The 288,358-nt window shown below is 37.4% G+C and overlaps 3 protein-coding genes across 3 annotated transcripts; 2 read left to right on the top strand and 1 right to left on the bottom strand.

Moving 5' to 3' along the window:
* Positions 1-69,047: 69,047 nt before the first annotated feature.
* On the bottom strand, positions 69,048-72,146 carry LOC131675615 (uncharacterized). Its single transcript, XM_058954654.1, has one exon. The coding sequence runs from the start codon at positions 72,144-72,146 to the stop codon at positions 69,048-69,050; it is 3,099 nt and encodes a 1,032-aa protein (XP_058810637.1).
* A 33,071-nt stretch (positions 72,147-105,217) lies between these two features.
* Positions 105,218-141,856, top strand: LOC131675613 (uncharacterized). The gene is made up of 5 exons (XM_058954653.1): positions 105,218-105,269; positions 139,884-140,086; positions 140,526-140,696; positions 140,764-141,762; positions 141,818-141,856. The coding sequence occupies exons 2-5, from the start codon at positions 139,889-139,891 to the stop codon at positions 141,854-141,856; spliced, it is 1,407 nt and encodes a 468-aa protein (XP_058810636.1). The 5' UTR covers positions 105,218-105,269; positions 139,884-139,888.
* On the top strand, positions 141,843-227,855 carry LOC131675638 (phenoloxidase-activating factor 2-like). Its single transcript, XM_058954676.1, has 4 exons — positions 141,843-141,969; positions 163,240-163,405; positions 226,830-227,193; positions 227,312-227,855. The coding sequence occupies exons 1-4, from the start codon at positions 141,868-141,870 to the stop codon at positions 227,667-227,669; spliced, it is 990 nt and encodes a 329-aa protein (XP_058810659.1). The 5' UTR covers positions 141,843-141,867; the 3' UTR covers positions 227,670-227,855.
* The last annotated feature ends 60,503 nt before the right edge of the window (positions 227,856-288,358 follow it).

The following is a 288,358-nucleotide window of genomic DNA, read 5'->3' as shown; positions in this document are numbered from 1 at the left end:
TGCTCGCGGCCGTCCGCACAATATTTATAAAAAGGAGGGTTCGGGAGGCACGAATGCTCCCACGACTGAATGGCACACCGAGCGTGTGTGCCAATCGCGCACGAATTAAAGGAAAATCGGAAAACGAACGGGTTGACGCAGTAACGTATGACATATATATATATATATATAACAAACTTTATTAATACGAACACAATAAAAGAAAATAAAAGAAAGACACACAAATTAATAACTGGACGGAGCACGCGCACTCCGTCTCGCAAATCGGCCTACTACAAAAAAGTCGCTAATCCGCTTAATTGGATTATCGGCAATCACTGCCCGATAATCCGCTTAAGCCTAAACGCCCGCGAACTCAAAACCCGGCAACGGGGGCCGGCATCACTGCCCGACCTGCACCGTTGCACCCGCGAACACCTCGGACATGCAAGAGAGCGAGAGAAGGAGAGAGAGAGAGAGAAAACCGGCACCGACCTCGCCAACGTCCACCTCAAGCGAAGATGGCCGCTCTCGTCCAACGGCTGTGGCTCGCTGCTGCTGCTGATGTTGCTGCTGTTGCTGTTGCTGCTGCAGCTGTTGCTGTTGTTGCTGTTGCGGCTGCTCAGCTGCTCGCCGGACTCGCTCGCCGAATGCGCGCGCGCCGGCGGTACGGGCTTCGCTCTCACCCGCGCACACCGGTGCTGGGCGGCAAGGCTTGGCTGGGCGCGACCCAGCCACTCACTCCCACTCACACCAAACAGACCCACCGATGCACGCCCACACACCGGATGCGCATCCACAAAAAAAACACGACGTGACGAAGCACCGCACCGCTTCCAGAACCCAACGAGAAATCCAAATCGGCGACGAACGAAAACAAACGCGCGCACGCGATCGGCCAGCCCAAAACGAAAACTGCCGATTCTTCCCCCCGGCTGCGCACGCATCGGATCCGTGCGCAGCTCGCGCTCTCCCCATCTCGCTCGCTCTCCCGCATGACGATCCTGGCAACGGATCGCCATCTCGTCGGCCGCCTCCAGCTCCGCCAATGCCCGTTCGCCGCACCTCAAACAAAGAAAAACCAGGTATGAGAGTGTATATCAACACACTCTCAGCCCGGGTGTAGCAAACGGACGAGAGAGAGACAAAGGAGAAGTCGGCGAGCCGAAATTCTCCGTCACAATATTAGGAAAAAAATCGTCAAGCATATCCCACACTCAGTCGAGTAGCTACCGAATGACTATCGATTTTAGTGACTTCAGTTCCTTCCGAGCGATTATTTTCTTTTGCTGGCCACGTAAAATCAGATAAACGCAGCAGCATGACGGTATGCATTTGAATATGCTGACATTATTGAGTTCATTTGACGAGAAAACATGGTTTTCATAGTTTTCTAATTTTTGGTTTTCTGGTTTGTTTAACTTTTCTCTTTTCTAGTAGTAAAAAGATCTCAACAATCGACAATATTTATTAATAAGCTCACTTAAGATACATACTCATAATCTCCTATTCTTTATTGCTCCATATTGTCATTACACTTACACATATTACATTTATTGTAATATAATGCATCTAATGCGGCGTTCTAGGCATTTCGATTAAAGACTATATTTATTTTTTTGATACAAAAAAGTCTGTGTGTTATCCTTTCTTCCCTTCCTTTCTTCACTTTCATCATTTATCTTTCATTTTGGTTGGTGATTTGGTAGCGCAAATAATAAAAACTATATTTTTGTATTTAATTTTTTTTCAGTTTCAAGGCAACATTATTTGTCAAAATGTTGACTTTGCATGGAAAGATTCAAAAGAAGAATATGTCTATAATCATCACAATCAAGTTTTCCTATTCCTATATATACCTATTACATAAATATACCATATAAATATAAATTCTATTATGCAATGATAGTTGTGATTTATACAAAAAATAAATTTTAAATTAACACAATATTCCCTTATTTTAATTTTTTATATTTGAAATTTTGCGCAATTTATATGGTTATTCTTGTGGCGGTCTCATGATTCGCTCATCCACATCGAGATGGCATCGGCCAGCCACGAGCGGCAAGAAATACGCTCCCTAAATATATAAGTCCGTATAGCGACTTGCGCACTTCGAGCGTATGAGGCAGATGTTACCGGCCGTTGAGCCTCACTGACGAGTCCAGCCGGTAACATCGGGACGAAACGCTTCCTTCTTTACCAACCGCCCGAGTGTGAGCCTGGCTAGCTCACACTGCGACCAAACCTTTTCTCGAGACTCCTCGTATCAATCTACGCATGCGTGAACGACGCGCATGTAGCCAAATTCTTTTTGTCTTAAGAGCGGGAGATTTAAATTTTAAATTAAAAATAACTTCGATTATTACTCGATTCATCGATTCTTTTCGTTCGGAATCGATTCTGATTATCGATCCTTTTCAAGAGAATCACCGACCCCTACAACGAATATAAATGCTAAGCCACTAAATATCTATAGTCATTGGTCTTTGTTTCAATTAGTTTCGGGTCGAAATTTACAGCCCACGATTCTTAGTGCACGAGGTTCCCCTGGCAGAGGATTTGGCTACTGGTACTGTCTAGCATATATATTCAGTAAAGACAAATAGTTAGCTAAGTATTTTTAAAGTATAAAGTTATTGTAAAAACCAACCATTATTGTTAGAAAATAATTAGGACGCATTTGGGAGCATCTTACGACGAGTAATTCGATTGGTCATATGTGTCGATGTCTTTCAATTTGAGCCTTTAATGGCCATTTTATGTCGTATAATGAAATTTGGAAAATTGTTTACAACTTTTGAAAGAAAAAATGTATTTTGATATTCGTAGGGAGGATTTTGGGAGCAACTGTTTGGTATATTTCAAGTTAATTTTTATTAAAAGTGCCCGCTAATGGTTTGTATCTATAATATTCAGTATGTGCCACTCTTCCAGGAAGAGCAAAAGCTAACAAAGGAAGAAGAGGCTTTCGTCTTTCGTCATTATTCCTCATTTCTCCTTTCGTTCAACAATAGTGTATTCAAAACAGAGACAATCATATTATCTCTGATTTAGAACTGTTTTTAATTGTTATCAGTATCAATGCGAAATTGATTTGAGATATGGAGCCGGGTTATTACACGAAAATAAAATATATAGATGATCATGTTCGAGACGTAAAACCGGTAAACGAAATTTTGAAATTCCAATACAACCCAGATGTAATTAAACGTTTTGACACGGATGCCATTTACACGATTATATGGAAAAATGAAAAAATGTTGCAACCTATTGAAGAGGGAATCCAAATTGCTGATATAAAAAGTATATTATTTTTTTAATATAAATCATAATATCATTCCTATTTATATTATCTCAGTTAACAATTTTAACATTGTTTACATTTTATTTCATTATTAATGTTAACAAGTGAGGATGAATTGAATCAATTAAAAAACAAAAGAGGTATTTTTAGTATACTGAACCAATCAGTTTTAAATAGATATTACGATAGTGATAATAGCAAAAATGAGGATAACAATGATTCTGAAAATGATATTTTCAAGGAAAATACTCCGCCAAAAATAAAGAAAAAAAAAGAATTTACAAGAAAAGAGGTTAAGGATAAAGAAAAAATTAAACAGAAAATGATTAGTTCAATTAGCTAATAATTTTAAATTCCACCGAAAATTGTGTGTGTGCATGTGTGGGCATCTGCGTGTGACTGTGTGTATCTGTGTTAAATTATTTACAGGTAAAAAAATATAAATGTCTTGTTCCTGATTCCTAATAATAATATGTGCAATAATTTAATCAATACATTTTCTAGATTCATGATACAGAAATCTAAAAGCAGCTTATACAAAGTAAATTAGCAAACTTTCTTCGTACAAATACATTTTCACTGGACAACAATGAAGAGAGAGATTGTGATAATTCAAAAAGAAATTGTGATAATATAGAAGAGGTTCCAGTTCAAATGAGTCATGAAAAAGAATCAAATGAAAGTCTTTACAAAAGTTGTAAAATTACAAAAAGAATGTTTATATTTAAAAAAGGAACAAACAAGATTACAAAATAACATAGATGTTTTAAATGAACGCTTAGAAAATTATAAAATTATAAATGAACGATTACAAATCAAGAATTTACACTATGATTTACGACTAAAAGAATTGAGTGAAAAAAAGGGAATTGATCAAACATTAAAAGCAACAATGGAGGTAAAGATCATAATAATAAAATTTTTCACTTGTGAGTAAACGTTTATACATGAAGTTTAATTTCAAATGGAATTATTTGAACAAATACAATTTTCTGGTATGATACTATTCAAACATTAATTTAAAATCAGACAAAAAAGCTTAATATACTAATTTTTTTTTAATTTTAGTTTTTTTTCAGTAGATAAGCAATGTATGTTCTGGGACACAAAGGAGCCGACAAAGGATGCTGCCAATGTATAAGGGATACGTGTATGTTCTGGGACACAAACGAGCCGCCCGATGAAGGTGTCACGGTAGTGACACCTTTTAATTTATGGTCAGACCCCATGCTGAGTGTTTAAAGGGCATTTGATGTTCGTTTGACACCTCTCGCGTGCCAGTGGGCCCCTTCGACAGTGGCCCCCCCCCCCCCACCCACCTTCAGAGGTTGTTAAGGTAGGATGCTGTAGAAGTCGGTAGGGTGTTTGGTGAACTATATGCTTATGCTGGCTGAGTGTGGACCCTCGGAGAGGGGGTAGCGTCTCTAGCTTGCTAGACGCGTACGTCGTATAGTGTGGATGCCGTTCTCTCTCTCTCTCGCTCTCCTTCTATAGTAGGGCGCTTAGTAAGCTTATGCTAGCTGAGTGTGGGCCCTCGGAGAGGGGGTAGCGTCTCTAGCTTGCTAGGCGCAGCCACCACCCACCCACCCACCCACCCACCACCTACCTTTCGTCTGACTATTCCCTCTTCAACCTACAGCGCCGAAACCGCTGCTTTCAGCGCCACCATAGTGCTTAAAAGCCGTGCTCGATTGGAAAAGAGCGCAGTCTTTCGAGACAGCCCGCTTCACTAGCTTTCTTAGCAGTGACAAGCAGTAGTAGTAGTAGTAGTAGTACTAGTAGTAGTAGTAGTATTACTAGTTATCCTACGTGCATTTTCATTACAATGGTTTCTATTTCTTATTTTGAAAATACAGTACGCGATTTATGGAAAGCCTATTACAACTCAGACGCTAATAAGGATGATTTTATTAGATGGAAAAATATAATAATTACCGCTTTGCATTCTCTTGAAGAATATATGTTACGGCCTAACTTAAGTAGAGCAATACGACAGAGACGTCAAACATGCGCTACTCATTTGAATTCAATCAAAATTAATTTAAATAATTCCATAAAAGTCGGAGGAAATGTTAATTCATTACGAGTCATTTCAAACTAAATTGAAGGGGACGGAGTTATTTGGCGTGAAATAAATTCAGCATTTGAAAAACGTATCATTACTGCATTCATAGCCAATCAAGAACATAGAGTTATAAAGTCATTCTTAAAAGCAGCAAATAAATTATTACAACTACAAATACCAAAATATCTTTCAATTCATAATACTCTAAAAATAAATATAGAAATGTCAGCTCAATTTACCGTAATAAAAGATAATTTAGAGGACATTCAAGTAAAGTATTTCAACACCGAAAATGTTTCTATTTATAGAACGACAGATCTTAAATTATGGTTTACAGAAAATATTGAAGATGTTATACTTAAAAATTTAGAAGAATTTCAAGAAAAAGATTCCGGTTGGACATTAAAAACTATCATCGGTATTACTGTTAATATAAATAAATTTAATCATTTCAAACCTGGCTCATATATTCAACTACCAAAACAAATAGCAGATAAAAAAGCAATTATCAACGTTCAAAATACAGATAATGAATGTTTTAAATGGGCTGTGCTTGCCTGTCTTCATCCAGCTAGATTTCATAGCGAAAAAGTTCAAAATTATATGCCCTTTGCGAATGAATTGAAATTCGATGATATAAACTTTCCTGTTGAGGTAAAGAATATTCCTAAATTTGAAAAATTAAATAGTATTTCAATAAATCTATACATACTAAAAAAATACGGTTTTAAATTCGAAGTCTCACCATATTATATATCAACTTTAAAACAAGATAAGCATGTAAATCTTTTGTTACTACAAAACGATTATATTGATGAGAATGAAACAGAAAAATCTAATAGATCAAATAACAATGATAATTTCAAATTAAAATTCCACTATGTATGGATTAAAAACTTATCTGCTCTTGTTAGAAGTCAAGTAACGAAACATACTGCACAAATTTATCTCTGTGAACACTGTCTCCACTATTTTAATAATAAAGAAAAATTGAATATTCATGAGACAAATTGTTCAAAATTAAATAAATATAAAGTTAATCTACCTAATTTTCCTCTTCTGAAATTTAATCATTATGATCGAAAAGAAATGGTTCCGTTTATTATCTATGCTGATTTAGAGTGCTTATTGAAACCAGTAAATAATGGACGATCCTTCCAAGATCATGAAGCCTTTAGTGTGGGGCTTTATATAAAATGTAGTTATGATGATTCCAAATCAGTCTTTAAGATGTATAGAAAAAAACTGAATGAAGAACAATCACCCGCACAATGGATTATCAAACAATTTCAGATTTTGTTAGATGAAATGAATCAAATATATAAGAATGCAATAGAAATGAATCTTTCATGGCGTAATCAAATGGATTTCAAGATGAGCAAAATGTGTCATATTTGTAGAAAATAATTTTAACCTGATGAAACAAGAGTTAGAGATCATTGTCATTTGACGGGTCGATTTAGACGTGCTGCCCACGCATCCTGTAATTTAAATTATAAGAATCCTTATTTTATACCAGTCGTCTTCCATAACCTTACTGGATATGATTCTCATTTTATAATAAAAGAAATAGCTATTAGCTCTGATCTTGAGGGAAATGTGACTGTTTTAGCTGAAAACAAGGAAAGATATATATCTTTCACAAAACACGTGGACGGTAGTACTATAAATTTTCGATTTATTGATTCGTTTCGTTTTATGCCATCATCTCTCGAAAAACTGGCTTCATTCTTGACCAAACTGAATATCGTAAAGCATGAATTCAACAAAGATAAATATACAAAAACACAAATAGAATTATTGAAGAGAAAAGGCGTTTTTCCACATGAGTATGTTAATAGTTTTAAAAGATTAAAACAGACTGAACTACCACCTATCGAAGATTTTCATAGTTAATTGATAGATAGCAACATCTCTGAAGCTGACTATGAGCATGCTCAAAAAGTGTGGAATGCATTTGACATCATTGATTTAGGACAGTATTCTGATTTATATTTAAAAACTGACGTATTACTCTTGGCCGATATTTTTGAAAATTTTCGTAAAACTTGTATGGACGCGTATTAACTCGACCCAGCACACTATTATACTACTCCTGGATTAACATGGGATGCTATGTTAAAGTGTACAAAAATTGAGCTAGAACTTTTAACCGATATAGACATGGTTTTATTCATTCAAAAAGGTATTCGAGGAGCACGGCGGTCCTGAAGTTGGTTTAAATCGAAGGTCCTTGCACTCTCAAAATTCCAACGGGGTATCTTTTTAGGATGTTTCCTGAGCAGTTTGAGCTCAAAACGAAAATCGATGATTGGGCCGTTTTTGAAAAAACCATTTTTTAAGTTTTCAATGCAAAAATAATTCATTTTTTATCAGTATCTATTCAAATACACAATTCATGCTACTTTAAATTATATTATTAGTATAGGTCACTAGAATTTCGGATTTATAATTAATAAGGCTATAATAAATAATTTTATAAAAAAAAAATTTATTTCTCAACAATAGGAAAAATTAATATTCACAAAAAAATCATACATGATGTGAATTGTATTCACATACAGCTCTCAACAATTGTTTTTCATAATTCGGGTTGCTATTTGAAACCTTGTACTTGTCCCAGGTCTTAGAAAAGTCAAAGTGCAAAGACTCCATGGCCTATTCACTGTAATAACCCAAACTCTTTTGCATGTCTACACAAAAATCTCGTACATGAAAAAAAACTGCATGAATTTTTGGTGTCACTGGGATACCTACATCTAAATAACTCTGTTAAAAATCAGAAATACATTTTTCAAATTCAGGTTGTAAATGCACGCCAAAACAGGCTTCTACAACATTATTGAATGTTTGAAACGCCTTAACGAATTTGAGACACCCTATACTGCAAAGCGATCTTAGAACATCTACTTTACTTAGTAAGATTTTACATAAATTGCCTTTGAAACCTGAGTTTCCTTGCGTTATTTCACGTTCCACATGACATGACTTGCCCCATTTCTCAGCATCATTTTCAAATTGCTTAAGCTCATATGATCATACAAAGTATTCACTACCCCTAACATTAAATGCAATTCTGGAGGTGGTATCACTTCTAAAACCAGTTTATCTTCTTTAGTTTGTATAATAGGAACATTTGTGCAGTTCTTGTACTCTTTTGCTTTTTTTTCTTACCCCCTGATTTTATCCAATTTGCATAATTTTCAAAAATATTCCCTATAGTTCTATGAATTCCAATTTCATCCAATTTATTTTTTTCTACATAGCACCATGTACATGGAAACTTACTTGCATGCGTCATTATTCCAACAATAATATTAGCAAGTTTAAGATCTGTTGCTATCGTTCCCTCAAAATTATTAATCTTCAACTCAGACCACAACTGATAAACATTAGCAAAGTTTTCTTGCGTGTAAGGCGCCAATGCAAGTATAAATATTTTTTTTATACTTGAGTCCTTAAATTTTTTAGCGGCGATGCCATCTTTGTAAGATTGACGAGTATTTTTTTTCTCGGACGTCTGTGCCGCTGATTGGGATTTCGACTGAACGGAAAGACAAAATTTCAAAAATCCGCGTCCTCCATCAATACCAAATTTTAAAAGTACATCGTCAACTTCGCGTGATTCTTTGACATGTTCAATCAATTTTTTTACATTATTACAATATACCACAGATTCAAACTTTTCAGAAACTTCATCACCTTTATTCTTAACAAATTCGAACTTTTTTGCATCAAAATAGTCATCTACGGAGTGATTATTCAATAGCAGCTTATTTTTCAAATTAGGTTCGATGATTTTACGACCTTTTAAAGCAATCCGAATACAAGAAGCGATACCACATACAGTTTTGTAACTGATATTGTAATTAGTTTGAATTTTAAGAAAATCATCAGCACTCAATATACACTTTTTTTGTTTCTCGAACTTTGCTATATTGTTATTTTTTCCTATAGCCACTTGAAGTTTTTTCCCTCGTCTTTGAGATAATAACACTACACGTTCTTTTGATTTATCACTCGATTTACTTTTATCACTTTCAATATTTTTCAAAATTAGCGCAGTAAGTTGTTCCTTTTCCTGTGAATTACACGACTCTTTGATGGAATTACTCAAATTAGGTATACGATTAGATTTCTTACAGACATGACTTTTGCCTTTTGCAATTACTCCGAAACACTTTGAACATTTCTTCTGAGTACATGTATTCTTTTTTACATCAGATGATTTTGGATTGATTTGAAAAACTTTTCGAATAGGAGCATTCCATCTCCACTCATTCCCATTCATTCTACCTACTATGCAATATTCACATTGACATATTTTATTTTCACGAGATCTAGTACTGTCCCTGATGTCGAACTTTGGAAAAACAATTTGCTCAACTTGTTGCTTTGAGTCAAAGCGGTAAAGATTTCTCTTGCAATTGGCATAAATCACGTGCGGGAGGCATTCATTTGTAGAATCGTAATTATCGAACAAATTTTCTATTTTTTTTTGTATCACAGTCGTAATATTCACCATCACATTTTTCTTGTCAAAGCATAATAAACAGACCATATCACGATTTTCTTGGTGTGAGCGCAAATGCAATTTACTTTTATGCAACATCGTAGCGCGAAAGAATATCACTAACCGAATGTTATTTCGTAGATTGACTTCTTACGACTGTCAAATAATATTGTCCTCGCAAATTTTCAGATCGAGTCAATACTGAAAATTCCAAGAAAACCGTACGCGTGAACTATCGAGGTTCCGCGCTCTGTTTACAAACAACCCATGTATAATGCGTCGAAGTCAAATCTGTATTCAGAAGTTGAATTAAATTTGGAAGCAAATAATATTAATCCCTTTGTCAAGTAAAATATATCAAAACGTAATAACTCATTATTTATAAGAATAAATTAAATTTCATATATTAATTATAATTGAAATATTTTTTTTGCATGAACACATTTTTTATCTATGAACGCACATTAATGAAAAGAGACGATAATTCAACATAGGAAGACATACATTTGTATTTCAATAGATAAATTTCACATATTCATAAAAAAATGAATTATTTTTGCATTGAAAACTTAAAAAATGGTTTTTTCAAAAACGGCCTAATCATCGATTTTCGTTTTGAGCTCAAACTGCTCAGGAAACATCCTAAAAAAATACCCCGTTGGAATTTTGAGAGTGCAAGGACCTTCGATTTAAACCTACTTCAGGACCGCCGTGGGAGGTATTAGTCAATGCTGTTGTTACGTCTCAAGACGTATCTTTACTCATTTACATTCTTTAAAAGTGCAATCCCGAATTTCGTAAAATCAAAACTATATACACGTCCACCAGAAAACGATACAGCAGCAAAACACAAAGACCATACTCAACATTACACAACACACAATGAACTCAAAAAGAAAATTACTCAACTACACAAGAAACATCAGCGATTTATTAAGCACAAATTTATGTATATAAGACGAACCACCCGAAAGGTGAGCAGTCAGTTAAAAAGAAATTATCTTTACTCCGTACACACCGGTCCGACAATTGATGATCATTTTCCTTAATAAACTCACGACTGTTACAAGTAATATCGTGCAAGTATTATTCAAACCTATCCTATTCAATTCAACAAGCAGTTAGAGCCTGCTACATTTATTCAATTCAACAAGCAGTTAGAGCCTGCTACACTTATACAATCAACAAGCAGTTAGAGCCTGCTACATTTTATCAACAATTAAAGGTAGTACAATCATCAGACATACATTTCCACATATTATTATTGTAAGTGAGACATATCCGACCACTAGTCAACATATTGGAACGTCTCATTCATTAGCTATTCGTAGTTGATGCACGAGACGTAACACTGTAATAGATACTCAAAAGCTAATAATCGATATATGGGCTCAGAATATAATGAAAAAGAACCTAGCAAGACTTTGATGTACTTTGACGTTAACAATTTATATGGATGGGCGATGACGCAATCATTACTATATAAACATTTTAAGTGGGTCTCTAACGTCGATGAGCCACATTTTTTCAATGTTTCTGATAGGTGACAACTCGCGCGAGTCGAGTTTGTCCCGTACGAAGGTTCTTTTAACAGCCGAGCGGCCTTAGACTCGGGCGGTAGTCAGGCTTTCGGACACCCCGGCCCGTTCGCGCGTCAATAATGAAATCTCTGTTAATTATAATTCGACACTCGATATCGTTTTTGTAAAATAAATAATTGAACGTTTATAACGTTTTTCGCTTATTTATCAAAAGGAAAAATGTAATAGCGATTTTCTTTAATATAGTGGGGAAGCATATGGATACACTTATAGGCGTTTATAACTATAATATTTATTCTAGTCTCTTTCACAACATAAATAAGTTAAGTATATATATATATATATATATATATAAATTCTCAGACGCGTAATTTTCGCCTCGCGATGTCTATTATTTTTTTGGTTACATAAAAAGTATTACTCGCTCTGTATTAATATTGTAAATATAAATTGGTCCAAAATATTATTCGCTTCGTGATGTGGCCAATCACTTTTTCTTTGAATCTGATCAGATCAACTGGTCCAATATATTTTTTTATACAATACTTTAGCAACACGCAAGAAAATGATAATTCCTATGATTTTCGTTGTCCAATATATTCTTTATCCAATAGTGTAGCAACACGCAAGAAAATGATAATTTCTATGATTTTCGTTTACACAAAATTATTAAAACAATTGTACTCGACACTTCTAATACTTCATCGCAACTCAAACAATTATATTCTCAAACTCTTATTATGGTTTTAACTTCAGTAGGAAAAATATGCGGCCTTCTTAATTGAGCGCTCGCTCCTAACTGACTAATTTTCTCTATCGCGTTGTTTTCGCTGGTTTATTATATAGCCTTTGTCCCTTGCATACCCTCTCTCTCTCGCGCATATGCTTTAGACGTTTACGCTTCTCGTAGCGGCTCGTCTTACCTAGCTAAGCACGCTGACTGTAGCATGCTGTCCCAGCATGCTGACGCAGCATGGATCAGCATCTGCCGCACATTCCTACCGAGTCGCGCACACGAATACTGCTAGCTATACTATGTCCGAACGGAAATCTCGGGTCCGAAATATTATTCGACAAAATACAATTATAACAGAATGAAGTGTCACGTAACAGTTTCTGATAATAATGAGGTTGGATATATTTTAGAAGTTGATCTAGAGTATCCAAAAAAAGTACACGACGAACATAAGGACCTTCCACTTTGTCCTGAACACAACACACCACCTGGATCAAGACAAAAAAAACTTTTAACAACACTGTATAATAAAGAACGGTATGTCATTCATTATAGAGCGCTAAAGCAGGCTATTAAATACGGACTCAAAATAAAACAAATACACAGAGCGCTTCAGTTTAATCAAAAGCCGTGGCTTAAAACTTATGTAGATTTGAATACAGAAAAAAGAAAACAAGCTAAAAATGAATTTGAAAAGTTATTCTATAAACTCATGATTAATGCAGTATACGGAAAGACTATGGAGGATGAAAGGAAACGAAAAGACGTTAAATTAATTAGTGCATAGAGTGGCAGATATGGAGCAGAAGCACGGATCGCCCAATCCAACTTTCATAGTAGTTCAATCTTTGATGAAAATTTAGTAGCAATACAGTTATCATGGACGTCTATTAGTATTAAAAAACCAATATATATTGGACTTTGTGTGCTAGATCTCTCAAAAACATTAGTATATGACTTCCACTATGGCTACATAAAAGAAAGACTACCTCATAAAGCAAAATTACTTTATACTGATACAGATAGCCTCGTATATGAATTTCAACATGTTGATATATATGAAATAATGAAAGAAGATTACTCAGAAAATAATCAGTTTAATATGCCGTTAGTTAATAAAAAGGTTCTCGGTATTATGAAAGATGAATGCAATGGTAATATTATGAGAGAATTCATTGGACTTCGAAGTAAAATGTATAGTATACTAATAAAAAACCATCAAGCAATAAAGAAAGCAAAAGGCGTAAAAACACATACTGTCATAAAAACAATAGATCATGAAGATTTTCGAAACTGTTTATTGGATTTAGAAATTATTAGCCGTGAACAATGTAATATACGAAGTGTATTGCATCAAGTAAGAACAGAAAGAGTGTAGAAAGTAGCACTAAGTCCATATGATGATAAACGATGTATATTCGATAAAAATCCTGATACACTTCCATGGGGTCATTACAAAACTATTGAAACGTCAAAGCTTAAAATCAAGAGTGCGGAACAACGCAGGAAAAGAAACATCATAGAAATGGAAGAAAATCCTCAAGAAAGTTGTAAGCTTCCTCCAACCTCCGACAGAAATCGCTTAGAATAGAGTAGTAATAGTGGGGAGGAAGAAGGCTTAGTTAGGAAAAGACTAAGGATAGAATAGTGAGAGAGTGGGGATAACGGTAGAGTGGGGGACAACGGTAGACATGGCGACTGAAGTCTGAGGAGTATGGGCAATGGAATCATATGAGTAATTACTCAAGTGGGGATAAGGCGAAAAGAGAGGGAAATTACGGCGGCTCGAGTTCTCAGAGAGGGGATGCATGGTACAAAACGGAGAACACACCTCAGTCCGTCGCAGTTATTCAGCAGTAGGTTGAAGCAACAGCAGTAGTCTCTCTTCCTAGTTCTCCTATTCGACTTCTAGATTTTCTCTTAAAAGTAAGTTTCTTGTGTACTAGTAGATCTCTAACTATATATCCTAGTAGTATTAATTATTGATTGATTTTTTTATTGTAGAATGGACTTTTCATCAATTAATAAAATAGCCAAATCGGCATTCTTACCAAGAAAAACGATGACACAATTAGAAAATAACTGCACCTACATGATAACGAAACTATGATGGCTTAATACTCGTTATGGATTTAGTATTTTTATAACAGAATTTTGTTATAACAGAAAAACGAAATTTTTCTACCTAAGCGAGTAAGCTTAGCGTTAGAAAAAGATGAAGATATGTTGAAGAAATTATTCGAGACTATGGAAAAAAAGGAGTTATTTATTTACCATCGAGAAGGCTCGAATTTTGAATTTAAAAATTAATCTAGCATAATGTGTAAATGTATAAATAGTAAATAAATTTATATTTAAAATTTTAATTATGTCTTTAATCCTAATTTAATTATTCTTTTAAATCCTTTTTTTTTTTTTGGAGAGGTTGAAGTAATTACTTATGCGTTCTTTCTGCCGAGTTTCGACTTAGTGTAAAGGTCTCATAAGCAATGTTAGTAGTGGAAGCACCTCACAGGTGAGAGCGATGGTTGGGGCTCTCACCATTCCCTAACAAAAAAATAAGAAAGAGAGGGGGGGCCATTTCGGCGGCTCGAAAAGCGAAGTAGTGAGGTTATATTCTAAAATATCGATAAGATGTTAATAGGAATACCATTCTGTTCGAAGCATTGGTAAGAAGAAGAAGTAGTAGTAGAAGCTTAGCCATGCCAGCTATAAGAGACAACAGGAGATCTCACTCCTCTTCTAAGCATGTATGGTTTGTGAAGAATGTTAAAATACATCATCTTCCATACGAAGAAAAAGACTCTAGAAAAGGTATTTGGGAGCAAATAGCATGAGATCACGAATGTTTCCAAAGACGTATTGCTGAATTGAATAAAGTTATATCACGAGTATTACTCAAGAAACGTATATTGATGATAAATAGAATGCTTAGTCCTATATTAGAAAATCATCACACTATATATATGTTAAATAAAATGGAAATCTAATTTAAAGTAGAGGGAGGCGGTTGTGGCGGCTCGAAAACCAAAGTAGTGGGGAAAAGTTTTAAAAGAGCTGTGTGCCTCGAAGAGCTTCATTCTGCCTCAAGAATCGAGTAGTAGCAGTAGTAGCAGTAGTAGCAGTAGTAGCAGTAGTAGCAGTAGTAGCAGTAGTAGCAACAGCAGCAGCAGCAGCAGCAGCAGCAGCAGCAGCAGTAACAGTATAAACAGCAGTGAGAGCAGTAATAGAAGTAGTAGTAGTAGAAGTAGTTTTAGAAGAAGAATACGTAACATTCTAGATCTCTTTACCTACAGCAAGATAAATTTTGAAATGTTGAATAACATTGGAATGAAGCTTTTCGATATACTTCCTGAAAAAAGTCATTATGAATTGCATGAAGATGAGAATTATCTAATAACATTCATGAGACAAGATGAATCTCGAATTATTCTTGAACTCGATTGTGAGTTCGAAATTGTTCTACCGGACCGAATGTCAAGAGCGATAATTCATCATTTGGATCTTTTTATTTATCTTTCTGATAGAGTACAAAAATATGCATTATTTATTCAATATTATGTGTAACGGTCCTGTCTGATTTGTCTCCTACTTTCCTCTGCAAAACGGCAACCCATCACACACGAGACAATTAGAGTAAATCGGTAATTGAGCGTAGGCGCTTTTCACACGTATATGCAAATGTGTTAGGGCAACTCTGCGAAAACATTACCATATAAGGAGCGTGACGTCACGACCGTGGGAAAATTTATTGTTTACAACAGAAAATCGTTAATTATAAAGTTTTTTAAACGAACAAAAGTATTTCTTAGTTAAATTTGATGCGCTGATTCTGAATTTCATGTTGATATAACTTTCAAATCGATATTTGTTAGTCAAATCTAATCTACAAGTTAACATTGTTGCTTATTTTGCAATAAACAATGATATTGTTATTTCGAGCATACGATTACAATCTCGACGTATTGAAACAGAAAAGCAAGAATTTGACACTTTGATAACTAATTACCCATTAAGTTATCAATAAATAAACAATTTATAATTTTTTTAAACAATTAAAATGACACGGTTAGATAGAAAATCGATCATAAGTATCTGTAAAATTGATGATTATGATTGTTACTAATTTGCTGATTTTTAAACCGCTAAAAAAGAAAATTGCAAATCTGTTTTTTAATTATTATTCAAAATTAGAGAGCAACATTAATCATCTTTTATATGGATAACAATCTTCTAACCACAAGCGATTTTTCCATGTAAAAATTTTCCATAATTTTATTGTAAAAATGGCGTAATTTGATTATTAAATTGTATAGCTTATAACTTTAAGAGGCGATTTTTCCTAGAGATGCAATTTATGTTAAAAAATTCATCTTTTCCAGTTTAATTTTTTAAATCACATAATTGTAATTTCGATCGAGCCATTTTGCGATAAAACGTGTACAAAATTTGCGTCAAAGACAAAAATAGCGTTGTAGGGGCTACCAAGCGTAGAAAGGAGCCCATTTCGCATGTATAAATTCGCTCGTCGCTGCGGCAAAAGGACTCACTTTCCTACCTTGCTTAGCAGCGCGAGCACTGTGTAGAAATAAAGCCTCAGCTATTTCCTGAGACGAATTTCTTTTCAGTGGTTAGCCTGTTGAACTCCTTTCCTAACGATCTCTAAGAGCTCAACTCATGAGACTATTTCTCTCATGAGAAAAAAGCAGCCTCAGAGATCTTCCCTCCTGAAACATATCGATTGTTGGGAAGTCAAATTGAGTAGTAATCGCGGCGCTGTCGGGCCTCTACCCGATAGATGCGATTGCTATCAATTGCACTTCGAAGCAGCTCATCGAGTTGGCAAGCCTCGTGGTTTGCCATTCAAAAGATTTTCTTTTGATTATTTAGATTGCGCGCGTATCAACTTCTTGCTTTTCTCGGAGACGTTATTACGAATTTAATGTAAAGAGTCCGAACTAGTATTTTAATAACGCGAGATATATTCAAACGTTACATATGGATGTGATCGATTTCAATTTAATATTAAGTAAATGTATTTGTATATCTTATTTCATCTCAATAAAGATTGTATTATATAAATTTATTTTCTGGAGAGGTAAATGAGTCATTAGTGTTTCTATTAAAGCAGGTTTCGACTTCTCTTAATGGACTCACAAGTGTCGAATATAAAAAATGGAAGTACCTCACAGGTAAGAGCGAAAGTTGGGGCTCTTATCCTTAAAATAAAAAAAAAATGTAATATTTATAAATGAAAATAATTATTTATTTAAATACAAGCTAGATACATATAAATTTATATTTGTAATTCATTGTTGTATAGTCTCCTTATTTATCCAAGAATTGTGAGTATTATCAAAGCCAAGCCATTTTACAAAGACTTCATTACCCCGTCTTCTGAGAATTTTTTCTACAAGATAAATATCAGGATACATAGCTTTCTGTAGTTCTTGCTCATAAAAACCACCTGTAATAGCGTCGGCGTGCAAAGTCGATAAATTCACCACTATTACCAATTATTTATAAAGAGGGAAGGTAAGGGAGGCGGTGTATCGCTCCAAGCAAAGCAGGAAGGAGAACAGTGGGCAAAATAACTTCACACACACTCAATTTCGTTGATAAACCGTTTATTATAAACGCACTTCCTCGAGTGCCGACGAGAGTACAAATCACTTATTACTAATAACGCGCAAACTTATTCTAAACGAGATAACCGGCACGTTAGCGCCATGTCGCCTCGTTAACCGGCTCAAACAACAACTTATACTAAACACTGCCGAAAATTACGCCGGCTCGGGGAAGCCTGGCGTAGCAACGTGAACCGTGAAAATCACCGAGGAAAAGGAGAGATATAAAGAGAGAGAGGAATAGATGACCTGACCAATTTCGGCGGACGTCGCTGTCACTGGCGATCTAGAAAGTGTCCCACCGGCGGCTTGGCAGGAAGACCCTTGGCTGCTGTGTGACCGGCGATTTGGCAGAAGAACCCGTCGGGTGTTGTCTTGATGACGGCTTCTTGCAGGAAAACCTCCTGACTGCTGCGACGCTGGCAGAGAGAATCCCGTCCGGCCAATCTGTCAAGGAATGCCGACTTATTCCCGAACAAAGGGGCAGGCTTCGCAGCGATGGTCACCAACTAATGCGACCGATTACTCTCGCGTGCGTGCACGTCACTGTCGCGAGTGCATGAGAGCCGGCTACTCACGCCTTCTCCCACCACTCGCCTCCTAATCGGCGGCACGCGGCAATGCCGGTCGCGACAAGTGCCGCGCGTCAAGCCCAACCACTAGACTATAGTTTCTCTCTCTCTCCCTCTCTCGCACTCTCAATGTTCGATCGCGTCGTCGCGTCCCTGGCCTCGTCCTCCGCTCTCGTGCGTTGCTGAAAATAAAAAGGGCAGGCATCAGGCACGTGATAATAACGTGCGTTTGATGCCGGCTGTGTGCCTTCGTCCGAGAGAGAGAATACAGGCATACACGGTGTAGGCTATGACCAGCCTACACCGTCACACACCAACAATGGGATTTTCTTGATAATCTAGTAGGTGATATGTTACAGGTTTAGTTCACGAAATACGATGAAGAGTAAAAATTTCTGTAGACCAATTAGACGTATATCCCTTTTCAAAAACGTGTTTAGACTTGCTTATTCGGACTTTATCTCCTACCTGGAATTTCGATTTTTTGAAAAGACGATGATCGTAAGAGAATCGTGTCAAGACCTGCATTTCATTTTCTTTAGTCACGTCTTTAGGCTTCATATTTATTGTACGATGTTGTCGATTATTTTAAGATTCTATTAAACTGGGGAGAAAGTCAATCCACTTATAATTTCCTATTAAACTGAATTTTTTCCACATAATATTTTTTAGTATTCGATTGAAACGTTCACAAATTGACGCTTTAAGATTGCTATAAGTAGAATAAAGGTTTATTTTATATTTTTTCATTAAACTTTGAAAATTTGTATTGTAGAACTCTTTGCCTCTAACCACTTGGAGATTTTTAGGAATGCGTCCCTTTTTTAATACAGACTCCATTGCGTTAGTGACATCTGTAGCAGTTTTCTGTTTTACTGGAATTTTTACCCAATTAATATACCCAAGCATATTTAGAGAACGTATCTATAATAGTTAATAGATAGCAAAAACCTTTATTCTCTCTAGAATAGCTTTGCATCTCAACAAGATCAGCTTGCCAGGTCTCATCTATTCCGCGTATATCGACTTTTCGACGAGGATAGTTTCAACGTGCTGGTTTATGTAACTCATCCACCACTCTTTGATGTTTCATTATTTCAATCTATTTGTTATAATTGAATGAAAAGTCAGACGGCGTAATCCTTATTTCTTTCTCCTTATTATCATTATTATTTGTTTGTAAATATTGAATCGCTTCTCCATACGATCGTAATTGTATTCTTATTATATTTAAAGATTTTTTAAGATTATATATTGTAGTCGTAAGCGTATCGACGTTAGCTTCACTAATTTTTTGCAGATTATTTATTGTAGTCGTAAGCGTAGCGACGTTAGCTTCACTAGTTTTTTGCAACGTTCGTAAGTTTACAGCATCGTTACTCTCCTGAGGATCAGCTATATTAGAAATTCTTTTGTCATTCGCGTCGTATTGTCCGTCTTTAGTGATATTATACCCTATACCAGGAGAACCTCGATTACCCTCCTTTTTATTCAATATACGTCCAAACACATCAACACTCATTTTATTACTGAGGAATATTTCGGATTCTCTTAATATATATAGTCAGCTTTACGTAATTCTTCAATGATTGAATGAATTTCATTAATATGACTGGGATTGCCAGTTTTTTGTTCGGCGTTAAGCAATCTCAATCGATCAACGAGCTCGTTTGGATCATCCCAATATACATAATCAAATAATGTTCCTTTTCTTGCTATTTTATAGTTAGGAAAAAGACCTCTTCCATCAATAGTCAATTTTCGCTTCTTAGCACTACCACTTAAAGATAAATTTGGACCAATATACTTTTTGAATTTATTTACACGCTTATTGCGATATTCACCATTTGTTTCATATCTCTTACGATGAGCGTTAGTGATTTCAAAAATTTTTATATAATTTTCAATATCCGATGAACTGATTAATTTAGAATTAGGTTCTTTACGAAAGAGAAGTTCCATTAATCCAGGCGTCTTCCTGAATGCTTTATCATTCATAGTCACATTATCGTTTTGGAAAGAAATTGGAGAATTGCCTATGACATATGTATTTTCATGCAAGCGAATGTCAAATGTCTTGTCTAAATTACTTTTCTGTTGCGGTGCATGCCATAGTCGAATGTAGTTTCCTACAATCGAGTCATCCAATAGCTGTTTTTGTTGTTTTGTAGTTACATTTGAACTAACATTGTCTAAATTTATTGCAGTTCTAAAAAGTGTTGATTCACTAGTCTTACTAAATTCGTCTTCATCACCATCATCAGTAGCATCAGCAATAGACATAGCGGATTCAAATGTAGAATCAAGCGGATGTAATGTAGAATTTAAGTCATTAACAGTACTATTGAAATATCGAGATTTATAGGGAGTGTCAGCTGTTGTTTTTGACTTGAAAACTTTATCGAACGTATTTTTCTTCTCCTTTTTCGTTTCCTGTTCAGTATTATCGTTAGTTTTATCAATAGCTACATCCACAAGTTTCTTCAATGGATCAACCATAGGTTTAAAAGTTTCATTCAATGTATTTTCTAAATCAGCTTTGTCACGTTTTATTAGTTGTTGTTGCTTGTATGTTGACGCTTGTAATTTCTAAAGTTAAATAATCGTCATTCGTTCACTCCGCTATATTTATAGCAAAAGAATCGAATCCTTTTCTATACCGTCCATGATTGATTGGTCTATCTCTATCAATAACTATAAATCCATGTTTATCGTCTCTCCAACATTTTGAACAAATTGCTTTAAACTTCTCAAAAGTCATATCTGAGTTAACATGATCGTTGTAAATATGTTTAATATTCACGTCATCTTGTCGAAACAAAACTAGTAAATTCACATTATCCCGAATGAGATGCTTCGGTATGCGAGCGTATGATTGACAGAGATAGAAACTATCTACTTTTTTATGTCTTCCCATACAGGAGAATGCTCTCACGTTGTCCTGCTTTTCAGTGGCTAAATCGTCAAAAATCATGATGGAATTTGGATTAGCTTTATCCTGTAAAACAACCTCCTCATGCTCGCTGAATGCATAATACTGTATACCATCAATCAGTTCCACTAAATCTTCTAAAAACTTATACTTTGGTTGATTGAGGGACTTTGAATAAACATAAACGTTTTCGAATCTAAGTCCATTAGGATGTGTGATTAGTGTTAGCAAACAGTTAGTTTTCCCACAGTTACTAGGACCACAGTAAACTGCTCGTATACTGTCAGGCAGTAGTTCACCATGTTATTTTTCTCGTTTTTCCGTCTCAACCACATTAACAAAATTTATGACTTGCAACTTAAGTGGTTGCTCTTTGAAGTCCATATTGTTTTCTAGTCACCGATCGAACGACGAATGAGATTACTAACTCTAAAAAGACTGTTTATATATTTTTTAGTTTCATTAAGACTTTGTCTTCTGATGAGGTATGATCATTTGTCACAAAAGAAAGACTGGTGGTGCTAGCTTAGTGAATAAGATCATTAATAACTTACCATTCGAAGCTCATTTGCCTGGTTATCAGTATTGCGGGCCGGGAACTAAATTGAAAAAACGACTTGCTCGTGGTGATCCTGGAAAAAATCCGCTAGACGCTGCTTGTAAAAATCACGATATTGCTTATTCTCAGAATCGAGAGAACAAAGGGGCAAGAAACGAAGCCGACAAAATTCTAGCTAAACAGGCCTGGGATAGAGTGCAAACGAAAGATAGTAGTTGTGGTCAAAAAGTTGCTGCGTTTGCTGTAGCCAACATAATGAAAGTTAACAGTAAACTTGGTATGGGTGTTAAAATTTTAAAACGAGGAAAGAAACGAGGTAAGGGATTAAAAAATCGCCAACAACAACGACAGCGACGAAAGACACATGTAAAAAGTAAAAATCTATCAATTATATTGAAAAAAATTATTAACGCTGCCTCGAGAAGTGTTGTACATAGTAATCAATCACTCTTTGTCATTCGTTCGGCTATAAAAGGCGCTAAAGAAGCTGTGAAGAAGGCTGGAGGAAGAAGAAAAATAAATATTCCTCGTATTCTACCAATTCCTAGTAAAGTGGGTGGTGCTCTTCCTTTTTTAATTCCATTATTTGCCGCTTCGAGCGCCACTGGAGCTTTAGCTGAAGGAGCTGCTTCAATAGCAAAAGCCGTTAACAATGCTAAGGCCGCTCAAAATTAATTGAAAGAAGCTCATAGACACAATAAAACTACGGAAGCTATTGCTATTGGTAAAGGCCTTTATTTGAAATCACATCGTAAAGGTTATGGTCTTCATCTGAAACCATATTCAAGTGGAAAAGGTTTAAAAAAAAAAGTTCAAAGTAACTTTACCTAATCGAGCACTGACAGATCATGATATAAGAAAATATGCTAAAATACTAAAAATTGCAAATTTTCGAGGTGTTTTTATGCGTGATGCTCTACCAACCGATGGACCTCGATATCAAGAGACAGCTATTGTAAATTTAGATAATAAACGGGGACCAGGTACTTATTGGGTAGCATATAAAAAGAAAGGTGATGAGGTTATGTATTTTGATAGTTTTGGCAATCTACAACCGCCTATAGATCTATTGCTTTATCTCAAAGTTAATAGAATCATGTATAATTATATTAGATATCAAGATTTTAATACATATAATTGCGGCCATCTTTGTCTCAAATTTCTTTTAAACAAACTATAGAAAAGACAACTAGTATAAAAAATACTCATTCGACGAATGACTATCATTTGATATGAATCTGTCATGGAGAATACACTGTCATTGAGTCTCTCGGGAACATCATCCGTACTCGAATCATATTATTTTCTACGATCGAATTGATACCAAACAAAAAATACGTTCTTGGTCTAGTTGAGCTATTAACATTTAATTCAATACCAAACATTGACGTTGGTTATAATAAGTTTTACATTGAAGGTCAAGAAGCTATCACTTTACCGACTGGTAGCTACGAAATAGAAGATATTGAAAGCTTTCTCAAAGAAGCATTAGCACCTAAAGGTATATCGTTTAGCCTGAAACCAAATAATAATACTTTACGTAGTGTCATTCAGTGCAGTCAAAAAATAGATTTTGAACCAGAAGATTCTATTGGATCAATTTTAGGCTTCACTAAACGCACGCTCGTTGAAAACGAAACACATAGTTCTGACTTACCCGTCACTATACTCAAAGTCAACGCTTTACGTGTAGAGTGTAATATTACTACAGGCTCTTACATAAACGATCGCAAAGTACATACTATATATGAATTTTTCCCAGCAGTCCCACCTGGATATAAGATTATAGAAGTTCCCTCTCAAGTCATTTACCTTCCAGTCGCTGTGAGGAGCACTGAACATTTTCAAATTCGTATAGTTGATCAAGACGGAAACCTAGTTAACTTTCGAGGAGAAGTCATCATGGTGCGAGTACGTATAAAGACCATATCTTAGTAATGGGTATCATTTACAATATAAAGAGCGGCCGAGGCTATATTAAAAGACAAAAATGTCAAACAGCAGCCAGTCAACAGCGAGCTATCAGACCGCTCACACCTCAGAACATTCAATTCCTGAAAAGCTTGAGACTAAAAATCGCCGAAAATCGTGGAAGAAAATGTTGTGCATATTAGTGTGTTGTATAAAACAACAACAACAACAACAACAACAATATGGAGGGAATTCTAGACATTCATTAAGCTGTCGCTTTCGATGATGATGGCTCATTATGAAGTTCAAGCACATCAGCCTTATTCATTATCATATTTCAATAATAGCGATGAAATTCATATAGCAATTCAATATCAAGATTTATCTCTGCTTCAATAGCGCAGTATCATTTATATTTGTGGTAGGTTGACCAAGCCGGACGGTACTACACCAGTGAAGAACACTTTATTAGTCAACAACGCCCGCTGTCATTTGTTCGAGGAAATACGATATGAAATAAATGCTATTGAAATTGATAAAGTGAAAACTGTAGGCTTAACAACTCTCATGAAAAATTGGCTTTCACTCAATCCATGTCAGAGCTTTATCGCTGAAAATGCCGGATGGAATGGTGATCACAATGAAGTTTTAATATGTAATGTAGAGCATTACAGAGCATTACATCAAAAAAACCTAGAAGGTTTTTTTGATGTTACTATACCTCGCAGTATGTTGATGGGCTTTGCTGAAGATTATCGGAAAATTGTGGTCAATGTCAAGCATGAACTTATTCTCACAAGATCAAGAAATGATTTGAATGCTATTTTGTGTGTTCCAATACGGAATCCTGCTGCTTCAGAAAAAATAAAAATTACTTTAACTAAGGTTGATTGGTTGATGCCATATGTGATGGTTGCAGACAAAGAAAAAATCAAATTACTCAATTAGATCGGACGAGATCGTGCAATTACAATGAGTTATCGTACTTGGGAAATGTATGAGTATCCAAAATTACCACGTACATCAAAGCATGTTTGGAGTGTTAAGACTTCCAATCAATTGGAAAAGCCTCGCTTTGTTATTTTAGCTTTTCAAACTAAACCTAAAAGTTTGGCGAGTGTTAATTCTAGTAATTTTGATCATTGTAATATTAGTAATGTAAAGCTATTCCTCAATTCACAATGCTATCTGTATGGAAATCTCAATTTGAATATCAATCAAAATCAGTATGCTGTTCTCTACGATATGTATACTAATTTTCAAAACGCTTATTATGGTAAAGAAAACGAGCCGTTACTCAATAAAAAAGATTTTATTAATAAAATGCCGCTACTAGTTATAGACTACTCCAAACAAAATGAAACATTAAAAAGTGCGCCAGTCGATGTTGGCCTAGAATTTGAAACTCGGACTGATTTTCCTGAAGATACTGCAGCCTACTGCTTAATATTACACGCTCGTATTGTACAATATAACCCAATTAGTGGTGATGTTAAAAAATTAGTTTGAAATTAACAAGACATTATGTAATCAATGTATATAATGCTTTTCAATAAAAAAGAAAATAAATTATATATATTGTTGGAATTTAATAAGAACTACCTATAACCATACTATATAGTGACTATGACTCCCTATACTTTCGATTGGTGAGGTATGGTGACTATGGCGCCCTCTACTTTCGAATAGTGAGGTATAGGCTTTATATAGAACAAACACATGCCTCTACTCTCATAACGGTTTTAGGAACTAGTAGAGTTCATATTAACTTCAGCATCTTTTCAAATGGATTTCGTAATAGATTTTCAAGGCTTTCAAAGTTTAAACGAGACTTTTGTTTGTAAAGAACTCGCATATCTACCATTAGATGTAGATACTGTTCCAACTGTGTTTTTCTTCGAACCACCATATCATTGGTTTCAACTTCTTTTCAAGTGTCGAAAAGTGAATCATTTCTTAGAAACGTGTCATCATGGTTTATTATGGAGATCCGGTCTTATTCCATATAAAAATTTAGCATGTGTACTAAACAATCATTTAAATAATTCTAGAAATATTTATGTTAAAGGATTAAAAAAGAAACAATAGTTACAAAAAATTTTACCTGAAAAGTAAGTATTTTATTTATTTATTTTTTTGTTAGAAATTAATATCATAATTAATTAAAATTTTTTTTACTTTTTTAGAAAAATTTTAGAACTTGAAAGTGAGATGAGATGTCCACCAATGAGCGCATTACCTTACCCATTAGAAACAATATGTACATATCATTACAATAAACCAGCTAACTTTGTATGTGCCGTTACAAATGCACAAAGATTGTTTTCATGGATAAAAGCTAGACTGAATCAATCTGAAATCGAAGGTATTGATGAAGTTGACAATATTACATATAAAAATTCAACTCAACATTTCAATATAGCGATGTCAACTACTATAAATAAAGATTATAGACAGACTGTATTATATTTAATGTATAGTTGAATGAACAATAAATTAATAATTAAACGAAAATTCTATAAGTTTTATTAATTAATATTCGAATAAAATTAACTGTGAGGTTGAAAGGTTCCCAAAATCTAATGAAAATACTATAGCGCTTGCTTAGAGAAAGAGAGAGAGAGAGCAGCATATAGCTTGCCAAGCTATATGCTACCCTCTCTCCAAGGGCCCAAATGCCCTACTATTAAAGGAGAGCGAGAGAGAGAGAGAAAGAGAGAGAGCAGCATCCACACTATACAGCGTATGCGTCTAGCAAGCTAGAGACGCTATCCCTCTCTTCAAGTACTATACGGCGCACGCTCCTAGCAAGCAGCTAGAGACGCTACCCCCTCTGCAAGGGCTATACGGTGTATGCTCCTAGCAAGCAGCTAGAGACGCTACCCCCTCTCCTAGGACTTGTATCTAGTTAGCATGTTTTTTGTTGAAGGAGAGTGCGAGAGGAAGGGTGGGAGGGAGAGAGAGAGAGAGAGATGTTTTTTTTTAATTTAAATCAATTTATTTAATTTAATTTCAATACATTTTATTAAATTACATTAAACTTAATTAAATTACAAAAATTTTTTTATTTTTTAATTGTTTTTCCTACCACATGGATTGGTAGGTCGTGTAGGTTTCCTATTAAAACAAGAAAATACACTAGGGTCCGTGATGCTTTTAATAGATTTTACCTTAGGTACCACTTTCTGCGTGCTCGTGGTATTAGCGGTAGGTAAAATCATGCCGCTGCTACTGCTGCTGGTAGCGATGATTGCCGGTGGAAGGGTATTTTCGATGCTACTCATGGGATGTCTATCCACACCATCAGTAGCAACATTCATCTAAAAAATAATATTCATTTTTTTAAATTTAGTTATTAAATAAAAAAATGTATTTATCTATAATAATAAATAATCTTACCTTAAGAAATTTCTTCCGTTAGAAATTTTTTTTCTAACGGAACAGCGTTTACACATCTTTTTTTGGCTGCTTTTACGGCTGTTGTTTCGCTCGCAGTCCTCGCAGCCTTTTCAGCTGCAGACTTTGCAGCCCTCGCCGTCTTCTCGGCCGCAGCTTTAGCAGCCCTTTCAGCTGTATATTTTGCAGCCTTTGCTGTCCTTTCACCCGCGGTCCTTTCGAGCTTAGCGGCCCTCTTGCTTGCGGCCCTTTCAAGCTCAGCGGCCCTCTCGCTTGCGGTCCTTTCAGCTACAGCTTTTTCGGTTACAGCTCTTTCGGCCGCAGCTCTTTCGGCCGCAGCTCTTTCAGCCGCAGCACTTTCGGCCGCAGCTCTTTCGGCCGCAGCTCTTTCGGCCGCAGCTCTTTCGGCCGCAGCTCTTTCGGCCGCAGATCTTTCGGCCGCAGCCCTTTCTATCCTCTCAACATCGCTCTGTAACTAAGAAAAAAATATATATACTTATTTAAATATACTTATTTAAATATAATTATTTATATATATATACATACCTTTATAACTACTTCTAATAAATGTTGAATATGTCGCCTATGCGACGGTTCCATCACGATTATATTTAGCTGAAAAGAAAAAATAAAAAGATTAAAAATAAATATATTTGATATTATATAAAAAATGCTTACCACTCTTAAAATCGCAATCATTAAACAATAAAATATGCTAGTTGGTCAACTAGGTAGCAGGATCGGAGGAGTCTGAAAAAATAAAAAATCTATTATAAAAACTATCTTAAATAATTAATAGAATATATAGATAAAATACTTACATTAACCATGAAAATAATCATGGCTTTTAGTGTACTAATTATTTGTACACTATCCATTTTAATTTTTTTTATAAAAAGCAAAGAATAGTTACTAAAAAATACTAAATGCTTCGTCGATGTATTCTTCTTGAGCCCTACCGAACGATTGACTCCGGAAAAGATTTTCGGAAAAATCAGGATGATTCCTACTCTTCAAAAGAAACTCTAGTCAAATTCATAAAAATCTTTAAAGGAAGAAGAACATTGATTTCGCTTTAGACGCTTAGCATGTTGGAGAATGTTAACGCAACTAAACAAGGCTAACTCAAAAACCTTATCTCTAAGGCAAAAAAAAAAGCTTAGACGCTCAGCATGTGGGGGATGTTAACGCAACTAAACAAGGTTAACTCAAAAACCTTATCTCTAAGGTAAAAAAGTAATAAAATGACTAACAGATAATTCGTCATTAAGATTACTCTATCTCCAATCACCTGCTGCGTAATACATACTTTCAAACGCATCTTCATTGAAAAAGGAACATAGAATGCGTTTTAACCCTCAGCATGAGTTAAAGCGTTATTGGAGAGAGTGTAAGCTGGTGTGAGTGGTCGAAAGTTTCCTAAATTATACGTGACCCTGAAAAAGGATAGTGCACGCTGCTAGAACGCATCTTCATTTAAAAAGGAATATCGGTTGTGCTTTAGACTCTTAACAACGACTTCTACAGTAACCTACTTTAATAACCTCTGTAGGTGGGTGGGAGAGTGGATGAGTGGGGGGGGGGGCACTGTCGAAGGGCCCACTGGCTTCTGTCTCAGGACATACGCATATACCTTATGCATTGGCGGCGCATCTTCAATGCATAAGCTACATCGATTACCTTTTAGGTACTCAGCGGGAGGTGTCAAAGGTATATCAAATGCCTTTTAGACACTTAGCATGGGGTCTCACTCTGTTGAAAGGGCTCCATAAGCTACATCGACTACCTTTCAGGTACCCAGCGGGAGGTGTCAAAGGTACATCAAATACCTTTTAGAGAGAGAGAGAGAGAAAACAGTATCCGTCCCATACGATGTACTCGCCTAGCAAGCTATAGATGCTACCCCCACTCCGAGGGTCCACACTCAGCCAGCATAAGTGCCCTACTATCGAAGGAGAGCGAGAGAGAGAGGGATAGAGAGAGAGAGACCATCATATAGTTTACCAAACACCCTACCGAATTCTACAGCATCCTACCTTAACAAACTCTGAAGGTGGGTGGACGGGTGGGTGGGTGAGGGGGGGGGGGGCACTGTCGAAGGGGCCCATTGGCACGCGGGAGGTGTCAAACGAACATCAAATGCCCTTTAAACACTCAGCATGGGGCCCACTGGCACGCGGAAGGTGTCAAAGATACATCAAATGCCTTTTAGACACTCAGCATGGGGTCTGACCATAAATTAAAAGGTGTCACTACCGTGACACTTTGATCGGGCGGCTCCTTTGTGTCCCAGAACATACACGTATCCCTTATACATTGGCGACATCCTTTGTCGGCTCCTTTGTGTCCCAGAACATACATTGCTTATCTACTTTTTTCCTTTTTTTAATTTTACTTTACAGTATTATTGCCTATAAAAAAATATATAAAAATATAATATAAAAATATATCTTTGAAGAGTGTTATATACCTCTAGAAACTGTGCTTGTGAATGTTCAAGATTAAAAAAAGAAATTTTTTATATTAATTGTTTAAGTACTGCATTTGTTATGAGGTTACATTAACTTTAATAAATTTGTTATTTTAGTTTAGAATATGAATGATTAACTTGTAATATATTTCACAAGGATGAGTGTTACCAGTATTTTCAAATTGTTTCATTTTAAATAAAGCGTTTCCCTATTTTATTAACTAGTTGAAAGGAATTTGAGAAAAAAATGCGCATTATTATGTAAGCGTCCGTCAATCTCAGTTGAGCTTAATATAAATATGAGTTTTCTAAGCTTGCCATTTGCTTGCCACTAAATGTATTGCCGCTAAATTGTTTACTGCACGTCTAATGGTTTTCTACGGTAACTCTTTTATCCTTTTTTAGTTTCTTAAATCGATCTCTGCTCGACCGATAACTTTCAGGGCTATTCTAGGCTAGACCACAAGCTTGTAGGCTACTCTCTACAAGTCTAATGGTTTTAGGGTCGACCTTGAAAAAAAATCTTTTTTTGAAAAATTACTTCGGAACATAATTTTTAACATAATTTGGAACTTTTTTAGCTAATAAAAATAAAATCGATTTCTGGAAAATTCTACAGTGGTATTACCTCTTAAAAAAGTGCCTTTACGAGTATATATATATCGAATAGTATATATACAGATACCTTGAAACATGTTTTCCGGAAAACGTGCTTTAAGCCCCTTTAAAACAGTTTTTCCAAATGGGTGCCCATGATCTCGAAGAAGCACAACCCAATGAACCACTTTTCATCCCTGCGTAAACACTAGGGGGGTGAGGGGAAGAGTCGAAGTTTAGAGCCCAGTATCCCAAAAATAACCTAAAATTTCTAAATTAACCTGTTTGAGGGCTGCATTTGAGGTGACCGTGGATTAATTAACACAGGGACTGGTCATACGTAGTGTTTTTTCCAGGACGCCCCGGAAACAACATTGAATCCTGATAATAACATTGTTAGAGATTCAATAGAAATAATGCTTAAAGAAAAATAGTAATATACAGGGTGGACCATTTTAATTCCCCTAGAAGAATTTATCGAAAGCTGTTGGTGAAAAACATTGCAGACAGAAGTTGCACAACATCAAGGGGACCATACCCCCATAACCTTCAAGGTCAATTTTGTTTATTTCAAGTAGAAACCTATATTTATGCCCACGGCTTCTGAAAAAACGGGGAATTTTACGTTCAGAAGATGTAATATATTTAGGGTACAAATGTACCTCCAAGGTTGAGAGGCTAAATGTATTATTTTTCTTCTTAATCTTTTTACATGAATATCCGTGCAAACGTTGCTCAACCTCAAAGAGACGATATTCGCATGACCTTGTCTCCGACCTGAGTCGTCACGTTCAAGGTCATTACGAGGTCAACTTTGGTTTATTTAATAAGAACCCCTGCATCCGTGGTAAAATACAGGTGTTTTTATTTGAAAAATTAAAACTGACCTTGAGAAATTTTTTTACTAATCCCCACAGATTTTGAGAAATTCTTCTGGAGAAAATAAAATGGTCACCTTACATATATACTCTACTTAAGCGGACTCATATCGTCGTAAAAAAAATTATGCAAATAATTCACCTACTTATGCAGACGTCTGTATAAATATTTAGATATTTTACTTGTGCTCACCTATATTTGCAGACGTCACGGAAACGACGCCGCGGCCGCGCCTTTAAGGACGTTGCCCTGAATGTTTTTCTCTAGAGCAATCATCTTCATTATCGACATCAAAGTAAAATTTCAGAAGTCGAAAAAATAATTAGAAAGATAAAAATATTTACAAGTAAATTCGAAAAGAGTTATTTTATCAGTTAGAGAATGGGAAAAAACAATAGTGAAAAGCATATTGCATAAACAAGTGCACCGATTATGACATAACCTCATCGCCATGAGCTATTTTTAATTAATATCTCACGAAAAAGCATTATAACATGTGCTGTAACTTTGCAGGATTATTCAATAAATACTTATCTATTAATTCTCTTAAATGTCTGATGTCTGTTATTTCTATCATTGTTTTTGTTAATCATTCCGAGAACGTCCTATAAGAGCCTATGTTAAACACAGTATTTTCATTTTCGTATTTCTCTAAATTTAGCATTATAAGGTATGCTTAAAAAACGCGTGTGAGTTCAGAATACTTTAATCTTTGATACTTCCAAGTTTCAAGAAGTTCTGTCATTTTTTATAAAAATGGGGCAACGTCCTTAATCCACTGCCACCTACAATGCGATAATACCCCCTCACAGGACTAATTTTTAAACTAACTATAAATTACGATGTTTGTGTATATATATTGCGTATATATATATACGCAATATATATATATACGCGTATATATATATATATAATATATGTGTATATATATATATATATTATGCGTATCCCCTACCGTTTATGCAAGATATATTAAGGCGCTTACGAAACGCACGCTATATATCGACGCTCGACCTCAGCAGCGCGTATCACCAGATTCCACTCAAGACCGAATCTCGGCCAATTACGGCCTTTACCGTACCCGGAGTGGGACATTACCAGTTCGTACGGATGCCGTTCGGCCTCTCGTACGCCGGCGCCACCTTCCAACGGTTGATCGATAGCGTGATCGGCCCCGAACTAGGCGAATCCGCTTTCGCCTATTTAGACGATATCATAGTGGTATCGTCCAAATTCGAGGATCTCCTACGACACTTAAAAACCGTATTGGACAGGTTGTGCAAAGCTGGCCTCTCGATCAATCGAGAGAAGAGTATCTTGTCCAAGTCTGAAGCCAAGTACCTGGGCCTGTTGATCAACCGCGAAGGTATCAGGCCAGATCCTGAAAAGGTGCGCTCTATCGTGGAGTACCCACGACCAGGAAACGTGCGACAGCTGCGCACCTTCCTGGGGGTTGCTTCATGGTACCGCAGATTCTTGAGCGACTTCACCACACACGCTCGACCGTTAACGAGGTTGACAGGAAAAAAGAGCGAATATGTGTGGGGAGAGGACCAAGAACAAGCCTTTGCCAAACTTAAGGCACTCATGATATCCGCACCATGCCTGAGATTACCGGAACCCGATGGGCAGTACGTGCTGGAGACAGATGCTAGCGCTACAGGAATCGGTGCCGTCCTGATACAAAATGTAGGAGACGGAGACCGAATCATAGAGTACGCTAGCAGAGTCCTTAATCCGGCTGAGCAAAACTACTCAGCTACGGAACGCGAGTGCTTGGCGGTCGTGTGGGCCATCCAAAAATTCCGCCCATTCATAGAGGCGTACCGATTCAGGGTGGTGACAGACCACAATAGTCTAAAATGGCTATACAACCTGAAGAACCCAATTGGACGTCTCGCCCGATGGGCCTTACAACTCCAAGGCCATACTTTCGAGATCGAATATCGGAAGGGGGCAGACAATGTGTTGCCCGACGCCTTATCACGCGCTTTTGAACCCACGAAGGCAGAGGTTGGCGCAATGGATCAACCGAAATCAAGGGACAGCGCCTGGTACACGGATCAATTCCGGCGCGTCGAGAGCCACCCAGAAAGATACCCGAATTGGAAGGTTGTCGGCCGGGTGATGTATCACCGAAAGCCGAATTACGACCACCAAGAAGAAGATGGATACGGCGACGAATGGAAACTCGTCGTGCCCCCGGAAGAACGCAAGGCGGTGTTGTTCGAGAATCACGACCTAGAGATGGCAGGACACTTGGGACGCGAGAAGACCTTCGCCCGCGTCGCCCAATCCTATTACTGGCCGGGCATGTACACGGATGTTAAGGGATACGTCCAAAAGTGCCAGGTCTGCCAACAGTGCAAGGTTGAACAGCGGCCGCCGCGCGGGCTCATGCAGGACCGAACGTGGTCTATGCCTTGGCAAGTGGTCGCGGGCGATATCGCCGGACCCTTTCCGAAGAGCCCTCGAGGGCACGAATACGTCCTAGTATTCATCGACGTATTCAGACGATGGGTCGAATGTATACCCATACGTAGTGCTAACGGCAAGACGATAGTGAAGGAACTCCGGGAACGGGTAATCCTACGTTTCGGTATGCCAAAGATCTTCTTGTCCGACAATGGCACCGAGTTCCGCAACCAGTTGGTAGACGGGTACCTAAGAGATCAGGGAGTAAAACGGACCTTCACCCCAACCTATACCCCGCAGGCTAACCCTACGGAAAGGGTTAACCGTACCTTGAAAACGATGATAACATCGTATCTGCAAAGGAATCACAAGGAATGGGACCGAGCGCTACCCGAACTCATGTTCGCATTGAACACGGCCGTCCATAGTTCCACCGGGGTCAGCTCTGCCATGCTCAACTACGGCAGACAACCGGGAGCCCCGAATACTCTCCGGAAACGGATGGACGAGCTCGCCGCGCAAGAGGAGAGTTTGCTTCGAATCGGGCAATGGAACGAGCACATGCAGAATAGCCGTTCCGTCGTTCAACAAGCTCACGAGAGCGCTTCGGATGAGTCCCTGAGGCAGGCAAGGTATTACAACGCCAAGCGCAGGGACCACAGGTTTAAAGAACAGGACTGGGTGTGGAAAAGGAATCGCGTACTGTCCTGCGCGGCGCAGGGCATTTCCGCGAAACTAGCACCCAAGTTTATAGGCCCCTTTATCGTCACGAAGGTGCTCGGCACCAACTCATATCGCCTCGCCAATCAACAGGAAGAGGTCACGGAGCTGATACACGCCAAGGACCTCAAACCCTATTATGGGCGAGACGACGATATACCGGAAGATGGGACCCGACCACGAGATGACGACGAGACCTCTACCACCGAGGGAACCAAGGCGATAAGCGTCCCGCCTAATGCGAGCGATACAATGATACACGGAAACGGGAGCGCCGACACTGCGGACAATACACTCTGAAATGACGACGCGACAACTCCGAGCTCACCTCGCCGTACTCGTCGTGATCCCCCCAGCTGAGTCCCACTAAATACCTCTCCTACTAACGCGACGAATCGCCCACGAGGGAGACCTCGTAAGTGCGCGCTAACTACACACACTACACAACATCGACAGACTACTCGAGCCCCTCCTCCCATCATCGGGAAAAGGAAGAGGGGCAGACCACCGAAAACGCCAACCGTGAATGCATGAGACACGGCGAACGAAGGACCTGGGAGACCGACGCCAAGGACCCCACCTTCGACTCCGGCGACGAAGGTCCTGGGCAGCCGAACAGGCACCCACCTTCGATACCCAAAAATAAATGTTCGGGATATTAACCTGCAGAATTATTACAGGTAGCAGATCACGCTCGAACAGTTTGAGCAGGCGGCGGCCGCCCTCATCGGCCTGGATTTGGGCCCCGCCGTCGAAGGGGTGGTGCATGCCGCCCTGCACCTCATTGGTGCCCAAAAGGAGGAGGAGGAACGAGCACGGGTACGAGCTCACGAGAGCTCGTCATCCGTGCTCATCGAAGAGCTCCCGACAGCGGACCCTACCGCGCGACCGTCGACGACTTCCGGCATCGCGCGCGGCGATACCACGCCGCTGCCCGGACCCCCAGCGGGATCTATCCCGCTGAAGGTTCCGACGTCATCCGTTGGCACCCAAACGGAGGAGGGTGCCACCGACGCGACCTGGCGCCCCAGGTTCACTAACCAGACACCCCCGTCTAGCGAACGGACCTGGGAGGAAATAGTAGAGGGGTTGAGGGAAGTCGAACAAGGCTGGGCGACCCTCAACGCCCTCCAACGGGATAAGGTGGTGTCCCGCCGTCGCCAGTTCGCGTCGGCACTGAAGGAGGTGCAGCGACGTCAGCGCCAGGCCCTCGAGGGCCCGGCGAGTGACCTCCACATGGGCTTCTCCCAGCCTCCGATCGTCAGAGCCAGGCCAACGGCTCCGGAGATCAGGTCGGGGGCCACTCCGCGCCAGGGCTCACAGACGAGCGGGGTGAACCTGGTGGTAAACGTAGATGGCAGCCAAGGGGGTCAAGCAACGGGGCCCATCCACATTAATGTAGTGGTGGGGCCCGCGGGTGAGGACCCCACGGTCGAAAGACCGTTGTTGTCCGCCCCGAACCGCAGGGACGGGTTGCCGCTGACCCCCAGGGAACGAGGCCTCCCACGGGGCACCCTATCCCGCGCATAGTGGGAAGGGTGCAACGTGTGCCATTACCCCGGGGTGACCCGCACGGACCGCTGCCCCCGCGTGCGATGGCACGCCGACCTGGTCCAAGAGAGGCTGGGATGGGAGGCGCGCGGCCGTCCTCCACTCAACGACCAGGGAGAAGAGATGTCACCGAGACCAGCCAGGTGATCCTTCCCTGCCCCCGTGGGCAGGGCCACCGATACGTCGCCCTGCGCAATAAAGAATAAAATTGAACCTATCACGGACTATGACCCTTTTATTACCCTTTATCCTCTCCTCCTTGAAAGGGACAGCGCTAATAAAGTTATCGTCAAGGACCCCGTAGGTTCAGACTGGAAGGGGGCTGTGACGGTAAACGTCAGATTAGCGCCAACAATATAACCTGATTGCTGCCTGGGAGGGCAGCACCTACCGGGGGGACGAAAAACGTAACGAAGGAATTCGGCGCGCGAGCAGACGGAACGCGCGCGATTGAAACCGAACTAGTGAAGCTTTGACCACCGTCCCGCTCGCCCGCTTTTGTTGCTTTGCTAACACCGATTTGTGAGCCGCTAGGATCGAAAACCAAAAGAATGCTAGTATCAGTGCCAACCGGAGTGATCGCTATCAGCAAGGTGTCGTACAGCAGTCAAAGGGAGAAACCTGAGCCGGCGGAGAAGCGTCGTCCCCGACGCGACCAAGAAAGCGTGTGTGTGAGGTTTCGCCATCGACGGCGAGACCGCGTGCGCGCGAATCCGCGACCCGCGACCCGGACAAATAAAAACAGTTCCGCACAGTGTGTCTTGCTATCGTTTTCTTCGAACGTCTGCAATATCAAGATAAGCTGGCCAGCTTAATCTCGCGATCGCGGTTGCATGATTAACAATCGATTTACAATATCCGAAGCGTGCATGTAACGGCTCCAATAACGAAGAGCAGCGAGCGTCCCGACAATACGTGTTGTCGATGAGCGAGCGTCGATGTAAACAAACGCGCGGGCCGACCTTATGTAGCATTTGTTGGTTAAAATATAGTTTTAAATATAAATTTATGTCAAAAATAAAGACGAGCACTTATTCTCTTGATGTTTCTCTTTATTAATAATTAATGTAAAGTGAAAGTTTAAACAAAGTTAACATTGATGCACAATGATTATTAAATAGTAGCAAGCGGGAGCACATACGTAAGGATACATTCTTTCAGAGCAAGCGTACCGATACGACTACTGTGCAAGGGCGTAACTTCTGCTCTCCTTCTAATACATTAGATACACGTGTATACAAAGAGTGTCATATCGTCTCTTTCTCTCTCATACCTGGATACCGCGCACACAACGTTCATATACTTACCTACATATATATAAGTGGCTGATTGAGTCTACATATATATACATACATATATATATATATATACCAACATACTCCCCCACAATCAGACACTGATTGAACTTCAATTAACAAAAATGTGATCTTTCAAGAAATTTTTTATAATCCGTCTGCGGTATAGGTTTAGTTAAGAAATCCGCTAAATTAGATTTACTACATATATATTTTAACTCGAATTTCTCTTTCTTAATCCAATCTCTTATGAACTGACATTTAATATCTATATGCTTAGTTTTAACATTTTCTATGCTATTTTTGCTAAACTGTATCGCAGACTGATTATCACAGAATTGAATAGGTTTTTTAATGGAATCATTATAAACTGACGAATCTTTCAACAAGTTCCAAAACCATACTAATTCTCTTACACACTCAACTAAAGCTATAAACTCTGATTCCATAGTACTTAATGCTATACATTTTTGTTTTAAAGATTTCCACATAAACGGAATATCATTAAATAATATAATATAACCGCTGGTTGAGCGTCTTTGCATTAGACTACTCCCCCAGTTCGCATCTGAATAAGCAACTAAACCTGTATTTTTTACATCTGATAAATTCAATTTAAATTCTTTCGTGTTAAAGACATAATTCAATATATCTACTACAATTTTCCAATGCTCATAGCTATACGCGTTACAAAATTGTGACATTAAATTAACAGCGAAAGAAATGTCTGGCCTACTCCTATCTGCCAAAAATGCTAAACATCCAATTAATGTTCTGTAAGGAAATTTTCTCATAATATCATTCTCTACAATCTCATTCTCTTCTCTTGGAGGTACAATACCTACTCTTATTGGTAACTTTACATAATCCTTAAATCTAATCATCAATTTATCTATATATGTAATCTGGTGTAAATAGTATTTATTATCAATTCTCTCAAAATTTACAATAAATACTTAATTTCCCCTAAATCCTCAATATCTACCTTTGCTTTTAATTTTATAATTACATCAGATATCAAATCATCGCTTTTTCCAAATATAAAAATATCATCAACATACAACAGTAAAAATACATTGTTCTCTAATCTGTAAACGCAGTTACACCATTCTAACTTTACAAAACCTAGCGATTCTAAAATTTTATCTATCTCATCGTACCATTCTTTTCCACTCTGATGCAAACCATAAATTGCTTTCAATAACAAACAAACTTTATCCTCTTTACCAGGTACTTCAAACCCTTTAGGTTGTCTCATATAATTTCTCTCTCTTAATGTACCATACAAAAACGCTGTTTTTACGTCTAGCTGTCTATGTTTCCACATCAAAATTTACACAAATAATATAAAGAAAAATCTAATTAATGAAAAGTTTATTATAGGTGAAAAAATATCATTGTAATCGATACCAAATCTTTGATTAAAACCTTGAGCAGTTAACCTAGCTTTAAATCTCTTTATATTATTTTTATCATCTGTTTTTACGTTATATACCCACTTATTACCTATTACCTTGCAACCTGGAGGTAGATCCACAAGCATCCATACCATTCTCGCATACATGGTGTTAATTTCTTCTCTCATCGCCTTATTCTAGTTCTCTTTCTGTGGTGACAGTTGACACTCTTCAAATGTTCTTGGGACATCAATAAAATGGACTTCCTCTCTAAGTGTGGTATCATCTACTGCTGATTCAAAACTTGTATTTTCTTCGTCTCCTTCATTATCAATCGGTACTATAGGACTAAAACAAAATTTATCGGGATTGAAACTTATCATTCTTCTTAACGATACTACCAGTTTGTGCGTTCTCTTCAAATTGATCTTCTGAATATTCCTCTTCGTAATCAGCAATTGATTCATTATATACATGACTTATTCTTTTTCCAAATAAAATGTCCACTCCATTTTTGCTCTCATCAATCTTGACGTGTATTGTCTCTTCAACTCTCTTATATTTAGGTAACCAAACTCTATATCCTTTAGTTTTGACTGCATATCCTACCAGAATTCCCATATCAGCGTTAGGCTGCAACTTGTTTCTCTTGACTTTTGGTGTGTGAACATACGCAAGGGATCCAAAAATCCGTAGATGCTTAACTGAAGGTTTCCTTCCCCACCATCTCTCATTTGGCGTACTGTCTTTCAGAATCTTATGCATGCTCCTAATCTTGACATGTACAAACATGTGTAACGCCTCTGCCCAAAATCTTGCTTGTAATCCACTGTCATGTAACATTGACCTGACACCTTCGATTGCAGTTCGATTGAACCTCTCGGCGACTCCATTTTGTTCAGGCGTGTACGTTGACGTTCTCTCTGATTTTATACCCAATTCTCGTAGAAATCTCTCGAACTCTCTATGACAAAACTCCATACCGTTGTCAGTACGAACAATCTTAATTTTGCAGTCACGTTGTCTCTCTGCTTCACTGAGAAAAGACTTAAATTGTTTGCCCGGCAAACTTAAGACTTAAGAGTTGCCCGGCCTCGCGCGGCTCGAGCCAGGCCCCCCTTTTTCTCTATCCTCCGACGAGGAGACAACGACGCAGGCCCTGAAGTGGGGGCAAGACTGAAGCCCCTTCTCCTGAATAACGTCACCGCCGTTGCTAAGCTCTGTTTACTTGGAGCTTTCGGCCAGCATTGACCTGCGCTCTCCACCGTCAGAACTTTCTTTTTCAACGCGACTTTATTTCCTTCGTCTGTTCTGTTACTACGAGTGTAGCCAATAAAGCCTTCAAATTAAAGAATATTGTGTCTGCGTCGTCTCATTCCCGACGGAATTACATCCTCAGCTCCCGCGCCAGCGCTTTAACATGAATTATTATTAATATTATTATTTGAAATGTTTCTCTTACCTTCTTCTTTTCTCTTTAACCCATTAAGGCCCATGCCAAACCTGGGAAAGATAGCGCCAAACTAACTATGCCAATCGTAGCTAAATCGAAAAAAAAAATACCCGTGTTTTTTCTTTTGCCATTTGTAATTGTTTATAAGAAATTATTTAAACAAATTATCAAAAAGTTATTATTTTTAAAAAACTGATAGTGGCAATCGATTCTACGGGAAAAGACATGAAAGAAATGTATATAACGTTTTTTTGTCAGACGTCAATTTGTTAGTGTAAAACGGCTATAAACAATTGCAAGTCTGTCAGGTACATGTGTATACGCCAAATCCCAAGCAAAATCTATTGCCGATAGCGCCAAACTAACTATGCCAATCGTAGCTAAATCGAAAAAAAAATACCCCTGTTTTTTCTTTTGCCGTTTGCAATTGTTTATAAGAAATTATTTAAACAAATTATCAAAAAGGTATTATTTTTAAAAAACTGATAGCGGCAATCGATTCTACGGGAAAAAACATGAAAGAAATGTATATAACGTTTTTTTGTCAAATGTCAATTCGTTCCAAAAACAAATAACTGTAAAATGAATGTACTAGAAATGTCCAAATATACTAAAAACTTTTGTAATGAAAACTGAATCCATAATATTACATAAAACCGTTAGCCCGCCACTCAAACGTGATCTCTAACACGGTTTCGATAGAAAAAAAATTTTGCAAACTCTTTGCAACTTCGTAACCCAACAATTACTATGTTAGTCAAATTTCCAAATGTACAATTTGTGAAAATTCAAAGCTTTCTGTCCTATTTTCTTAAACAAATTGACGTCTGACAAAAAAACGTTATATACATTTCTTTCATGTTTTTTCCCGTAGAATCGATTGCCGCTATCAGTTTTTTGAAAATAATAACTTTTTGATAATTTGTTTAAATAATTTTTTATAAACAATTGCAAACGGCAAAAGAAAACACAGGGGTATTTTTTTTTTCGATTTAGCTACGATTGGCATAGTTCGTTTGGCGCTATCGGCAATAGATTTAGCTTGGGATTTGGCGTATACACAGGTACCTGACAGACTTGCAATTGTTTATAGCCATTTTACACTAACAAATTGACGTCTGACAAAAAAACGTTATATACATTTCTGTCATTTTTTTTCCCGTAGAATCGATTGCCGCTATCAGTTTTTTGAAAATAATAACTTTTTGATAATTTGTTTAAATAATTTTTTATAAACAATTGAAAATGGCAAAAGAAAAAACACGGGTATTTTTTTTTACGATTTAGCTACGATTGGCATAGTTAGTTTGGCGCTATCTTTCCCAGGTTTGGCCTGGGCCTTAATGGGTTAATATCGGACAAAATCTCTTAATATGACCATTTTTCTTACAATAGTGACAAACAATATTTCCATAATTTTTCTGAAATTGCTGCTCCTTATTTTGCATAACCTCATTCTTATTCTCTACTTTATTATTTTTTATGTCATAATTATTTTTCTTAAAATTTTTATTACCTGACGTAAGATATGCATTTATAACATTTTCTAATCCATCATCTTTTCGTTTCTGTTTAATTCTCCCTTCTTCAGCTATCAATTGTTTTTCAATATCAGCAAACTTAAAATCAGCTTCCTCTGCTCTGTATAAAACTTGAACTAAGTTATCGTATTCCATCGGCAGCTTTCTGATCAATTGGAAGCACTTGAGAATATCTGGTATTTCAAAACCTGTATCTTTTATTAACAAAGCTTTTTCATTAACTCTTTTACAAAAAATACCGATAGATTCTCCTTCTGAATTAAATTTCAAATCATAAAACTCGTCTACGAGCCCTGCAAGCCTTGCACGCGATTTCGGTTCAAAGTTCTCTTTTAAAATCGCCCATGCTTCCTTCCCATCTAAAGTATTTGCTATTAAAGGTAAAAATTGTCTCTCTATACCTTGGTATATGGTGGTATACCATAGGTATTAGTAATTGTCTCTCTATACCTTGGTATATGGTGGTATTACCATAGGTAAAGCTTCTGCTGTACCTTCTATGAATTCCCACGATCCTCTATCTATCAGAAGCACTTTCATATCAAGTTTCCAGCTATTATAATTATCGGAATTTAGCTTCGGAAAATTAACAAACTGTGAAGAATTTCCAGACTCCATTTTGTTGGATTTCACACTTCACACGTTTTCTCAACACTTTCACTCTTATTTCTATCGCCACGTATTTTCTCGGTGCTCTGGGCCCATAACCTTTGTTGGTTAAAATATAGTTTTAAATATATATTTATGTCAAAAATAAAGACGAGCACTTATTCTCTTGATGTTTCTCTTTATTAATAATTAATGTAAAGTGAAAGTATAAACAAAGTTAACATTGATGCACAATGATTATTAAATAGTAGCAAGCGGGAGCACATGCGTAAGGATACATTCTTTCAGAGCAAGCGTACCGATACGACCACTGTGCAAGGGCGTAACTTCTGCTCTCCTTCTAATTCATTAGATACGCGTGTATACAAAGAGTGTCATGTCGTCTCTTTCTCTCTCATACCTGCATACCGCGCACACAACGTTCATATACTTACCTACATATATATAAGTGTCTGATTGAGTCTACATATATATACATACATATATATATACCAACAGCATTTGAGTGATAATAAAAGGTTCTGTTCGTGTTACTAACAAGTGTTTTTCGACTCACTTACTTCTTTTTGCTTCCACTCACTTTCTTACAGATTAATAGATTTACTGGTTGACTGACACCTGTCTCCCCATGCTCTCCGGATTGCGTTTTGAGCATAGATAATTACATTCGCCCTTTCAACAAAGTCGCGCGAATAAAAATATAATTAAATGGTGTTACCCCGTTACAATATATGTATATACATATATATATATAAAATTTTTCTATACAGGTTCACTAGCTGTTGTGTAAAATTAACGTATGTATTTTCATTTTTTTTAAGGGTGGAATGAATGAAGAGTGGAATGATTTTCATTCTTCGACACCAAAAAAATTATTTCCTAGAGATATGACACCGGAAACATTTAAAGATTCTCTACAGGATTCAGCAGCGATCAATGAGATCGACGAAGATTATGCCATTACACCTCCTGAGAATATAAGTATTTCATCCGATTCTCAGAATTTACGTGATGACGGAAATGATTTTGAGTGGTCACCGAAAACAGTGCACTCGACAGCAAAAAGTAATTGAAATTACAGACTAATTATTGATATTAGTTAGCTTTTCGAACTTGAAAGCTGTTTGCTTCATGTACCTCAAACCGCCAAACTTCTCTATTTAAGTTATCTTCGATCCAGCGTGTGTCATAATACCTTACTTTATTTAAATATTAACTAGATGACCCGCCCATCGCAATTTACGCGCTTTCATTACTCTCTGAATATTAGGTGAATCATTCAGAGTCGACAACTCGTCATTATACAGTTTTATGTACTCACTAGTTTCTTTATCTTTTTTTGGCTCATAGATTCTTCTTAGCACTTTGGTCTCAAATACTCTACACCTATTTTCCTCGCGTTTCGTCAGCGCTCAGGTTTCATATCCGTACGTGATAGTAGGCATAGTTATTGTTTGATGGATTCTAACTTTTACGTTATGAGATAACAATCGTAATTTTAATAACTTGTTTGTAGCCCAGTAACACCTGTTACCAGCATGCAATCGTTTGTCAATTCCTATTTTTATTTTATTATGGATAGTTCTAAAACTTTCCAAGTACTTCAACGAGCCAACATTTTCGACATCCATTTTATTCACCCTTAGATCCTTTGTAACACGTACGTTAATGATTTAAGCCCGAACAACGTTGCGTCACAAATTATTTAAGGGGAAAGGCTCGGAAGGCACATTCGCTTCGTCGCGAAGTTCGACTAGCTGGCAATTAATTGCCGGTCGAAACTCTACTGCCCGCGATCTCGCGCCTTCCGCGCTTTCTTACGCGCCCCTCCCTATAGGTACTCAAAACGGCCGAGCGCCGCCGGCTACGCACACATGTGCGGCTCATGCCGGCGACACTATTTCTCTCTCTCCTCCTCTGCTCTCCGCCCATGCCTATCCTCCCAGCGCCAGGCATCTCCGCCGATCAGGTATCAGACCTGCAACAAAGCCACATCGTGCGTCGATACTCGGTTTTACTCAACCAAGACCGATATGGCAGCGGCTCAGGGGAAGGCACGCGGAAGAGAGAGAGAGGCGAACAGGGCGATCGAATCTAATGATCGATTCGCCCGTCACACCCCCTCCCAAGTCCAACGATACCCCCGATCATCGGTGGACGACCACCTCGACCTCCCCAGCACCGCCGCCATCGGCCTCGGAAACTCAGAAGGACAAAAACGAAAATATTACAAGGGCAACACTCGCACACGTCAACAATCATACTCAACATTCACTCCAATTAAATATAACCTTCACCACTACTCACCCATTTGCCTTAATCGGCTCTCCGGGCATCAGGTGTGCTGGCTTGCAACGCAAAGCGTCGCAGCCGCACCATCCTGATGTATTCGGCCGTGGTGGGGTGGCTAGGATTAACCGCCCCAGCCAATCTACCTAGTTCCTGGGCCTGTTCGTCCATCCACGGCTCCTCAAGCATTGCCCTACCATCTCCGCTCGGAGCTGAAGAGGCTCCCCAGAGGGACCAGGGGCAGGATCAGCCCTCACTGCGTCGTCGCCGGATCCTGGAGGAGTGCGCCGCCGGGCAACCTCGGCGTCTCGCTGAAGAGAACTTGCAGCCTGGTGTTCCAGCCGCGCGTCCTCTCGCAGCCTTAAAACTGCCTCGTCTGGACCGGCCCGCTCAGCTTCGAGAGCTCGTCTCCTCTCCATTCTTTCTCTTCGGAGACGGCCACCACGCCGCTGCTTCTTCTTACGCGGCTCGGCTGCCATCTCTTCCCCGGCCTCCTCGCTACGAGCCCCTCCATTCCTTTCACTCGGTGGTTGAGGTCCGTCCGCCTCCTTGTGCTGTTGCTCCTCAGACGCCCTGGCTACAGCGTCGGCCCCCGCTCGAGTCCGCAAATACTTCGCGTAAGCGACGGTTGCGCATCGCACGCAATGAGCAACCGTCGCGTCCAGGCGCCCACAATTCCTGCAGCATTCCCGCGGGTTCGGCGGCTCCGGGCATCTCGAGAGGCGATGTTCCCCAGTCCGGCAATTAAAGCAGATAAACGGCCGCACGTCCAACTCCCGGTCGAACGGCACCGAGTTCAGGCCGGCCAGAAAGGTGCCCGTCAATCGGCCCATCATGACGCTCTCCTCCCCGGCTCCCACTGCTGGCGTCTCGGCGGGAACGGCGTCCTGCAACGGGGGCCGCGAGCCCTCACTTGACGCAATCGGCCCGTCCTCCTCGCCTCGCCGCGGCTCGGGTCGGACAACAGCAGGCAAGCGCGGGGTCTCCAGCGGAGGCGGCCTCTCGTCAGGAATCTCCCACTCTAGTTGGCGGTGATGGGGAAAGAAACCCAAAACCGGCCGGGCCCCGTCCGTCTCCCGGATCCACCGCCCAGCCCGGAGCACCAGACACGGCGGCTCGGCCTCTGACACCCGACCGGCCGAGTCGCGAGGCTTCAGGGCAGGCTTCGTGGAGACTCCCCCATCACGGTCATCAGGGCCACCCGCCATCGGCGTCTCACCGGAACGCGGAGGCGAAACACGCGCCTTCCTGGAGCGACGGGGGCAGTGCAGCCCACGGGCTCGTCCTATCTCTAGCCTCCGCGGAAGCCTCCCCAATGCTATCGCCTCCGCGGACGCCTCGCCATGGAAACGGTGCGAATTTACGCACTCATTTCCCGGCCCAGCGTCCTCGGTGCGGCGGTGGCTCCTGGACGGCTGCTCCGGTTCCTCCGCGCCGGCCTCGGTCAGGGGCGAGACCCAATTGCTCGCCGAGAAATCCGGGACCTTGTTCTTCTTCTTCTTCTTCTTGCCGCCGCCCCGCTGCTCCTCCGCGGTCCTCCTCCGCTCGTCCTCCAGGTACCCGGCAGGCGGAATGCTCGACGGCGGTCCCTGTCGGCGGAAACTGTATCTCGGGTCCAGCTGCTGCTGGTGCATAGGCACCCACTCCATTGGCTCGTGGATGTGCCTCTCCGGCCGCACCACCGCCGTTGCCGCCGCCGAGCCCGCCGCAACTCCCGGAACCGGCTCCCCCTCTAACTGCAGCCTCCCGTTGGTAAAGCCCAACTCCTGGGGCCGGTCCGCTGCTGCTGATGATGGTAGGCCGGGCAGGTCCGCAGAGCCCCCGGGGTTCGACGGACGTGCGAATTCACGCACAGGCGTCTCGCCCCTTAGCTTCTGCGGCTGTGCCGGAGGACTCCTTAGCAAGAGCTCCTCCAGCTCCATTTCTGCTGCGTTGCTGTCCACGATCAGGCCAGCCGCTTCTCCTCCCTCGGCGCCCGGTTTCTCTTCAGGAAACCCCGGGCCGACGCTCAGGACGCGATAGGCCGAAAGCTCCGCAACCATAGCCACGGCTCGCCTCAGCACTCGCGTACCCCGGGTTTCTAGAGTCCCGGGAGCCGCCTCTTCGGTCGTGCCTTCCAAGCCGCACGGATCCGGGAGCTCTTCTTCTCCATCACCCTCCGTGGAGCCGGCAAGCGACTGCTCGGGCCGAGCCAAAGATGACGAGGGCTCGGCCACGCTTGCCTCCGTTTTCTCGGGTTCTGGGTCCGTCGTCCGGTCTCGTCCTGGGGAAGGCTCGCTCCTGACGCCTATTTCGGCTGTCAGAGCGGCCAACGTCGTAATTTCATCTTCCATCTGTAAATTTAAGGCGTATTAGTTATTTGGTCTCTCTTCGGTCAAAATCAGTAATAAAAAAAACAATTAAAAGAAGAAAAACGAAAACACAATCTAACCCGTCTACTTCGTTACCCGACGGCGGTCGGTCGCCGTCCGTTGCCCACACCGCGCGGCGGAACGTAACGCTTCAAGTCCTTCACGTGGACCATCGGAATCCGATAGTTATTGTCAGTCTCCAATTCGTATATTAGGTTCGAGACTTTCTTCACTATTTTATACGGTCCGGTGTATTCGGGGTCCAGTTTCGCGTTCCTGCCCGTCGCGGCACACGACAACGAGTAGTTCCTCCGCCAAACTAAATCGCCTACGCTAAAGACTACGTCCCTTCGCCTCTTGTCATATTCTCTCTTCTGTCTTTCCTGCGCCTTCTCGATATGACGTCCCACCAAGTCTCGCAAAGCATTAAGTCTTTCTAATCGGTCCTGCCAAATTTCGGGTTTGATCCTGATCACGGGAGAACGCCGCTCCATTTTCTCCTTAAACTTTTCACCGGCCGAGGATTCCGACCGAAGTTCAGGAACGCCGGCGTAACCCTCGTAGAAGACTGAGTCGCGGTGTTAATCGCGTGCCTGAATTCGTGCAGGTAGCGGTCCCAAGTCCGGTGATCGTTGTCCACGAACATAGCTATCATCGTCTTCAGCGTCCGGTTAACTCTCTCTACTGGGTCACTCTGCTGATGGTACGGGGGACAGAACACATGCTCAACGCCGTATTCTCGGAGCGTATCCTGAAACGCCTTGCTCTGATAGGCTTTCGCGTTATCACTAACCAAATACTCGGGTGTTTCCCATCAGAACAGGATCATTTCCTCAAACGCGTGCGAGAGCGACTTTCCGTCCGCGGAGCTCAACGGTTTGAGCTCGACCCATTTAGTAAAGAGATCCTGGAATACTACCATGTACCGAAATCGATTTTTACTTCGCGGCAACTCTATCACGTCCGTCGCAACCACCACCCACGGGCGCTCAATCATCCGTCTTCCCATCAACCCTTTCGGTACTTTCTGCTCGACTTTATATTTTTGGCAAACCTGACACTGATTTACGAACGTCTGCACGTCATATCGCACCCCTGGCCAATAATATTCCCTTATGACCCGATCGCACGTCTTGTCCTGTCCAAAATGTCCGGCCGAAGGCGCACAATGGGCGTCCTGCAAAACCCTTTCCCGATACTCGAGCGGAACAACCATTCGCCAGCACTCCTCACGATTGGTAACTGGATCAAGCAGATAGTCTGTCATGTAGCGATACAACAGGCCGTCCTCTACCTTCCAATTTTTATATTTCTCCGGCCGCTCCTGGACTTCTTGGCATCTTCGCTGGTACCAAGAGTCCTTGATTGCCGTAAATTCGCCGACCTCTGCTTCGTCCTCAAACTCGCGCGAGAGTGCATCCGGGACGTGATGCAAGGCACCCTTCCTATGCACTATCTCGCAATCGAGCTGTTGAAAATCCAGCACCCACCGCTCGAGTCGGCCGGTCAAATCTCGCTTGCTTAAAAGCCTCGTCAATGCGCTATGATCCGTCACTACTACGAAGTGAAATCCCTCGATATACGGCCTAAACTTCTGAACTGCGAATCGAACCGCCAAAAATTCAATCTCACTCACCGTATATCGTTTCTCATGCGCGTTTAACATACGACTCGCATAGCAAATCGGGTGTTCCCCATCCTCAAAAATCTGCACTAAACACGCTCCCACCGCGTATGACGAACCATCGCAATGCAGATAAAACGTCCGCTCGAAGTCCGGCCTCGCCAGCACAGGAGCCTCAGTGAGCGCTCTTTTCAGTCGCTCAAAGGCTTCCTGTTGCTCCTCGCCCAAAACCCACGACTGATCTTTCCTCAATAACTTCGTGAGCGGTACCTTTATATCGCTCTCGTTTTCGATAAATCGCGCGTACCAACCCACCATACCCAGGAATCTACGAAGCTGCTCTATCGAACAAGGCGCCGGGTAGTCCATAATCGGCTGAATCCGATCCGGGTCCGGGCGCAGGCCCTCGCCGTCCAACCTATAGCCAAGATAGGTTACCTGCGTACAAAAGAAGTCCGACTTTTCGAGGTTGATCTCCAACCCTACCTCAACTAAACGCCGCAGTACTCTTTCTAACCACTGCATGTGGTCCTCGAAATTCGCGCTCACCACCAATAAGTCATCCATATACCAGAAAACGTTATGCGCGAACTCCGGTCCGAATAGAGCGTCCATGAAGCGCATGAACGTCGCGGGCGCGTTTACCAGGCCGAAGGGCATTCTTTCGAACTCCCACAGCCCCAACCCGGGAATCGCAAATGCCGTAAATTGTTTACTGTTTTCGTCCAAAGGGATCTGCCAAAACGCCGACCTAAGATCAACCTTTGACAAAAATACGGCGCCACGCAATCGATCCAGAATCGAGTCGAGACTGGGCATCGGGTACGCATCGATCTTTGTCACTTTATTTACCGGACGGAAGTCCAGACAAAATCGATACGTCCCGTCTGCCTTTTTCACCACGACCGGTGCGCTACTCCACTGACTATCTGACGGCCGGATCACCCCTGCATGCCACATTCTTGTCGTCTCCTCCTGGGTAAACTTTAAGATCGGCGGCGACATCCGGCGTATAGGCGTTTTGATCGGTCTCGCATCCCCCACATCTATTACGTGCTTAATCAAATTCGTCACTGCCGGAGCGATTCCGGGTTCCGGTACGATGCGGTGCACCAACGCCAACACTCGCTCACGTTGCGCGCTCACGTAACTCACGAGTCCCGCACACTCAGCGAATACGTGCGCCGTCCCGTCCTCATTATTCACGAAAGGAATCCATTCTCGCGAGCCCCTCGGTCGCCATTCCCGTCTCTCGATGCTGATATCCTGCATCCACGCATTCCAAAAATCCGCGCCCAAGATTAGGTCGTGCGCGCACTGCGCCACGGCACACGCGATCAGCGTCCCGCTCTTTCCCCCTATCTCGAGGTACAATTTCAGATCGCCCAACGGGTCCGGTTCCTCACCCGACACTCCTCTTACAAATATCGTTGGCGGCCTCAACCGTGACCTAAACCTATTTGCCAATCCTGGGCCCACCACCGTAACCTGCGCACCTGAATCCAACAACGCGAGATAATTTTTCCCATTTATTTTGATAGCTAGAAAAAATCTGTTCTCTACTACGGCCACCTGGGCCACGTCATCATCCTCGCGCGGGCTCGCTAACCGATCATCTGAGCCTGGCTCGGCTCTTCCCTCCGTTACTACGGAAGGCGTCTCCGCCACCCTCGCACGGCTCGCCGGATCCTCGCCCACCGATCCCTGTCGCATCACTCCACTGTACCGCTCACCGGTGTCCGAGAGCCTTGGCGAGGCTCGCGGTGGTTCCGCTTCTCCGCGCCCCCCTCGCGCTCCATCGGACCCCTCTCCTACCTGAGGCGCACCCGAGGGCTCCAGGGAGCGTCACGGCGGCTCGTCGGCCACGCTCTCAACCTGCGCTCGCTCGGATTGCTCACTCATCTTTAGCGCATCCGAGAGCAGCGGAGAGCGTCGTGGTGACTCCTCAGCCACGGGCTCAACCTGCGCTCGATCGGATCGCTCACTCATTTTTGGCGCATCCGAGAGCAGCGGGGAGCGTCGTAGTGACTCTTCAGCCACGTGCTCGTCCTGCGCTCGATCGGATCGCTCTCTCACTACTTCGTACTTCCCTTTCCCAACGGTGCAATCTTCCTTTCTTTCGCTTCCTATCGCTTTCCCGAACGGGACATCTTCGAGATCCGACACGTTCAACCGCTCATAACGGCGCGACAGACTATCCCAAAATTTCTCTGAGCTACTCTTAGCCATTTCCGGATATGCGCCTCCAACTCCGCGCGCCGTTCCCTCAATCGCGGCACTCTTATTCTGGTCCGGCGCCTCGGCCGCGAATAACAACGCAGCCTCCCCGAACCCGACCTTCTCACCCCCATTGATTTTTCCGTTACCGGTTCTCGTTGCGCGAGCCACCCTGTTCCGGTGCAACTCAAGCGCCAACCGCGCTCGCCCGAGCAGACTCAAGCAGGGGTCGACGAGCGAGTTTCGGCCCCCGCCTGCGAGTTTCCCTGTTGCGCCAGACCAGCCGCACACGTGGGGCAGTTCTGGAAGACCGCCCCCGCGGTCCCGCAAACCTGGCAACTAACCACGGCCCCCGGACACGCATTAGCAAAGTGTCCGGCCTGCCTACATCGATAACAAGTGGGGGGCGGCCTACCTCCCTCGCGATTAACGCGATTCGGACACTGCGAACTCCTATGTCCCTTGCCTCCACACGTAAAACAATTACCTCCGAACGCGCGCGAACTTGCGCCAGAGCCATCACCGCCTCGCTGCGCGCCCCTCTGCTGGGGAACTAAACTTGGCGGAACCGGGGTCTGTGTCCGCGCCGTACCTGGATCCGCCGGAACGGCCGAGGTTGCGGAATTATTCGCACTGATTCCCCCGCCGGTTCCGGAACCCGAGGTCGGCCCCCGCCCCCACCGGGCTGCGCGGCAGCCGTGAGTACTTCGCTCTTGGACGCGTCGCCACTCTTTCCCTTTGACCGCCTCTTAGAACGTCGCGCACCCGATCCGTCCTCTGGTGTCACCTCGGCGCCCTTTTCCGCCTCTAACACAGCGGTCCTTGCCACCTTTCTTGCTGGTCCCGCCGAGCTCCGATACGCCGCGTCCTGAACCAGCATGCTGTCAGCCGCCGGAGGTGGCCGCCACCTCTTCTCCCTTGCCCGCTGACGCTCGAATTCGCAGCCTACCCTCTTCAGTTCTTTGAGCGTAGCAAACGACTTCCCGTACAAATACCTCGCGAAGGCGGGATGCAAACCTTCTTTGCAAATCGCCACCTGCCTTCTCTCCGAAGGAGGCCTATCAAAACGGCGAACGATACATTGGAAGGCGGTTAGGTAGTCACCCAGCGTCTCTCCCTCTGCCTGCGTCCTTAATCGTAACTCCTGATATAAATCCTCCCGCTTATAATGCCTTCCGAATTCCTCCTTTAAATCGGTAAGAAACTCCCCGAGGGTTCGCCAAGTATTTTCATTGTTACGGTACCAGAGCGTCGCCTTCCCTGTTAATATTATGCCTACCGCCCGGAGTACTTCCTCATTTCTCAACCTGTAAAAATCCTGGCATTTCCTAATATCACTTACGAAACCGTCCACATCCGCTCCCCCGTCACCCGAAAACTTCAGCGACCAAGAGCGAAAGGCCTTCACCGCGTCCACCGGTTTATAACGTCGGGGCTGACGCAGACCTGAGCGCCTGCAAGTACTCCGGCGCTTCGGTCCGCGACTGACCAACCCCGCCTCATCCGAACTCGGGGACTCGCTCCAACTATCTTCCCATTCGCTTGCCGATAGGCACCTCGGCCTATACCTCTCCCTAAATTCCCCTGGGTCGGCAAACCGTGGCCTGGCCCGCGGCGACGTTCCCTCGGTTTTCACAGCGTAATTTTCTCGCGCGCCGTCCTTCAACAGTTTCCTAACTAAATCCTCCCAATTCTTCATGGCCTCTCCAACCTCACGTGGCAGTGCCGGGGTGCTCGTTCTCCGGTCGAACGACCCCAATACTCTCTCCTCGGTGGCGTCGCTTTCCACTTCGGAGAAAAATTCGTCTTCCGAAACCGGCTCCAGCGAGCTACTTTCCCTCCGCCGGCGCGACGCCGAGCGAGATCGTCGCTCCTCTCGCGCCCGTCTATGTGGTGTCCGAGTCGTCGTTATGTCCTCGGCGCGCGGCGCATCCCGCCTACCCGCCTGCATCTCCAACGCGGCCTCTTCTACGCGATATAAGTTATTCGCGCTTTCCAATAATGCTGCACGTACTTCCCTCCGCATAACTAAGCCAGGCAGGCTTGCGACGATGTTCCACGCCTGTCCGAAAACGTTCGGCCCTCCCGCGGCACCCTGGAACGCCACCTCTCCGTGAGACGCCAACTCTCTCCTCGCATCGGCGAACGCCGTCGCCCCCTCATGTGATGCAACCCGGACGTCATCCTGCCCGTCTTCGCTCCTATGGTCTGGCCCGCTTCTCTGCGCTGCTACCGGCGGCGGCCGCTCGTCTGAGGATGCCAAGCTTTCTCGCCTGCGAATTAACGCAGGCTCGATCTAGCCCTCCAGACGTCCGCGGCTCACCTCGCCTCTATCAGGCTGCAGGTCCATGTTGACCTCACGCGACTCCTCCCGCAGAATAGCCTCCGGCGGGCCCGGCATAACGCCCGACTCAAAGTCACTCGGACTCAGGGGCGGATTAAGCTCCGGCCTTTCACGCGAGATCATGTAGCGCAGCATGCGCTCCTGAAGCACCCCGAAGCTACCCGTCACGCTAAGGCCATAGCTCTTAAGGAGACTCAGCAACTCCGTGGGCGGCGTTTCGTTGATTCGCCGCTTAAGAGCCCGCACCGACCTATCCTTTAATATTTCGCGCATAATCGCGCCTGCCGTCCCGCTTGGCGGCATCCTTACAAACCCCCCTGCTTCTCACACCGCCCGAACGCTCGATCTAATATCACGCTCGCGATGTGGGCACAACCGACGACCGCGTCGCGCAACTGTCCAAATAATAAAATGAAATTAAAAAAAACACTAGCGACCAACACTAACTTGCCCTAAATTATCGTCCGGCCAATTCTCATCAACGGCGGATGCGACTTCTACGCATTCGCTTTCTTTCGTTCGGCCGTTACTCAATCAACAATATAAAATAAACTTTCAGGCAGTGCGAATTATACGCACTGCTCTGCGTTCTTAATTTCAAAATAAAACTCAAAATAAAAACACAAATACTAACTACTCTCACTCTCGTCGCGGCTCCCAGGCAAGGGCGCACCTTTCTAATCCGCTGATCAAAACAGATTAGTACCCAATGGCCATATCGCATAAGTATCTAACTACGCTAACAACACCCGCTTCTTAAATGGACTTGTCTATCCGTCCTTTTACTGGCCGTATACCGTGGGTATGATGAATAGTGGCCTTCGACACGTTAGGTCGATGACTCACTCGCCCGTGCCTGAGTATAGCGACGGCAACACAACTATGCTACAATTTCGGCCTCGTATCTCTCTCTCGATCGGCGCTCTCTGTGAACCCGAGATGAGGAATGTAAACAAACACCGCTCGAGCCGCGGCTCAACGCAGCTCGGCCGATCGTTCGATCACCTCCCCTCTCGGCGTCAACCGACCTTTTCAAATTCTTTTGTCTACGCGAATTACTTTTCTATTTAGAATTTCGCGTCCTGTCTCTCTTTCTCGCGATCATCTCAATCCCGATTTCCGCGATTTCCCCACAAGGGATGCCATGTAACACGTACGTTAATGATTTAAGCCCAAACAACGTTGCGTCACAAATTATTTAAGGGGAAAAGCGCGGAAGGCGCGAGATCGCGGGCAGTAGAGTTTCGACCGGCAATTAATTGCCAGCTAGTCGAACTTCGCGACGATAACGAGTGTTTGTGCGGTTAAGTACTGTTTGGAGACCATCAGCAAGAGGGAAGATCGGCTACATCGAGAATCCTGCCTTTCGAGGACTACATCGCTCGCTCAGAGGACGTGGACTTCCACAACAGCGCTCCCTCTCAAGGTCAGGTACCCTTTTTAGTTTATCGGTGCGCGCCTCGATTTCTCTCTCTCCGAGCATCATATAGGCCGGACGCGGACGAGTGGTTAGATGCGTAAATTCGCATCGCCCTCGCGGAATTCGCGGGACGAATTGTAAGGTGACGTTCTGTTTCCTGTGCGTTTATTCGCACGGAACGAACTTAGCCCGGACTCGGCCGACGCACACGTCAAAAGCCGAATGTATAGAATTGTTGTAATAAAGAGAAAAATATTAGAATCGATGAGTTTATTCTGTTAAAACCTGTCTCTCTGTAATTGATTAAATCGCGATTATCGATATTGCCAGACGACATAGCCCTCGTTAAATCTTCGCGACGAAGCGAATGTGCCTTCCGAGCCTTTCCCCTTAAATAATTTGTGACGCAACGTTGTTCGGGCTTAAATCATTAACGTACGTGTTACACCTTTTCCTCGTGACTTCGGCCTGATCTATCGACTACCATATATTTCGGATTCGATTCGTTAATTTCCTGGCCTATCTCTCTCGTGTAATGAGGATTTCTGCATTTTTGTCAACTGTTTCTTTATCATTTCCGAGAATGTCGAGATCATCCGTATATCCTAGAATTTGTATTACATACACACACACACACACACACACACACTCACACACAAATTACAACATTTTTATATGCTTCTTTATTATATTATATTAACGAAATCTGTTCCAGGGAAATTAGATTCTGAAGATGAATTCTCTTCATCTCTCATACAAAGGAAAAAAACCAATTTCTAAAGATGTAAGTAGTATCGATTCGGGCATGCTCAATGATCGTGATACACTATTTACAGTATCTGATTCAGGTATTTCTGAAGTTGGTTTATCTGAAAAAAAATTCGCAACATTGCCGCGCAGTTTATTCAAAAGTTCTACGAAAAAAAATAGTAATGTACAGAAGCCTACTCGTTGTAAAGATAATTCAAGTGAAAATTAGAAGGATGAGTCTGCTGATGAGTCATATTTTTTGAATTTTGGGCATAAAGACAATGTGACTAATAATGATGGTATTACGGTGAGTTTAGTCAATTACATCGTCGTATGAGAGATATTATCTATATTTTAAACTTAAGACATATTTTTTAAAAATTCTAGTTTTTTTATTTTCCAAACTACATTTTTTGAAACAATGCCGTTACATTATACTTGAAAAAATAAAAATTTTAAACCTTGGCTGACTTTATTAGCTCGTATAGAACTCGAGATTCGACTAAATTACTACTAATGTTATAGTAATTTACGGGTGAGTTTCTGTGTAAGGGGAATACATTAAAATTCTGGTGTGTCTTAGTTCCAAACTAATTTTTAACGGAACTAAATAGGGTATGAAATGTGAAAAATAAGTTTAAAATTCGGACATTTATTCATATTTTGAAATTCACTTCCGATTACAATGAGTTGCGAATATAACCGGACACCGAAATTTGTAGAGTTTCTATCATTGAAGAAAATGATATACCACATGAAGGATTTTATGCATTTTCATTGCGCAGAAACTCATTTGAGTCAGTTTACATGCTTATTATTTAGGACAGAAATATGTTAATGAAACCAGGGGGACTTTAAAACACTCAAGTAATACAGTAGAATAAGCAATAAAAATTTCTAGTACGAAGGTCTGATTAAATTGCTGGTTTAAATGGATGGGCTATTTTAAGTGGACCAGTAGGTTTTCTCGGAAACTATGAGAGATAGCGAAATATTTTTCAGACAAAAGTTGCTTAATTTCGAGGGGGTCAAATTCTCATGACCTTACCTTTAACCTTGGAGGTCATTTGAAGGTCAACTGTGTTTTCTGAAATAGGAACCCCTATTTTTGACCCCGGATTCAGAAAGAGCGAGAAATTTTACATTCAGATAATGTAACACGTGGGGTCCGATTCACCACCCAAGGTCATGTGAAGATCAATTTTTTTTTTCTTAATTTTTCCCATGACCGGGTAAGGGTAATGTTAAGCGAAAAATATGTTAGACAAAAGTTGCACAACTTCGATGGGGCCACATTCCTATGACCTTAACTTTGATCTTGGAGGTCATGTTCAAGTTTATTTGAAGGTCAATTTTGTTTTCTTACATGGGAACCCCTATTTTTGACCCCGGATTCGGAACGAGAATTTTTGACCCCGGATTCGGAAAATTTTAAAAATTTAGAAAAAAAATGTTTTACTATTTCAAAATGTCGCAGCGTGACAAAATTAGTAAACTAACGCTTAGAAATTTAAGTACATTGTTTGAACAACAAACTCCATGCATTCCATATATCAAAAATAAGGTCTAAGTGCTTCTAGAAAGAGTTCTCTACCTAAACATTAATGAATCATTATCATTATAGGTAATTTTATTTGCATATTTTAAAAAATTGAACGTCCTAAATTTTTAAAGAAATCCAATTAATTTTTCCTCTTCCAACATTAAAAAAACATGGAAAATGTCCGCTCCGTAACGCTAAATAAAATCCCATCAATGCTCTTCAAATGGGAACAAATTTTTTAAAGTAGATCGTGCTTTTGAGTTCGAGACTTTATTTTCTATGATGTTTCTTAACAAAAAAGTCATTTACATACTAAAATTAAAAACTTGTATCGAAAAATATTTTTAAGCTCGAAATTTGATATTTCTTTTTTATCAGTGTTTCATAATAAGCTGTTTTACCTTACGTATATACCACGTTCTTAATATAACTTATGGTTAATAATAACTAATGTTTGAATATCAGTGTGATATAATAAAATATAATATTATATAGGTACTTATTAAGTCAATATTTATTCTTAATATTTTTCTTTTTTCTATAAGGATGCAGATCTTGAAATAGCTAAACAAAAGGCCAATAATGATTCTAAAATAAAATCTAACATTGAAATACATAGTAGTAGCGAGGACTCCGATCATGAGTCAAGTGACCATGAAAGAAATTCTAAAATTAATAACGATAATTTAATTAAAATAAAACGAGAAAAGATGGACAGACCATTGAAGGTATATAGAAAAATTTAATTAATTGCGTATATCTCGTCACACTGTACGAATACCATCATAACCACGGTTTGAAATGATGAAAATCTTACATACGAGCTCTAAAAAAGAAATTATGTGAACTTGAAACTTGATGCTATGGAATATTCAAGATCGCTGATTACGAATTTGAAGTTACATTTTAGAAATCTAAAAATCGAATTTGGAATAGGGCCGATTCCATCTCAAATCATACGGAGCTCCATGGGCACGCATGAGCAAACCACACCAAACTATTTTTTTGAGATTCTATGATGAAAATAAAGCGACACGTATTTTTTTTTGCCTTAGACGCATATTTGATTTAATATTGAATTTTGAAAATTCACTTCTAAAATTCAAAGTTAAAAAAAAATTTTGAGAGTTGGATTTCGACTTTCTACTGCTCGGTCATTATTAGTCCAAATCGGATGAAACTTTTTTCATATTGTAGCAAAATTGAAGACCTTCAAATGTACGTGATCAAAAATGTGCATAAATGCATTTTTCAGAAGATTATGCACTTTTGCATAAAAATTGCATCCTGTAAAAATACCGATTTATCTCAAAAAGGCCATCTTTTTTTTGGCCCATTTTTTTTGTAGATTCGTTGTACCATCGTGTTCAAACGTATACCAGTCCGGTTTCCGGTTTTTGCTTTTTTATGGAGAAAAAAAATAAAAAAAAAATTTTTTTTTCCGTGTCGAAAATTTGAATAATTTATGTAAATGTATATTACTTTTATAAAAAAAAGGTTCAAAAGTAAATAAAATAATGTTTCACATTTATTTTTTAATATATCTTGAATCTATTCTTTATTTATTTTTCTTTTTTTTGTTTTTTCGCCTGTTATTCACTTTCTTAACTTTTCCTGATAAAACTTTATTTTTCTTTTGACGTACTTGACCATATTTTCCTCTTTTAGCCGAAGTTTTCTTCACCTTGACTTTCCTTTTAGTCATTTTTACTTTTTTCTCCATCTCAATCCATTCATGTACTGCAGTTCTAGCGATAAAACACTTGGTCTTCCCATTGGATGGTTCAGACTTCCACATGTGGCATCTTTGGATACCATCGAATTTCATGGAACTATTCCTATCTTCAATTTTCTCGTTACGAAAATTTTGAAGTTCTTCAGATTCTAGGTGTATTAACTGTATTGAAGTAGTATAGCTTTGAACATATTCAACAAATTTTTCAGCACATTGAATAGCGTCGATCTCGGAAGAACGTAAATTATGTACCGTTGCATAATGTTTTACTAAACCTCCTAAACCATCAACAGCACCTTTCCCATGACCGGTTGCAGAAAATATCCATTTTTTATTAATGGTTCCTTTTCGAAACTCATGCAACTGAAAACGATTTTTAAAATGACTTGCAGCACCGTCCGATAATATGGTGATCGACTCCAGTACAATATTGTCTTCACTAAGTGTGCTTTCAATTATATCAATAATTTTTTTCATCGCTAATAAAGCATAACAAAAATCATGTTTTTGGTCATCGCTGACAACAACAAAACTCTTCACCATATTTCCTACATAAATAACTGCAGTAAAAATTGAAATCTGTTTGTTTACCCAGTGGTTTCCTTGAACGGGATTTTTCAAAATTACTGTCCAATTCTCAGCAAAATCAATATGCATCAATAACCATCGATAGTTTTTTGATACTGCTTCTTTTTCAGATTTTATTACTAACCTTTGTATTTCCTTAATCCTTAAGTGAGAAATAATTTTGATGGTATGCTCTGCAATCTCTTCCTTGAACGTAGCAATAGATACCGTTCTCATTTCTAGAGTACCTTTACTCCAAAATGCAAATGATATTTCACTATCTACCTCAGATTCGTCAATTTTTAATTTGTCGAATGTGATGCCATTAGCGCCAGGGCATGAAGTGCATTGTTGAAAATTACATGACTCTGTAGGGGCTGAACAAACAACATTTGATAACATTTCAGAGCGCATACTCGAAAGACTAGTACTTGTTTGCCCAATAAAATTTTTCAAAGCAATGAGAAGTAGATCAAAATTTGCACAATAAATACATAAGCATACATCGTTCACTGGATCTATTAGTACATATTTTGGGCGCATTGAGTAGAATTTTGATTTGCTAATTTTTATACTAGGATTGTCTTCTTTGAAAACTTTGTATACTTCCTTCATACTCCTCGTTAAAAAACGTTTAACTTTTTTCACCCTTTGCCCATGTTCAATCACAGTAATAACGTCACATTTGTTAGGACTTTTTCTTGAGCAGTTAAAATCATCGTTCAAAAAATATTGCATGACTATTTCACTTGTTTCTTTTTCTAATGGATGTCCATTATAGCGATCTGGTTCACTGGAAATTCCTATAATCGAAAATTACACAATAAAACTTCTGCTTTTAGAATAAACTATCAACAAATATATCCAATTTTGAATATTTTAAAAATAAAGTTACCTTCATTTGAAGAAATTTTTCTTGCTTTATCAACCATGTAAGCCGTAACTTGTGGAAACAAAGATAAGATTTGGCATTTAGATAATATAGGAGCTATAATGGTCAAGAGCTTGATCTTGTCTGAAATATTCCGACAACTATCAAAGGCTTTAGCTACATTATCCTTTAATTCTTTGGACATATGACCCAAATAGCTTTGCTCTTCCTCAAGTGGTGTATCATATATTTTTCTTAACTTCCGGCTCGTAGCTTTAGTAAACGATGACACGAGTTGTCTTTTTTTTTTAAGAACATATGTTTCGATGTTCATGTGGGAAAGATTTCCTTTTTTTCGCAAAGGCGATACTGGATTTTCCAATTTTGAAATAACTGCATTATTGAATTCATCAACATGTACAGAAGAATCCAGTTCAAACTCACTATCACCACCAACGTTAATCACATTCACTTCCACCGAATCGGGGATCTCAACCGTATCATTATGATCTACACTATCATTATGAGCTCTGTAAATACGCTTGTAGCAATTACTACATACACTACTGTTAGCAGTTATACTTTCATCTGCAAATTTTGTTTGCAAAAATCCTGCGTAATCACCCACAACTTGAAAGTTCAATGTTCTACTTTGATACACGCACTTTTTGTGAACTTGAAAATAATCGGGGCGTTTCAGTCTCTTTGCAGAATAATTTTCGAGAGTAGACATGATAACTACAAGAAAGCCAAGCTTCTATTGTCGTCAAATTCCAGATATGCGTATGTGGATAGTACTTGCGTACTCGAAGAATGCGGCAGTGTTTGTAAACATGAGCGTTCAATGATTTACAGTATTTTTTATAGAAGTAACATACATTTACGTAGATTATTCAAATTTTCGACACGAAAGAAAAAATTTTTTTTTTTATTTTTTTCTCCATAAAAAAGCAAAAACCGGAAACCGGACTGGTATACGTTTGAACACGATGGTACAACGAATCTACAAAAAAAAATGGGCCAAAAAAAAGATGGCCTTTTTGAGATAAATCGGTATTTTTACAGGATGCAATTTTTATGCAAAAGTGCATAATCTTCTGAAAAATGCATTTATGCAAATTTTTGATCACGTACATTTGAAGGTCTTCAATTTTGCTACAATATAAAAAAAGTTTCATCCGATTTGGACTAATAATGACCGAGCAGTAGAAAGTCGAAATCCAACTCTCAAAATTTTTTTTTAACTTTGAATTTTAGAAGTGAATTTTCAAAATTCAATATTAAATCAAATATGCGTCTAAGGCAAAAAAAAATACGTGTCGCTTTATTTTCATCATAGAATCTCAAAAAAATAGTTTGGTGTGGTTTGCTCATGGGTGCCCATGAAGCTCCGTATGATTTGAGATAGAATCGGCCATAGCAATTTCTATTTTGATTTTAGATTTTTGAAATTCGCTATTTCGGGTCGAGAATTTTCTAATTGTAAAATCTATTTTCAGATTCATAATTGGCAATTTAAATATCTTACAGTACTAAGTTCCAAGTTTTTTTGAAAAATTTTTAACGGTTTCAAAGATATTTTGTATTTTCTTCGTCTAAAACCGTTCATCATTGATTTGTTATCTTACGTAAGCCGTGATCATAAGAGCTGGGATGAACACCTGTCAGAGTTCAACTTCGTGTTGAACTCGGCAACTCATAGTGCCACCGGATATAGTCCTGCGATGCTCATGTTTGGGCGTCAGTCGGTACCTCCTTTGACTTTCAGAAGAACCCAAGATCAGCAGGCCCTTGAATGTTCGGAGGGTCAGGCTGTGGAAGATTGGGCTGAACATATGGAGAAGCTTCCTAATTTGTGGGAGAGAGCTAACTCCAAGTCAAAGGAGGAAGCTGCGCGTCAGGCGGCTTATTATGACCGGAAGAGACGGCAACCCGAGTTTAAGGTCGGAGATTGGGTTTGGAAGAGGAACAGGATTCTATCTTCAGCTGCTCAAGGTATTTCAACTAAATTAGCGCCGAAATATGCCGGTCCGTACGTGATTGAAGAGGTTTGTGGTTCCAACACGTACAGGCTAGGCAATCAGCTGGAGATCCTGTCTGAGCTCTTCCATGCCAAAGACCTTAAACCATATTACGGTCCGGGTGAGGATGGGGAAAGCGAGGAGGTCATCGAACCTCGCGAGCCGCTAGATGAACTGCCGTCGGAGGATGCGAACGATTCCGCGAATGCGCGCGAAAATCCGGGAGGGGATTTATCAGATAGCGAGCGGGTCCAATTAGCAGCCTCCACGGTCGTCGATAAGGTTCCCACCGAGACGTCGGATTTACCGGTATCTGCCCCAACTAAGAGAGATCGAGGTCGACCTCGAAAGGTTCCAGAGACGGTCACCGGTCCAACGAGGGGCAACAACTCTCCCGTGAAGGCGAATAGAGGGAGAGGTAGGCCTCGAAGGACCGCGCCCGTCGTACAAAGGACGGTTGGGCCGATAAAACCGAGCGGTAACCGACGAGGGCCAGGACGTTCCCACAAAGAATCGCGAGGGAGCGTATAACTCGGTGGGATGCGGCTATTATTAGGATTATTTCTTCGCGCAGGGAGATTCATCCGAAATTTGTTGTTTTTTGGATGTTTCAGATGGACCGGAGAATCGTCGTCGAAGAGGAGACATTCGAGGTGATCACGCAGATGTTGTTAGATCTGCAACTGGGCCCTGATGCGACGCAGCTAATTGAAGATCTGCGGAGCTTCGCCAGGGTTCAGTTGGAAGGGACCACCCGAAGGGATCGGCGCAATGCCTCGGTGGCAGAGGTTCTCCGGGATTCGTCGTGGGTCGCCCCGAAGAAGGCTTCTCGGGACGCTTCGACACAGACCGAGGACCAGGACAGTGTCGAACGTCCCAAGTCTACAGTGGACCAGGGGGTGCAGACCCTCAAGTCCGACGTAACCCTTACATCGGACAGTGCGAGCCAATGCCCAGGACCCAGGGAAACCTGTGGGGCCTCGCACTGGGTCTGCAATCATCCCCGGATCCCTGAGCAGCCTACTCTCCTCCTCGACTTCAGACACGTGCGTCTGGGGATCAACGAGGTGGAGAGTGCCTGGCGGTTCGCTCAAGAACTCCAGTCTCAGGTGCTCCTGCACCTGAGACGCTTTTTGAGCCGCCAGGGCGCAGAAGAACTGCTCGGGGAGTGGGCAGGGATGGCTCAGCGTCAGAGGGCCTATGGAGAGGTCCTGCTGCTGGTGGATAACGGACAAGAGTCCTCCGCAGCGCTCCCGGCGCCGGCTCAAGAGAAGAGAGCCCCGGGAGCTACTGACGCTGGACCGACGCTCACGGTCCATGTGGACGGGCGCATGGCTCCTGACACCACCATCGTGGTCAGGTCGAAGGATGGACGTGCGACCACCACGGTGGGAGACGTGACCATCACCGCCTCACAGGGAGTCAGTGCCCAGCAGTCCCCTCTGGCTGCTGAGCAGCCATCACAAGGTCGGGAGGCTGCTCAATCTCGGTCGCAGCTGAGGGGCTGCTACATCTGTGGGGAGCCTGGGGTGACCAACTCCCAGCGGTGCCCGAAGAAGGCTACACACTGGCGCAACCCGAAACATCGCGCGCCAGGTGTAGCCAAACAATGATGTAGGCCCTGGAGGGCAAATAAATTAGCCGAGATAAAGAAGGGAGTGTTTATTTTGTTTCCTTTCCTTCTTTATTACTTTCAGGTTCCTGATGGCAGCGAATCGCGGGTATTCGTCCTGCCCGGGTAGTCAGGACTTGGAGGGGGCTGCAACGGTAGTCGATTCAATTAATCGAACCGTTCGCGATTCTGATTTTCGCGCGTTAGTTCTAAGTATTGAGAGAGAGAGAGAGGGGGCGCGCGATCTTTTAAATTAGCAGTTACGTCTCAGCTGTTGATTGGAGTGGATATCGCCGAATTTTGTTTTCACAGTTTTCCTCGCCGAATAATCATTTTATACAGATTAATTACGCGCGCGAGTGCATCAAGGTAATAAACAGATTGCGGCGTTACGAAAGCAGCAGATTTGCAGCAGAAAGGCGGTACGAGGCAGCGTAGCTGATAAATCAGGACCAGAGGCAGTTGATCGTTTTTTCTAACATCAACAATTACGGCTGATCACCGTAATTGCACCGCAGGGTAGGTGCACCTCCCTTAATTATCGCGTGACAAAATACATTTATTATTTTGTTCAACCGCGTTTGCGTTGATAATTTTGTATTCGCGCCGAGCGTTAGATCGCGCCAATTTTCGTATCTTCTCTCTCTCTCTCTTTCTCACCGAAAGTTATTTAATTGTAAATCCCATTCGCGTGCGTCAGTCTTTCGGCCCGACAAAGACTGTAGTAATTTTTATTAATAAAATCTATTAAATTTATTCGCCGATTTCGTCATATGATTTTTCCTAGTAGTTTAAACAATTGAAAAAGGCTTAGGTTTTAATCCGATCATAGCTAGGGGATTAGGTGGATTAGGAACAAAGTCGATTACACTTAAAACTCATCGTGTGTCACAAGGCACGTGACTTAAGGTGAGTTCAACTCTGCTTGATCGAAGACAACTAAGTTAAGTCGGCTGACGTTAAGGCGAATACACGTATTAACATACGTGTTAACGGAGCGGCGATTTGCTCTGCATCGTGGGAGTTTGCTCTTAAATAAATTTCTCATTTTGCAGCTTTATCCCCCCGTTACACTGTATAACGACATATCTGCATACTATAACTAAATAAAATAACTTCAGAATATAAATTATATGAAAATATTTGTAGGAAATCAATACGAACGGTGAACACAAATCAACTTCAGATGTTTAACGAAAAAAGAAAAAGAAACGCAGTCCAAAAAATTCAAGAGATATTAAAGAAAATTTATCAGGCAATAATTTAAGGCACGACTGAACCGATGTTACGTTTCCAATATGTTTTCAATTATATACACATTTTTGTATAAGTCACAAACTTTGTCGATACACGCTTACCGTACGCGTAGAATTAATCATTATTATTTTTCAAATTTTTTTTTCTTAACAACCAAACTTATTTTATACGATAAAATAATTATTATTATTTTATATGATATTTATTCCGTTTATAACAATGCATATGTAGATTCAGTTATTATTTTGTTTTTTAATAGAGAGAGAGGAAGAGAGAGAGAGAGAAAAAGTTGCGTAAGCGCAACATTTCGTTTGCTCTCTGCTGATATCCGCTAATCAGAAATTGAGAATTTATTCCAAGAGAAAATAAGTTATTCCGCCCTGAAGTGAACGCTAAACGATAATACTTACTTCGATACAAATCGTGATCTTCGCACTTTATTATTTAGATGTTATAACGAGCGGCCAGACCCTCGTTATGTCTCTCTCTTCTCACACATAATTATAATTATTTTTTTATATATATTTGTCATATAATTATTTCACATGTGTTTGCTTGAAATATGACTATATGTTCTTTCTTGTACTCATAATAACGGTTTCTTATTATTCAGATTCAAAAAACCAATTAAAATGCAACTATAATTGATTCTACTTGCGCAGTATACGAAGTCTGTCCGGAAAGTATCGGGCCTACGTTTATATCTTCACGCCTGTAGGGTAAGCGATGTCCTATCTCTCTCGGGAGAGGAGGGGGACAGAGAGCGCCGCAGCGGCGAACGAGAGAACGTCGGGCACTGCCTCACGGACCGTCATGATGTCAGGACATGTATTTTGGTCAATAAATATAGTTATTATCACACGGACATCCATTCATTCCCTGGAACACATATACACATACATATATAGGAAGTAGGCCTGCCAAGGAGCCTCAGCCTACACGCCATAGTGTTCGAGCGACCTCTACCGGACAGAAACGCCAACAGTAAAGCCTCACGAATCTATTGGTTACTTACTGACACCTGCCGGACGTATAGTTCATGCGCAGCGTGTTTTTGTTTACAGTGCCTTTTTCGCGTTCGTCGGATTTTGATATTGTCAAAAATGACTGAAAAACAAGATCAACGCATTTGCATCAAATTTTGCTTTCAACTCGGAAAAACGAGTTTAGAAACTATTGAAATGATGCAAAAGGCCTTCGGAAGCGAGTGTATGAGCAAAACACGAATAAAAGAGTGGTATAAACGGTTCAAGGATGGTCGCACTTCTGTCGATAGTGATTCTCGTTCCGGCCGACCTTCGACGACAAAAAACGCAAATAATATTGAGCGGGTGCGACTTGCAATCGAACATGATCGTCGTATGACTGTGCAAGAACTAGAAGAAGACCTTGGGATACCAAAAACTATCATTTCAGAAATTTTAACCGAAAATTTAGGAATGAAACGCGTGTGTGCGAAATTCATCCCAAAATTGCTCACAGCAGAGCAGAAGAACATTCGCTTAGAAATTGCTCTGGACAATCTGGAAATGGTCAATAATGATGATAATGTGCTTAGAAAAGTTATTACAGGTGATGAATCATGGGTTATGATCCTGAAACAAAACAACAATCTTCACAGTGGAAGCATTCTGAATCGCCAAAACCAAAAAAAGCACGTCAAAGTCGGAGCAATGTTAAGTCAATGTTGATTGTTTTTTTCGATTGTGAAGGTGTTGTACATCACGAATATGCACCAATAGGTCAGACAATCAATAATTCTTTATTATTTAGAATACTACGTTCAAATTTTGAAACGTTTGCGTGATGCAGTAAGAAGAAAACGGCCGCACTTTTGGGAAAGTGGAGACTGGCTTCTCCATCATGATAATGCGCCAGCGCATTGAGCCAATCTTTTGCAGCAGCTTTTGAGCAAACACAATATCGCATTGCTTCGACAACCTCCATACAGTCCCGGCATAGCCCCTTGTGACTTTTGGCTGTTTCCAAAACTAAAAAAACCACTTAAAGGACACCGATTCGATGACAAAACAACGGTTGAAAACAATGCGACGAGTGTACTTAAGGCTATCCCTAAAAGTGAGTTCCAGGACTGTTTTGAAAAGTGGAAACATCGATGGAACCGTGTTATTCAATCAAGTAGGGATTACTTTGAAGGATGCCACCTACTAGATGATAAAGAATAACGCTAGCACGAAAATATAAAGGTAGGCCCGATACTTTCCGGACAGACCTCGTATGTACATTGACAACTTTTTAGTTTTTATAAAATTACAAAAAAAATGTTGTTTTCGTTTCTTTTCGTACCTCATTGAAATTTGATCTTAACAGTTTGCCTTATTCATATATTGTTACTATACGAAATGGAGGCTTACAAGATAAAATGTTATTAAAAATTGATGAGTACGGTGAGTTTTAAAAGTAATTTTTTTTTTAATTAAATAAAACATATTTATCAATAGAATTAATGTCAATAAAACAGTAACACCGTAAAAAGTCAACGGATTTGTGTATAATTACATTTGACCTATCAAACTAAATCGTTTAACAGTAGTTTTTTTTTATTTTCACATTCCGTGTACGAAGAACTCATTTTACTCACGCTGATGAAAATGCCATGTGTATAAATCGAGCGTTTCACATTTTGTGTCGAAAAATATGGTTCGATACTATTGCGAGAAAGTGATTTTCTTCTTGTATAGCCTCTTTGCATCTAAATGTCTGTAACGCACATGAGGAGAAAATCATTTTTTCATAATCGTACCAAAATATGCTATTGAATATATGTCACCTATTTTCTTTCGAAAATTTTTGTTTAACTTTTTTTTAATTTTTCAAAAAGACAATATTGTAGTATATTTACATTCAAGCGCTGTCTACCTATTTTGTATTTGTTAAATGATTATTAATAAATATAATATTTAATTTTTTCTAGCTAGTAGAAACATTCAAGTATTTTCTTTGAACGACCTTAGAGACGTTGCAGTAGGGCATCTCGATAAAGGAAACAATAAGGTAAATTTTAATAAAACATGTAAATTTCGTGAAAGAGTTCTCATAAATGTTTCTTTTGTTTTTGAAATTGTGGTACAATGTATTTTTAAATCATTTTAGATGTATTGCGGATATGACGTATATATACCTCAAAGTGTTTACCACAAAGTCTGTTTAATCTGTACGATTAATTAATTGCAATAAAGGAGAGAGGCAAGGGTAAGTTAATTGAAGCAGGTGGATGTGTGAAGTTGTAAATAATGATTATTTTAATAAAAGAAAGATACAGAGAGATGACACTTTAGCCGGCATAAAAAACCCCAGTCGTGAGTGGGGGAAAAGCCATTTAAAACTGCCACTCGTATAATGGATTTATACATATAAAAGAAGCAACTATTTATTGCGCTAATTACATATGGCTCGCGTAGCTTTTAAACAACTAAACGCGAAACTTACATGAATGGCCATTCACTAGATTAAACACTGACCGAGCGATGCCGCATACATGACTCGTGCAAGAAGGAAGACGTCTCCTGGAGAAGCGTAGTGCCAACGTCTTGGTCACGGGCACGGCCCGCACTACGCGACTCCTAGTTTTCGAGGTGGGCCGAGTGCCGCTGATCGGGCTGCCCTGAGTTCGAAGACGTCTCAGAGAGTACCGCACGTACTCTCAACTAGGCCGATGGTTGCCGTAGCCCCTTTTGATGCGGTCGCTGGCAGAAGGGAGAGAAAGATACACACAGGTACCCGCATACAGTCGCTCAAAGCAACGCAATAATAACACTTATACACTAAGGCGCGCGGTATACAACACTATAGAATAATGAAACGCACTCAACGATAGGAACTAACTCAACGCAACGATGTGCACTCGATGCAGAATGAAGAAGAAGTAGTACTCCCGCCACCAGCCCATTGAGCCGAACAAGAACTCGCACGATATGGCCTCATCAGGACCAGCCAATCAGGAATACTCAAGAAGGAGAGTGAAACAAGACGCCCTTCCTTATCTTGGCCTTGAGAGTGGGGGTGAACTGCAACCGGGTAATTCCACTATGCGTCAGTGTGGCCATCGTTCGCCAGCGTGTAATCGGACACCCGAGTGTGACTGCGCTCAGCACGTGAGCCACAGACCGTCGACGATTTGGGTCTTTCACTTGTCCAGACGAGTCAAGACGCAAAAGAAAGCGAGACTGCATTTATACACTCGCAGTCACATCATGAAATATAGCAACCTCACGAAGAATCGAACGTCCGCTCCCGCGTCGTTAGGAGCGCAGAATGCCGCGAACATCCCGCCCGCCTTCGTCTAACAGACGAATGGAAGAGATCATTTTACTTTCCCGCTTGGCCGTTTCTTCTTGATCTTCAGGTTGATTCAAAGCCATTAAGATAAATTAAGTGGTGCCAGACAAGCGACGTGTCGGCGAAGAGTGTTGGTCGCCGTCTTCAGCGTCACAACTCGAACAAGGCCATCTGCACCAGCATGTAGCTCAAGTACACGTCCAAGAGGCCACTTTGCCGGTGGGTAACGGTCGTCCTTAATGAGCACCAATTGACCGATGGCAAAATTAGCAGTCGGACATCGCCATTTGTTCCGCCCTTGTAACAAGAGCACGTACTCGGTTGACCAACGTTTCCAGAACTGGTCACGAATTCGTTGTAGCAGTTGGAAACGGTCGAGTCTATTCTCTGGAGCGGATGGAGAAGCTTCATCAGGGATAACTCCGGAGGCAGCGCCGATCAGAAAATGAGCAGGTGTTAGAGCCTGCAGGTCCTCTGGATCGGCTGTCATCTGGCACAGCGGGCGCGAGTTCAGGCACGCTTCGATCTCGGCCAGCACAGTGGAGAACTCTTCAAAGGAAAGTGTACGTTCTCCGACCAGCTTCTTCAGCAAATGTTTCGTGGATCTTACGCCAGCTTCCCACAATCCACCGTAGTGCGGTGTAGTGGGAGGGATGAATACCCACTCGGTGCCGTCGTTGGCCATGAGGCGTGAAGCTTCTGTATAAAAGCTGGACGCAGCCTTGAACATCCCTCGAAGTTCGGCGTCAGCTCCATGGAACGTCGTAGCATTGTCGCTGAACAGCTTCTTACAGATGCCTCTTCTGCTCACGAAGCGGCGGTATGCCGCGAGGAAGGAGGCAGTCGTCAGATCCCCGACAACTTCTAAATGTAAAGCCTTTGTAGCGAAGCAGACAAAGAGAGCGATATATCCCTTGTACGTTGTTCGTCCTCGGCCTTTCGATGCTCGAAGCTGAAATGGACCAGCGTAATCCAAGCCGGTGTTGGTGAAGGGTCGAGCTGGCGTCACGCGTTCAGCTGGTAGGTCGCCCATAAGCTGATGGGCCAAGCGGGGCGAATGTCGTTGACACTTCACGCACTTGTGAATCGCTGATTTCACCAACGCTCGCATGTTTACAATCCACGCAAATCGCAACAAGATACTTATAGTTAGCGTCGGTCCACCGTGATACGCTCGCTCGTGTGCATGTGAGATGAATAAACGGCTAAGTGTTGAGTCACGAGGCAGTATAGCGGGAAAGTGAAGGTGATGGGGTAATTTCGCATTACCTAAACGACCTCCGACTCGCAAAATACCGTCGATATCTACGAACGGTCGGAGCTTGCAAAGGTGATTACGCTTCGGCAGTGATTTCCGCGCTTGCAATAAACCGATCTCCGATGAAAAAGCGTTCGATTGAGCTAGTTTCACGAGCGCATCACGTGCGTTAGCAAGATCGCTCGTCGTAAGATATGCAGGGTAAGAGCCTTGCGTTGCTCGCTTACGTATTTTCTGCAAGAAGGGGCGTAAACACCACGCTGTTATACGCACGAGTCGGGTGAGGTTCGAGTACCTCGATAAGAGCAATGGTTCATCAAGGGTCTTAATCGAATGCATCGAGCGCATTGGTTTTGGTGACTGGGGCCATTTATCAGATGGAGACATTAGCCATTTCGGACCAGTCCACCATAATTCGTTCGAGCGCAACTCATCGGGCGATGCTCCACGCGTGGCGAGGTCAGCCGGGTTTTGTTTCGTCGGGACGTACGCCCACGTCGCGGAGGGCAACTCAGTTTGAATGAAGGAGACACGGTTGGCTACAAACGTCTTCCAGCTACAAGGGTGTTTTTTAAGCCAAGCGAGTACGATTTGGCTATCGGACCACAACTGCACTGGTACATTTTGAAGAAAGTCTAATTTCTGTAGATGTACCACGAGCTTGACGAGAAGCGTCGCTCCGCACAGTTCGAGATTCGGGATACTGACGGTCTTAACAGGCGTAACTTTAGTTTTCGCGCTTAAAAGAGAAACCTGATAATTTCCGTTGCCATTATCAATGCGCAAATAAGTCACGGCAGCATACGCACGAGAGGAGGCGTCTGAAAACCCATGAATCTCAAACGTTTTCTGTCGTGACAAACCGAGCCACCGATTAATCGTGAGAGTGTGTAGCGTTGAGAGCGATTGACAATAACTCTGCCAGCGACAGCGCACTTCTTCAGTCAAAGGCTCATCCCACTCGCACCTTTCGATCCACAAATCCTGCATAATAACCTTAGCGGTTACCGTAACAGGCGCTAACCAGCCTAGGGGATCGAAAAGTCGTGCGATGTCAGAATAAACCGACCGTTTAGTGAGGGTTTTTTCACGTGTGTTTGAGGCCGACGCGCTAAAACGGAACTCATCGCACGTTGGACTCCAGTGTACACCGAGGGTTTTTACGGCGTTATCGCGGTCGAGTTCTTTGATCGCGACGTTATGGTTTGGCTGAAGGTGCGCGGGCAATAGCTTTGGGTGATTCGCGGCCCATTTGTCTAAATTGATACCGGCTGATGCTAGAATATCAGTCAATTCATCTCGTTTGCGTATAGCCATTGCCAGATCGTCAGCGCCAGCAAACGTATCGTCGACATACGTATCCAACTCAAGACAAGCAGCCCCAAGGGGAAAACGCGTCCTTTCATTCGAGGCTAGTTGAGATAGGGTACGCATTGCGAGATATGGCGCGCAAGCTGTACCGTAAGTGACAGTCCTAAGTCGATAGTCAACAGCAGGCTTTCCTAGTTGGGGAGACCATAAAATGCGTTGGAGATCCTGATCTTCAGGAGCAACTTGAATTTGTCTGAACATTTTCACAATGTCAGCGGTAAACGCATACTTGTACCGACGCCAATTCAGCAAGATCAACGGCAGTTCGCTTTGCAAGGCGGGACCTGGCATTAAAAACTCGTTTAAGCAGTGCTTGTCACGAGTGCGACGCGAAGCGTCAAAAACAACACGTATTTTCGGCTTTTCTGCTGTACCACTGACGACGGCGTGATGCGGGAGATACCAAGCTCGCGGATTTCGGATTTCTGCACGCGGTACAGGTTCCATATGACCCAGCTTCAAATAAATGTCCATGAAATCAGTGTACGCGCGAGCTAAATCGGGTTCACGAGAAAGGCGTCGCAATTGATGTTGAAGCGATCCAAAGGCCATTTTTCACGTCTCATCAGCAACTAACGGAAGATTCGGTCTGACGGGAAGTTTAACCTGAAAACGACCGTCCGCGTTGCGTTTGTGCGTTTCAGCAAAGAGACGTTCGCACATCTCGTCTTGAGGTTTCAGAGTTTTAGACGCGACTGGGACCTCCTCGAATGTCCAGAATCGTTCAATTACGTCGCTTAGATCGTTGTTAACTGCACAACGTAAAACCTTCACAGCAGCGGTATGAGTATTCACCGCCCGCCATGGGGAACTCACTTTCGATGGGCCTGAGATAACCCATCCGAGAGCTGTATTCTGCGCAACTAGCGCTGTGCAAGGGAATGTAGCTAAGCCCGGGCGGAGTAATTGACCGTACAGATCAGCACCAATCAGGATATCGACCTTGTCAGAGACGTGGAAATCGGGATCAGCAAGAGGGAGTGTTGTAAATGGTCCTAAATCTAGCTCTACCATATTTCGCGATGGCAATTCGGACGTTAACTTGGGGAGAATAAAGGCGTTCACTTCGATTTCAAACTGCGCGTCCCAGTTTGATTTCAACGTGAAGCTAGTCGCGTGTTTGACAGAGCCGGCAGTACAGCCTCCTATGCCGGATAAAATAGTCGTTACACGATCGCGCTTGAGCCCAAGAAGCTGAACAAGTGATTCCGAGACGAACGTTGCTTCCGATCCTTGATCCAACAGTACACGGACGCGGCTTTGCCTTTCACAGGGACCTATCACTGTCACTTGTGCCGTCGCAAGGAGGATAAAAAGATCACTCGCGTTCGATTCGCATGCATTAACGTTAAGCGCGATGCCGCCCGCCGTGCGGCCTATGTGTGTTCGCACCTTTGTTGTAGTCCCTTTCGTTTGTACATTCGCGGAGGTTCCCGTTGAATCGCTAGCAAACGCAGAGTGAAGCAAAGTGTGATGGTCTTCGGTCACGCATTTTTTACACTTGTATTTCGATGTGCATGCCGAACGCCGGTGGGGACCGAGACAGTTAAAGCAGAGCTTCGCGTCCCGAACTGCCTGTTTGCGTGCCGGCGGGTCCTTTGCGATGAAGTCAGGGCATCTCGATGTGAAATGGTCCGACGAACAGAAACTGCATTTTGGCGATCTGGCTGGTTGCGCCTTTTGCGCGTGGTGAACCTTGCGCGAGCTAGACGTAACGGTGATGGATGGGACCGCACGCTTGTCATCTTTATCAGCGTGTATAACGGTCAGAGATTGCGCGCGTCTCTCAAGAAAGGCAGCTATATCCTTAAACTTCGGCATACGCGAGAGATAATCGGTTTTCACGCCTTCTTCTGTTGCAAGGGCTAGGCGATCCCTAGCGCTCAGCTCGGTCTCCCATTGCTTACGCGATTCAGGGTCCAATCTAACTTCAATCAAATGAACTAACAACAAATCCCAATGAGCAACAGGAGCTCGAAGGTTAGTGAGCGCGCGTATAATGCGTTGGGCCTCATCAATGAAACTGCGCAAATCTGACGCGGATTCCCTTTTCAAATACGGTAAGTTGATTAACGCGTCAAGCAACGACTTGAAGGTCAGGCGTGGGTTGTGGAATCGATCTCTGAGCGCCTTCCATGTAGACGCGTAATTCACGCCCGTAACTGCGACATCTTTGACTAACGTCGCGGCAGAGTCTCTTAAACACGACTTCAAGTATTGAAGTTTCGTTGTATCAGCGATACCCGGCACTTTGTGTACAAGAACAGTAAATATATCAGCAAAGCTATCCCAGTCCTCGTATTTTCCCGAAAACGTTGGCAGATCGAGCTTGGGAAGCTTTGCTGGGCGATCATCGTGATCTTCATCTTCGCGATCGCGAAGCCGAGGATTCGGTACCTCCTCACTCGTCAAGTTGTTCAATGCGGTCAATAACACATCGAGTGTGTTCTCGTAAGAATCGGCCATCGCGGCATATCGATTTTCAGTGACGTAAGCATTTCCAACTGCGTCAGGACGTAGAACAATGTCCGCGTGTGCCTTCCGCGACTCAGACCAAAGCTCTTGAACGGTATTGATACGCGACTGTAACAATGTTTTGTTGAGCGTTCCAGCAGCTCGCTGACCGATACGAATACCGACACGTGTAATCTCTTCGTCGCGGTGCTCTTGAAGCACGAGGAGCCGAGCTAAGGGGGCCGGCGGCATCTTGAGGTACGAGAATCACGTGATAGAAGGATTGATTCGCTATGCACTGATACACTCGGTGGACCTCGGAGAAAGAATACAAACTAAACTATAATAGCAGCGCAACGAATCAAAATAACTCTCATTCACAATTCACACATTCCTCACCCGGGGCACCATGTTTAATCTGTACGATTAATTAATTGCAATAAAGGAGAGAGGCAAGGGTAAGTTAATTGAAGCAGGTGGATGTGTGAAGTTGTAAATAATGATTATTTTAATAAAAGAAAGATACAGAGAGATGACACTTTAGCCGGCATAAAAAACCCCAGTCGTGAGTGGGGGAAAAGCCATTTAAAACTGCCACTCGTATAATGGATTTATACATATAAAAGAAGCTACTATTTATTGCGCTAATTACATATGGCTCGCGTAGCTTTTAAACAACTAAACGCGAAACTTACATGAATGGCCATTCACTAGATTAAACACTGACCGAGCGATGCCGCATACATGACTCGTGCAAGAAGGAAGACGTCTCCTGGAGAAGCGTAGTGCCAACGTCTTGGTCACGGGCACGGCCCGCACTACGCGACTCCTAGTTTTCGAGGTGGGCCGAGTGCCGCTGATCGGGCTGCCCTGAGTTCGAAGACGTCTCAGAGAGTACCGCACGTACTCTCAACTAGGCCGATGGTTGCCGTAGCCCCTTTTGATGCGGTCGCTGGCGGAAGGGAGAGAAAGATACACACAGGTACCCGCATACAGTCGCTCAAAGCAACGCAATAATAACACTTATACACTAAGGCGCGCGGTATACAACACTATAGAATAATGAAACGCACTCAACGATAGGAACTAACTCAACGCAACGATGTGCACTCGATGCAGAATGAAGAAGAAGTAGTACTCCCGCCACCAGCCCATTGAGCCGAACAAGAACTCGCACGATATGGCCTCATCAGGACCAGCCAATCAGGAATACTCAAGAAGGAGAGTGAAACAAGACGCCCTTCCTTATCTTGGCCTTGAGAGTGGGGGTGAACTGCAACCGGGTAATTCCACTATGCGTCAGTGTGGCCATCGTTCGCCAGCGTGTAATCGGACACCCGAGTGTGACTGCGCTCAGCACGTGAGCCACAGACCGTCGACGATTTGGGTCTTTCACTTGTCCAGACGAGTCAAGACGCAAAAGAAAGCGAGACTGCATTTATACACTCGCAGTCACACCATGAAATATAGCAACCTCACGAAGAATCGAACGTCCGCTCCCGCGTCGTTAGGAGCGCAGAATGCCGCGAACAAAGTCGTTAATTCTTCAATGACTTCAACAAAATTAAAATCAAAAGATCAAGGTTATTCTATGTTCGTAAAGAAAGTTGCTTAAACTATCATCCCATAGAGCATGAATTAATTCTAAAATAATTCAAAATTAATTCACAAAATAATATAATTATTTTAGAATTAATTCAATGAATTAATTCTGTATTAATTTTATGTCCGTTTTTTTCCTTCAGAAATATAACGAATATTATTACTAAATTAACTGAAATAATTTTCAAATATTACATGCATTTTAGAAGAATTATTTTATGAAGTATTAACATGTTATGTGACAGAAATTGAGCAGTGACTAAAACAAAGTCTCGACACATAGTAAAAGCGTCAAGGCCAAGACTTCAGCGATAAACTGCTGAAGTCAGCAGTGCACGTGTGCGCGCTTGTTGAGCCTTTGGGAACGTGTACAAATTACGTAAGGCTCTCGGGGGGGGGGGAGGCTTAAAAATCCTTATGAACCCTTACATTGGGGGATAGTTGAAAATCCACCAGTCTTACGTAAGGTCAGTGACTATATAAGAATTTTATTTCACGCGTTGATTCAAAGTTGACGATTGAAATGCTTTGTATTAAATATGAGCTCAAGCATCGCATACCATGAGTCAGCGCATATTATTTGGAAACAAGGGCATAAGTCGGCGCGACATGTAAAGGTTCCGCGAACTTTGTATATTGACACCAGGTTGAAAAACAGGCCATATCGAAGTTGTTTTTAATACTGATGAGAGTAGGATGCAAAGAATTAATGAGTCAGTTCATAATTTGTGCCTGGCAGCGAGTTCACATCGTAATTCCTATAGTTTTACTGGAAAAAATTCTTATGTTTTATTGCTCTGCATCAAATTTTTTTTCTAATCAAAAGTATTTATACTCTCTTTACAAAAAAAATCTTTTTACGACCAATGTGTTGAACGTTTTGTTTTGTGAAAAATGAGTGATTTCGGTAAAATCTATCATAAATTTTTTAAAGTGTATAGAAAAGCTCACCCCGAAATCAAAGGAGGACAAGCACAAAACAATGTTAATACTGTTTGGAATAATGCGAAGGAAAAATATAAAGATAAAAACGTATTTGCTAATTTTATCAATGATGAAATAAGAAAATGTGAAATATTGATAGCGAAGTCAAAAATTACCAATTATTACCATAGTAAGAATGTAAGTATACAACGTTTAATAATTTCATTCAGCAGCTAGAAGTAATTAATAATGCACAGTTACCGTTAACATTAATCATGTATAGAAACGTTGATTAATTAATACAATACTACTCGAGCTTTTTTTCAAGTACGGTTATAAATGAAGAGAATTCATTGCTTTTTATTTTATATACAGGCAACTCCAAGTACTTCAAAAAATGATACGATAGCTCAAATTGAAAGTACTAGTCAAAATAATATCATAGCTTCGATTGAAAATACTAGTAAAAACAATGCTGCAATAGACAAGATTGAAAATACTAGGAAAAATGATGATTCACTGCAACAAAATATTGATAGGCCCAGTACAAGTTCAGTAGAGGCGGATTGTGAAACAATAAATATTCTGAAAAGAAAGTATGAAAAGCCTGCTCAAGATAATCAGATGAAAATAATTCAAGCTCTCGAAAGTAAATTGAATAGCGAAATATTGGCGAGGGATTCGGGTCTATTCAGTGAAAATGCAGAGAAACAAATAAAAAAAACGCGAATGGAATTGGCAAAAGCTCGTCAACAATTGCAAACAAAAATACTGAATGTTGAACATCAAAAAAAGCACAGAAAAAAAATAAAACTACATTTAGCTGCATCCAAAAATGAAAAAAGTGATTCAATAGCAGATATTTCAATATCCAAAGTGGGAAGGCCGCGAATTGAAACGGAACAACCTGGATTATTAAAGGCTATCACAGATTTAGCAATTTTTGGAAGCTTAACTCACGATTGTAGGAGAACAGAAGAAATTAGAAGTTGTAAAACTCTTGAAGATTTACATAAAAATCTTTTAGAATTAGGATTCCAATTATCAGAAAGTGCTCTTTATTTTCGACTTTTACCAAAAAACTTTTTGACTGCATCAGGAGAAAGACACGTTAATACTGTTCCTGTGAAATTATGTAAAGCTCAAACGGACAGTCACAAATTCCATCGAGATGGTCCGTTTTGTACAGCATCCATTCGATTTGTTGAATCGTTAGCTTCTATGTTGGGTCCAAAGCAAGTGGGATTTCTTTCACAAGATGACAAAGCACGTGTTCCTATCGGTATGACTGCAGCGCAAAAACAATCACCGCTTATGATGCATTTAGAATATCGAGTAAAATTATCAGATCATGATTGGGTGATAGCTGAAAAACACAAATTGATCCTTTCAGTGTATGCCGGAATTGAAATTAAAGAAAACGGTTTAGGATTTCCCGATGCAGTAAGTTATTCAGGCCCTACTTATATAGCAATACGGAGTGGAAAACATTCATCGTCTACAGCAGCCACTCATGCAAAAGATTTTCAGAAATTATTAAGTATTAAGCATTTTGATACCATATTAAAAAATGATGAAGTTGTAAAACCAGTTTTAATTATTACTGTTGATGGAGGTCCTGACGAGAATCCTCGGTGAGTGTCAGATGTCATTCAATTAATTAAATATAATTTCAATCAAACTTATTAAAATTGAAAATGAAATTATTATTTTCATCGCTTTAGAAACTTAAAACATTACAGCTATAATAATATCAATAAATTATTTATGTGATTATAGTTATCCGAAAACTATCGCTTTTGCGATTGAACATTTCAAACAGTATGATTTGGATGCGATATTCGTCATCACGAATGCACCTGGACGAAGCGCATTCAACAGAGTAGAGCGCAGAATGACTCCTTTAAGTAAGCAATTGTCAGGTTTAGTTTTATGCCACGATGCTTACGGCACCCACTTAGATGCATGCGAACGAACGATCGACGAAGATCTGGAGCGTACAAATTTCCAACACGCTGGTGAAACTTTAGCAGAAATTTGGAACGAATTAATTATTGATAACCACCCTGTTTTGGCGGAATATATTCATCCAGGTGATGAATCTAATTTTGCAGAAGCAAACTTTGAAGCAAAATGGTATTCTGCTCACGTGAGAGAATCATAATACTTTCTACAGGTTAGTTTTCAAACTATTTATTGAAATTTTAATAGCAAATTGGAACTTGATTGATTTTTTAAATACAGTGAAGTAAAAATAATGGAATTTTAACCGGCAGGTAGTTAAATGTGTTGATGAATCTTGCTGCAAGCCTCTACGAAGCAATTTACGAGAAGTACTCAGTAATGGTTTTTTTCCTCCACCTTGCTCTGTGACATACAAAAATGGGTTTTTGCAAGCACAACTATTCAATGACGATGAAGGAAAGCAAATATTTCTTCCACTTTTTCAAAGATTATCTTTGAATTTATTAATCAGTTATGAACCGTACATAGAGATGCCGTATGATTATTATTGTCCATCAGTTCGTGACCAATTAAATAACAGGATATATACGAGTTGCGGACTGTATTTTGCATCAAAAAAAGGAGTGACAGTGCACAAAAAATTACTCGGACACACCATTAGAGAGTCTAAGAAAAAAATAATTCAATCTAAATCAATAATCAAGAAAAGAAAAAATGAGATCATGTGCATTGTTGAGAATAGTAAAAATGAAAAAGATACTGAGTGGATAGAAACAGATGATGTGGTCGTGGTTGATGATATAGTCCTGTCTTCCCCCGATAAAATAGATGAAGAACCAAATTCTATACCGGTTATTAACTCTTTAGCTGATTGGCAAAGATGTTCTTTTGCTATTGATGATAATTAATTTAATCTTCTATTAACAACATTATACTATACCTGATACTAAAAAGCATGATATAATTATTTATAATTTAATAAATTATCATAAATAAAAAACCTAATGGTCTTGTATACAGGGTGTCAATTAAGTCCCGGGACGCCTGAATATTTTCTGAAGTACTTCAGTAATGAAAAAGGTCAAGGTCATTCCTTTAGTAACTTTCAACGCGGAATCCGATGGTGACCTTGGATTTGACCTTGAGATTGACCTTCAAGGTTATTTCAAGGTCAACTTTGTTTTTTCAAATAGGAACCCCCATTTTTGACCCCGGATTCGGAAAGAGCGGGAAATTTTACGTCCAAAATGGTATTTTAAAATTTTTTTTCATGGCCTTGAGAAGGTCGATTTAAGGTCAAATGTTTGAAAAACTGCCTAAAAGCGTTTTTTTAATGTTTAAGATATCGAAAAATGGCCTCTACAAAATTTGTTCAGAACAGAGTGGGCCACCCAATGCACCAAAAACCTTTGACCTTTAACCTCATTTTGAAGGTCATTTCAAGGTCGAAGTGTTTTTTGTAATGGAAACCCCTCTTTTTGACCCCGGATTCGCACATAGCGTGAAATCCGACGTTTGGATAAGGTATTGTGTTGAGTTTTGCGCTATGTGCGAATCCGGGGTCAAAAAGAGGGGTTTCCATTACAAAAAACACTTCGACCTTGAAATGACCTTCAAAATGAGGTTAAAGGTCAAAGGTTTTTGGTGCATTGGGTGGCCCACTCTGTTCTGAACAAATTTTGTAGAGGCCATTTTTCGATATCTTAAACATTAAAAAAACGCTTTTAGGTAGTTTTTCAAACATTTGACCTTAAATCGACCTTCTCAAGGCCATGAAAAAAAATTTTAAAATACCGTTTTAGACGTAAAATTTTCCGCTCTTTCGATTGCCGTTGTCAAAAATAGGGGTTCCCATTTAAAAAAACAAAGTTGACCTTGAAATAACCTTGAAGGTCAATCTTAAGGTCAAATCCAAGGTCACCATCGGATTCCGCGTTGAAAGTTACTAAAGGAATGACCTTGACCTTTTTCAGAACTGAAGTACTTCAGAAAATATTCAGGCGTCCCGGGACTTAATTGACACCCTGTATAATGTTTGTTATATATAGAACTTTTCATATCATGAATTAAAATTTTGGTACATAATTGAATAGCTTAAAAATTCTTGTGTGATCTTACGTAAGAAAGGGGGGTTGGTGACTTAAAAACTTACGGATCCTTACATGGGGGTACGGCATATACGATTTAGGTAAAAATGGCCCTACGTAATTTGTACACGTTCCCTATTAAGTATGTGGTGTTATAAAATATTAATATAGTAATATTAATCAAAGTATTAAATTCAATAATAAATAAATAATGTTAAAGAATATCATATTGATCATGTTTCAATATTTTGAGATTATTCTCCCAATTCATCCTCATCAAACAATAAAGAAAGACTTAGTGCGGGCAATGTTTGATTTTACATATCCTTCCTGAAATTATAAATTATAATTGTTATTATATATATATATATATGTTTTTTTAAATAAGTACTTACTTTCCTTGTCGTTTAATTCTTGTACGAGCGGTATCCAAATTATTGGCAATGTAGCGGTTGATAGTTTTATCAGTAATAATTTCACTCCCATAAAGAGTTTTCATACAATCTAACCAAAGTAAGCAAAGAGAAATTTTCTAAAAATATGTTTTATTATAGAGAAGAAAAGATAAAATGGTACTTACGAAAAATAACTTTGTATAGCTGTAATGAAACAAAGCTTTTGTTTTGAAGGTTAGCTCGTTTGCTTTGACCAGTAAAGCTGTACTCTTGTAAGACCTTGTCTGTTACAAGGTATTTGATCGTAGCGTCTAAATGTGCTTTTGGACTTGTTCCACCAACATTTTTTATACTAGAATACTAAAAATAAAAAATGTATAAATTTAATTAATTTATTACGGAAAACATTATCCAAAATAAATCGAAAGCAGTTTATGTAAGTCAATGAATTAATAGTATGAATAGTACTTTATTATTAGGTTTGTCCACATTTTTAAGCTGTTCTGTTTATGATCTTCCCGAGTCAAACGTAATCATGAAAAACAAAAAATAGTTAATTTATTTTGAATGTTTCGATAGTTACGCTGTCTTTATCAGCTTTACTGAAGAATAGCAAAAAAATATTTATAATATAATACGACAAACGTTTGAGAAGAGAAACATTCAAATGTTGGTGAGATTAATTAATTTCTTTTTTCAGTTAGTATTACTAGTAACCATACACGTTAGGTTTACAAATACTACCACTTCAACATTATGCAGTCATTATGCTGCTCGTTTAACTAGCGTTCTTACTTCACTAGTATAAAACTACCCATTCTGTAAAACATGTCTTATACTACCTAACACACACACACACACACACACACACACACACACACACACACACACACACACACACAAAGGTTACCTGTATATTTATATAAAAGCTGGTGTGATTTTAAGGTTTAAATAAATGTAAAAAATTTGCCGATAACAGGTATATAAGACATATATTACGGGACGGGTAGTTTCATACCAGTAAGAGCACTTATTGAACCAATAGATTATTAAAGTAGTATTTATAAAGATAGTGAGTATCCACAATGGATAATAGTAGCTAGCATAAATTGAAAAAAGGTATATTAACCTCATCAAAATTTTGATGTTTCTCATCTCAAACGTTTGTTGTATATTATAATTATTTTTCTCCTTTTGTTTAGTACAACTGGCGAGGACAGTGTATATTAAAACGTTTAAAATAATTAGATTATTATTTTTTCAACCATTTTATTTGACTCAAACAGATCGACTACAGGATAGCGTAATCAGTATAGTTATAATATTTTAAAGTAAAAATGACAAAGATGAAGACCTCTTTATATGACGAAACACGGTGGTCCTGAACCAACTTTAAATAGCATGGAAAAGCACCACGAAAAAAATCATGGGGTTCGATTCAGAAACACAAAATGTAAGCTCATTTAAATTTTTACAGAATTTCTGAGGGCCGTTTTTGAAAAAACTCATTTTTGAAAAAAGAAATATAAAAAAGTGAAAAAAAATCACGTTTATGTCAATTTTTTTCACGAAAAAAATATTTGCAACGTCTAAATATATTTTTCGAAGCTTAAGTAAAAGTAGTTTTTCTAATTGGTATTCAAATAAAAAATTATTTTTACAAAAAATTCTCTATTAGCATAAATGATACGTTGGAAAATAGAAATAAAAATGACAATTGAGTTTTTGTAATAAATATATTCTTCATAAAACACATAATAAATAAAATAACTTCATATAGTAACGCATAACAATTATATAAGGCACATATATAACACAGTTTATAGTTTTCGAGAATAGATTTCTAATTGATCGATCACTTATACGAGGTGTGATCAAAAAGTAAGGTGAATTTTTATTTTTCTCGAAAAATATGTATTTATTCATCAATTTTTATTTTATCTCCTTCAAAGTAATCCCCCTCGGATATAATGCACTTGTGCCAACGCTTTTTTCAATCCTCAAAGTATTTCAAAAAATCATTTTTTGTGATCTTGTTTAGTTCATCCTTCGATGCCGTCTTTATCTCCTCAATCGTGGCAAAACGCCGTCCTTTCATGGACCTCTTCAGTTTTGAGAACAAGAAGAAGTCACAGGGGGCCAGATCTGGGGAATACGGTGCCTGTGGCATCGTTACTGTGTCGGTTTTAGCCAAAAATTCGCGCACAAGCAACGATGTGTGAGCAGGGGCGTTATCATGGTGCAAAAGCCAATTTTTATTTTTCCACAAATTCGGACGTTTCTGGCGGATAGCTTCGCGCAAATTGCGCATAACTTGCAGGTAATATTCCTTATTTACTGTTCTACCCTGTGGCAAGAACTCATGATGCACCACGCCCCTGCAGTCAAAAAAAACTGTAAGCAAAACCTTTACATTTGATCGAACTTGGCGTGCTTTTTTTGGTCTTGGTGATCCAGAATGCCTCCACTGGGACGATTGAGTCTTAGTCTCGACGTCATAACCGTATACCCATGTTTCGTCACCTGTTATAACCCTGTTGAGTAAATCTGGATCATCGTTGACGTCATTCAGTAGCTCTTGGGCGATGCTCATGCGACGTTTCTTTTGGTCGAAATTGAGCAATTTCGGAACAAACTTCGCTGATACACGTCTCATGTCTAAAACACTCGTCAAAATTGATTGGCACGAACCAAATGAGATGCCAATATCATCAGCAATTTCTCTAATGGTAATTCGACGATTTCCCAACACTATTTTCTTCACTTCTTCAACATTCTCATCAGTTGTTGATGTGCTGGGGCGTCCAGAACGAGGTTCGTCGTCGGTGTCTTCTCGGCCTTCTTGGAAGAGTTTATACCACTTGTAAACATTTTTTTGGCTTAAAGTAGACTCACCGTATGCCACTTTCAGCATTTCAAGTGTTTTGGAACATTTGATTCCATTTTTCACACAAAATTTAATGCAAACTCTTTGATCCATGTTTTTAGACAGCAGCAAATCGTGGAGCACGCAAAACACTTCTAACCTTGATGCCTCTCACAAACAAACCAAACATACTACAAAGCTGAAATTTGGAACGTATGTTCTAGACGAGTGTACCGACATAACCAAATAAAAAAGTCGAAGATCGAACGGACGTAGCCCGCTAAATTTCAAAATTCACCTTACTTTTTGATCACACCTCGTATGTGCCTCGAATTGTATTCTTGAACGGCTCTTAACAATTTTTCGGCATAGTTTGGATGAGACTCATGAACTTTATATTTCGCCCAAATACTTTGAAAATCGGAATGCAATGACTCCAAAGCTTGTTCGCTGTAGAAACCAAGACCTCTTCCAACTTTGGCACAAAAATCAGGTACATGAAAAAAAACTGCATGAACTTTCGGCGTGATTGAAATATCCAAAGCAATATAACTACTTCTAAACTTAGCGATACAAGACCGAAAATCAGGTTTAAGCACAGAAGAAAAACAAGAGTCAACCACGATTCGGAAATTTTGTAAGCACTGAACGTATTTCAAGCAATTGATACAACATTTCGCTCGTAATAAATCAACACTATTCAAAAGTTTCTTACAAGAATTTCCGGCAAATGCTGGACTACCGTGCACGAATTCACGAGTTACATTACAATCGTGAGCCCACTGTAAGCTGTCTTTTTCGCAACAAGAGAGCATATCTTTATATACAGTATTTACAACGCCAATTAAAAGGTGTAATTCTGGTGGTGGTATTATGTCAATGATTTTCTTATTGTTGTCTTGTGATGAAAACACTGGGTTATCTGTACAGTTATTATAATTTTTAGCATTTGTTTTAATACTTCCCTTTTTCTTCCAGGAACAGGCACTATTTTCACAATTTTGAATAGTTCTATAAACTCCACATTCATTGAGATTATTTTTCGATGCAGTGCACCACGTACAAGGATGCATGCTTGAGTGTGCCATTATACCTGTTAGAACATTTGCTAATTTCAAGTCCGTCGTTATTGTACTTTCAATATTTTTAATCTTCAAAAGTTGCCATAACATCAAAGCATTTTCATAATTTTCTTGTGTGTGTGCGACCAAGCCAAGCAATAATATTTTTTTCACACCTGTATCTATAAACTGCTTTGCAGCAATACCATCCCTATAACTTTGCCGTGTATTTTTTCTTGTTTCTATAATACTGTCATCGTTGTTGGGGACGGAAGCAAGTAATAATGAAAGCAAAAACAGGTTTTTTTATAAATTTTATTTTATAAATTTGTACGCACGCACTTCGCACTACATCTGCTTCGCACCGTTCTTGCGCGCAGACTGAACTTAAATCTACAAGAAAACAAATTCGGCACGCAGGCCAAAGGCAAGAAAAGCCAAATTCAGGACGCAGCCTGAAACACATGAAAGCCGGAAAACAAACTTAGCACGCAGGCTAAAATATATGAAAAACAAAAAAAACAAACTCGGTACGCAGGCTAAAGTACACTACTTCTGACTGATCGTTTCTTCGCTGCAAGCGCCTTTTAATTTTTATTTTTTACCTTAACTTCTGTCTCGTTCGTGGGTCGCTGAGCGATCTCGAGATAACCTTTTGCTATTCCCGAATCGCAGCCGAAACTGATAGAGGCTGAGACAGCCTTGCATAAAATGCGGCGCTCATTTCATACAAGCTGTTGCGTGCGGCCCTGGCTAATCGCCACACCGCCAGACGAGCGAACATTGAAGAGGCATGACGCATCTAACACGTTGTTATAAAATAACAAGCAGACGCTTGCCACGTCGAATCAAACAGCTTATGCTTAATTTTTTGAGATATCAATATAATTTCTCAATTATTACCCCGAGACCTGTCGATATCTGCTGTGGAAAATATTGGGATTGCTCAAAAGTTTTCCCGGCGCGTCCGACATCTATCGGTCAGATGTATTTCAAATATTCGCGCTTAACTCTACCTAACCGTCTGCTACAATCGTCGTTTTGTATTGAAAGAGAGACTTTTAAGAAACCCCTACCTCCGTCTATTCCGAATTTCAAGTGTTTATTATTAATATTTCTTTTTTCTACAATTGTGCTTACTAATTTTTCAACATTGTTACAAAATACGAGGGTTTGGGAGGAAATAGTTCTTTTTCCATTCGCTATATCTGTTATATCACAGTTTTTGACTTCAAAAAAAGAATCGAGTGTGTGATTTAGTTTCTGTAATTTAGTATTCAGATTGGATTCGAAAAATTTTCTATCATTCGTTGCAACTCGAATAGCTCTAGCACAACGTTTAGCTTTGTTTGATGATAAATTGAGATCTATTGAAATTTTGTTAAAGTCTTCAGCCGAAATTTGTCGACAAAGTTTTTTACCTTTTGGCTCAGATTTATTAACTTCTATTCGCATTCTCTTTCCGTGAGTTTGGGATAATGCTACTAGTTTACCTTTATCAAACGATGTATTTGTTTCTTCTGTTATGTTTTTAATCAATTTACAAGCCAAATGTTCCTTTTCTTTCAAGGTCAAATCTTGTGTGACACGTTCTATTTTTTTATAGTTCATAACTTTTCGACAAATATGTTTTCGTCCATAAGTGTAATTCCGTTGACACTTGGCACATTTTCTTTTCTCTTGGTTTGCAGTGTCATTTTTATTAGATGTAGCACGATTTGATCTTCCAATCATACACAAGCCGCACTGACAAATATTACCATCAACATTCCTCGTATTACGAATAACTTTTTTGAAACCAGAATAATCTGGCAAAGTGATTTTAATTGTACTATCACCATTTTCTTTTTTCTTCGCAGCACGATATACTTTAATTTTACATGAACTACAAATAGCACTGGGTAAATTAACATCATTAACATCATAACTGCAAACTTTTTCAATCTTTAACAGTAATGCACCAGCAATATCCCTCAAATCATTTTTCTTTTGTAAACACAACAAACATATTTTCGATCGATTTTCTTCGTGGGTTAGAGCGCGACTTTTTATTTTATGCATATTCGCGAAAGACTACAATACTTCTCATGCATTGACGCGATCAAAACAGAGAAATAACTTCCACAACACACCTGACAATCGAGTGCGACGCTCTGTTTCAACATTTCGACAAAGACTGATATATTGATACGCACTATAATGAAAAGATGTACATCATTTATGCTAATAGAGAATTTTTTGTAAAAATAATTTTTTATTTGAATACCAATTAGAAAAACTACTTTTACTTAAGCTTCGAAAAATATATTTAGACGTTGCAAATATTTTTTTCGTGAAAAAAATTGACATAAACGTGATTTTTTTTCACTTTTTTATATTTCTTTTTTCAAAAATGAGTTTTTTCAAAAACGGCCCTCAGAAATTCTGTAAAAATTTAAATGAGCTTACATTTTGTGTTTCTGAATCGAACCCCATGATTTTTTTCGTGGTGCTTTTCCATGCTATTTAAAGTTGGTTCAGGACCACCGTGGAAAGGAAAACAGTATGAAATTAGGATTATAAAACATGCTTCATCCTTTTCAATTTATAAAGAAAGTACACATTACTATTCTCTCAATTATAGTGGAAGAAATATGTATGCTTATTTAATACTATTTTCCAATGCTATGATATATTACATTTTATTAACATCTAACTACTGGTTAACGATGAATAATTGTTTAGTTTCAAGGAATGCAAGTTAGGGTTGTAACCATCACCCTTTATATTTACATAATACTACTAAACTTAAAATAACTGAAGGTGATAACTACAAATACTTTTTAAGAAATCTTTAATTAAACCGATCGGTTAGTGTAATAATAATCCTCGGAGTAAATAGGTTTTTTTTAATTACGAACTAAATCGATTTAGTTTCAGTTATAACAAACAGTAAAAAACTTTTATTTTGGAGAAGTTTATATTGTAACCAATCGACGAATTAAAAATCTTCCTAAAACTATAGTTAAATAGTATCTTCCTGACCGGTGATGACAGTCCTGTAATGGTAGACAGTGATAATATTTATGTCTTTTGACCTCAAAATCTGGTAGAAAGTTATCAATTTAAGGTTAAACGACAGAAAAATCATTTATAGCTATAAAGTGTTTACAGTGTGTTGCGTGAATTCGCATTTAAGTTATGACAGTCACGTATGTTGTAAGTATAGTCTGCTTTCGTCAACACTCTGCAACTCGCGCTACAACAAAAAGATGCCTGTAAAAATTAGCCTTCGTACATATCTTAATAAATTTTTTATATTTGTATTAAAAGATATAGTTTATCGCCCGTCCTGAAAAAATATATAGTTTATCTATTTTTAAGTTTACTGAACAAAAGTAAGGTTATCTCAGCACCAGCATGATCAAGCATTATTAATCTTTAAAATACAAACGCATTTGCTCGTGTTTACATATTAATAAGTACTTTCGTGCATTATTTTTGAAATATATTACTTATAAGCTCATTCATTTATAACTTTATAGTGTAGTACACCAATTTACCGAAAACAATTCAATAATGCACACGATAGTACAATTAAATACACGTTACCTTTTCAAACATTTTTCCAATTTGCAGGTACATTTGTAAAATATAAATTATTATTGATAAAAGTAGTACGTGTATATACAATATTATACATCTAAGGAGTAAAATGCCGAATTCTTAGTAAATTCAATTTGTAAACGCACGCGCCTGTAACTGGGCAATTCTCACAATTTTCGCATGCACATTTTAGCCTAGCGTGTGAAAAATCGAGCATTCCGCACGGAGTGGCAATAGTTATTTATATACTCGCCTTCCGCTTGGTTCAAAAACGGCTCGTTTTGTCAAAAGGGCACCTCCGCTGCTGGGTTATACACAATTTTACGTTTTTCCAGCTAAAAATGAGTACCAAAGGTGTAAAATTTATAACGACTGGCCAGACCCTCGTTATGTCTCTCTCCCTCCATACATAATTATAATTATCCTCATATATATATATTTGTCATATATTTATTTCACATGTATGGCAGCCAAAGGTAAGTCAGAGAGAGCGCTAATAGAGGTCGAGTTAGAGAGAGAGAATTCGCGAAGCCGACGCGACGCACGCGAGAACGGTAATGGGGATTCATAATTGTATCGGCGACTTCGACGCACGCGGACGTATTACAAATAGCTTTACACGTGCGCAGACCTTTGTTCTCCACTACCGATTTTTTTGGCGTTTCCGGCGAGTACGCTAGTGTTCACGGTGCAAGACTTCGGGTCTGAGATTATCCCTAGCGCCCTTGGTGGGCCAGTTCCTGCGAGTACGCGCGCGAGCCTTTAAGGCCGCCCGCCTCCCGACTGCACCCGAGCTGTACACTGCGCGTCCTCGCGAGCCACGTGCGAGGCTGAGGGCACCGTTTCCAGGGCTGACGCTGGAACGTCTTTGTAAGTATCACTTCGAATACGTGTCTCTCTCGCTAACCTTTCGCCGCTCTCTCTCTCGCTTACGCTGCGTCCTAACTCTGTACTTTCCTCAGTAGTAAACTCGATGCTTTTTTTGCTTTCTTTCTCTGAGCATTTTACCTATCGTAGTCAATCCCGTTCCGTCCTCCCTCGCACCTGAATTTCGTGATCGCTCAAAAGCGCCCATAGGACTACACGACGCTCTCTGCGGGCTAAGGTAACAGACGCTGTACCAAGTCGTTGCTGTTGCTGCTGGGTTAGGCTTCGCACAGTCTATTACGAGGCCCACTTCGAGCTTTTCCTAACTTCCTCGTAAATTATATAACGAGCGACCCGCGCTGGGTCAAAACCCCGTTATAAATTATAGGCTAGGAGGACATAAAATACCTTTTTATCATATTAAAATTGAAAAAAATATTTTCAATGTTACTTACAACTAATGTGTAGAAGAAATGGTTGTTTAATTTTTCTTCCACAATAGCCAAAAGTTTTGTTTCTTCATCGATTGGAAAGTACTTGGCTATGATTTGCAGGTGTTTCTCGGAAAGACTGTGCTGAGTTTCGCGAGAAGCACCACTTGTATTTACATTTGACTGTAATTGATTAATTCTGGCGTTGAAGTTATTAAGCTTCGTCATCATTTTTTTTTGATTGGCTAAAGGAAAAATAAATAAATAAAAAAATTGTACGCACAAGAGAATAGTACGAGTATTGGTTAAATAAAGTCATTTTCATATGAATCAAAAATTAAATTTTAAATAAAAATCAAGATCTGATGTACTTAATACTAAAAATATATACGAATCATTGCACAAAATGCAAAATAATGAGAATGCTAACTACAGTTTGAATGTGAAAATAGTAGTATATGTAACATTTTACCTAAAGATAATAGGAAAAATTGTCTCTCTGACAGATTAATATAGTTTTCAGTATCTTCAACGTCATTTACTGACATAGAGACGTTTACTCGACTCGTCGATGGCTTGTTGCTTCAGGAAGTTGATGTATCTTTGACACTGTTTGTGATATTTATTGTTGCAAGAACTATTAAATTATTTTTACTAGAGTTTGTAAAGGATTTGTTAATATTACTATTTCCATCTACTTTGTCGGTAGCATAATCTATTCTTAATTGTTTACTTGGAGGAGAATTTTCGTCTGAACAATCATCTAATATTTTTTGTGCCTATCACTTCTAGTTCTTTTTACACGATTGTCATCGCTCGGATCAGTTAATTCATCAACTTTATCACCTAGTAACTTCATATCAGATACTGCATCTGTATATGTATCTAATTAAATTAAAATTAAAGTATAGTGAAAATTATTTTCTACAAAATCAATACAAAAGATTTTAATAAACATTATTTTATTTAAAATTGTAACTTAAGAATTAAGAATTAAGAATTATAACTAGCTTTACTAATAAAATTAAAATAATTGATTTAGATTGTCAGCTTCATATGGTTTTAAGAGCAATTTAATTGTATCTATTAAACGGTAATAACAAATGCAACAGTTACCTGAACTTCTTATATACTGTATGTTGAGCATCTCCCAATCTTTTTGCACGTTTACATTATTAATAATCAATTTTGTCATATCCTTTTGACCTGTTGGCCAATACATGGTAGTTTTCTCTTTATTTAACCATTTGTATGGAACAACCAATTTTTCATTCTGATCATCGATAACAATTGCATAGTTTTTATACATCTATAAAAAATATATATATTGTAACGGGGTTAATACCGTCTTTTTATTTTAAGCGCGCGATCGCATAGAAAAGCGCGTGTGATTACCTGAATGTTCAAACACGAAAATCGGAAAGCAGGAGGTAACAGGTGTCAGTCAACTAACTATCTACTAACGTGAAATAAATACATCGAAAATACTGTTAATATCGCATACGGGATTGTTTATTGCCTCTTAATGCTACACTGTATTCGGCCCGCGTGTTTATGTTTACAAGACGCGCGCGCGCGACAGTAACATGCAGTGTCTTACGGGTAACAAGTGAGGTGATGGAGATTCGTACGGCACACGCTAGTCTTTCGGCAATGTTTATCTGCGGGCGATGGTATCTCATGTTTACGTTTCGCCCTCGATGGCGAAACTCTCCGCTCACGCACACTTACACGCACACTTTCCAATCCGGAAAAGACACCGCTGCTGTACTTCCAGGTCGGCTCGTATCGGCACTCAGGATAACTCGGAAATCACCAATTATAATTTCTACGCTACTCTGCGATCGAGTACTAATCCTTGACTGTCTCAGGCGATATCGATAGCTAATCCTCGACTCCCTCAGGCGATATCGATACCTAATCCCCGACTGGTTCATTTTCATACGCGCGTGTTGCGTCCCGTCGCGTGCCGAATTCCCTCGTCACATTTTTCCCAACCGGTAAGTGCCTCCCTCGCAGGCAGCCGCATAGTTGGGGCCGTTAGCGCTAATAAGACGTTTACCGTCACAATATATATATATATATATACGAATATATATATATATATATATATATATATATATATATATATATATATATATATATATATATATATATATATATATATATATATATATATATATATATATATATATATATATATTAATTACCTGATTTTATGAATTTGTGATGCAAACTGTAAATTACAGAGCAACTATAAATCACACAACGAGCACAATATTGGTAAGAAAAGATTGCGGCACGTGTAAAAAAAGGCCGGTTCTGGTATCCTGCATATTGCGCATGACGCATGCGCTTCATTCTCTCCTTAGCTTAATACTTCTAACTTGACGTTGATTTATTTCACTGTATACGGGTAAAAATCACCCTCCTAAGTTACCGACTTCGTACAAATTTACATTTATATCACTGAAAACTTTGAATTATATTAATATTAAATTGTTTAACGTTTATCAATTTTAGGCTTAAGCGTCAGCAGAGTAACGTATTCTTCTGGCAATGCCAGAGCAGCCACTCACTCTTGCAATGGAGAGCCTAGTAAATTTATGATTCCAACATATATATATGGGACGATCCATGTCAACCGGATCACTGCTGAGTCCAAAATTCGATGTGACCAAAAAAATCGTGCAACGACTCATTTTAAAGCTTAGGATATCTACTTTCTGATGCTGTGTGCGCCTTTGCAAAATCCAACATGGCGGCTCTAATATGGCGGCTACGAGAGACAAACTCGTAAACAAAAAATTTTATTTTTCAAATTTTTAGTAATAAATGTTAAAAAATTTAATATTTCATATTTTTTTATGAAAATCTGGCTCATTTCCTACAAAAAAAGTAATAGAGACCATTTTCGCTAAAATGAAAAATAAAAAAGTTATAATTTTTTGAAAATTTTCAAAAATAAAAAACTGCGATTTTTTTACTCAGAAGGAAATGACTTTGGAAAAATAATTTAAGGAACAAAATTACTTGAAATTCATCAAAACACAAGTGTAAATTTTTTCGAATTCCTTCGAGCGATTTTTTGCTTTTTGGATTTATCGGATTGTTTGAAAAATTAAAAAACTTCCCAAGATCTTTTACAAAAATCTTATCACGAATTAATTCAGAAATAATTTTACATTAATTTCTGAAATAATTCAGGTGAATCAAAATTTTCCATATTAATACAATGCAAGAATTAATGTATTGTTACGTTTAAACTTAAAGACTTAGACTTTACTTTATTAATTTTAAAAAGTGTTTACAAACAGATAACCAAGTGTTAACTAGCTAACTATAACTGTGTTTTCTATCACAAACATAAACAAACAACATATACAAATTAATGTTGCAGCGGATACATATTCGAATAAGAACTATTCGAAAGATGTACTTGTAACAAAATAATTAATTTATAATTATATCTTGCGTTAATTTGTAACTTTAAACCTATAATTTTTCTTGGATTAATTCAACATTAATCCGTGAATTAATTTGTGTATTTGTACAAAAATCATATCACGAATTAATTCAGAAATAATTTTGAATTACATTCTGAAATAATTCGAGTGAATTGAAATTTTGCATTTTCATATAATTTAAGAATTAATTTTAAATGAATTTAGAATCATTTGTTGCGTTAGTTTCGAGATTAAAACCTATAATATTTCTTGTATTAATTCAACATTAATGAATAATATAATTTATGTATTTTTACAAAAATCATAGACGAAATAATTTAGAAATAGTTTTAAATTATTTCAAGATATAATTTTAGTTTTATGTTGTAAATTAATTCATGATTCCTTTTAAAATCCTTTCTAAATTAATTCATGTATTAATTTGTTTATTTTTACAGGAATCATTACCTGAATTATTTTTAATAGAATTTTAGAATATTTCTTTGTAATATTTCGTGCATTAATTAAAAAATAATTTTCTTTTCTTAGAAAATTATTTTTATATTAATTCTTTGCGTTAATTCAAGAATTAATTCAGTGAATTAATTCATGCTCTGTGGGCATGCAGGGATAAACCTATATTCTCATACACACATATGCACACTAGATACACGGTTGGAGTGACAATCGAGCGCTTCAGGAAGCGAAAACCGAACCGGCATCGAAAGTCGGAGCGCACATGGACGAGTGGTAGCGGCTATTTTGACGATCAGCGACAGGTGGAATAGACCATATAATAGAGAGCGAGGGAGGAAGAGCAAATAACGAACGGCGTGCGCACATAACTAATCAGCACCTTTTTGAATTATTCGTATACGTACCATACATTGAGCGTGAGGGCGCTATGAAACTATGAAATTATAAATCCTCATTGAAAAATTGTATCACGGCGAATAATAAATGCGATAAATACTTATAATAATAATTGCGACGACTGAAAATTGCAAAAATACAATATAGCTCATACAGAAGTATACTTATGTAATGTTAATTACTAAACGAATCGAATAGATATCTTCCAACAGTTACGGAATTAAAACTAAAAACCACACAATCTCATACTTACCAACCTAAACAAGATAAGGGTCTAAAAGTGATCCTAAGAATCATGCACCCATCAGTTGACATCAACGATATAAAAAGTGAAATTAAAGAATACGGTCACAATGTTATTAGAGTTTCTAACAACCGCCATCGCGTTACAAAAGCCCTGCTACCGTTTTTTGCAGTAGAAATGGAATTAAAAGCAAACAATTTTGAAATATACAGCCTAAACTATCTTCTAAACACAGTAATAAAATTCGAACCTCCACACGTAAAAAAGAGAAATCCCACAGTGTTCAAAATGCCAAGAGTACGGCCACACCGAAAATTATTGTTATAAGAGTGCAAAATGTGTAAAGTGTGCAAAAGGGCATTTAACTAAAGATTGCCCGATTAAAGAAAATGTAGAAAAGACTAATATCATACGTGCAAACTGCTGCAGAAATCATACTGCAAGCTGCAAAGGTTACTCTGTACGTAAACAGCTGCAACTGAAACTGTACCCAGCACTCAGGGAAAAAAATTTAAATCGACAAAACTAAAACATTACAACACAAATAAATAAAGCGTCAAACGTCACTCCAAACAGCAATATCAGATAACAAATGACATACGCACGCAGGTAACAGAAAATCATAATCAAAACAGAAAAAATAACAGCGAACACAAAAACACTCACATAAAAAGATACTTTTGAGTATACTTACACAAGCTGGCAAGCAAATGGAACAACTTATGTCAGGAATGGAAACTATGTTAAACATTCTAACTACTCTAGTAAATAAACTAGTACAATAAGAAAATTAAAAATTGTTATCTGGAACGCAAATAGACTAATGAAAAGATACTCAGAACTAAAAACATTCTTGACAAACGAAGATATAGACATTATGCTTGTTTCAGAAACACACTTCACAACAAAAAATTTTTTTTTGATTCCAAACTATTGTCATGCGAACTAATAATAAAATAATATAGTTATCTCTTGTAGCTAAGAACATATGTCATACACGCGTATTCGTTGCACACGCGGGCCGACTGAAGTAGAAGACATAAGATAGGCCGAAACAAACAAACTGTACGCGGTAAATACATGATAGACCAGAAATGAAATAGAACATAGACAGCTGCAAACCTAAATAAACAATTAAGCTATATGACTCTCTCGGTTCCCAGGATATACTTATTCCTGAAGGAAGTGGTAGGGACTTATCTTAAGTTTGTGAGCCCCCGAGAGGGACAAGCGCAGTCAGTCCTGTACACGATCTCGCCTTGTAAAGACATCTCTCTGGAGCTCTGTCACTTTATAATAAAAAGTATTATTACACTGAGAAATAAGTATGGTTGAATCAACAACAGACGTTCTGTTAAAATGGAGCAACAAAGACTCCTTCGTTATTTCAAGACACCCGATATATCAGTTTTACAGACGCCCTTCTGTTGAATTGATACATGTACTCTGTTCATTTGATAGAACCTCCGTTGAGTCGATGTCATGCATGGCTTGCTTTAACGTAAGGTTATTGGTTCATTCATTTAAAACTTTTTTTGTATCAACCTAACGAACTAAATTCTCTATAAAATTTTTTTTTCTAATCTGAATAAAATGTTATATTCGAAATGGGAGAGAGGGAGAGGTAGAGGGGGAAGAGAGATCAGATCAGACTATTATAAACTCCACATACACACAGAATACAAATTTAAACATATAGAAGACTACAGATTATTTCGCACGCAATTCCTAACGCATACATATATAAACGCTCGCAACGATCAGGAGAGTTACTCGCCAACTCTCCATTTTTTTGTATAGTGGGGGTCTTAAGGCTTCTTATATACTAATGGAAAGAATTTCTATGCACTCGCAGAAAAGATAGTAAATTAAGATTAGCCACCTAGTGTCGCTTTATGTTACCAACTTTTCTGCTCTAAAATTTCTAGAGCAGAAGGGATAGAAAATAATTAAATTGACGTGTGAACGGATAAAAAATACTATGGTTCCATATGTTTGTCAAAATAATTTATTCAACTAAGAATTAAACATCATACAATACGTAACATTTCGAATTGGGCATTTTCTGTAAGTTATAAGTTGCTTGTTTAGGTAAGTTATTATAAGCAACCTGGTGATATTTATTTTCGAGTTCGATCTCATATACGCAAAAATGTTGACAGTAACGGACTTTCTACATCGTTGAAATACCATGGAGACTATATACGTCAGTAGTGTAACGGGTGCATGGAGACTATATACGGATATATAGTCTCCATGAACGGGTGCCATATTACACCGGAGGAGAAAATGTTTTCAGCGCGGGATAGTATGAGAGCCGAGGAAGCGAGCGTAGCGAGCTCTCATACTATCCCACGCTGAAAACATTCTCTCCTCCGGTGTAATATGGCACCCGTTACGCTACTAACGCATAAATAACTAATATGAGTGTGTATGAGGTATATAAGTAAGAATAATCAAGAAAGAGAGACAGACAGATAGACGCCGACAGCGGTACAATTATTATTTTTTTGAAACTTCAGTTGATTAAATAAAATATTTAGTTGATTCAATAAAAATTAAGTTAAATCAATATCAATGCTATTGAAACAAAAACTTTTGCAGTTGTTTCAACTTTCGAGAAGCATTCGTTTTAACCACCTAAGGTCTTTAGCCATAACATCAAGTTTTCTGTTGATTCAACAAGGTTCTGATATTCTAACATATGTGACGTTAACACAACATAATTGATGTCGAAACAACAGATTCTGCTGTTGGCTTATTTTATCATAGTGAATTCTACCAATTCAACAGACGAGTCTGTAAAATCATCATTCGCGCAATTGAGCCGATAGAGGACCAGTCAAGTGAACAGCGGATTAGTTGAATGAACAGCTGATACGTTGAACCAACCATTATTTTTTCTCAGTGTATATAACTGCCGACTTCGACGCCTAGATTCCTGCAAGTACCCACACGCGCCTTATAACTCGACCATCGCTACCGCAGCGTGTAAAACTTGCCGTGACAATCATCAAAATTGGATGACACTATTTAATACATGTAACAAATCATCCACAAAATAAGATACATGGTCGCACTGCTATCATCATAAAAACGAAAATAAACCACTACATTAACATAAACACCTACGAAGACCACATACAAGCAATAAGCATAATAATAACAGACTGTCGAGACCTAATATATATAACAGCGGTCTATTTTCCTCCAAACGATAAAATAACAGGAGAGACTTTATCAAAATTTTTTCAAAGTTTAGGAAATCGCTTCATAGCAGGCGATGATTATAACGCCAAACATCCGTGGTACGGATGTAGATCAGCAACACCTACATATAGAGGCAGAGTGTTGTACAAATCTATGTAGGAAAACGATTGTATTCCAATATTTACCGGTGAGCCTACATACTGGCCTTCAGACACAAAAAAAATACCAGATTTAATAGATTTTGCAATAGTCGAGGTTATAACGAAGAAGTATTTCGAAGCTTTATCTTTAGACTTATCGTCAGATCATTCACCGGTGAGTATTACATTACTTTCTCAGATATCACTTACAAATGAACTAATAAACACACTTATAAATGACGCCATGACATACTCAACTAAAATCGTCAATAAAATTAACATTAAACAGCAAAGTACATACAACGTAACCAAAAAAATCGGCGGAAAAGGCGCTTACACAAAAGATTGCAACTGAAGAGATCAAAAGAGGACTTAATTAAACTAAATAAAGCAACAAAGAAATTAAAGAAAAGGCTATACAAAGAGAAAAAAGTTAAAGTGCAGTACTATTTGAGAAGCCTGACGCCAACAAAGACAACAGATTACTCACTATGGAAAACTAAGAGACGACTAAAGAATATAACTAAATTCATTCCTCCGATAAGAAATCCAAATGGCAAATGGTCAAAACAGATGAAGAAAAAGCTACTACTTTTGCAAACCACCTATACTTTTAAACCACATCCAAGAACAATCACTGAACAGGAAGAGATGACTTTATTACATCATACAGAAGACCAAGACTTTTCATTCATCACTCCAGTTAAAATAAAGGAAGTATTGCTTATAATAAGATACATGAATAATACAAAAGCTCCAGGTTTTGATAATATTACAGGTAAAATGATGAAAGAACTACCAATAATTGCACTCAGATTCTTAACTTTCCTGTATAATGCATGTTTCCGTCTACGGTATTTTTCTATAGAATAGAAACTGGCCGAGATTATTTTAATTCTTAAACTTGGCAAAGAAGTCGAATTAGTAAATTTCTATAGATCCTTCTATAGAAATTTCTATAGTCTTCTTCCTATAGTTTCAAAAATATGAGAAAAGTTAATTTTTAGGAAATTAATCAAATTATTATTATAAGCTTATATATATGAGCTTATTTCTAATAAGAATTGATGATGTGGAATGAGCTTATTTCTTATTAGAAATAAGCTCATTGCACAAATAGAACTAAACACTCTAATAGAAATAAACTAATAGAAATAAACACTCTACTACACAACAAGTAAACAGAGTTGTATCAGCTGTAAGAAAATTTATAAAAGACAAACAATACTGCTCAGCTGTATTTTTGGACGTTGCACAGGCGTTCGAGAAGGTATGGCACGAGAGTCTTCTATTCAAAATAAAGATTAATTTTCCAACATACTACTACGTGTTGCTTAGATCATATCTCAAAGAGAGAACGTTTCAAATAAAAATAAACAAACACCACGCAACATTATCGTATCAAAGCAGGTGTACCTCAACCCAAGGAAGCATCTTAGGACCAACTTTATATCTTTTATACACTGCGGATTTATCAGTGCAGCCAGACATTATAATACTTACGTATGCAGATGACACGGCCATATTAACAACCCACCTGCAAGCAAGTACTGCATCGAAAACACTTCAACAATACTTAGACTCATTTCAAATTTGGTTTAAAAATTGGCGAATATCAGTAAACGAAGAAACATCTCACATGGCATTTACTCTACGCAAAGACACTTGTTCCACAGTTACAATAAACAACAAAAATATTCTACAAGGCCTATGCGTAAAATACGTAGGTATGCACTTAGATAGAAGATTAAACTGGAAAGAGCATATTTTATACAACAGAAAATAACTAGGACTAAACTGAGAAAACTTTACTGGCTCATTGGAAGACAATCCGAACTTTCCATCGAAAATACAATATTAATATATAATAGCATCATAAGAACGATTTGGGCTTACGGCATTAGGGTGGACGTTAATTTTTTTTCTTCTTCGGGGACTTCATTCCCGGGTGAAAATCACTTCTATATGTTCCAAAAACCTTGCGCAAACAGGTTTGAATTTTTTCGGAATGAGTTAACAGGTGCCACAAAGCACAAGAAATTTCCCATGCATTTTAAATGGGAAAAACAGGTAAAATCGTTTATCCTTCCAAAAACTAGTCTAATTCACGGATTTTCATTATCAAAACCACCTTATCTTATGTATTTTGAGCTTCTGAATCGAATGGTACCGTTAGATTTTGTCTATATAGCGACAAAAAATACTATAAGCAAAAATTCCCGATAAACGCTGAAAAAGGCAGAAAAAAAGACTATTAACTGCCTTGCAAAACTCGTAGTCGGTTAATTTTCATTTCCAAAAGTATATATTATCATGTATTATCAGCCACTGAACCCACTGGTGCCATCTATGTCAATAAAAAAATTCTGTAAGCGAAAATTAAAAAAAAAACGAAAATTTACAAAAAAAAGTCTGGCAATATTTTTTAATACTATGAACTTTTGCAACAAATATAATTATAAACTCATATTTACATAGATAATAGTTTTAAGCTACGTCTCCCGAATAAACCATTTTAAAAGATTACTTAATAGGTACAATGAGCATGAAATAAGTATACAATGAAAAATAATAAAGCTTATAATATTTATATTTCACCAGTATTTTTTTTTAAATTTTTCTAACTGCATATCACATTTGAGGCAAGGGCCCAATCATTTTCATCAATTATAAAATGAAACTATTTACAAATCGCATATTGATTTCAAATATTTATCCATATTGCTTCATTAATGTATTTTTGTTACTGTCTGGAAACAATTTACGATAATCGTTGATCACAGATACTAGATACTGCACTTGATTAGCATCTTTCGTTAAAAGTTGATTAAATTCAGTCATTAACTTGACTCCTCTTTCAGCGACGTCATTGACGACTTTGAGATTTCTTACGACTTCCGAGGCACTAATATAATCTCTGTTTTTCTTCCACGTTGAAGGATGTTTTGCTATAAAACGTGTGTTGATTTTGAAGCGCTCAAAAAATGTATTAGAATCTTTGCAAATAAAATCGTAAATATTTGCATTTACCAAATCAGTCACATTTTGGTCATTCGTCAAGATACGTTTTTCATAAACGAAAGCGCTAAAGCTTGACTCCAGAGCATTGCACATCTTTGATTTGTCGCCATCTGAAATACTAGGATCAAAGAATGCCAATGCAGTCAACTCCGGGGTTAAGTACGATAGGTGGTTACTGAATTTTTTTATTGCGTTGACAGATACACTTTGGTCATACGTTTATATTCATTCAAACACTTTAAAAAGTTTAAATCTTGCATCGGCGCTTGAGCAGCAAATGGAGCAAGAAACCAAGCTTGTGTGTAAATCCTTGTTATAAAAATACACACATCTCGACATTTTTCCTCAACGTCCGGCCTATTTTGCAAAAATTGTTCTCGGAAAATAAACATTTTTAAACTGTAGATTGCTTTTGCCATCCACCTGGCATGGTGAATAGCTCCTCCTCTCATACATATGGTGTCTACAGATTAACCAAAGCAATTCTTTGTTCATTAACATTTCGAGTAATACACAATGTGTACAGATTAACCAAAGCAATTGTGTATTACTCGAAATGTTAATGAACAAAGAATTGCTTTGGTTAATCTGTAGACACCATATGTATGAGCTTGTTCTCAAATGTGTCTTTGAAACAAAATTTGGAAAGTCTACCGGTCCCGATGTATCACTATTTAAAGAATTTGCAAATTCTTGGAGTTCTATAGATAAAACAAAGTACAAGCCTGGAATCAGTAATAGTTTTGTGAATGAATGTCTTCAAGATGTAAGAGAACAGATATTAAGTTTTTGTTCTGAGAATTTAAACATTGACATATAGATGGCACCAGTGGGTTCAGTGGCTGATAATACATGATAATATATACTTTTGGAAATGAAAATTAACCGACTACGAGTTTTGCAAGGCAGTTAATAGTCTTTTTTTCTGCCTTTTTCAGCGTTTATCGGGAATTTTTGCTTATAGTATTTTTTTGTCGCTATATAGACAAAATCTAACGGTACCATTCGATTCAGAAGCTCAAAATACATAAGATAAGGTGGTTTTGATAATGAAAATCCGTGAATTAGACTGGTTTTTGGAAGGATAAACGATTTTACCTGTTTTTCCCATTTAAAATGCATGGGAAATTTCTTGTGCTTTGAAGAACCTGTTAACTCATTACGAAAAAATTCAAACCTGTTTGCGCAAGGTTTTTGGAACATATAGAAGTGATTTTCACCCGGGAATGAAGTCCCCAAAGAAAAAAAAAATTAACGTCCACCCTATTACGGCATGCAGTTATGGGATACTTCTTCAAATTCTAACATCGAAATATTAGAAAGTTTTTGAGTCGAAGGTTTTACGTGGTATAGTTGATGTCTCGTGATTTGTTACAAATGAAATAATTAGCAAGGATCTGCAATTCCCGACTGTTAAGAAAAAGTTGAAAGAAGTTGAAAAATAGAAAAAGAAAATGGAGGAGCAACTTAACCCTTTAATAAAAGATCTATTAAGTAGATCTACAACAACCACAAGACTCAAGAAACACCGAATTTTAATACAATAAAAATTTATATTATTCTATTTCTTTTACTCCAATAAAATATTAATTAAATAACGTTCGAATAACTTCTGGGCTAATTCAAACGCACGTGTATTTAATGCGATAAATGTAAAAAGATTTACTTATTGTTTAACTTTTAGACAGATTGTAAATTATTCTTGGAGTTAATAAAAAAAAATTCTCGAAGATCGCCGTAACGAAGGAACAGTGGTCTGGCGCCCATATAATAGTCGGGAAAACGAGTCACTCTAGGTATTATGGCGAAAGTATTTCGCGTGTGCGACTTAAACTCCCCGAAATTCCCCGCCACAACATTTTTGAAGAATTCGTGCAAGGAACATAAAAACATTACAGAAACTTTTCATTGAAATATTTCTGCACTGTTTCCTTTAAACTGTATAGTAATATTCCATGAAACTTTTTAAATATATCCCAAAGAAAAATTTCCGAAAAGTTTCACAAAAACTGTACGAAAACATTTCAAGAAACATTTCTGAAGGATTCGTGCAAGGGAAATAAAAACATTGCAGAAACCTTTCACTAAAATATTTCAGTAACCTTTCAAACCTTTCAGTGAAACTTTGCAGAAACATTGCAGCAAAGTCTTATGTTGTGCTTCATGGCAGCCTCGGTAGTTACTTACGAATTCGAATTTTCATTTATAACTGTAACACAGGTATACAAAATTTTGTATTACAAGCGAGCTATAGTATTCTCGAAGGATTTTGGTACGTTGAATCCAAATCTGGCCTCAGAATTGTTCCATCACGTCAGCTTTTTGAAATATCCCTATCTAAAAGTGCAGAAAACACTGTTTCTTGACATATTTTAGGTTATGTAGCATCATAAATAAATTTTTTCACAGAAAACTATTTAAAGCATCTCAAAGTACTAATCTCTTCCTTTCAAATGCCGTTGCGTTTGTCCAAATATTTTTTTTCTCTAAGATATCACATTTTGAAATATATATATTTATGAACTTATTTGTATACCTATGTAAATAATTATGGTTTCATATTAAGCAAATTAGCTGTTGCGTTTGTTTGTCCTCATACCCAAAAACCATTTGTTAATTCATTGCCTTTTGCATTAACCTTTAAATATTAGTTATAGTTTTCAGTAATACTTATTGAAATGTTGGTATTTGCCTTCTACATATAAACGGTTCTTAATTATAATAATTAAATTGATAAAATTCGTTTCATCGAAGTAAATTTCGTACTGATTTGAAGCCTTTAGTTGAAACGAATTGTATCTATATTTTTTTCAAATTTGATTATTAAAATCTTGTATTTACTTATTTTAAACTTTTATATTTTTTTTTAAATCACTCAAAATAGTTAACTTTAATTTCCCCAAATCAGGAGAAGTAGAATAATATTAACAAGTAATAAGGAAGTAAATGAAGGAATGTTTGCTTTCACGCTAATAAATATAACCTATATACAGGACCCAAACTTTCAACATAACATACGTAAATATGTTACAGCAGATTTCGAATATGATAAAAAATTAAAATTTTATTTATAAAATTTTTAAATCATTAACGTAACTATAATTTATTTATCGATAAATAATATCGTCATATATATCTAATTTTAAATAATAGAAAAATTTAATGCGTATTGAATATTTTAATTTTCAATTTTCCTAATGTAATGAATGTTTTGATCTATATTCGTATATTAAAATGAATGCCAGAAAAAACATTAAAAAGGGGTGCGCAAAAACTAAACATCACTAGTCTCTTAAGATAGAAGTTCTTTATTCAAGAATAACATTTTCTGTTCTAAGAAAAATCTTTTTATTTTATGGAAATGTTTTTTTTAATAATGTAGAAAATTAAAAAATTTGATGATGTAGTAATTTATTATACATAATCTTATTGAAGAGGATATTTCATTTTATCATAAAATAAGTAACACCTAATTTTATGTCATATATAAAACAGAAATGAGTGTATTATGAGAGAAAAAGATCCGTTTTTAAAAGGTAAAGAAATGTATTATGACTCACGTACGTACCCCACCAAAAACTTATGGAAAGGAAGGATACTACGGAATCTTCGAATCTAAGTATGTATATATATATAAGATTCACCGTTGCAAGGTTCAGACATACAAGCCGTTTTAGAGTGCGCAGAGAAAGTGTTTTACATAAACGAGAACGTCAGCTACTCCGCAAGAAACTACACTGTAAGCTTTTATTAAAAATCTGTTTATAAATTAGTATAATTTAAAAAATCGGTAAGTTTATTGATCATATTATTTATTTTTTTGAATAATTCATCAACAAAATCAACTACTTCATTTAATAATTCTTAATTAAAATGATATTTTCAATATAAAAAATAGAACTTTCTACCTAAAGAAATACATTACATACTATAAAGTATACATAATAAACTTTTCTTTCTAATATCCTGAGTTTGCAGATAATTATTCTATTAACAATCGATCATCATTATTTAAAAAAAATGACATTTTTTAATATTCAATGTCTATTTAAATAATTGATAACATATCTCGAAGTAACCCATTTGATAATCGGAAAAAATGAAAACTACGAAATTAAGATATTAATTTTCTTATTTGTTTAAACTATTTAGTCACTGTCATATTAAAATTCATTTGTTCAAGCTATTATGTGACTGGCACTAGCAACCAAATTTATCTATTAAGTGTACTTTGTTTATTTGGAATATTTATTACAGAAACTTATGGATAATAATATATGACTAAATATTTAATTGTGCGTCTATTTAATTTTATAATATTACTGCATATCTACATTATCGTAGTTACATAAAATTGTTTCAACTTGAAAAAATTGCAGTCTCCTCTGCGCGCATTCATGTAAATTCATACTGACGTACAGCAACATTTCGTAATATTATCATGTATAATTAGTTTTCCTAAAACTGTTTTATTCATCTGAAACTTAACTTGTAAATAAAAACAGTAAGTTAATGTTATTCTTTATCGTAAAGACGTAAATATCCGGTGGAAACCGAGTATACGATAAACTTTCTCCAAATTCCTTTCACTTTCTCGTGAACCTATGTATAGGTACTCATAAACTTTCTTTCGCATTTTAGGGTAATTTTATCTTACCAAAATTAATATTATGTAGTAATGAAACATACCTTTTAGAAAGTAGCAAATCAAAATTATTTTTACCAATATATACTACTTATAAGCAATTTTCAAGAATTAGTTTGATTAAGAAATAAACTCGTGAAATTTAGGAACGTTATTTATATCAAAGAAGAAATACACCATTGATCGATTTTTTCTATATTTTCATTTTTTATAAATAAATTTCTAGAAAAAATAAATCTAATATATTTTTAAACGGTTTGATACGATGTAAATATGCTTGTACCGAAATAGAAATACATACATTATGTTTTCTTGTGTAGTAAAAATCCTCATTCTCCATAGTTAATTATAAAGCAATACATAAAGTTTGACTGTTAATTTCGATTTCTTATAATACTTTATAATTATTTTATCATATTAAATTAATATTTAAAGCTATTACAATTACGACAATAAAGTCAAAAATTTCATATAACCGAATTCATTTCAAATCAGACAGACTGACGGCAACCTTGTCTCAAATTGAGCAGGAATGGTATTTGTTATTAAATATTATAAATAAGACAACTCGTATTTTTTTGTTTTTTAATTTCAATTAAATTGTACTTTTTAAGTATATTTGAAAGTGCATGTTGGAAATTTTATTTAATTGAAAGTTGGTTTTTAATTATTTTTTTATTTTGCTCTATATTTTTTATTTCTTGACCTTAGGAGATGTTTCATCACTTATTTTGTGGTATATGTAACACTCGTTTAAATTACATGAACAGAATTAAAAAATACTTACAAATCGCAAGAAAAATACATTAAAAAAAATTCAAAATTGATTTTCTTATAAAGGCCATATTTTTGTTTCAAATTTTATCATCTCGAAGTTTGCATTTTATTCGGAGAAAACACCTTTTTTCAATTTCTTGTCATTTTTTCAAATAAAAAGACATGCAGTTTACTTTTAATGAAAAACTAAATATTTTCTGTTATAGATGAATCAAATACATAGTTTATACTTATTACTTATATCATAAAATATGATTATTTAAAAAAATGTGAATACAAAATATTAAATTTTGAAAATTATTGTTTATTTTAATTAAAGTTGATCCTGTATTTTTTATATACAACAATATAGGAAATGTAAAGAAAAAAATTGATAATACAAAGTGTAAATATGTTACTTATAAACATTATATTATAATATATAAAAGATCAAAATATATACAAATCAAAATAATCCACTAACATTGATACCTTTAAGCCTATTGTATTATCTATTTCTGTCTTATGAATATCAGAAGCATCTGTATGAATTATAATATTTTGAAAATTTGAAAGATTTACAGGCAATCGGATTATAATGTTACTCTTATATTGCGATAGCAGCAAAATTCGCCATACTGGCTCCGCTGTTCCTACGTAACGTGTGTTTAAAAATGGTATTATTTCACTAAGTTTTTATAATCAAATTCTCATTATTAGAATTAGTTCTAATAATCGATGCTGCATTGTGTCCATTATACAAATATTTATGTAAATACTTGATAGATTTTATACTTAAACATATTTCAACATTTAAGTGGTAATTAAATATTAAAGATCATACTAGACCATAAGATACTACATATTTATTATATTATTCATCACGATCTTAAATAGTTTAACATATTAATATGGATCGGGGATTTCTGCATGTTTTGGTTATGGAATAGCTGAGGATCATTTCTAAAGTAATTTTTGAAGTAGAAACCGAATCTGGGTTAAGAATTTCTCCATCACGTTAGGTTTTAGTAACCTTAATGTGATTTTTTGCTTTTTTTGGACACCTATAATTTTGTGATTTTATAATTTTTCAAATCTGATTAAACCATCGAAAAAAGCCACTTTTTAAGTTTTTATTGTACTATATATATTTATGATTTGAATTTTTCTAACCAGAAATATCGTCGATTGAACAAGATAGGTGGCAGGTTGAAAATTTATCTTATTCTAGATTTGGGTTACAAGTAAGTTGTTCCTTCAGTGACCTGGTCATATATTTAAGATTGTAAACAGAGAGTGACGCAGAAAGAAATAAGTACTTGAAGTATAAAGGCACTGTAGGTTTTATTGAGAAGTTACAGAAATGTCCTTCGAGTATGCAGGCCAGTGTTCAAGTGATAAGAGAGACGGAGCTCTCTTACTAAGCGCGACAGAATCGATGCAGCGCATGCCCACACGTACACATACATATGTAGCTCGTAAGAAGCCACGATATTCCAAAAGTCGCTCCCTTCTTTTAAGCTTTTATTTTAAATTAGAAACTTTTAATCAGTAATGTATTAAACCTAAATTTAACATATTAACTTAACCATTTATATTAAAGCTAAGCACGTTTAAGAAATAAATATTTCGTTAAACATTCAGTCTTTCTAGGTAACGTCTAACATACATCAATAATCTAATTTACACAGCACATCTAGTTATATATATATAGTATGAATGGGTACGTGGTACGACTTAGAAAAGCCGTGAACAAAGTAGTGTCAGTGTTTCTGTCTGTCACATTGAATATTTTTCAATAAACTAAGCTTGTCAGGAAGGCATATCATTAGACAAAGCTTTGTCTCTAATAGTTTTGTCTAATGATATGCCTTCCTGACAAGCTTAGCTTATTGAAAAATATTCACGGCTTTTCCAAGCTATAGGATTTCTAAATAGGTTTATTACCATGCTGCTAGTAGATGTAGAAATAATTAAATCTCTAAAACTAGAGGCAGTGAATAGCTCTAATTGTAAGTGATCTAATTTTCTCGTGTATATAAGACCAATATCAGTTGTACCTCTAAGATAATGAAAAACGCGTTTTACATCAGTCCAGTCATCTAATGTAGGATTACTTTGTTTTCTCAAAAGTTGATTGATGGTAAACGCGATATCTGTTCTGATAGCGTTGGGCGTAGATACATAAAACTACTACCTCGCGATATGAGAACTCTAATTAGTTTTTGAGTGCTATGTAGATTTAGTTTTGGAGTTTACATTATTTGATATTAAATCTATCTAGCAATGTAATCTGATTGACTTAAAACTAATGCCTAAATTTTCTTTAGGTTCATCAAGATCTTTCATTTTGAAGACTCAACACAGGTGATTTCTAATTTCTTTAAGTTTTTAGGGATTATTTCCAGCTAATATATCGTTTACATACACAACTATTTCGTTTTTTCTATATGTGAATAAACAGCGCTCATTTATATCATTTTCTAAGCATAATTTTTCTAATTCTTCACTTGATCTCTCGTTCCATTTTTTAGGACTGATTTTCAGACTGTACAGGGATCTGTTTAATTTATAAACTTTTGTTTTTCGGCATTTTTCATCTAACAATTATAGCAAGTCGAGGCGGCGGTTAGCCTCGCATTGAGAGTAGAAACATTTTCAATGGCGTTAAATAATTTATTTGTTTAACCAACCGTTATTATTTTCTTCAGTTTTTGTCGTAAGCCCGCATAACTGAATGAATTATACTATAATTTTTTTTATAAACTACTTTAAAATACAACTAGAAATTTTTCAAACTCAAATGTCAAACACAAATCATTGTACAAAAGAAAATAATTTTACTTTAAAGCTTGTTTCAGGAGCTTAAATAACATATAATTTTAATGGAATAATTCTCCGAATTTTTACATTTATTAGAAAAATGTATCTAATTTTTCATATTTTCATAATGAAGATTTATTGAAATTAAACTAATAAATAAAATAATAAGAAAAATAAGAAATAAATTGTACAAATAATAAGAGTATCAATAAATAATGAGAAAATGATCTTATATATCATTTATTACGTAGCTTTAACTAATATGTACTATATATATGTACTTAGGTACGTAAATATTTATATATGTATCTGTAGTAAAATAAACATTATAAAATTAATTAATTAAAATAATAAATAATTGAGATCTCATTTTCTTCAATCTTTTATATATTTTTATACGTTGATTTACGAGTACTGTGGACAATACCAGATAAGATGATCATCGTTCTAATAACTGTGACCCTATTCGCAGGCTGGAGGATCAACTATGTTTTTTCTTGCTAAGGATGAGTCGGATTTGTAATGATGGTCTGCTCTGATAATTTATTTTCTTGAGAGATTTTTGTTTTTAAACTAATGATGCTTGGCGGGAATATGAAATTTTCGAAGTACTTTTAATCTTTAAACGTTCGAATGTTCAAATTCAACTTTGAAGTTTTATCATTGACAAATTTTTTCCAGATTTCCTTAAATTCTGAGTAAGGGATCGATATTTTTCCAATATTTTTTATACAAGATTTGTCCCAAAAGTATCGAGCCTACCTTTATATCTCCACATTGGTGTTATTCTTTATAATCCAGCGAGTGATATCCTTCAAAGTAGTTCCCATTTGATTGAATAACACGTTCCCAATGGTGTTTCCACTTTTGGAAGCAGTCCTCGAAGTCAGTTTTCGGGATTGCCTTTAGTGCATTCGTTTCAACCATCTCTTTGTCATCAAACCGGTATCCTTTAAACGGTATTTTTCATCTGGAAAAGAGCCAACAATTGTAGAGAGCTACGTCGGGGCTATATGGAGGCTGGCGGTATTGCACAATACCTGTGTTTCAATAAATACTGCAACACAAGGTTTGATACGTGCGCTGGGGCATTGTAATGAAGAAGCCAGTCACCGGTTACCCAAAGTTGCGGTCGTTTTCTCATGATTGTATCACACAATCTTTTTAAAACTCCAAAATAGTATATTTTGTTGATTGGATGGCCTCTAGGCGCTTATTCGTGGTACACAACGCTATTATAATGGAAAAAACAGACCAGAACAAGGTTCACTGGAAAAAAATGTACGGCCACTTTTGAACCGCCTATACCACTCTTTTATTTATGTGTTGCTCGTATACTCATCATCAAAGGCCTTTTGCAAAATTTCAATAGTTTCTGCACAACTTTTACCGAGATTAAAGCAAAATTTTATGCAAATTCGTTGATCTAATTTTTCCGTCATTTTTTGGAATAACGAAATGTGACAAAGGCAAAAAACACTATAAACAATTGCATCCCGGAAAAAACTACAATCCTCATTTTACACTAACAAATTAGACTCTGACAAAAAATGCTACATAGGTTTTAATCATGATTTTTCCCGTAAAATCGATTACTTAATTCAGTTTTACAAAATTATGAATTTATTAGTAATGTATTTAAATAATTTATTATAAATAATTGAAAATGCCAAAAGAAAAAACACGTATATTTTATTTTTTGATTATACTAAGGATAGTATAACTACTTTGTTGCTATCGTATCCAGCTTTTACATGAGCCTTAATAGGTTAAGAACAATGCAGCACTTAATAAACACACTTGCTTTATGAAGCGAAGAGCTAGCTAGAGATAACAAAATAGAGATAACAAGAAGTTAAAATTATGCCTTGAATTCGATTATAGACAACGAAATTGACGTGCTTATAACGAATGAACAAAATGCTTTGAATGGAAAGTCGATTGATAAAGAGTGCCAAGTTAAAACTTTTTTAGAATGCCATCACATAACTTAACTTGATAGATACATTCATACCTCTCATAACAATGTCAAAAATCAAACAGGTATCGATATTGTTGATTTAATTTAGATCCCAGTCAAAAAAAATATAAAAATATTACATGTAATACCGAAGAAAATGTTTATGTAGGTAAATTTTACGGATCAAATTATACATTTGACGAAATATAGACGTTTAGAAAGACAAAATGTTTTCTTAGCGTAGCATCTATTAACTGATGAATAACTTATAACTTGCTAGAGTATTATTTGATACATTAAAATTCCTACTAGAAAAAATAGAACAAAATCCAGCTGATAATAATACAATTTCAAAAGAAAATAAATTGTTAATTTTCTTAATTAAAATGAAAACTAGAATGACTTTCGCATGTTTTATACCTAAATACATTAATGTTTTATCTTGAACTATTGAGCCGTCATGCCTCAAGTAGCACGATGCCCTTATTTCTCCTTTTTTTGAATGTAAATGCTAATTTTTTATATTGATGGAAGGTGTTAAATTAATTAGACTTAAGTAATGGAAAAAAGCCTTGACTGGCATAAAAAACCCATGAGTTTATTGATTAGGAATTACACTGAACCGACACTAACACGCCACACGACGACTAAATACAAATTTTTAAATTCGACAAAGAAATGAAACAAAGAACAACAGAATGATGTCGTTTCCTCGCACACACACACACACACACACACACACACACACACACAGCACTGCACACTAATAAAATGGAATGATGTGGTTGAGAGAAATCTCAGACACACAAGTTTTTATTGAGACAAAGGCGTACTTAAAACATCTGATAAAAAACTTTGAGAAATTAGTAGCAATGAATGCCGTGAACAAAGGGCTTCTCAAACGCCGGACGGCGAGTGAGTGTGTTGAACCACGTGGTGCAATATTTTGACTATTACTAATAATTAACTTCTGGTTTGCTTGAATTAATTGATAATCAAATGAGGGTGCGCAATACGTTGTTTTGCGTCTTCACTTAAACTTGGGGCGTGAAAGTCAAACAAATGAACGTAATTTTAAGAACGCGATACTAAGCACGTGCTCACGACTAGAAGCCGGAACAATCTTAGTAGACACTGACAGGTAACCGCGTGGCGAGCAAGCAATTAGCCGCGTCCGGCATGTGCTGCCACCACGAGGCGCCCTAATCACTCTCTAAAACACATACTTAAAAACTAACAAATTAACGTGTGACGACGGAACAATTAATGTACGTATGATCGTAGATTATACAGAAATTTAAATTCAAGTACCTGCAGATATCGAAAATCAGATTATAAAAATAGGTACACTGGAAAACTTTATAGGTATAACTCTTGAAAGATATATTTCTTTTATATCTAAAATTACCAGTGGACGGAAAAGTAATTCTCTAAATAGCAATCGAATCAGGGTTGCTTGATTTATTAGAAAATAGTGACGTTGTTTTAACCGATAAAGATTTTCTTGTACTTAAAGGAGTAATTGACGAGAAGGTAAAAGTATTTAGTTATTCTTCCATCATTTTTGAAAGAAAAAAAAGAATTTACTAAAGAAGGGACCTAAGAAATATACGAATGAGTGACCAAACTGTAAGGAATTGTTTACATCAAGATCTTGAGTTCGTGCAAGTGTGCCAATGCTTAATAATGTAGTACATCGGGAAAATCGATTGCAATACGCAAAAATCACAAAATAAACAATACGTCAATGTGAAAAATTTTTATTTACAGATAAGTCACGATTTTGTCTATTCGGCAATTATAATCGGATTCGAGTTTGACTTCCTAGAGGTCATAAAAATGACAGGGCGTGGGTTACTTCAATGAGAGCATCCCACACAGCACAAAATATTTAACAGAAAGATTCGATGAAATATTTCCAAACAATCTTGCAAAAATACTGCAGAAAAGTTTTTGAAACAGACTGAAAATGTTTCAATGAAATCTTTTATATAACATTTCCCAAATATTACGAAAACATTTTACCGAAATATTTCTTGAAAGATTTGAAAACATTTTATTCAACCTTTCTACAACTTTGCAGAAATAATACAAACTATATTTCAAGAAGAGTTCTGAAAATGTTTTAAAAATACCACGCGCAATATGGTAGCAATGTTCCTTTGCCCTCACGATCCAGTTGGAAAAAGTTGAAATTGGGTTGGGAGAGGTGTTCATCTGGGATTAAATGGGAAAGTTTGGTTTTGGAAATGGAGACTAGGTCATAGTGGTTATGTTGAGTCTCCTCTTCAAGGAGGGCAAAGTACCAGGGGACGTTAATATTTATGTGTGCAATGGAAATATGTGGGACTTGGTGAGGATCGGAGGCCGTATGATCAGAGATTTTATTGGACAGACAAAGCGGGCCCTGGCTATTTTGCAAGAGCAGGGGAGATATGTGGGAGCTCATGGGTTGCGGGGGAGTAGGATTAGTATTTGTTCTGACAGGACTTGTATGAGTAAGAGGAGGAAGCCTACTCAGGTCGCCCTCAGTTAGGATTAGGATAGGATCGAAATGAACAGTGGCTCTACAGAAGATGCGAAGATTTTTGACCATTGGCCACACATAGCCGAGGTCAGCGCTAGCTCGTCTTGCCTTCACGAGAAGGTCGAAAACCGATTTTGGCCAGATAGAGCGCAGATAAACCTTAGAGATACTGCCGCAACCGAAAATAGTAAAGGCAGAGTGTTCCTTTAGACGCGGGGTCAAACGTAAGATTCTATCACGCACGGAAGGTAAATCCACCAGGAAGGCAAAGAAACGACGAGAGTTGAGCTGGTTACTGCGATACGAGGGCTGCTGCGAGGGATAGTGTTGGCGCCCCCCACACGAGAGGCTGTTGGAGAGTTTCATTCCCGGGAACCAATCACTGGAGGGAGATTATGAGCATCGCTGAAGCCGAGGGCGACAAGCACAGCAGTGGCGGCCTAAAAGATAGAGCCCTTGAATTCACGAGGAAGGTAATGCACAAAGATCTCTGGCTCGTCGCTAATACTCGTAGCAAAATGGACATCCCTGGCATGATTCTCGGCTCGCAGCTGCGTCCAAAAACGGCAGACCTCGTCATGTCGATTAGTGTTCAGCTGGGCCTCTCTCCGGAACCATTTCGGTACCTCAGACGTGCTGGTCATGCTTGATGATAAAGTTATGGGGGCAGAGCCATGAAAACTTGTGTGGGGCAAAGACTTCGCCGAAAGTATAGATCGGGAATCTGGAAATCACTCAGATGAAGCATGCTGAGAATCGGCAACCGGTATGCAAGGTTGTTTGGTGACAGGAAGAAGTAATGGTTGCGGAGAAGAGGCCAAGCGCTTTTTGGTCAATACAAAGATGGAAGGGGAGTGACCAGTGGGTGTGGAAAAGAGTGGGGCAGAGGTATTTGATAGCAATTGATCTTTAGATGGAGAACGGTTGGCGTAACAAACGAAATCAGTAGAATTAGGATAAATCGCAGGACGTGAATTGGGTGAAATGCAACTATAGTGGTACAACAGGTTGCAGGAACGACAAAGGAGAAAACGGTCAAGGCGGCGCAGGGCGAGATCGCATTTAGCGTAATCGCAATTTGACATAGGCAGGCGCGTGCGAGAACTCAATTGGTAACAATAGTCACAACTAGGCGGACAGTGACAAATTCAGGAGAACTGTGACTGCTGAGGAGAGAGCGTATTGACACTAATGAACACTGACGGATGAAAAAATTGTCGCGCTGCTAGCGAATTCGAAACGGGCGGGAACGACACAACCCCTAACGGTTGAAAGGTTAGACAATTAAAATTCGAAAGAGAAAAGCGCACGAAAATTTTATGATGAGCCCGAGATAACCACAGATTCGCATCAAAACAATGTAACAACTCGCATGAAGTAAACATTACGAAAAGTAGCAACATTAAAATGAACAAAGATTAATTGACAAAAATGCAAACGCAAAAAGGTGAAAAATAATAATGAATAACAAAGCGACGACCACTCGATGCCGAAACAAACGGTGACCGGCGAGTAACCGATGCCGAAACAAATGGTAATCGGCGAACACGATCACAAACAAACAGCTCTCACTTCAAGCAAGGTTGAAAGGCGCAGCGGCAGGGCAATGGGTCGTCCAGTCCACGAAGAAGACAATCTGCAGGAGAACAGCAACTGCGGTGGTGACGGAGGACGGCGAAAGAGTCAGCAAGCGGCGAACAGGTGACGGCGAACTTAGGTTAGCTAGAGAAGTCGACGAATGGCGATGCAAAATTTCCGGGCAAAATGTAAAAACAATGCAAAATTCATCACAAACCTGGATGACCGATGGAACATCCATCACCTGCAAGAGAGAGAGAGCGAGAAAGAGAGAGAGAGAGAGAGAGAGAGCGCGTGGCCAAAAACCATATCGCTCCCTGCTTCCAGCTCTGCCCGTACAAGTTTTACAGTATTTCGTTGAAATTTAAGAATGTTCATTGATGTTTTAAATATCCATAATTTTCTCAAATTCGTCCATGTAATGATCATTTAGTAGTACAGATTGTTGAAATATAAGTAATAAGATTTTGTCAACTACATTACTCGACTTCGGGTGCAGAAGCTGTGACTTGCTTTAACCGTATTTGCATTTGAATTACTTTCAGAGTACATCGACGTAGCATTGTCGACCTCTGCAACAATTGCACTTTCTTTCACTATATTGTGTTCAGTTATTAGGCACATTAGTTGCTGTGGACTTCGACATGTTGATTAAACAATAGTCTAATCGCATGCACAAAAGGGTACCCCCGTTAAGATAATCAAAATGCCCCTATTCCTGAATTGAAAGAAAAAGTATGGATCAATGTTTATGTATTAATTTGAAAGGGTAACAGCCGTTTATCCCCTCTCTGTTGGAAGAAAAAACTATTATACAGGGTGTCCCATTTTAAAGGAACCACCCCGAAATGTTCGACGGTTGGCGTTGTACAAAAAAATTGTTCAGAGAACAGATGTTTGGGACAATGGGGGCAACCTTTCTGTGAAATCCGATTTGATCTTGAGATTTATTTTCAAGGCCATTTGAAGGTCAAAGTCATTTTTTGAATAGGAACCTATATTTTTGATCCCGGATTCGGAAAGAGCGGAAAATTCTACGTTTAGATAACGTACTATGTGTGGGGTGCGGTTATACCCCCCGGCGTAAGGTCATGTAGGGGTCAAATTTATGATTTTCTTCATCTATGCACAGGGATAATCGGGCAAGGGTAAGGTTAATTGTAATAACCCAATAACTCCAATACTGAATAACTTGATAACCCCAATAACCCTAATAACCAAGAGATATTTTGAATAAGGACCACCATTTTTTATCCCGGATTCGAAAAGAGCGCGAAATTCTACGTTTAGATAAAGTATTATGGGAAGCGGTTCACCCCCCATCCCACCGGGGCAAGGTGGCGGGGGAGGTTAATACAGGCTTAATATTAGGCTTTGAATACATGAAGTCGACTTTGAAAATCAACCTGAAGTTTAATCAAGGTCACTGTTGTTTGACCCTACAATTTTTTTTGGATATTGGGGTTATTGAATTATTGGGGTTATCGGGTTATTGGGTTATTGGATTATTGGGTTATTTGGGTTATCGAGTTATTGGGTTATTACAATTAACCTTATTCTTGCCCGATCATCCCTGTGCATAGATGAAGAAAATCATAAATTGGACCCCTACATAACCTTAGGCGGGGGGGGGGGTTAACCGCACCTCAAACATAATACGTTATTTAAACGTAGAATTTTCCGTTCTTTCCGAATCCGGGATCAAAAATATGGGTTCCTATTCAAAAAATGACTTTGACCTTCAAATGACCTTGAAAATAAATCTCAAGGTCAAATCGGATTTCACAGAAAGGTTGTCCCCATTGTCCCAAACAACTGTTGTCTGAACAATTTTTTTGTACAACGCCAACCGTCGAAAATTTCGGGATGGTTCCTTTAAAATGGGATACCCTTTAGATTCTGTTTTTTCTGGAACTAAAATATATAGCAACACCTAGTTTACGGCATAATATTCTACATATAATTGTGTATAACTGTGAATTTTACCGAGGTTATGGCTATGGTCGTTCTAACCTAAAAAATCATAGAAAACTTAAAATCGCGTTAACTTTTTAACGAAGATAGGTGCAGGTCTGATTCTTTCGCCATTCAATGTCCTTTTTATTTTCTTTCATTAGGTATTTATTTTAATTTTTTTAAATGGTGGACCGTTTTGAAATACTAGAAAAACTAGTTTTTTGTAGGTTTTCGCTCTGAGCGCTTCACACGTATGCTTTATACAAAAAATAATGGCACCGTCGTATTCTACGCAAAAAATACATCGAAGTCAGGTATCTCACTTGCATCATCAATAATATTATACAATAATAAAATAGTAATTGTACTCTCAACCTTCGAGTACGTCTATAAATACTCGGGAACTTGGAGGTTGGAAGTTTGACTGCCGATTTATTATTATATCATAGCATGATTTTAAAAGCATCATACATGTTTTCTATGGATTTTTTGCGTAGAATACGATGATGCTATTGGTTTTGATATAAAACTTATTCGAAAAGCGCTAAAAGCGAATAACTACTAAAAAACCACAAAAACCTCCTTTTAAGTAGTTTTTTGACTTTAGCGCTTTCCAAGTGCATTCTAACAGGAAAGTCGTGGAATTTTTGACTTATACGCAAAAAAACTACGTATAAATCATGTATCATACATGATGCGGAACTGACTCTCGCTTTTTCGCTTACTGGATGCCATCATATTAAAAAAACATTTTTCGGGGTGGTTTTCAGGTGTGAATTTCACCCCCTCAAAGTGGATGTCAGCCGATAAAAAAAACAAGTGTCGAATATTTTTTCAAGTATTACAACATATCTAAAAATCATTAAAATCGGTGGGGTCGGGTTAGAGTAGTTCCCTTGTAAGTGAAAAAGAACAGTCTTCTTCTAGCATTTCTGCTAAATAACATACAGATTGAGATAACTGATAAGATTCCGTGAATATAATTTTTAATTATTCGAACGTTAGTTTTGGAAAATCCCATAAACTATTTAATGAACGTTCTTGAAAAGACAAACTTTTCTATTCCAGTTGTTTTTCTCTACATCTTTCGCTAACTCATTTGTAGTACCTTTCAAAATAGGAATTCTTACTATGATTTGATCTAATAAACCGATATCGGAATTGGATTGGGCAAGAAAGTTTGGTGTTTGGAAAAAGAGCGTTATGCAGCGGAAGAAGCTTGTATTTTTGACTAATAATACCTTCTAATTATATAATAATAATAATAGCTTCTACAATCCATCTTAATTTCGTGATTAAACGTGACGAATGAGACTCTTTATCAGTTAGATGATTTTTTTTCCTTTCAATGCTGGCATTAATACTGTATAACCCTTTTTCTTCTAGGAAAAGTTGCACATCTCAAAAACCTCTATCCACTATAAATATATCACTTTTCATTAAAATTGTATTTAGCCTCTCAGGTATTTTCAGTAGGTGTTCTAAAATCTGGGCATCATTTTTATTAGCTGAAAAAGAACTAGACACACCAATCACAAATCAATCAGTCGTACAAATTATGAAAGGCTTTCATAGTGAATAAGAAGAAGCTATTGTAGTCTGACTGGTATTTTGACTGTCACTTGAATTTATAGTGAGATAACCTTAAGAACTTGCTGATTGTGAAGTTTCGTACTGAATATTTGCTGGAGTGACAATTTCAAATTCGCTAGTTAATGGATGGATTCACACAGACACGGACGGTTACGTCTCTGGTTGATGAATTCCTTTCATATTGATTATCATGCAATGTTGATGCATGAGTCAATTTTTACTGTGATTAATTTGTTTCCAAACCACCATTATCTTACGAATTATAAATAGATGATGTGGCATTATTGTTGGCTATCGTTGGAATGGTTTAACTACTTTTAAATTTTCTTAAATGACTACAGCATTTTGAACAAATTAAATTACCCATCTAAGTAAAAACATGATAATTATCTATTACGTTTTTAGCAAGATTGCGAGAATCATTGATTAGGGTAGGTAGGATCTGTACTCTTACGAATGTATATATTGTACCTCGTGCATTTGGATTCATTGCGTTTACATTTATTGATAAGTTGTTCATCAACCAAATGATCTTCAATATTTACTTTGTCTCTTGAATCTATAAAAGTGTAACAGGGAACTGTCCTGTTGACATAAAAATTAATCAATAATGATATGCGGATGATGCAAGTAAGGAATCCGGGCTCGGTTAGACAGGAACAGCTCGGCTCGTCAGGTGTTGTCGGGGCGTCGTGGCTCCAGTGCCAGGTCGCGGTGCTAGACCCGCACGCCTAAACACGAAATGAAAAGGTCGAGAGGATAGGCGGAAGGACAGAATTATGCAGACGCGCGTCAAGAAAACAAGCGTGTTATTTATTATTATAATGGGTAAATAATATCAAAAAATAATATAAGAGCGGTGAAGCAAATGGAGAGAGAGAAAGCAAGAAGCTGAATTGGGAAAAAGCAAGTAAGGTACGCATACGTAATTTTTTTAGAATACTAATTTTGAGAATAATTATATTGAATAATATATGGAAAGATTTTTTTTTCATTGTTTTTCTGTATTATTATAGAAATTAAAACTAATTTTTCTATTTTAAATCAGCTGACTATTTATTGGTAGAGGGAGAGTAACTTACGGTAGTACTGAATTAAAACAGTTTAAATGATAATTAGCTGAAACTTGGCTCCAAACGAGTTTATGTATTAAGAAATACTTCTACAAAGTTTGGAATCGATTAGTTTTTGAGATATCGTCAATAAAAAAATTAACTTTCAATACGGGATCTTATGGGAGTGATAGCGTTGACTCCTAAAAAAATGCTTAATTATTTGTTATAGAGTTTGATACGCCATTTTTCCCAAAATCTCAGCGAAATTAAATAATTTTCTGAAGAATCGGACTTAATTTCGAAAAACACAAGTCACGGTCTAGATGTACGGTAAAACCATATAAAAAATTATTATATCTCTAGTTTACGTAATATATGCTATGTATGCTGTACTTTGAACGTTCCTCTTGCTGTTACTATTAATTATTTTACAAAATGCGATAAAGATTTATTGTGGTATCGATTTTCATTCAACCATTTATGCTAGTTATAATTTACAAATTGTCAATTCACTTTTAGTATACCTATCAATAATTCCAAAAGATGAACTAATTTATGATTAATTAGTGTGAACAATTCATTTATTGAGTTGTTAAAAAAAATTAAAATTATGAAAAAAAGTGAAAAACAATTTTGGGATATGCTAGATATCCAATAAAAAGAAAATTTTTTAAATTTCAGTAAATAAAGGGTTGAAAGTAACAATTTTGAAATAAAGAATGTTTAATTTTAACGTATTTAATCAATGTATTATTATTTAAATAAAATTGAAAAGTTATAAAGCACTTATTAGTTCTATTTCAATATTGATAGAATTTAGCAAATTGTTAAGAATTAAATTAATAACCGTAGTCTCTTCACATTGCAATATAGGTATAGAGACATTTGTGATTAGTTATTTAATTTTATAGTCTGTTTTCTGTCAAATTTACAGTTTTATAACTTTCATATTTATTTTTAATGTACACTGGTATTTGAATAGCTTGGTCACCTTTTGAATATTACTACTGTTTATTTCTGTTAGCCAGCCATGTCCGCCTCTTTCTTTATGTTCCACGAGCTTCTCTCCGTCGCTGCCGATGCCGGACGCCCTGGTTTGATCGAGGCTTGGTTGATTCCGGGTATCGCTTTCTAGGCATTATTCCTGAATTAGGCAACGTGTGACGGCTCGGCGGCAAGGAAGAGGAAAGAGAGATGGTAACAACGGCGGAGAAAGCGAGAGACAGAGAAAGAGTTAAGAGAAGATAGAAAGAGACTGTACAACTCGCATTGCGATGCGAGGCCGGTGGCACGAGCCGAAATACGAGAGGAGGGGAGACCGGCACGGGTACGACAAGCGGACAATACGATCAGAGGAGATTCCCAGAGAGCGTCTCTTTGATGCGCGTTCCTAAAAAGCGATCATGTAAGTGACACTGAGAAGAACAGCAGGAGAAGACAGATACGAAAGGACGGATGATCGGCAGGAGCGATAGGGACTAATTCTCGACCATCGCTGCTTGTTGCTTGTAGGCGTCAGCTACCTCATAGACTAGCTAAGGGTCAACTGCATAAATATTACATTACGATAAAAGTACGGGAAAATGGATTCTTTTCTCGTGTGGCGTTTACGCCCGAGCAAAGCGAGACATTCTCGAACATGTGTCATACCATATTTTTTTATATGACGTGTGGAAAGTGTAATTTTCAACGCACATTTTCTACCGTGCGTGCGGGAAAGATGCACTTTGCGCACGGACTATCGAAAAGAACATTTCGGCTTTCCGCCCTTAGGTCCGGTATCCTCTTTTCTCTCGTTGTACACCTTCGCGTGAAACGCGGTAAGTGCTAGTGCGATCACCCGCACAGCATTATTCTGATAGGCGAGTTGACAACAATTGGCATAACGTGATGCTCAGTGCGCGGTACGAGAACCGTACGCGTACGAGCATGCGAGCGAAAAATGATTATTGAAGGAGACCAATAAAAATTGATTATTTGTAGTAAATGAGAATTATGAGATATGAAACCTTTCTCTCTCACCTTATCTTGCAGCCGGAATTTACAGTGCGACAAACAGACCCTTTGACGTTCGAACCGAGGAAGGAGTAAATGCGCCTCCCGAACTCACCCTTTCAAAAATTAGTCGATGCGTTATTGGGGAAACTGAATTACCAGTAGAATCTTCGGTACGACTAACGTCTACGAGGGTTGCTACTTATATTTTGAGCCTTGGCAATACTAAGTGTTTAGAGGCGCCATCTGACGTTTCCAGTGGAAAGTTTGACATTTTTAACCATAACCTTCTTCAGAACATTTTTTCATTTGAGTGCAATTTGTGTTCACAGTAACTTGAAAAATTCATCTCGGGCAAAAAATGGAATTAACTCGTGAGCATTTTCGTGCGATGATTTTCTACGACATTCGACGTGGGCTATCAAGACAGGAGTGCATCGATCAACTTACTTCGACTTTTGGCGATGAAGCCCCATCCCTTGCCACTGTGAAATGCTGGTATAACGAATTTAATCGTGGCCGCAGTTCGCTCGGGGATGAAAGTCGTGAAGGTCGTCCAAAATCAGTTGTTGTGCCAGAAAACATTGATGCTGTGCACGAACTAATAAAGCAAGATCAGCATGTAACATATCGTGAGATTGAGGCATCCTTGGGCATTAGTATGAAGAGTATCAATAAGATATTGCATGAACATTTAGCTGTAAAAAAGATTTGTTCGCGTTGGATCCCCCATAATTTAACAAAAGCTCAAAAAGATGCTCGCATCAATTGGTGCAAAGAAATGCTCAGAAAATACAATCGCGGTGCATCAAACGCTGTGTATAACATTTACACAGATGACGAATCTTGGATCTATGTATATGAGCCCGAAACAAAACAGCAATCCACTGTATGGGTCTTCCAAGACGAGCCGGATCCAACAAAAGTGATTCGTGCGCGAAGCACTTCGAAGCAAATGATCGCCTGTTTCTTTGGAATAACTGGACATGTGGCAACTGTACCGTTAGAGCATCGTAGAACAGTGAATTCTGAATGGTACACAACCATTTGTTTGCCAGAAGTGCTTGGTGAAATACGAAAAAAGAAGCGACAACGAAGGATCATTCTTCATCATGACAATGCAAGCTCTCACACATCAGCTAAAACAATCTCCTATTTGACTGGCCAAAACGTTGAATTGATGGGTCATCCTCCATACAGCCCTGATTTAGCAGCAAATGATTTCTTTTTATTCGTGCATATCGAGAATAAATTGCGTGGACAACGTTTTTCGGCGCCTGAAGAAGCCGTTGATGCATTCAAAAACCATGTTTTGGAGGTACCTCAATCAGAGTGGAAAAAGTGTTACGAAAATTGGTTCGAGCGCATGCAAAAGTGCATTTATCATCATGGAGAATACTTTGAAAAACAATAAAGCCATTTTAGATAATAAATTACTGTCTTTTCATTATTAGGCTCAAAATATAAGTAGCAACCCTCGTAACAGTATAGTATATTACGATACAAGTGCGAGAAAGTAGATTCTGGTCTCGTGTCGCATTTATGCCCGAGTGAAGCGATGGTGGAAAGATACACGAGACGAGAAACTCTTTCCCGAACATGTGCCGTACCGTATTTTTTTATTTTCAACGCACGTTTTCTGCTGAGCGTGCGGAAAAAACGTACTTTGCGCACGGAGTATGGAAATATATTTATACGTGTGTGTATTTGATGTTGCTTGGATTCATTGGAAACTATATAGAAAATATTATACTACTAGCAAGATTGACATAATAATTGCTTCATATAATAATGAAGTTAAATTCAAGTCACTATAATCAGATGTAGACCTTTGTTGCTCTTATTGATCTATTTTTTTTAATTTGATCTCATCACCATAAAATAAGCCGGCAAAAATTTATATTAAAATGGAATAAAATATTAGTTCAGCAAATGTTTTATTAATACATAATATTTTGTTTCATTAAAATATAAGCAAAAGTAAAGAAATCCACTCACTTTTTTTTCTTTATCATGTAAAATATTGAGATTTTTTTTATGGTCCATTGTGATGTCGACGCAGCGACATGTCTCACGTATACCTGAGACTCAGCGCAGTCTCAGGACTTTCTTGTTATCAAAAGTGCGATTTCTCGCCTAAACTAGCATGGATCACTATCTGGAAAAATTTTTGGGTAGGGGACAGTGCCACTATTCCTATGCTTCCGTATTTGGATTCCAATCGATTTTAGTAATCCAAAGTCGAAAAATACCCAGGGTCCTATCGATAGTAGTACCTGGTTTCCCTATAAGAGTCGTATATATAGTCTATCAATAGTAGTCTCTAGATACTGAGGAATGAGGATTTTTAGTGGTTCGCGAGCTAATTTTGTATGGTAGAAAAGAGACAGAGAGAATGAAACTAATTAATTTCTTTTTCTTTAGCTTACTGTTTTATTTTTATAACTTTGGACACTTTTGTACTTCAGTGGTAGCTGGTTCCTTGGCTTTTAACTTGTCACTCGCTTCTTGGTGGCTTCTTGGTAGCTTCGTCGGCCTTTTGCTGGTTGCACATAAAAAGCGTTTTAGATTTCGTACAGCCCCTTTAATACTCTGGAGATGGTTGGGAGGTGAATCCTTCTCTCCACCTCTCAATTTTAAAAAAGTGGACCAGGCAGTAGTCTTATAATTGGCTTGCTGGTTTTTTTCCAATTTTCCCTCGTTTGGTATTCGGGCCCTGATTGGAGTGGGTGCGTGGGGACCATTGTGAGCACGGACACTGAGGTACGGGCCTTGGCTCGTGAGATGGCTCTTCGAGTATCATTTTCGTGCATAAGATTCGCTCTATTATTTATAATTATTTATATGAGAAATTTTCAAGTAAACTAATGAATCGTAACGTTACTTTTAAATTACTTAATGCTATGAACAAGAGTACGAGGATCTTTTGAAAAGTCCGTGCAAAAATGAAAACTGCTTGATTTTTTTAAATATATCTTTTATATTTTTCAACATAGTCTCCTTTTAGGCTTATACACTTCATCCAACACTGCTCTAGCTTGATAATCCCTTCCAAATAATAGGATTTGTCCAAGTCTGTATAATAGGCATTCGTTTCTGCAATCACCTCCTCGTTTGAATAAAATCTTTTCCCCGCCAGCCATTTTTTCATATTAAGGAACAAATAGTAGTCCGACGGAGCCAAGTCTGGAGAATAGGGGGGATGTGAAGCGAGTTGGAACCCTATCTCCATCAATTTTGCGGCCACAACTGCTGAGGCGTGAGCTGGCGCATTGTCGTGGTGGAAGAGGACTTTTTTGTGGGCCAATCGTGGACGTTTCTCTATCAACTCGGTTTTCAAACGATCCAATAACGATGAATAATATTCGCCTGTAATGGTTTTACCCTTTTCCAGATAGTCGATGAAGATTATTCCTTGCGAATCCCAAAAGACAGTCGCCATAACCTTCCCGACCGAAGGAATTGTCTTCGCCTTTTTCGGAGCAGATTCCCCCTTGGTAACCCATTGTTTAGACTATTCTTTGGTCTCAGGAGTGTAGTGATGTATCCATGTTTAAGTGATGAAACGACGCATAAAGTCTTGCGGATTTTGCTGGAACAGCTGCAAACCATTCTTGCAACACTTCACACGATCTCGTTTTTGGTCAATCGTGAGCAATCGCGGCACCCATCTAGGGGATAGCTTTTTCATGTCCAAATGTTGGTGCAAAATATTACGTACCCGTTCGTTCGAGATACCTACAGTACTAGCAATCTCACGCACCTTCACTCTTCTTTCAGCCATCACCATATCATGGATTTTATCAATGATTTCTGAAGTAGTAGCCTCAACAGGGCGTCCAGAACGTTCAGCGTCTTTTGTGTTCATATGGCCACTCCGAAAATTTTGAAACCACTTATGAACCATTCTAATCGAGGATGTACAATCACCATAATGTTTATCAAGCTTCTGTTTGATTTCCTGAGGCTTTTTGCCTTTGAAAAAGTAATGTTTAATCAATATACGAAATTCTTTTTCGTCAATATTTTTACAACTACTCGATTTCTTTGATTGAAACGAATGTAAAACGCAAAGTAATTGGTCGATCTGGCTGAAACTTGGTGTGTGCTCTTCCAAGATATTCCACTAACTAAAAATAACCTTGATACGCACTAGTAGCTCCATCTCTCTGACTTTGCACAGACTTTTCAAACGACCCTCATATAATGGAATTTAAGATTGTTGATAAGTTGTAAGATACAGTTGATCAATAGATTTTTATGCAAAATAGTAACAAAAGAAGATGAAGCTTACTGACTCGCAAGCTGTGTTATTCAACTTGCGGATAATCTATTAACAGTATGTCATTCTCAAGAACAATCGCAACTCATGCATACTGTTTCATGTGCCAATCGTTAGATGATCTATAGGATGTACCTTTTGATGCGCGCCTGCAAGTTTTTGTGAATAAGAAAATTTTCATTCCTAACGAAATAGGTGTTACAAGAAACATTTGATAAAGAATAGATTTTATGAAGATGATTTGGCTGTCATAAAAATAGTGGCACATGAATCATTAATAGAAACTTCAGAAATAGGAAAAAAAATTCTTGAATGTTTTATCAGATCACGCAGATTGTCGGGTTTTAGATCAATTCAATGACGAGCATATGTCTGAAGGAAGAGTTAAAGCTTTAACAGGTTATACAGGGTGTCCCATTTTAACTTTCGGATGAAGATTACTTGGAGATTTCATGGGTATCGAAAAAAATGTTTCAGATGAATGTTTCTCAACTTTGAGGGGGCCATATTATGGTGTCCTTTTCATGACCTTGAAGGCCATTTTTAAGGTCATTTCAAGGTTAAATTTATTTTTTTAAATGGCAACCCCTATTTTTGACACTGGATTCGGAAAGAGCGGGAAATTTTACGTCCAAAACGGTATTTCAAAATTTTTTTCATGACTTTGAGAAGGTCGATTTAAGATCAATTACTTGATCAACTGGCTACGGGTGATTTTTTTAAATATTTAAGATATCGGAAAATGACCTCTATAAAATTTGTACATAATAGAGTCGGGCCCCTGAGGGTATCAACAACTTTGACCTTGAACTTTATCTACAAGGTCATTTCAAGGTCAAAGTGTTTTTTTAATGGGGACCCCTATTTTTTACATTGAATTTGAAAAAAGCGAAAAGTTTTAAATGTAAACTCACATTTTAAACTTTTTACAATTACCTTTAGAAGATCAAATCAAGGATAAATACTGAAAACTTTTCAACTTTAAAAGCTTAAAGTTGAACATGAAATAATTGTCAAAAAATAATGATCTATGGCTATTAATTAATATTACTAAACTAATATTTTAAAATTATAAATTTGACTCGAGTGTAGTTCAATGTGTTTACGACGGTACGTGTTTATTTTCACTGTCAGTGCTTTTCGTTAATAATAATTTTTACTCAATCAACTGTCAAGAATTGAGTTGGCATCCCTTATTAGAAAATTTGCTATGATTCGTATTGTTATGTGCGCTTCATGCAATCTTTCTTAGGAAGCATGATTCTTTCGACGTGTCTTAGTTTCTACGATACTATTTTGTTCCTCATTATTAAAATAATATGACTTCCGCAAATTTTTGAATTTGCGATTTTTTAAAAAATATGGTAAATTATTCAGCAAATGAATGCGTTGAAATACTACTGATTCTTGGAGAATGCCGTCGTTATTATACTGCTGCTGCTCGGCTGTATGCCGAACGTTTTCCCAACCAGCGTCATCCGAGCGATATGCAAATAAGAAATATTGAAAGACGCTGTCGTACAAATGAGCTACACCGACAGAGACGTAAACAAAGAAATTTAAATAGTAATTATGGAAACTTATTACCGTATTGGCTATGGTTCATTTAAACCCTCATATAAGTTCAAGAACAATTGAACGTCAAATCGGAATTCCTCATTCTACAGCTCATCATATGTTAAGATCAGTGCGTTACCACCCATATCATATTACACTGCATCAGGAGTTGAATGAAAATGACTTTACTTAGAATAGATTTCTGTAGATGGGCGCTCAATCAACTAAATGAGGATCCAGATTTTTTTTGGAATGTTTGTTTTGGTGATGAGGCTACCTTTAAAAGTGATGGTACCCTTAATAGACATAATTCTCACTACTGGTCTCCTGTTAATCCTCATTGGCATCGAGAAGTAATTAATCAACATCGCTGGAACGTTAATGTTTGGGTCGGAATCTGTAATGGACAGATCGTCGGCCCGCATTATTTTAATGGCACTGTCAACGCTAATAGATTGACTTTCTGGAAAATAATCTACCTGCATATTTGGAAAACATTCCGCTGAATGTTCGACAGCACATGCGGTGGCTACAAGATGGTAAAAGAAACGTAAGAGCATTTATAAATAATTGATTCCCAAATCGTTGGATAGGTCGTGCTGGGTCAGTTCCTTGGCCATCAAGGTCACCGGACCTTAATCCATTAGATAGTTATTTCTAGGGATATTGTAAAAATGTTGTTTACGAAGACGCGCCTACGACTAGATTAGATATGATCGCGAGGATCAGAAGAGCTTGTGCAGCAGTCACTCCCGAAATACTTGAAAATGTTATGAATAATTATCGACGCAGACTGGAAATTTGCTTGACGAACAATGGAGGACCATTTGAGCATCTTATGTAATTAAATTTTTCAAATATTATTAGTTCATTTAATTCTAATTGAAAGTTTTTTTGTCGATTTGGAAAATATTGTTTAGTTAAATAATTATCATTATTCGTTAAATGAAATCATTATCATAATTTTAAGATTTTTAAGAAACTAAAATTACTAAATTAAACTAAAATAAAGTTATCTTATTCTAAAATCTCTATCAACATTTATTTTTTTCTACCCATCCAACTTTTCCAATTACGAAATCAGAAATTAAAAAGATCGTTTTATGCAATAAGAACCTAAGTGATAGCATTATGATTTGAAGAATTTTCACGCAAATAAAATAACCCAATAATTTACCTTAAAAGGTTAAATAGTCCCACAGTAAAATTTATAATTTTATAATATTAGTTTAGTAATATTAAAAGACCTTGGCCTTGAAATGACCTTGAAGATGAAGTTCAAGGTCAAAGTTGTTGATACCCTCAGGGGCCCGACTCTATTATGTACAAATTTTGTAGAGGTCATTTTACGATATCTTAAATATAAAAAAAAATCACACGTAGCCAGTTTATCAAGTAATTGATCATAAATCGACCTTCTCAAAGTCATGAAAAAAATTTTGAAATACCGTTTTGGACGTAAAATTTCCCGCTCTTTCCGAATCCGGTGTCAAAAATAGGGGTTGCCATTTAAATAAATAAATTTAACCTTGAAATGACCTTAAAAATGGCCTTCGAGGTCATGAAAAGGTTACCATAATATGGCCCCCTCAAAGTTGAGAAACATTCATCTGAAACATTTTTTCCGATACCCATGAAATCTCCAAGTAATCTTCATCCGAAAGTTAAAATGGGACACCCTGTATATAATACTGAAAGTATGTTGCTAATATATATATATATATATATTAGCATTCACTGCTAATAATAATATTCCTATACTTATAGTACTTAATTACTACTTAATTACTGATACTAATAATATTAGTATGTACTGCTAATATACAGGGTGTCCCATTTTAAAGGAACCACCCCGAAATTTTCGACGGTTGGCGTTGTACAAAAAAATTGTTCAGACAACAGTTGTTTGGGACAATGGGGACAACCTTTCAGTGAAATCCGATTTGACCTTGAGATTCATTTTCAAGGTCATTTGAAGGTCACAGTCATTTTTTGAATAGGAACCCATATTTTTGATGCCGGATTCGGAAAGAGCGGAAAATTCTACGTTTAGATAACGTATTATGTGTGGGGTGCGGTTATACCCTCCCCCGGCCTAAGGTCATGTAAGGGTCAAATTTATTATTTTCTTCATCTATGCACAGGGATGATCGGGCAAGAGTAAGGTTAATTGTAATAACCCAACAACTCGATAACCCAAATAACCCAATAATCCAATAACCCGATAACCCCCATAATTCAATAACCCCAATATCCAAAAAAAATTGTAGGGTCAAACAATAGTGAGCTTGAGCTTAAACTTCAACTTGATTTTCAAAGTCGACTTCATGTATTCAAAGCCTAATATTAAGCCTGTATTAACCTCCCCCGCCACCTTGCCCCGGTGGGATGGGGGGTGAACCGCTTCCCCAACATAATACTTTATCTAAACGTAGAATTTCTCGCTCTTTTCGAATCCGGGATAAAAAATGGTGGTCCTTATTCAAAATATCTCTTGGTTATTGGGGTTATTGGGGTTATCGAGTTATTGGGTATTGGAGTTATTGGGTTATTACAATTAACAATACCCTTGCCCGATCATCCCTGTGCATAGATGAAGAAAATAATAAATTTGACCCCTACATGACCTTAGGCCGGGGGGGGGGGGTATAACCGCACCCCACACATAATACGTTATCTAAACATAGAATTTTCCGCTCTTTCCGAATCCGGAATAAAAAATATGGGTTCCTATTCAAAAAATGACTTTGACCTTCAAATGGCCTTGAAAATAAATCTCAAGATCAAATCGGATTTCACAGAAAGGTTGCCCCCATTGTCACAAACATCTGTTCTCTGAACAATTTTTTTGTACAACGCCAGCCGTCGAAAATTTCGGGATGGTTCCTTTAAAATGGGACACCCTGTATATTCGGTATATACAGGGTGTCAATTAAGTCCCGGGACGCCTGAATATTTTCTGAAGTACTTCAGTTCTGAAAAAGGTCAAGGTCATTCCTTTAGTAACTTTCAACGCGGAATCCGATGGTGACCTTGGATTTGACCTTAAGATTGACCTTCAAGGTTATTTCAAGGTCAACTTTGTTTTTTTAAATGGGAACCCCTATTTTTGACAACGGCAATCGAAAGAGCGGAAAATTTTACGTCCAAAACGGTATTTTAAAATTTTTTTTCATGGCCTTGAGAAGGTCGATTTAAGGTCAAATGCTTGAAAAACTGCCTAAAAGCGTTTTTTTAATTTTTAAGATATCGAAAAATGACCTCTACAAAATTTGTTCAGAACAGAGTGGGCCACCCAATGCACCAAAAACCTTTGACCTTTAACCTCATTTTGAAGGTCATTTCAAGGTCGAAGTGTTTTTTGTAATGGAAACCCCTCTTTTTGACCCCGGATACGCACATAGCGCGAAATCCGACGTTTGGATAAGGTATTGTGTTGAGTTTCGCGCTATGTGCGAATCCGGGGTCAAAAAGAGGGGTTCCCATTTAAAAAAACAAAGTTGACCTTGAAATAACCTTGAAGGTCAATCTTAAGGTCAAATCCAAGGTCACCATCGGATTCCGCGTTGAAAGTTACTAAAGGAATGACCTTGACCTTTTTCAGAACTGAAGTACTTCAGAAAATATTCAGGCGTCCCGGGACTTAATTGACACCCTGTATATTCAGTATTATGTTTTACCAAATCACTTTGGATATCAAGCTCACTCTAGAGAATTTTATATCAATCAAACATCACCAGTAGTGATAATACTACAGAATTTAGAAAATCGGTTAACTTTGTTATGCGATGGTACTTATATGCACCACCAAAAAAATGCTAATAACGTATACCAAAGAAAATCATACTCTGTACTGAAAAAAAGCCCACTAGTTAAGCCTTTCACGATCACTACTACTAGTGGATACATAGTTTATGCTGCTGGACTGTTTAACGCTAATAAGAATGATGCAACAATATTAAAGGAATTATTGAAATCGCTTGGAGGTCTTTATAGTATACTGAAAGAAGGAGATGTTTTTTCCCTGGACAGAGTATTTCGAGATGTTGTATCTTTATTAGAAGAAAAAACATTCCAAGTATTCAGGCCAGTTTTAAAAGATAAATAAAACTAGTTGTCAGATGATCAATTTGCATTGTCAGATTGCTTGCTTTCTGCTGAATCGCTTTGGAAAACGTTTGAATTCAGATATGGAGTTAATGGAACCAATTGTTGAATGAATGCGTCTCAGAAAATAAGTGAAGAATACTTTTACTTCTTTCGTAGCAGAACAAAATTGGAACCAGAAAACTGTACCGTCCCATACGATATCTTCTGATGATCTAGATGATTTTCTAGAAATGACTATTAATAATTTTAAAATATTTTTCCCGGTTTCCTATCAACTTGCCAAGCCATATCATATCTAGCTGAGATGATAACTGAAAATAACACACTAGATCTTCAGTATAATAAGGAATATCCACATATTATCAAATTTAACGTAAAATCACGTCACTTGAACAGCAAGATTATGTATAAGTGTTATGTTCATTATCAACCACAAATTTGATTCCACTGGTATCAGTGGAATCAAAAATATTGTTGTAACTATGCCAACGGTAATAGAATAGTTGGCATACGTTGCTACAATCATTTATTACTTGTCATATGGAAGATATTTATCAAGAATAATTAAGCTTGTAGAAAATCTTACCACCTTATTTGACTTCAAAGAAATAGTTTCTGTTATAAATGAAGATAGCGACGAGGACTAATTTGATAATTATTATAATATCTAAATACCTACTTGCAAATCAAATAAGTATTTATTTACTTTTTAACCCTGTGCAATTCAATTTAAATTATTTATAACAGAATATTACTAATTATATTTTTATATTTCGTTGCTGATTGCTATGCTTCATACTAATTCCTATGCTCCGTTGTTTGGCAGTCAAATAATATCCGAATGAATTGGTGGATATTCTGAAAAAATCACGCTTCGCCTTGAAACAAACATTTGGAAAATTTATAACCGTATTCTGAAAAAAAGATTGAGTTTTATTGACGATTACTTATGATCTATTAAATAATAGTACAAATGATCAAATTATACATGTTTTTTTCATGTTTTTCTACGTAAAACAGGATGATGCAATTGGTTTTATGACAAGTGGTTAATCTAAAAAGTATTAGAATTGAAAAACCATTTCTTTCAATTGTTTCTCGCGTCTAGCACTTCATGGATACGCCACACGATAAAACAGATAGCACCATTATATTTTACGCAAAAAAAAATACATAAAAAACATGTATTATATTTTAACGATCGGTAACTTTATACAAGTAAAAACCGATGATTAAATTCTTACCTTGGATTTTCGAAGTATTGCATATGGGGTAAATGAAGATACAATTTTAATCGTCGGTTTCTTCTAATATAATAGTGATAATGATGAAAGTATGCTACATGTTTTCGATGTATTTTTTGCGTAGAATACGATAGTGCTATTGTTTTTTATATAGGATCAGCTAAAAATGCGCTAGAAATGAAAAACTGCTAAAAAACGGGAGCATGGCACCAATGAAACCGGTACGGATCATATTTTTTTTTTGATTGTTCAAGAGAAAACGAGGATTTCGATAAAACTTCCAGCTCTGAAGCCCCTTTCTCGTATAGTGATTTAAAAATTAAAACCCGATTTTTATGTTACAAGCACTATATACGAGTACAGAGTGACCCATTTGAAAGAAACCATCCCGAAATTTTCTACGGTTGATATTCTACAGTTCTACATTTGTTCAGACAAAAGTTGTTTAGGACAATGAGGGACATCATTCCCAGAAATCGGTTTTGACCTTGATATCTATTTTCAAGGTCAAAGTCATTTTTTTAATAGGAATCTATAATTTTGATCCCGGATTCGGAAAGAGCGAGAAATTCTATGTTCAGACAAGGTACTTATGTGTGAGATTCGGTCAACCCCCCTCCTATCCCACCGGGCAATAATAATAATAATAATAATAATAATAATAATAATAATAATAATAATAATAATAATAATAATAATAATAATAAGAATAATAATAATCCCTCGTCGCCTACGCTGATGACGTGGCGGCGGTGATCACGGAGAGATCTCCCGAGCTGGCGCAGCTGACGTTGAACCAGACCATGAGACGAGTTGGAGATGGATGACAGAACACGGACTGCAACTCGCAACAGAAAAGACGGAACTTATGCTTCTCACAAGAAGACGCATACAGACGATACTACCCATGAGAGTGAGTACATACGAGACGGAGACCAAGGGGGAAGTCAAGTACCTTGGGGTAACCCTCGATACGAAGATGACCTTCTGGCCTTACATACAGAAGACAGCCCGAAAAGCGGCAGAGAGGATAACATCCTTGAGCCGCCTGATGGCAAACACGACGGCACCGAGACCAGGAAAGCGGCGACTGCTAATGGCGACAGCTCACTCGATCCTCTTATACGGCGCGGAAATATGGGCAGATTCCTTGAAGACAAAGAAGTACTGTAAAACAATGACGATGGTACAGAGACAGGGCGCTCTGCGAATCGCTTGCTCCTACCGAACAGTCTCTGCGCAGGCTGTCCTAGTGGTGGCGAGCGTAATACCCGTGGATCTTCTTGCCTCTGAACGCAAAAGGATCTATGGGAGCAACGCAGACATAGGACGAAAGAACGCGGCAATCGTTGAACGCGAAAGGACGATCGACATGTGGCAAGACCGATGGACAGAAGAACGAGGTAGCAAATGGACGAGACGACTGATACGGGACGTGAGACCGTGGCTTGGAAGGAATTTTGGTGATGTGAATTTTCACGTCACCCAGCTCTTGACGAGCCACGGGTACTTTCAACGGTACCTCCACAATATGAACAGAGTACGAACACTCGACTGCAAGTATTGTGGACACGAACGAGACGACGCGGAACACACGTTTTTCGGATGCGACCGCTGGACAAGACTCAGACGAGAACTAGAGACAACAGTTGGCAACATCACCCCCGATAACATTGTAGAGGTGATGCTGCATAAACCCGAATGGTGGCGTTTAGTCGCTACCTATACGGAAACCATACTAAGACGTAAGAACGCGGACGACTGTCTGAAGGACGACTGAGCAGACGGATTGACGCGACGTAACGACGCACGGTGAAACGATACGAAGGAACGAAGACAGACATAACCCCCAGTCAGAAGTAATATTAACATAGTCCCTGGCTGGGGGAAGGACAACAAGGAGATGGCGGTTTAGTGGGTAGGCCTGTCTTTTTTTTTTTTGGGGAGTCCCACATACCTCCTTAGATCAAGACTAAGGGGAATCCGCAAAAAGGATTCCGCAACTCCTTGTAAAAAAAAAAAAAAATAATAATAATAATAATAATAATAATAATAATAATAATAATAATAATAATAAGTCTGCCACGGCTGAGGGGGTGGCGGGTGGTCGAGGACTATACAGCCAGCGACCATCAATACATCGTCTTCGAAGTGGCGTGACGGACAGAAACGAGACAAACGAGAATCCACCAACCCCCGCGATGGAACCTTAACAAACTTGACCGAAAAAATTTTCGGAGGAGTTGATGGCGGCATCAGCCCCGGGGTCGAAGATTCCTCCTGAGCTAACGGGCCGGCGTAGAACGGAAAGACTGACAGACGAGACGGCGAAATTAATAAACAACTTGTGCACCAGCACAATGACGAAACGACGACAGATACAAAAAAGACGGCCACAATACTGGTGGACGGACGAAATAGCCGAGCTACGCAAGATATGCCTGGCAAATCGGCGACGAATGACAAGGGCAGGGGGCGGACCCGATAGGGAAAACCTCCAAGCCATATACAAAACAGCACGGAAGACGCTGACGAAAGCAATACGGGACAGCAAGACGCGATGCTGGAGGAAGCTCTGCGAGGAGGTGAACGAGGATCCCTGGGGAACCGGCTACAAGATTGTGAAGTTTTCAATTGTGCACAACGAAACGTGATGCGGAATAGCTCTACAAGCTTGTATGATATGTTGCATCATATCTTGCCGTGTTGTTGGTTGCTGTGCATAAGTAACACTTTTCAAATAGCCCCATAAAAAGAAATCTGGACTTGTTAGATCTGGTGATCTTGGACACCACTCAGTAATGTCACTACCAATGCCTATCCATCGTCTTCGGTATCGTTGGTTCAAGAAGTGACGAACTATTAGTAAGCGATGACACGATGCACCGTCCTGTTGAAACCATAATCGTCGTCTTGTTTCCAAGTCCACATCTTCCAATAATACTGGTAATTCATTCTACAGGAAATTAAGATATGCTGCGCCATTGACATTCCCATCGAAAAAATAAGGTCCTATCAGATAACCATTGATTATACCGCACCAACCTACGAGGCTCCATCTATGCTGATTATCAACATGACGTACCCAATGAGGATTCTGGATAGACCAATAATGACTATTATGGCGATTGAGTTGCCCATTACTATGAAATGTAGCTTCGTCCAAAAACATTACGTATCTGAAAAATTCAGGATCTTCACAAATTCTTGCTTGAGCCCAATTACAGAATTCGAGTCTGCGGCGGAGATCATCTGGCATCAAAGCTTGGGTCAAAGTTATGTGATACGGATGAAATTTATGACGCCGCAAAATTCTACCCGCTGTTGTTCTTGGGATTCCAGTACGTCTCTGAAGTTCACGCAAAGTGATATGATGATCCAAATGAACCATTGCCAAAACAACGAGATTTCTGCGTATTGGTGGTCGACTTCTCTCTCATCGTTCTATGATCGGATTCTCCCGTGGTTTGGGTACCGAAGCCTCCCTGGGTAATTTTGACTGTAATATCTAGCTGCAGTACGATATCAGCCTTGACATGCCCCGAAAGATAACATAATGTCAACAATTTCGCTTCTCGAATAATCTGGCATATTTGGCCCTTTTGAGTCGCTAGACACTAAGAAATTTCAACGTCAACTATCCTGAGAAGGACTGTTCACGAGTCACCTCTTTCATAAATAATACTAAAGACGTGTTATTTTCCGATTTAGTTGAAACTCTGTAGGCTTGTCCGGAATCACACCAGAAAAGAGAATAAAAATAATTGATTTTCTTAGAAAATTATTTTCTAAAATTATGTATCGTTTTTTTGTCAGACATCAAATGATTACCTTTCGATAATTTGTATAAATAACTTTTGATAAATAATTGTAAATGGCAAAAGAAAAAACAAGGGTATTTTTTTTCGATTTACCTACGATTGGCATAGTTATTTTGGCGCTATCTTGCCCAGGTTTAGCAAGGGCCTTAATGGATTAAGACAATGTAGGAATGACCAGTTTAACTTTCTTTCCAAAACCGCAATAAAAAAATAAGGTGTTTTGAGTAACCGACTTGGTAGCCAGCCAAGTTAGGCAAACTTGTTATCAATAACGGAAGCTTATTTTCCATTTTTTATCCATTTTTCAAGGCTTTATTCAAGGATTTATTCAAGATTTATTGAAGATTACGTACAATTTTATTTCATTTAATTAACGATAGCTTATTTTCCATTTTTTAGCTTAGACACCGTGTAAACTTCGTAATTGTTGACATTCTGTTATCTCTCGGGGCGTATTCGTGGTCGATGTCTCTCTCTTCGTTCAATGATTCGGATTCTCACGTGGTTTGGGTGCCGAAGCCTCCCTGGGTAATTTTAACGGTCAAGACCGATATCGTGCTGCAGCAAGATATTACCGTCCGGTTATTGGGTTGGGGGGCAAGATATTACCAGCAAGTTATTGGGTTATTACAATTAATCTTACCCTTACCCGATCATCCCTGTGCATAGATGAAGAAAATAATAAATTTGACCCCTACATGACCTTACGCGGGGGGGGGGGTTAACTGCATCCCACATATAATACCTTATCTGAATGTAGAATTTCTCGCTCTTTCCGAATCTGGAATCAAAATTATAGGTTCCTATTCAAAAAATGACTTTGACCTTGAAAATAAATCTCAAGGTTAAATCCGATTTCTGGGAATGGTGTCCCTCATTGTCCCAAATAACTCTTGTCTGAACAATTTTTTTGTTGAACGCCAACCGTAGAAAATTTCGGGGTGGTTCCTTTAAAATAGGACGCCCTGTATAATATAAGGATCACGGATATGGCAGGTATATTCAAAAGTCTAGTTTTGAATGCAAGTAACGCTCCAGAACCACTCGCAACCAGACTATCAACCCATATAACTAGTCGTATTGTTCCCCGTAGATTCTTGATCATTTTTTACTGTCACTGTTCGAATAATTATAAATCACATGATGCATTGATTTGACTTCACTGAACTCGTGTATTAGCCAATGTCTATCGAAATGATAGCTAAGACGCGATTTCTATCTCTCTCTCTCTCTCTCTTTCTCTCTCTCTCTCTCTCTCTCTCTATGGCGAATAAGGAAGTATCAATCAATCAATCAATCTTTCTCTCTCGTTCTTGGTGCTATGTATAGTAGGCCGTGGGCAGGAAAAACGAAATAAACCATACCCAATGATTTTCAGTAATATTATAGAAGTTAAACTTTATTACATACAGAACAAGAGTACACCCGTGTGTTCGAGACAGCGGACACCGAACGATAACCTCGTTTCGGTGTGAGCTGTGATGTCGCATTCATTATAAACATGTACATACCAAATATACAGCACGCATATACATACTTGAGAACAGCAATAAAACCATTCACTTTCTAGCATAGTCAAACACATTGTACATTAGCTAAATTTAAAAAGAATAATACGTATTTTATGAAAGAACCTTAAATAAAAATGACCAGTGTCTGAAGCAGTTCGAGATAAATCAAAATTAATTAAGTGAATTTATTAAAAATATGTCGTTTCATAAGCTCAATATTTAACAATTTATTGTTACAATAAAGATATTTCTTGAAATTTTTATTCGTTGGACGCAATTTTTCTCAAACAAAATAGACATAACCAACTTTTATCTCCAACAAGAAAATTCTCCAACTATACGATCAGAAATAAAAAGTATTTTTAAGTATCTTTCGGATTAGTAATTACATTGACATAGAAAATTAGAGGAACGAAAATATGGTTCATAACGTTCGAATCTTGCAATTCATAACAAAATTTTACAAATAGAAAGAAGACATATTCTACTATGAATTAGGTATTTTCAAAAAGCTACTATCAACCCAATAATCCAAATAATTCATTTATTTAACAGAAACCAAGGTATTAGTACGACACGGCGGTGATTTTAAATAATAATAGATATTGTGTGATAATACAACGAAATTCATGAAAAAATGTACTATTCAAGAGATGATCCTCTGATCTTAAAAAAAAAGTCGTTATTATCTCATTGGTATATTTCTTTTACTGTCTGTAGATTTATAGACTGTGTAACAATCATAAATCATATATTGCTTTTAAATTATTTAAGCGATAACGGATATCGTCCATCAACTGTGATGTTGATACCTGTTATTGGTACCGAATAAGGTATACCGGAGTACACTTTCTTGGATTAAGTAATTTCAAGAGAACTAGACAAACAATAGACATACGGATAGATCGGGTTAATAATAACGGTTTATTTTAGAATCTAACATTTTAATTAATATAATTAAATTCAACATCGTAATGTATTATTTGTTAATATTTGTTAAATCGTTATTTTTAAGTCGCTCTTTATAAGAGCTTGTATACAAAAAATGAAAATCTGGATTAGCTTTAATCATTGTGCTGGTTTGCCATAGTTTTATTTTAGTTGAAACTATGCTTTATCAGTGGAAGGATATTGAAAGAAAACAACTAATAACGTTTCGTTAACAAATTCATTGACATCTGTAGGTAAAAATACTCCTAACAGCCCGAAAGTACAATCAGATAACTGTATACATAGTATACATAACTATATACATAACTGTATACATACATAGTATGTACTATGTAGTCGATTAATTTCGGTTGTTCTACAGTATTATCGTATTGATATTTTTATCTGAAAAGGTCAACGAATTTGTTAACAAGACATCACAAGCTATTTTCTTTGCGTGTTACCCTCATTGATCAGTCATAGCCTCAAATGAGATAGAAAGTGCTAACAACTTTCATGCTTTTCCATCAGATTATGCAGTTCAACCATTGAACTTCTTTAAGTGCACAGTAAAATTACCTATTTTTGCCCAAGATATAAAGAAATATATATTTTTTTGCTTGTCACGGCTTATAAATTATCTGTTTATCTAGCAATACATCAATACTGTTTTATGCAATATAAGAAACCATTTAAATATTTAATGGCATAATATAATAAATGTAAATGAATAATAATAAGATTATGAAAATGACAACTTACTTTTATCTTACAGAAAAGATGTGGCTGGAAAGAATAATTTCAACATACATAACGGTTTGCATTGTTGCACTTCAAATATCTTTTTCAAAGCATATAGATCAACGTTCTTCGCAAACTACTAATTTTGATTTTTCAACTATTAAACCTATTGATCAATTGGAATATTTAAATGGAGCAGAATTTCATCATAAAACTCAGCTTTTTGAATCACCATCAGTAAGGATTATACATTTTAATTATTTAAATGCTCCAAAAACTAAATTATTTATATACTCCAAAAAGACTTTCCTTAATACAATAGGTTAGTAAATGGTTAATTATCGCATCTTCGTTTGTAAAAGTTAATGATATCTTTTTTCTCTTAATAATCTGAAAATAATCATTTTATCATGAATAGTAATCTAGACCATGAATTGATAATTTTATTTTAAATGTGTTATCAATAATAAATAAAGATTCCGGTTACTTTTATAATTACACGTGAGATATTTCTCTTCAAAACGTACGTTGATAATATAATCAATACCAGACCACAGTAATTTTGTACTATATTAGATAAAATATGTCCACATATATACAAATACACGAACATATACATATACGTACACAAACACACATACATATATATGTAATTAAATTTTAATATCGTTTCCAGGCTCAAACTATAATTGATAAAATACTTGTATCTAATCGCCAAGGACGGAATCTTGAAGGTTACGATGAAGTGTATGCTGATCCTGAAGTGAAAAATGCTTTACAATTTGGAAATGATACGCTTGCTCGATCATATATACGCAATAAACTTTGTCTTTTAGGTTTGATGAATGTGAGTTATCGTAATTGTTGCTTTTAAATAATTTATAAATGTAGATATTTTAACAATGTATTTTCAGTGCGCTGAATTAGAAGAAAGGCATCCATTTTATTCTTCACATCGTGATATACATCCACAAGATGTAATATATGCACAACCAGTTACGATTAAACCAGTTGGAAGGCCTTTGCCAGCTATTCCAGTTAAAAAATCTGTTGATGTTCATAGTACTGAAACTCTTGATATCGAATCTGGAAAAATTTATTCGGGATCCTTTCCTCCATTATTAAGTTCTAGTTATCTTAATAATCCGCCATTTAATGATGAAGTTCCAACAAGTTTCTTAAGACCTCATCCTGGTAATAAATTGCCTAGCACAAGTCATTCTTTTAAACCAGTTTATGAATCTGGATTTCAAAGCGGCATAAGTTATGATGATAAGTTTTCTGAGGAGAAACCAGATAGTACAAACGTTCAACAGCATGTTCATCATCATTACCATCACAACGAAGGTAGCATTAATGCAAAGCCTGTAATTGGATCTAGACCTATTGTTAACAATGCTTTTCATAATTATGGTTATGGAAATGGTGGAAATCCATTAAGTGATTTTGAATACAAAAAAAATTATAAAATCCAAACTTCTTTAGAAAATAATGTACCCGATACATCTAGCATATCTTCCAGTAATAACTATGCTAATCGATATATTTCGTACGAAAAACCTATAAGAGATTCAGATTTTAGTGAATCTCACAATGAGAAAGGCTTAAAGACTACTCAACAACTAAATTTAGGACCATATAGTAGCTTCAGAATTAATAATTTTGGTCAGAATAATTATAGACCTAGTAATCAATTTGAAACAAATATTGGATTCAGCTCTAGTAATCATTTTATAACAAATAATAAGTTTACACAAAGTAATGATAGATTATTAACAACGGACTTTGTTGATTGTGTTTGCGTTCAATATAATCGATGTGCAACTCTTGATCAAGCAGGACGTAAGGATGATAATTATTTAGCAATTGATCCTCGTAATATTGGCAAAAATATTGAAGCTGATACTGATCAAGTAGTTGCTACTAATAGCAACGAAACAATGAGAATTATTCAGATTCCAATAAAAGTTAATGAAACCGACAAGTTTTTTCACCGAAATAATGTAATTAATAAAGACATGTTTACTAATATAACAATCAGAACCATTGAAGAAAAAAGAGTAAAAAGAAATATAGAAAAAACACCTCATGTCAAGGAGCAAATAGATGAATCTCAAAGCGTAAGTTTTTTTAGTCTGTAAAATGGTAAAATAATATTTTTAAGATTGAGATATGGTATTGTATTTTAAATTAATTCATAATTTAGGTATTTTCATAAAGCACAGATTACATAGGCCAACATTGAAAAACAAATCCAGAAACGCGATGGTATATTTCCAAAGGTATTCGATGCTCTGAATGTGAATCTTGCTTCAGAATTAATCCATCACCTAAGATTTTCGAGATATCCTAATCTAAAACTATACGATTCATTGCTATGTTCGAAAATTGATATGTAATACTATGAATACATTTTTTTCACGAAACCAGTAAAATCATCATAAATCAAAATTTTTGCCATTTAAATGCAATTTTGTGGATTAGAGATATTTTGTTATCATCGAGATATGATTGATTAATGTTAAGTATGCAACAGTTTTGACGCGCTGTTACCTATTTTTAAAGGGTAAGGTAAGAAAGGTGCTTTCGCTCTAAATGCAATCGGAAGAGTAGGCGAGAAAATAAACCAATTTTTATTAATACTAAATGACAAAACCTTTTATTACTTTATAATTCAAAATAAACGCGCGGTTAAACTAATCAAAAATCTAAACACTCTAATCGTATGTTTACAACATTATGTACCTTAACCGAATAACAAACGCGACTTATTCTAACACAAAGTAACTTGTAAAGTAGCCGGCGAGTGATTGCCTGGCTACTGCGCACTTACAACTAAATACAACGCAATACAAATAATTAACGGAGAAGAATTAAACAAATTAATAATTCGCGCGGCCGCACATCACTGCGAGAGAGAGAACAACCGGAAGAGAGAGATAACCTGATCTTTATTTTCTCCTTGATGATCCTTGGGAGGCAAAGATGGCAACTGCAGGGCAGGCCCATTGTCTTGTGCGCGTTTTGACAAAAGGCCAGGGCGTGGGGCAGCACAGGGTGGAAGGCAGCCGAAACTCTTCTTCGCAGGGAAAAAATAATCACCAAGATGATCGACAGCGCGAGCTAATTCCTTCGGTCGACTAACCTCTATTAGTGGCTGACATTGAGTGACGCCACGCACTAGTCCTGCGCGGGCAGCGACTGCGCTCTCGCAGACTATCCCTACTTAGCCTAGTTTTAGGCGGCAAGCGACGAAACACTAATTGGTTGACTTCCGGTTGAGCGACGAGCACAAACGCACGTGGCGAAAAAACGCGAGTGATTTTTATTAAACAATTAAAGTTAAACATTAATAGAAATAGTGAAAACGAGCAAATAGTAAAACTAAAAGTAAACCCTATTGAACAAAATAGAAAGATAGTCTGAATATTCAAGGATACAAAAGTAATAAGTGTGATTACGACGAACGAAAACATTTGAGGTTAGGTCGGACAAAACAATACATGAAATACACTCGGAACAGATAGGTAATGAGCAGTGATTCCGACAAAAGAACAATAATCACGAGAAACAAGGGCTTGATAAATAATAGAACAATCGATAGCTTTATAATGCCTCCGAAAACAGACGCAGATCTAGAAAAGAAAATGCTCAGTGCGATCAAAGAACTCGGAACAAAGTTTGATGAAAAAATGACACGAATGGAAGAGAACATACAACAGAAGTTTGAAAAACATGTAAAAAATATTAAAGATGAGTTAGAAAGACAGTGGAAAGCAAAAGAAGAAGAGTGGGAGCAAGAAAGGCAGAATTGGAAAAACGAGAGAGAAAACTTGCTAGACAGAGTGATGAAACTTGAGTGGGACAGGGAAAAGGGTGAGAGAGAAAAAAGAAAACTAAATATTGTTATAAAGGGAGAAGAGTTTACAGAAGAAAAGATAAAAGAAAAAGTCGAGGAATATTTAAAGGACAGTATTAACACAGATGTAAAAGTGGAAAAAGCATTTACAATGAATAACAACAATAGGGAAAAGAGATACAAAATGACTATAGCCAAGCTAGAAAACTGGCAGATGAAAAAGCAAGTTATGATGAACAAAGCTAACCTTAAAAGAGGAATTTATATTAATGATGACTTGACAGAGAAAGAGAGAAAAATACAGCGACATTTGAGAACAACGGCGAAACAGGAAAGAAATAAAGGTAATACTGTCAAGGTAGGTTATTTGAAAATGAAAATAAACGAGAAATGGTTCAAGTGGGATGAATGGAGCGAGACACTAAAAGCAATAGAAACGAAGGAACGAGAATAGGACTCGGAGGTAGGACTGGAGCAAGACGAAGCAAGACTCAAGATATGTTACTGGAATATAGCAGGGATAACAAATAAAGATAATGAAACGTGGAAATATTTAAGCAATTTTGACATAGTGTGTTTAGTAGAAACCTGGATAGAAAAGAAAACATGGGAAAAAATTAAAAGAAGACTTCCTACAAATTTTGAATGGAAATGTAATTATGCCACAAGAAAAAAGAAGAAAGGGAGGGCGATGGGGGGAATCGTATCTGGAGTGAGAAGTGAAATAAAAGAAATGGTGTATAGTGAGAGGAGCAGTAACGTAGTCATGAGACATGTGAGTCATAAAGAAACAATACAAGTGATTAAAGAAAATTATGAAGAAAAAGAAGAAGATTATTTAATTATACTAGGAGACTGGAACGCAAGAACAGGTGAAGAAGGAGGAATAATAGAATGTAAAACTAAAAGCAACATTAAACGAAAAACAAAAGACTCAGTGACAAACGTAGAAGGAAGGAGATTAATAAGCGAAATAGGAAAAGAAGGATGGTCAATTTTAAATGGGAACTTTGGAGATAACGGAGAGTATACGTATGTTGGAAAAAATGGAGCATCAGTCATCGACTATATAATAAGTAACCAAAGGACGATAGGTGAAATTAAGCACATAAACGTAGATGATAGGACAGACTCGGATCACTTACCAATGGAGATAAAGATAAACGCTGAAAATATGAATAAAAAAATAGAAGATAAAGAGGCAGAAGAATACTATCACAGAAAAAATTGGACAGAGGAAGGAATAGAAATTTATCATGAGAAATGTGAAGATTGGGAATGCAAAGAGGAAAATATTGAAGAAATATGGAAAGAATTGAAAAACAAAATCACAGAAGCAGTCCCTACTGTAAGTAGAAAAAAGAAGATATGGGAACTCGGAGAAAAAACGTGGCACGACAACGAATGGAAATCAAGAAAAAGAAAATTAAGACAAATAATAAGAAAATGGAAAAAAGGACAATGCACTAGAAATGAATACATAAAGGCTAAAAAAGTGTACAGAGAATGGTATCAAGAAAGACGCTAAGAACATGATAGAGAGGAGGAAGAAAAAAATAAAAAATATCAAAACAGAAAATGAATCATGGAAATTTATAAATAAATTTAGGAAGAAAAGAGAAAAGATTGACGAAAATATTGAAATAGATACGTGGAAGAAGCACTTCATGGAAAAACTAGAAGGTGTAGAAAAAAAAACAAAGGTTGAATGCGGAGAAAAGGAAAGTGAAGGGGATGAAGGAAATAGTGACGACAGAATAACAGAACGAGAATTAATAGCGCGAATCAAAAAATTAAAAAATAAAAAAGCACCAGGTGAGGATACACTAGAAAACGAAATATGGAAGAACATGCCACAATCTATAGGAGTCGTCTTATTAAAAATGATGAATAAGGTATGGAAAGATGGAGATATACCAGAAGAGTGGAGAAAAGGTGTTATTAGCCCAATACACAAAAAAGAAGACCCAAGAAACGTTAAAAACTACAGAGGAGTCACATTAACGAGCACAGCGTATAAAATATATGCAAGCATACTAAACGAGCGACTGATAAACGAAGTAGAGTGTAAGTTAGAAGAAGGGCAATTCGGATTTAGAAGAGGAAGAGGGGTCATGGATGCCGTATATGTACTCAACCACATAATAGACCAAAGATTAGGACAAAACAAAATGAAAGTGATTGGATGTTTCGCAGATTTGAAAGAAGCTTTTGACAGAGTAGACAGGAAAATACTAACAGAATGTTTAAAAGAAAAAACAGTAAGTGTAAAACTAAGAAACAGGATCATAGGAATATATATGAAGAAACAAACAATGTTGTGAAAGTAGGAAACAAAATATCCATAGAATTCTGGACAACCAGAGGAGTGAGACAAGGGTGCCCTGTAAGTTCCACGCTATTTAATATATATTTGTTAGATTTAGAAGAATATATGAAAAAAGGGATAAGAGGAGGTGTAGTAATCGGAAAAATAAAAATTTGGACGCTAAAATATGTAGATGATATAGTATTACTGGCAGAAAATCAAGAAGACATGGAGTATATGTTGAAAAGATTTAAAAAATATTTAGAAATTAAAAAAATGCTACTAAGCTCAGAAAAAACCAAAATTTTAGTATTTGATGAAGGAAATAAAAAGAAAGATAGGAAATGGTACTGGGGCGACAAAGAATTAGAAGAAGTTAAAGAAATAAAATATTTAGGATACATTCTACAAAAAAATGGAGGTTTTGAAAAACATTTAACGGATAGAAAAAGAAAAGCAATAATAGCAATGAAAAGCACATGGAGTATCGGAGAAAGAATTTTTAAAGAAAACTACAGCAGAAGAGTGAAGATGTTTAAAGCACTGGTAGAAAGCATAGCACTATTTGGAGCAGAAATATGGGGATGGAAAAGAGATGAAAGGATGGACAGCATAACACGAAAATACTTTAAATGGATTTTAGGACTGGATGTGACGACACCAAATTACATAGTAATAGAAAAAAGCAAATTAGAAAGCATGATGATAAAAGCTGTAGAAAGAGCAGTGCAACACGAAGAAAACATCAGATCATCAAACAAAATACCAGTAATAGAATGTCTAAAAGAAAGAGAGAGAGAAGGCGGAATAGGACAGCAAGGAAAATGGGCTAAGTTGCGGTTAAACATGCTGAATGAAGTAGGTCTGACAAAAGAAAAAATGGACTAAATGAGAACAAGAAACGAAGATATTACCCAAAAAATAATCACTAAGTTGGAAAATAAGGAAACTTCAAAACGACTACAGAAAATTGAAGACTCATCGTACAATAAATTTTATAAAGATATAAGAGAAGAAAACAAACCAAAGTATTTAGAGTCAAAAATGAAAGTAAAAGATAAAAAACTACTGGCTAGGTTTAGATGTGGCAACGAGCTCAAAGCAAAAGACTACTGGGAGGAAGAAGAAGAAAAATTATGCAGAAGCTGTAAAAAAGAAATAGAAAGTATTGAACACGTGATTGGAGAATGTAAAGAAATAAAAATAGAAGAAGAATGGCAGATGGTCTTAAGAGCAGAAGGACAAGGCATAGATATACTAAAAAAAAATACAGAGAAGGAGAATAGAAACAGACAGCGTGGAAAGTGAAAAGAAAGTGTGTGAAACTAATATAAACAGTTGAAAACCTTAAGAACTTCAATGATGAATATATGTAACTTATTTAACTTTTGTAACTTATTTACTTATTTATTATTGTTATTAGTATTATTATTGTTAGTATAGTTATTGTGATTATTATCATTATTATTATTATACTCCCAATTTAGTAAAAACTATGTAAATGGATTGTACTGGAAGTCGTCCAAAACCGAAAGGTATGGACTAATAAAATACAATATACAAAATACAATACACTAATTGGTTGCGCGTCGCCCGCCTGCCTAATAACCGCTTAGTATGTACTCACGTGAGCGCTCTCTCTCTCTTTTAATAGTTCTCTCTCTCTTTCTTTCTTCAACTGTAACATATTCTTACGTTTTCCTTTGGCTTTCTTGGCCAAGCCTGGCGATTTATGGTGGCTAAAAAATAAAAAGAGGTACAGTATTAGACGCATAAATAAAGGTGCGCCCAATACTGACCACTGAGACTTGCCGAGGGCAAAGGGGAGAGGCAGAGAGACCGACGAGAAATAGGCAACTGCCTAATCTTGTCACAAGTAATTTAGCACTTTTACAACAATATTAAAATTACAGGCTACAGAAGTCAGAGGTTGAAGCAATTGGGCTTCAGGGGTCTAGAGTTATCAAGGGTCTGGGGCATACTAGATACACGTATTTGAGGATTGGGCTGTTTTAATGTTGTTGCGAAACTGCTAAAGTACTTATCTTCAATTAATGATATCTTGATGAAGAGAAAAGATAACTCTAATCCAAAAAATAGGTTTTAATGGGCAAGAGTGCTACATCAACATAACATTACTTCTGTTTGGAAAAAAAATTTATTTATAGTATTATATAATCTAGAACATAAAAAATGTGATTTTGACACTTCCAATTTTGAAATTTTGTTGGTTTGTGCTATAGTAAGTTTACAGGAAAATTTCGTCAAAGTTTCTAAATATTTCTGAAAAATGAATTGCAATATTTCTAAAACTGATATGTCCGCGTAACTTGAGCTACAGAAATATTGTAGGAAAGATTGCTCTGCATTTTGAAATATATTTAAAAAATTTCCAATAATATTATAGCGAATTTTGATGATACATTGTATCATTTCAGTATGTTTCGAAATATTTCTGTGTGCTTAGTATCTCAGTTATATAAAGATTTTTTTAATATTTGAATGAAATCAAACTTATCAAAAAACAATGTAGTATCTTTTCTCGTAATTTTTTTGTAGTTTTTATTACACGTATACATATAAATTTATATTTATATATCCATGCAATAAAAACTACAAAGACATTAAAAAAAAGATATCACGATTTATTTGTTAAAGTTTTAAAAATTTATCAGAAATTTTTAGTGAATTCTTCGTTTTTATAGAAATAAAATTTTATATAATAATTATGTTAGTGTTGTATTATTAAATTTATTGATATTTATCTGTACAATCAAATGAATTAAATTAATTGAAATTAATTAAAATAAATTTACAATCGAAGAAGAGATTTAATTGTAATAGAGGTCGAACCTCGGACGTAAGTGGTAGATCACTGATATTTAACAAACTAAATGTAATAATTAACATTAGTAGAGAACTTCTAATATTTGAGCTCCAGAAAAGAATTTACAATTTTGGAAAAGAACTATCAAATAAAATTAATTATATTATTAATTTCTTTAATGAATAGATATTCGTTGAAGCATGTAAATATATTGAAGAATATCGACGACTGAGAACAGGAAAAAGTAAGTGTAAAGGAAACGTAAGTGTACGTGAAGTAGGAAGACAGCGGCATGCAACACCAATCAATATATCTTAAGCTATCAATGTTTGTCCCGAGAAAGGAAAAAGAAAAAAAAAAGAGAATTTTAGTTTTCTAATAATGCCACACGAATCCAGGAGCATGATTAACGGATTTGGAATGCATCATGTTGTGCAATATTACAGAGTTTCTGGTAACAACATTCACTGTGAGTTTGACCGCCTGATAAAGGAAACTGAGAGAAGGGAGCTTGCCATCTGGGCCGTCACTTTCTGGACGCTTCTCATCCGACAGCGCAATCTAGTATCTGCTACAATCATCCGCTGACGAGGAGTCCTGTCCTTTCTCCCTCCTCTCCAGTGAATCATTACTGAATATTAGGCAATGGGTGTCGTTGAATACGTCAAGCCACGATGAAACAGATAAAGTTTAGTAAGTAATAAATATTTAATTCATCCGAGCTATAAGGAACTACAAGAGATCAAGATAACATACCAGAATTGTGCTTATTTCTCATGCTAGTTGGTGACCAAACCCAATAAAGTTAATCATTAAGTGAAGTGTTGTGCATCAACTCTATTACCAGTCTACTCTGTTAGATCTTTAATTAAATTCACACGTCAGCTTGACCCCGTGGCGAAAAAACCATTCGAGAAAACTACACGCATATCCGTTATTATTTCTGGAAGAATAGCTTCGCAATATGGGACAAAGATTTTTTAATGGCATTGATTAATTAATTTTATTAAATGATTTGCTCAGCTTACAAAAAGTGTGGGCATATTCAGCACAAACCTGGTATCTGAACAGTAACAGGGCTTGTTACGACGATTACATGCAGGATGCCAGAGAATGGTACGGGACGAATGACCAGCAACAGCAGTAGCTGAAGAGAATGAGAGGTCAAAGATAGGTATTAAAGCAGGAAGAATTCGTCAAAATCTACTTGACAAAGTTATAGGCTATGGTTAATAAGCTCCACTGCCTGATGTTGGCCCGAGAAATGTTGGAGCTGATATACACTAACCTCTTGCTCAAGATTAAAGATTCCGTCAAACTAAATGAGACGATCTCGGTAAGAGTGTTATGGAAATTGGTATTAGTAATACGGAATGATCTTATCCACAATCGTCGAAAGAGGATCCTCCTGGAGCCCAAAGCTGCTGGTTTTCTGAATTGGATATAATCACTTTCTTCAAGCAGCGTAAAAGACAAGACTAAAGGCTAAGTCTCAGCTGTAAGCGTGGAAATTGAAGAGACTATAGAGGCGAAATCTTCGGTTTCTTACAGCGGGATCGGCGAAAGCCAAGAACCTCCAGCGGATATCTTGAGAGTTTCAGGATCCTGGCAGCAACTTTTTAATGCTACGGGCATATCCGCAAAAAATGAGTCAACGAGATAGAGCGCATCGAAAAAGATGTTCAGTATTTGAGAGTGCGAAAAGGCGTAGCCGACAAGGGAGCGGAAATACTGGATCTGATCCCGTGGATGAGTCACGGTGAGGTTACTCGTCCAGACAGAACACTTTCGAATACGTGTAGTTTACTATTTGGGAGCATCCAACTCCACGATGGGTAACATAGGTGTGTTGATCACATCCGAGCTCGGTAGCCAGATGTAAGGAATCTAGCAGCTATTGAATGGTTCGGATATAACAATCATAGGCCATGTCGTCTTACCCTTTACATTTGGCGGAGTTACCAGAGCTATCCTTGTAGTTATAATCCCACAACTCGTAAAAAAATATTACATAAAGGTAAATTACGCCAAACATTTCAGAGCCGTGGTTGACCATGAAAAAGATGAATTTTCCCTAAAGGAATGAAAAATTACCATCCCCATGGAAATGACCGATCTGCGGCAACAACCAGAGATGGCTTCCATCAAAATTTCTGACGCCGCGGAAAATCAGCGAAGGTACGAGGGTGGTCCGATAAGTACTTAACCTCACCGCCCGATGGCACCACTTTTGCAAAAGAAATATTCTATCACGTAGTACAACCTTCTCGATGGTTACTGTCAAGACTTTAGCCGGATCGGAGTTGTAGTTTATTTTTGAGAGCGTGTGAAAGCAAGTGTGTCCGTTGATTTGTGAAAAATGGAAAAAAAGCAGTATCGGTCGGTAATTCGATTCTTGTTTTTGGAAGGGTCATCGCCCAGCGAAATCAAAAAGTGCTTGGATGCTGTGTACGGTGACTCTTCTCCTTCGATGGCGACCGTCAAAAATTGGTTTAACGAGTTTCAACGTGGTCGCACGTCGATTTTTGAAGAGCCACGTCCAGGTGCTCCGAAAACGGCTACCACGGAGGATAACGTGACAAAAATTCACGATCTCGTATTGGCAGATCGACGATTGAAGGTGCGCGAGATAGCTAAGATCGTAGGCATCTCAAAAGACCGCGTGGGTCATATCCTGCATGAAATTTTGGGCATGAGAAAGCTGTTGGCGCGATGGGTGCCGCGTTTGCTCACTCCGGACAACAAGCGCAACCGTGAGACAACTTCAGAGTAATGTCTGACGCTGTTTAAGCGCAATCCGAAGGAGTTTCTGCGTCGTTTCGTGACAGTCGACGAAACATGGATCCACTGGTATATACCAGAGACCAAGGAACAGTTGAAACAGTGGACTTTACCCGGCGAAAGTGCTCCGAAGAAGGCGAAGACTTCCCCAACCCATCGGTCGGAAAGGTGATGGCCACCGTTTTCTGGGATTCACAAGGTGTGATCTACATCGACTATCTGGAGAGGGGCAAAACGGTCACAGGGCTGTACTATGCCGAATTATTGGGCCGATTCGACGTCGAATTGCATAAAAAACGGCCCAGTTAGTGTAGCCACTGGTAAATAAGCCGGAGAAATTGATCAAGAGTGTAATCGGGATCGAGTATCAAATCAACCTAAGTGATACTCAACCCAACCCATTAAGCAAAGGCTCAGGTTCCCCAAGGGTGGAGGATGAAATACAATCGACTTACAAGGATAGTGCCCTATAGCGGCGTTATAGAGCCCTTGAGCAGCGGGTAGTCGAGATCATTAGTGATGACAAAAATAAACGAATAGCTAGTATCGTTTCTGTATCAATTTAAGAGGGGTGAATTGAGTGATTAAATCTAACATCTATTCCATCCCCTTCATGCAGGATAATTTTGGGCGCTTACCGAATGTATCAAGTATATCTCCACTCTGGACTTAAGCTCAGCTATCACGAGATAACGCTGATGAAGGACTGTTGCCCTTTAGTGGCCTTCACAGTACTAGGAATGCTTACGTATGCTTAGGCGTACCTAAACAATATCATTATTGTCTCAGCTAGCTTCGAGGAGTCTCTGTCATACCTAATAAAGGTACTGGGCTGGTTAAGGGAGTTCGATTGGTTCTGGTGAATTGGAACGGAAGTATATCCAGAAAAGATTCGCCCCATAGTGGGGTATCCATCCCTAAAGAACTTAAAGAAGAAGAGAAGTTTATTAGGCATGGTGTCTTGGTATAAACAATTTATCAACCATTTTGTGGAATTTTGTGGAACGGAATTATTTGGTCTCGGAGAGAGAGTGCCTCGCTGTCGTCTGGACCATTGAAAAGTTTCGATGGTGTAACTGATCATAATTGTTTGAGATAGTTTCTAAGTATGAAAAATTCCGCTAGCCACCAATCCGGTGGGTTCTAAAGTTAAAAGATTACACGTTAAATATGGAGCATAACAAAGGATCTTTACGATGTCCGATTTTCTGTTGCGCGCATACGAGGAGACCGAACCCGCGATAAGTGCCGCGGTGTGGGCTGAAAAGATCTCAGACAAATGGTTTCCTAGCTAAAAACGAGAAGTTTACGAGAATCTGAGCTCGCACTTAATCTGGAAAATTCAGAGCGGCTACGTATATACAAGGGTGGGACAATAAGTGCCTAGAAAAAGATAGAAAAATATTTTTTTGTTGGTAGATTTTTTATTGTTCAACATAATCTTCTTTTAGCTCGATACACTTTTTCAGGCGTCCTTAAAGTTTTTTTAACCCATCAGAAAAAAATAATTTTGGAAGTTCCTTATAATAGCCATTTGTTTGTGTTATAACCTCCCTGTTCGAGAAGAATCGTTGTCCGGTAAGCCACTTTTTTAGGTTTGAGAATAAAAAAAGTTACTAGGGGCCAAATCTGGTGAATACTCTCCGGTGATTGTTCATCCTCTTTCTAAATAGCCAACGAAGATAATTCCACGTGCATCCCAAAAAACAGTGGCTATAACCTTTCCGGCTGATTTCACTGTCTTCGCCTTCTTTGGAACTGATTAACCTTTCACAATCCACTGTTTTGACTGTTCTTTTGTCTCATAAGTGTAGAAGCGTATCCACGCTTCGTCTGCAGTTATGAATCGACGCAGCAAGTCATCAAGAATTACGGTGGATGCGCGCCAAGAGGGCCTCAGCGGTTACCACTCGACTGGGTCTATTATCGGCTGAGAGCAATCGCGGTACTTATCTTGCCGAAATTTTTCTCATGTCCAATTTTTTATGCAAAATCGAAATGACTACCTTTTGAAACTCCTGTGGCATCAACTATTTCGCGTAATTTTATTCTTCGGTCACTCAACACCATGTCTTGGATTTTATTAATCATTTCCGGAGTGCTCACGTCTACAGAACGGCCTGAATGATGTTCATCTGCAATCGATGTACGCCCACGTTTAAATTTACTTACCCAATGACACCATGAACTGCATTTAACTCAGCTTTGATTTCTTTCGGTGTAAGGCCTTTTAAATAGAAATATTTTATCACCGCTCAGAACTTACTTTTCTCTATTGTCAACAAGAAACAAAAGTTTTTCACTTTGATCGACGATAAAAACGGAATTGCTCGATGGATCTTGCTGAAACTTCAGCAGCACTTTATTTAATAGTGACGCTTGCTGGTGCAACATAAGTTGAGATGCTTTGAGCGCAATCTCTTGGATTTTCTAAGGACTTATCAATCCACCTTCGTAACTAAGTGGCACTGGTGTCAGCCAAGCCTGTTCGGCCCCTGCAGTTTTGCTGACAGGTCGCTCACGTTGTAAACGCGAGCCACTGATTTTTGTATATTTTTGTATCTAAGTAAATAAATCACTTTCTCTACCAGCTAACTGTGCATCATCATTTTACTTGCGATCTCCCTTCTTGACCTGTCCTTTTGCTGAAAGGTTATGGGCCCAGTGCCAGGAGGGAATTCGCTGTATTGTCGCATGTTAAAATTGTGCGCGAGTGTCTGAGAAAGTTCCAACGCGTCTTTCGTTCATTTCGGCCGCCATTTCGTGTTCGCTTCTCCTTTTCCTCTCACTCGCCGTAAGTGCTGAAACGACGAGACAATGAGCACAGAGATAAGCATGAAGTATATCAAAAAGTTTGCTTGATATCGTGACGGATAAGGAGATGACTCCCGCGGGCATGGACGCGGCTGTATTCAAGGCTTGGAAAAAGCAAGACTCGGAGGCCAAGACATTTCTAGCCAGCTCTATGACTGATGATGAGGTCATCAAGTATTTGAATTGAGAAACTGCGGCGAAAATATGGATGCGACTGGGCTTGCTATACGAGCAAAAGACGGCCTCAAGTAAACTGTCGCTGTACCAAAATTTCCAAGCCGAGAAATTAGAATCCAGCGAGTCTGTTGTGATGCATGTCACTTGTATTGTACATCTCACTTGATAAATGAAAGACATAGGCGAGGAGCTTACTGACACCGTCATCATGGCAAAGATTTTGCGTAGACTGTCATAAGAACACAGCGCATTCATCATCGCATGAGACAATATCGAATGCGATCGTCAATAGCTGAGCATGCTTCAGGAGAAGCTGATGCCAGAGGAAAGTTGTTTGAGCCAAGATGAAACGGCCGCCAACGCCTTCTCCACATTCAAACGTTCCTCGAGCAACTAAACGTTGAAGCCAGAAACTAACTTCGACAGTAAAGATAAGAAAAACGTAACCTGTCACTATTTTAAAAAGGCACAACAAGCAACAAGCAACAAGCAACAAGACACAGCCAGCAACGGCAAAACCTCTGAAAGCGCAAATGGAAATTTCAGCGGAAACCACCAAGGATTTTGCGTATTCCTCGTCGCAATGGCAATTTTATATCTGCAAGCCAACTTTATCTCTGCTCAGGCCAAGAAGCTGCTTGATGTCGATACGACGGAGGACTGGCTGACTGATAACAGTGTAACGTGTCACATAACGTTCAGATGTGACTGGTTCTGTGATTTCCAGAAGACGTCGCCACCAACGAAGATAACACTTGACGATAACGCCAGCGATAGCGCTGTCGGCACTGGACGCATACTGATCAACCGAAAAGTCAATGACGAATGGTTCGACGTAATGGTCGAATATGTACTGTTTATACCCATATTTAAAAGAAATACTATTATCGTTTGACAATAGTTCCTCACGATAAAAACGAGGTCTGACGTATAATTTGAAGACCGGATGGAATAAGACCGTTAACTGGAAAGTAGGTCGCAAGATCAAGCTCAACTTGACTAAATACGTGGTGAGACTTTGTTCTTGAGGTTTTATGTAGACACAGAGCATAGACTACGATGAAACCTACGCGCCCATCGTGAAGTTTGAATTATTGAGGGTACTTTTCACCCTTGTAGCCCAGGAGAATCTCGATATGATGTAATTTGACGTGAAAACTGTCTTCTTGTACGGTACGATGGAGGAGAATAATGTTTTTCTTGATATTCCACTAGGCGTCGAAGTAAAGGATCCCAAGGATGTCATCTCTACAAGTGTGTTATCTCTACAAGTGTCATTTATCTCTACGTGTGTCATCTCTACAAGTCTCTCTATGGACTTAAGTAAGCATTGTACTGTTAGAGCAAGCGTTTCAGTGATTTCTTGTTAAAATTCGATTTTAAAAAGTGCAAATCGAAGTGGTCAATCTTCGTGTGTCAACAGATATCGCTAATTCTTGTATTGTTCGTAGCCGATGGAATGTTGTTCGATTAAAATATTAAAAGTATTGAGTGCGTACTCACGGTGCTTGGTGACTTGGACAAATCCTATTATTTGGAAGGGATTAACAAACTAGAGCAGCGTTGGATGAAGTGTATAAGCCTAGAAGGAGACTATGTTGAAAAATAAAAAAGATTTATTAAAAAAATCAAGCAGTTTTTATTTTTGCACGGACTTTTCAAACGACCTTCGTAATCCATGTCGTGGGGCTGCAAAGCTCCACTTTTATCCGTGTCAGATGGATAGGATGACCAGATGGTCAGATAGGATGACCAGTTTTCTCTTTACTGGACAAATTTTTTACTAAAACGGGAAGGGCGTGGGAAAATTAAAATTTGGACATACCTAGTCGTAACTCGTTGGGTCACTCAACAAAAGTGATTTAGTTAGCACTTGGCGTTGGTAGAGAGTTGAGTCCGAATCTTCTCTGCGACGGAGAAGAATTACTGTGTTTTAGTAGCTTACTGAGTTGTATAGTGTGCTGTTCACTATATGTATTTTCACTTGTGCAAAATAGAATGTTATTCGATTTTTAAGAATCTAAAGAAAGTATCTTGTTCTCTTTGCAGTCAAGCTCCAACCCCAATACTCGATATCAAATTAAAATGTTCTCTAAATAAATTTTCGATCTACGCGTCCTTAGATGCGGATTTTGCGGGAGACGTAAAGGATAAAAATCGAAAAGCGGTTGCGCTATCGGACTTGTTGTCGGTCCATCATCTGGTTCATGCGAAAGCAGGATGCCGTCGTAAAAAGCAGAATAAATGCCGAGTACATAACGGAATCCGTAACTACAAACAAAATTGTCTGGTTAGGAATATTTCTGGGAAAGTTTGGTATAGTTTGCGACCGACCAGTAAAACTTTTTATTGTGCATCATGCACTCTCGTCGAAGAGCACCCGCGTTGGTGGCTGAACGTACATATCGGCCCCTTCTAGTTTAAAGCTTTATATGATACGGAAGCATCACGAACTGTTCTTCGCCTCATAGGAGTAGAGATAGCGGCAGTCTGCAACTTAACGGTGTCACCTTACTCTGGGTCAGGAGCAAAAGCAGTCGATGGTCACCACGTGCCCATCCTGGGTAATGTTAAGTTGCCCTTTGAAATAGAAGGAGTTAGGCACGATGTGGGTGCGGTCATTCTGAAGAATGCAGATACTGATTGCACCTTAGGTAGCGACTTTATACGAGCCTTTTCGGCAAATCATGACGTGAAAGCTAACACGTTGACAGTCGAAGGCAGTAAGGACATCATTCCGGTTATACTCTCTTCAACGAAGAAGATGATGTAATTCGCCTCGCTTGTAATAGTGGACGCCAGGAATTAAAGTTGCTTATGCATATTCTCCTACAGGAATCGGATGAGGAGACGCTAGGCTACACAGATTGGATCCAACATGACATCGACGTTGGTGATGCTCACCCCGTCAAACAGAAATATTATCCAGTCTCATATAAAGTTGAGTTGGAAATGTACGAGCAGGTACATAAGATGTTTCGCATGGGAGCAATCCACAGGTCCGCCAGAGAATTGTCGAGTTCAGTCGTAATGATTCGAAAATCAGAAGGCTCGTATCGCTTTTGCATCGATTTTCGGAAAGTGAATGCGGTGACGTGTGTTTGCGCTTATCCATTACCATATATGGATGTCATTTTGCGCAAAACTCAGCACACCCGCTACTTTAGCACGCTAGATCTGTCCGGCGCCTTTTGGCAGATTCCTCTTACGGAGAGATCCAATCCGGTTACAGCATTCACTGTACCGGGAATGGGTTTATTTGAATTCATTCAAGTGCCTTTTAGACTTGCAGAAGCTCCCGGTACATTTCAGATGCTGATTGACAAGATAGTCACACCCGAAATGGAGCCCGTTACCTTCGCGTATCTGGACGACTTGATCATTGCCACAGGAATCTTCAGCGACCATGTCAAGTGGCTCAAGTTCGTCCTTAGGCGCATTAGCGAAGCACACCTGACAGCGAATCGCTTCAAATCTCGCATCTGTATGCCAGAGATGCGCTACTTGGGCGTGTTGGTTAATCAAGATGGGACCGTCCGGATTCAAATAAAGTGAGGCCAATTCTTGAATAATTTCGGCCTTATGGTACCGAAAGTTCGTTGGAGACTTCGCTTCTATTCTAGTGGCTCCACTTACTACTCTTACTCGTAAAGATGCGAAGTACGAGTGGGGTGAAGAGCAACAGGCTGCTTTTGAGCAAATAAAGGCTCTACTGGCCACTGCTCCAGTCTTAGCTAGGCCAGACTTTAACGCCCCGTTTACTGTCGTGTGCGATGCGAGCGACACTGGCCTTGGTAGCATCCTGCTCCAACGCGTGGAAGGCGAAGACCGAGTGCTATGTTTTAACTTCTGCTGAACGTCGGCTTTCGGTGACCGAGCGAGAGTGCTTAGCCATTATATGGTCTGTGGAAAAATTCCGACCATACATAGAAGGTTACCACTTCACAGTAGTTACTGACCATTATAGTCTTGTTTGGCTGAAAAATCTGCAACATCCCAACGGGAAGCTAGGTCGTTGGTCCTTGCGACTGCAATCCTATGACTGACATCGTGCATAGAAAAGGCAAGGACAACGTCGTACTCGACACGCTTTCGCGCATGTTTGAAACTGAAGAGGATCAGTCTGCAACCATAGCCGCATTGGACGTAGACAAGGATATTAAAGATCCTTGGTATCTCCACAAGGTTCGACAAGTCCTAGACGACCCACGAGTTCACCCCTACTGGAAAGTAGTGGGAGGTCACCTGTACATTTATCGACCTAATCCCATAGTCGACTATTTGCTAAGATGCGACGACGACGCATGGAAACTCGTCGTGCCACGCGAGCAGCGTGCACTGATTTTATCTGAATGCCATGAAGAGTCGACAGCAGGCTATCTAGGCCGCTATAAGACGCATGAATGTGCTGCTTTGCGCTACTACTGGCCCAATATTTCTAAAGATGTCGCCCACTATGTACGCCATTGTCAAGTCTGCCAGCAGGTTAAAATTGAGCAGAAAGCCCCTGCCGGATTAACGGGCAAGCGAATTGTATCGCGCCCATGGGAAATTGTGTCTGGAGACACTATGGGTCCGTTTCCGAAGTCGATCCAGGAATATGAGCACCTATTCATATTCCTGGACTTGTTCTCCCGATGGATCGAGTGTATACCTGTTTGTAAGGCAAACGCCAAAACCATTAAGCGCGCGCTAAACGAAGGGGTATTTTTACGCTTCGGGGTACCAGACGTGTTTTTATCATTTCAAAAATCGGTTAATGGACGGCTTCGTCGAAGCACAGGGAGTTTTGCACGCGACTTGCGTCCTTCTTCGCCCAAAAGTAATCCTACGGAGCGAGTAAATCGGACAATCAAAACAATGATCGCCGCATTTATTGAGGAACGGCATACTACTTGGGATGTGCATGTAGCCGAATTTACCTTCGCCTATAACACAGCCATACACGAAGCTACGAAAAGTAGCCCAGCCTTCCTCAACTATAAACGCAATCCCGAACCATCTCATTCAGCGCGTCGAGTTGAAGAACGTGCTTTACTGATCAACTCAAGTCGGACGCGCTTGACGAGTGGCGTTGTCGTATGCAAAAGCTTGAGGAATTTAGAGCTAAGGCCCACCAAAACTCCCAAGCCGCACAAGCAAGGCAAGAGAACTATTATAACGTGAAACATCGCAATGTTCGTTATAAAGTCGGAGATAAGGTCTGGATTCGGAATCGCGTTCTGTCCTCTGCAGTACAAGCCGTCGCGGCTAAGTTAAACCCGAAGTATGCCGGACCCTTTCTCGTAACTTCACGCCTGGGTGCCAACACGTACCAACTTCAAAGTGAAAATGGAGTTGATGTGGGTAAAGCCGCGGTATGCGATCTCAAACCTTGCTACGCCGAGTAACAGTTTCTCGATAAAGCAGGAGACGATGATTCTCCTACTAAGGATGAGATTCATGACGCAACGGCTCTTGAGTACGACACTGAACTTGCAATTTCCCATGATCGTGCTTCGAGCCCCGCCGACGCTGGTAAAACACATGCGACAACAGCACCAAAAAGACGAGGTCGACTGCGCGGTTCCAAAAAGGTCGTGCCAGCGATAGTTGTCACGTCGCCGCAACGTTTGCACTCCAAAAAGTAATCCTGCGATTGCGACTAACCTTTACAACTGCCTATCTTTTTCTTTATTTTGTTTTGCCATTTTCGTATGCTTGCTGGCCGCCGTATGTACATATTTATTCTTGTTTGGATCCTCTAACATCTTCTATTTTCTTCAGTAGCTTTATGGCCATGACCCCCAAGAAATCAGTCCTCCTGTGGGAGGAAAACCTTGAGAAGGTCCAGTCTTTCGTGGCTGGGTTGATAAGTGCTCTCGGGCCCCAGTCACCATTGAATACCGGGGTGACACTGGAAGATATATTCAAGCTGATCGGTCGGCTTATTGCCACGGTGGGGACCGCGATACCTATTGGCCAACGGGCCATCGCTGCCGCTGAGGAACCGACACAGAGCTCGAGCACTCAGAAGCCGGACGTTATCGACCACCTGGCCCGCATCCGCGAGATGCTGCAGACCCAGCTGGAAGATCCAGAAGAAGAGCCCACGGCTAAGCCAACTCCCGAAGAGCGCTATTGGGCCGCTCTCTAAGAAGAGTGTGCTCCGCTGGAGGCGAAAGCCTGAGTCGCCCAGCGTGCCCGCATAGCGGCTGTCGCCGAAGAGGACGCGGCTTATGCCAGCGTCCTTGATTTCGCTGAGCGCCATGGAGGACGCGCATGGAGCCTACCCGATGAATTTATAGACCGGGTCCAGGGCGCAGTTGACCTTAAGAAGGTACTCGAGGCGACCACAACCCAATCGCGGAAGGAACGGGAACAGCACCACGAAGCGGAAAGGAAGAAGCAGGAGTTAGAGAAAGAAAGAGCTGCTACGAAGAAGGAGCTTGAAGCTATCCAAGCTCAGCTGGCTGAGCTCCGCAAGAAGCAGGTGCTTCTCCAGCGCGAGATCCGAGCCCGGGGATCTCGAGCATCAAGCCGAGACCGGGCCGGTACTCGCCCAGCTGCAGCCACGGCTCGCCCTACAGAACCGCCCCGTTCCGCAGCCTCGATATCCCAGCGCTCCTGTAACCGATGGGCCGGTCCACGTAAGGACCTAATTAACAAACGTTACTGCAACGGCTGTTATTTGACGGGTGTCGCAAGAGTCTTCAGCTGCCCAAACGTCGCCATCCATTGGATGTGGGTTGACGGGTATCTAGCCAGATACTTTTACGACTACGTATCCCGGTTTTGTCGCTCTCCTTCCGAAGATAGGATATTTCATCTGCCGCATAAGCGTGAAATATCCTACGTGTAAACGAGAACATTTTCTAAGCCTCAATATTGATCGACATAAGAGAGAGGGAGCAGGGATTAAGCTTATGATTCCTTTTTCTATTTTTCTATTTATTTTTCATATTTCATTTCATATTTTCCAGTCAAATCTAATATTAAAAAATTTATTTGTTTACAAACATGATATTTTATTTATCAATCCTACAGAGAGAGACCAAGGTTATGCACCGGTACGCCCCGGCTACCCGTGACTGGGAAAGGGGCATATAACGAGTGTGAATGATACTCGTTATGTCTCTTTCTCCCATATTCTAATTTATTAATATAAACCTAATGTATATAACTTGTCATTTTAATTTCAATGGGCTGAAGCAAGGTAGGTAAGAGAGAGAGAGAGAGAGAGAGAGAGAGAGAGAGAGAGAGAGAGACGGTTCGACTATCGAACGCACGGACCGCGAGGAGGGCGCTTGATTTTCTTGGCGCGGCAGATTCGGCGATCGTTCTTCAACGCGAGCGCACGCGTTTAGCTGGCGATACGATACTCGTGCCTTGAGTCTGTGATTCCTGGACAGCGTAATTGAGAGTGTGCAGTATGTGAGAGTGGCCGAACTGTATTAACGTGCAAGTGTGGAGTGTGTGGAGTGACGGCCTCCTGCCACCGGCGCCAGCCTATTCGGGCTTATATTTTAATTGCAATCTCTCAACCGAGCGTCTTTTGCGAGCCGACCTTCATGGGGCAGCAACTTGTAAATACTGCTGCGTACCACCTTACTCTCTCTCTCAATTCAGCTTCTTGCTTTCTCTCTCTCTCCTTTTGCTTCGCTGCTCTTATATTATTATTTTTGTTATTATTTATCCGTTGTCCTAATAAACAATACGCTTGTTTTCTTAACCCGAATCAGCTTTACTTCGTCCTTCCGCCTATCTCCTGAACCTTTTAATCTCGCGTTTAGGCGTGCGAGTCTTGCGCCGCAACCTGGCATTGAAGCCACGACGTTCCGACATCACCTGACGAGCCGAGCTGTTCCTGCCTAACCGAGCCCGGATTCTTTACCTGCATTATCCGCATATTATCATCTATTAATTTTTATGTCTACGGGACAATTTACGGTTACACTACTATTATAGAATTCAATCATAATTTGACTTTTCCTTGACTGATATAGAGCTCGTACAACATCCATAATATAAGGAAATAACGATTCCGAATGTTGCTGTACAAATGATCTGTTTGATAAGCTGGCAATTGTATACATAATTATTATGCTCATGAGCTATTGTAAAACGTGAAAATTGATATATAGATATATTGTGTCATATTTCCGGTGCTCAATAATTAATTCATGTGCACAATAATTATAGTGCACGATTGCCCGCTTGCCTTCTGTTTCAAGACTTTTTCAATTCTTATGATCTATAATTAAAACAGTTTTTGTAAATTTACTTCTTAATAAATCTAGTCAATGAATTAATCTTTCTTAATTTTATTACCAAACTAATTTTGAAATATAGAAAGCTTATTTGTCAAATCAATACATCACATCAATTTGAATATGCCTTAAATTCCATTTTATCACATCAATATTTTAAAATGTATAGAATGTCAATTGTTTTTAATAAATAAGGTATAACGAAAGTAATGGTTTTAAAGATGATATGACAAAGATTACAAATTTCATATAAATGCCAATTACTCATTATGACAGCTTCCAAATACAAATTTTTTAGTGCTGGCATTACTTTTAAAATAGATGATTATCTCATCCGTATATCCTAATATGGTAATTATATATTTATTATTTCAGCGTCAATTTAAGAAACAACCGGTGTGTGGACCTCAACATATTTGTTGCCATCGTAGCCAATTATACAATGGAACGAATAACCATGGGCAGTGTGGTGTGAGATATAGTCACGGTATTGCTGGACGTATTAAGACACCAACTTATATCAACGGGGATTCGGAATTCGGTAAGTTTATTTGCATATACTCGTATGAGTGTGTGTGTATGTACCCGTACGCGAGCGCGCGTGTGTTCTTAAGGGGTTTGCAAGGTGAAAAATGATTTACTTTTTAGCAAGTATTTTTATGTGATCGTTGAAACGGTTTTAACCTGAGTACTAACATGTTTGGGATTCTCCAACATGATCTATCAACCTTTTCAATCAATAATCTTTTCATTCTACGGATTTATTAAATCGCTCTCCAGATCCAAATCCCCTTGCGGCGTCTATCACCCATCAGAACCCCGGTTCAGAGAGGTCTGATCTGATCTTGAAGGATTTCTGTTCGAATGATATGTTTCATAATTATTTGTTTTTACTGTCTTTTAGATTACCGCATGCAATCTCAATCCCACCAAGCTACTGGATTTCGATGATTTTTTTTATTAAACTTTTTTCTTTTCGGAATATGCTTAACTATTGTTTGCTTAATTGTTACAGTAAATAAGTCATATTTTTATAAAGGATTGAGAGCGTCATATTCATAGTTTAAAAATTTATTATAATCATCATTAAGTTACTTATTAATTTTCTCCCAATTAGTGCGTTGTGACTGTATTTTGAAGGAAAATTTATTATAAATCGCTTTTTCAGTGTCATACTCGATATGAATTGTGAAATGATCAGAGCCACGTGAGTCATCAGAGACTTTGATCCTTAGAAGATACGCTATGTTATCCGTTGAGAAGATGAGATCAATATTGGACTTGTAGTTTGTAGCAAGATTGAAGTGCGTATAAGTGTCAGAATTGTATAAAAAAATTCGCTTTTTCAGTTTGTTTGAGTAGGCTTATCCCATCTGAGCCCGTATTGGCGCAATTCCATGCTTCGCTATGCGAATTGAAATCACCTAAGAAAATGTACCTATGTTTTAGTTTAGTGTTTATAACAATCAATAATAGCTAACGGGTCCTTTATATTAGTGATTTCGATTCCACATAACTGCGCAAAAGGATTATCATTCGATATATTTTTAATTTTAGAATAACAATAATTTTTACGAATCAAAAAGACTATTCCTCCACCACCCGAACGTATTCTGTCTTTGCGAAATGTATTGAATCCAGAAAATTGAAAATCAATGTTATCGTTAAGCCAAGACTCTACACAGATCAAAATGTCAAAATTTTGAATGATTTTTTGAATTTCTTCCATTTTATTACATACGCTTCTAGGGCTCCAATACAAATTCTCAATTGACTAGAATGAAAGTTATAATTTGTATTATAATTAGAGCTCATAGTCTAATTATATAAATAAAAAAAGTTCAAAAAATATAAATAAGTATTTACTAATTCTAGAGTAGATATATGCAATTATCGATCAGCTCAGTCGATTTTCTCTTCTATTTCTTTTTGACTTTCAGCTATTGTGTACGATGCCTCTTCATCGATGTTCATATCAGCGTCTATAATGCCCTCTTCCTGACACATAATTGCTTTAAGACTTTAGTGAATCTAGTTTTGAGAGTTCTTCCATTAATGATACACACACTAGAAGTATAATTGATAAAGTTTCTATTAATACAGCTGAATGCATGGCCATATCGGACGCTCTAGACATTGCCCTAAATAACAACGATCGTAACACCAATATTTTTACTGACTCGCTAAGTGTGGTATTAACTTTAAGTTATCCCAAAAATAAAGTCGATTGCAATTGCCACGTATTTGAAATACGTAATAAATATTGTCGATTTAAAAAAAATAGAACTAGTAATGTTGATATTACCATCTTTTGGATACCGGCTCATGTTGGGATAACGGGTAATGAAATAGCTGATCAACAGACTAAATTAGCCACAGGGCAGTGTCCTTCGACTAAAAGTATTCCATACACTGATTTCAAGGCAATGTTCAAAAATTTTCTGATTTTCAAAGAGTATTATTTTCAAAATTATTACTATCCATCTACTAAGCCTTGGTTTTTAAGGCAATCTTACAGCCTCAAATACATTATTACAGTTTGTAGATGCAGGAGCAACCACTATAATTCAAATGAATCCCTTTTCGAGCTGTGAGTGCCTATGCGAGGTATAGGATCTAAATCACCTTATATGGCAATGCCCATTGTATGAGGTGCAAAGGAAATGGTTGATAAGTGCCTTGGCTAAAAATAAACTGTACCCACCGTTCGACATTAAGGATGTTCGATGATCAGACGAAAGTTAAGAGAACTGTCTGATTTTTTTATATGTTATACTTAAAAGCATCATAGACTATCATGAATTTTTTAAATATTTTTTTCCGTTGAAATATTAAAGAAAAAAAATTCCAAAGTTCGTCGCTTATACATGAGCTCTTATGGGCGAAGAGATACTCATTATAATTCAGAAACTTTTCGTACTAATAGAGTTAAGAGACTTATATTAATTAGACTTATATTAATACTACTTATATTAATTTTTAGTAGAGTTTACAAGCAATCTTTTCGTGTATTTATATATATATATATATATATATATATATATATATATATATATATATACAGGGTAGCCCATTTTAAGTGATCCACTCAGATATCTAGATTGGAGTGAGTTTTATCGAAAAAAGTTTCAGACAAAAGTTACTCAACTTTGAGGGGGCCATGTTTCTATGACCTTGGATTTGACCTTGGAGGTCATGTTCAAGGTCATTTCAAGGTCAACTTTGTTTTTTTAAATAGAAACCCCCATTTTTGACCCCGGATTCGGAAAGAGCGGGAAATTTTACGTCCAAAACGGTATTTTTAAATTTTTTTTCATGGCCTTGAGAAGGTCGATTTAAGGTCAAATGCTTGAAAAACTGCATAAAAGCGTTTTTTTAATTTTTAAGATATCGAAAAATGACCTCTACAAAATTTGTTCAGAACAGAGTGGGCCACCCAATGCACCAAAAATCTTTGACCTTTAACCTCATTTTGAAGGTCATTTCAAGGTCGAAGTGTTTTTTGTAATGGAAACCCCTCTTTTTAACCCCGGATACGCACATAGCGCGAAATCCGACGTTTGGATAAGGTATTGTGTTGAGTTTCGCGCTATGTGCGAATCCGGGGTCAAAAAGAGGGGTTTCCATTACAAAAAACACTTCGACCTTGAAATGACCTTCAAAATGAGGTTAAAGGTCAAAGGTTTTTGGTGCATTGGGTGGCCCACTCTATTCTGAACAAATTTTGTAGAGGTCATTTTTCGATATCTTAAAAATTAAAAAAACGCTTTTAGGCAGTTTTTCAAGCATTTGACCTTAAATCGATCTTCTCTAGGCCATGAAAAAAAATTTAAAAATACCGTTTTGGACGTAAAATTTCCCGCTCTTTCCGAATCCGGGGTCAAAAATGGGGGTTCCTATTTAAAAAAACAAAGTTGACCTTGAAATGACCTTGAACATGACCTCCAAGGTCAAATCCAAGGTCATAGAAACATGGCCCCCTCAAAGTTGAGTAACTTTTGTCTGAAACTTTTTTCGATAAAACTCACTCCAATCTAGATATCTGAGTGGATCACTTAAAATGGGCCACCCTGTATATATATATATATATATATATAATTATATATATGTCATACCGTCCATTTTACAAAGATTTTGCAATATATAGTTGAACTTTCAAATGATTTTTTGAAACTGATGCAGGCTACGGAACAAATGTGGCAACGTCGCGGTCGCGTCAACGTGTCGCACGTCGCAGTCCAGCAGTAGACGTAACCGCGATAAACATGCATACGTTAAACAGAACCTCCAAAAACACTGCTGATAATATAAATGCTTAGCATTTTATTTTGATAAAAAAATTATTCAAAAGAGAAGATTATATTTAAATAATTTATTACTTTACTATCACATGTTTTTGTATCACATACAATAATAACATGTAAAGAGGAGCTCTAATTAAATTTACTATCACATATTATATCACATGATTTACATGCATTAGTAACAGTTGTTAACTACAACTTTTTAAGGAAATCCATTACTTTTTTTATCGGTTGCTGAGATTTCATAATAGTGGATCGACCATTGATTTTTCCTTGCAGTAATAATTCAGTTATGACTGGGCCTTCAGTTTTATATGTGTCTACAATAATGTTATAAGAAATTCCATTTGAGGCCAACTTTTTTGCCATAGATGCACTCAAGACATCTTTCATTGGTTCAAACGATGGCAAAATCTGTTTAATGGTTTTTGTATTTTCCATTGCATCCATTACTTGATAAATAGTTTTTGAAGCCTGCGTTAATTCTGCTAGATTAAAATTTTCAACGCATAGCTGCTCCAATAATGTCACATTAAATTGAGCATCGTGTGCTCCATCACATGCAAGACCTTGCTCCGCAGCAAGAGATGTGAGTTTGTATCTAGTTTTTTTTTTAGGATTTCATTTTGAACAAGTTTAAAGTATCACAGAAGCTGTAAATATACTCCTCATACACGTCAGATAAAGATAAGGTATTGATCATATTGAGCAACCTCGTTGAATCAAATTTGCAATTGTGAGCAACAAGCATGCATTTTTTTTTAAATAATTGAAAAAATTCAATCATTTTATTACTGGCTTCTTTTTTTGAAACTGTAGGAACTTCTTTGCCATGTTGGAACAGTTTTTTTCGTATTTTGCTGAACCTATTAATCTTAGATACTGATGGTTGGATTGACTGATTTGGGGTTACATAAATATTTAAAACATACTCATGGCATTTCATGCTTATTTGCAAAAAGTCACAATTATTTTTCAGGCTGCTAGTCTCCAAGTCAAAAAAAATTATCGCTAAATTTGGATTTTCATATTTGTACTGATGAGTCAAATCAAGAATCTGTATAGTATTGTAATGGGCAGGTTTCTTTTCATCAATAAGTGACATACCACTTTTATATGTGAGGGCTTCAGATTTTTCTTTTTGGTATCTCAGCTGTGCTTTTTTCATTTTATTATCCGATACTTTCTTTTTGAATTCTGGTTGACTACACATATACCTTCTTTTTATTTGCAACTTATCATGTTTATCTACATGGTGCTGTAATTTATTGTTATTATATTCAATATCCAAAACATCCATACATTTAGGCAAGTAATGTTTGCCGGTATTTTTTTGAGCTACAGTTGCACCAAATCTATAATCAGCAGATTCGGATGTGTTGAAAGAAAAACCTTTTGAACACATAGAGTGGTTCAGGCTTTCATTTGCCTAGCTACTAGCAGCACTAGCAAATTTATATCCGTCGTTACCTAATTCACAAAAATATGCTTTTAACGATTCATATAATTCAACATTCTTCAATATGATACCACCCGAATTTTCAGAATCACGCTTACACCATTCGCCACAATTTACATGATTGTCAAACAGATGTTCAGGTATGTTTAGCAAGTCTTTTTGGATTCCTGAAATGTCACCTTTGTTTTGATGAACTGCAAATGAAAAGCAACGCTGTATGTGCTTTATGATATCAGATGATAACTCTTTTTCTGGATCTACAAGTTTTTTTTCTTTGTCGTGTAACCAATTGCCTACATTTTTTGTAGAGTGATTCATATGAGCCTGCTTTATCACAGGGTAATTTGTAGCCGCTTGAATTGCAGAGATAGCAGAGCTGTCGTTATCTCCTATGAACACTCCAATTTGTATGTTTGCTTCCTTTAAAATATTACTTTGCGTTACCAGTTCAACAGCACCACTGGCTTCCATAGCTTTTGCACTACCCTTAAAATTCAATCAACAATCATGCTCTTTATGCCGCCCAGTAAGCAATTCAGAATCACACATTTTGCATTTTCTATTTCGCGTACAATAATCCAAAACTTTGCCAGTTTTCAATCCAATGAGAGCACAGTAGCCATTTAAACTATCGTACGTATAGCCATTTCCTCTTTGGCTCCATCCCATGTCATACGATGCAAAGACTCTCACAATAGTTTCTCCATTAGACTCTTCAGCATTTACAATTAAAAAACCTTCTTGCAAGTCTGGTGGTCTGGTAAAATATAAAACTGAATGTATACTTCATATCAACTGTCATATTAATCATTTTACAAAATTGTATTCATTTTTTTTTCATTTCTTTATTAATTGTGGTTACAGATTGAATAATGACCAAAAATCGTTCAAAAAACCAGGATAACAATAAAAGTAAGAATCTCAAGTAAAAATTAAATTAGATTACAATATATACAGCATACAAAATTTTATATTAGTAGAGTCAATAATCAATATAAATATTTTCAAAACACTAATTAAAAAAAATTCATTCAATATCCATTCACACTTACAAATACTTTTTCAACTCATTAATATTCTCAATAGTCAAGAATCGTTCCATAGCTGCAGTTTCTGAACAACTTTCTTTTGCAATGAATTCTATGACTGGTCCAATGATTCTTTCATGTGATTTGAAAAGTTGAGAATTTATGGAAGGTAGATCCATTACGGTAAATAATTCCTCCAGTTGGCTTTGACCAGTGCCAGTGTGTATAGCTCCTAAATTGAAATTGTGATTTTAAACTCTTATAATTCTGTATTAATTATGAAAATCATGATAACGTAAATTGTCAAATATTTTTACCTAATGCTACTTTGGTATTTATAGAGTAAACTTTTTTCCCAGTTGAAGGATTGCTGTATACTTTACTAGACTTTATTTTATTCATAAATAAACATTGCTGACATCTTATATGAAATTCGGAAGCAAGCCCCTTCTGGTTTTCATATTCAACATTAACCAAGTGTAATCCCTACTAAAAAAATCCTTTATGAATCTGCTCTGAAATCAGTTCTGATTTTTCTCTGATTATGTTCTGAATAAGTTCTGATAGTGTTCTGAAACTGCTCTGATGTTGTTCTGATTTTGTCCGAAATCGCAGCTCTGAATCAGAGCACAATCGGAGCAAAATCAGAGCAAAATCAGAGCAAAATCAGAGCACTATCGGAACTGATTCAGATTATAATTAGAGCTGAAAACAATATATGGAAACTATGAATAAGATATCCAATTTATTATTTATAAAATAAACAATTATTTATTATTATTTCCATTGTTGTTAATCCAATCAACATTTTTTATTAATCATTATTATGTTTGAAAGAAATAAGAAAAAATAATTTGGGTACGAAATAAAATACACATTTTTTTATTTTATAATTTTTCATCGTGTAGAGATTTATTTAAATATGTAGAAGAAGCATATGTAGAAAATATATTCATTTATAACATTTAAAAAACATTTTTAATATTTTATACATTGTTTGGTACGTAATATTTTCGACATGTACAATTTTTTTAAAGAAACCAAAAACATACATAGCATTTAACGCGGTGAGTACATATAATAAACATGATTGTACAAAATTTATTAAAACTAAATATTATTACAGTAACATTACGTTGAATAAGTGTATTTACATACTACCACAAATGTCAATAAAAACTTTCATGTTTGTGTTGAACGTAGTTCTAATATACAATAATATAAATAATAGATGATAATCGACGAAAAAACATATGCATAGTTAATCGCAAAGCAGTAAATTTTGATACATAATGAAAGTGTTACATAATACGATAATTCGCGATCTAAATAATACATTAATGGTATATTTTTGTTTCTTCATTTTCTTAAAAAAGTTACATTAATAATGAAGATCATTAGGCACTGCACTAAGATACATACCAGACGGCGTATTTACAAGTATAGCAATGCATATTATATGATTAGTTTCAATTACTTTTTCTGTTTTTTCAATATTAGTAATTTTCACAATGTTAAAACAATTCTCGAACGATATTTTTGTATGTATATGGTTATACAATGCAAATTCCATTTTTTTTTCCATCGACTACAAATTTTACCAATTTAATAAAATATCCATGTTTAGTCAACGCGAAACAGTTTTTCGAACGATTTGTTTTCAATTGGTCGGTCGTGAATACACAGTTGTTCTTAATCATTTTGTTAAAGGATTTCGTTTCATTTTCAGTGAGTTTGAGCATTTCAATTGTGGACTTGTCAGTAAAATTTGATTTACCGAAATACCTATTATCATTTACTGTAACAGAATTACCTGTACATTTATTGTTAAGTTTATTAACGAATTCTATCACTGGCGAATATTCATAATTTTTCAATACATGTTTTTCTAACTGTATAGCACTATTTTTATATTCAAGCCGTCGGCAAATTTGATTCAAAACTCCTTTAGCTGATTTAATCATGCGAATAATTTTTCCATTTCCAGATTCAAATGTGTATCCGCTACGTGCCCACAACGGACCCCAGTTTATCACACTCTGAACTATATGTAAAAGCTGGTGTACGTTGTAGGTCATGGCTGATTCACCATAATATTCTTCTGTTTTAGATACGAAGTCTTTCAATAATTTTTCCGCGCGTATCAAATTTAATAAAGTAATACGAGTACCGAGTAAGATATGAAGGGCTTCCACAAGTAGAGCCCAATGATGCGCATACTTTTTAAAATCGGGAATCGACTCTAATATCGGTAAGCTGAAAAATAAAAGCCAGTTTTCCCAGTCTCTTCCGTTCCAATGCTTTCGATCTGCTATAGGCCGTGTTAATCGAGCTACCTGTTTTGGAACTTGTATATTCAATAGCATAGAATCTATCAATTTTATTTTGTTTTTTATATAAAAAGGCTTACAGCTCTCTTCAAACCAATGATGTGAAAATTGTCGGCACATTCCTAAAATTATATGTAAAATATCGGGAACGAACCCTTCTACTAAATCAAAAAACGGCATATGAATTAGCGCCGACGTTTTTTTTACACCAAATACTGGTGCCTTTGTTGTTAATTTCTGCTCCATGTGAGCTAACATTCCATCGGAAGTTCGCTTTTCGGGCACGATATCAAACAGTGGATATTTTATAACTTTTTTTTTTCACTTTTTACTGATTTTCCGGGATGAAGGCACCAATTGCATCCAAACCGTCCATTAAACTGAATTAGGCCTTGCGCTGGGGCGCGAGCGATTGTATCGACACAGCAGCAAATTGGGTATATTTTTATGTTTTTCAAGATACCATTAATTTTACATGGAATGGTTCTTTCATTGATTTTATTAATATTTTGAACAAACGCTTTTAAAAATATTTCCATATTTGGCTTCGATCTACCGAACCAGAGGGCACAAGTAACGGGATTATCAAATCTTACTTGTTGCGGCAATTCGTTGGCAACTATTTGGATCGGCCAGATTGAATATGTGGAATAATCAAAAGGTGGTGACCCGTCGGTATTAAACGTACAAGTAAGAAATAAATCCCTTTCGCTCAAAGATAACGATTTGACGAATTCTTTGTATTTGATTCCGTCATATATATCACGGAAAACTTGCGATCGTTCGCTATTATTCACTATTGAAATGTAATACTCGCCATGTTTTTCAACTAGATTTTTTAATTCTTTATCTACATTTATAAGAACAAAAAAATTCTTTTCCTTGACGGATATGTTGTTGTTGCACTTTTTACATATAACCGTCTTCTCGTTCGGATAAAATTGACGGATATAAGCATCACATTCCACACAATAAGCATGATATTCTAAGCCGTCTTTAGACCGTAATAATTGATCAAGCCGGTAATGCGAATCGCGAAGAACGGGCGAGTTTACAAAATTATTTATCATTTTGCTCAAATCTTCAAGTGCCGAAATCGGCAAAAAATACTTTTCAGTAAACTTTACCATAGCAAACAAAATTTCGCTTTCAGTAACAACAAAACGTGCATTAATTACTTTATCTAGATTACCTTCACTTAATTTACTTTGAAGCTTAGAATCATCTTCTGGGGCTCCGCTTGACCAAAAATCTTCATATTCTGAATCATCGCTTTCGTTATCGTAACAATAAGTTTCCCCTACCCTATTAACCTGAAAAATAATTTGTTTGAAAAATTATTACAACTTAACAAGAAAAATCTTATTAAAAGTATGTGCACCTAGCTTTAACAATGAATGAATAAATTCCGTATTACATTGTATTGTATACAATAATGTAGAAATAATAGATAGAATCAAATAGTTATAGCCAACAACAAACATACTGATCAATAATTACTCACATCTTCTTCATTCCATCGCATAGCTGTAGAAAAAGGAGTTTCATAATTCTCAGTATCATATTCATCATCTACTAAATAATCTTTCAATAGACAATGCTCCTGGTCAAATTCCTGCAAAGTTTTGAGCATTTCTTCTTCCTTTGAGATTTGTTCACGTTTGTCCTTTGGTATAATAGGACTGCAGTGATTTGATTGACTACGATAATCAATTTTCCATTCAAAATGTTTTGCCAGTGAAGTGTTTGCCACAGGATTGATAATGTTATAAAATTCCTGTAATAGAAATAAAATATATAATAATTACAGTAGTAAATACAATAAAATCATATAATATTAATTATGTTATAACACAACATAATTGACATAGTATAATATTTTAATAGGTTATTACGAACAAGTTACATAAATAGTTCTATAAACACCTTTTCATCGTCGATACTCATATCGCTGTCAGAAATTTCATATTTGTGCTGATGTTTTGTAGATCTCGAAGGACTTATTCCTTTTTCTATGTATATTTTATACCTGCCTCTTTTCTTGCGCCTCGTTGTTTGCTTGCTTTGTCTTCTCTTACCATTCATTTTATTTATTTTATAAGTACAACTCTCCTTTATCAAAATATTACAAATTACTAAACATAGATAACCTGAAAACAGGAAATATAGTAATAAATATCACAGGAAATGTATTAATTAATCTATTAGAACATAATTTTTACATGACTTACCATTACGTTTCCATGAATGAAAGGCTTATTCGATATTGATTTGCAACCATATAAAGAATATAAGTAACAGGTACTTCAGTTTCCTACAGCGATTCTACATGTTTCATCTTAATTATTTAGTCCCTCTTTTTTTACATTTAGTGTAACGCACAGAGTTGTACTGCATTAATAAACCACAGTAGATGGTTCAATTTTCTGTGTCCATCTGCAATTAATAAATTACATTCAAAATTCAAGATCAATATGAATAGGTACAATATAGATAAAAAGTATCTTATGAATGTTTTACTCTTGCCAAAACATGAATTAGAAAGAACTTTTTACATGACAATCATAAATACTTGGAGACAGGAATTACGAAAGAGTTCTAATATTGATAACAAGGTTACTTGCTACAAAATTAACGTAGAATCTAATAAAAAGAATTTAATGTAGCAGTTAACAATACTTTTTTCTCCTGTTGTATAAGACAACAGTCATCATTTTCATTTTTTATAAAGCAAAAACGTGTATAAAGTTATATCTTACCTGGTTGATTATTTCAATAATAGCAATGCCATTGTAAACGATTTTATTTTATTTTGTTTTTACTTCAAACCGTTCCAACATCATTTTGTGTACAAAACAAAAACTTAACAAATGTGACATGTGACTGTGATGTATCAGCGTTAGTTTCGTTCCACCATCTTGCTTTACACACATATGCACGTATCCTCTCACGCGCGTCGGCACTCGGCTAAACAACAGCTTATTTTGTAGTGGGAGCCTTGTAACCATTTTCACGGCGCAACAGCGACAACGACAAAATTGACGTTGTCTCTGCGCTTGTGATTAGCCAACTGTTTTGAAATCAACCAATCACAGGCATCATTCTGGTTCAAACGGACTGCACACTCGCTCAGTTTATGTGCATTCGGGTCTCAAGAATAAATGCTGCTGAACGCTGTGTACACACGCGGTGTTTGCCTTTGCTTGTGTGACTTTCTTAAAATGCGTAAAGTTTTGATCGAGTGCATTATTGCTTTTTACTTCCAGAAAGACAATTAATAAATATATGACTGTGCATCTCAATTTATGCTTGGAGTATATTGCTACACAATTGACTAAATAAAGGATCAACATTCATTATCATGTAAGTAGAATAATCAGCAGTTGAAAACAATTCTTCCTTTTGATAAATTTTATCTATAAATAAGCATTAATTTATAATATACTGATGTTCAGTATCTGCCATAATGAAATTCACTACAAAATATCAAATTTGACATTTACAGTGGTATAATTGACCACAGCAAAATGTATATCTTCATTGCTTGACATGAGGTTTTTAATTTTCATATATTTTTCAGTGAAAATTATTATAAAGATCATACGATGTGACTCGAGATGCTACCAAGTCGAGGGACTGAGTGCAATTGTTGCAAAATTTGGAAGAAGAACTGTTTCAACAAATAGAATAAGGTTAGAATACAGCTTCATTTTTTTATTGAATTTGGTAAAAAATCATAATGATATTTAAATAATTTATAACAAGATTATTCAAATATAATATTTACTTATTTCAATACAAATGTTATCTGTAATGTACGTATATTCATATACCTTGTATAGTCAGATACTTGGCTTTGCAAGTAAATTTTTTATCGAGCAAAAAAAAAATATAAGATCTTTAATGATAATAAAATCAAAATAAATTGTGAAGAAGTAAAGTAAGATAGGCTTAAAGTCTGTCTAGCATGGTAGATTTTTTTAAAAGAAGTATTCACTAATATATTATTTTTTCAACAGAATTTATATTTTATAGAATTATTAATAATGGCTGAAATCATACATGCTTGTGTATTTAACATCGAGTCAGAGGAATTGGAGATTGCAAAAATCAGTGATATTAAGCATTTTACACCAAAGACTTACAGAGATTTTGATGTCTACACACCGTATATTATACAAAAAGGCAGAAAAATTGATGAAGTAGAGATTGTTGCTGTTGGAGGTACTCGATTCATGTTTTGTTTACATGTATTTAAGTTAATATACTAAACTTGTACATTGTTTTTTTCAGATTATAAAATGATGAATGTTATTATGAATGTGACTGCTGGTTCTAAACTAACTCATGCTGTGGTACAATGGATGTATAACCAAACGTTTGAAGTTATCAAAATCTGTGATATTGAAGAATTTAAATCTTTTGTGCCCTTATACCCTACGAGATTTGATTGTTCAAAATCGTATCATGTGAAATGTAGCAACAATAATTCTAGCAATAATAATTCTTTTGAGGAAGTGTACATACAGGCGTTTGGTGGTAAATATTTTACATTCTACATTTCAATATTTTTTAGCTTCATAAACTAAGCTTATATAATACTTGAAATATTGACTGCTGTTTGGCACTCTTCTCAACATTTAAAAATTTTGTAAATTTCGTTTTTATCACGATTTTATAATTTTTGTAGATGAAGGCGAGATGGAGAGTCTGTATAGATCATTATTAGAGTCTCCCACACATGCCGTAATAAGATACATCGATACTGGGAGCATTGTTATTTTACCGTTGAATGATGTTGTAAATAACCTATGGCCCTTTAATCACTCACTGGATTTTGACCAATACGCTATTTACGAATCTTACGATTCTGAGGGACTGTTAAGAGATATACAAATTTTTGCAGTAGGACGTATGTATATTTATATGTTCAATTCAAGAAATTTTTTTTTATTTTTCAATTTGATAGTTTTGTTTATTTTTCAATTTGATGAGAACATTTATTCATCAATTAATACTAACTTATATTTTTATAGTGTTAGATAATTGCAACCATTTGCTGCAACAGTTTCTGAATATGACTCATGCTCTTGTCAGGGATATTCGACATGAGAAACAATTGATTGTGCAAGTCGATCAGATTAGTGAATTCTTAGAATCTCCTCCAGAAAAAGAGGAAGACTTTGAACCAAAGAAACCATACACATTAATTGATCAACGTAACCATAAACGAACCGCCATTGAAATTTATGCAATTGGTCGTATGTATGCATTTCTTAAACATGAATTTTCGCATGATGGTATTTTATAATTCGTATTTATGAATTTTTCAGATGAAAAAACACTGATTTTTGAATGTCTACATAAATCCAAACGTTTTAATAAAACTAAATTTAATAATAGTGATTTGGAATCGAAAGAATCAACTTTACAAAACAGGAATAGTTCTCTGCATGGTGATAAGACCACCAATAAAAAGCAGGTACGTTTAATTACAACAGTAAGTTTTTTTCAATAATAGCTGACCTGTTAACGATGATGACTACATTGATTTTTTTTCTAGTCTTCTACAAATCGGAAAATTGTTAAAACTGCTCAAACTCGTAAACCTTTGGTTAAGCGGATTGACATTCTAAAAAAGAATAACACGCTAATTTTCAGCGTTGACAATGATGACACACAAAATTCTGAAATAGTTAATAACGATTCTGGCTATAATGGTGGGAGTGACATTGGTGAATCTGACAATGAAGGTGATAATGAATTGGATGAAGACACGGAAGCATTAAGAGCTCGAATCCAAAATGCACAAAAAAGTAATCAGAATAAATATATACCGGTGTCACCCAAACGTGCTCCTACAGTTTCTTGCTCGACTATTAGAAAAAATTTATTTGATATTGGTAATGTTGATTGCAATATGGAAACAATATATGCACATTGTATTTTTTATTTCTAGTAATAATTAAATTATTACAGACGAACGAGAACCAAGTCATACTCACAAGCCCAAAATGAACAACAGCCGAATGGTAGGACGAAAATTTTCACATCAGTTTGCCAATGGACAAAACCAAGGAACCAGGACGCAATCACGAAAGAATCGCTTCTCCTTGAAACGAAAATATCCCGTGAATCGAGACAGACATCGAGTTCGGCGACCAGATGAAGAGGAATTTTACAGTAATTATTGGTCTGATTCTGACATAGGAGAAACAGAATTAAAAGTATTTGAAGAGTGGTCAGATTGTGACGAGGACGACAATGTAAGTGTGACAAAAATTATATTTCTACGTAATTTGAAATGAGGATATTCCTGTGTTTAGTCTTGTTTTATAATAATGTAAATACTTTTTACAGGTAACTGAAATGATCCACATTGGGTGGAATCATTCAATTGCCCGAAAGTCTTGGAGGAATATTAAAAAATCGAAAAATCCAAGTCTCTTTGCAAAAAATTTATCTCGAGCTCTTTGGGGAGAGGAAATTATAGATAAGGCCATTGAAGTGAAGGATAATTTCATGAAATCTGTCACCGGTAGAAAAAGAACGCCAGTGACTCCCACGAAAATGAAATCTATTTATCGTAAGTATTTTCCAATATTTTAAACTGAATTACACAATTATTTCACAAAAGTCTACCTGGCTTCTATTGTACATAATTTTTTTTACTTGTAGAATGTTTAAAATATTGGATTTTAATTTTCCATGAAGATTGGTTGTACGAGCGAGATTTGGAGGGCATACTGCATAGCTTAGACCATTACATGGGGGAAGAAATTCAGTATCAAATTCGCCAATACGAGGAGCGGAATCAACTAAACAGAAAAGAAAAAAAAAAGAGAAAGACTTGGCAGGATGTTTAATTGATTTTTTTTATGCTTAATAAGAATTCGAAAAAATCCAGTCTTCTATTTTACAGAGAGCATGGTAAAGTTTATTTTTTTTAGTTTTTGCCAGTTAAACATTATTTATTTATTTATTTATTTCATCAACAAAACGGACAGTACGTCCAATTACAGTTATTGTAGTAATCTAAGTCTTGAATATAAATATTTAAATAAATTTCTACACGATGGAAAATAAAATAATGTGTATTTTATTTCGTACCCAAATTATTTTTTCTTATTTTTTTCAAACATAATAATGTATAATAAAAAATGTTGATTGGATTAACAACAATGGAAATAATAATAAATAATTGTTTATTTTATAAATAATAAATTGGATACCTTATTCATAGTTTCCAAATATTGTTTTCAGCTCTGATTATGATCTGAATCAGTTCTGATAGTGCTCTGATTTTGCTCTGATTTTGCTCCGATTGTGCTCTGATTCAGAGCTGCGATTTCGGACAAAATCAGAACAACATCAGAGCAGTTTCAGAACACTATCAGAACTTATTCAGAACATAATCAGAGAAAAATCAGAACTGATTTCAGAGCAGATTCATAAAGGATTTTTTTAGTAGGGATGCTTCTTTGCAAGATGTACAGTACATTTGCTGAGTCATATAAAAATAGTCAATAATTCTGCTTCCTTCGACACGAGATCGTGATGCTGCTTCTTCCTCTTTAGCTTTTTCTTTTTCTTTTTTCAACTTGGTTAATCGATTTAAAGCGTTTCCGATCTTTTTGTGATTGCTTGATACACCCTGCGCGTGACAAATCTTCCTCTCCACTTATACACTTTTTCCTTCGGCATTTTTCAATAAAAAAATAAACAACAGTAGTATGTGACGAATCTAGGTATTTGAGTATAAGATAGGTTATGTCAGGTCAGAAGCCGTGTTTGACCACACCACTTGCCTCATACGTTTTGATAGATAGGTTGACAACTTCACAAACGGAAAATTCAAATGAGAGCGATGTTGCCACATTTCACGTAAAGATTCTAGTACTAATTTTTGCTCATAAAAATTCTTAATCTTATAAAAAATCAGTTTCGCACGATAAAAAAATTATTTGTAGATACTTTTATTACAATATTTCATGTATAGGTATGAAAACAAAAAATTTAAACACAAAAGTATTTCATTATCTTAAGTTGTCAATACTTGCTCTCTCCTATGTTAAAGCATAGGGTACCCCTCTGCCTCTTCACCCCCCCGCATGACACCGTCGAACATCCTTAAGGCATTCCTAAGCTTGCCAGACATTAATGTGATGCGTATAGTTCTTAAGTTCACCAACAAATTTAATATAAAACTCTAGTATGTATAATGTGTACGTATAGTTGTCTAGACATACGTACTTCTTGAATTATTTTTTTTAAATTTATTTTCTTCTTTCTATTATTGTCTTCCTTTTCTTTTACTGATGCTAAATGACCTTGTAAAAAGAGTTAATAAAGCTTGTAATTAAAAAAAATATATCCCAGTATGCTTGTCATCCTTTGAGAAAGGTCTGCATCAGTCACTATATGCAGATTCATTTTTCAATATAATGTGCTCATAATCTTGTTCACTATACTAATGATGCTTCATTTAGTAGTAGATCAATTCCGTAGACCGATCTATTTCTATTCTACCGTCTTCAGTAATTATTACTGGTTGCCAGTCTGTAAGATAATTATATAATATTTTTAATAGATAGTTGAGCACCTTATTTACTCTTTTTCGAGAAATCAAGAGATCAATGATAGGTTAAGAATATGAGCTCGTAAGCTGTAAGTTCCGAGAATTGTTATCCAGTTAGGTGGTTGGTAACAAATAAACTTGCCATTATTTTGAACGATCCGAATCGTTACTCAAAGTGGCGACCATTTTGTTACCGGTACTTGTCACAATGTACTATAGAAAACCATCATTTAAAAAAATACTATTTGCGACTTAGAGAATTTTTCGAAATTATTTTGTTTCAAAATTAAATAGATCTATATTTACTATAACCTTCGTAATATTACACAACAAATGTTGATAGATCGTCAAAAAAGCTTTAATTTTTTTTTATATTCTTTATTCTTTCCTCTGTTGTGTAATATTAGAAATTAAAATCAATGGTGTGAGGAATATCCCAAAAATAAATCACAACTACAAAACTTTCAAACTAATTCAACGTTTCGCTATTTTGTTCATGGCCTCTTCAGAAATACTTTATTAAAAAATTATACAAAATTAATTAATACATTCAAATTATTAAATATCAAACAATAAATTACGAATATTTGCACTCACAATTTCAAAATGCTTTCTAAACATTATCAAAATGAATTTTCTTTCATTATAGTCAATTACGTGTATCACGATGCATGATTTAGAAAGGACTGAAATATAATTCGTAATGCCGTCAAAATTTCAAGTTAACCCATTAATACCCAAGCCGAATCTGGGAGATAGCCTTGAAATAACTATTGAGTTCATGTTATAGCTCAAAAATAATTTATACGTGTTTTTTCTTTTTGCATTTCCAATTGTTTATAAAAAGTTATTTAAAGAAATTAACCAAAGTTTTAGTTTTTTGAAAAAATATTTACGGCATTCGGTTCTATGGGAAAAACCAAGGCGAAAACCTCTGTAGCGTTTTTTTGTTAGACTCGATTTTGTTGATGTAATTTCGTTATAAACAATTTGAAACTGAGAAGTGATGCTGACCTCGTTGTATCCCAAGCCGAATCTAGTCGAGATAGCCTTGAAATAACTATTGGGTTCATGTTATAGCTCAAAAATAATTTACACGTGTTTTTTCTTTTTGCATTTCCAATTGTTTATAAAAAGTTATTTAAAGAAATTGACAAAAGTTTTAGTTTTTTTAAAAACTATTTACGGCAATCGATTCTACGGGAAAAACCAAGGCGAAAACCTCTGTAAGATTTTCTTGTCAGACTCGATTTTGTTGGTGTATATTCGTTATAAACAATTTGAAACTGAGAAGTGATGCTGACAAAAACCTCTAACATTATTTTTTTCGACCCAACTGTTTTTGTTAATCATTATGGGTAAAAGAACTACTTTCTTCAAAACAGATCCTTAAAAACAATTACGAATGATTTTCTCTGTGAGTTTTGCAAAAATAAATATCATATTTTGAACAACAATATTCAGTCAATACTGAACAATTTTCGTTGTCATACTTTCTACGTTTCCCAACCTTTATCTGATGTTCCTCTGTCGGAGTTTCAACTTTTTTCTGTCGTTTGGGTCGATGAGTATTTTCGAGTTTTTGAATATAATATTCACAAACTTCCTCCACAATATCTTTTGAACCTTTCTTCTCATCTGGATGGAGTTTATTGAAAATAACAGTAGCATTAGCTAATGAAGCTTGAATAAGTCTCATGAAGAGACACCACGTCCATTTTTTGCTTCGGATTGTAGGCATAAGTGCATTACAATGCTGGTCGTGTAAGTCTACTCCACCCATGTGGCTATTATACATTGAGAAAGCTTGAGGAAAGAGAATTTTTTGTTTAGTTTTATCATGCCATCTTTTTATTTCAACTTTCGGTTAATCTCCGTATTTAGTTGAGAGAACTGATACGGATTTTGAGTCCATCACCGTTATGTAATTCAGTTTTGAATTGGCTTCATGAACTGAGATAGTGGTTCCTCTATCAGCTTTCTTTGACATATCGATTTTTGCTTTGACGCGATTTTGACGAACAGTTCCTGTAGCCGATAATCCAATATTTCTTAAGTGAATCATGAGATCTGGAGATGTAAAGAAGTTATCAAAAAACAAATGATATTTTGCCAGATTTTAATTTTTAACCGTCTCCAGGAACCTTTGAAGTAATTTGATAACTACTCTCGATCCCAAACAAACAGAAGCTAAAGGATTTTCAGATTCAGTACCAAACTTGCCTGTATATATATCTAAATCATAAATATATCCATCTGAAGAATATAGTGCCCATAGCTTTATCCCAAATCTTATAGGTTTGTTCCTAATGCATTGCTTGATGCTGAATCTTCCAAAATATTTGACCATAACTTCGTCAATTGACAAATTATAATCAAAAAATCCATATCTCATACAATTTTCCCTAAATAATTCAAATAAATATCTAACTTTACAGACTTTATCTTTTTCATCTTTGTCTTGAAGTTTATAAAACCTAATGTTTTTTTTTTATTTTTACACATTTTTCCCTTGGCATAAGTTCTTTTATTATTGGACACTGCAAAAGTCATTTGTTGGACCAATAGTCAGACTGCTTTTTCCTAGAATTGACTATAGTAATCATAATGATCACGATGAATCGGTCTAAATCATCATTGGTCAATTCAAAGTCGTTTTCGGAAGTAGCTTCTTTAATAAAGTTTTTCATTGATTGAGAAAAAAAGAGTCCAAACAATTCCAAAGAACTTTTTGAGTAAAATAATGAAATAGATGAAAGATCATAGTCATCATCTGGAAGATCGTCATAATTCAAAGCATTATCACGTCAATCATACTATGATTCGGTTCTAGTAACTTCTGGTCACTAGTATAAGAACTCTTTATATGTTCATACGATCCTGTAGGAAGCGGCCGAAGTGAAGTATATTCTTCTTCTTCATTACTTGAACCTTCATATGAGCTCTCATGCTCTGTTGGAAGAAATGCAATATCAACATGATGGTCACCATCTATATCATCACCGTCAACCATCTCATTCAAATCAGCAATTCTTCTCCTCGTCATGGTATTATAGTTTAATATTGAAGTATATAAAAAGAACAAAATCAGTAATTTATTCAATATAATAGAATGGTCTTCTATTTCACTGAGTGACAAGCTATCGTCGAAATAGTATATGACACCGAACTATTTAGTCGATTTACATTTGAAATGAAGATAGGAATGAAAATTAGAAAGAATTATAAAATTATGAGGAATTTCTACTGATGGTGTGATTATTTCAGTACAACCGTAGAAAATTTTTTTCAAGTTATTTTTAGTTGACATTCGGTTCGTAAAATTCAAACGATGGAAACTGCTTTATGATTTCTAATTACAATTGTATGATAAAAGGCTAAAGAGGTTTTCGCCTTGCCGTAAATAGTTTTTCAAAAAACTAAAACTTTGGTCAATTTCTTTAAATAACTTTTTATAAACAATTGGAAATGCAAAAAGAAAAAACACGTGTAAATTATTTTTGAGCTATAACATGAACTCAATAGTTATTTCAAGGCTATCTCTACCAGATTCGGCTTGGGTATTAATAGGTTAATCCGATTATGAACAAGGCTACTATTTACCAGATGTGCCCAATAAAATTTTATAAATGACCAAATTTTTCTTAATGAATTTTATCGGTTTAGACTATTTAAAATTGTATTAATTCTCGAATATTGCTTACTGAGAAAATATGTATCTTCTTTCCTGTTGATTGTGTCACTGTGACTATTAATGTGTAACATTTCAGATATTAATCTTTTTTTATAATTACTTTCTCTGTCTAGGATTATTGTATTATTCTAATCAAAACTGTGATCCGGATTTTTGGAAATATGTAATGGAACTGGTAAAATATTAGTTCCTATTGATTTTTTATGTTCATTTATTCTAGTTTTTAAACTACGTTTTGTTTCACCTATGTATATAGCAGGACATGACTTACAGTTAAATTTGTATACGATACCTGTTTCATCCCATTTACAACTATTATCTTTGTCTAATTTTTTGATATTATTTAATTTGTGACTAACCGTAGACACACATTTAATATTAAATTTTGTAAACTATTACTACATTTGTAAAAAAAGTCATGAATAAACGAAATTGGTAAAATTATATTTCGGTCACATTCATTCTTATTGAAACAATTAGGTGTCATAGTATTTCTCTGTTTATATCTATGTTGTCTGAGTCTATTATTATCAATCTGTGTAGATATAAAGTTGTCACGTCGATACAAAAGAAAAAGTACGTGACGAATTATGATAAGTAAATAATGGGTTATGGTAAAAAACCGGGTATCGGTAATTTATTATAGTTTCCTATCGGAAACATTTGTAAATCTATCTAGCAGGATAGATTAGTCTAAGCACGTTCTCCATAATATTTCCGCGAATATATTACTCACCGCATATTAATTCGGCGAAAACACAGGAAGGGGCACATCAGTCTATGGTATAAAAGGCTAGATCGGGATCCGCGACGTGAGTTCAGAGCAGTTCAGTTCGCACAGTATACGTTTCGCGCAGTACTAATTGAGTTATTTTTAAAAGTCTCGGTATTCGGCTACTCAGAACCGGGATTATACTCTGTTAAGTATTATAAACTTGTCTTTAAATAATAAATCTGAAATCAAGCGCAAACACCTAAGACTGTTTTTAAAAACCTTTTCTGAAATCCAATCCTAACAAGGTAAGAAACTATGTTATCTACCTAAACACGTTACATATAATGAAGGCGCTATCGCTTTAACCAACCCCTGCTTAACTCCTGACTAAGATCCAACTTTTACCAACGCGACAGTATTTTATACATTATTACGTCTAGCAGTAACATCTCCTCGCTTAGACATAACAAAGTATTCCGGGTAATTGTTTTCTTTTAGTATGTCCGTGATCAATTTTAAATTAATATTATGAAAGGACTGATCAGATAAATAAATTGCCATGTCAACTAAATTGCAAATTATATTTCTCTTTTGTTGGATCGTATTGTTGAAATAATAATTTAATAATTGATTAGAAGTTAAAGGCTTCTGATACCAATTTGTGATGATCCGATTATTACTATTATGAAGCATCACATCAAAAAATTTTGTACCATTACATTCTATTTCGTGTGTAAAGCTTGAATGTTCATTATAATTATTAAATGTATCTAAAACTATTTGAATATGATCTTTGACACATAATATAGTATCGTCTACATATCGACGATAAAATATCGGAATACAATTAAATTTTTTTTTAAATTGATAAAAATTTGCTAAAAAATAAAAGAGTTACAAGTTGTTACAGTTTTCAGCCTGTTGTTCAATTATTTATTTATCTGGTGAAAGAATAAAAAAAGCGATCAAAAGCGCAAAGTTAGAGTATTTTTGTAGTCCATGCATTTTATAAAATTTGTAATGGAATATAAACGTAACTTATAATTTTTCTAATTATTCGGCGCAGTGGAGTGGTGCAGGAAGTCTCCCGTTCATTTCTATCTTATAAAATTTTGTCAACCAAAGCGTATAGTGGACTTTTCTTGCGATCAAAATATAATATTTATTTCAATTTTCTTAAGTACTCACTGAAAAGAATGTAATTCATTGTTGTCGCTATAAAAATGTTATTACTAAAGCCGATATGATAATAAAGTGTTACTTATTTAACCTTTCATTTATAATAAAAACTAACTGGGAATATATCGCTCGCTGGTGCTCGCTCGATTCAATTTTTAATTATTTTCTTTTAAAAGTATATTGTAAGGATTCGTTTTCGAATGAAATTGACTAAATATTAGTGAAATAATATCTAAATTAGATTTTCTTCTTATTAGTTGAAAATATTTTTTATAATAATGTAAGACAAAAATCTGACGTAACATTTTAATTATAAATATTATATTTATTATAAAATCTTATGAGTGAAAATATGAAACGGAAAAATATCTTCCTAGCGGCTTTTAATTGATTTTGCTACGAAATTTCTTGAAATAACTTAAAAAATACATTAAAAAATCTATAATTATAAGAAGGCATGTTTTATCGTATAGAAATATTCATTATTTTTATTTCACTTCTCATTTCAAATATTTATTTTCCAATAACACGTGTATGTTAAGTACTTTATTCTTGATCACTTTTTATATAAAATGCATGTTTTACGCTCGAATTTTATGAGAATTGTAAAAATATAAGTAATGAGAAACCCTACATATTAAATATAAATACATTTGAGCCAAAAATTGAATGCAAAAAACTGCACTATTCAAAACAATAAAAAATTAAACGTAACAAAATGTCCTTTGAAAAAAAATATCATCGAAATAACAAAATTAACCTCAAAGATAACGTGATTCGAAAAAGAGAAAATCGTAAAAACAATAAAATGAACCGTGAAAAAGAAGCTTTACACAAAAGAATCGCTAGTCAAAAAAACAAAAGTAATCTTGAAAATGAAGGAAATCGAAAGAGGGAAGCTCGTAAAATTAACAAAATTAAACGTAAAAAAAGATTCCATATGTAAGAGAATGGTTCACTTAAAAATGAAAATCAACCTTGAAAATGATGCGAATCGAAAAAGGCAAGATCGTAAAAGTAACAAAATCAATTTTGATAACAAATATTTTACGTAAGCAAAATGTTCGTGAAAAAAATATAAAATACAATTATAAGAAATATAGGATACACATGAAGCTAGACAGCTTCATAATAGCTGAAAATCGAAATAAGGATTATTCTGAAACAGGAAACTTACATTTTGAAAATTTGAAAGTTAAAAACATTACGAATAAAAAACATAAAATGTTGAATGACAATGAAATGAAAGATGATGAATTAAAAAGAAATTTGCGAAAACGAAAGTAGGAAAGTTAATCCATAATATCCAAAGTATCCAAAAGGATTAAAAAATTTGGCGATTAGGAAATTAAATGATAGTAGTAAGTTTCGGAGAAATATCGGATTATATAATATTTCTTAGCTTTTACGCGCTTTAGAGCTAATTTTGATAGATTTTTTTGAAACTGGTCCTCAAGTTATTCGAATTTATAGTCAAATATATCATAACGTATACGCATTATTATTACATTTAAATGTAAACGTATTACAAAAGTATGGACAGTTATATATGTTAAGCAATGAAATGGCTACAACTGAACGTAAAAGCTTAGAAAATAACTATAATATTAAATCGGAATTATTAAAAAAGGTAGATAATATAATATGGAAAAATAATACTTACGCTAAGGTATATAAAATGATGTACAAGGTAGAACAATGAATATTAAAGAGAGATTATAAAAGCAGTATTCCTCAGAGAACTATTACAATGTCTAATTAACGACATGAGAAATTAGATAAGAATAGATATAATGAAGCTGCTTGCAATAAAGTTACAATGATTTTTGTTGGTGAAAACGGACAAGCTCCCAATGAATCGATATTTCGTAGTACATTCGAGATACGATAAACCTATCAGTATTTCTTCTATTAGCAGACATACTGACCGATGATCTATCCGCTTATATATTCTAACGAAAGATATAGATAGATACTATGTATGAAGGCTAGTATTAGGAAAAGTTAGTTAAATTTGGAAAAATTAGTCACCAAGCAACCTTTGATGCATTCGTAAAAGTGGCATGATAATCATATTTCTTTTATTATACTCAAACTTGTTCTTCAATCTTCAATAGTTTTGCATGCTATATTGGTTTCCTTGAAGAATTTTATATCTACAACGTCGTATACTAAAAGAATATATATGGGCAAATCCCAGAAACTTTTGATTTTTGTGTTACTCGCTTCTACAGCTGTGTAGATATGAGTTTGGCCAAGTTGTGATGGCTTAAATTGAAAGGTCTGCAATGTATGTACCACGAAAAAAATTATTATCAGTTCAATATTATTTTCATATGCAATTCTGAAGGTCAAAAAGTCAAAAAGTCGGAATATTGATGAATTTGGCATGTTACTTTGCAAAAAAAAAATTTCGAACTGCTGTAAAATGTGGAGCATTGTTTGAATTCTTATGAAACTTTCAGGAGTTGTTCTATTTACGATGCCCTTAAAGAAACATCTTCATTTTTTCACGTGCCCATAATAAAAAACAAATGGGAGTCGCGACATGTTTTGTTACTAGTTTTTTGGTAAATTTGATTATTGTCAATTTTCGCTTATATAGGTTGGATCATTCAATGAATCACAATATAACCAATTTCTATGTTTAATTGGCGCTAAAGCGAAGCTATTTATGTACCAACAATGTATGTGCTCGCTAAAACGAGCTTTCAAATCGATGTCAAAGACCAAAATATCTCGCGAAACTTTTTTCCAGTTCAAGTAACACAAAAATAATAATATATTAAAACCATCAATAATCACTGTGCTCTATTTAATATCACCAATGGAAGTTCATAACAAAATGCTAGCTTGATTAAACTTTTTATTGAAAGGATAGAGCTATTATAAATTTTAATGTAAAAAATCATAAGTATCAAATTTTTTATATTAGCAATTTGAACATTGTAGATTAATTTTTCATGTTTTAATTGTCTATATTTTATGTTCTGTAATGAAAAGTAAGTATAAATAATCAAATTAATAAATTATACATGAATCAATAAAAATTTCATTTTTGTATTGTTGAAATATTATGTTCACGTCGATGACAAGACTATTCTATTTAAAAGTTTAGTAGATTCGAATTTGTGAATATAGTCTGTTTATCAACACAAATTTTTTTTTTTTGAAGGGGTGGAAAAAAAGTGTGCTTGTGTCTATAAGTATGTATTATATATGGAGAAAGACAGAGATATATGGAAAATTTTAGTTATTATTATATTGTTAATAAAAAAAGGGTTGCAGCTGGTGGAGCATTCTACAAAAAATAAAGCACAGCTTTTCTATCAATTCTTACACTAATTTCTATGGTGCTGAACAAATTTCATAAGTGTGTTCCAAAAATTGGCCTTTTGTACTTTTTTTGACGAAAAATCAAAAGTTTCTGGGATTTGCCCATATGTTAGTTTGCACCTGCAATGAATTAAAGAACGATATGAAATCACTTACACAGCCCTACAAAAATACCTTAAATTTTTGCACAAGCAAACCGTACATGGTTTCCCGAAGAATTTTTGGCGTTACAAAAGTATTCTATCAAAATGTAGAAGTATTTAAAGATATGGTAATAAGAAAAGGTACTTTAAAAAATAGTACTGTTCGTACGCACGTCATTGAATTTCAAAAACGTGGACTTCCATATATGCACATGCAAAACTGGCGGGAAATCGCACGTAGCCGTAAGACCGTTGCAAGTTGAAGAAGACAAAGGTTATCAAGCCTATCGTCTCGTACAGTTTTTGAATACACTAATTCACATTTAATTTCATATCACACATACACATGCACACACGCACACAGGCACACATAAAACACACTATACACACAAATTGATAATCACCGTCGTAGACAGAAAAGGGATTCACAATGAATCGGTAGTTAGTTTCACTTTTCAAGTGATATTCGCGCGTTTGCTAATGTAGCAGATTTTAGTACAGAGGTGCGCGGAGGAGCTCTACATTCTAGAGACTATAATAGTCTATTAATTGCCCGCGCTTATCGATACGAATAGCTGGTCAAGATCGCAGTCGGTTCGCTGCAAGGCGTCCTCACGAGGCTCAGTTTGTGCTTCATAAATTTTCATTCAAGTTAAATTGTTTATATACAAATGCAATTAGATAAAACAGATTTGCGATTCAACTTCAATAATTGATAAAATATACTAAGCTATAATACAAGACGAAACCTTATATACTATATAATATAGTAGTAGTAATGTATATATATTGTAACGGGGTTGCTACCGTTTAATTATTTTTATTCGGGCGATCGCGTAGATAGATGCGCGTAATCACCTATATCAAATAAGAAAGTCGGAGAGCAAGAGGGAACGGGTGTAGTCAACCAACAAATCTACGGGAGTGGAATCAATACGGAATAAACACGTCGAAAGTACTGGTTAATATCACGAAAGAAAACTCTTTATTTTCCTCTCAGAATGTTACACTAGAATTGGCCCGCGTGTTTATGTTTACGGTGGCGCTCGCACGACGACAACATACAGTGTCGGATCGCTCGCCGCTCTTTGTTAGTAGAGCTATTACATGCACGCTTCGCTTCGAGTGTGGAAAATTAGTTATCACGCATGCAATCGCGGTCGCGAGATTAAGCTGGCCAGCTTACCTTTATTCTGTAGACGCACGAAGACGAAGGGAACAATTCGCACTGCGGGAAAGTCTGTCTGTTCTTTTTGTCGCGGATCGCGAATTCGTGCGCACGTGGTTTCGCCCTCGATGGCGAAACCTCACACACACACACTCTTGATGTCGCAGGTAACGATGCTCTTCAGCTGGCTCAGGTCTGCACACCGTGTAGCTCGATGACAATTATCCTGGACTCTGGGACATGTATATGGGCAATTAGTTCGAGAGTCTCGACTTTTGTGGCTTCCGCACCGGTAGCTGGTTCTCCACTGGTTCGTTTTCAATCGCGCGCGTTCCGTCTGCTCGCGTGCCGAATTCCGTTGTAACATTTTTCGTCTCCCGGTAAGTATTGCCCCCGCAGGCAGCTACTAGGTTAGGCAATTAGCGCTAATTTGACGTTTACCGTCACAATATATATAGTCTTGAGTAATACATTTAGCATTGTATATATTTTTGTTGCTTTGTTAAAAATCCCCGTGAACATTATTTGAACATTTAATAGGTTTAATATTCTGATGATTGTATTACAAATATATGATAGATATATTACATTAATAGTTTCCGTTTCCCGTATACCTTACTTGGTCACGCTAAAATATTCATTACAAGTTCAAATTATAAAATAAGATTTCGAGCTCCTCGAAAGACATTTAATATTTTTTATCAGGTTCATGTATTCGATATATATTTGCATTAGTCGAATTGAAAGTCGAGAATACCACCTATCATTCGGAAAAAGGTAAAAATTCTTTTCAGATGCATGTACGTTGCGAGCTTGTGTATAATATGTTAGTCATATGTGCGTCAATGCCTTCAATTCAAGATAGATGACATTTATTAAAAACTTTTAAAAAATTACTTTCATTACAAAAGAAACATTAAATAAGTAACATATTGTTACCACTTCGATGGCGGCTTTAATCACATTTTAATATTGACCGTGAAATTAGATTCCTACTAAAGAGTACTATGAAATTAAAAAATAAATTAAACAATTATTATGTTTAAATCGGGAGAAAAGTACAGTTGCAGTTGCCCTATGGGGCCGTCCATAAATCTCGTGATAGGTTTTAAAGCATTTTTTAACCCCCTACCCCCTCACGTGATTGAGCAGGATTTTTTCTGTCACCCCCCCCCCCGTCCCTTACATATCACGTGATATTTCATGTTTCATGAATATTAAAAGAATAATACGTAACTTCATAAAGTTTTCTGTTTATTAATGATAATAATGATTAATACATTTATTATTGCTTTATATACACATACTAAATAAATAAAATCAATTCATTTTACTATTTTTATTGCTCATCTTCAACCCATGAAGATTGCATGTTATTTTCAATGGTAACTAATAGTGCAACGCATTCATCTGTACATCTGTTTTCGAAAGTGTCTTCAAGGTCACATGTTATATCGTTACTTCTTTATTAACGGGAGGCTCACTTTGATTTGATTTTTTCGTAGTGTGAATGCGTTGATGTACCTTAACCGCTTTTTTAGAACAAAAGTAAACTCCACAATGTTTACATGTTCTCTCTGCAATATCTGACTTTACCGTTTGACAATAGTAATCATATGGCAATTTTTCAATATTTTTCAAAGATTCCATATGAAGGCTATTTATTAATAAAAATTCGGTAAACGTTTTACCATCGTGTTCTTGCTGGTTTGGTACTTTCAAACCTTCTTTACTCTAATCAATCGGTATAGGCGCCCGTAAAAATCTCCTAGGGACTACATTTAACCAAGAGTTTCGCATCTTAAAACAGCAAGTTTGATCTGTAAATTTGACAATCTGCAAATAAAATTATTAATGAAAATAAGTATTTACAACTTTTAATACAATATATTTGATTCGAGTTTCATTTAAAATATTAACTAAATTTATAGTTATACAATTTTTGAATGTACTAAAAAAATTAATAATGAAACGTTAAAAATAAGCATTTTTAATTAAACTTTGCACGTATAAATAATTTAAATGAATTAAACGTTAAATAAATGTTTAAATCTATCGTGTAATGTTTCGCTTCAATCGTTATTTCATACCTGAACCATGTACTGGCTTTCCCGAACATGTGCAGAATACTATTCTGGCGAAGGAGTTGCTGGTACATGTTTTTCGATTTCGGGATTTGGTTCAATATATTCAGCAAAAACGTTGTGGTTATCAATTACCATATTATTCCATAATTCAGCTAAAATATGCCCAGCATTAGAAAAATTTTTTTTCTCTAAATCGACATCTACTGTTCGACCTTGAGTATCAAGATGACTTCCAAATCTATCATGTGGTAAAATCACTCCAGCTAATTCCTTACTCAAGGGAGCCATTTTCCTTTCTACTCTATTGAAGGCACTTCGGCCTGGCGCATTTGTAAAAATAATAAATGCATCGAATTTGTATTCAATAAAATGATTTACTGCATTGTTTATTACTCTTGGAAATCGTGGATTTTCATCTGGACCGCCGTCAGAAGAAATCATAACAATAGGTTTGATATTACCAAGCTCGTCCCAAAATATTTCTTTGAATTCGTCTAATATGATTAATTTTTTAAAATCTTGTGCATGCGTAGATGCATTTGACGATGAGTGCTTACCACTTCTGATTGAAATATATATTGGCCCAGAGTAAGTGACCGCTGTTGGTTTACCCATATTATTTTGTTTTATAATACAACCTGCATATACACTAGGAATCAATTTATGTTGCTTAGCTACGACGAAATCATGATCCGGTAAAGAGATACGGTATTCAACGTGCATCAAAAGGGGAGCCTGCTTATTAGCAGCTGTGACACCTATTGGTACGCGTGCCTTATCATCTTGAGATACAAAGCCGACTTGAGATGGTCCCAAAATAGATGCAACATTTTTTTTTTTTTTTTTTTTTATTTAAGCTCCAAATCTTTATTCAGATTTATTGGCTATATACAGTATTATATTACTATAGAAAGTACATTAGTTAAGTACGAAAATGAGAATACATTTGGTGTTCAGTTACTTTTTACAATTTGATATTACATTTGTTCAAATATTCTAAAATAATTTCAGACGCTAGAACATTGGGTTCGGCTAGGATTATTGACATTTTCATCGGGAGTTGAAAACCAATTTTCGATAATTTTGAGATAAGTGTAGTACGTTGTGTGTTTAACAGCGAGCATTGCCAGATGATGTGATCAAGATCTTGGGGATATTCCAGGCAGTTACATTTTGATTCTTTTGTTATATTCATTCTAGCCAGAGATGCTGCCAAATTATAGATGCAACTGTTTCGAGATTTCGAATACTGGCTTTACAGAAATGCTGATCAGCATGAGGCTTATGGTAGTCAGCTTCAGGTCGACTTAATTTTACAGGAACTGTAACAACGTGTCTTTTTCCTTCAATTAAATTAGATCTCTTTGGCAACAAACGAAGCTAAAGAGCGCTTCTCGACAAGTCATAACCTAGCTCTTTCAGTCGGTCGTGTAAATCGTCAAGAGAGTGGCAGCTACGAATAATTTCACAACGTCTGCGCTCTTCTGCAGAAGCTCCAAACATAGCCACATCGGCAATCGTTTTTAATAGTTCAGGTTGATTAGTTTCTAACCGTGGTCGACCCGGTAAATTGCTTTTTTCGATAGTTTGAGAAGAATCAGTTGATGATTTACCTTTAATTTTTTCTTTGATAGATTCTCTATATTTTTTATTGCTTATAGTATGTAATTCCATTGCTTTTAATTTTTTCTTCAATGATTCAATCTTTGACTGTATAGTTTTAATTTTAGCTTTTTCATTGCCATCAGAATTCAAAGAATCTCTCATAAGATTTAACAGATTTATTTCTTTTTCTAAAACTCCAATTTCATCTTTTATGTTATCTTGAGCAGGTGTTGAATATTTGCGTTTCAATGTACTTAATATATTTACAGTATCACTTTTGCCATCAGTTAGGTTTTTCTCTATAAATAACAAAATTAAATACATTTAAATTATTACGAAAGAAACTATGATAAAAATAATAATACAGTGAAAAAATAGTACATTTACGATACTGCGTGAATAAACAGATGTCCGTCTCGTGTGATGTTTTCGAGCAAAGCGGAACGGGCATCTCTTTCTCGTACATGCATCGTATATTATGATTTTTGACACAATACAAGCGCGATGCACGACTTTAAGCGCGTCTCATTTTCCGAGCGTGCGTAAAGTCGCGTCTTCGTGCACGGTTTGTTAAAAAATTGTATTGTAAAAATAATCGAAATACGTTCGTAATAAACAATTTCTAAATGTTTATCTATCAAAATTGATAGTAATAAAGAAAATCATAAAATTCATTTTGAAAAATGTAGTTCATTTTATTTTATGCAATTAAATATGAATATTTTGATGATGAAAAAGTTAAGAAAAAGTTAATTTTGATGTAAAGAAATTACTCATAAAATACCTGATGATCGATTTTTATCTCCATGATCAATTGTGCTTTCAGTTCTATTCAAATTTTCCAAGACATTTTCATTATTTATCAAAGCTTCTGATACAAAACTTGCATTAGGCGTGTCCAACAAGATGGGTGGATTTTTAGTTTGATTTGTTGAATGTAAACTAGCATCTGTACTCTGAAACATTCAACGTACTATAAATTTGATAATCAAATAAAGAACACGTTAGTTTAAATTGGACACTTCTAATGATTAATAAATTGACCAGCACTGATAGAAAATTATATTGTTTTTCTCGGAAATTAAATTTAAATATATAAAATTCATTTACATTTTTTACATATAATATAATTTTTAACTTCTTGATAGCATATTTATTCGCATGAAACACATCTCATTTATAAATCAGCATATTTGTTTTCATAAGTATTACTGCAAGAATAATTTGAAATTAAGCACTTACTTGCTGTAATGGGCGTTTTGAAAAAAAATAATAGCTTATATTTTTAGCTTCTTTCAGATTTCCTTCACCACGATATTTTTTTAGCAGATTGGAACCAAAATCAAACATCTCTTGTTTAGTTTTGTGTCGTAATTTTGCTTCATTCCAAATATCTACAAATTCTTGTTGAGCTTGACGTGTAGATATCGTCGAATTCAAAATTTTGTATTCATTAAACAGCTCTTGGTACAATATTGAAAGATTAGGCGTCTTGTTAGACGCCATTATAATGATGCTTTTTATAGTAAAATCGTAATTTTTTATTTAAACACAGAATCACACTGATATAGTTTTCAAGTATTCACAGTAGATTAAAACACAGTGAAAGGAGAGTGCAAAAATATATGGAAGAACTAAAATAAAATTCTAGTTGACATTTTTACGAAAATTCGATTATTCAAGCGTGCTGAATAACAGACTACACGATGACAACTGATATGAAGAGTTGAACGTCGATAGCCTGCGTGCACTACAAGTTAATTGAGCCTGCACGGAACTCGGCTCGCGGTGGACAGCCTAGTATACCATGTCTTTGTTTACGTATGCAGACGCTTTCTCGGAAAAAATTTGAACCGCGAATTCGTGGGCCAATATGTATACTTTTAATGTATTTTAAATATACAAGGTACATATTGTATTTCTATAATTTTGGTTTATTAACGGGGGCACCCAGTCGAAAAATTTTTTTTTCACTATTTCCATCTATCTGAATGATTTTTTTTCTTACATTAGTACATAAGAAAAAGCGTGTAGTTGAGCTTATTATGTAAAATTATTTAAAAAAATACTCATTGTTAAGTAATGCAGTATAGTTTTTAGTATTTATTTTTAGTAAACAAAGATCTGATGCTGTAACGCTCTAAAATTCTTTTATCTAAATGTGTAAAGCAAAAATATAATAAATGTGAAATATCACGGGATTAGTTTGCTAATCCCCCCTCCCCCTCATGTGATCGACCAGGATATTTTTATGAAATACTCCCCCCCTCGCAGCCATCACGAGATTTATGGACGGCCCCTATGCGATTTGAAGGCGCTCGGCAAAATTTTAAGAGCCAAAAGAATGTCGCTCGATTTCCCCTATCACTCCTAGATTTATGTTCGATCGCAAACTTGATAATACTTTTCGAGGATTGTTTGTTTTTTTTCTAAATAGTTGATGAAGATAACTCCACGTGTATGCCACAAAATAATAGCCATAACCTTGCCGGTCGATTTCACTGTTTTCGCTTTCTTTGGATCTGGTTGACCTTTCACAATTCATTATTTTGACTGTTTCTTAGTCTCGGAAGTATAGTGGAATATCATGTTTTGTTTACAGTTATGAATCGACGTAGAATGTCGTTCAGATTACGGTAGATATGCGCCAATAAGATCTCAGCGGCCACCACACGACTGCGTCTGTTCTTAGCTGAAAGCAAACGCGACACTAATCTTGTCGAAATTTTTCTCATGTTCACATTCTCATGCAAAATCAAATGACTATTTTTTGAAATCTCTGTGGTTTTAACTGTTTTATTCGATTTTATTCTGCGGTCACTTAATACTATATCGTTGATTTTATCGATCATTTCCGCTATTTAGGGTATTTAGGTCTACAGGACGGCCTGATCGGTGTTAATTTGTAGTCGACGTACGGTTACGTTTAAATTTTTTTACCCAATTGTAAACAGTTACAAACACAGGGGCAGATACACCATGAACTGCATCTACCTCAGCTTTGATTTCTTTTAGGTGTTAGACTTTCTGGCGGGGAATTTCGGGGGTTTTAATCGCTCTACGAATTTCTTCCGCCACAAGGCCTGTTTGACTCTTTGCCCCCGATTATTTAGGGCCAAAATGGGGTTTGTCGGGTGTATCTCGGTTTGCCTTCACGGCGACTGCGCAGGGTGGGCAAACTGGTGAGTACTCGCGATCTCCTCCGTTTCAGGCCTCGGTGTCCAACTACTCGATTCCTATTTTTCCTCTTCAATTATGGTATGCCGACAGCTCAGATGATGGCTCCTTAATTCAGGTCGTAAGTCCGTTCGAATTCGCGCGTATGTTGCCTATCGTGGGACCCGCAAATATAGCGAATCAGCGTTACCCGATTATAACCGCCCGCGGCTGAAAATTACCAGCATGCAATTGAGGCAGGGTAACAGAAGTAAATTGTATATAAAAAAAAACAATTAATCACTTTATTGACGTATTTATTAATTCATAAGCAAGAAGTCGGAGTGATTAGGGTCAGTATAACTCTGAATAATTATGAAATAGCAAGGATACACATTAATCGAAATATTAATAATTTTCCGGTCGGTCTTCGATTGACAAAGATGGTGGAATGGTCAGCGCAAATAAACAAATTACGAATTCTAATTCATATATTCCCAATTTCTGCAATAAAGTATCATACGGCGGAAAGTCAGCGCGAATAATTGAATCACGAATTCGAATTCGTCTACCTGCAATATTTACAGTGGATCATTTTATTGGCGAAAGGTCAGCGCGAATAAATCAAATCACGAGCCTTCTTTGTCTGATCTTAACGCTCACGTTCGATTTTATAAAATGGCGGAAAGGGCGGCACAATTCAATATGCTCGATAGTTTGGTTCGGCTAACTCTACGTTCGCAATAAATATTATTAGCGAAAGGTCAGCGCGAATAAATCAAATCACGAGCCTTCTTTGTCTGATCTTAACGCTCACGTTCGATTTTATAAAATGGCGGAAAGGGCGGCACAATTCAATATGCTCGATAGTTTGTTTCGGCTAACTCTACGTTCGCAATAAATATTATTAGCGAAAGGTCAGCGCGAATATCCTAAATCACGAGTTTTCTTGGTCTGATCCGAACACTTACGTTCAATTTACGAAATGGCGGAAAGGTCAACACATTTCAATAAGCACGATAATTTTATTCGGCTAATTCTACGTTTACAATAAATATTATTATACGGCGAAAGGTCAGCGCAAATAAATCAACCACTACCTTTAATCTGTATAAACCTAACACTCACGTTCGATCTACGAAATGGCGGAAAGGTCAGCGCGATTCGATAGGCACCGTTATCGACGGATCCACGCGTCGCGACGACCTACGACACTGAAAATTTCACTCCCGTACTCCGCGATTAATATAAGTGAGTGGCACTTTGCCTACTTACGATTTTCCTTGCTGTTTCGGCGAACAAAATTAGCGAGAACAGAAGGCGTCTAACGCAATTGGTCCTGCGACAAGATTATCTCGTGATTACTCCTTCTCGCTATAAGACCAGTGGCAAAATGGACGAGAATCGGCTTTTCGCAGTCAAAGATCGCTTTTCTTCTCCTCTTTCCGAGAAGAAATGTTATTGTTGGTCGGTATGCTAATTCGGATATCGGTAGCGCCCTCCGAATATTTTATCATTGGTCCGTATGTAAATTAGAAGGATACAGCGCCCTCCTTAACTCACCTACTTTCGTCGTTATTTACCCTCTCTCACCTCCCACGAAGGTAGCTATCATTAATTGACGGAAAAGATCTACCCCTACTCTTATCTATTTTTCTATCCGGACGGAAATCAAATTTTATTTTAATTCGCTTATTGGTCGTGACGTCACTAGCGAATTTCGTCAGAGGTTCAAATTCTGTCGATTAATTTATTAATTCAATTTAACGAGGTAGATGTCGCTCGCTATTATAATAGGGGGTGTGTCGGTCGCATGCGAATTTTATAATTCGGTATTTATTCCATGTTCATTATAATTTTAATTTTAATTCGTTGTGAATGCATATATAATATACGTCGTTTCAATTGTAGCGCCCCCATCCTCGCATTTACATATTATTCTATTCATCATTTCATATCATCTGTCTCGCTCGCTCGCTCTCAGTCGGTCTCACTCGCTCTTGTTTAGTCTATTTTGCTCGCTCTGTCTCGGCGTTTCAAAATGGCCGCTCGGTCTCTCGCGTGTACGCTTCGTGTTCTCGTATCGGTTGTTGGAGCGCCTCCTGGGGCGCTCCTGTGTCGGTTAAGTGACGTTTTCCCAGGTGTTTGTGTGTGTGGTTATTGTTGTAGTTATGTGTGGCGCTCAGGATGTCGCCGATGGTGTTCGGCAGCCCGACCCAGCTGATTGCCGGTTGCCACTTCATCGGCGATTTTCTGCTTGCCCCAGGAGTGTCAGTGTCTTGTGAATGTTGGTGTTGGTGCCTGGGAGTGTAACGGATCTGCATGTGTCATCAACATGCATTTCCGTTGCATTTCCCAGTGAAGTTTCCCGTTTTTCGTTTGCCGGTCGGCAACACGTGGTCGGGAGTGAGTGTGTGCGTGTGCTCTCTTATTTCGTGGTGCGCTCCTTTTTTTTTTCCTTTTGCGTGTCCGTCGGATCACGTTTGTTAGGTTTGTTTCGCCAATATCTCCGGTGTGGTTGTTCGGGCATGAAAAAAAGTAATCGTTTTTATATAGGGCGCGTTTGTTTTTATTTTACTCAACCGGTTACGGGGCGGCAAGGGAAGGGAATGGCTTTTCTGAGGTGTTGCAAATAATGCAGCGCTCAGGAAAGGCCTTGTAATGTACCGCATTACAACTTTGTAAATAGAAATAATTTATCACCGCTCGGAACTCATTTTTTTTCCATTGTTCACAAAAACAAAAAGTTGTTCACTTTGATCGATGATAAAAATGGAATCACTTGATGGATATCGCTAAAACTTTGGCAACACTCTATTTAAAAGTGGCGATTGCACTTGTAACATAAGTTTTGATGGTTTGTGCACCATCTCTTGAATTTTCCTAGGACTTATTGATTGACCCTCGTATCATAGATGGACAAGAAATTTTAGATTATTCAATTTTTCTTTTAAAAATTTGTAACAATATTTTGTATCATTTGTGATACATACTAGTTGAAAGCCGTTTAAAAAATCTTTCAAATGCTTTCCTCACCATCTTCGTAGATTAAATTTACTAAAAATTGTTACTTTAGTAATTCAATTTAGTTTGTATTAATTACTAAAGAAAGTTAAACTAATTTTTCTCGTAAAAGGGATGAAGTTAAAGTACGTGACCGGTAGTGTACATACCTTCCAGATAAATCTACCATGTGAGTTAATTGATAACACTATAGATAACAGATAATACTAAAAATGTTTTCAAATCAATTTTTTAGCTAATAATATTATATAAATTGTTATATACATTATGTAAATAAAATTGAATGGATCAATGCACGTGCCCGCGAAAAGAAAATGGTAAACCAATGTAACAAGTGCCTGAAATATGCGCACATCATTATAAAGTATCCAGAAGACACTTGGGAGAAACTTTGCTAAGTGCTTATTTTGCGAAATAATAGATAAGTTGTACGGTATACAACAGGAAATGCTGTCTACATCACTTTTTGGATACCTTGTCAAAAATCAAAAGGTTTTTAAACGCAAACTCTCACCAGCTAACTTCCTACCTTTATGTGGTGGCAAAGTAAACGCTAAACTTGGTAACTAAAAGCGGCTCTAGCAAACAACAGACTTGGGCCTATCTCAACCAACCAATACGGAAAACAGCTGTATCAAGTAGGAGGATTCATGATCCTTTCCAGGTGCAAACAAATAACCTAGAGCATTTTTTCTGTGGCCTATAAACTCTAATGTTCATCATGGAGTCCCACACACTTTAAGAGAATAATTCAAACTCTAGTATGTTAAAACCACAGAGATATCTGAAGAAAAAACTCTTAAGATTGCAAAACCAGACGCTCTTTTAAAGGATGTAGTCCGTAGTGAGCGAAAATTGCAGAGTGAAAATGATTCTGACCACTCGAGCCGATACTTGGGTAGATAAAAAATTACTTCCCATCGAGACTATCAACCGTATTCACCACCGCTGTGAACAATGGTCATAGGAGGTACCATAAGTATTCTGCCACTACCTTTCAACATAAGACTTAGACATTTTGAAAGTGCCCTACATTAAATATTATACAATGATTCTTGTGCTTTACCTGGAAGAGACTGAATGGAGCATGAAAGGAAGAAATGTTATTAAATAAACGTTCTAAAGACAGAGATGAAATCTATTTTTTAGGCCACAATACCATAGGAAAGTTATAAGAGTACTTAGCCACCTATTAGTATCACTTGCAATCAGAAAACGCAATAGAAAGTACTTATCTGCTAATGCACAGGTTCGCGATTAGAGTCGGTCTCTGCGGGGCAGTAATTGAAAGCGCTTCGACACGAGTTAAAACTGTGTGCCGTTGTAGTGCGAAATATGCTGCCTTGCTTGATGGGGCGATAAGCCTTCATCGAGAATCAGTGTTTCAGGTTCACTCTATATGGGTGACGATTGAAATCTTAAGCAACTAAATTCGATTCGTTAATGTCAGAAGTATTACGGACAAACTTCGATCTATTGATTTTATGATAGTGACATGGGAGAACCTCCTGTATAAGACAGACGATGAATGAGAAGCCTAAAATGGAAAATGATAAAAAGAACCCATCATAAACTGTGAACATATATTCATACTATTTTTCTAGATTGCTAGGAAAAAGCTTAGCCATAAAAACCGAAATGCATCCTTCCTAGCACCAGTATATTACAGATAAATCACAACCGATTCGAGGTGGCATAAGATCATGTGATTCAAACCTCGTAGGACAAAATAACAAGCATTTTTCTGATTTTGTAGAAAAATCGAGATCTTTAAAACATTATATGATGTCAAGATAGAAGAGGGTTTACGGGAATCTATGCTTAGAAGACGTTAAATATTATATGAGAGAATTAACATTAAGGAAAAGATTCATAGACACGGTCATTGAACAATTGGATAGCATCTGGAATTATACTTCTTTTTAAATATCCGAGATGCGATAGTGGATTAGTACTTGACTATACTCATGCACGTATTGAGAAAGTAGAATAAAACTTACTTACAGTGAAAGTCAAGTTCAACGTCAAAGCAAGAAAATGTACGAAAGATTATCGATATTACCTAGCAGAAGAAATGATAGTGACCATGAACTTGACGACGGTGAACATATCAAGAGTATACACGTTTCAGAAACATAATTTCTGATTAGTCTTAAATCTGACATTCGCATCGCTAGCAACTACGAAAATCATCACAATGTTGGTGTGATGTTCGTATCACCTTATATTTATAATATTGTTCGTACTCTCGTGGTCTGTCGCGTTAATGAGTAAAAATTTGTTTCAATTTTCAAAAATGCTTATAATTACTAACTTTGAAATGAAATTATAAATGAATATATATAATTATATGAATTGAATTTTAAGGAAAGATAGACTTTACCCTAGTTTCTTATGGTGCGAAGTATCCCATAAGCAGAGCTTAAGTCTTTCTTATAAAAGGATGCAATTTAGCCCAAGTTTCTCATAGCGCGAAGTGTTCTATGAATCAAGCGTAAATTACAATAGGAAAGAAAGAATTTGCTCAGGTAATCACTTGAGAGAAAGAACTTAGGTATTAGCCAAGTTTATTCGATCTTGAGCGCTCACTTTGCAAGGCTAGGGGTGAATGCTAGCCTGTGTAAAAATCAGCGTATTTATACACAGACTTTCCCGCCTATTTTCACAGGACAGCTCTCTTCGAGTTGTTTACGTAATTATGCGAAATAATTTTTTCTAATTTACAAAAGAATAAACAGTACTAATGAAATTCTAAAATACATAAACTTTACAGAATTAGATATAGATTATCGCAAAAAGTATTGTCAAAAGTTATTAACTAATAAAGTTAGTTAATGTAATGGCTCAATATTTACAGTAAAATAAAGATAAAATTTTACATATATTAATAGTTTATCACTAGTAGAAGTAATTCCTAAAAAGAATTACTTAAATTAATTAATAACATTTAAATTATAATCAATTTTCGTATTTGTAACGGTTTTTTTGTAAAATCTTATAATGCAAATACTAAATTAGTTAATTAAGATCAATAAATTATAAAAATGTCGTTGTTATGTACAAAATTAACGCTATCGACTTATATACAACTATTTGTTTAAATAAATTATTAATTGTTTATTTATTGATATCAGTAATAACTAAGCTGTTATCAATGAAATAAGTTCTTACTCATGTTTCTTAGATATTCATCTCGAATTTAGAGTATTCGTTTTATTACAATAATTAATATTTATAATGTAATAATCAAATTAATTTTGCATTTTAAGATTTAATATAATTTAGTAGTTAAAACCAATTAAAATTATTATAATCTAAATCTATGCCCTAAAATCGATCTAAAAAATACTTTGTTTTATCGAAATTACTCTTAATTAAGATATTTTAATTAAACAACAAGAACTATTATATCTATAGTTATAAGTAGGTGACGTCACGCTCCTTATATGGTCATGAAATTTTACTCTGGTACTAAGACAATCATATAATATATAAGGTGGCCCCGTTTAATATGCTAATTGATGTAAACAGATTGATGAATTTTGCGGGTTGCAGTAATCCAGTAAAAATAAGAAAATAGCTCATAGATAGGACCGTTACAGTTGAAAACGTTTGAAGAGCAGCCTTTTACCGATTGGAAACACGAGTTGGTAAAAATCGCAAGAGAACCAAATCTAAAAAAGGAAATATCAAACCTAAATAGGATGGTCCCATCCAAAAATGGATTAAGAGTTTTCTTTTAAAAGTACGACATTTAGCTTAGGCGAACATAGCACAGGACAGAAAGAAGTAAAGATTGCTAATTATCATGCAGCTTATAACATGTCACACAGATTGTTAATATATTAGAGGAAACCGACTTACTTGTAGAACGATAAGTTGGCTAACAACAACAATCGATAAACACTTGGTTGCGATTCAAAGCAAAATGAACTTGCGTATACTAAGCGTATGACGTTTGATATCAAAAGAGACGGTTACTATGCTGACGGGGATATTCCAATACGGCTACTAGCTCATAAGAGCCAAGAAATATGGACATAATAAGGAGAATATTAACGAAGATAGGTACAGCCATACCAGCAAGAGAAAAAGTGCATGAGATAGGGAAACACTTTACGAGAGATGGGAAAAGAAATAAAAATCTTCAAAGAATGGACGATAAACGTATATCCACACAACGAAGATTGATGAGTCAGTACTATGGGAATACGATGATACGAAATATCGACTGACTTAGAAACTTAGCGATCAAGCCTGTTTTGAAATATATCTAGTCAAGAAAATACATAGGCCTAATAGTATTAGCCATTTTTGTGACAAAGAGACAGATAACGTGGACCAGACGTTGTTCGACTGTCACTTATATAAAGAAAATTTTAAACAGAAGTAGGATTAATTCAGCTATTAAAAAATAACTTTTTAGCAACTTTGCTAACGATGAAAGCAAAATGGTATCTTAGAGGACTTCCATCCAGAAGATAATTAAAGATTTTAATTACCAGAAGGTAATTGAAATCAAAGAAGAAAAAGAGAGATAAATAAGAAGAAAATACAAAAGAAATTGCAAGATTGATAAACTAATAAATACAGTATTGTAAGAGAGATTCTTTGGTACCAAACAGGTCTCACCGAATCAATACTTAAAAGAAGTATCAACGACTGCTAGATGTTTTAGATAGATTTCACATCATGATCATACTATATTTGTATATTTATATATATTTATATATATTTATATATATTCATCATAGTATATTTGTACAGCTGTAAAAAGAAAAAATGTTTAGTTAATAGACCATGCTGAAGACATACGGCGGCATTAAAGTTAAGATTGTTTCGACAATCTCATGAACAATGCTTACTATGGTCTATAAAAGATTTTACCCTATTTCTTCATGAAATATCACGTATACAGATACATCTTCATTTTACCGATTCTAAGCTGAGAGATTTATCAATGAAGAGATAAGAATAAAGAATGGAGAAGTGGATCAATATAACTAAGGAACATCTAGGCTATTCAGCTAAATATTGGTAACTTATTAACGATTTTACTACTAGAACACAATACATGAGAACTATAGAGCTTTTAATGCAGAAGGAAACACTTACGATGCAAATATAAGACCCTGGCATCGGCATCTAAGTGAACATTTTCTGATATTCTTACCTAGACGCCGCGGCACTGCAGAGCTCGGATATTTCTGCCTTATAGAATCTAATACTATGAATTAAAGGGATCGGAATATTTTATATCCCTATCGCTTGATCACTTAGTGAATCATTTGATCGCATTTGGCATTAACAGATACACATAAAACTTATATAGAATCTTAATATACAACGGGTGTTCAAAAAGTAAGGTGACTTTATGGTTTTCTCAAAAATATTTATTTATTGGTCAATATTTATGTTGTCCCCTTCAAAGTAATCCCCGTTAGATATAATACACTTGTTCCAAAGCTTTTTTCAATCATCAAAGCACTTTTGATAATTATTTTGAAGTATAGCTTTGAGTTCTTTCAGCGATGCAGTTTTTATCTCCTCATTCGTTGAAAATCAATGTTCTTTCATGGGTTTCTTAAGTTTTAGGAAAAGACAAAAAATACTATAAACCTTTTGAGAAAATCAGAATCTTTATTGACTTTGTAACGAGTGTCGCTCGTTAAAGGTAAAGCCTAAGCGCCTCCATCGCGTGGGGTCACGCAAAAGCCGGCATGTGAAAATAAATCAGAGAAGGAGAAGCGCCCGCGAGACGAACGAACGAAAAAGTGATAGAGAGGAGAGAGATTAGGGCGCCGGCCAGCGCGTGTTAGGCGCGCGTAGCACGGGACAGTAGGAATAAGGGGAAGGGGAATGAGAGCGATTAGGCCGCCGGCCGGCGTGCGCGAGACAGGAGTAAGGAATACGTACGAGTAGTCAAGTCTGGACCTGCGGGCAAGAAAAACAGGAGTGACGAGTGAGTGCATTGGAAATTGAAGGAGCTTCTCGACTGATATTACGCGAAGACTCGGTGGTTCCAAGGTCGCTGAGAATCACGCCCCAGGGAAAGGTCATTCGCTGCCCATTACTGCCAGTTGCCCAGAGCGATCTGAGGCAACAGTTGAGGATCGCGGGCAACTGCGAACCCGGGCAGGGAAAACCTTGATTGAAAGGCGTCCCGCGAGGAAGGGCCGGAAACCGACGCAATTCGCGAATACCTTTGGCAGCAGCAACTCGACCCCGCAGCGTAAGTTCCCGACATTAAATGTAAGTGCGCGCGGCCAGAAAGCGAAACTAGATTGTGCGCGTCTTTCTCTCTCTCGTCGTGAGCGCAATATACCCTGCGAAATCTCTCGGCCACGGCGTTACCTTTGTATGATCTAACGCGGCAGAGGAGAATAAATCTGTAAATCTTGCGACAACTGGCTGAGACTTTTCCTTTCGAACTCCTTTTGGTTTTCCTCTCCTATCGCCCATAACAGAACCTGCCCGACCTTGAGTCACTGGGCAACCCGGAATCGCCGCACGTGTCCTCCACGTGTGGGCTTTCTCGGGCTCTGGGGCGAGAGGTCAGAAGATCGAGCTGATCCGAACGAGCTGATCGAGGTGGCGGTCAGCCTCGCAACACAAGGAATATCCTTTCTCTAACAGGTGAGATTTCTATTCGCGCCCCGGACGAAATACCCCGTTACAACTTCATTCAACATCTCCTGAGCGATAGTTATGAGACGGTTCTTTTGATCAAAATTAAGAAATTTAAATTTAGTCTCATGCCTAAAACATTCAAAAGAATATGAACCAACCGATTTTTCAACATTTTCTGCAACTTCTCTGATAGTTATTCGACGAGTTTTTAACAAAATTTCTTTCACTGCTTCAACGTTTTCATCTGTTGTTGATGTGCTGGGACGTCCAGGGCGTGGTTCGTCGTCGACATTCTCTCGGCCTTCTTGGAACAAAAGTACGTAAAAAAAGTACAATCTAAAGTATTAAACAAAACAAATAGGAACATATTTTCCAATTTCTCTTGCATTTCTGGAGTTAAACATGGAATAGAAATATATATTGCACCGTATTTTGAAATCTGTCGGTGTTTCCTAAAGGGATTATTGGTTTCATAATCGTCGAAATATAAAAACAAAAGAATAACAGTTTTTTAACTAAGTACTTCTTATATTATTCCACAAGAGATCTTATATAAAATTCTAAATATTTATTTTATTGTTTAAAAGAAAATTCATATATTCCAATTGAACAATGTGGACAATTATTCTAATAAAATTCCAAAGCTAAATATGTTTAGAAGTAAGATGTAAGTTAAATTTCTCGAAATTCTATACAGAGATAGCGCGTGATTTTTGAATAAATAAAACATGGATTGAAATTTGTTAGATTTTATTCAGATGTATATCAGACTCGTATTTATCCGGCATAAAAACCTCAGTAATAATTAGGGAAAAGCTATTTAAATACGAGCAAACACAATTGAAAAAAAATGTACAAAGAGTTACACTGCTAACTTACAATTAATTGAGACAGGCTCGCTTCGTCTGTGAAAGGCCATTCAAACAAGAGCTACTCGTTTACCACACAACGCTAATTGTACACCTTTTGCGAGAAGGAAGGTTATCTTCTAGAGCAGCGCAGTGCCAACGTCTTGGTCACGGGCACAGCCCGCGCTATACTGCTCTTAATATATGAATAGGGCTTAGTTGCTACCGTTTGAGCTGCCCTGGGTCGGAGACGTCTCAGAGGATACCACGCGTATCCTCAGCTAGGCCATCGGGTGCCGGTAGCCCTTGTTGCGATCGCGGGTTCGCCAAGTCGCTGATATAAAGGAGCACGACACAGTGCTCGCACGCAACTCATGTTCACAGAACGTAATGTAAGCGCAAGATACTCGCACTCACATTCGGCACACGCGTTACAATTGAAAGCTATTTCAAACTGAGATAACAATGAGGTAAAGGAACTAAGACAGCAACGAGGACCGAGTTCTCGAGGACAACTGACTCCTTCTATCTTCTTGAAGAAGAATCGGAGAGTTTTCTCGTCGCATTGGGCCTGGTCGTAGGGGGCCAATTCAAGCTACAAGTGTTATAGAGCCGACAAGCGTTTACCTGCCCGATAATTGCCGATTAACCATCCCCTTTTATTTGATAACACAGCGCGTACACCGCTGGCATTGCTCACGTGTTCGCATTCTGGATTTTCCCCGTCCATGATAGAACTCAAATAAGCGATAAGGGACTGCATCTCCGAATAGACTTTTACTTTTACAATAACAAAAAAAAAAGTGTTATAAATTATCGCTCTTTACTTTTGTGCTACGCACATGGAACGCAAATACCACGAGCAACAATGTTTAACCAATTTTTAACCAATATTTTGGAATTCCAAGAAAAGCTCGGAACACAAATCGTAATGGAATAAATTAAGCTATAACTGAAAACATTTCCAATGTTTTAATTCCATTTCGATTAACCCGTTGAGGATCAAACGGGCATATATTCATCAGGTTTTTCGTTCGATATTTGCATGAAGAAATCGAACTGAACAAAACTCCAAATTTGTCTATTCTGACATAAAATTTCATGATCTTTACAAATTTGATTTTAGTTATTGCCAAAAATTTCATTTTGATAGATAATATTTGCTTTTTTTAGTTAAAATTTACGATTTTTGAACAACTATTTTATAATGAATCAAGATTTCTGAATTGAAATCGGTTTCGGGCATAGTGCAAACATGGATTTTTTGCGTCCATGGATCCTAAACTTTAAACTTATCATGTTTTCAAGTTAAATTCAAGATGGCGATTTTACAAAATGGCGTCTATAATGCTAAATATTCACCCTAAATATTGAAATTACCATATGAAAGTCTACTCAACACGTATGTGTGTGAAAATGTATTTTTCAAGTTTCTTGGGCTTGCTAAGAATGAACAAATGGCTAGATTTGAAAAATCCTATATGGCGGATTCAAGATGGCGGATGAAGTTTTCGAAGGCTGGTTGAATTGTACTTATTGGCCGAGGAAGATTTTGTAGGTTTATTACATTTATTACAAATCCGAGTTTTGGTGCAAACTTTTGAATGTCGTTCAGCCACCGGTATCATTACCGTCGTTACTCAACTTTTACCACGTGGAAGTAGACATTAACAAAAGTCTGTCTCTTTCATTTTTTTTGTATTTTTTTTCTCTTTTTTGTATTTTGTTTAATATTTTTATATTTTTTAATTTTTGTATGTTTTTTGCAATTATTTTTCGTTTTTTTTTCAAACTGCCTAACAAAATTTTATTCAAATTCCTTATGCGAAATTGGGAAACAAGCTAAACACATATGTGACGAACGGTGCACATCTTTTGTGTTCTAGATGAACATTTTGAAAAATTACAATAATTTTTCTTTTTTGCGGAAACAGATTCGTGCTTTGTTAATTTTTCAGGTGAAGTTTTTATCAAATATTTACGAACTATTTGTATTGCAATATCTTTAGTACCTATTTTTTTATTATCTCCGAATACCATATTTTTCAGCACTATAGCATTTGCTATAGATACTTGAGTCAATCGTAGAAGTATCACCTAAGTTCATTCGATCTTATCGAAGGCATCAACGTACTACAGTGAAAATCATGTTTGTCAACCCCCTCATATTTTTGTTATAAATATATATTTTGTTATAAATATGGGAATGGTAAATCTATTTTAGTACTCTCCTGTTTAGAATAGCGTGTCATTGAGGATAAAGGGGTGATACCTGCTGCTATAGAGAGTACAGAAACTCGTTTAGAGTCTATAATAGTTACATAATTCATTCTACTTTTTTTGTTATATTTTGTTATATGTAAAAACCTTGCTATGAATTTTTTTCTCAATATAATTGTTTACTTTCTTCACTCTATCTGCTCGAACTATACCAGTAGATCTGATCACAATTTTTTCAAATAAACCAATAGGTCGGGACTATAAAAATAATTATCAAAACACAAATGATACTTTATAATTTTTTTTTACGAAACTGAAGTAAGAAGTCCTTGAATTATTTGTAAAACAACTCTATTTCCCAAAGCACTTTTCTCGAGTACGTTACTGCTACCTTGCGAAAAAGGGTTTGATCCCTTACCGCAATAAATATCGCAATCAAATAAATATCCTTCGGGATCACACAAATACCGTTGTTTTAACCCACACTGTTCAGGTTTATCCTTGATGTATTGTTTCAAAACAGTTCACCTAAAGAACTTTATCATCGTTTCATCAACTGATAAAGAAGGTGAAAAATAACCAAATTGTTTCATATTTTTTCTAAAAATTTGAAATAGAGCACGAAACCGCCAAGCTTTATGAGTAGTACTAAGATAACTCAGTTTCGAGAGCTTCATCTTTGATTTCATTTTCATAAATTTATCACGATACATTACCGAAGCTACTGTTTCGCAAGCTAATAACGGCTCCGTCGACCAGTGGTCTTTTTGAGACTTCCTACTATTGAAAATTGAAATCAGAATGAGTAGTTGAAATCAGAATGTATGTTCCAGCACACCTGTGAGGGGTCCGTAACCCTTTGGTCCCCCTGGCATGTTAATAATAATTGTTATTGTTAACAATTATTATTAACAGTATTTGTGGGGGTCTCTGGTTTAACTCTTCCATGTTAATTATTATTAATGTTAATAATTGTTTATAATTTTTTGAGGAAGGTTTCTAGAGCTTCTAGTCCCTAGTGCTTTCTGTCTAATTTAATTTAAATGTATTTTTTAAAAAGTTATAAATATATTATTGACAATTTACTTGCTACATTGAAAATATTGAATGAAGTGAAGATGAAATGAATAGAAAATAGCGACGATTGAAAAAATGAAGACACACATGTACCTTAGAGGATGCATATTGTGTATATTAGCGCATACATTTCGTATAGGGCCCGAGCGTGCGGAGGAGGGGGGAGCGCATGCTGTCTATGGTTCTAACTTGAGGATGCGTGTTCTCTCTCTCTCTCTCTCTCCCTCTATCCTACGCTCTAGCTAAGCGTGAACCACGATGCACGGAGGGGAGCGTATGCTGTCTATAGTCAATGCGTGCTCTCTCCATGAAATGAACTTCACTTAATATCATAGCTGTTTTGAGAACCTTGAGATATTCCTCCTAAACATCTCTGCTAGGAGAGAACCTTATCCACATCCGTTCGCCCTTTCTTGCAATCGTTATGATTATTTTATTATTTAAATAAGTTAACATTTTATTATTTATTTAATATTTATTATTTTTAATTATACATTGAGTAGAGTACACTTTGTCTATAATCTTTATGTTCAGTGTCCGACATAGCTATTTTTAAATATTCAGTTGAATTTTTATATGAATTATAGTCGTCTGTAAATCTTTCGCCTGTATCGATCCCTTTTGATTTTGCTTGTTTTTGTCTTTCCATCATCCAATCGTGTATCTTTTGTGTATTTACCGCAGCACATATTATATTCTCACGATTTTGACTATGATATATGCATGATGATTCAAATTTAAGACTTAAATCTTCCAATCGCGGACATCTCATTTCAGTTTCGATATCTAAAACGTTTCTGTAATTAAAAAAAAAAAAAAAAACTAATTAAATTCGAATTTAGAATTTTATACTATTGTATATTATTTGAACCTACTTTTCAAGAATAATTTTTTTGAGCCATTGCTTCTTTTGTAATCCTTTCACATAAATATTTCTACAATTATGTAAATGACTGCGAATAGTACAATTTAAAATATTATATGGTGAAATACCATTTCTCCATAATATACCTATAAAATTGATTATATTAAATATTTCAAATAAAATCAATGTTAATTAATGATAATAAAAAATAAATACCATGATGATGTAATTCCAACCACTTATCAACACTTTGATATTCAATAGGCAGTTTGAGCCAATGATATGGAGGTTTAAAAAGTAGTACTGTAGGTGAAGTATTAGAACATACTGGTAAATAGGCAAACTCCTTACAAATAAAAATATTATTAGGACTCTGAAAGCCTTGAATATCTAAAATATAGTCCATCTTAGAGTATAAATCTATTTATTCTCTATAATATGTGAGCTGAATCGTATCTCAAAGCAATAATGACTATATTTTTATTCTGAAGATCTATATATAAACCCTTTAATACTAAATTAATAAGTTAGAGGGTGCTACAGTCGGTTCACCCCCACTCTTTCGTTTTAGCTATCCCTTCCATATACTACCTACAGCGCCCTCACTTTATCGGCAGCGCCCTCACTTAACCTTTAAAAACCGCTTCGACCTAGCAAAAGAGCGCAGTTTCTCGAAACAGCCTGCGAGCTAAGCTTGCCTTAGCTTACACCATTTGCAAGTAGGTCCTCAGTAGTTAGTTGAATCCTTATTGATTTGTTAAACAAATCAATATTAATTACTAATTGAGAACAAGTTCATTTTAGAGCTGTTCACTACCTTTTCCATCCTTTCATCATAATAATCCTTTATACAACTATAGACAAGTGACTCTACAAGACAATAAAAACCAGATAACTAACAACATGACTTCTATTGCCTATTTTGGAGAAACAATTAAAAATTTGTGGAAAGCTTATCATCATTCGGACGATTTAGACATAGACGATTGGATTAGATGGAGAAATCTAACAATTAATGCTATAATTTCAATTAATGAATTTATGAAACCATCTGATTTAAGTAGAGCAATTCGACAAAGATGTCAAACTTGTGCTTGTCATTTGAATTCTATTGAAGTCAATTTAAGTAAAACTATAAAAGTTGGTGGAAGTATACATCCATTAACAGCTATTCAGGATGAAATTTCAGGAGATGGAGTTGTTTGGAGGCCAATTCATTCAGCCTTTGAAAATCGAATTAGTACAGTCTGTATAGTTAATCAACATCATTTAGATATAAAAACATTTCTAGTTGCCGCATAACAACTTTTACAAATTAAAATACCTCAATTTCTTGCTATCCATAATAACTTAAAAATAAATACAGAAATGACATCACAATTTATCATAAAGAAAAATCACAAATAAGATATTCAAATCAAGTATTTCAATAGAGAAAATGTTTGCATTTATAAGACTACTGATCTTGATATATGGTTTCAAAATAACGTTAAAGATATTATACTTAAACAAATCGAAGAATTTCAAGAAAGAGACTCAGGCTGGTCGTTAAAAACTATTGTTGGTCTCACTGTTAATATAAATAAGTATAATCCATTTAAACCATGCTCATATATATACCATTACCGTCAAGCATAGATAATAAAAGAGCCTATGTTAATGTTAAAAATGAAGACAATGAATGTTTTGAATGGGCTATACTTTCATGCCTTCATCCAGCTGAATAAAATCCAAACAGATTAATTAAGTACAAGCCCTATAAGAATGAACTGAATTTTGATGGTATAAGCTTCCCTGTAAAAATAAAAAGTATACTTAAATTTGAAAAGTTGAATAATATAAGTGTAAATTTATATATACTTAAAAAATATGGATCGAAATATGAAGTCTCACCGTGCTATATAACGAAATTAAAACAAACTAAACATGCGAACTTACTCTTAATACAAATCGAATATATTGGTAAAAATGATACTAATAGACCACGAATATCAATAGATGATGAAAAATTCAAATTAGAAACTCACTACGTATGGATTGAAACTTTATCTGCTCTCCTTCGTAGACAAGTTACTCAACATACTGAAAAAATTTATCTTTGTGAACGTTGCCTTCATTATTTTACTAACGAGGAAAATTTGAAATCTCGTGAAGTTGACTGTTCCAAAATAAATAAGTGTCGGATTAATTTACCTGACGATGCTACTTTAGAATTTAAAAATGTTAAGCATAAAGAGGATGTTCCATTTATTATATACGCTGATTTTGAATGTCTGTTAAAACCTATAGAAGATCCGAATAGAAATCTCAATGTTAAGAGACATAGTTTCCAAGAACATGAAGCCTATAGTATTGGATTATATGTAAAATGCTGTTATGAAGATAGTAAGTCGATATATAAGTCATATAGAAAAAAATTAAATGAAGACGAATCACCAGTATTATGGTTTATAAAGCAAGTGAAGTCCCTAGTGATTGAGTTAGAACAGATATATAATAATGCAATAAAAATGAATTTATCATTTATTAATGAACAGTGCAACGGTAGTCGATTCAATTAATCGAACCGTTCGCGATTCTGATTTTCGCGCGTTAGTTCTAAGTATTGAGAGAGAGAGGGGGCGCGCGATCTTTCAAATTAGCAGTTACGCTTCAGCTGTATTCGAACGAGCATCGCCGATTTTTATTTGCACAGTTTTTCTCGCCGAGTAATAGTTTTCCTGGGACAATCTCATGCGTGAGTGTGATAGCGATATTACAGCAAGTACGGGGATTCGGAAGCAGTTTGCAGCTGATAAGCAGAGTGAGGCAGCGCAGCCAATTATTCAGAGGACAGAGGCAGTTGATATTTTGCTGACATCAACAATTACGGCTGATCACCGTAATTGCACCGCAGGGTAGGTGCACCTCCCTTTATTATCGCGTGTCTAAATATATTTATTATTTTGTTCAGCCGCGTTAGCGTTGATAATTTTGTATTCGCGCCGAGCGTTAGATCGCGCCAATTTTCGTATCTTCTCTCTCTCTCTCTTTCTCACCGAAAGTATTTAATTGTAAATCCTGTTCGCGTGCGTCAGTCTTTCGGCCCGATAAAGACTGTAGAGATTTTTATTAATAAAATCTATTAAAATTATTCGCCGATTTCGTCATATAATTTTTCCTAATAGATTAAACAATTGAAATAGGCTTAAGTTTTAATCCGATCATAGCTAGGGGATTAAGTGGATTAGGAGCAAAGTCGATTACACTTAAAACTCATCGTGTGTCACAGGGCACGTGACTTAAGGTGAGTTCAACTCCGCTTGATCGAAGACAACCAAGTTAAATCAGCTGACGTTAAGGCGAATACACGTATTAACATACGTGTTAACGGAGCGGCGGTTTGCTCTGCATCGTGGGAGTTTGCTCTTATATAAATTTCTCATTTTGCAGGTTTATCGCCCCGTTACAACAGGCATTCAAAACGGCAAGAAGATGTCATATTTGCAACCGATATTTCCAAGATAACCAAAAAGGAGTTCGAGATCATTGTCATTTAACAGGAAAATTTAGAGGTGCAGCTCACAATCATTGCAATTTGAATTATAAAAATGCTGCTTTCATACCAGTCGTATTTCATAACTTTATAGGCTATGACTCACATTTTATTATAACAGAAATTGCTACTAACTCAGAATTTGCAGGAAAGATCTCTGTTCTCGCTGAAAACAAGGAGCGATACATATCCTTCACAAAAGAAGTTGCAAACAGTTGAATTAGCTTTCGTTTCATTGATTCCTTTCGATTTATGCCTGCATCTCTAGATAAATTAGCATATTATTTACCTCAGCTAAATATTGTACAAAGAGAATTTCAAAAAGATAATTACACTTTAGAACAGATCAATTTACTCAAAAGAAAAGGAGTTTTCCCTTATGAATACATTCAAAATTTAAATAGACTAACTAAGACAGAGTTACCATTTATTGAAAAATTTCATAGTTGATTGACAGATAGTAATATTCCTACTGAAGAATATAAGCATGTTCAAAACGTATCGAATATTTTTGGTAGTATTTGGAAGAAAATAGATTTAGGAATGTATTCTGATCTCTATCTGAAAACTGATGTACTTTTACTAGCTGATATTTTTGAAAATATTCGATCAACCTGTAAGAATGCATATGATCTCGATCCTGCTTGTAACGGTCCTATCTATGAGCTGTTTATTAAATGACTGCAACTAGTCTAACGTATTTATCTGTTAGTCAAAACAATACATTAAGCGGCGCTACCTCACTGTTTACGCGACTGTATACAAATAAAAGTCGAGTCAAAACAAATAGCGTGACGTCACAAATAATAGACATAGATATAATGAACCATAATATTGAGAAAAATATGTTAATTATAGATAATTTGAATATAACAAAGTATCAATTATATAGATTTTAACATACAGATTCACAATATCTCATTCAATTATAAATTTATAATGAATATCGATATGTAAAGTTAATTTATTTATTAACATGTGAAATATTAGAAAAATATAAATAATTTATATGTAAAATGAATAAGCATAGAACATGAGTAAGAATTGGTTTCATTAATAACAGCTAAATAACAACTGTTATTAATAAATAAACAATTAATAATTTATTTAAACAATAAGCTATATATAGAACGAAAATATTAAGTTAATACTTGATAATGACAATGTTAGGATTTAGAAATCTTAGATAATTAATCAAATAATCGCATGTTAAGATTAGAAGAAAACCGTTACAAATATGAAAAATTAGTCATAATTCAAATGTTATTAATTAATTTAAATAATTAATTTTGGAAAATACTTCCAAAATTAATCAACTTTAAGGTTATATGAAATTTTAACAATTTTCTATTGTAAATAATGTAATATCACGTTAACTAACTTTATTAGTTAATAACTTTTGACGACACTATTGGCGATAATTGTATAAAATCAACAAATAACTAATTCTGTAAAATTTACATGTGTCAAAAACTTAATATTAATGGCTATTTACTTGTAAATTAAGAAAAATCATTTCTCAAAATTCGCGAATGTCTCTCGAATTTTCGATGAAATCTCTCCTGCAATAATAAGCGGGAAAATCTGTGTATAAATAGGCCCACCTTTGCACAGGCTAGATTCATTCACTTCTAGCCTTGCAAAGTGAGCGCATGAGTCTGAATAAACTTGGAATAACACCTAAGTTCTTTCTCTCATTGGGATTTACTAAGCAAGACTAACCTTTCCTTATAATTTGAGCTCGACTTATAGAACATTTCGCGCTATAAGAAACTTGGGCCGAATTATATCCTATCAAAGAAAGACTTTAGCTCTGCTTATGGGACAATTCGCACCATAAGAAACTAGGGCATTGTCTGACTTTCCTCGATATTTTGCAATTACTTATATATATTTGATTTACTTATTTGTTATATTTGTATCATTTATCTATTTTCTTGACAATTAGAGTAAAATCATCGGAAACAAATTCTTACTCATTAGCTAGATTATGAGAGTTCGAATTATTTTTATTTATAAGTGATACGAACATCACATGCTCATTATTACACTACCCCTGAATTAACATGGGACGCGATGTTAAAATATACAAATATGAAGCTTGAACTATTAACAGCTATAGATATGGTATTATTCATTCAAAAAGGTATTCGCGGAGGTATTAGTCAATGATGCAATAGATTTTCAAAAGCAAACATTCAATATACGAGGTGTGTTCAAAAAGTAAGGTGACTTTTCAAATTTCACGGGCAACGTACTTTCGATTATCGATTTTTTTGTTTTGTTATGTTGGTACACTCTTCCCGAACATCTGTACCAAGTTTCAAGTGTATAGCATTTTTTGTTTGGTTGTGAGAGGCGTAAAGGTTATAAGTGTTTTGTGTGCTCGGCGATTTCTTGCTATCGATAAATATGGATCAAAGGATTTGCATCAAATTTTGTGTAAAAAATAAAATAAAGTGCTCCGAAACTCTTGAAATGTTGACGGTGGCATACGGTGAAACTGTTCTGAATAAAAAAAATGTTTACAAGTGGTACAAACTCTTCCAAGATGGCCGGGAAGATGCCAATGACGAGCCTCGCTTTGGACGCCCAAGCACGTCAACAACTGATGAAAACGTTCAAGCAGTGAAGAAAATTATTCTGGAAAATCGTCGAATCACTATCAGAGAAGTTGCTGAGGATGTTGGTATATCGCTTGGCTCGTGCCATGAAATTTTTTCTAACGTTTTGGGCATGAGACGTGTGTCAGCGAAGTTTGTTCCGAAATTGCTAAATTTTGACCAAAAGAACCGTCGCATGAGCATCGCTCAAGAACTGTTGAATGACGTCAACGACGACCCAGATTTACTCAAAAGGGTCATAACTGGTGACGAATCATGGGTATATGGTTATGATATCGAAACCAAAGTCCAATCGTCCCAATGGTAGAGCCCAGATGAGCCAAGACCGAAAAAAGCACGCCAAGTTCGATCAAATGTCAAAGTTTTGCTCACTGTTTTCTTCAATTACCATGGCGTGGTGTATCAGGAGTTCTTACCATATAGACGTACGGTCAATAAACAGTATTATCTTGAAGTTATGCGCCGTTTGCGAGAAGCAATACGAAGAAAACGCCCGAAATTGTGGAAAAACAATTCATGGCTTTTGCATCACGATAATGCTTCTGCTCACTCATCTTTGCTTGTGAGAGATTTTTTGGCCAAAAACAACACCACAATCATGCCTCAGCCACCATATTCACCGGATTTGGCCCCATGTGACTTTTTCTTGTTCCCAAAACTAAAGAGACCTATGAAAGGACGGAGATTTGCAACGATTGAAGAGATAAAGACTGCATCGCTGGAAGAGCTCAAGGCTATACCGAAAAGTGCTTATGAGAAGTGCTTTGAGGATTGGAAAAACCGTTGGCATAAGTGTATTGTATCTGTGGGGGATTACTTTGAAGGGAACAACATAAATATTGATAAATAGATAAATATTTTTTCTTAAAAATACAAAGTCACCTTACTTTTTGAACACACCTCGTACAGTAAAAAATACAATAAGTCACTCAGATTATCGAAAGTGTTTAAACGAAATGGAAATTATTAAACGTATCCAATGTAATATTCTATCTAAATTACATCAAGTAATAACAGAGAGAGAGAGGAAAAGACAGCACTAAGCCCTCATGATGATAAACGTTGTATTTTTGATAATAATCCGGACACACTTCCATGGGGGCATTATAAAACTCTCGAAACTACTTACTAGATGGCGCTGATGACTAGTAATGGAGAGGGAGAAACAATGGATACTTGAGTCTACAGAGTGGGAGAATGGTTTTAGATAAAGAATCATGAGAGAGGGGAGAGTGAAAGAGAGGGAAGCGGCGACGGCGGCTTGAGCTTTAAGAGTGAGGTTGCCACTTATAAAACTGAGAGCTCACTCTTGTTCAAAACAGTTGCTCAGCTCTCACTCAAGTAACAGTCTTTTTTTTTACAGAATGGATTTCTCAGCAATAAATAAAATTTCCAAGACGACTTTCCTTCCTCGGAAGGCGATGTCCCAACTTACATCGAATACATTATATCAAGTTACTAAAGTTAGATCATTAACAACGAAATATGGATTTAGCACTGTTATTACAATAGATAACGAATTTGATGTGTTCCTGCCCAAAAGAGTTAATATAGTACTCGAAAAAGATGAAATGTTGAAAAAATGTTGAAAAAGGTGGATGGATGCCTGGAAGCCGAGTAAATGGCGAATGTATGGGAGAATACGAGAGCGGGTATGAATGAATGTAGAGAGAAATGACGATAGTAAAAAAAAAACGAGATAACGAATCTGACGAAAGCGAGAGTATACGACACGAGTTTTCCAGCGGGAAGTAATGCTAACGTGGTTCCTCGCTGGAGGATGGGCGAAGGTGGATATTACTATTCTTTCCCGGTCGGTTAACCTTCCGGTAAAGCATAGCAGGTTTAGACGGTCAACTGCCCCCGATGACCCGGAGGTTCCTTGCGATCGAGTTACAGATCGCTTGAAACAGCTCGGTCTGAGGGGACCAGCGAGTCTCGTCTCACGGCGGGTTACATGTGTAGGCGGGTAGCTTTGGTCAACCGCCGTCATACTCTGCACAGATGTTGACCTCTGTATAGATAACAAGTCTACCAACTTTGAACAAAATTGGTGATTTGAAGTTTTAAACTGTTTGAAATAGCCAAGAATTGCCCTATAGACAAACGTAGACATTCTTTGAGTGAGATAGGACGTTTGACGTGCCCTTTCCTTCCCCATGTGGGCTAAAAAGTTTGCTACTTTCTAAAAACTTCATAAATCTTGAGCGACGTGCCGGTGACTTTATGGTCATCCGCAATAAACACATTAAACGCAAATGGTCACGCGTCCGCGCTAATGAGTTTGTTTGATCATCCTTAAACCGTCTATGATCTACATTTGTGATAGTCATAGGCAACATAATATAAGAGGGTAGGTAGTAAGCATAGATGCTCTCTCTTTCTGAAAGTAGTGGCTTGATCACCCTCAAACCAGCTGTGATCTACATTTATGAAAGATATAGTATACTTAAATAGTTAACTTAAGATAAGAGGGTAGGTAGTAAGCATAGCTGCTCATGCGCTCCCCTCCTCCTCGCTCTGTGGTCCACGCTGAGTCAGAGCTAGAGAGAGAGAGAGCACACGTTTACTACTACTATAGTAGCGCATCCCCATCAGGCCAGAACTATAGACAGTATGCGCTCCCCTCCTCCTCCGCACGCTATGGTCCACGCTGAGTTAGAGCTAGAGAAAGGGAGAGAGAGGGAGAGAGAAAGCACGCATCCTCAAGTTAGAACTATAGACAGCATGCGCTTCCCCCTCCTCCGCACGCTCGGGTCCTATACCAAATGTATGCGCGTGTAGCTAATATACACAATATACATCCTCTAAGGTACATGTGGCATTGGCTCTAGTGGTAGAGCGCTAGCCTGCCAACCCAGAGGACTCCGTTTCGATTCTCCGGTCTGTCTCTTCATTTTTTTCAATCGTCGCTATTTTCTATTCATTTCATTTTCAATGTAGCAAGTAAATTGTCAATAATATATTTAAAACTTTTTTAAAAATACATTTAAATTAAATTAGACAGAAAGCACTAGGATAGGGTCCCTAGGGACTAGGAGCCTTAGAATCCTTCCTCAAAAAATTATAAACAATTATTAACATTAATAATAATTAACATGGAAGGGTTAAACCAGAGACCCCCACAAATACTGTTAATAATAATTGTTAACAATAACAATTATTATTAACATGAAAGGGTTAAGCCAGGGGGACCAAAGGGTTACGGACCCCCCGCAGGTGTGCTGGAACATACGTATGTTTCAGCACACCGTAGACCCCCCGTAGGTGTGCTGGAACATACATTGCTATGCTACTACAATGATTCGTATAAACATATTCAAATCAGCAAGAGTAATTTCGTAACTATTTAAATATGTACTTTCGATTATGTAATTTTTTATTTCATTAGACAAAAAGTACTCAAAAACTTGTTTAAAAGAGGCATCTTAAATTTTTTTCTTGAATGATTCGGATAGTAAAATTTCATTTGTTACTTTCCGCATCAATTTTTTTTTCATTATCATCGCATTTATAAATATGGTTTGGTTCAAGTAATTTTTGATTATCTATGTAGTTTTGAAAAACTTCTTCGTACTATACTGTAGGTAAAATGAAATTACTATTTTTCTCTTCGTTACCGTCTTCTGAACCACATTCAGACTCATTATCAGAGATATTAATGTCATCACCATTTTCAATATTTTTTCTACGATACACGCGTTTTCTACAATTTGGTTTTGAAATTGACATTACAGATCATATCGGAATTAAAATATTTTTCATGAAAGAATTCAAAAAATATTTACTAAAAAATAATTATTTAGTAGTTTATCTAAATCAGAAACAAAATTTATTCCGTGCAATCAATACTCATGAATTAAACATAAAAAACCTGCGTTTAGCTGAATGCAAATTATTTTAGTATTGAAATTTTTTTCATCGAATTCAAGCGTCTAAAATAATTATTCTGTAAATTTTTTTATGGGTCAGTATAAAATAAAAAAATTAAAAAGTTTAAATATAATATTGAGAAAACAAACAGTTATAGAGATTTATTAGTACTACTAAAGTATTATACGTAAATGCAAAATAAGATGAGTGATGTGATTCTGCAATCTAGAATTTGAAAATTTTGAAAATCTGATTTCAGATTCATTATCAGCAACCCCAAAAACCCTTTTATACTAAATATGATTGAAATCGGTTGATTTCCGAAAATTTCATCCGCCATCTTGGATCCGCCATATAGGCTTTTTTAAATCTAGATATATGTTCATTCTCAGCAAGCTCAAGAAACTTTAGAAATACATTTTTACACACATCTAGGGTGAATAGACTTTCATATGGTAATTTCAATATTTAGGTTGAAAATTTAGCATTATAGACGCCATTTTTTTAAATCATCATATTGAATTTAACTTAAAAACATGATAAGTTTGAAGTAGGATCCATGGACGCAAAAAATCCATGTTTGCACTATGCCCGAAACCGATATCAATTCAGAAATCTTGTTTCATTATAAAATAGTTGTTCAAAAATCGTAAATTTTAACTAAACAAAGCAAATATAACTTATCAAAATGAAATTTTTTACAATAACTAAAATCAAATTTGTAAAGATCATAAAATTTTACGTCAAGACAAATTTGGAGTTTTGTTCAATTCGATTTCTTCATACAAATATCGAACGAAAAACCTGGTAACAATATGGAAAGATTTCAATTGTACCGAATATTCGAAATGATTTAGAGATACCTACAGTCAAAGAGAAATTAAAAAATTCTACGCAAAATATAATTCCAATTTTCAAAACCACCCAAATAAAACGGTCAACAAACTTCTCAAGATATCCATTACCAACACCAGACTAAAAAAACATAAATTAATTAATGCGCAAATTAACAAACTTAATTATTTCAGTCATACTGTAAAATAAAGAAAGTATACTACTGGAATATACTGCTGTTTATTGTATAAATATGTCTAATAGCAACATAATTTGCTTATTGTCTCTATACGTCAGACAGATTGTAAATAATCTTGGAGTAATAGAAAAAAAAGCCATATAAACATTTTCATGTGAATGGAATTGAAAATTTATTTGTGTAAAGAATTTTTTTCTGTACCTAAAAATGCGATTGAAAATGGATTTGTAACAACTTTCTTCCGCTGTGATTTTTTTGAAAGTCACCTGATCACATTAAAAGCCAAAAAGAAATTTCCAAACTGCTCTATAATTCTGCAATTATAGAGTGCATTCACAAATTTTGTTTAATAGGTCTTAATTTATATTTTCAATCTTTTTAAATTATTTATATCTTAGTTGACGTTATATTTGAATGATTTAGGTAAATATGAAAAAAAAACCCTTTTCATTAATAGACTTTTTATCCTTCTCAGAAAATTTCTAAAGAGGTTAACATACTTTTTAATGAAAAGAATTTTCTGAATTTGTTTTCTGAAGATATTAATAAATCTATTCATAAAACTTCAATAAGTTTTTTCTTTCTGTATTTGCCTACACGAATCAAGTACTATGTGAACTAAGATAAAGCTATGGCTAGGACAGAGATAAAATAAATTTGATAGTGAATTTCACTGTTGAAAAGGCAATTCAATAAAAAAGACACGTAATTAAGACGACACATTAAAATGTTTTTTACCTCTTTTAGACTAATATTTTCAATAAAATTATACATTACATAGTGCCGTTTGATATATTTTTTAAGAGTCATAACTCAAAAATTAGTACACTTTATAACGAATACATATCCGAATGAAGACAGAGTTATCGTTCTAAAAAAATATATTGAATGACACTATATAATTTATCATTTTATTTATTAGACTAGAAAAATATTTTTCCGAAATATCTAGAAAGTTAATTAAGTGTGTGGTTATTCTTGGATTGCCTTGCATTACTGAAATTTACTATCAAAACTATGTACCAGAAAGACGTAAAGACTCAGAATTCGATATAAAATAAATTATCACTATACCACTATAGCAGTAATGAATGTACACTTTTTGAAAATAAAAACAGTATATTTTTCTTAAATTTTTATTCATGATCAATATTCGACCTAAAAGAGTTATTAGACAACTCATATCGAATTCTACATAATTGAACCACCACATATACACATAACTCACACTGTAATTCTTAAGCATTTTTTTCTAATAAGTTAGTTACTTTATTCTAACATTTAATCTAAAAAAACTGATATATGTCCAAAATAAAAATTCGCTATTTATTATATTATTGATGAGCACGTGCCTGGTTTAATTGTTAGTGTTCAATACTTATGCCACAGATCCTAGTTCGACTTCCACTTTCTGCACTTCAAACGAGAAAACCATATATAGTCCAGTCGAATTAGACCAAAAAGTATTGAAACATGGATGTAAAACCGAGAGCTTTCGTTATTAATGAAATCAGTCCAGAAGCTCATGTAGACTGACGGAAAATTAGTTGCCTCGCCAATTTTGCGCCGCTATTTGCAAAATGCATGTTTATAGCTAAAAAGATCAAAAAAATGCCATTTTTTCGTCACTTTATGCAATTTTGTTCGTTAAATATCAAGTTAATGACAAATATGCATGGAAACAAAGTTGTAGAGCGCGAAATTTGCTATCGAATTCCATGGTTCAAAGTTGCAAAATTCATTCTACCGGTGCCGCAATAGTTGAATTAAAAAAAAAAGTAGCCGAAAAAATGCTCTTTTTGTATGCACGATTGTTATTAACAATGTCAACATACCTTATTTAATCCTAATAAACAAATGCGATAACTCAGCAACTATAAAAGGTATCAAATCCGGGTTTGTTGCAATCGGTTCATAGAGAATAGAGCTTTTCAAAGAGTTTATACGAAATAAGGTATGTTGACATTGTTAATAACAATCGTGCATACAAAAACAGCATTTTTTCGGCTACTTTTTTTTTAATTCAACTATTGCGGCAACGGTAGAATGAATTTTGCAACTTTGAACCATGGAATTCGATAGTAAATTTCGCGCTCTACAACTTTGTTTCCATGCATATTTGTCATTAACTTGATATTTAACGAACAAAATTTCATAAAGTGACGAAAAAATGGCATTTTTTTTATCTTTTTAGCTATAACATGCATTTTGCAAATAGCGGCGCAAAATTGGCGAGGCAACTAATTTTCCGTCAGTCTACATGAGCTTCTGGACTGATTTCATTAATAACGAAAGCTCTCGGTTTTACATCCATCTCAAATTATAATTCGACTGGACTAATACGAGGTCTCTCCCAAAAGTATCCGACCTACCTCGATTTCTCAACGTTTGATTTAATCTTCATCATCCCGTGGGTGACATTTCAAAGTAGTTTACATTTGATTGAATCATATCGATGTTTCCAGTTATCAAAGCACTCTTGAAACTCAGACTTCGAAGTCGCTTTTAGTGTATTTCTCGCATTAATTTCGATATTCTCTTTATCGACGAATCAATGTCCCTTAAGCAGCATTTTTAATCGAGGAAACAGCCAAAAGTCGCATATCGGGAGTGTATGATTGCTGATGAAGTTGCACAACACTGTATTTCAATAAATACTACTGTACAAGATTTGATGCGTGCGCTGGAGCATTGTCGTGATGAAGGAGCCAGTCACCGGTTTCCCAAAATTACTGTCGTTTGCTCCTGATTGCATCACGCAATCTTTTCAAAGCTTCATCGTAATAATCTTTGTTGATTGTCTGGCCTGTAAGAGCATATTCGTGGTGCAAAAGCCTTTATAATCGAAAAAAACGATCAACATTGACTTGATGTTGCTTCGACTTTGACGGCCTTTTTTCGACCGTGGCTTGGATGAAAGCTTCCACTGCGAATATTGTTGTTTTGTTTCAGGATTATAACTAAACTTTTACCAAGATTAAAGAAAAATTTTATGCAAATTCGCTGTTCGATTTATTCTGCCATTTTTAGCAATAAACAAATTGCGACGAAAGTAAAAAAGTCATTATAAACAAATACACATTGCGTAGGAACTAAGGCGTTTCATCAATACCTCGGGCTACTGACGAGAAGGATAAGAGTCGTTGGGACGTTGGGACGTTCATACCCCCCAGGAGGTCACGTGAGTCTCTCTGCGTGAAAATATGAACGTAGGTCGGATACTTTCTTGACAGACCTCGTATTGCTCCACTACTGTACAAGAGTGTTAGAGCTCCGTGTTATTATCGATTAGATTTGCTTCTTAGATAACCACGGTTTTTCTAAGAAACGTAACACCGACCACCCTGCCCTAAGATTTACCTGTGTAATGGAACTTAGGCTAAAATACGCTGAGCATAGTCGATTGGAATACTCTTTTATTTTTTACCATTAATTATTTATTAATTCATTGCAGGAGAGTATCCTTGGCAAGTCGCCATTCTAAAAAAAGAGCCAGGAGAAAGAGAAAGTATATATGTGTGTGGAGGATCTTTAATTTCTTCACGCCATATAATCACTGCTGCTCACTGCATCAAAATGCACTCAGGGCATGATCTACGCGCTCGCTTAGGCGAGTGGGATGTTAACCATGATGTTGAATTTTTTCCTTATATAGAACGAGACGTTGTTAGTGTCATCGTTCATCCTGAATTTTATGCTGGCACACTTTATAATGATATAGCTATTCTGAAGCTTGAGTTCGATGTCGATTTTGAAAAAAATCCTCATATTAATCCAGCTTGCCTTCCGGATATATTTGAGAATTTCGTTAATACAAGGTACATTTTATATAAAATAAAATCTTATAATCTACGCACACATATAAATACACACACATACACACACAATTAAAATCATTTAGGTATAAAATCAACTAAAGAATCATGTTTAATTTAGGTGTTGGACAACAGGATGGGGGAAAGACGCCTTCGGTGATTTTGGCAAATACCAAAATATCTTGAAAGAAGTTGATGTTTCAGTCATTAGTAATAATATATGTGAATATCAACTAAAAAAAACTAGATTAGGACTAAACTTTAAGCTTCATCCAGGATTTATCTGTGCTGGTGGTGAAGAAGGCAAAGATGCCTGCAAAGGTGATGGAGGCGGCCCAATGGTCTGTGAACGTGATGGTAAATGGAAACTTGCTGGTATTATTTCCTGGGGAATCGGTTGTGGTCAAGCCGGAGTTCCTGGAGTGTACACTCGAGTTTCTTATTATCTTAATTGGATACATCGAACTATTGAAAATTAATTACTCATTTTGCATTATTCTATTTAAAAGCAATTTCAAAATAGAAATATTTTTAATTATATTATTACATTCTGTAACGTAATCATTTTTCAATTTTGTTAATGAGTTCATGATTTTGTATTGAATCGAATGCAGTGAAAAATTAGTATGCTTGATCACATCTTGATTTTTTGGCAGTTGATTTGCGAAGCGCGATAGCCAAACAGTTGATTGAAATTATTATAAGTTTCATTTTACTATTGCTATTATTACTTATTGAATTATATCTAATAAATAACTTATTCAATTTGACAAATACTAAGTGTGGATCAGTTTCCTCATTAACCTTAGCAAATATGCAAGGAGCAACAAATCATAAAAAGGGAACAGAAAAGAGTAAAACAATCAAGTTATGTCTTATAACATATTTTTGTAGAGTTTTCAAATTTAAGCATTACATGTACAATTCTGAAATTCAAATTCCTAAAGAGACCAAATTTATGCATGTGTTTGTAAAAATTAAAGACTTGTATCTATTTATATCTTAAAAGAAACACAACGTAGCAAGCCTGCGTTACTTTCAAAATGGTAATATTTCTGAAACACGAACTTATACTTTCATTGTTACTTTTTACTTACATATTTAATTCTTACTTTCATTATAAAACAGGAATATCTTGTTAATTTTCAATAAATCATATTAAATCTATCATAAAGTGTTATTTAATGTTAACAACTCCAGACCTGAGCTTTAGACACCTTCATCAGTTTCCAAGGTACAGTACCAAGCAATTATTTATTTCAATTTATTATTTACAAATAATTTTCTTTCACTAAATTAATCTATATTTTCTCTAAATTAATTAAGCAACAGTTGCTACTAACATCTTCATAATTTAAACATAAAAAGAGTCTTACCCACTAGAGCCTTACCAAATGGAGATACGTTAGCAGGTCTTCCTTTTTCGGGCGATTTGCCAAACCTACTAAGTGGTCAACTACTTATAAACGAAAGTCATTCAGCAACATTGTATCATTTTGAAAAAACATACGACAAAACTATTTACTAATGTTACGTCAACGAAGTGCCAAAAGATTCGCTGCCACCACTTCTTACTCTTGCGACTGATTCGTAGTATGATTTGAGCATATCAGCTTTCTCATCGCATTACATGTGGTTGTCGTAATTTTTGGATATTTATGGAATTGTATATTTCTGACTTTGGTGTCCATCTAACACACCTGATGGATCATGATAATTTGACAAAAAATTCACTGGCTTCTTATCAATCCATTAGTCATCGAACTCCTACATAAAAAGTACGAAATTCACTATCTCCAGGAGACATGTTTTTATCAGGTTGTTGGATTTTTGGTAAATTTTTCCTGCCTTTCCTTATTGTTCCTATTGAGGTAGTTTATTCAAACAGTGTTAATAGTTTGTTTGCTTTCTCTTTTGTTTGTATAAATGTTTTCTTGTTCTACGAAAGTAACTTCAGATTGCTCTGTCAAAACTTTCTTGCGTTATCAGTTTCTTACCAATTCTCTTCGAATATTGTACCACTAGTACTTGAATAAAAACACATTCAATTAATTCGTCTTCTCTTCCTTAACTTCATTTATCAGGTTATGGGCCCAGCTACGTATTTAAAAAAAAAAAAAAAATTCACGCGGAAAGAAGTTTAGTGAAGAGAACGAGAAAATGGCAACTGAAATTTCTACGAGGCACGTAACGAAATTCGATGGGCAAAATTTTCTCGGCTGGAAGTTCCAGATGACTGTTTTGTTTGTGACTTACGATATCGACGATGTTGTGTTCGGTAAAAGGGTCAAGCCAAATGATGTGACATCAGAGGCGGGTAAGACATGGATAAAAGATAATGCCAAGGCGATGTTTCTCATATCAAGCACTTTGGAATACGCTCAGTTAGAGAGTTTACTTGTGTATTCTACTGCGAAAGAAATGTGGGACGCTTTGATACTTATGTTTGAACAAAGATCGGCATCAAACAAATTACTGCTCGTACAACGTTTTCATGCCTATCAGATGTGTTCCACAGATACTGTAGTGCAACACATAACGAAGGTGCAGAATTTGGCCAGGCAACTTCTCGATGTTGGAGAGAATGTCTCGGACACGACGATTATGGCGAAAATTCTGACCGGTTTGTCAGAAAAGTTTAGTTTCTTTCATACTGCCTGGGATAGCGTTGAACCGACTCGCCAAACACTAATCTACTTGAAGGAGAGGCTGATTCAAGAGGAAAATCGTCTCGATACAAATGGTGGAGAAGTTACAGCCTTAGCTGCGATGACGAAGCGAATGAATATTGGCAGCTACACCGCAGGTGGAAAGAATGACGATAGAAGCAGAGGTGAGAAAAGAGATTTCAGAAATTTTACATGTTACAAATGTCATGAGAAAGGACATATTGCCCGTAAATGTCCGAATGGGAGACGAGACCATCAGGAGAGCGATGAGAGTGATTTATCGCGCAATTGTGCGTTAATGGTCAATACGCAAACTCTGGTAGAGCAAGTAAACATTCTGATACATTCTAGCAATGACGACGCATGGCTTTTGGATAGCGGGGCATCTGCGCATATAACCTATCGTCGAGATTGGCTGACTAACTATCGTTCGAGCACAGGTAACAAAACGGTGTCGCTAGGTGACGATTGTGCTTGCAAGATTGAAGGAGTGGGAACTGTTCCGATTCAAAAGTTTGTCGACGGAAAATGGCAAGAATCATACATTGTAAACGTTTGGTTTGTGCCGGCCTTGCGAAAGAATTTGATTTCAGTTGGTGCTTGCACACAGAAAGGTTATAGTGTACGATTTGACAAAGAAAAAGTCTACATTTCTCAAGGAGAGAATGCAGTGAGCATGGGTGTCAAGCAGGCTAACAACATATATAGAATGTTGTTACGCGTCAATCAACCTGATTGTGTTGGTCAAGCTAACCTCGCTGCATCGAGCTTGCAGCTGTGGCATGAAAGGCTTGGACATTTAAATCCGAGAAGCTTGAAAGAGTTATCTGAGAAAGGACTTGTCGAGGGTGTCAACATAACCAACTGTGAAAATGTTTTCTGTGAAGCGTGTCAGTTGGGCAAATCGCACAAGCTCCCTTTCAAGGACGCAGCTGAAAGGCCAGTGCAACCAGGTGATCTCATTCACAGTGATGTATGCGGACCAATGTCAGAGGTGTCTTTAGGAGGCGCGAGATTCTTTGTAACCTTCAAGGACGATGCATCTGGTTTCCGGCATGTTTACATGATGAAACATAAGTCGGAAGTTTTCGATCGCTTTAAAGAGTTTGAGCGCTTAGTGGAAAATAAATTCGGCCGAAAAATCAAGACTTTGAGGAGCGACAATGGAACAGAGTATGTCAATAAGAATATGGTGAGTTATCTAAAATCACTTGGGATCAAACACGAGACTACTGCTCCATATACGCCAGAACAAAATAGAAAAGCTGAGCGTGACAACCGAACGATTGTTGAAAGTTCTAGAACCATGTTACAGGCTAAAAATTTACCGAAACGTCTTTGGGCGGAAGCAGTCAACACATCAACCTACCTGCTGAATCGAGCGATATATAAGAAGAATGATGACAGAACCTCGTACGAGATCTGGACCGGGAGGAAACCCAATTTGGAACATGTAAGAGTGTTTGGTTGTGAAGCTTTTATGTATGTACCGAAGCAACTTACTACGAAATTTGATGCTAGGTCTAAAAAAGGAATTCTCGTGGGACATGATGGGGAATCATAGAACTATAGAGTATATTTTCCTGATACAAACAAAGTTTCTGTTTCTAGACACGTCGTCTTTAATGAAAAATACATGCTTCGTAACCCAGCAATCACCGACAACGCAGAAGTAATAATTCCTTTTGATTCTGAAGAGATAAGAGCAGAAGCAATGCAACAACAGATCAATGTACAACACGAAGATAACCGAATCGAACAAGAACCAAATTGTAATAGAAATGTACAAGTTGCTCCTCCTCCTGCTCCTCACGTTAATAACGCTCCCAAAATACGACAGCTGAGAAATCGAGAGAATATCAAACCACCTCAGAGATATGAGGTAAATGTTTTGGAATTTAATGTTCCGAATAATTTTCAGGAAGCAGTAAGTGGTACAGAGGCTGCCAAATGGCAAACAGCCGTTGACGACGAGTTAAAATCGCACGTGACCAATGGAACCTGGCAATTTGTTCCGAGGCAAGCCGGTATGAAAACGATAACTTCGAAGTGGGTTTTCAAAGTCGTCAAGAGCAAGGACGGAAAGATAGACCGTTACAAAGCCTGACTCTGTGCTCGCGGTTTTCAGCAAAGAGAGGGCATCGACTACGTCGAAACGTTTTCGCCGGTAGTCAGGTATGACTCTCTTCGTGTATTATTGGCTCATATCACGCAGGAAGATCTAGAGATGGTATCATTCGACGTACGCACTGCTTTTCTCTACGGCGATCTTGAAGAAGAGATTTTTATGGAAGTACCCCAAGGTGTGATGGATGCAAGCATGAATGATCCAAATGATGTTGTGTGTTGGTTGCGAAAATCACTATATGGATTAAAACAAGCTTCGCGTTGCTGGAATCGCAAGTTCAAAGAATTTTTGTACAAGTTCGATTTTCAAGAAACTGACGCGGATAATTGTATTTTCGTCGGTACGTACAATGGCCATACCGTATATCTTGCCCTTTTTGTTGATGATGGATTGATTGCATGTAAATCGATGCATGAGCTGAATGAAATTATTAATCATATAAGTGTAGAGTTTGAAATTACGGTTGGTGATGCGAGTATGTTTGTCGGTTTACAAATACGTCGAAATCGGACTGAAAAGACAATGTTTATTCACCAAAATTCTTACACAAAGCGAATTTTAGATCGTTTCAACATGAATGATGTAAAATCAGTATGTGTGCCAGCAGATCCGAATGTAATTCTGAAACCCTTTGATTCTGAGAGTGCCGAGTGTGCTAAGAGAGCTGAGTATGCTGATGTCAAAACAATATCGAGAAGCTGTAGGATCATTGATCTATTTAGCCATTCTTACGCGACCTGATATTGCATATATAGTCAATACTTTGAGTAAATTCTTAAATAATCATGATTCGAGTCATTGGAATGCAGTCAAACGTGTATTTGCTTATTTATCAGGAACACTTGATGTTGGAATAATGTATCGAAGCGACGAGAGTGATTACGATTTGATTGGTTACTCTGATGCTGATTATGCGAGCGATTTAGAGACTAGAAGGTCAACGTCTGGTTATGTGTTTTGTATGGCGAATGGTCCTGTTACATGGTCATCACAACAACAAAAGATTGTTACACATAGCACTACTGAATCAGAATATGTTGCAGCTTCGACAGCTGCTAGAGAGATTGTGTGGCTGAGAAAATTGATGAAAAGTATCGGATATACGTGTGACAAACCAACAATTTTGCGTGTAGACAATCAAAGTACAATTAAACTGACTAAAAACACTGAATTCCATAAAAGAACTAAGCACATTGATGTCCGATATCATTATATACGTGAGAAGTATGAGAGTGGTGAGATTTATATTGAGTATGTTCCAACTGATAAGCAAAAAGCTGATATGTTCACCAAAGCTTTACCACGTGATCGATTCAAAATCTTATGCAATAGTGTCGGTGTTACGTCTGCTACATCCAGTTCGAAATAAACGGCGGAAGTATTGAGGTAGTTTATTCAAACAGTGTTAATAGTTTGTTTGCTTTCTCTTTTGTTTGTATAAATGTTTTCTTGTTCTACGAAAGTAACTTCAGATTGCTCTGTCAAAACTTTCTTGCGTTATCAGTTTCTTACCAATTCTCTTCGAATATTGTACCACTAGTACTTGAATAAAAACACATTCAATTAATTCGTCTTCTCTTCCTTAACTTGATTTATCAGTTCCACATGCTGAAATTTCATCAGCCAGCAAAGATATCATTACGCCTACAGTCGTAGAAATTGTCAAAGAAAATATGATAGTACTTTTGCACTGGATCTCGACGTAAATCTTTTATTACTCTTTCCACGAGAAAATTTTCTGATGTATTCTTTATTTTCTCCATGTACATTTGAAAATTGCTTACATAGCCATAATCGTCAGCTCTTACGTAAATTTTGTAGCCTCTCTCTATTGGTTTCATTGACAGATATTGCTTTATGGAGCGTCTACCTTTGAATTTGATTATACTTTCATCAACCGATTGATTTCTAGTTGGGTCTTAAAACATTTTATAGGTTTTCAAAAAAGTTTTTAAGGAAGGTGTAACTTAGTATATTTTATTATATTCTGAATCGTCTCTTTTAGATTCTTTAAAAGTATTATTCAAATGTAAATGTGATAATAAAAAAGAAAATCTTTTCACTCTCAAAATTAGGAGAACCTGTAACAGATAACAAGGTACAAATAATAATTTTCATATAATTGTTGTACTTTTTGTGGTGTAGGATAATTATTTCAAATTAATATATTATTAGGCATATATAAGATTAAGTAAAAATTATAGTAGAATTTCGTAGGAATTAGCACTAACAATAACTATTTCAAAATATTTAAGGTTTTTACTAATTGTAAATTACTTTTATGAAAATCGTAAACTGGTGAATAAATGGATTGTTGCAGAAAAAATAAGCAGTATTAATCAATAAAAAAAAGAGAGACACATTATGAATTGAGAGCTATAAAAATTGTAAGATTTTCTATAAAAGCAGATACATATTGGGCTAACGTCAGACATAACTAGTGTCGTCAAGCGCAATTCGAGCGTTCATCTCTTGTTTGTATTATTATTCAATTTTATGCTTTCATCAAATAAAATCTATTGTAAAATACACTGTATACAAAAAATAGTTCGGTTCTTTTACATGCTTAACGTCTTTCGACATTAATTGATAAATAAAAAGCCAATTACGTTGATATTCGCAGATTTAGATATTATTTCAAACTTAATACCGTAACAGATTTTTACAGGTATTAGCTAAGCTATAGATAACGGGCAGTGTATCAAGTTCACTTCTCTTTCTTCTGTTTCTAAATAACTTTAATAATTGTTTTTTATTAACAATAACGGGTTGAACCCGTTTGGATTAGTACATATCGCAAATTTTATTTTTAAATTTTCACTTTCAGCAACGTAACTGTTATTTTTTTTCTATTCATTGATGATAATTTTTAGGTTATTTTTCCATGTACAAATTTAATTCAAAAAAAAATTTTTTGAATAAATTACTCAACCAGATGAGATTAATTTAGTTTAACCTTCCTTAAAAAATCCATGACTTGACCAGTGCAGGCGATTTATTCATGATCTGATTGGCTGAAAGCAGTTACGTGAGACAAATACAGTATATGTCATGTATTAAATCCTAAAAAAAACATACATTTGGGTGTAATTTAACCAGCAGAAAATGTATATCCCCTTATAAAAAAGTGATGGAAGCCATGTTGTCGCCTTTTTATTCGCGATCTGATTGGTTGAAACTGTCATCACTTGTTAGTGAGTGAGTTAGATAGAGAGAGAGAAAGAGACGAAACAATGACACTTCAGATTTGAGTTCAACAATGTTTTACGACTACTAGTGTTATTTAGCGCGCTTCGCACGCTTTTTTTTTAATGTTTTACTATTATTTATTACATTATTTGAATCATTTACATGTCAACTTCAAGATTTCAATGGACACGAATAAGTCATGCTGTTTAAAATAAACTACATACGTCAATATCTATTGATGAATAAAAATAGAATATGCACCCCTTTTTTCTCAAAAATCGATGAACTTTTACTCATTTCAAGATACATCGGAAAAATTATTAAAAGATTAATTCGACCTAAGATCAATAATGCTATTATACTATTATACAACATTAAACTTACATATTCAATAGTAGTGATTATGGCTCCAATCTTATATTAGTATGAGTAATACATTTAACATCATGTACTTTTTGCTGCCACTATGAAAACACCCGTGAACATTCTTCTAATTTAACGGGTTTAATATTTTGATAATTAATTTCCTTTGTTCGCATACGTTTTAGTTTAAAATATACAAAAGATAAATATGTAGTTTCTATTTTATTTTTATTCATTCTCTTTTTCTTTCTACCAAATTTTAACACAACGATATTGATTGTAGTATCGGAGATGGTTATAAAATTAACAATTTGTACAAATAATTTCAAAACATAATGTATGATGTTCTTAAACCAATTTACTAACATATTTCCATTCTTGCAGTTTATTATCCATGTTAATTATTCATAAATTAAATTTATCACTAAAATAGAAATCTTACACTCTTAGATATATAATAATAATAATATTTTAAAGTATAGGAAAATTCAAAATTTCGCGTTCTACTTTTGCATCAACAAATCACAACGCTGAATGTCAGCGACTCATCTTTTTTTAAAGATAAGATAGGAATGAAATATGTAAAAAGTATAAAAATAAAAAATAAAAATAAATATAAGGCAAGGATAAGGATAGGATAGAACCATCAACTGCACCTAACAATTTAATTTTGTTTCTTTTTTAACGTATTGGTTCATGGCATCAAGCTTTCCATAGGATATCTCCATATCAACAGATATATTATTTTAATTTAACTGTTTTTTCCATTGTTCATCCGAAACCATTTGGAGAGTTTGTTTACATTTATAAATTAAATTTCAAAATTTATTTAAAATAAATTAACAGTGCCGACTGCACCGAAATAAATTCGCAGAATTTCATATAAAATATCAATTTACCATTCTTCTCAATATTGATCATATTTATCCGAAGCTAAACTTTACAATAAAGATATATTCAATTAATTTATATGTCCAATAAATAAATGCTATTGAAGTGCATTAAGATTACTTTATCGTATTTTTTTAAGGTTAGACCATTGAGAGAATGTGGAAGTCATTTACAGTTTAATGCCTACAAATTATTATACTTATTTGTATTAATAGATGTAAAGTAGTTCGATTTATTATTATGATCGATTTACTCATAATTGTGACACACGTGACGAAATTCAGTCAATCAGGTCATAAATAAAATTACTTCACTCAGCATCACTTTTTCATATAGGAAAATAAAAATATATAGGTTTAAATAAACTTTACGTGTTTTTACCTTCTTTTTTATTTCTTATTGTTATATCAATATTAACATATTTAACAAATTACTTTTCTCAAAGGTAGATTTTTCAATTTTTTTAAAAACCTATATCACAGCAAAATGTGTATTAGTAATGAAACACGTTTGATTATGATTTATTGGATATTGGATTGATTAATCCATTATTAATCTATCGTGATCTGAGTGATTATTAATTGAACGGAGCTTGTGGCAGGGAATTTCGGGGGGTTTGACTGCGCTCCGAGTTCTTCCGCCACAAGGCCTGTTTGGCTCTACCCCCGATTATTTAGGGCGCCAGACCGTCGGCTGATTACGGCGATCGTCGGGGGTAAGGCCAGTAGGGTTACGCGTATCCCGGTCTGCCTAACGGCGACTGCGCAGAGTAAGCAGATGGGGGGATACGCGTTGTATCCGAGGTTCAGGCCTTTGGTGTCCAACTTTCGATGCTAATTCCCTCCTTGATTAGTGTATGCCGGCAGCTCAGGTGATGACTCCTCAAGTCAGGTCGTGAGGACGTTCGAAATCGCGCGTATTTTACCTAACGAATAATCCGAAAATATAGCGAATTAATAAACCCGTATGTAACCGACCGCGGCTGAAAATCACTAAAATGCAACAGGGGTAGGTTATCAAGTAAGATATATATATGTATATAAAGACAATTAATTGTTTTATTGATGCATTAAGTTTCTCACATACGAGGTCGGAATAAATGTGGTCGGTAGAATTCTGAATTCTCACTAATCCCTAAGATACAATTTAAATGGTTCCTAAAATGGCGGAAAGGTCAGCGCGAGTAACAAATCGCAATTTTCTTTCATAAGACCTAACGCTCAAATTCGGTTTGCGAAATGGCGGAAAGGTCAGCACAACTAATTAGTCAAAACAATTTACTTCAACGGAACCTACGTTTGTACTAAGTAACTAACGAAAGGTCAGCGCGAATACTAAATTGCAATTTTCTTTTGTAAGACGAACTTAATAAACGTGACGAAAGGTCAGCGCGAATACCAAGTAGCGACTTTCTTTCACAAAACGAACACTTAATAACGTCGACGAAAGGTCAGCGCGAATACTAAGTCGCGATTCTCTCGTAACCGAACACTCAATCTATATTCGCGGAATGGCGGACAGGTCAGCACGATCCGGTAGGCACCGGCGTCGACGGATCCACGCGTCGCGACGACCTACAGCACCGAACTAAATAAATTAAATAACTTAACCCGCACTCCGCGATTAATTAAAAATGAGCGGCATTTTGCCTACTTACAAATCTTCCTTGCGATACTGGCAAACAAAATTGGCAACAGAGAGTTTAGGAGGCGTCTAGCGCTAGAGGTTCGACGGTAAAAATTAGCTAACAGAGCTCCTTCTCTCCAGGTATCCAATGGCAAAATGGACGAGAATCGGCTTCTCGCGGTCAAAGATCGTTTCTCTTCTCCTCTTTCCGAGAAGAAATGTTATTATTGGTCGGTATGCTAATTCGGATATCGGTAGCGCCCTCCCAATTTTTATCATTGGTCCGTATGTAAATTAGAATAATACAGCGCCCTCCTTAACTCTCCTACTTTCGTCGTTATTTACTCTCTCTCACCCCCCACTAAGGTATCTATCATTAATTGTCGGAAAAGATCTACCCCTACTCTTATCTATTCGTCTATGCGGACGGAAATCAAATTTTATTCTAATTTGCCTATTGGTCGTGACGTCACTAGCGAATTTTGTCAGATGTTCGAATTCAGTTAGTTAAATTATCATTTAAACCTAAAGGGGGTAGTTGTCGCTCGCCATCATAATAGGGGTGTCGGTCGCGTGCGAATTTTACAATTCGATATTTGCTTCGTGTTCATTCTTTTTCAATTTATGATTTAATTTTAATCTCAAAAATACGTATATAATATACGCCGTTTCATTTGTAGCGCCCTCATCTTCGCATTTACATATTATTCTATTATTTTATATTGTCTGTCTCGCTCGCTCTTGTTTCGTCTATTTCGCTCGCTCTGTCTCAGTCTGTCTCGCTCGCTCTTGTTTAGTCTGCTTCGCTCGCTCTGTCTCGCTCGCTCTGTCTCAGTCTGTCTCGCTCGCTCGCTCTCAGTCTATATCGGCGCTTCAAGATGGCCGCTCAGTTTCTCGCGCGTACGCCTCGTGTTCTTGCGCCGGTTGTTGAAGCGCCTCCTGGGGCGCTCCCGTGTCGGTTCTGTGGTGTTGTTCCGGGTGTTTGTGTGTGCGGTCGCTGATTTTCGTGTGTGTGGCGCTCAGGATGTCGTCGATGGTGTTCGGCAGCCCGACACAGCTGATTGCCGGCTGCCACTTCATCGGCGATTTTCTGCTCGCCCCAGGAGTGTCAGTGCCTCGTGAGTGTTCGTGTTAGTGTCTGGGAGTGTAACGGATCTGCATGTGTCATCAACATGCATCTCCGTTGCATTTCCCAGTCAGGTTTTGCATTTTTCTTTTGCCGGCCGGCAACACGTGGTCGGGAGTGTCTGTGAGTGAGTGTGTGCGTGCGCTCTCTTTTTCTGTGGTGCACTCCTTTTTTTCTTTTCTGCTCTTTGAGCATCCGTCGGATCGCGTTGGGCAAGTTTGTTTCGCCCATATCTCCGGCGTGGTCATTCGGACATGGAAAATAATAATTGTTCGGTGTAAGGCGTGTTTAGCTTTATTTTAAACAACCGGTTACGGGGCGGCAAGGGACGGGGATGGCTTTTCCGAGGTGTTGCAAATAATGCAGCACTCAGGAAAGGCCTTGTAATGTGCCACATTACAAGCTTATATTTATTTAAATATTGTATTTAGAAATCTAGAATAGTAATTAATCTATAATATTTTTGCATAATTTTTATAATAAAGAAAAAGGTATTCAAGAATGCTTTGCCGAACTAAAAGTTAGGTTTTGTGTGCATTTCAGTGTATAATTGCTTTTAATTCGTATCAACGTAATTTGAAAATCATATTAGAAATTTGCACGGTGATCAGTGACGAAAAAAAGAAAAAAACGCACAACTTTTTTTATCTTGTAATATATCATCTGTCTTTTATATCGCAGCTTTTTGAAATAACAACAGTATTCAATTCAACATGCAAGACAACGACGCTTCAATTTCATACACAACAGACGAAGAGTTTCTAGAAATATCCAAGAACGACAAGAGCGTATAAGTTTGTTTTAAATTTTATTTCACGACATTTTCAACTTTTGACTTTTTTTATTAGCGTTAAAAGTTTTAATAGCACGCTCAGTGAATATTTACAGAGCAGTTTTATGCTCTGATTTTATTTTTTTTTTTGAAATCTTCAGTAGTTTGTTTTCTCCTTATAAAAAATTAATGGAAGCCATCTTAAAGCATTTTATTCGTAACCTGATTGGCTCATTTATTGCAGTTTTTGATATAATAAATCATAAATTTGAAAACGTGTTGAATAATGAAACACGTTTTCAGAAAGCGAGGCGCGCTAAATAACACTAATATCTTAAATATAATAATAATTATTAATGGTATTAAAAAATTAATATTTTTATTACCTGAAAAACATATTATATGATGTATAGTTCATACTATATGATGTATAGTGAAAAATATACTCTATATGTATTATTCTGCGTAACTCTCGTGATAAATTAGTTTCACTGAAGTTGTTGGCTACGTGGAGTCTATATTTGCTCCAACTGATGTGGGTAGTGGACATAAGAAGTCAAATTATTCAAGGTAAACTTAAGTAACGGCAATAGGAAAATTACTCTACTTTTTTGGGGTCAAGAAGTGATCGATAAACTTCAAGCTGAAATTAATTTGAACCGTGTAAGTATAATGTAATAAAATGGAAATATTAAGCTCCTAAAAATATGAATAAAACTATATATTTCAATTTCAGATCCTACATGTTGAACGAGCTACCTCCAAGGCTGTGGTTCCTAATTATCTCAAGGACGATTCATTTGTCCCCTTCGAACTCGTTGTTGGAAACGCAACTAGCATTGAATTCCATGGGTATATATATACCATGGTTAACGAAATGGTGAAGCATCAAAGGTGCCTCCAAAAAAATTGGATTTTGTGCGTACGGTTGACTATACGGGACCGATAAGTATGTACTTAATATTCAAATACTTTTAATTAACTATCTTTTTATAATCATGCAAATAATTTTATGTCTGTTTTTCCTATTTTTAGTAATCGAAGGATATTTGAAAACCGAATTTGCTCTGGTAATGAACGTCAAAAAAACATCAAGTTGGGGCATCGGAGCCATCACTGATGGTGTGTTTAAAATAAACATACAAATTATGCAATTTGAGAAGTCAACAATTAAGAAAGGAACCAAAATATCTGTTAGTGGTTGCATAAAAGACATTGGTAAATATAATCTTTTATTATTTATCTTATTATCTACATAATATTTTACTACTATATTCGATTTTATTTAGAACCACCCACTACAATCCATTGCATGAGCATGGTAGATATCTCTGTCCATCCTGATGAAAATCCAATAACATCAGAACAGGTGCGTAAAGGTGTAAAATCTCCTCGCCGTCCATTGGCGCTTTTGCAAGAGAATAATACAGATAACTTGCACGATTCATCAATGAAATCTGCTAAAATGGACTTCGAGAACACCGTTGACCGCACAAAAAAGGATGATTAATGAAGTTCAGATTTATTTATTTCTTTTTACTATTTATTTCTTTCTTTCAACGTTTTAAAATTTCTTTTTTTTTTTAAGATGAAACGTTCTAATATATATTAGAATATATTTTGTTTCTTAAAAGATGAGCAGTATTAACTGTAATATATGGAGTCCAGGGTGCAACAAATAGATGATCAACACTTCAATTTTAATCAAGCTTTACTTTTATTCAAAGAGCTAAGGCTAAAGATTACAATGGATACTCGGCTGAACTCCCGCTTGCTCGGAGTCTCAGTAACGTATGGCGAGACGACGCACTCGCTCACATATCAGTCATTCCAACGCCATCTAACGAACTTTATCTCAAATGCAATATTAACTTCGTTATGCTATTAATCAGTTCCAAAGAAAAATATGTGATGCTAATTGTAGTTGAAAAGATTGATATTATTATTGGAAAAAGATTATTTATAAAAAATTTTTTTTTTAATTTAAGAAACCACCAGATTCAAGCTCAACGTATAAAATAATGATTTTTTCTAAAGAGTTGTCAAATAATTTATAAATTTTATGGTTCATTATCTATGTAATTTACTATTTTTAAGATCAAACGAAAGATTTCAAAATGTGATTCAAATAATGCTGCACACCAATGAGCAAATGTTAATTTAATTATGACATGTCAAGTATAGTATACGTTAAAAATAGTATGTGAAAGGATTTGATACGAAGATGTAATTACTAAAATTTAGAACTTCATATGTATCTCATAACTCATGAATAAAAATATAACTTTTCCCTTTTTGTTGTTTTAATAAAAAATGAATAACAGAATATATTGAAAATATTTTTCTAAGAACAAAATGTTACGGCTGACATTTCTATTCCAAAGTTATACTCAAACTTATTGTTTTTTTTAACAATAATTTTTCATTATTTCATATAAATTCTTACGGTGAATTCTTTTTTTTTATCGGAACAAGAAAATCTATTAATAAGTAGGATACGTAAATTAATTTATTCTAATAATCATCAGTTATAACATTTGCGCAGGCGTGTAGTGATCTATATGAGTCAACCTATTGTATACAATATCAACGAATATCGACGCATTTGTCGATAATATAGACTATACGAGGTGTGATCAAAAAGTAAGGTGAATTTTTATTGTTCTCAAAAAATATTTATTTATTCATCAATTTTTATTTTATCTCCTTCAAAGTAATCCCCCTCGGATATAATGCACTTATGCCAACGCTTTTTCCAATCCTCAAAGCATTTCAAAAAATCATTTTTTGTGATCTTGTTTAGTTCATCCTTCGATGCCGTCTTTATCTCCTCAATCGTGGCAAAACGCCGTCCTTTCATGGGCCTCTTCAGTTTTGGGATTAAGAAGAAGTCACAGGGGGCCAGATCTGGGGAATACGGTGCCTGTGGCATCGTTACTGTGTTGGTTTTAGCCAAAAATTCGCGCACAAGCAACGATGTGTGAGCAGGGGCGTTATCATGGTGCAAAAGGCAATTTTTATTTTTCCACAAATTCGGACGTTTCTGGCGGATTGCTTCGCGCAAATTGCGCATAACTTGCAGATAATATTCCTTATTTACTGTTCTACCCTGTGGCAAGAACTCATGATGCACCACGCCCCTGCAGTCAAAGAAAACTGTAAGCAAAACCTTTACATTTGATCGAACTTGGCGTGCTTTTTTTGGTCTTGGTGATCCAGAATGCCTCCACTGGGACGATTGAGTCTTAGTCTCGACGTCATAACCGTATACCCATGTTTCGTCACCTGTTATAACCCTGTTGAGTAAATCTGGATCATCGTTGACGTCATTCAGTAGCTCTTGGGCGATGCTCACGCGACGTTTCTTTTGGTCGAAATTGAGCAATTTCGGAACAAACTTCTCTGACACACGTCTCATGTCTAAAACACTCGTCAAAATTGATTGGCACGAACCAAATGAGATGCCAATATCATCAGCAATTTCTCTAATGGTAATTCGACGATTTCCCAACACTATTTTCTTGACTTCTTCAACATTCTCATCAGTTGTTGATGTGCTGGGGCGTCCAGAACGAGGTTCGTCGTCGGTGTCTTCTCGGCCTTCTTGGAAGAGTTTATACCACTTGTAAACATTTTTTTGGCTTAAAGTAGACTCACCGTATGCCACTTTCAGCATTTCAAGTGTTTTGGAACATTTGATTCCATTTTTCACACAAAATTTAATGCAAACTCTTTGATCCATGTTTTTAGACAGCAGCAAATCGTGGAGCACGCAAAACACTTCTAACCTTGATGCCTCTCACAAACAAACCAAACATACTACAAAGCTGAAATTTGGAACGTATGTTCTAGACGAGTGTACCGACATAACCAAATAAAAAAGTCGAAGATCGAACGGACGTAGCCCGCTAAATTTCAAAATTCACCTTACTTTTTGATCACACCTCGTATATAGTAAGGCTGATGGCGGCAACCAGTCAACCACGTTATTTTACATTGATAAAATGTTTTTTATTACGTACATTATTAAAATATTGACCCTAGTGTTACGTCGAGGACGAGTCAGACTATTTTATGGCTATAAAATTTGAATTTTTTATGGAAGGGGAGTTCTCGTAATTAAAAGCAATAGTCATTTAATAGCTGACTTTAATCTCAGTGACGCACTTACCCCTTCTGGGATTAACTCTTTATCGATTAGTTTTTATGTATTTTGTGCTATAAAAGAGACCGCAAAACAATTGTAACAGGGACTCTGTATTCTACTCTGTGACACTACGCACCTTCTGTAATTCGATCAATAAATATTATAAATCTATTTCTATAATAACTTATTTGAGAGTTATACCTAATCCACGTCCATCTCTGGGTTCCGAGGTATGAGTTTCTGGACCAGTTAAACTGCAGGTAAATTATTTAATTATTACTTATTCACTAGGTATTTTAGATACGTTGCCGCCCTGCTTTCGTTTGAGTCTCGCACCCGTGGTAAAGCGCTTACGCGTTGACCGAAAAGAGACAGTCGCGTTTGGGTAATTCTTATCAATTCGCGGCCGTTACGTGAGACGTAACAATTGGGGACCCCTCCGGGTAAATTTTTTTAACGAAAAGCAGGATTAGGCAAAAGTAAATTTTTTTTTTTACAAACATGGCTACGGGAGCCGATTTGAGAGACAAACGAAATGAGGAATCACTATTAATATTAAAAAACTACATAGGAAAAGTAGATCCGAATTTTATAACTAGCAAAGAACCAACATTACTAGAATGTATAAAATTTCTGCAAGCTCGTCAAGATTGAGGTTGCGAATTAGAAGGCAGGAAACAACAACTAGAAAAATTAATAAACATTTTAGAACATTATATAAATGAACAATTAATAAGGAATTCATGTCAAGATCCACATTTACTACTCATTGTAGAAGAATTAACAAAACATAATAGAAGTCCAAAAGAAATTTTAGTAGCAGTAAATCGTACTGACAAACTAGTATAATTTGAAAATAAATTTGAGCCAATAATTGAATCAAACGCGGAAATAACGGAAGACGAGTCAAGGGAATATTTCCAAGCTTTGACAAATTTGACAATTGACAATGATAACGAAGACGAAATAGATAAAGTAAGAAACGAAATTCCTATTATAAATCATAGAAACGTTAAATTTTTAATACCAAAAATCACTGAAAAAAGTCAAAACGAGAAAAGTAGCAATTCAGAATACTTTACGCCAAAGTCAACAAACAGATCATTAGCCAGCACAAGACCGATTTATCATTCAACTCCACAAGAAGTAACCCGTACAGTACAAAATTCCACAATTAGCCCTTTAAGAAATGTAGGTTTGAAAGATATCGTAGATTTCATTCCTAAATACGATGGATACTGTATTCCATTACATCAATTTCTAGACGGTTGTTGGGAAGCTTATGTTATTCCACCCGGAAATGAAGTGGATCTAGCAAGATTAGTTAAAATGAGATTATACGTGGATGTATTAAAAAGTATGCGTGGAAAACATTTTGAGACAATTAGCGAGATTGAAATGTATTTAGATCACCTTTTCGGATCAGACAAAACTTTCAACCAATTATCTGGTGAGCTGGCTATGCTAAAGCAAAAAGCCTCAGAAAATGTAGTAAAATTTTCAAACAGAGTTAAAACAGTACCGCGAGAATTAGTAAGCGCAGCAGTGCGTGAAAAAAGATATAATGTCGGAATCTTAAATCAATTAGAAAAGGATAAAGTCAAGTTTCTCATCCGCAGCTTACACTAGGTGATTAAAGCGCGAATGGGACAGGCAAAAAAACTTGAAGAAGCAACAGCAAAAGCAGTAGAGATTGAACGCGATTTCGCAACACAGGAACCCAACGATCTCAACCAGACAGTAAAAGTACTTGCAGAAGCAAAAAAAGAATTAGCAAACATTAAAAGTGTAAAAGTAGTAAAGACCGATAACTCGAAAGTATGTCAAATTTATAAGTTGTCAAATCATTTAGCAGATACGTGTTTTTACCGTAACAATGGCAGTACAACATTTAGAAATGAAAGATTCAATAGTAACGAAGGCTAAAAGCAAATGAATAGTCAAAATCCAGCCAATAGAGAAAGAATGAACCAGCAAGTAGCTCCGCCCCAAGCAAATCAGAAGTCTGCATCAAAAAATCAATACCAGAAAAATTTTAATTCTAATAATCGCGGACTAGGAAATCCAAACAGAGATCCGACTATTTGTAATTATTGCGGTATTTAAGGTCACTGGAAAATAAGATGTAACAAAAAAAATTTTAACAAACAAAAGAAACAACAACAGGGAAACGCCGATGGTTTCCAGGTGAAAGGCGCGACCGGGGAAACGACCAGCCAAACGGAGCGCCGAGCTTAAGTAAGAATCCAAAGAAATTAGAAGTAACGAAAAGACTGGTATTGCTAAACTTGAATAGTAAGTCACCAACTTTAATTTTAGAAGATAAAAATCAAAATATCAGTCTTTCTATCATGCTAGATACTGGTGCTGGACCATCTTTACTGAAATGGTCTAAGAAACCAAACGAAGCATATCTGAATAAATTGAATATGTTAGAGTTACGAGGTATTACACATAACACTGTAGTAACATTAGGAAAAATAAATATTACAATAAAAGATTTAGAATTCGAATTTCATATGGTACCCGATGATTTACCTATTGAAGAAGACGGACTAATCGACAGCGAATGTTTGCGTAAATTTAACGATAAAATAGATTATAAAAATTATATTTTAAAAATCGCTGATAAAGTATTCTCTTTATCCACAAACAATACAACTACTGATAATCGATATACAACATCGCAAGATGATAATAGTTATTCAAAATCAGTAGCAAACTACAAAACTTATGCTGGAGTAGTTAGAAATCAAGTAAAAATTTGTAACAATTTAGACAGATTTGTGAGAAGCGTTCTCAATAATAAGGAAAGCGATGAAGAATCAAAGATAGATTTTGAGCCAGATAAAAACTATGTCAGGAAAATTAGACAGAGCGGTTATGAAGGCAATCGTTCAAATAAAATTGGAGTAAAATTGCGAAAATGCAAAATTTGTAAACTGCCACAGCAAAAATCAGAGATTTGTAATTCCGAAATTGGACTGGAAAAAGCTAGTGAAGTTAAAATTAGTGAACCTGAAATCTGTATATCCGAAATTAGAAATTCGAATATTGAAAATTGTAAAAAATCAGAAATTAGAAAAAACCAAAGTACGTACTCAGTTTGTAATTTAACATTAGCTAACAAAGAATACGGGAGTGCACGCCCAAGTTCCGCGAAAGCTAATTCGTTATTTATTCAGAATAGTATAACAAGTAGGGCTGAGCAAAGCCATAATGAAATCACCCTCCATAAAAATTTCGTAGGTGATAAAATTCACCCCAAGAAATTCTCAATGACAGAAAATAAATTGAGTATACAGCCATACTATAAGTTGAAAATTAGAGAAAGTAGTAGCAAGGATCGCAAAAAGGTAGATTGTTACGATAATGCTGACGAAACTACCCTATTGGAAAGGGTTAATAAAGGTATTAATGTATTAAATAATACGAATTCTTACACAAGTAATAAACCATATTCGGTGAGTAACTTTTTATCAATAATTAAGTCTACAACCACCCTCCTCGAAACATTAAACAAAATCAGAGATAAAGAATACATTAAAGAATTATTAGAGGAAGTGGTACAATTAGCCGAAAAATATAAAACTATTAGCCACCTTCAAAGGTCCAATAAACAACGAATAGTTTTACAACTTTTGGTCGCCGTGAAGTTTTTATTGAAGGGAAAGACACGAATACCTCCTATTATCAACGAACACGTGCGGATAGCCAAAATAAGTATGAATCAAAATATGGAAGATAGGACATCAAGAATAATCGGCATGTCACAACTAGATCATTTGAATTTAAATGAAAAGGAACATATAGTTGACATAATAAATAAATCCAACGACAGATATCACTTACCTGGAGACAAATTAGGATATACTAATCTACTCCAACAAAAAATTCCATTAACATCGAAGGTTACATCCGCATAAAACCTTTTAGACAACCCCAGTAGTTAAGAAAAGAAATTGATGCTCAAGTTTTAAATATGCTCAACCAAGGTATAATTGAAAGGTCTTTTAGTCCTTACTCGTCTCCAATATTTTGCGTAGACAAGAAAAGGAATGCTGACGGCATAATCAAGAAAAGACCAGTAAAAGACTTCCGCGCAGAAATACACTGATTTCGGATTACAATTTTCCAGTGCCGAATGTAGACGATCAGTTACATGCGTTAGGAGGATCCACAATATACTCGGTCTTTAAACTTTATTCAGGATATCATCAATGCCTAGTTAAAAAGGAGGACAGACAGGTAACAGAGTTTCAATGCGACCAAGGCCTTTTCCAATTTACAAGGTCGCCTTTCGGATTGAAAACAAGCGCGCCGGTCTTTTTATCATTAATCCGCCTTTTAACGACAGGAATGAAAGGAGTAGTAACTTTCTTCGATGATATTTGTGTACACAGTAACACCATTGAGGATCATTGTGAGAGTATCACTGAATTAATGGAGCGTCGAAGAAAAGTAAATTTAGTACTAATTCCGGAAAAATGCGAGTATTTTAAATCAGAGGTAGTATACCTAGGATATGTAATCTCAAAAGACGGTTTACTACCTCACAATGATAAAATTTTAGCCGTCCAACAATTTCCCACCGAGAAATCTAAGGAATATTAAACAATTTATCGGCCTGTGTAGTTACTACAGACGATTCATTAACAAATTTTCCGACATCGCGCAACCCTTAAATAAACTATTAAGAAAAGATTAGCAGTTTGTATGGGAAGAAGAGCAGCAAAAAGCCTTTGAACTGCTAAAACGCAAATTGTGTGAGCCACCTATATTGGTTCACCCAAACTTTGAAAAACCATTTATTTTAACAACAGATGCTAGTGGATACTGTGTAGGATGCGTTTTATCTCAAAAACAAGATGAGGACGACTTTGATAAGCCAGTCGCTTATGCATTACGAGCGTTAAATGATGCAGAAAGACGTTACAGCACTTTCGAAAAAAAAATGTTAGCAATTGTTTTCGGAATTCTTAAATTTCGACCGTACTTATATGCAAAAAAATTTACCGTCATTACTGATCATAAACCTCTAGTTGGATTAAGATCGCACAAAGATCCCAACTCACGAGTAACTAGAATGAGACTGTAGGTAGCAGATTTTCAATATGAAATTAAATATAAAGCCGGAGCTACAAATATAAATGCAGTGTAACGGTCCTGTCTGATTTGTCTCCGATTTTCCTCTGCAAAACGGCAACCCGTCATACTCGAGACAATTAGAGAAAATCGGTAATTGAGCGTAGGCGCTTTTCACACGTATATGCAAATGTGTTAGGGCAACTCTGCGAAAACATTACCATATAAGGAGCGTGACGTCACGACCGTGGGAAAATTTATTGTTTACAACAGAAAATCGTTAATTATAAGCTTTTTTAAACGAACAAAAGTATTTCTTAGTTAAATTTGAGGTGCTGATCCTGAATTTCATGTTAATTTAACTCTCAAATCGATATTTGTTAGTCAAATCTAATTTACAAGTTAACATTGTTAGTTATTTTGCAATAAACAACGATATTGTTATTTCAAGTACGCGATACAATCTCGACATATTAAAACAGAAAAGCAAGAATTTGACACTTTGATAACCCATTATTAACTGAGTTATCAATAAATAAACAATTTATAATTTTTTTAAACAATTAAAATGACACGGTTAGATAGAAAATCGATCATAAGTATCTGTAAAATTAATGATTGTGATTGTTACTAATTTGCTGATTTTTAAACTACTAAAAAAGAAAATTGCAAATCTGTTTTTTAATTATCATTCAAAATTGGAGAGCAACATTAATCATCTTTTATATGGATAATAATCTTCTAACCACAAGCGATTTTTCCATGTAAAAATTTTCCATAATTTTATTGTAAAAATGGCATAAATTGATTATTAAATTGTATAGCTTATAACTTTAAGATGCGATTTTTCCTAGAGATGCAATTTATACTAAAAAATTCATCTTTTCCAGATTAATTTTTTAAATCGCATAATTTTAAATTCGTTCGAGCCATTTTGCGATAAAACGAGTATAAAATTTGCGTCAAAAACAAAAATAGCGTTGTAGGGGCTACCAAGCGTAGAAAGGAGCCCATTTCGCATGTATAAATTCGCTCGTCGCTGCGGCAAAAGGACTCACTTTCCTACCTTGCTTAGCAGCGCGAGCACTTTTATTGAAATAAAGCCTCAGCTATTTCCTGAGACGAATTTCTTTTCAGTGGTTAGCCTGTTAAACTCCTTCCTTAACGATCTCTAAGAGCTCAACTCATGAGACTATTTCTCTCATGAGAAAAAAGCAGCCTTAGAGATCTTCCCTTCCGAAATACACTTGCTGTTAAGAGATCGGATTGAGCAGTGATTGCGGCGCTGTCGGGCCTTTCCCCGATAGATGCAATTGCTCTCAATCGCATCTCGAAAACAACTCATCGAGTTGGAAAGCCTCGTGGTTTTCCACTCGAAAGATTTCTTTTTTTTGATCATTTAGATTGCGCGCGTGTCAAATTCTTGCTTTTTTCGGAAACGTTATTGCGAATTCACTGTAAAGAGTCCGAACTTTTATTAACGCGAGAAATACTCAAACGTTACAGCAGATGTTTTATCACGTAACCCGATAGAATTATATATATTAAATCCGCAATTAATTCAAGAACCAATAAATATAGTAAAAAGATTAGAAGCAAATGATGATAAAGTACCGGAACCGGAAAGGATGATCACACGATCGCGCACTGGACGAAAGCCTAACGCTAACCCACACAGCATGAATTAATTCTAAAATAATTCAAAATTAATTCATAAAATAATATAATTATTTTAGAATTAATTCAATGAATTAATTCTGTATTAATTTTATGTCCGTTTTTTTTCCTTTAGAAATATAACGAATATTATTACTACATTAATTGACTAAAATAATTTTCAAATATTACATGCATTTTAGAAGAATTATTTTATGAAATATTAACGTAATAGTTTTGAAATTATTACAGTTAGAATATTTTGAATTGTTTCAAAATTAATGTTTAAAATTAATATTGAAGAAATAAATAGCGGACATAAAATTAATACAGAATTGATTCACTGAAATAATTTTCAAATATTACATGCATTTTAGAAGAATTATTTTATGAAATATTATCATAATAATTTTGAATCATTACAGTAAGAATGTTTTGAATTGTTTTAAAATTAATTTTCAAAATGATACTTAAGTAATAAAAAGCTGGCGTAAAATTAATACAGAATTGATTCACTGAAATAATTTTAAAAGATTATATCCATTTCACAAGAATTATTTTATAAAATACTATCTAATTACTTTTAGAATTATTATAAAAAATATTTAAAATTATATAACACAACTAGATATACTATAAATAAATTATTTACTGAATATATAAGTAAAATTTGAAAAATTATTAAAAGTGCTATATTTTATATAATTATGGAAGAACACGAAATAAAATAATTGATAAACGTACAGTACTTTATTTAATGTTTACTTTAATATTATCTAGTATATGGTGTAACGGGGTTTCTTATCGTTTAATTATTTTTATTCGCGCGAGTTTATTGAAGGGCGAATGTAATCATCTATGCTTAATACATAATCCGGAGAGCATGGGGAAACAGGTGTCAGTCAACCAATAGATCTACTAATCTAAGAAAATGAGTGGAAGCAATATGGAATAAGCGAGTCGAAAGCACTTGTTAATAACACGAACAGAATCTTTTATTGTCTATCAAATATTACACTGGATCGGCCCGCGAGTTTATGTTGACATCAGCGCTCGCTCATCGAGAACACACAGTGTCGGGACGCTCGCTGCTCTTTGTTAACAGAGCTATTGCATGCACGCTTCGAACACGAGAAATTAATTGTTATACATGCAACCACGATTGCGAGATTAAGCTGGCCAGCTTACCTTTGTTTTGCGGACGCTCGAAGATGATACCAATAAGTCGCACTCGGAAAAGGTCTATTGTTTGTTTGTGTCGCGAGTCGCGAACTTAAAAGCACGTGGCTTCGCCCTCGATGGCGAAATCTCACGCACGCACTAGCGTTATCACCGCGCACGGCGCCTTTGTCTGCTGGTTCAAGCCTTCGCCCTTGTGAGCTGCACGGCACCTCGGCTGCGACGATCTCTGGAACTCAGGTCTTGGTGCTCTGCGAACGGAATTCTGCTCCGATAACTCGGGAAGTGACAGCTGGTCTCGTACACACCGGCGAACTCGTTGATGGTCAAAGCTTCACTGGTTCAATTTCAATCGCGCGCGTTCCGTCTGCTCGCGTGACGAATTCTTTCGTTACGTTTTTCGTCTCCCCGGTAGGTGCTGCCTCCGCAGGCAGCAATTAGGTTATATTATTAGCGCTAATTTGACGTTTACCGTCACAATGGATATATATTAGATATACATTATAAATATTACATAAAGCAGATTTCTTATCGAATTTTCACATTGAATTTCTTTCAATTTTAACGAATAATAATAAAAAATGGAAGTGCTTAACGCAATGCTAGGGGTTTAAATAATCCTGAATTAAAATTCCCTTAAGGAGATATGAAACGCCCCTGATAACATCTCGAAGAAATTAAGATTTGGTGCTGCTTGATCAAATTTTGAAAGAACCAATCTATAGAATCGTGTGAAATTTGAACTGAGTAATTCTTGGACATATATCTACACCCTAAAAAAAAGTTTTTATTTTTAATCTAACTTTGATTCTGCAATATTTCAAGTTCTGTAAATGCCGGTAAGGTAGGTACTTTCATGAACGTTTCATATGCTCAGTAATGCGTACAAAAGCTTTTTTACGAGATTAAAACCTATAATATTTCTTGGATTATTGGTACGTTAATTTGTAAATTAATTAGTGCATTTTTACAAAAATCATATCAAGAATTAATTCAGAAATAATTTTGAATTATTTTCTGAAATAATTCGGGTGAATCGAAATTTTGCATTTTCATTTAATTCAAAAATTAATTCAGAATTAATTCAGAATCATTCCTTCCGTTAATTTCGAAATTAAAACCTATAATATTTCTTTGATTATCGGTACGTTAATTCGTAAATTAATTAGTGCATTTTTACAAAAATCATATCACGAATTAATTCAGAAATAATTTTATATTAATTTCTGAAATAATTCAGGTAAATCAAAATTTTCCATTTTAATATAATGCAAGAATTAATGTATTGTTACGTTTAAACTTAAAGACTTAGACTTTACTTTATTAATTTTAAAAAGTGTTTACAAACAGATAACCAAGTGTTAACTAACTATTCTGTGTTTTCTATTACAAACATAAACAAACAACATATACAAATTAATGTTGCAGCGGATACATATTCGAATAAGAACTATTCGAAAGATGCACTCGTAACAAAATAATTAATTTATAAATATATCTTGCGTTAATTTGTAACTTTAAACCTATAATTTTTCTTGGACTAATTCAACATTAATCCGTGAATTAATGTGTATATTTGTACAAAAATCATATCACGAATTAATTCAGAAATAATTTTGAATTATTTTCTGAAATAATTCGGGTGAATCGAAATTTTGCATTTTCATATAATTTAAGAATTAATTTTGAATGAATCCAGAATCATTTGTTGCGTTAATTTCGAGATTAAAACCTATAATATTTCTTGGATTAATTCAACATTAATGAATGATTTAATTTATGTATTTTTACAAAAATCATATCACGAAATAATTTTGAAATAGTTTTAAATTATTTCAAGATATAATTTTAGTTTTATGTTGTAAATTAATTCATGGTTCCTTTCAAAATCCTTTCTAAATTAATTCATGTATTAATTTGTTTATTTTTACAGGAATCATTACCTGAATTATTTTTAATAGAATTTTAGAATATTTCTTTGTAATATTTCATGTATTGTGACAGTAAACGTCAAATTAGCGCTGATTATTTAACTTAATTGCTGCCTGTGAGGGCAGCACCTGCCGGGGGGACAAAATACGTAACGAAGGAATTCGGCACGCGATCAGACGGAACGCGCGCGATTGAAATCGAGCTAGTGAAGCCTAGATCATCCTAGCGTCCGCCCGCTTTCGTTACCGCTATCGACAATTCACGTGCCCTTGACATCCACACGCTTCAAAACAGCAATAATTGGAGATCCCGGATTGCAGCCGCCAAGGAGTTACCCAGCTACGAGCCAGAGGCCAGATCGAGGGAGAGAGAGATTGTGTGAGGTTTCGCCATCGAGGGCGAAACCAGTGCGTGCGCGCATTCGCGACTCGCGAACAATAAAGACGATAAACAACTGTTCCGTGCTGTGCGAGGTATTTGTGTTGTTCTCCGATCGCCTGCAATTATAAGGTAAGCTGGCCAGCTTAATTTCGCGATCGCGATTACACAAATAATAACTCGATCCTAACATTTAATGCGTGCATGTAATGGCTCTCGTAACAAAGAGCGGCGAGCGTACCGGCAAAGCGTGTTGTCGATGAGCGAGCGTCATGTAAACAAACGCGCGGGCCGACCTTTTGTGAGTTTTGAGGGATAATAAAAGATCCGATTTACCTTACTAACAAGTGTTTTCATTGATTCTCTCATCTCACATAGCTTCCACTCAATCTAGTACAGGTTATTAACGATTATCGGTTGACTGGCGCATACTTTCTCGTGCTCTCCCGGAATAGTAGTGAGCATTGACGATTTACGCGTGTCCAATTAATATAATCGCGCGATATAATCATTAAACGGTCATACCCCGTTACAGTATTAATTAAGAAATAATTTTCTTTTCTTAGAAAATTATTTTTATATTAATTCTTTGCGTTAATTCAAGAATTAATTCAGTGAATTAATTCATGCTCTGTGGGAAATACAAAGAAGCTATAAGCGCACTGAAACCTAGTAAATAGAAAAAAAGACGGGACCAAAGTGCCACTGAGGTAACACAACAAAAATGGAAAGACAAGAGGTCAGAAACCCCTGAAAACACCAATAGCAACACACCATGTACGCAACAAGTCGAGAACCAAGCAACAGATGTACAAAGCAAGGAAACTAGTTTAGAAATCATCAAAGAAGAAGACGAATACGATCAAACGAAACTAAGATAGACGCAACAGAGGAGATTGTAAATATTGAGAATGAAATAGAAAACAAATTACCTCAAAGCAACATCATTTATTGTCGCGAAAAATTGTTTATGAGAAAAGATAATTATTTGTATTTTGTCATTTGATAAAGGAGAACCTCTCGATGAAGGAGCTCGTCTTTTAAAAGAAGTAAATAAATTACCAAGATTAGAAAATTAAAAAGTAGGATATCCTAAACTAATTAAAGTTGGGAAAAGATATCATTTAGTAATACCTCTAAGGTGCGAACAACGAGAAAGCACCGAGGATATAATTATTATGCTAAAAGCATTACTCATGAATTTAAGAAGCATTATTGATGAAAACAAGATAGTCACCTTTAGCTTAGCCAAAAGTGAAAGCATAGAGAACGTGTTATTCAGTAAAATTATTAACTGTATACGAGAGAAGCTTGGAAAATTAGATGTCAACGTCATAGTATGTACCGGACAGGTAAAACATCCCCTACCTAATGAGAGAGCAGAGATTATACGAGAGTCGTTTGAAAAGTCCGTGCAAAAATAAAAACTGCTTGATTTTTTTTAATAAATCTTTTTTAATTTTCAACATAGTCTCCCTTTAGGCTTATATACTTCATTTAACGCTGCTCTAGTTTGTTAATCCCTTCCAAATAATAGGATTTGTCCAAGTCTGTAAAATAGGCATTCAATCAAACGGATTAAAAGAAAGATAACACTCCTCATTAAACGAATATTTAAAAGTTTTTACAAATAAGTTTGAAGATTGGGATGAATTTGTAGAAATGGCAATGTTCAATTATAATACTAGCAGACATGAGGCTACGCATTAAACTCCATATGAACTCGTGTTTGCAAGAGTTGTACGAGTACCATCAGCAACTCCGCCAGAACCAGAAGATCTTGTGCCTACTTATGCCGATTACATGTCACAACTAATTAACCGTTTGAATGCTTTGCACCAAATTGCTCGTGAAAAAATTACACTTGCAAAAATTAAGTCAAAACATTATTACGACAAAAAAATCAATCCCAGAGAAATTAAGGTAAACGACTATGTTTGGCTTTTAAGTGGCCCCGAACAAAAAAAATTCGATGACCAATATTCTGGTCCATATCTGGTATCGGAAATATGACCCAACGGAAATGTACGAATTGAGATCGGCAAAAACCGCAGCAAAATTGTACATACGAACCGTTTACGCATATCGCACATAAGGCCAGCCGAATAATCGTGTCGTAAAATTTAATAAACAATCGCACAGATTGCATGTTCTGATTGAGATCTATTAAGGAATAACTTACATTTATTGTTTGCAGATGATGAATCTTCTAATTTGCCTACTGCTCTAGGAACTTGTCACAAAGGCGACGGCCTTCATTGCAGGAAGAATAAAATACTTACGCGAAACATCAAGAGACGAATGCGAAAGAATGCACGTACACAGATCAATATCTATAGGAGATCGCCTCTTTCAGTCATTACTAGTGAATAATTCAGTAGTACACGCTACAACTTTCGCAGGATCAGCTGGTAGCACAGGTGGATGCAGTAATGCAGGCTACTATAATGACCCATATGGCGAATTTCAAGACGTTGTTGTGACAGGATATGTTAAAATTTCATTGCAAGAACACTGGGAAACAGTATCGCTAGATAATAATAAAATCACATTATCAACAGGTATGGTTTGTAAATTCAGTGACGATAAATGCATAGATAACGTTCTTGGTTACACTTTCTGGGACCCAATTCCCATTCACGAGTGCCAAGAAAATAAGTTCACAGAATTTTACACCGGATACGTAGATAAAGTCATGAAACAGGGTAGCGAAATGCTACCACTATACGTATTAGATACACAAGGAGTGTCCTTCGCATTTAAAGATCTAGTAGCATTACCTAAATACGAATTTGTCTTAACCAGAACAAAACATCCGAGAATTTTTATCCTAGACGATGAAAATAAACATACCTTCCCGGCAATAAAAGATAATAACATTAAAAACATTAATTTTTTTACATATTTTAGTGCAAAGATACTTTTCTTTGAAAAACACGTAAAAAAAGTTTACAAAAGTTATATTATGACGTGTTATTTCAACAGTGCCAGTTAGAAAAGAAAGTCATAATGAATGCACTATATATCGCAACAATTAGTCCGGATTTATTAGCCTATTATTTGATGAACGGACCAGGCTACATGAGCCTACTTGCAGGTGAGGTCATTCACATAATTAAGTGCTTACCAGTAGATGTACCATAGACATAGTAAGTATAGACCGTCAGTCTCTTTGATATGCCGACGCTCCAGAGTAGAAAGAGAGAGAACGAGCCGAGTGTGCACGTCTGTCTCTTACTAATGGAGTCACGCGGGCTCGCCTCGCTCGAGTGTACGTTTGGCGCGCTCAGCCGTGCAGTTCAAAAGCGAATATGGAAAACAAATTTTTTTTTGTATGCGTTGATCGTTTAAAAGCACGCTTGTCTAATAGTTGAAGACAAAACGTAATGTACTTTTTTTCAGTTATATCATCAATTTGTTTCGTGATGAAAACGCGCTGCAATATATGTGAACATGAAAGGTATGCAGTGGAAAGTTGACAGAGGATGCGTATTACATTTTATAAAATATTTTTACACCAGTTGAATTATGAGTTAGCTATGGTCAAATAGTTAATCGATAACTTAATCCCAAGTACATTAGGCTAAGCCCCCCCCTGCCTACAAGTTTATATAATACTTCCAATACTAATGTAACATATGCAACGGTAGCTATGCCGTTTAAGGCATCGCATCTTTTTGCACTCACGCATTAGAATCGTGGGTTCAAGCCCCTCTCAGAAATTTTTTTTTATTTCTAAGTAAATATGTCAACGTTGCGTTTTTATTTATTTTTTATTTTAATCAATGCACGACTAATTAATGGTATAATTTAATTTATTTCAAGCTATTGCACGAATGACCTTATTTTGAACTGCGTGTTTCGTGCTGTTGATCACAACCCATTTTATTCTTTATTGTCAATATTTCTTATTGCTACATGAATTAAAAAAAAAAAAATATGTATTTATGACATAATAATTTTATGTCGTTTCCATCGCATCCCTGTAGTACGTATACTATTTTATAGCACTCATATATACATTTATATTATATTCTTTTTATGTCAATCAATCACTCAATATAATTAATCGTAATCCCAAGTACGTCAGGTTAAGTCTTTACGCCAACGAATATGTATATACTTCCAATACAAATCTATCATATGCAGTGGTAGATGTGCAAGTTAAGGCATCGGAACTTTTTGCACACACACACTTGAGTTCTGGGTTTGAATCTCCATTTACGCACATTTTTTTTATAAATAAATATGGGTATCTATTATTATTATTATTATTACTATTATTACTATTGTTGTTGTTGTTATTATGATTATTATTATTTTGTTGTTCTGTTAATATTTGCGTTATATTTTTTTCGATCAACACATTTGAGCTATTTTTCTTTATAACTTACTATACTTTATGTATCGTAAGCTACGGAAAGATATATTCTACTAACAGTCAAGCCACCGTTTATTATATAATGTATATTTGTACAAAAACGAGGTTTGATTTATTATTTTATGTTTAGAAATTATTAGTTTTACATAGTATTCGCGTGATAGTAGAATATTCATACATCGTATGAATATTATCTATTTCATTCATCATATTGTAGCAAATATGCCGCCGATCCTTTTTTGTTTTTTGCGCCTCTTGTTTTTCTACTGTTTTAAAGAATGCACAGGCGCGGAACTTGCCGAAAACATCGAAAAGTCGAGGAAGACTGCACAGCGCCTTTACGTTCGATTGTTCCGTAGTGCAAGCACATTAAGTGATTATTGTTTGTTGAATGTAATATTCTTAATACATTGTGCAAAAGATGGTTCGTTATTGTTATATTTGTAAAGAAGAAAAACAAGGCGTTTTGGACGGTAGATCCTTTCATAAGTGAGTATATTTTTATCTATCGAATATTTATTTTTAGGTTGTTCATCAAATAGAAAAGTACTTACGAAAGGCAATAATTATTGGTGAAATTTTATATTCAAATAAATGATTTTATATGGGTTTGATCGCGTAGATAACTATTACATGAAAGAAGAAATAATATGCATTTCGCAGATTTCCAATAAATGAGGAAGAAAAAGAAATCTGGTTGAAAGCTCTTGGAAAAATCAGTGTAGCAAAAACTGCAGTTGTTTGCTCAAACCATTTTGTTGAAGAAGATTTTTCTGAGTATGCAAATCCTGAACGTAGGGGATTAAAAAGAGGGATTAACATCAAACCCTCGCGGAATTTACATAGGTAACTATCAACTCGAAATAGAACAATCAGACGAACTTACATCGAACTTTAAATTCGTACTACTTGTACTTTAAACTATAAAAAGTTGTTAATAATATCTTACAGAGAGCTCATAAAACAAAAAATTTTTTATTTCGCTTGAGCACGATATACTATTTCTCCAGAAGAAGTATTTTTAAATATTTTTATTTTCACCTTCTTAGATGTTCTGAAAATTTATTGAAATTAAAAACGTAAATATCCAATAGATATCGTCGGTGCCATTGATAATAGTGCGACTCTTCATATATCTATATAAAATATTATTTTTTCAACAGGACTTCAATTGTCCAATCTAAAAGTTGTAACTACAGTACGACAATAAATTATCCTGGAAACAGCTACATTCTTGAAGACGTTACAAACACGTGTGAAACTGTCGCAAGTTCAAGGTATGGGTTTTAACATTATCAGAACATATTAATACGGTGGTGGCATTGACTATAGTGTATTTTTTTCAATTATTCTATTATGAGACATAATAGTTCGTTTGTATGTGTAAGACAACAAATATAATTCATTTATACGAAACTCGTGACCCCGAATTTTTCTGGTAGTGCATATTGTACAATATTGTACGAAAAAAAATCTCGATCTTGTAGCAACAATGAAAGATTTTTTAACCGTTCCGCGATTCTGCTTTCTACTTGAACACTGCGACATGATAATTGACAACAATAATTGTTATGTAGAATTATACATATGAGAAACTTTTAGTGTAAGTTTCCACATTTTTGTAGTTAGATTATAAATAAGTAGCTTTCGCACAACGTACTTCATAAAAAGTGATATTGCAATTTGTATTGTAATAAAATGTACAAGCGATTGCTATGAGTACTCGTGCAAGCGCGTGTGATCACAATAACAAAACTTTTTCTAAGTAAATCTTTGTTGAGTACAACATATTATACTTATTGACAAATCGTTATTTTTCTTTTTTTTCCTTATTGGTTTGTATCTTTTCTGTAATATTTTGTTTTTTACAATATTGATATTTTATTTAATAATAATTCATTATTGAGAGATTCTTCATTTGTTTATACGTATATAATATTCATTAATTTGTTTATAGTTCCTCACTGCAAGCCAATTTGCAAGAATTGAGTACACAAAATGGAATTCTCCATACTCGTAGTTATATTAACAATGAGCTCAATTGTGATGAAAATGAAAGAATTGCATATGCTAGGAAAAGGTATTATGAACAATTATATTATTCAATATAATAATTAAATTTCATGTAAATATCACTCAATTAAACTAACAATTACTTTTAACTCGAATAAGAGCATTACGCGCTGTACCGAATACTATATATTAATTATGCAAATAGTATATTTTTATGAATTTTATTAAATTTGTAGACTGTCAATTGTGATTGAAGATACATGCCTGCAAGAAGAACCTCCAGTCAAAAGAGATAAGACTGATAATATTAATGTATCGTCAAACAGCATTGATAGTTTTGATAACGATTATAGCGACGAAAGGGGAAGGTTTGTTTTGCCGTTATTAAAATTTCCTCATGGAAAAGTTGTTTACAATATAAATCAGTGTTAAGTTTATCCGAAACAATTGTTTTCAATAGATCCATAGACAACCCTGATAGCAGTGTGAAAGAGGCAAATACTAATAAACAAATTAGATTAACTTTTGGCTCTAAATGTATGTATTACGACCGGCAAGATTTTGTTAGCGAAGAAAAGTGGCAATTTTTTGTAGATTATATAAAAAATGCAAGGCAGGCTAAAAAGAATTTACAGAGAAATTATACAAACTCTGTGAAAACTTTTAAAGAGCTTAAAGCGATAATGAAAGCCAAACATTGTTTAAACATGCGTAGTGAAGAGTTCATAAAAGTACGTTTTTACTTTACATTGTTATATTTAATTACTATCTTGATTTCTCTGCAACTGTCGTTAACAATATTATGCTGCTCTCGCTTCACTTAATTTTATTTTTATAATTATTTTTGTATCAAATTGGAAGAATAGAGGCTAATTGTTGTTTCATTTGTAGACATTACCAAATGGAGTGCAAACTTTACTTTCAAATATATTACAAGGGAAAAGGTACAAAACGTATTCTGAAGAATTGCGCAATTTTGCACTGAACTTACATTTTTATTCACCGAGTGCGTATACCTTTTTGAATAAACATTTTGGAAACCTTTTACCGTCTTTGTCAACTCTTCGAAGTTATTTGAGACAGTATAATGTCGAGGCTGGAATATCATTCGAAGATATAGCCAGTGTACAAAGATTAGTGAAAGAAGCTAAAAAGAAAGATAAACATATTGTGTTTAATTTAACGTTTAGCGGGGGGCTGTGACAGGGCTGATAGCGATGCTCGCTAGCCCTGTGTGTGGCACTCTCCTCGCACGGATGTAGCGGCCGAGCGTGGCTATGGTTGACATAGCATTCGCGCGCTCGTGTCGTTGCAGGGCCTGGAGAGGGGAGAGCGCGACTGGCGGAGAAGACGGTGCGAGAAGAAACGAGAGCGCGAAGAGCGTGAGAGAGAGCGAGAGAGGAAGAAGAATAGGCGAGAACGCGGAAAGCGCGGCTCGCGCAGCGAGAATTATGAGAGCGGGAGAGATTGAAGTCAGTTGGAGAGTGACCGTACGTTAAAGAGGTCACGGCGCGAGAGAAGTCAGAGACGACGCGCCAGGGGAGAGGAATCCCGAGGACGAAAGAAGGCTTTGTGTGGCAAGTCTTCGGCTGCTGTTTGGGCAGCCCCCGGCGATCATCATAAGGCGATCGAGGAGCCGATCCCGGCCGCTAGCTGCCAACCAGCCGCCGCCGGTGATCCAGCGAGCTCCGCTGCCAGCAGGACTGCGATTTCGCCGTCGCCGGCTCTCCACCAGCGAGCCGCGGGAGGAGCCACCCAGTGGGTTTGTTCCCTCACTATTTTGCGGATCTCTCTCTCACGTACCAGCTCTCGCCCGATACAACGCCGCGAATTGAGTTGTCGCGATTATTAGTTGAGCGAATCCGCTCCTAATCATTATACATTTGTCGCGTATAGTAGTTGAGCGATCACGCTCCTAATCGCCGTCTGCTGTCGCGTTTTGGGGATTGAGCGAGCGCACTCACCATTGCGTTTGTAAGAAACCGTAGCCGTAACTTTTATTGGCGTAAATAAAAGGGATCGCCTCTTTGTACTCATTTCGATTCTGTCTGTTCACCTTTCCCGTCATCGCGGTAGGTTTGCTCCTGTGGAAGTCAGCGCCGGCTTCCTTCACCGGAAAAGGACCCTTAATAACTCGCAGGGGGCATAGCAGTGGCGCACTTCGCTATGTTTCGAGGAGAAATCCCCCCCCCCCTTTGCATGGCATCCCTTGTGTTCTTTCGGCGGGAGAATCTTTCGTATCGCTTTGTTTGACGGGAGGTGAAGGTGATCGCGAGTGCGGTTGGGAAAATCGCGTTTTCATTGTGTCAGAGGCAGTGCGGTATTTTGGTCGACTTGTGCGTTTTCGGCGAGTTCGCTGAGCTGCGGGTAATTACCGGTGAGACGCTGAGAGAGGCCAGGATAGTATTTTGAAAGTAAAATTTCTTTGTTGCTATGTCGTCAACACGCTAGGCTCGAGTTACGCCAGAGTCCGAACGTTCCAAGAAGGGCAACAGCGAGAGCCGCTTTGTTTACATTGCACGATTAGCGCTGGTAATTTGAAATATAGCCTGGAGTTCGGGGCGACGAGGTGAGCCTGGTGTTTTGGCTAATGTGCGTGATTGGTTTGTAATGTGTATTGTGTGATTGAATTGTGTGATTGGTATCATCACTTCTGGCTGTTTGAATTTAAGTTTGTAGGGATTAAGCGATTAAGACTTTGTGTTGCGTGTTCGCACCAAAGTCACTGCTGTTAAGAGACTTAGCGCGCGCACGGATAACTGTTGCGAGTCGCAGAGCAAATTCTTAGCGGGTTTGTTTGTTTACGCCGGACTAGGCATGTAAGACGATGCCTCTGGCAAGGTCGCCGAAACGGCCGAAGCCAGGCGAGTCGCGCGCGCGACCGGAAACCTTTAGGCGACGAGTTATGAGAACGCCGGAGATAAAGGAACTATGGGAATGCGTGCGCGAGACACGTTTAAGCGACCTGCTAGTATGGATGGCGGCCCAGAGTCTCGCGACGGAAGGGACAACAGCGACCGTGCAGGATAGGGCATTTCGCGTATTTTTATTTAGCGCGCGCCACGAATCGGAGCCCCCGGTAAAAGCAGAGTACTACGTAGCGGGTGAAATCCCAACTACCGTTGACGCGACGCTCGCGGGATGGCGCGTTGTTGGAAGCTTGGGAGGCGGCGGTGCGCGCAGCGGTGATCGCGCAGCGGACGATGGGCGAGCACTCACAACGCGGCGACGCGGAGCCGTCGGAAACGCGTATTCACGTAACCGACGGTATCACTGCGAATGAGAAGCCGCTGGGAACAAATGTGAGGTCGGCGCTGAATCGGTCGGCACCGGTGGGCCACGCGCGGCCGGAGGGTCTCGCCGACGGACAAACCGAGACGGCGCGAGTGCGCGGACAGCAGCGACCGACAAGCTTTCATGGGCAGGAGCCGTCGATATGGCGGCGCGTGGTTAGCTTAATTTGGCCAGTGCGAGAGACATTGCCGGCGCGCGAAGCGCGAAACATCGTGGGCCAGGGCGAGATGAATAACGCACTAGAGTATGAGGGGGCGCACGGCCTAAAAGACACCAGTACTCCGGCGCGTGGAACGCTCAAGGCGAGGCCCGTGGCGAGGCGCGAGTCTGCGCGGTTGACCACCCGGGCGCGCGAGAATGAGCGCCCGGCACCGATGAGAAATGCCGCGATGAAAATGCGTCAGTACAAAAACGAAGAGGAGGAGTCAGAGCACTCAGAGTCCGACGAAGCGAGTTATGACTCAGCGCTCGAGGACGATGAGGCGTGGAACTATGACTCCAACGACGATAGGTGCGTAGGAAGGCCAAAAGCTCGTTATATCGATGGCCGGCCGGCAGACGCGGTGTCAGCGTTGAAAAACTGGTCGGTGGTATTTACTAAAAAGGGCGGGCTGACGGCGGAACAATTCCTCCAGCGACTGCACGAAGTGCAAGCTTTTTATAGATTTCGCGTCGCGGAGATGTTGTCGGCTTTGATGACCGCGTTCGTAAGCTCGGAAATGATGCTCTGGTGGGAGACAAATCGTCCAAGTTGGCAACGCTGCGCGAATTCAAGGATGAGTTTCGACGACAGTTTTGTCCGCGACGCTCGCGCGAGGACGTATATGACGCGCTGCGCCGTCGTACTCAGGGCGAGGGTGAGCCGCTGGGCCAGTATCTTACGGCTTTTCTGTATATCGCGGGTAGGCTGGAGCCGGGACTCTCGGAGCGGCGACAGCTCGAGCTGATAAAGGTTAATTTATATCCGACGCTGCGGAAATTTATCAGGTCGAAGAAGGTCAAAACGCTGGCAGAGCTGCGTGCGTGGGGAGAGAAATTTGAACGTCGGCGCGACATCGATGATGTGTATCGGCCGCCTCCTACGCCGCAAGAATCATTGATGCCGGAAGTAGCGTACCGAAGAAATACGGCGAACGAGATTGCGAAACCGGGTATCAGAAACGCGGGCCCTGCGGTAAGAGAGTCTGTTGCGTCTGTCCAGTCTGCGAGTGGGAAAGGTCAACGCGGCAGGACGGCAAGGCCGGTGTTGAAGTCTGGAAGCGACAACGGAGGTCCGAGCAAGGAAAGCCCGTCACAACAGGATCCGGCGGCTTCGCCAGACATGTTGCCGACAGATGTAGTGGCTGCGTTGTCGCGGCTGCTGCGGACGCGCGGCGGGACGCCATCGGGAAGCGCAGCCCCGGCGGCGAGTAACGCAGCCGGCGGAGCAGCGTTCCAGGGCGTATTCTATAAATGCGGGGGGCGCGGACACCGTAAATCTGAGTGCGCGAGCCCGCAGGATGCGCGGATTCCGCAACAGGCCGCGGGTGGGCCAGCAACCGCTGAAGCAGGCGGTAGCGCGGATGTTAACCAAGCTGCGAGACGCGGCGAGGATAAGGGCCCAGTGCGCTGCTATAAATGCCAGCGGCTTGGTCACTACGCAAATAAGTGTGCGATGGGGGCGCGAGCCTCGCGAAGGTGCCAGGGTTGCGGTTCGGATAGTGGAACCCTTGAAATATGCCCGGAATGCCAAGGATGGATCAGGGCGATGGGAAACTCCAACGCGGGCTCCGCGCGCCCAGCGGGCCCCGCGTAGTGTCACATGATAGGGCACTTCATCCGGGTGAGATCGCGTTTAATAGACTGTTAGAGGGCGGACTCGCGGAGTACCGCAGACTGACTGAAACACGTCGATCAGAGCATCCGGGAGGTGAGGACGCGAGCGGCGCGCGGCCAGGTACTCCAGCATATCGCGAGTACAGAGGACGCGAAACGGAGAGTGTAAGGAAGAAGTTCGATTGGACTGGGTTTAATGAGCAGTGGCTGAGGATGCGTGAGACCGAGTCGACGCGCGAGAATGAGAGACAGGCTGCGCAAACGCTGAATGCAGACCGAGGGAATATCCAAGGGTGTCCGAGGAATGGGCGCGGGTCAATCGGGAAGGATTCGGCGGGAGCGCCAGTACCGGACAATGGTATTCGAGACTCGGGCAAAACCATGGAAGCCACGCGGTCTTTGAGCAGTCCGGGGGAAGGTGCAAAGCGCGCACTACAGGCCCCAGAGCAGGCTCAGGGCGCGAGACTGCGGCAGCACGACATGAGATAAGAAGTAGACGAATCTGGCGGTGTAGACGAGACGTCGTCGCGATCTGTCACCTCGTCGAACGAATTCATGGTGCTGAGCGGTACGGTTGCGGTGAAAGCATCTTTGCCGGGAGCGTTAGGCGGACCAGGGCATGAACCGATGCGTAAGGAATCGGTGGGAAACGCGCATACTGGAACCGGCGAGGAAGTCTCGTGCTTATGCGTGCGCGTGTGCATGGGTGAACCGAAGGCGGACGCCGTGGAAAACCGCGCGCTTTTGGTAGTGCACATCGCGGGGAGACCGTATAGTGCGCTGTACGATTCTGGTGCGATGCTGACCATCGTAGGATCGCGCGTACAAAGAGAGTTTGTGGACCACATAGAGCCGAGCGATGTGGCATTGTTTGGTTTCGCGGGAGCAAAAGCGAAAATTATAGGGAAACTTCGTCTTAGAATTGAAATTGACGGAGTAGTGCGCGAGGTAGAAACGCGAGTCGTGGACGCGCCAATGCAGTATGATATGATAGTCGGGATGGACATCATCGAGGGCTTCGATATTGGCACGGAGCATGCGGAAGGGCGTTGGCATATAAGGAATGGCCCGTGGCACTCGTTTGCAGAGTTGAAACGCGAGAGGGTGGAATTTCCGAGCGACTCGGGATTCACGCGTGCTCGCGTCAGGGCCGAGGTCGCTGGACTTTCTGAGTTGCGACTTTCGCAGCGCGAGGTGATAGAGCAGCTAGTGCGGCGGATTGTGCCCGAGAAATCGCCGGCATGCACGCATTTAATTCGGCACGAAATAGACGTGCAGGGTGCGCGGCCGGTGAAGACCCCTTTGAGGCGATACTCGCCGCAAGTAATGGACTTTATGCGCCGCGAAACGAAAAGGTGGTTGGAATCCGGGTTGATTCGGAGGTCGACTAGCGATTGGAGCAGCGCGCCGGTGATCGTGAAGAAGCAGGACGGCACAAATCGAATGTGTATCGATCTGAGACCGGTGAATAAAGCGACAAGGGCAGACGCATACCCGATGCCGAGTATCGATGCGATCCTTGATCGTTTGCGAGGGGCGCGATTTATTTCGAAGATCGATTTGAAAAATGCATATCTACAGGTACCGTTGAGCGAGGAAAGTAAGAAGTATACGGCATTCGCGGTTCCAGAGATGGGCCTGTTTGAATGCAATTATATGATCTTCGGGTTGATAAACGCGCCGGCAACATTCATGCGTCTGATGGATGCGCTATTCTGTCCGGAATTTAAGCCATTTGTATTTAAATATTTCGACGACGTGATAGTCGTGACCGAGACTTTTAGCGATCATCTGGTGTGGCTCGAGCGGGCATTGGAAAGACTGGTTAACGCGGGACTCGAGGTAAACGTAGGGAAATGTGAATTCGGATGTTCGGAGGTGACATTTTTGGGATACCGTCTGGATAGCCAGGGGCTGCGACCTGACGCAGACCGGATCCAACCGGTAGTTGAGTTTCCTCAGCCCAGAAATGTCAAACAATTGCGACGCTTCCTCGGCATGTGCGGATGGTATGCGCGATTTATTGAGCACGAGAGCGAAATGAAGGTGCCGCTAACGAAGCTCACGCGCAAAAGCGAACGCTGGCATTGGGGATCGGAGCAGGCCGAAGCATTCGAAAAACTGAAGAAGGCGCTAACGGAAGCGCCGGTGCTGCCGAGACCCGACTTTGCGAAAACGTTCTATATCCATTGCGATGCGTCGTCATATGCGCTGGGAGCGTGTTTGATGCAGAAGGACGCGGACGGTTTCGAGCACCCCATCTGCTACGCGAGCAGGATGCTCAATACGCATGAGCGAAATTACTCGGTATCAGAACTGGAGTGCGCGGCAGTAATAATGGGTATAAAGAAATTCCGCCCGTACGTTGAGGGAACGCATTTCGTGGTTGTTACTGATCACACAGCGCTCACGTGGCTGCGGAATAAGAAAGAGCCCGCAGGTAGACTCGCGAGATGGATTCTAGAGCTTCAGCAATACGATTTTGAGATCGTGTATAGGAAGGGTCGCCTACATCATACGCCGGACGCGTTATCGCACGCGTATGAAGACGGCGAGGAGGTAGCGTCATTCGCAACCATTACGGACCCAGACTACTTACAGCGCATGAGAGATGTTGCGAGACCGGATAAATTCCGAAATTGGCGAGTAGACGACGGAATGTTGTATAGATTCTCTTCCGATAAACTACTCGATCCAGTCACAAATCGCGAACAATGTTGGCGCTTGGTAGTACCTCTAGAGCATAGGGCTCGGGTGATGCGAGACGCACACTGCGAGCCATCGGCAGGACATTTCGGTAGGGATAAAACGTATGATAGAGTTGCGAGGGAGTACTCCTGGCATGGGATGTATCACGATATCACGGAGTTCGTGCGTTCGTATGAGGAATGCCAGAAGTACAAGATCGAACAGAAGCTACCGATGGGATTGATGAGCAGACGTGTAGTCGAACGACCATGGCTAGTGGTAGCGGCGGATGTAATTGAACTGCCAAGAAGTAAGAATAGGTTTAAGTATCTAGTCGTATTTCAGGACTTATTTACGAAATACGTGGAGTTTAAACCTCTCGTGTCGGCTACAGGGAAAGCTCTTGCGCAAGCTCTTGAGGAACTGATTTTATTTAGATGGGAGGTCCCGAGCTACTTAGTCACGGATAATGGAAAGAATTTCTGTGGAAACGAATTTAGAGCGACGTTAGACGAGTACAAAATCGAACAGGTACTCTGTCCGCCATACCATCAGCAGGCGAACTTCGCCGAACGAGCGATTAAGACGCTGAAGCTGATGGTGGCGATTTTCGTGGATCAGGACCACAGAAATTGGGATAAATATTTGCATGAATTCAGACAAGCAATGAACACAACAATCCAGGCGAGTACGAAAGTCTCGCCAGCGTTCCTAAACTTCGGGCGTGAGCCGCAGCAAGCTAAGAGTCTGCGACGCGAAGTGGAAGCGCGAGCGCCGATCATCCGCTCGTCAATAAAAGATTGGAGCGAGCGAATGGCGAGGCTCGACGCGCTGCGCGACTTGGTTATCAAGCATATTGAGGAAGCGCAGACCCGGCAAAAGAAGCATTATGATAGGAAACGGCGTGAAGCGGAATTTTCGGTCGGGGATCTGGTTTTGAGACGTGCGCATACGTTATCAAGTGCGAGCGCGGGGAGAAATGCTAAGTTAGATCCGAAGTTCATAGGCCCGTATAAAATCTTGCGTGTGGTTTCACTAGGAGTGTATATTTTAACCACGGACAATAAGAAGCAGGTACTAATAGTTCACGTGTCCGAACTTAAGAGGTACATACCTCCGCGTAATGCGGGTAGGGACACCCGGAAGTAGATGTTACTGTGTGGAGTGATTGTTGTGTGTGAGTGTGATTAGCTGAAGACAGGACTATTGATGACGGGACTATCATGGCGATACGAAACAATAGTCATGCGTTTCCGGAATTATTTGCTAATTTTATATGGAATTTTATTACAGAGGACACAGCGATGCATACGCTGGAGGGTGTGGCGCCGGAATCAGAGGAAATGGCTCGGCCAGAGATCGCGTTGGTAGACGCTGGTGGAACCGCGAGTGAGGATACGTCGAGGCGGAGTGAGGGCGAAGTCGCCGAACTCCTGCCCGACATGGGGACCGAGGTAGAGGTCGTCGCGGATACGCGAATCGCGGTGGGGCAGTCGAACACGGACAGCGCTGTCCGTGTGCCGGGTCGTAGTGCCGCTGTCGCTGCTGCCGCCGCGGCCGCTGATGCGAGGGCGAGAGATGCGGAGCTTGCGCTGGATCCCCGTGTCAATATGGTAAAGCCATCGGTGAGGCGCGGATTTAGCAATGAAGTCGCGATGGCGGAGCCGCGGGGCCAGATCCTGACGGTGGATACGCGACCACTCACCACAGGGGCGAGTTCGCCGAGTGTGTGGGAGGGTCGCGAGACGATTTCGCCGTTGGTTATCGCAGAGGTCCGACGCGGAGTCCCGACTCGGGAACGGCGAGATGAGTTGCGCGGACGATTCGGGTCGGTGGTGGACGAGCTCATAACGCCGCGAGACCTGCTGCCGCAGCGTCCGCTGCGATTTGGGGTAGCGGAGACCTCGTCCACATCTGATCGCCAGGATTCGGGGATCCGGATGCCGCCGAGTACGGCGGCTCGCGCTGTCTCGAGCGGGGCGCCGCCGCCGGTGTACCTGCAGGAGCTCCGGAAGGAGGAAGCCGCGGAACGCTATGGTACCTCCAAAAAGCGACGTCGCAATAAAAAGACGCCAGATTTCGGGGGTTATGAGCCCGGGTTTCGAACCGTTGCTCCGGTGGCTCATAGTACCCCTATGGAGCGGGACGTGACGTGGGAGTTGCCAGTGCTATTGCGGGAGCCCCAAAATCTGTCTCCGATAGCGGAGGTCACTGATAGTCACAACGCGTCGGGTTCGGTTGCCGGTTCGCAGAGCGAAGATGGCGGGATGACCGTGGAGGATACGGTGTTGGCGGACTCGCAGGTAGCGGAGCAATCGCTGACTCCAGGACCTTCGGAAGTGGTGGCCGAGCGGCCGGCTAAGCCATATAATGTGGGAAAGGGCAAGGACAGGTATCGTGTGTTCCCTGATGGAACACGCGTGCCTGCTCCGCGAGCAGGAGTTAGGGTGCGCCGTCGCCGTGAGATGCGCGAGGCGAGAGGGGCTGAGGCAGCGTCAGCGAGATCGCAGCAGCGGCCTCAGAGCGTCGATCGTCGCGGAAGCGAGCCGACGCATCGGCAGCGACAGGTTGAGGATAGTACACGGGAACGTGATCCTGTCGCGGCAATTCTGGCTGAGATGGCGAGACTCACACCATCCCAGCGCGAAGAAGTTGCGAGGGCGGAACGCCAGGCGCGCGAGCTAGCCGCCTGGGCGTTAAGCCGTAGCGCAGCTCAGGAAGAAGCGCAGGGTGATTAAGGTACCAGCATGGATGACACTTATAATTATATTCATTTTATTTTTTATTAACTATTTTGATTTTATTTTCGTGATTGTGCTTTATTTGGTTTCTTTCTTTTAGCATTGGCGAACCGTTGTTTGTTTTATTTTGGTTTTATTTTGTTTTATGTACCCGTACTGATATATGTGTTTTAGTCAAAACCTCGGCCTTGTGTCCGAGCGAGGGGAGTTGCGTGGGGTAACCCTCGGGTGCCTCCGGCTCCCGTGGCTTAGCGGGGGGCTGTGACAGGGCTGATAGCGATGCTCGCTAGCCCTGTGTGCGGCACTCTCCTCGCACGGATGTAGCGGCCGAGCGTGGCTATGGTTGACATAGCATTCACGCGCTCGTGTCGTTGCAGGGCCTGGAGAGGGGAGAGCATGATTGGCGGAGAAGACGGTGCGAGAAGAAACGAGAGCGCGAAGAGCGTGAGAGAGAGCGAGAGAAGAAGAAGAATAGGCGAGAACGCGGAAAGCGCGGCTCGCGCCGCGAGAATTATGAGAGCGGGAGAGATTGAAGTCAGTTGGAGAGTGACCGTACGTTAAAGAGGTCACGGCGCGAGAGAAGTCAGAGACGACGCGCCAGGGGAGAGGAATCCCGAGGACGAAAGAAGACTTTGTGTGGCAAGTCTTCGGCTGCTGTTTGGGCAGCCCCCGGCGATCATCATAAGGCGATCGAGGAGCCGATCCCGGCCGCTAGCTGCCAACCAGCCGCCGCCGGTGATCCAGCGAGTTCCGCTGCCAGCAGGACTGCGATTTCGCCGTCGCCGGCTCTCCACCAGCGAGCCGCGGGAGGAGCCATCCGGTGGGTTTGTTCCCTCCCTATTTTGCGGATCTCTCTCTCACGTACCAGCTCTCGTCCGGTACAACGCCGCGAATTGAGTTGTCGCGATTATTAGTTGAGCGAATCCGCTCCTAATCATTATACATTTGTCGCGTATAATAGTTGAGCGATCACGCTCCTAATCGCCGTCTGCTGTCGCGTTCTGGGGATTGAGCGAGCGCGCTCACCATTGCGTTTGTAAGAAACCATAGCTGTAACTTTTATTGGCGTAAATAAAAGGGATCGCCTCTTTGTACTCATTTCGATTCTGTCTGTTCACCTTTCCCGTCATCGCGGTAGGTTTGCTCCTGTGGAAGTCAGCGCCGGCTTCCTTCACCGGAAAAGGACCCTTAATAACTCGCAGGGGGCATAGCAGTGGCGCACTTCGCTATGTTTCGAGGATAAATCCCCCCCCCCCCCTTTGCAGTGTGATGAAATGGCAATTCGTCAAAAAATAGAGTGGGATGCAGCTACGAAAAAATCGATTGGATTTGTTAATTATGGAACGAGTAAAATTTCTTTGGACGAGCAATCAAAAGAATCAAAAGCCAATAGCGCGTTGGTATTCATGCTGGTTGCATTGAATAGTCATTTTAAGATACCGCTCTCGTACTATTTAATCAAAAGCTCCGATGGGAAGGGCAAAGAAAAATTATTGAAGGAAATGTTGAATGCTTGTTTTCACAATAATATTGAAATAAAAAATATAACATTTGACGGAGTTTCATCGAATATAAGTATGGTCGAAAATCTCGGAACTAGTATGAGAAAAAGTGCGTCTGAGATTTGTTTTAACTACACTCATAATGGGAAAACTATAAAGATTTATGCAATACTGGATTCGTGTCATGCATTAAAATTGGATCGCAATACTCTATCAAAACATGACCTTATCGATTATAACGGTGATATAATCTCGTTTCAATATATTAAGTTACTACAAGAAGTACAAGAAAGAGAGCTAATGCACCCTGCAACAAAACTGCGGAAAAAGCATATATATTTCAATAATGAAATAATGAAAGTGAATATTGCTGCACAAACACTCAGCACTAGCGTTGCGAAAGCACTGGATTTTTGTCGTGAAGATTTGCAAATGAAACAATTCGAAAACTCTGCTGCAACTAGTGCATTTTGTTAGAACATTAATGATGCTTTCGATATTTTAAACTCAAAAAATGCTTATAACAAAGATCCTCAAAAGCATGCCTTATCGCGAAGTAATTTGCACGAAAAAAAAGCAAGGTTAACGAACTTGTAAAATACTTACAGTTGTTGACAATTAACGGTACACCCATTCTGAAAACTAAACAACCTACTGGTTTCTTAGGATTAATTACTGGATTGAGAAATGTACTAGCTATCGCAGAAGATTTATTTACAACATACTCAAAGTTTCACTTTCTGTTAACGTACAAACTGTCACAGGATCATTTAGAAACTTTTTTTTCGTGCATTAGAAGATTCGGAGGATTTAACAATAATCCTACCGCTAGGCAATTCAAAGGGGCATATCGCAAGTTACTTGCGCACGTTAGTATTACTGTTCCTTTATCGGCTAACTGTACGCCGCGCGATGACACAATACTTGCGAGAGTAGATGTCAACGCTAAAAAAAAGATGAAGACCCAATAGAAATCAATACTATTGAACTTCAGACCATTTTTGATCTTCTTGATGATATTCATTTAAGCGAGTATGTTAACGATATAGTTGCCTACATATCTGGCAGTGTCATAAAAATAGTTAAAAAAAAAATTTCGTGCGTAACTTGTTGTAAACAATTGGAAGTAGAAGAAGATTTCAATGAAACTGCAAAGGATAAAGTTTTGCCAATATCAAAATTACAACGACGCAAATGCTATGGCAAATTAATTTCTGCTTCGTTGGATGTTATAGAGATTTGCCGAATTGCTGAGAGAATCTTCAGATTACAAATCTCTGTAACTGAAAAGAACATGTTAGAAAAAATGACGTTAAAGACAATGCATGTGTTACCAAACAGTAATTTCAATCAAAATGAACACGTTTTTGAACAAGAAATTTTATCAGACCATCGCACGCAACTAATAAAAATAATTGCAAAAAAATATCTTGAAATTCGTCTGGATTATGCAGCTTCAACAGACGATGAAAAAAAAGAAAGAATAAGAATGAGATTGAATAAACTTTTATTATTGAAAGGTGTTTAGGGGCAGTGGTGTTTGTTTTTTAAAAGTACTATCACTGTAAATAATATTTTACCATGTTAAAAAATCCATTGTGTTCATAGCATGCTTTCTTAATATTAATAATATATGTTTTATGTTTTGAATAATGAAATTTTTTTTCGTACATAACATCAATAAATTTGCCAATTTATTATATTTATTATATTGCGATGAAGCTGTTTCAAGAGAAGAAAAACAAGAACTTATCACAAATGTAATTTATCGTTTTAAAATGTGGAGCTGATTGACATTTATAACAATTTATGTAGTTATACAGAACATTGTTTAAATAAAAATGATAATGATAAAAGATACGGTGGCTCGACTGTTAGTAGAATATATCTTTCCGTAGCTTACGATACATAAAGTAAGTTATAAAGAAAAATAGCTTAAATGTGTTGATCGAAAAAAATATAACGCAAATATTAACAGAACAACAAAATAATAATAATCATAATAACAACAACAACAATAGTAATAATAGTAATAATAATAATAATAATAATAGATATCCATATTTATTTATAAAAAAAATGTGCGTAAATGGAGATTCAAACCCAGAACTCAAGTGTGTGTGTGCAAAAAGTTCCGATGCCTTAACTTGCACATCTACCACTGCATATGATAGATTTGTATTGGAAGTATATACATATTCGTTGGCGTAAAGACTTAACCTGACGTACTTGGGATTACGATTAATTATATTGAGTGATTGATTGACATAAAAAGAATATAATATAAATGTATATATGAGTGCTATAAAATAGTATACGTACTACAGGGATGCGATGGAAACGACATAAAATTATTATGTCATAAATACATATTTTTTTTTCTTAATTCATGTAGCAATAAGAAATATTGACAATAGAGAATAAAATGGGTTGTGATCAACAACACGAAACACGCAGTTCAAAATAAGGTCATTCGTGCAATAGCTTGAAATAAATTAAATTATACCATTAATTAGTCGTGCATTGATTAAAATAAAAAATAAATAAAAACGCAACGTTGACATATTTACTTAGAAATTAAAAAAAATTTCTGAGAGGGGCTTGAACCCACGATTCTAATGCGTGAGTGCAAAAAGATGCGATGCCTTAAACGGCATAGCTACCGTTGCATATGTTACATTAGTATTGGAAGTATTATATAAACTTGTAGGCAGGGGGGGGCTTAGCCTAATGTACTTGGGATTAAAGTTATCGATTAACTATTTGACCATAGCTAACTCATAATTCAACTGGTGAAAAAATATTTTATAAAATGTAATACGCATCCTCTGTCAACTTTCTACTGCATACCTTTCATGTTCACATATATTGCAGCGCGTTTTCATCACGAAACAAATTGATGACATAACTGAAAAAAAGTACATTACGTTTTGTCTTCAACTATTAGACAAGCGTGCTTTTAAACGATCAACGCATACAAAAAAAATTTGTTTTCCATATTCGCTTTTGAACTGCTCGGCTGAGCGCGCCAAACGTACACTCGAGCGAGGCGAGCCCGCGAGTAGGTAAACTAGAGGGGCATCAACTCAGAGGGGTACTAGCTCACTGAGTTGAAGCGTGTGAGTTGAGGTGTGTGCATGTTCACCTCCCCCCCCCCCCCGATCGGCCCGTGCGCTGTCGACTCACCTCCCCCCCCCCCTCCTACTGAGTTATACCGGTGCGTTCTACGCACTCCCCCTCCCCTACTGAGTTGATCTGATGTGGCGTATACCGGTGCGTTCTACGCACTCCCCCTCCCCTACTGAGTTGATCTGATGTGGCTTGATCTGATGTGGCGTGCGTTCTCTGCATTTCCCCCTCTCCCACTGATTTGATTCCTATGCACTGCGCGCGCGTTCTGTGTTACGCGTTTTGATTGTTTTATTGTGTGTGTGTGTGTGTGTGTGTGTGTGTGTGTGTGCACGCGCGCGCGCGTGTTAAAAATTTTTAGATTTATCTGAAAAAAAACGGACGGATCGGGGGATCGAACGCGCGACCTCCGAATCCGCAGGCCGATGCTCTACCGCTAGAGCTACAGCCACTGTTACCACGGGCAATACCGTATTGTGTATACTGGCTACACACGCGATTGATATGTGGGGGGCGGCGGCGCCGGCGGCTGCTGCTGCTGCTGCTGGGGAGGGCCCAAGCGCTAATACATACAAATGATAATAAATTTTAATAAATATTTATTATAATTGGTATATAACGAATAATAATCTTTTATGTTCGATGTGTGCGCGCGGGCGCGCGTGTGTGCGTGCATGCGTGTCTCATCTACCGAAGATGGTTTAATAGAAAAAAAAACGTGCAAGTACCTGCTTACTTTCTTTTATTTGTAGACTTCGTGGTTGTAAGCTACTGTAAATAGCACAGTGTAAGAATTATCGAATCTTTCATCAACCAGCATTCCAATAAAATGGATCGCTACTCTAAAGTAAAGTACTCTCGTCTTCCACAGGAAGACCCGGACGAAAAGAAGAACAAAGAATCATCGACATGGAAACAAAGTATTTCCAAATTTTCGAGCAATACTAAAAATTTTCCTGGACAAAAAGGCTATCAGCAGTTCAATAACGAAAAGAAGAAATAATCATATTTATACATGTCATCATTGTACACCACCTCAACTAATAAATAAACATTTTTTTTGTCTAAATTCTATGTTGTATAAATTTTTTTGTTGATAAAAAATACAAAATTTATTATAAAAAAGATAAACTGCTGCTGCTGCTGCTGCTGCTGCTGTCATCGTCAGAGTCAGCGAAGAATTTCGCTTTTTTTTTTGTTGGATGGTTTAATAAAAAATAAAAGAATATTTTTTTGTATCAATTGAAACAAAATTTTTTTATTGATAAAAAATATATCTTATTCTACATGTTCTTAAAAAAATACATATTATTCTACAAAGTATTTACTTAAAAACAAAATCACTATAGAAATCCTTCAACGACTTCATCGCTCTCTTCCCAATCCATACACAGCCATCAATATAAAACTTTTTCATTATTTTAACGTTTTGATGTGCACATGTCGTTACGTATTTGCCGTTATGATTAGGGCACACGGTAACTGATTTTAATTTTTCGAAAGGCGAATAGCCCCAATCATTCAAATCGAAAACTTTGAGGCCATATCGTTCTAACCACTCTTTTTTCAAATCTCCGGAAACGAAAATTTTTGTGGCATCTTCGAGTATATCTGTGATGATGAATTTATGCTCTTCGTATTTATAATCGCCAGAGTTCCATGTTAATCCATGATAGTAGAGTTTTAACCAGAGATTTTCTCGCTTATATTTCTCCGTTATCCTTCGCCATGGAAAGGGAGGTTTGAACAAGCGTACGAGCGGTTCTTCGTTGTAGTTTAATGGGAGTATCGCTAACTCTTTCACTGCATAAGTTTTGCCAGGCATCATGAAGCCTTGCATATCCACTACGTACTCCATTGCAATAGAAAGCTACTACTGAGCTGCTTAAGGAAAGAGTCAATTCTTTAATACCCCCCCCCCCCCTCTCCTAAATAAGTTTCTTCACATCTCCATTTATCGGATTATACTGAACGATGCGATCATGTAGAATAAGACAATACGCTGTAGTTCCTTCGGGAATATTTTCTCTGGTTTCGAACTCCAAGCGCACATCTACTGGAGCAGTCTTTAATGATTCGTTTTGCTTCGAACAGTCAATCACTACGAGTGGCATGTAATTTTTATATTCGAGTTTTTTGAGCATCGGTTCGGCATCCTTACCGTAGTATACGTTTTGAAAATTGGCATACATATCGTACAACATTGCGTACTGGTTTTTACTGAAATCAATGTTGAGATTACCGTATGGATAGCACTGAGAGTTGAGGTACAGTTTTACATTTCTGATGTTACAATGATCAAATATACTAGCGTTAGAGTTTAGTTCATTTTTTCGATTGATTTGGAAGGCTAAGATGACGTAGCGTGGTTTCTCCAACTGATTTGTCGTTTTAACTGTCCAGACGTGATTTGTGTTTGCAGGCAGCGCTGGATATTCGTACAGTTCCCAACTACGAAAACTCATTGAAATACTTCGTTCGCTTTTTAGAAAGTCGAGTAGACGTATTTTCTTTGCATTCGATGCAGTCACATAGAGCATAAGCCATTCGAGACGTGTTACATTAATCTTGAATTCTTCGTAAGCTTCACCGTTGGCCACGGTCTTCTTCGTTTGATAAACTGCATTTAAATCAGTACTCGATCTTACGAGAATTAATTCATGTTTCATATTCACTAGCACTTTGCGATAGTCCTCAGCGAATCCAAGTATGAAGCTCAGAGGAATCAAAATGTCAAAGTCGCCATTCGCATTAGTTATTTTACGGTCCTCTTGTTCTAAGGTATTTATCCATCCGGCATTTTCGGCAATCAAGGTTTGACTTGGAGTGAGAGATAACCAGTTCTTCATAACGGTTGTGAGACCAACGTTCTTACATTTATCTATTTCTATAGCATTCAGCTCATACCTAATTTCTTCAAACATGTGACAAATGGCATTATTAACAAAATCAGTATTCGTTAACAAAGTGTTATTGTTGCTGCGTAATCGTCCACAAATGTGTAACGAGCCGCGAGATGGTAAAAGGCACAAGTCTTGATGTTGAATTGATATACGAATCTCGTCACTATTTTTGAACGATGAATTGGTGTAAGGTTGATGAGCGTGGATCTCGTAATGAGCCAAAGATTCATCGAAGACGACAGGTGACTGTATTTCGAGAATGTTCTCCATTGTTTCGTTGAAAGCAGCAGCAAAAAGAAAATATTAGGCAATTTATTTTCCACCTGGAACTACTCTTAACCCAAGACTTTTTAGGAACTTTATGCTTTGACGTGTTAAAGCTTTCGCTTTCCGATGACGATTGATGACTGGAGTTCGTCGTGTTGACGTTTTCAATTTCAGTCGACGACTGATGATGGGTTTGCATTTTTCAATGCTTATATAGTCCCTACCACTCTTTGAATCGTAAACAATTCCCATTATACGCTTTTGAGGTGTAATCTGATGGTTATGACTTCACCGCGAAAATTAATTAAATTTCCGTCTTGATCGACGATGCGTAATTGTAAATAATCTATAGACTTTTTCGTAACTGGAAGATAAATCACGCGAGAGGGAATTTCAATAATTTTATATCCAGGCGGTACTGCTGGAAAAAATTCGTGAATATCGTGAACGGTGTTTCCGTTCAAGTAAGCTCCAGCGGTTATATTACACTCGACTCTCACAGCGTTCACTCTGAGAATACTGACGGGAAGATCAGAGTTGTGAGAAACGTTTGCCTCTAATGTACGTTGTGAAAAACCCAACAATCGTCCGATAGAATTCTGCGGACGAAAATCGATAGGTTCGGAACACTTGATTGTACAATGCAAGGTGTTGTTGTTTGGTTTCAAACTAAATATTATATTATTATTATTATCAGTACGGAGAGGCTGCACAGCTTTGCGAAGAAATTTATCAATGTCGTCGATCTCGTAGGTCCCGACAGGTATGTCGATAATTTGATTTGCGACGTAAAATTTATTATTATGTACGTCGATATTAGGTATCGAGTTGAACGTTAGAAACTCGACTAAGCCCAACTTGTAATGTTTATGCTGTGATAGTTCGATTGGTGGGAAATAGTGCGCTTCCAACAGTGAAGAATTACCCGAGAGCGTCAGAGTTAACGAATCCTCCATGACTGTGTGAACATGACTACCGATATTTTCACGTTGCCTTTACTTTTATACCCTCGCACAAAAACTGTAAGCAAAGATGACCGCATACGTGAGAATTGAAATCTTGATATCTTTTCGTATTATATTTGATCTCGATATCGCCAAGATACATCATTAAATCAATAGGTGGTCTAAAATCTCCAAAGCTATCGAAATATGTGACGTTTTTTCCGATTTTGCGATAAGCCACCCAGTGCGTTCCTATTCCTTCGACGCCGTCAAGATTGACTATAGCTGATTCGTGATAATATGGTCCAGAACTCGGTAAGTCATTTCTCATGAAGACTCCGCGAAAATTTGGTATACTCAAAACTTTTGCATACTTCATCAAGTCGGCATTTGTGAGGGCTCTATCTGGTAAATTTATTTCGAACTTTTTTTTTTTTCAAACCTGATTCCAGATAAGGTTTGAGATAAAGTCCATAGCCTTTTTTATAAGGTTTGAGATACAGACCTTTTCCCAGAGTAATGGTCTCCATCGTTTTGTTGTGTCTCTTGTTCTCTTCTAATTGCTGTTTTGCAGACTTTGCATCGTTCACGGCTTTTGCGATTCCCGCGGCGCCACCAGCTAGAGCGCCAGTTGCACTCAAGCCTGCAAAAAGTGGTATGAGGAAGGGCAAAGCTCCACCCATCTTAGTTGATATTGGCAGAATTCGTGAACATGGAACATGTACGAGCTTTTTTCAAAGCAGAACCGATGACTTTGCGCGCACATTTACCCTTGGACCATTTGAATGTGGCCGCTTTGATCACGCTTTTAAAATTAACTAACTTTTTCGTTTTCTTGCGTCCTTTCGTCTTCGTTTTCTTTCTTCTCTTCGCGAGACCCATACCAAACTTTGATTTTAATTTCATGGCGTTAGATATAGCGTAAGCAGCTGCTTTCTCATCAAAACTAGAATCCCTAGCGAAGACTCTTTTGATCGCTTTTTCAGCTAAAATTTTGTCTGCGATATTTCTAGCCTGGATATTTTCTCGATTTTTCGAGTACGCTATATCGTGTTGCTTGCAAGCTGCGTCGAGAGGATTGATTCCTGGATCGCCGCGAGCTAAACGTGTCTGTAACTTAGTTCCTGGTCCGCAATATTGATAGCCTGGAATATGGAGTTCAAACGGAAGTTTATTAATGATATTATTGACGAATCCTCGTCCTTTCTTTGCTCTTTGACGTTTGCATATGATCATCCCTCGACCAAGTCCAACACACGACTAACGTTTTAAACTATAAAAACAGGTATATATGTGGTCAGTTATCGTTCGAACTCTGTCTCGTGAGTATGAATTTCAAGAAACAAACTGTGAAACTTCCCGTAGAAAATTTTGACGTCATCGTGCGGGAGGATAAGCAACCAAAGCGTCATGGAGATTTACTGCCGAATAGCATCAGAGCTATTTTTTGTGGTCCGTCCAACTGTGGCAAGACCAACAGTCTTTTGGCGCTTATCCCTCACCCCAATGGCGTTAGATTCGAAAATGTTTACGTGTACTCGAAATCGCTCGATCAGCCAAAGTATAAATTATTGGAAGAGATGTTAAAGCCGATAGACGGAGTGAAGTATTTTCCGTTCAAGGAGCACGAATCCGTGATCGATCCCGAGCATGCATTGCCTAATTCAATTATGATATTCGACGACATCGCCTGTGAGAAACAGGACAATGTACGCGCTTTCTTTTGTATGGGCAGACATAGGAGCGTCGACTGTTTCTATCTCTCGCAAACGTACGCGCGTATTCCTAAGCATCTCGTGAGAGATAACATCAATTTATTAGCAATTTTTCGACAAGACGAAGCAAATATGAAACATATATACGACGATCATGTGAATTCAGATATGACTTACAATCAATTTAAAGAACTTTGTGCAAAATGCTGGTTGGATGATAAATATGGGTTTTTAGTGATCGACAAAGACAGAACTATAAATTGTGGAAGATATCGAAAGGGCTTTGATTGTTTTGTTATAAATATATCACGATAGTAATGCGGTACACAGTCTCTCGATGATCGTCGAAGCGTTAACATGGCTGATCATCAAAGGGAAAAACATGTGCTTTCTCAACTCGTAAAAGCGCAAGACGCGATAAGACGAAAATATAGTTTATTGAAGCATAACCGAGAGTATACCGACGAAGTCTTGAATAAGACATTCAAACCAATAGTCGATCCTCTTAAAGTCATAATAAGTGAGAAGGAACAAAAAAAAATCTTCCCCCCGAAACTCCCGTTACAGTTATTAAAAAGCCGAAATTTTTAAACAAAAAAAAATTAAAATACGAAATCAATTCGGCTGATAATGTCGACAAGTACGAAACCGCTCAGTCTAGTGGCGGAGATAGCGATGCTACTGTCACGCACAATACTACACAATTTTATAACAGTTTATCCGACGAACCGAGCGAGGATGAGCATTTAGCTGGCGACAAGTACACGAATGCATTGGATAAAAGTGATTCGAATTTTGTGGACTTGATTTATGGAGTACGTAAAGAACGAAATGGATCATACACGCTTGGTAAATCTACGGTGATTTTTCACAAAGATAACGTAGACGTTGATGATTTCAAGTATCCAAAAACACAGGGTTTGATGGAGTTACTGGTTGCAAAGCAACCTGATCAAAGTTTAATCACTTCCAATGATCTCAAGAGCTACAAAGAAATCTTGGAGATATCTAATATTCATAGGAAGAAAAATAATCCAAACGAGGCTATACGAGCGCACAATAGTAATAAATTCAATAACATAATTGGTTCGTTATTTGGTTTGACTAAAAAAAATACAAAAGGAGGCGAGGGGCTGCTACAGACGACTGATACGTCTTTGCATACCTACAAGATTGCTCGAAACAATACTTCTATGGATTACGTATACTGGGATGATCCGAATGAGCTCGTTGATCGTCTTCGATTGTTATTGGCTGAGCAATCAGCTGGTAACAATAATCACATCAACGAAATTCATTCGATAATCGAAGAATTACGCGAGGGTGGATATATATATACTAAGAGCACACCTATCGTTCGAGCATTATCAAAATGAACGTCGACGTATTCGGACGTAAATATAAAGAGCAAGGAGTTCACGGTCTTCGCGGTCCGCCCGGTATTGGGTTCAAGCTCACGAGCGAGTACCATTACGATCTAGAGAATAAAAGATTGGAAAATCTTGCTCCTCCGCGGAAGGCTAAAGATGCTATAAATTGGGAAACTGCGGAAAACATTGTTCAGATGGCAATCAAATCTACGAGAGACGTGATCGCACGATTAAGGAATGATCTTGAGGATTTGGATGCAATTATCAAAGAGGAATTACCACGAATAAAGTCAAGTGTTGAAAATTTAGAAAATAGTCGATTAGATGGAAGCGGTGGTGGAGGAGTTGCACAAACCAACGAGACGTAATTATCCAAGACGAAAGTACGACGTTCGAGGTATCGATGAGACGTGGCAAGCCGATCTCGTCGATATGCAGGCCTATTCTAGACAAAATCGCGGCTATAATTGGCTTCTCACGATAATTGATAATTTTTCCAAGCACGCGTGGACTGTGCCAGTGAAAAGGAAAACCGGTCGCGAAGTGACAGCGGCCATGAAATCTATTTTAGCGAAAGGTAGACGGCCAAAGAATCTTCATACGGATAGAGGCAAGGAATTCTACAATACAGATTTTCAAGCTCTCGTGAAAAAATATAATATCAATCTGTATTCTACCAATAGTTCGCTCAAAGCTTCGATATGCGAACGATTTAATTGCACGTTGAAGAACGCTATGTGGAAAAAGTTTAGTCTCCGTGGGAACTACAAATGGTTCGACGTACTACCGGAGCTCACAGCTGCTTACAATAATCGCAAACACAAAACTATTGGTATAAAACCTATCCAAGTTACAGCGGCGAATCAAGCTCAAGTATTAAAAAAATTTATACAATACGTGGGAAGAAGAAAGCCAAAGTTCAAAGTTGGCGACAAAGTCAGAGTGAGCAAAGCGAAGCAAGTATTTGAAAAGGGATATACACCAAATTGGTCAACGGAAATATTTACAATTGTGCACGTGGCACCAACAAATCCAACTACTTATCATTTGAAAGATTATCAAAATAAGCCTATCCTAGGTGGCTTCTACGAACAGGAACTTCAGAAAACCAAATATCCCGACATCTATCTAGTGGAAAAGGTTATTAAGAGGCGTGGTAATCGAGTTTTCGTAAAGTGGTTAGGATTTGATGATTCACACAATAGTTGGATAAATAGAACCGTATTGTAGAGAAAAAAAGAAAAACTTTGTAGATTGAAGAATTAATAAATAAACACACACACACATATTTTGATTTGAAAAAAATATAAAGGAAGTTTATTCTCTTCTTTTTTTTTTTTTTTCTTGTTATGCGTACATTGATATTCATATATTTATGCAGTTGTAAATTCTATACAACCATTACCCTTATGGCTGAGAAATAATTTAAGTTTATTAGCGTAATCCGACATATCGTTGTACAGCTTTTCATTCACGATCAGCGCACTCGATACCTTGTTTGGTAGAAACAGCTGAAACTCCTCGTTCACTTCGGCTACGATTTTTGCACCGTATCGTGTTTCAACTTGTTTGAGTCTGGTGATCATATACTTAGATTCTGTGTCCAATTCACGAATCTTCATAGTGGGTTTGAATTGATTACAAGCTAAATTATTCAGCTGCGCGAGATCCATCTGTAGAAAAAAACAATGATATTCAAACTCAGTCGACTTGAAACAAAACACACACACACACACACAAAATCACAATTACCTCGTGTAATTTTTTTTTATTTTTTTCTAATTTTATCGACGAACCGAGAGTCTCGATGAGAATGAGCTGCGAAGCCTCGGGCGTCGATTGATATAACCCGTCCCCCACTCCGCTCTTTTTCGGCGACGGCGGCTCGATGGTGGCGGCGGCGGCGGCAGCAGCGATCGTTGGCTCGACTGCGATCATTCCCAACGCCTCTATCCGCCCCTCCCTCTCCACCAACGGAATGCCGTAATGGCCCCAAGGAAGCGTATCGGTGGTTCCGGGCAGCAAGACGCGTTTATCGTCGTGCGCGCTGAGCGCGATCTTTGTTTGTCTCTCGCTGTACAATTGATGATGACGCGATCTGATGAACTTTTGCTGTCGGCTCATAATCACATTTTCTCGGAGACATTTGACGTAGTCGGCGAACGTAATCGTGGTATTCAGCACCGAATTCTTGATCCCCTTTGCCTTCTTTATCGCATCTCTATTCCGAACTCTCACGCTGTACATTTTGCTTCTGAGTCCCACGAACTCGAGCATGAGCATTCCGGCGTTCTCGTCCTTCATCTTGCCGACCACCTTCTTATTGGCTCTGGGAATCGCGAAGCGATTCGGCTCTAGAAAATCCGACGCATCGAATTCGTGAATATCACGACGCATGACCTCGTACATGACTACATTGGTGATCTCGTACACGAGACTGTCCGTGTCGGTGTACAGAAGCTTGCAACGCTCCTCGCCAATGGCGGCACCGAGCATGTAGTCGTAGTGGAATCGATACACGAGCGTCTTGGACAAGTCGAGAACAGCGAGACCTATGTAAATGGGGTTTCTCACGGTGATTTCCGTACGCAACAGTTGAATCGCCACCAGTTCGTCTTCGAAAATGTCGCTACTGTGGAAATTTGGTCGAGCTATCAGAGCCTCGGCACCGTATCACCCCTCCCACTTGTTCAGCAACTTCACGTCGATGTGTTTCTTCTCGTTTTCCATGGTCTTGCCGTACACCGCATTGTTGAACAGTTTGTACAGCATTTTTTCGAATTCGTTTGCCGCTCGCTTACGCAACTCGCTATTCAAATCGATGTACGTCTTGAGCCATGGGCTCTGCTTAAACTTTAAAACCCGATGTATCTTCGCGAGGTGCAAGCCATGCCCTATTGCTTGTTTCAGAGCTCTGTAGTGGATTACGTAACGCTCCTTATCATGGAGAGTCGTCATGAGCTTTTTCTGCTTGGATCCCGGAGCGGCTTTGTGCTCCGGACAAAATGGCATATCTCTGTGCGCATCGTGAATTTCTTCTGGATACTCCAAATCCACCTCGAGTATGTAACCGAAGGCTGAGTCATCGGGAATATCGAAAGAAAAGTTGGCGGCGGCGTCAATGTCGCACCACTCGAAATCACCGAGTGGAAGTGGCTCGGTCATACTCCAACCGTAAAGGTTATTGACGTCAAAATACATCAAATATTTGTCATCTTTCTGTGGATCGTAGTTGTCGTCGTCGTCGTCCATGTATGGATTGTTCGCGACAGCGTACCTATTACAACACTGGCTAACTCCACCGCGAATGCCGCGCTCGACAAACATGAGCATGTCGATATCCGTCAAGAGCTCCAACCTTACACCCGTATACTTCAACATGGCGTTCCAACTTAATCCGGGCGTCGTATAGTAGTGGGCCGGATCCAAACGATACGCCGTTCGACACTTGGCTCTGAAATTTCCAAAAACTTCGGCCAACAAGAGAACGTCCGTCTTGAGATACAAATCCGAATAGTTGCCGAGATCGGCGATGTCGAACGTTCTCCAAACGTTCTCCGCGTGACTGTACTCCTCGTCGCTGATATCCGAATCGTACAGACTGCTGTAAAAATCTTGCTTTTGTGGAAGCGTCGTCGTCTCCTCGAGTTTTGTAAACGACGACACATAGTCATACGGAAATACACCTTTTCTCTTGAGTAGGGCAATCTGCGGCAGTGTGTATCCGTCATCTTGCTGAAAATGTCGCTCTAGAATATCGTGTTTTTCCAAGTACGACGATAGTTTGTCGAGCGAGGACGCCATAAATCGAAACGAATCGACGAAACGCAGCTTTATATCGGTACCTTCCACGTACTTCGTAAAAGATATGTATTTTTCCTTGGTTTGAGGAATGAGGCTCACTCGACCGGGAAATTCGTTCGCGATTTCCCGGATAAATAGATGCGCATCGTATCCGCTGACATTGTGAAAAAAAACGGGTATAGTTCGCGATTCTTGATAAGCAATGTTACACGTGCTGTGAGCAGCTCCACGATACTTTCCCGTAAAGTGACAATGATCGCGAACTTTTCTGTCTTTTTTTTTTTTTTCATTCTCGACAAAAGGCCTATTACATATATGACATAGCGTAGCACGAAGAAAGCTAAGTGCCTCTTGAAACGTTAAATTTTCCATAGGCTGCGGGCTTCTGTACAACTCTTGCAGATACTTGGCCAAATCGTGAAGATTGCGAACGAACCACTTGGCCGGACCAACGTCATCGACGGTTTTCTGTCTGTAGCTTCGATAACGCGAAAGAGAGTCATCATAGCTACACTTGACGAAAAAGCCAACACTGTACGGTTTGTGACGTTGATAGATCCGCTCGTCGTTGGACACCGCTTCCAAGAGACTCTCAAAATCGGCGTACACGACGAACGGTACCGCGCACTCATTTTTAAAGTTTTCAAATTGTAAATATTTATCCTTGACACTGGGAAGCACAATTTTACACATATTCACATTTTTACAGTCGATCTCGTGCGTTTTCAATCTCTCTTCAGTTAGAAAATAGTGCAAGCAACGATCGCATATGTACGACTTACATTTGCGAAATGACAACTGTCGATACATCAATCGAGATAAGTCTTTTATCCAAACGTAGTACACTTTGTATGGTATACCGGGACGTTCCATTTGCTGCTGCTGCTGCTGCTGCTTTTCGTTTACATCGATATAATAATTTTCCACTAGAAGAAGATTCACATGCCTGTCTTTTTTCTCATCGGTCAAATGTTGCGGCAACACATCGTAGGATCCATTATTCAAATTTAAAAAGTACACGTTCACTGAAACGTTGTTTTGCTTTTCAAATTTCACGATTTCTTTCGGGTGTACCGGAAATGATAGATTTTTGAAATTATATTTATCTTGATGTGCAGTATAGGCAGTGACACGGCATGCATTCCTTGCGACTGGATGTAACGCCGAAAGGATGGCCCATTTGAAGCATTCGTTATCGTTGTTCCGCACGTTCACACAGGCTTTCTTATTTTTAACAGGCTTGGGCAATTCAACGTAAGAACCAACTCTCATAGAATTGTACTTGCTGATATTTACGGTTAAGTTTAATATAACGCGAAGAGACCAGCCTGAGTCTTGCTCTTGAAATTCTTCCGTGCTCTTACTAATTGGTTGTAAAACGTTTTCGACGAACCACTCGTCTATGTCTGTGGTTAGGTATATCGGCGCCATCTTCGTATTGAAATGCTTCACATCGAGCTT

The sequence above is a fragment of the Phymastichus coffea genome, unplaced genomic scaffold (assembly GCF_024137745.1).
Source record: "Phymastichus coffea isolate CEN01 unplaced genomic scaffold, Cenicafe_Pcof_1.1 PCOF00027, whole genome shotgun sequence".
Taxonomy (NCBI): domain Eukaryota; kingdom Metazoa; phylum Arthropoda; class Insecta; order Hymenoptera; family Eulophidae; genus Phymastichus; species Phymastichus coffea.
This window is presented reverse-complemented; position numbering and strand designations above follow the sequence as displayed.

What these genes read in the sequence shown, in the direction of transcription:
- LOC131675615 (XM_058954654.1), bottom strand. Translation starts at nt 72,146, where the DNA reads ATGGCCTTTGGATCGCTTCAACATCAATTGCGACGCCTTTCTCGTGAA.
- LOC131675613 (XM_058954653.1), top strand. Translation starts at nt 139,889, where the DNA reads ATGTGGCTGGAAAGAATAATTTCAACATACATAACGGTTTGCATTGTT. An exon ending in AGCTTTTTGAATCACCATCA is followed by an intron (nt 140,087 to 140,525) that starts GTAAGGATTATA and finishes TATCGTTTCCAG; the next exon opens with GCTCAAACTATAATTGATAA. An exon ending in TTGAAGCTGATACTGATCAA is followed by an intron (nt 141,763 to 141,817) that starts GTAGTTGCTACT and finishes TTCCAATAAAAG; the next exon opens with TTAATGAAACCGACAAGTTT.
- LOC131675638 (XM_058954676.1), top strand. Translation starts at nt 141,868, where the DNA reads ATGTTTACTAATATAACAATCAGAACCATTGAAGAAAAAAGAGTAAAA. An exon ending in CAACGGGGATTCGGAATTCG is followed by an intron (nt 163,406 to 226,829) that starts GTAAGTTTATTT and finishes AATTCATTGCAG; the next exon opens with GAGAGTATCCTTGGCAAGTC. An exon ending in GAGAATTTCGTTAATACAAG is followed by an intron (nt 227,194 to 227,311) that starts GTACATTTTATA and finishes TGTTTAATTTAG; the next exon opens with GTGTTGGACAACAGGATGGG.